Source organism: Lissotriton helveticus (assembly GCF_964261635.1).
Source record: "Lissotriton helveticus chromosome 1_1 unlocalized genomic scaffold, aLisHel1.1 SUPER_1_unloc_16, whole genome shotgun sequence".
Classification (NCBI taxonomy): domain Eukaryota; kingdom Metazoa; phylum Chordata; class Amphibia; order Caudata; family Salamandridae; genus Lissotriton; species Lissotriton helveticus.
This window is the reverse complement of record NW_027611655.1, coordinates 3,587,561-3,865,225: the sequence shown is the minus strand read 5'-3', so window position 1 is coordinate 3,865,225 and position 277,665 is coordinate 3,587,561. Positions and strand designations below refer to the sequence as shown.

Below are 277,665 nucleotides of genomic sequence, written 5' to 3'. Positions count from 1 at the left end.
CGTCGTAGCAGTCCAGTCCAGTCCGAGGCCTTCCAGTTTCTGCTTTCCCGGTGAGTACCGTCGCAGGGGAAGTATCTAGACAGGAGCATTAGTTTGTTCCTGGTCCGATGGGTTTGGGTACGCAGATCCAGTACGAAGTATTCACCTAGGTGGATACGGGTCCTGACGTGTCTCTTTATGGGACCGGTATGTTCTGTACTGTTTTAGCAGTGCATCCAGTAATTCTAGTAAGTTTCGTTCTCGAGAAATTCATGTGTTCTGTTTTCAGTGTATCAGGTAATATTCTGTTCGAATTGTTATTCATGTATTTTTATGTCGTGGTATGAGTGCTTTGTTCGCTGTTTTATTACTGTGATTATTGTGTATTGTGTTCCAAGTATATTCTAGTAATGCCTTTATTCTCGAAATTACGTCAGTTAAAGACCAGAAAAGGGTTGCTCGAAGAAGCAGTCCCTGTCCCTCCTAGGGACAGTCCAGGACATTTTATGTATCACAAGCATGGCTTAGATGCCATTATATATCTAGACTTATGGGCGGATTATACCAAGGAACTAGAACAGCAATATAGATGGCCCATATCAGGTACATGGGATGCCGAGTGCATCATGCGAGTAGAAGAAGCATTATGGAAAAAGAAAGCCAGACAGTCCCAGAAAGATGCCATCGAGTTATGGCGCAAAGAATCTAATAAAAGAACCGAAAAAGAATTCAGAAAAACCGAATTAAGTAGGGAATCCGCAGGAAAAACCCAGGATAGGGAATTAATCGAAGAAGGTGAACGAGTTAAAACAGAACAGTCAGACAGACAGAGAAATGCCCTTATTAAAGGCATGTATCCTCTTCTTGCCGAGGGCTTGCCAAAAGCAACCCCGGAAGCACCCTGTAATTTTCCGCCGCCATTGGTCCCGATTAAGCTACGTCACAAACCGACCGCAGCTGATATTTTTCTCTCGTCCTATTTGGACGATACAGTCCCAGAATATACAAATCCTATTCCGCCTGTTCCCGTTAATAATGTAATTCCTGTTCCTCCAGCCGCTGGTTCCGTGGGTTCAGTTCATGTTACAGCACCCATTATAGCACCCCCGGCCCAGCCCACAGTACATGTACCCGCTTTGCCAGTCACTCTACCAGCACGTACAGTACACACCGACGATTCTAGTTTAGGAGCCGCGGGGGGAGGTTCTCTTCGTACCCCGCCTCAAACCAGACGGCTGACGCTACATGAACTAGCGTTACAGCGTACGCCAAAAATGACTACATACGCAGATATCAAGCGAGCACTTACTGAATGCCGTTATGATCCAGTTCCAGGCGAAGGTCATATGGTCATATATTCATTACGTGTAAGACGGGTTGTCGACTATTTGGACACCCTGCCCGATATGGGAGAACATCTAGACAGAATATATCATTTTATCCGTACAGGAGTGAATCCAGAAAGTATTCACGAAGCCATGGTTCAAAGAAAAGTCGAGACTCAGCTCATGCTTCTAAAGTTTTTGATTAACTGTTTAATAAGAGAGCACGATACTCCAGAAAAAGATCAAGAAGAAATGAAAGTCCTGACCAGGTGGAGTGACAATATAGCCGAGGGAAAACACAAGACACAGAACTGTATAAAGAGTATGTACAAGAAAATCCGTAGGGAAATCATAAAGTTACACGAAAAACAAGAAGCAAGGCAAGCAACCTAGAAAGAGAATGAATCTTCTACTGAAGAGGTAGACGACGAGAATCCCTCCAGGATAGCGTATGTAGGTAGAACTAGACTTTCCGACCGACATTCACGCCCAGATTACAAGAAAGCTTTTCCTCCTCCAGCACCAGAACAGTGTTCTCTTGAGCAAGTATTCCAAGCTACCGATCACATTCTGAAGTTACGGATAGGTTATAGCGAGCTTAGTACAATGCATGAACAAGAACTAGCCCGATCAGCAGTCCGGTGGACTACTGATTCTACCACTTTTCCAGAAGAAATAGTGGCCCAAATGTTTCTGAAACTGCCCCCGGCCGAACAGCGACTGGTGGGTATGTATATGATCCAGCACCTCATTACACTGTATGAGGAACAACATTCTGATGTCCGGGTCCTCTACACGATATATTGAACGAGTTACTCCAATACAGATGGAAAGGTCTAGGTACCGATTTAATTAGCATCATTCTAGAACAGCGCCACAAATACCGAACGTTTTTGAATCCACATTTTGTTGACGTCTCACCCCCAGAAAGTAAATCATTCTACATAGACAGACAGAATCCGTTACGAGAAGTACATCCAGTCAAGAAAGAGGGTGGTGGTCTAGAACGAGTATTTGTTTACACCCCTATCACAAAGATGGAACTCTTAGAGATGAAAAAGTTAATTCCCTGTCACGACAAAGATCCAGCAGGGTTCCACCGTGAATTAAAGGACATGCTCCGTATGGGAGAATACACGTATCCTGATATCATTAAAATGCTAAAGGTCCTGTTGCCTGCGGGCATATATGAAAAACTCAAAGAAAAAGAATGGGAGGTGGGAGAGAAAAAGATAGATTGGACAGCTCTAGAAACTGAAGATAATATACGAGTACCAGGTACCGGTCTTGGGGATAAAGCTAAAGAATTGCCCGAGTTATTAATACAAGTTTTGCCAAGATTACTAGCCACGAAAAAGGAGGATTGGGATGCCATCTCAGCCTGTAAACAGAAACAAGACGAAGATACTAGTGATTTTTATTCTAGATTTGAGAAATGTTTTATTATTAATAGTGGTCTGAAAACAAGTAGTGAATCATACCCTCATCTTTTTGTTACCAAACTAGTCGAGAATTCAAGTCCACAAGTTAAAAATCGAGTCCTGAAAGTCGAAGGTACCTGGCAAGCGAATTCTCCGTCACAGATGCTCCAGATGCTCCAGTACCACCAGAACAGAATCAGGGAAGAGTAGGAACACGAAAGGAGACGTATGAAAGACACGAAAATGAAAGTACTAGTTGCACAGTCTGTTCCACAAGACAGTCAGAAGAGAAATCCGAATCAAGCCATTCATCCTGCAGTTCCCGTTAAAGGGACATGCAATTACTGTAAACAGCCAGGTCATTTTATAAACGAATGTGCAGTTCTGAAACACAACATAGCTACTGGTAAAACTAAAGAGAGACCACGTCCGCCTAGACAAGAACAAGTTTCACAGACTTCCCAGCCACCACAGAATGCACAACAGTCAGTTACAGCACCGCAGCCTATAGCTGCAACACAGCATATTACACAGCAGATGTACCAGTATGCACAGTCAGAGTATCCAGATTATCAGCCATATTCATGAAACAGCCTAGAGAGGGAGGTAGGCTTGCCTCTCATCGAGATACCTGTAGATCAAGAGGGTCCCTATGTACATAGTCAAGTATTGGGGAGAGACAGAAAGTTTCTGATTGATACAGGGGCAAGTAGGACTACCATCAGTCATGACGAGGTTCCAGGGGCTCCACTCTCAGGCTCTAGAAATGTTTCCCTTGGATTTTCAGGAAAGCCTATTGTTAATGAAATATCGAAACCAGTTACTCTAGAGGTTGGTCCATTGTCCCGAACTACAGATTTGTTACTCACAAAATCTTGTCCAGAAAATCTGTTAGGCATTAAGACTTTAAAAGAATTAGGAGCAGTCATATGCTGTTCCCCAGAAGGGGTCCGCCTGTTCTTGCGTGATTTCAAAGGTCATTATGTATTACGTGATTTTGATCCAAGATTATTGAATGTACCACAGCATTTATGGGCGCAAGGTCCAACTGATGTAGGTTGTATGCATATCACACCCCATCGTGTGACTCTAAAGCAAGGTGTTGTATTACCACGAATCAGACAGTACAAATTGCCACCTGAGGCTGTAGCAGCCTTATCCAAAATTATTGACGAGCTTATTGTTCAAGGAGTGGTTGTAGAAACTACCTCCAATGTATGTAATTCTCCTATCATTCCAGTCCTGAAACGTACTGATCTAAATGCACCTCCAGTTTATCGATTAGTGATTGACCTTCGAGAACTTAATAAGTGTATTATACCTCAGTACCCAGTGGTCCCAGATATTTCCTCACTATTGACAGCCATTGATTCTGAAGCCACATTCTTTACAGTCATCGATCTCAAGAACGCATTTTTCAGTGTCCCCATTCATCCAGACAGCCAGTTCCTTTTCGGATTCTGTTTAAATGGAAGAAGCTATAAATTCACACGAGCACCTCAAGGTTTCACAGAAAGTCCTAGCATTTACAGTCAAGCACTTAAGAGACAACTAGACAACATTCACATGCCAACTGACACTGCCCTGCTCCAGTATGTCGATGATCTACTGATCACAGCCCGTTCTGAACGTGACTGCGAGCGTGCGTCACTTACAGTTCTGTATTTTCTAGCCGAGATGGGGCACAAGGTGTCCCCTTCCAAATTGCAATTCTGTGTCCAGCAAGTGGTCTACTTAGGACACTTACTGTCCAAGAGGGGTAGGCAGTTGACACCTGACCGTATCCAGTTAATAGCATGTCTTCCACAGCCCAAGACACAGAAGGAGGTACGAGCTTTTATCGGCCTCACTTCTTACTGCAGACAATGGATTCCTCAGTATGCATTTCTAGCCAAGCCACTGATACAGTTAACGACACAGGAGGCAGCCGCATCGACTGTCCTCCCTTGGACCCAGGAACATACACTTGTTTTTAATGAGTTAAAGAAAGCTTTATGTAATGCACCCGTTCTAGCAACACCAAACTACAGTAAGCCTTTTACACTTTTTGTTACAGAACGTGATGGTACTGCATTATCTGTTCTCACACAAGATCAAGCAGGACAATACAAGCCCTGTGCTTATTTTTCTAGCACATTAGATCCAGTGGCCCAGGCTCCGCCTGCGTGCCTCAAGTCAGTTGCAGCCACAGCTCTAGCTATCAGACAGAGTGATTCCATAGTGTTAGGACACTCCCTGACAGTACAAGTTCCACACTCCGTGGAAGTTCTTTTAAACCGAACACAGACTCAGCACTTGACAATTGCACGTTTAACAGGTTATGAACTGACACTGTTTCAACCACACATAGAAATTAGACGCTGCAACATTTTAAATCCAGCTACACTGTTACCGTCAGTTACTTCAAATTCTGCCACACATGACTGTGTGGAAGTTGTTAACACCATGACAAAGCCTAGACAAGACTTGACAGACATTGCATTACCTGATCCCGACCTGACACTTTATGTGGATGGTTCATGTATGAGAACAAGTACAGGAGAACTAGTAGCCGCGTATGCAGTGACTACTGAAACCGAAGTTATAGAAACACATCGTATTGACACCCTGTCTGCTCAAGCAGCAGAGCTCATCGCTCTGACCCAAGCCTGCATACGTGCCAAGAACTTGAAGGTTAACATATACACAGATTCACGTTATGCATTCGGAGTCGTACACGACTTTGGAGTGCTCTGGCAGGAGAGAGGTTTCATGACTTCTCATGGAACCAAGATTCAGCATGGTCTCCTCATTCAAGCTCTGTTAGATGCAATACATTTACCGACAGCTATCGCCATCATGAAGTGCAAGGCACATACGAAAGTCACTGACATCATTTCCCAGGGTAACGATCTAGCAGATCGAACAGCCAAGCTTACAGCTCAGACTCCAGACATTCCAGTTAACACGACACAGACACTCACTCCAGAACAGACTACTTGTATGACAGTTAAGGACCCTACACAAGATGTTCTAGATATACAGTTACATGCTACTCCCGATGAAATCAAGAAATGGTCCGAACAAGGAGGGGTCCAGACAGATCAAGGATGGTTGACAAAGGGAAAAGCCACATGGTTTCTCCCCGACTCTATGGTTCAAATCATTATTAACACCGCACATAGTCCAGCACATTTAGGAGAAAAAGCCATGTTAGACAGTATCCAGAACCTCTGGTTCAACAAGCATTTACGAGCAGCAGCCAAGCAGAAAGTACGTACCTGTATGATATGTTGTCAGTTCAATCCAGGTAAAAGTGTCCCGGTGGAACAAGGTGGATTTCATCCTCCTGACCACCCTTTTGAAGTCCTCCAGATGGATTATATTCAGATGGAGCGATGTCGAGGTTTCAAGTATGTCCTCGTAGTTGTATGTGCTTTGTCCAGGTGGACAGAAGCATATCCAGTTCCAGATTACACAGCCGCGACCACTGCCAGGCAGTTGGTTCGTGAGTTCTTTCCTCGCTATGGACTACCTAGGGTCGTGTATTCAGATAACGGTCAGCCATTCTCATCCGAGCTCATGAAACAAGTTTCCCTTCTGTTAGGGTACCAGTGGAAGTTCCATTGTGTACGCCATCCTGAAGCAGCCGGTCTCGTAGAGAGACATAACCAGACTTTGAAAATCCGCATCGCCAAAGTATGTGCAGAGAAAGGTGTAGATTGGATAATAGCACTGCCAGTTGCCCTATTCTACATGAGAATGGTCGCTCACTCCCGTTCAGGTCTATCTCCCTACGAGATAGTATTTGGCCGCCCCCCTAACATGTGGGGTACTCCTAGACCCCGTAGCATAACCGATGTTGACAGTAATATGCTGACAGATTACCTTGCCTCCTTGATGTCTGCACTACAATCTTGTCGTTCACAGGTTGCCGCTGCATTTCCAGACAACACCGAAGTGAAACCGCATGAAGTCGTTCCGGGGGATTTTGTCCTGGTGCGAAATTTTGATCGTTCAAGTCCGCTGGAGCCCCGTTGGAAGCAGCCCCGTCTTGTCCTCCTTACCACCCGGACTGCAGTAAAGCTGGAAAATCGTAAAGGGTGGCTACATATGAGCCACGTTAAAAAATTCCATGGATTAAAACCTAAAACATTCCTCAAAGACTGCCCCGTATTCAAGGACTGCCCCGAAAATGAATCTAAAGTACCCCTGTTAGAGAAAACTCCGCAGCAGGAGTATAAAGCAAAACTCCGGTCTAGTAAAATAAGTCAGCCAGTTTAATTGTCTAAGTCCCTCTCGGGTGAAACGGTTAGACAGGTTCCTGACATGTATGAGATAGACCCACACAGTGAGAGAGTTAGTCAAAACTCTAAAAGATGTATTATCGTTCTATTCTTTTTATTGATCTTAAGTCTTATGGTTACATGCATAAGTTATGCGTTACATTTATGTTTTCCTATTTCACATGTACATATGTTTTCTAATGTTACAGTAGAGCACACATTTAGTGATCTGCCTCCTCACGAGTTATCCTATCGTCTTGCTATGCGTAAATACACTTTTATCCGAATGTTGCACTATTCACACCAGACCAGCAATGCCACTAATTGTTGGGTGTGTGGTCGACTCCCCCCTTTCCAGACACCGAAGGGAGTTCTGCCACTCTTTCCCTATCCGTTTTCTCATAATGGTTCGTGTGGAGCATGGTCCACGTTAACGTCATCCTCAACTGATATGTCCCTTTTGAATCGAACATGTTTCCCAGACAAACAAGGTCTTTCCCATAGAACAGGGTTAGATTTAGAAAATGAAGTATATGATTTAGGTAATTATTCCTCGAATTTCATGGTTTTAAATGTTCAGTCCGATACTACTCCAGATTTGCCTGCCATTTCAGTACTACCAGTCAAAGGCGAATTATGTGTCAGAAAGAATGGTTCCGCACATGTAGGACATAGTGATTGTACTACTGTGGTCGAGTATAGTGACAGTGGGAAATCTATTTTCAAAGCCTCACGTCATTCTTATTTTGTTTGTGGTCAGACCGCATATGTTCGTCTGCCCCTCGATTGGGATGGAACATGTTATATTGCCTTCCTACTGCCACCAGTTTTCCTAGCACCATCTGATTATCACAGAAACACACATCTAGTACACGTTAGACATAGAAGGGAGACTGAGTCCCCAATTGTCGATCAAACTGAAACTGCTCTAGAACAATATCAAGACTTCAATAAAGGCTTCTTTTTCTTTATAGGACCTGTCCAGAATAGTAAGTTAATACGTAGGTTAACCAGAACCCTTGAAGCAGTAGTGAATGAGACTACTTCCGCTCTAGGTAACTTAACCGAAGAGCAATCTGCTATGCGTTTTGTTGTGCTCCAAAATCGTCTCGTTCTTGACGTCATACTGACCGATAGAGGAGGAGCTTGTAGAGTCATCGGATCTAGTTGCTGCATTTTCATTCCTAATAACGCGCCGTCTGTTTATTCAGCTATAACCAGACTTCATAAAATTGCCCATCAGTTACACCAGAATCCAGGCACCTGGACATGGTCCGGTTGGCTCTGGAGTATCATATCTGCCTGGGGATGGAAAGTATTGTCATTCCTAGGTATAGCAGTAATGATCATATTCAGTTGCTGCCTCTGTTTACAATGTGGCCCTGCGATTTGCGGCATGTGTGCTACCTCTTGTATTCCTAGTCCTAAGTCCCGTTCCAAGACAATTCGAGACGAGCAAATGATGCTATATGAACAGATAGATGGTATCATGAATATTGATGTTTCCTGATGGAAACGTAGGGCACAAGGAGGGAATGTGGAAAAGTAAATTTTGCCATGTTGTATGTGCCTACGTGTTCCCCACTCTATGCTATATGTGCATGATCGATATGCATGTATCCCCTATGATCGATTAAAGACGCAATTACAGTTGTGTCCAACTCTAGTATGCCAGTTTCCAGTTCTCGTGAAAGCAACGAGTATTAGGCCTATGTTGCCATGTTTCACAGTGTGCACGTTAATTCATCGCATTATCCCCGTTCCTAGGCCTCAAAAGGGCCCGGACATCAGATTTAAGCTCCAGTCTCCTGAATCCACTCCGAGGAGCGATGCAGCCCCCACCTGCATCCCTGACCCTTCACTTATTTCCTGCCTCGCGGTGCCCGGCCCGGCCTGGCTCTGCCTGCCTGTCTGCCAAGAGTATGTTATGCTTCTAGTTATCAGTCCAGCCCTCCTTCTCTGCATTCCTAAGCTACTGAGCTGCATCAACAGTTCCAGCTATGGTCTAGTCTTTCTGTCTCCATGTAAGAGAAATACTGTATTAATATTCATAGAATATTCCTAGCACACGCAATACATGTAGAATAATGCATGCTCCAGTCTTAGTGTCAAGTAGCCTTTGCCCTGATAACTTTTGGATTCTATCAACATGTACTCCAAACACCAGATACCAGATATGCCATAGGTACATGTCGTCCTGACACCGCAGACTTTAGTCTCCTCTTCTAGCGCAGAAGTCATAGCCCCCAGTTCTCCCTGGTAACACGTCATTGCCCGTTTGCACGCACCACTAGGTTAAAGGTCCCAGCTGCTCTCAGGTAGCCCCCTCCATGTTTCCGCCCCATTTATGACACTTCTGTGACGTTTCATACCACATGTCTTGATACACGCCCTGTACACGCCTTTCTTTCTCCACGCATGCACTCTTATCATATGTTTGTCATAAGTTACGCCTACTGTATGTAATGTATTGGAAATGTATTACTATATATATGATGCACTGTCGATGAAGCATTGCAGCTGCCTTCCGTCCTTCCTGTTTTATTTCAGGCTGTCCCGTTCCAGTCCCTTCCCTTTTGCCTGAATAAATCCTTCTGACTCGGACACATCGGATCCTGCCTCTTATTTATTGAGCTATCTGTTATTGTTAATATAGTCAAAAATAGTCCCGGTATTATTTATTTATATACCACACCATGCTGGATAGAGTAAAATTTAAATCTTTAACTCTGGTCCATCGTGCCCTTCATGGCTGTGGCCCTCTTTACTTACAGAGGCGTTTCTCTTTTTATGTTCCTGTACGTTCTCTGCGGTCCTCGTCCCTCTGCTATGCTTTGGTCCCTCGTTTTAAGTTTCAGAGAATTGGGAGCAGCTCCTTCTCGGTGAAGGCAACGACTGCCTGGAACGCCCTCCCTCTTGCGTTATGCTCCATCCAGGACCCAGTTGTGTAGGAGGCAGCTGAAAACGCATTTATTCTCCTGATAGTATTCTGTCTCCTCCCCCATAACATAACATTCCCACATCTTATAGTGAATAGAAAGGTGCTCTACTATCCCTCTTCTAGTGTAGCCACCCACCCGTCAGAGGTGCCCATACCCTTGACCCATACCTCCTTGCCCCCTCTCCTTTTTTTGCATATACTGCCACTACCGTATGATAAATAGCCATTAGGCGAGCGAGCCATTGTTGGATCAATGGTGCAGAGAGGCCTTACCATGCCGTAGCCAAGCTTAGCCGAAAATACATCATTTCAATAAACACAAATGCCTGTGCCTGGCTATTGATTGATTCTTTACTAATCCCAGGTAATATAAGTTGTGGGCTCTGTACTATACTTGGTCCGAGTCTTCCCTCCAGGAACTCAGTAATGTCTCCAGTCAGGCCCCCTAGGGCTGGGCAGGTTGCAAACAGCGTATCAAACGCGTCCCGTATGAATGGCATCCGGTACAATGCTCGTTTCTGGTTCCACCCCAATTAGGTATTTTCCCCAGAGTGTAGTGCAACTTGCAATCTGTTTTAAAATGCTGTACTTGAGAAAGGTAAAACTTAAGATTGTCTGTGCCAGATTTCTGGACTCCGAGAGGACGTCTGTTCCTGCTTGAACCTTCTCTTCCCACAACTTTATCAGCTTTTCTATATCATCTGGCAACTGATAAAGCTTCCCGATGGAGGGTTTGCTAATCGACTCTATCCACCAGTTCAACCTTAGAAATACCTTTGCTCCTCTGCTTTTTTCAGTAAAAAAAATCACATAGCTGAAGATATTTAAAAAGCTTGTGATGCCCTAGATTAAACCTGTGCCGTAGGGTCTCAAACAATTCCTATAAGAGTCCCCAGAAATTACCGGGAGATTAAAGTTTTTTGGTAATGCAGTGTAAAAGTTCAGCCAACCCAGCCCTACTTTCTTCCGGACCGCGGCCCATATTTTGAACAAACAATGGAGGGTCTTAAAACAAACTCTTTTACAGTATCCATACTGAAGCTGCCTCCAAAGTACACCCCATGCTGCATCCCAAATCAGAAGCTTGTACGGGATTAGGACTTTGATAAGCCTCTCATTTTATCCCCAACAAAATAGACATCTGTTGCAGGGCAGTGACCCAGTAATAGATTGTTATATTAGGTACCGCTAACCCCTGCGCTCTCTCAGGAGGGTCACATATTTCAGCACCTTTATAGGCCTAGTATAAGCCCACAAACATCGAGAGATCGTTCTATCAATAACCTTAAACCATTGGTTCCCTACTTCAAGAGGGATGGGCCTAAAAAAGTAGAGTATTTTAGGCAAAAAAATCATCTTGATCAAATTGATTCTACCTATTAATGACATTTATAAGTTGTTTATTCTGCCAATTTCTACCCTTGTACTTTTTATTAATGGATCCAAATTTGTCTGTATAATTTTATCTACTTCAAGTATGATTTTTACCCCCAAATAGGTAACCCCCTCTACCAGACGCCAATCCTCCCATTCCACTTCAGTTTATTTAACAATTTGGCTCTTGTCCTGATTTAATGGATATCCAGAAAATCTGCTGAACTGCTCAGCCTCTTCATTTATTTCTCTTAATGATTCCCTGGGATCTGTAGTAACTACTGCCAAGTCATCGACCAGTATTTTTCTTTTCCAATATATCTAATAGGCTAAATAAACATTTTTTTACTATCCTCCGTATCAATGGATCAATATACAAGGCAAATAACAAGGTAGAGCAGGAACATCCTGTCTAGTACCTCACTGTTTTTTAATAAGTTCCGACTGGCCTTCCATAATGGAAATCCTAGCTTTGAGCTGCTGATACAATGCTTTCAAGGCAATTTAAAGCCTGGCCCCTAAACCCATCTGCTCGATCAGAGACAGTGCCAGGAGACCCTGTCAAATGCTTTTTCAACATCCAAGTGTATTGACACCATAGAGTCTCCCTTCACTGCCGCTGCGTCAAAGTGTAATTACCTGCCTGACGTGGTCAGTTGTTCCTCGATCCGGATCAAAGCTGTGTTGCCAAGCAGACACGATGTTGCTAATTGTTCCAGACGGCCTTGTAGCCAAGATCTTGGAGTAGATTTTAGAGTCACTGTTCATTAGGGTTATCGACTGGTATGAGCCTAGTTCTAATGGAGACATCCCTTATTTTGGGAATACCACAATATTTATTAAGGCCCAAGACCCATGTGACGCCTCCCCTCCCGGTACTATCAGTAAAAGTTCCAGCAGGTACTTATTGAGGCAGGGGGACAAAATCTTCTAGAACTCTCCCGGAATGAGTTCCGTTCCAGCTGCCTTCCCAGCTGCAAGGGCGGAGGTTGCTAACTCGATTTCTTCCACAGTGATTGGTTGACCTAAATATTCATAGTCTTCCTCTCCAATATTCCCCATCACCACAGAGTTCAGATATCTTATCAAGTCCTCAGACTCCCCTCCCACATCCTCGGTATATACCTTTGGTAAAATCTCTAAAAGGCAGCCTTTATTTTTTCTGGATCCGAGACTGTTCCTGACACAGGATCTTGAACTTCCTGAATATGGGACTGGGTTATTTGCCTAGTCCACACCGCCAAGAGATGACCCAACCCTCACTATATTCGTAAGATTTATATTTCTGTGCCAGAAATTTGTCTGCGGCCTTCTTTGTCCAAGGACTCACTTTTGCTGCTTTAGCCACAGCCACTTTCAGCTGTGCCGTCTGAATCTCCATACCCAAGGCCACTGTTTCCCTCAACATAGCTTCTGTGAGTGACAGCCTTTTATAAAGGTCACCCAGAGGAGTACCAGTCAGTCTCGCCTCGAACCCCATCCTTGAAGGCACCGGGAGCACTACCCATGTTTTTTTACATAAAAACTGAAATAGCCCGTTCAAAAGACCAACCCCACGACTGACCTAACTTATCTAGGTGAGGGGCCAACGGGTTATGGTCTGACGTGACCATGGGATATTTCTCCATTCGGCTACCCTGCAAAAGATTTAGGGAAATAACAAAAAATAGTCTAGCCTTGCCTAAACTTTACGTGGAGCTGAAAAATTATGGACTGATGCTAATCAGTCAGCCCTGGGGGTAGTCCCCGACAAAAACCCAAAAATGGAGAAAGAAGACCAGAACAAGCTGAACCGGCCAAGACACGGATACCAGCACTGCCGGCAAACTAAGATGGGACTATTCTACTACCCATCAGGTTTACAGTGAGGACGGGGAAGGAAAAAGCTTAACACAAGTCGGCTCTGGCAACTTCCCTGATCCAAAAGACCTCCCTCTATTGAACGTATTTACTCCGCCTTAAAGCAAATGCAAGGGGAGGCCCGTTTGGAAAATCGTTGGGCCCACCTGGCCCAAAAAATTGCAAGGGTCAATTTGGAAAATCAGTAAAACTTGCTCAGAAATGAAGGAGAGGGTGACGCTTGTGGAGGAAGGGGCCAGAGTAACAGAGGGGAAAGACGAGAAACTCTAAAAGCATAACGAGGCACATTATTCACACTTGACGGATGTAATGTGGGAACTTGAGGAATACGAGAACCGAGAGCACTGAAGCAATCTAAGGTTTCTGGGTCTAGCAGAAAACGTTGAGGGGAGTGATAGATGTATTATGGTGAAACTTCTAAAGAGAGTTTTTCCTGACTTACCTCAGTGGAACTGGGACGCTGAAGTGCAGCAAGCTCATTGTTTTATGATGAAGCTAAGAAAAAACCAAGTGGCAAAACAACCTGAATGGCCTCTGGCAGTTTTATTTTTCTTTGATAACTTCCTACTCCGGTAAGCCATATTCAATAAGCAGAAGGCAAGCACACCAATGAGGTGCATACGTTCTTTGTCCACCCAGACTTTTGCCACACTACTGTGGAAAGGCGATTTTGACTACGCCAGCTGATTTCATCCTTTCAGGGACTAGGTAGTGAAGCATATCTATTAAATCCAGCCCGTCTTAAAGTCCTCTCTATTGGGAGGACGAAGATTTGTACGTCTGAAATGAAGGCTCAAGGGTATCTGAAGGAGATCAAAGGAGGGTCCAGGGTGCCAGGATTAGAATGAAACTTTCCCATAATATTAACTCTGTAAGGATTTCTGCAGCCGGCAGTCTATAGACTTTAAGAAGGGGGCTCTTTTTTTTTTCTTTTCTTTTTCTTTTCTTTTTAAAAAGCTTGTATAGCGCATCATACACCATAACGGTTTCTTGGCGCTTTTAGCGGCATGCAGAGCAAGAATGAAGGGAATCGTTAGTGTGGGAAGGCCTGAACAAACAAGAAGGTTTTCAGGCCCTTGCGGAAAAGGGAGTATTGTTTTATCGCTCGTAGGTGGTCAGGAAGGGAGTTCCAAAATACGGGGGCCAAGACTGAGAAATTGGAACCTCCCCATTTTTTCCTGGTGTAGCGAGGAACCTGCAAAAGGGACTGAGAGGAAGATCGAAGCTGTCTAATGGGAACATAATCTGTCAAGAGGGAAGAGATAAAGGCAGGAGCCGTTCCCTGCCGTGTTTGAAAAACCATGCACCCAATCTTGAAGAGAGATCGTTGCAGAACAGGCAACCAGTGCAGCGCTTTCAGCAGTGGTGTAGAGTGGTGGAAGCGGGGAAGGCCATACACCAGCCGGGCTGCTTGGTTCTGCACAAGCTGGAGGTTGCGGAGGCTGTATGCCGGGATGCCGTTATACAGAGCATTGGCATAATCCAGCCGGGTGATCACCAAGGCAGACATGATAAGTTTAAGTGCCAGAGGGGAAAAAAACCGGGAGACAGTGCGGATAGTGCGGAGCATCAGAAAACAAGAAGAAACAACAGAACTGATTTGTGAGTGGAGGGTAAGCTGGTTGTTGATTTTTATGCCAAGAGTCTTGACCGTGGAAGAGGGAGCAGGAGGGGAACCAAGAGTGGAGGGCCAGAAGGTAGAGTTCCAGGGACTGGAGGAGCCACCAGTGAGCACCAGTTCAGTTTTATCTGGGTTCAGCTTCAGATGGTTGTGGCTCATCCAATCCCTGATAAAAATCATAATAGTTTGAAAATTAGAAATAGCGTGAGGGGAAGAAGAAAGGTTAAAGACAAGCTGGAGGTCATCCGCATAGTTATAAACAGTGACCTCCAGCTGCTGAAGTGCAAAGATAAGAGGATAGATATAAAGATTGAACAATAAGGGAGACAGCGAGGAACCCTGGGGAACACCACAAGTGATCTTCAAAGGGGCTGCCGTGAACTCTCCCAGCCGGACCGCCTGTGTGCGATCCCGCAGGAAGGACGAGAGCCAGACTAGTGCTGAGCCCCCGATTCCCGCCGCTCTGATACGTGAAAGCAAGATGGAGTGATCCACCGTATCAAAAGCGGCGGAGAGATCGAGGAGCACCAGGGCTTGGTGTTTGTTTTGGTCCAGGCCCTCCCTGAGGTTGTTCAGGACCGACACCACAACAGACTCAGTGGAGTGCTTGGGGCGGAAACCCGCTTGGCAGGTCGACAAGCCTCCCGTAGCCTCTACATGGGCACTGAGCACCGCGGCGACATGGCGCTCGAGCACCTTGCCCAGGTATGGCAGCAGAGAGATGGGCCGATAGTTGGTTAAGATAGCTGGACCGGCACCTGGTTTCTTCAGGATGGGCACAATGGTGGCCACTTTGAGGGCCGGGGTCACAACCCCTTGTGAGAGGGAGCTGTTAAGAAAGGTGATCGGGGGCTGTATGCAAACTGAGTAGATTGGTTGTAGAATACGTGCCGGACAAATATCGGCAGGGGAACCTGACTTGACTTTGAGTAGTAATTCCCGGAACCCTACTTCCGTGATGAGGGGGAATGAAGTTAAACAAGGCGGCAGGTTTGGCGGGCAGGGGTCAACATAAAGAGCAGAAGGAGGGGGAATGTTATTCTTGATATTAAAGATTTTGTCAGGAAAATAAGCATTCAGAGAATCACAGAGGGATTTCTTCTTCTTACTTATATTATCTTTACCACCAAATTTTTCTTTTCCTTCGTTTGTCTTTTTTTCTGCCCTGGTTTTTACATGAGGGTTGGAGCCTGTGGGCACTTTGGGGAAGGTGGAGTGGGTAGCATTAACGGGGTCAGATCTGACCTATTTGCTCGTTTGTGGTGGGGGTGGTCAGGGGGTGAGTGCTGTAGGGTGGGTTGGGGGAGGGGTGGGGTAGGGTAGGGGCAGGGGAGGTCATCAAAGTAGACAGGGACAGTCATGCAAAAGGGGGGTGACAATTAGCTTTTCACAAATTATGAAATTATTTGCAGATTGCAACTATTAACATTTATGGGTTAAATGATCCCATGAAAAGGCGTAGGGTAGCCCTTGATATGCTTTGTCTCAAGGCAGGCATCATGTGTGCGAGAGACACACATTGAGGGGCCTAGGAAGACACTGGTTGAGTGTTTAGGGTACCAAGTGGTAAGTAGTACTTCACAAGGAGCACGTAAACTGGGGTTGCAAGTTTGGCATGAAAAGGCGGAGGCATGTTCCCAAGGGTTTGGGTAGACAAAAAAGGGCGCTGGGTCATCGCTCAGTGTCAGTTCCCCAAAGAGGGTTTTACACTATGTTCAGTATATGGGTCAGTCTTGGATGACCCAGCCGTGTTTGTGTGGTTAAACTGTGAGTTATCATTATGGCCACTCCACTTATCATGTGTGGGGATTTCAATATCAATTTGAATGTGGATTTGGTAGGCTCAGGCCAGAGAAAGTATAAAGGTCTTACATCGAAGGCTCTTCAGTCTCTGCTGGATCTAGGCTCCACCCAGGTTCTGAGGGACGTTTGGAGAAAGAAATATACCTCAGATCCTGGTTTTACATATTTGATGTGAAGTTTTCCAATAGCAAGATCATTAATATGCTCGCTAATATAAATGTCCCATATCCGCCAGAATGAGATCATTGTCTTTGCAGACCGAAGCCCCTTCTGGGATTCCTTTGCCAAAACCATTTAACATGACCAATATGCCTTCGTGACAATCATCACCATATTTGTCAAAACATCTCTGATGGTAGGAAACATCCCAGACATACATGCTATTATAATGACACCTCTTGCAAAGACACCTGCCAGTGACCTGAATGTCCTTGCCAATTATAGACTGATTTCTGGCCTACACCAGTATTACTAAATCCTTTATAGTGACTTCTAGCCAGTCATCAGGCACCAAAGAAGTATTAAAACTATCCTATTGAACCTCAGGTAAGCATCCCTCTCGACCAGGGATCACCGTAAAAGGTGCATATTGATCCTCCTAGTCCTGTTCGCGGCTTTATATACACACAACTACATCATTCTCTCTTCTCAACTTTAGACCTCTTTTGGGCTCAAATGTGTTTGACTCCAGTGGCTCAGATCACATTTAACTAACTGCAATGACCAGTGATGTTTCTGAGGGTTCATCTCTCAGACCAACTCTCTTCACCACCTACAATGGCTCAACTCACTTCTATCCTCGACAACACCAGCAGTGGCTACCACCATGCTGACGATACCATAATACACATTAAAATCCCAAAAGAACTAGAGAAAAAAGGTAACTGCATCATTGCCTCTAACACCTACAGAAATGGGTAACAAACAATTTCTTGGAATCTTTTTCAACGATGAACTGTACGTCTCCACTTGCATTGTCTCTTTTCTTCCTCTTCTTCTGCCTTTGTGGACATCCACACTAGTATATGAAGGGTTCAAACCCATGAATATTATGTCAAATTCAACAAAAGCATGAGGATGTTAAAAATGTATACAATATTATGCTGACAATCGCCGTGCAGCCAAGTCCTAGAATGAAAAGAAAAAACAGAATTGGCACAGGACGTCGCGCCAGGACCTGTGAAACTTGCCATTTATTACTATGGATAACTTGCTTCCTTCGCCAAGCGTGTTGTGTCCTCTCTCTAAAAATTCACCTGCTCTGTTCTTTGTGTCCCTCTGTTTAAAACCTCTCTGTTGTAATATAATTATGTACAGCTTGTTCAAAACGTAGATTTCCTTTATAAGGCATTCTTCACCCTCTATCTCCATTCACTGTGCTTTCACTCTCAATTCTCCCTTCACTTTCTGTTTGGTAGGTGTTTATTTTCCTATGTGTTTGTTTCTATTTTTCCTTTGCTCTACTGCAGCGCATGCTCCATCTCCATTGTGTGTACATAAAGAGCTTCTGCCCTTAGGCAAGTCAGTTGCTGTTGTTTCCTGGCCTTGTATGTCTGCACAGGGACTGTAATTCCAGGAAACAATAAACTGCTTTTTCAAGACTTAACCGCCCCTGACACATGTTTGGTCACAAGTTACTCTGCAGTCCTTTGTGGTGTCCACACCCTGCACCACAGCTGATACAGGTTTTTACGTCCTGTATTCACATCAGTATTTCTCATAACTGCGCAACCCTGCTGGCTGATATTTTCTCCAAAAGTGGTTTCCTGAAGCTTTGGCTGTACCTGTCAAAATTGCTTTGCGGTGTTTATTTTCCTGATCAATGCATTTCACCAACTTGGAGGGGCTGCGCCCTGTTATTGTGTAACAGTGTCACTTAATGTTCAAGGTGAATAACGCTTCTGGCAATTCATTTCAGTAAAGCTTTCTGTGCACTGAAATGTAATATTGGCAAGCTTTACAAACTCAAGTTGCTAATAGACACATTAAGATGTTCATTAAAAACGTTTAGTTTCAATGTGTGTATATATATAGTATTACCTAGTGGTGTTGTGGTGTCACTAGGAAGTTATAGATAGGTCTGTTTTCCTAGACAGAATGTTTTTGGGTGGTTTGGTAATAACTCTGGCCCAATTTCCAACTTTCCAAAAAAGAGTTCATCCACCTCCACTCTTCCCTGGAAAGTTTTGGTTATGAGCAGTGGCCAAGATAAAAGGGAGGGTCACGAATCGCAAAATCCCCATGCCTTTTTCTTAGTTTCTTTAAGATGGGCTACAGCAAAAACTGCTAAATGGAATTATACCAAATTCTGCATGAAGCTAGATCTTGGTCCACAGACTGTGCGTTTTGTGATTTATTGTAAATCCATTCAGTAGTTTTGAGAAATTAAGGTTAAAAATGATTATATATCTAGATGGTTGCTTAGAGGGACTCTTGCAGGAGTACCTTGAACCCAATGTTAAAAAATAGAGAATTCTTTTTGGGCAATTAGCTTTTTTTCCCCTTGGGCAAGTTCACTCCGCAAAGGTTTCTGAAATTATTTTTTTTTTAAACAAAAACAGATCTTTTGGGGGGCGTGGCTAGCAGCCGGTGATGGCGGCAGCATAGAAGGAGAGCTCCGCGGCTGAAGCGGCCTCCTACGACATCCGAGCAATTCTCCGTGTCCAGAATTTCCCATGCGGGAAGGTACCGATGCCCAGGACCGGGCGGCATGAGCACTGACGAACTGAATCCAAATCCGTGACCGGAAAGCCCAATTTGGAGAAGACCCCGTGTGGGCCTTTGAGGAAGATCCGAGCCGGGGTGTGGGCTGCACAGTCGAGCCGACAGGAAGGGCGCTGACCCGGGCGGGGTCACGCCGGAAGTACCCGGCCGTGAATGAAGACGGAGGAGGGACGAAATCAGCAACCGGTAGCTACGACCGGACTTCGGGAGCCCAGACCGAGAGCACGGACGCCCATTCGGTGAGTGGAGGGGCGCTGCACTGACGGACTGCAGAGGCGAGAAGAGGTGCGCGGCGCTGCGATCTCCGGAGCAGGATCCGCAATTTTGCAGACGCAGCGCGAGTCCCGCACCGGCCGAAGCAGGCCCCTCTACACCGGCGGAGCACGGGGACAGTCAGCGGGCGAAACACCCCCACCAGGCAAGCCAAAACACAGCTCCTGCATAGAAATGCTTGGCGCTACGTGGAGGAATGTGAATACAGAGGAAGTCCTCACGCAGTACCACAGGGCTGCCCCAGGATCCCAGGCTCATCCTCACAGAACTTTCCCACCGGTAGAGGGCAGTTATAGTTCGCAGGGCCGCGGGCCCCACAAATGCGGGGGGAGTGAAAAGCGGGACGCTTCACAACCGCGCCACCGGGGCACCACACGCACCATCGGTGGGGAGCTGCGGACGCACTTCCAAGGGGGGACAAGGATCTCTGCCTCCCCTCGGCTGAAGATACTCGCCCACTGGCGTCACTGTTCTACTAAATTCACATACCGCTGCAGAGTAGGGTCGACAATAACGGGCCCTGCGATAACGCTACTCTCCTTGAACGGGGGCAAGTCCGGAAAACCACACCTGAACGCAGAACACCACAATTGTGAGAGGGCAGTGTCCCTGTAGCCGTCTGAGGGTCATAAGTGGCTAGGGTCTGCACTGGCAGGGCCGGGATAGAGTGAGGACAGTCGGGTCCGATCCAACGGGGGACTGTGTGGTCGGCAGCCCTCGCCACTAGCGATTACCACTGACAAAATGGCCGGCAAGGGGCCGAAAGCCGGAGCGGCGCAATCCCGCCTTGAGCGCTTCGCTTATGAGAAATCCGCTAACTCCCCGCCGGACGCCAAGTCACAAACGGGCAAACCCACGGAAGTGGTGGGGAGCAAAAAGGCGACCCTGGACGATGTCATGCGGGCCCTCACGCAAGTGCAGGCCACGGTGGGGTCGATCTCCACTGAAATAACACTGATACGGGCAGATTTTCACAAGATGACGGAGAAAGTGAACACGATGGAAATAGTAACCAAATCCTTGGTGGAAGATGTGTCTGAATTGCAGATTACTATGGAACGTATCACAAAAGAAAACAAGGAACTGCGTGACAAGCTCGATGACCAGGAAGGGCGCTCAAGGCGGAATAACATCCGTATCATAGGTGTGCCGGAATCGGAGGACACGAGGGCGATGGACCTGTATGTGGAGGAACTAATCAAGCAAAAGCTACAGCCTAAGGGACTCTCCGATTTTTTCACGGTGGAAAGGGCGCACAGAGTCCCTGGTGGGCGCCAGAAAACGGGCGCTCACCCCAGGCCGATCATAGCTAGACTCTTTAACTTCAGGGATCGAGATGCCATCCTACAGGCGGCGAGGACCTCACCCCCGATCAGGATCCAAAACTCTACACTAGCATTTTTTCCGGACTACACAGCAGAGGTCGCAAGACGAAGGAGGACTTTCTTTGAGGTTAAGAAAGAACTGAGGGCTAGGGAGATCCCTTACTCAATGCTTTTCCCGGCAATACTTCGGATTGTGGCCGACAATAAAACCTGTTTTTTTGACTCCCCGGAGATGGCTCAGGAATGGCTGGAGGGATGGAGAACAGCGGGCCTCCCTCGTCGCTCCAACAGACAGAACAAGCACCGCACTGACGGGTCCCGTCCGGGCTCACAATCAACCGGTGGGGAGACGGATACGCAGTCACCTCTGAACGAAATGCAGGAGATGGGCGATAACGAAGAACAGTGATTCCCTGATATTCTTTGCTTGAACTACATTACACTCAGGCTGGCGATGCCGCCCTGGACACTGGGCTGAGGGCCTCCGCAGCCATGGAGGGGGGCCGCCGACTCCGGAGAGTCCTTCACCCCAGCGAGCAAGTACTCTGTTTTGGGTTGGGATCAGGCACTCTGCTGAGTTGGGGGGGCGGGCAGTTTCAAGTCCGTTAAGCAGGGGGGCAGGGAGGGGGGAAGTTGGGGGTAGGACATGTTTTGGGGCTTTAGTTCATATTAGGGGTCAGGAACGGAACCACTGGGCCCACGTGCGTAGAGTAGAGGTGTTATGGCATTACACTCAGGCTCGCTCCACGAGCTGCTCTGATCCTTGCAAGCATAGGCGAACAATCCACTCATTTAAGCACGGTGGGGGGAGACACTAGCATAGGGCAGGCAACCCCGTTGAACCTCATGTCCTGGAATGTGAGGGGTTTAGGAGACAAAATAAAGCGAGGATTGGTACTACAGAGCCTAAAGAGATTAAATCCCGCCCTGGTCCTACTACAGGAAACGCATCTAACAGGCACGGCGACGCGCGCCCTAGATAGGAAAGGGTACAGTATGATCGTCCACTCTGAGTTTACGAGGGGGTCCCGGGGTACGGGGATATTGATGCACAAATCATCGCGATTCATAACCCAATCCACTAAAATTGACACACAAGGGCGCTTTGCAGCGGCACATGGGCAATGGGAAGGGAAGCCATTAAACGTGGTCTCGGTGTACATTCCCCCGGCACTGCACGCCACCGCCCTCCCGGAGCTGGGAAAATTTTTGTTAGACCTGCCCGAAGGGGATCTCATTCTGGGAGGTGACTTCAACGCGGTGGCGCACAGCTCCTTAGACCGTTTCCCTGTGCGCACACAAACGCCAGGGCCCACTCGAATGCATGACTTTCTGGAAGCACAGGGTTTAATAGATATATGGAGGCGGTCTCATCCGGACGAACGACAATACACGTACTACTCAGCAGTCCACGACAGCCTATCTAGGATCGATTACTTCCTTACACTAGGGGGGGGGCCTCCTCACCATCGCCGAAGCTCAAATCAGGCCACGAGGGGTTTCGGATCACTCCCCGCTGACACTGACACTTTCCAATCATGAGCGTACCCACAGACGCATTTACCCTATCTACCCGGGATACCTCAGAGAACCGGTTGTGGCCAAGGCATTAAAGAGAGGCACGAGGTCTTACCTCAGCGAAAATCTTAGGTCGGTGGATTCCCCTACAACACTGTGAGAAGCCTATAAGACGGTCCTTCGCGGACAGGCCATTTCGGTCATCGCACAACATAAGCGCACACAACGACAGGACCTGTTGGATCTGGAGGGGCAGCTGGTCAGGGCCACCCAAGCTCACGAACGCAACCCGACCGGGGTTACGCAACATGCACTCCGGCTATGTCAGCAGCGTCATACTGATCATGTGCGCCGCAAGGTAATGGACCATATGACAGCGTCGACAAACAGGGTATACGAGGTCGGCGATAAGGCAGGTAAACTCCTTGCCTGGTTAGAACAAAAACAGGGAGGTCAGAGGGCCATACTGCATTTGAGAGACTCGGCAGGAGTGTTACAAACCCGGCCGTCACAAATAGTGGACATCCTGGCTGACCATTTCCAGTCCGTATACTCCCCTGAATTTGAGGTCACACGAGAGATGGCAGAGGGATCTCTCGTAGGCGTACCAACCCGTACTCTGCCCCAGGACGGACGAGACGAGCTGGACGTGGACCTCAAAGTTGAGGAGATACAAATGGCCATCGCGGCATTGCACCCAGGGAAGGCGCTAGGGCCCAATGGGGTGCCGATCGAATGGTACAAGACCATGTCGGAGACTTTGTCCACACCCTTACTCCAAATGTTTGAGGAATGCCACAAACGGGGGCAACTGCCGCCCGACCAGCGAACAGCCACTATAATTGCAATTCCAAAGCCCGGCAAACCCCCTGAAGACTGCGGATCATACCGCCCAATCTCCCTCCTTAACGCCAAAAGTAAAATTTTGGCAAAACTATTGGCCACTAGACTACTGCCTCATCTGGCACACCTAATTCACCCAGACCAGTCGGGCTTTATGCCACACCGGAGTACGGCGCTGAATCTTAGGAGGCTGCATGGGGTAATGGCACGTGCTCCGCGGCTGGCAGAACCGGCAGCGGTGCTATCGTTAGATGCCAAGATGGCATTTGACATGGTGGAATGGCGCTATCTCTTTGCGGTTCTGGAACACATGGGTATTGGTCCGAAATTCATCTCGTGGATCAGGCTATTATACACCAAACCCATTGCACGAGTGACGGCCAATGGCCACATCTCGAGGGAGATCCCACTGGCGAGAGGAACGAGACAAGGGTGCCCACTCTCGCCGCTGTTATTCGCTTTAGTGCTGGAACCCCTGGCCACGATTATCAGAACCACCCAGCTACTGAAAGGCATACAGTGGGGAGGCGACTGGGAGGATAGGGTTTCCCTGTACGCCGACGACATGTTAATCTACCTCACCGACCTCACGGATGGTATACCGGTCCTGTTGGCGTTGTGTGAGAGACATGGAGCGGCATCGGGATATAAACTTAACTGGTCCAAATCAGTACTCTACATGATACATGGCGCCCCACCGACCCTTGACCCTGACTGCCTATTGCTGGTGGAGCCCTTCTCATTCAAATACCTAGGGATTCAAATTACACGAGACCATGCGGCCTTTCAGGACCTGAACCTTAAGCCACTGCTGGACAGGTTGAAGGCAGATGTGCGCCACTGGAAGACCCTCCCTCTAACATTGCTTGGCAGGGCGGCGCTCTTCAAAATGATGGCACTGCCCCGCTTCCTATATGTCTTGGAAAATACGCCGGCAATGGTCCCACCATCGTTCTTCCGCCAAGTCTCGGCACAGTTGTCGGGCCTCCTATGGGGAGATAAGCCGGCCAGAGTCGCACATTTGAAATTGATCAGAGATTGGTACAGCGGAGGGATAGCACTCCCGAACCTTGAATTGTATTACTGGGCAGCTCACCTTAAGGTGATCAACCAATGGATCCATGGGGCACAGGATGACCCGGCGTACCTGGCGGATAGGCGTCAACTAGGCACGAACACGCTACTTGCCCCACTTTATAATAAGGGACTGGTGAAGACATTGAGAGGCCCAACAAAACACACTGTGTCTCTATGGCATAGGGCTCAAAGGCGTCTGGCCTGGGAGGGAGTGATTACCAAACTCACGCCATTATGGGATGCCAAGATCCTGGGGAGTCTGCGTGGTAGCAAAGGATTTGACCAATGGGACAACATTGGAATCTCCACAGTGGGCGATATGTGGACAAAGGATGGGGTGATTTCCTTTGCGACACTGAGGGAACAATACGACATGGGAGTGAATGAAACGTACAGATATGTACAAATTAGACACGCCCTCCTGTCCGCGTTGGAGCCGGGTGCGACTGTCCCGGAGTCGGCTCCGCTAGAGGACCGACTGCTCACGGAATACATGGAGGCAAGAGCTACCTCCCTCACCTACCGTAAACTGGTAAACAACTTGCCGGATCCGCTGGTGAAGCTGAAAGAACGTTGGGAGGATGAGGTTGGGGATCTGGATGAGGCGAACTGGAATGCAGCATTGGCATCGCCCAGGGAGGCGGGTATATCTACACGATTTAGATTGGTACAATTTAAAATATTGCATAGGGTTTACTACACCCGCACTACACTACACAGAATCCACAGGGCGGATAACCCGTATTGCCTGAGGAATTGTGGGGAGGAGGGTACACTATATCATACGTTGTGGACCTGCCCCAATATACAGAACTACTGGCGGCGAGTAGCACGCACAGTCGTTCAAACCTTACAGACTTCGTTCACACCTGACCCGAGGGTTTGTTTATTGAATGTGTGGGGCCCGACTGACCTGACACCTCAGGGGAGGCGATGGGTTAACATTGGTATGATGCTGGCGAAAAGAGATATCGCAAAAAATTGGGGGGCGTACGAGACCCCGACCCTGACTCAGTGGTGCAGGGGCATGGACCTGCTTATGATAATGGAGAGGGCTGTCTACCAACAGAGGCTTAACCCGCGTAAGTGGAACAAACTATGGTCACCCTGGAACACCTATAGGGGGGAGATATGTGAGCTGCTGCCTGAAGACGAAGATATGGATAGCGCAGGGGAGGACGAAGGGATGGATTAGACGGGAGGAGTGGCGGGAGGGGGGCAGGAATTAGGTAATGCGGGATGCCCAAAGCCCTACGAACTGAAATTGCCGACAGGTGTATTGCTACGTAAGAACATTTATGATGCAATGAGATGTTTTCTACTCACGCGAATGTTGAAAGTGACTTATGCCGTAGAAGACGTGTGATGACCCTTGTAGTTGTTAGTTGTACATTACAAAAATTAAAAAGTTGCTAAATGGTTGGCGCAGCTGAATGTTGAGGCTGCACTGACGAATGTATATCCGGCACTTTTTGATGTGTGTGAGCAACAATAAAAACAATTAAAAAAAAAAAAACAGATCTTTTGAACTTTAAAAAAATCCCACAGAAATTCACCAGTTATAGTTAGCACAGCTAACTATAACCTGTACCCCCACCATGCACTGCTTATGACCTCACATATTACATCATTCATGACATGTTCTGTAACATAATTTATGACCATACTGATGACATTTCAAATTAAGTAATTGATGACTTCACTGATGACATCTCTCAACGTATGTTAGTTTGTTTTATTGTTTACACAGTGGTGTGTAGTTATCATATTACTTTTCCACCCAGTTTTGTACAGCCTGTATCTAGCTAATGGGTATGTTTACAAAACTCGTGCTCTTAATGCATCCTAGGTATGTAGAGGTTTTGAACACCTTATAAATCTTTGCACTGAAGAGTAATTCTGTGTGCAGATGATAGTTGACTGCAGGTGTCCATTATGATCCTCACATATTTTGGTTCTACAGAGAAAGTTTCCAACTGGGTAAAGATTCTACTTAGTAGATACTACGCATTGTAAGCATGTCCACCAGGCACTCCTTCCTGCGGTCTCAGTTGGCACCAAGGCACGCACACTGTGCTGCAGAGACTCACTTTCTTCCGGTGTACACGATGATCAACCGATCACCTCCACAGTCACAGGTTGCACCAAAGCACTCACACTGCTTCACTGAGACTTACTCCAACCCCGGTGCCCCAGGCGCTCTTGACCAATGCCTACGGTTGCCCCACAACACGCTCACTGTGTCTGAGCCTCACTTTGCCTCCTGTGCACTCGATGATCATGCGCTCTTCACCAGCGCCTCTGGTGCTCCCTGACACGCGCCCTGCGTGTCCGAGACTCACTCCACTTCCGATGCACACGTTGTCCAGGCGCTCCTCACCAATGCCTCCTGTACACCACGACATGCATCCTGCTCATCCGAGACGCCCTTCACCCCGATGCACACACTGACCAGGCACTCTCACCACCACCTGCTGTGCACCACGACACGCACCCTGTACGTCCGAGTCTCACTTCTCCTCCGTGGCACACGCTGACCAGGTGCTCTTTACCAATGCGTGCGGTGCACCACGACACGCACCCAGCACGTTCGAGACTCACTTCACCTTCGATGCACACGTTGACCAGGCGCTCTTCACCAATGCCTCCTGTGCACCACGACACACACCCAGTGCGAGTCTCACTTCTCCTCCGTGTGTCCAAGATCACAGAGCACACCTTCTGAGGGTCTCAAGCTGCCACAACCCACACCCACCGCGTCGCTTGAAACTTCTCCGGAAACTTTTATGTTCCTGCGTTTCCAAACAGGGAGCCAGCTCACCTCGGGCCCTTGTGGTAACAAAACATGGCACAAAGCACAGTCTAGTTCAAGCAGGGGACCCAGCATACAAAGCACAGTCCCAACAGCAACTTCCTTGGTTAAAACAGCAAACTGCAGACCAGCCCCAGATCACGGAGCAAGGGTTGGTCCTTCCCAGCAGTCTCTTCAGTTAGTTCCTTCCTTAGAAGAGGTTTCTTTTGACCCGTGTTAGACCTGGCGCCATTGGCGTGGGCCTCCCTTCCATTTTTGCTGTTGCCTTATGTGTTTTTCTGGTGTAAGATGCTTTGGGCAGTGTGCCACTGCTGTCCAGTGCCACAGTGCAAGTGCTCCCTATTGTAAATTGATGTATTGATTAGTGGGTCCATGATTGGATGTTTGGTTTACTTGTCAGACCCTAGTACAGTGCGCTGAGAGTGCCCAGGGCAAAGGTCAACCAAATGCTGCTAGTGGGCTTGCAGCACTGGTTGTGCCACCCACAGAAGCTGCCTTGTAAAACATGTCTAAGGTCTGCCATTGCAAACCTGCGTGTAGTCTGGTACTGTCATGCTGACTGGGCAAGTGCACCCACTTGCCAGTCCCTAAACCTTCCATTTTCTTCATATCAGTCACCCCTATGGTAGGCCCATGGGCAGGGTGCATCGTAAGTATAAGGTAGGACAAGCCCTGATGTGTGTGGCATGTCCTAATAGTGAATTACAGCCATTTTCGTTTTTCACTATTGCAAGGCTACCTGTTCTCCATAGGCCAGAATGGGCTGTTAGAATTATTACATTCTATAATCCTAACAGACTGAGAGAACATGGTAGAAATTCGAATTTAGTATGCCTGGACTCGGAATTTTAAAATACATCTTTTAGTAAAGTTTATTTTAATATTCTGTGTTTGCAAATACCACTTTTAGAAAGTAGGTATTTGCTTGCCTAACCATTTCAGCCCGCCTCTGCTAGGTTGTGTATTCCTTTTCTGGTTTTGCGAGTGACAGAGCTGGGGAATTCCAAGAGACATGCTGGGACAGCCCGGTGGTGAATAGAGAGATCTGCATCCAGATGGGAGGGAGGAGTGCACCTAGGACCTGAATAGGGCTCGGCCTTCCCTCTACAATGCCGGCTCCACCCCTGTGGTGTGTCTGATGTCTCTGCCCTGCACACTGAAAGAAGAGAAGGAAGACTGTCAACAGAGTGCTCCAGGACTGTACTTGCCTTCCACAATACTGACTCCACCTCCTGTGGGGCGTCTGATGTTCCTGCCCTGCATGGTGAAAGGAAAGGAGAAGTCTGGTAAACAGAGTGCTCAGGAACTGGTTTGGACTGGGCACAGTCCCCTCTCCCCTCAGAAAACAAATGATTGTGGGGTATAAGTATTGGGTATTGGGACCCTGATCACATGAAATTAGATCACTTCTGGAACTGACAAGACAAAACCTCTGCTGAGGAGAAGAAACCTGAAGAAGACTATTCCCAAGCTGAAGTGCTGCTTGGGGGATTGGCCTGCAGTTGTTGCCTGACTGCCAAAGAGAGGATAATGGACTTTGTGGAACTTTCAACTTGTGCAAAGATCTCCAAGGGCTTGGAAGAGAGCTTGCCCTCTGACCGAAGTCCGCCTCGAACAACGCAAGCTCTGCGCTCACCGATTCCGTCTCAACGCCGTCAACAAGCCGTTGCTTGCACCGCGACTGGAAGGACACCGTGACCTGCAACGCTTTCTTTTCTACACCAACTCACACAGAACCTTGAATTAAGCCTTTTTAACCTGAACTCTTGAAACTTAATAGTACTGTGGATTCTTTTTGTCGTCTCGACGCCGTCAACAAGCCGTTGCTTGCACCGCGACTGGAAGGACACCGCAACGTGTAACGCCTCGCTACACCGACTTGTACTGGTCTGACCGACGCGGTCACTGCTGCTGACTTCGAGTCCTGTGATCGCACCGGAGTTGGGCACCGCCTCGCATGCTTCGCACCGCACCGTCCGACTCGCACCGCTATCCGGACTGACTGACGCTAGCTCCCGAACTCCAGCTCTGTCGCCGCACCGTAAGCTGGAAGCACCGCAACGAGCAATGTCCGCCTCTAACAACACAAGCTCTGAGCTCACCGACTCCGTCTCGACGCAGTCAATGAGCCGTAGCCTGTACCGCGACTGGAAGGACACCGTGACCTGCAACGCTTTCTTTTCTACACCGCGACGAACACCGGAACTGGCTCGCACATCCGTGCCGTCCGCCTCAAGGAAAAGGTACTGTGACTGAGTCTGTCGACATTTGAGTGGGCCCGGACCACTGCGGTCCGCTGGATTTGTTAGACTCTGTGTTCTTTCAACAACGCTGTAGCCGGACAATGCTACCAACTCACACAGAACCTTGAATTAAGCCTTTTTAACCTGAACTCTTGAAACTTAATAGTACTGTGGATTCTTTTTGTCGTTTATTGGTCTTGTGGTCACTCTATATAAAGTATACTTATTTTTGATATAAAACCTGTGTGGTAGCCATTGGTAGTGTTGTCACTGGGTTACTGTATGTGGTCACAGCTGCTTAACTTACAACGCCTCTGAAATAAGCCTTGACTGCTCGTGCCACGCCGCCTAGAGGGTAAGCAGGGGTTATTTTGAGAGAGTAATCCCCTTGTCCTGACTAGAGGAGAGGGTCCCTGTTTGTCACAAGTACCTACCTGTGCCAACCAGAGACCCCCAATTCTAACAACCACAAACTGGGTCCAAGCCTTTTCAGTCTCAATCCATTTCTATTCCAACATTCAGGGGTCTCAGCTCTCATAGTTATACCCCTAAATGTCTTTGAAGTTTGTTGTGCTCAGGGGTCCTTGACCCCTGCCTAAATCAGTTCTGGGTGTCTCCCTCCCAGTGTCACCTTTCCCCCTTTGATACTGGTGTCTGGCTCCTTAATCACTCAGCATGAGATGGGTCAATTGTTTTATAGCAGCAACCGAGGCCTTTTCACCTCCCAGGCTTCTCTTCCCCCTACTCCCCAGATGCAGGGCAGCCTGGTGCCATCTCAAACCCCTCCCTCGTTCAAGACCTCTCCCAGCTCCTCTCACCTCTCAGATCCAGACAGTCAATCCACATTCAGCAGAGGCAGACAGAAATGCTTAAAGCACAAAACTCGGCCACTTTCTAAAAGAGTGGCTTCTGAACACACAGTGACAAAACCACTTTCATAGAAAGATGTGTTATGACACTGTGAGTGCAGAGGCGTGGCTTGGGCGCCGATGGTGGAGGTTGCCAAGGCGCCGAGATCGAGCCATATTTTCTCCTGATAAAGCGATTCTGGCGACCCCCTCTCCACTTTGCCACTCGTGGGAAGGGGTTCCTCCAGGGCGGATTGATGAAGCAGCGATAGGATGTCCCCACAGGCCGGGGACGGGCCGTCGGCGCGGCTCCGGGGGGCTCCGATGGCGGAATCCAAGATGGCGGCCGCGGGGGAGAACTGCACTCCGGTCTGACTGCAGCCGGAAAACACTTAGTGCCGCCTGCAGTGCTTTGCTCCTAGACCTGCGGAGCATAACAGAGGCGGATAGGCGCGGGCTGAGTGTGGTCCGGTGCCCAGAGAAGGGGGGGGCTAACCCGACGGCCCCATACTTGTAACCCGGTCGAGGGGGCGGAGCAAGTTTCACCCGAGGTGCGGCGCGGCCGGACACCTCCTGCCGGGACTATAATTCAACGGAGACCTGACTTCCTCCTTATGTGGAGCACAGGGGACATCGGTGGGGGACCCCTTCCCTGGTGCCAGCTCCACTCGGGATCCTGGGTGCGGAGCGGAGGCGGTGTTAAGGAGCCGTAGCCCCCCTGGGTCCCCCCTCCCCTCCGGGCCCCTTCTTGATGTCGTGATTGGCGGGTCGGGGGCCCCGGCTGAGACCCAGGAACGGCTGCCCGGGGATTCAGGGTTGAGAACTGCCGCAGGAGGCCTATAGAGGGACCTTCCCCGGATTCTACGCTGCTTTGACGAGGCTTGCTTAGGGGCAGCGCTTGAGGAGCGCGGTGACGCGCAGGAGAGGCTGCCGCCTGCGACATCGGTGAGTCTTCTGGTGGGGAGTGCGACGCTTGAAGCAAAGGCGGCGCCTGGAGCTCTGGGACCGGGCTGTGGACGGTGCTCCTGCGGGGACCCTTCTCCGGGATCACGGCGCTATCCTCGCAGGGGCCATGCACCAGAACTGAGTGTAGTGGCGACGGCGACTACTGGGCCAAAGTGAGTGAATTCGCTGGGGTCGCCTGGACGCAGGAGGTGGGTTCCAGTGTGGCGCCCTGGGGACCCCGGCTGGGGTGGCACAGCAGCACGAGACGCGACGGAGGCCCCCTGAACGCCTGCTCCTGCGGGGAGGTGTACTGGAGGGATGCTCACGGACTAGATCACAGTGGATCCTTGCTGGTGAGTGCTGGTCCTCGGCTTTCTTGGCGCCGGCCCGTGCTTGCTGCCACCCCTCTGGACAGGCAGCGGTTAACCCCCTCTTGGGACTCCTGGCGGCGTGAGCACCGCGCGCCACGAGGGGGCGGACCCCTATTGACCACTGCAGCGGGAGACTGCGGCCTGCTGAGCTGCCACTGAGAGGCGAGATTGACTTGTCCCACGGAGGGGCTGCTCCGGGTTGGGCGCTGCGTCCGCGACTGGCCACCTGGGGCCCCTGGGGGCAGAGCTGGACGGTCCGTTGTATTGCGCTGACCCGGATTGCTGCTGGGGTCCGGCGGGACTGTTGAGAAGTGGCTTGTGTTGGTCCACAGGGACTGCAGCTGAGTGAGACCGGGATTTTCCTGCCACCAACAGAGGACGCTTCATACCGTTACTTTAGGAGACGAGGGAGGGTGGCGAGATCGAATAGCGCTTGGAACGGTTGCTATTATACGGACCAAAGTGAACTGGTTGCGGGAGGTGCCCAAGCCCTGGGCAATACATTCCGGCTCGCTGCGGAGGCTCTGATCGGCACAAAACCGCCATGGGTAAACCCAAAGGAAGCAAGGCGCTGCTCCATCCACATCAGACACCGAGGCATCGGATGAAGGAGATAATAATGACCCCGGCCACTCGCGGGACCCCCAACTGCACCAGCAACTCGACAAGATCCTCACAGCGATAGCGGAAACCCGCTCGGCGTTGCAGCAGGACATCGCGCAGGTTGCTACAGGACTGGGACTTCTGCGGGCCGACCATGGCAAGCTATCAGACAGGGTCAAGCTAGTAGAGTCCTTACTCCAGACCCTGGAGCCGACACAAAAAGAGCTCAAGTCCACAATGACTGACGTGCTGGATCACGTGGCCGCGCTGGAGCGGAGAGCTGAGGAGGCGGAAGGGCGTAACCGCCGGAACAACATCTGGATCGTCGGCTTGCCGGAGAAAGTGGAAGGGCGAGACATCGTTCTTTACCTTGAAGAGTGGCTTTGAACGGTGGTGGCGCCGGAAGGACTATCCTCTTTCTATACGCTGGAACGGGCACATAGAGTGCCGGCCAGGCCGCCGCAGCAGGGTCGGTCCCCGTGTCCAGTGTTGGCTAGATTGCTGCACTACCGGGACAGGGATCTGCTGCTTCAGAATGCTTGAGATAATGGCCCATACCAGGTAGAGAACAGCAAAGTCAACATCTTCCCAGATTACACCTACGAGACGCAGCGGCGACGAACCTCTTTCCTAGCTGTTAAACGGGAATTGAGGGCGGAGGGACTCCAATACTCCTTACTCTTCCCAGCCCAGCTGCGCGACATTGTAGACGACACCACCAAGTTCTTCGACACTCCTGATGATGTCTGCACCTGGCTTGAACTGTATAAATCCGGCAGAGATGTCCTGGAACCCCGGCCGCGTCTGGAATCAGCTGGATTGCCGCGGCGGACATCGCGGCGAATCCGTAACCAGCGAAGGGGTCTAAAGAAGCCGTCCATCCTGGAGACGACAGCGGAGCGGCAGGGAGTCATGGAGGCGATGGACGCTCTGACAGGCCAGCGGGAGCCTCTGTCGCAGAACGAGGTGGGATCGGACAAAGGGGATGAACATTCGGACGCAGAGAGATCGGAGACGGACAGTGTGCCCTTGCCTGTGGTCACACCGGCGACGGCTGAAGGAATGCTGGACGAAGGCTAGAGGCACCTGGTGAGCTGTATGAGTTCGATACATGGACTTGGTTGAGATCCTCCTTATGTTGTGGGGAGGGAGTGTTTTGATTGATAGGAGGAGGGGGGGTTGCCATTGAAATGTTTTCTAGCCAACGGCTCGGTCATGCGAAATAGACTCTGGAGTCTGGGTGGCTGCCCGTTGGCGACCAGCCTTCCCTTACCGCCCTTAAGGCGCACCCACAGTGACTACTGTTGGGATTAGTCAAATGTTACTATTTGGGAGTGTTTGGAAGGGAGCTAGATGGACATTGCTAGGCCCTGTTCTGGGGGGGTAGGAAATGTTGGGGGATGTTAGAGGGAGGGCTCATCATCGATGTTACAGACTCACCACGCCCGAGGTTCCTAGAGGGCGGTGGAGGTAGATTGCACGGATCAATGTGGGACAATGGGTGAAAAGGCTAATGTGAAATGTATGACCTGGAATGTGAGGGGACTACACACTATGTCACGCCGCCACAGGGTTCACGCTTACCTGTCACGGAGGGGGGTTCATATTGCCCTTCTCCAAGAAACACACTTGACAAAGAAGGAAGGGATAGCGCTGCAGCGTAGGTGGAGGGGCCAAGTATTTAACACCACATACTCAGCATTCGCGAGAGGAGCTTTAATCTGGATCCGGGCGGGAGTTCCCTTTCAGCTCACCAGGCAGATCGTAGATCCGGAGGGAAGATTTGTGGCTATAGCGGAGAAGCTACGGGGCAGGGACATAGGTTTCTGCAGTGTCTATGCACCAAATATAGACCAGGTGACCTTTCTGGCAAAGCTATCAGGGTCTTTGGCACAATTTCTGGTGGGGCCGATAATACTGGGAGGCGACTTTAATTAGATCCTGGATGTTTCCCTTGATAGATCACACCACCCCCCCGGCAGACTCCCCGACACATTGTGTGGCTAAGGGCCAACTGGAGTGGCAAACTAGGTGGGGACTTGTAGATGCCTGGCGGGCGCAACATCCTCAGGATCGAGATTACTTAATTTATTATTAGATTATTTGATTGATAGGAGGAGGGGGGGTTGCCATTGAAATGTTTTCTAGCCAACGGCTCGGTCATGTGAAATAGACTCTGGAGTCTGGGTGGCTGCCTGTTGGCGACCAGCCTTCCCTTACCGCCCTTAAGGCGCACCCACAGTGACTACTGTTGGGATTAGTCAAATGTTACTATTTGGGAGTGTTTGGACAGGAGCTAGATGGACATTGCTAGGCCCTGTTTTGGGGGGGTATGAAATGTTGGGGGATGTTAGAGGGAGGGCTCATCATCGATGTTACAGACTCATCACGCCCGAGGTTCCTATAGGGCGGTGGAGGTAGATTGCACGGATCAATGTGGGACAATGGGTGAAAAGGCTAATGTGAAATGTATGACCTGGAATGTGAGGGGACTACACACTATGACACGCCGCCACAGGGTTCACGCTTACCTGTCACGGAGGGGGGTTCATATTGCCCTGGGATAGCGGTGCAGCGTAGGTGGAGAGGCCAAGTATTTAACACCACATACTCAGCATACGCGAGAGGAGCTTTAATCTGGATCCGGGCGGGAGTTCCCTTTCAGCTCACCAGGCAGATCGTAGATCCGGAGGGAAGGTTTGTGGCTATAGCGGGGAAGCTACGGGGCAGGGACATAGCCTTCTGCAGTGTCTATGCACCAAATATAGACCAGGTGATCTTTCTGGCAAAGCTATCAGGGTCTTTGGCACAATTTCTGGTGGGGCCGATAATACTGGGAGGTGACTTTAATTCGATCCTGGATGTTTCCCTTGATAGATCACCCTCCCCCCCTCCCCTGGCAGACTCCCCGACACATCGTGTGGCTAAGGGCTGACTGGAGTGGCAAACTAGGTGGGGACTTGTAGATGCCTGGCGGGCGCAACATCCTCAGGATCGAGATTACTCCTATTTTTCAGGCATGCATGAACTCCTTGTGAGGCTGGATGCTGTCTTATGTTCCCCTGCGCTACTTCCGGCGATCCTAAAAACGGAATATTTATCAAGGACAATATCTGACCATAACCCTCTGTTGATGGATTTGAATTGGTCTCCCGGGATCTCATGTGTTCCCACCTGGAGGCTGCGTCCTGAGACGCTGGAAGACCCCCTCTTTCAAGCTGAGCTGGAGGAGGGGATCACTCAATATTTCGGGGATAACGCCGGCACGACCGAGACAAGGGCCACAGAGTGGGATGCCTTTAAAGTAGTTATGAGAGGGCTTTGCATAGGGAAATATGTGGGGGTGAGGAAGGTTTTACTGGAGGACCTGGATAAGGCTGAGACGACACTCCGTGAAGCGGAACTCTCACGACCGGGCCACCCCAAACTTCAAGTACGGGTCAGCGAGGCAAAGGAGGCGGTAGCTGTGGAAACAGAGCGCCTACGCAGCTTTGACTTTAAGGCATATACCGCCGGACCCATGCAGAGGGCGATAAAGCCGGGACCTTGTTGTCTTGGCTTGCCAACCCCCTGAAACGAGGATCCCCGATAGTATCAATGCACACAACAGATGGAGTGGAAGTTTATACCCAACCTGAGATCCTGCAATGCTTCAAGGCGTACTATGAAACCCTATACAAACGAACGCTGACGAATGGAACCTTAGCGATAGACAACTTCCTAGAGGGGCTCTGTTTCCCCGCACTGGACCACGACCAAGCAAAAGATCTAGGTAAAGATATTGAGCTTGGGGAGATACGCCATGCCATCAAGAGTATGGCGCGTAATAAAACTCCGGCCCTGGATGGGCTCCCCATAGAATTTTATGGAAATTACACTGACCTTCTGGCGCCCAGACTGCTCGAGGTCTACCAGGAACGAAACAAATGGGTCAGTTGCCCCGATCTATGCGGGAAGCGCTGGTGATACTTTTGCTAAAACCGGGGAGGGAAAGTGGAGACATGGCATCGTACAGACCCCTATCGATGCTAACTGTAGATTATAAAATACTGAGCAGCATCTTAGCATCTCGATTACTGGACCACATGACTGCGCTGGTCCATGAGGACCAGGCTGGATTTATTCCATCGAGAAATACGACCACGAACATACGCCGTCTGTTGCGCCTTCTTGAGAGCGACCATCACGTCGCCCGGCATCCTATGATACTGTCAGTAGACATAGAGAAGGCGTTTGACTGCCTTGAATGGGAGTATCTTTACGCAGTGTTGAGGCGCTTAGGAGTAGGGGAGGATTACCTACGCTGGACCACAGTCCTTTACACCTCAGTGATGGCCAGAGTTAAAACGGGCACTCTGATATCGTCACAATACCCGGTTGAGCGAAGCAAGAGACAGGGGTGCTCGCTGTCTCCATTGCTGTTTGCTTTAGCAGTGGAACCACTCGCGATGGCGATTCGGACGGGTCATTATTTCCGGGGATTACGTGGCCGGATCGGGCAACAATACATTTCGTTATATGCCGATGACCTCTTATTATTTCTTGAAGACGCTGACGAGGCTCTGGCAAGTGCTGAGACTCTCCTGACGCACTTCGGAGAGATATCTTGCCTGAAGGTGAACTGGCCTAAGACGTGCTTGTTTCCAGTACCCCGGGGGGAGACCCAACCCCGCACGGCCCGAGCAGTAAGATGGGAGCCTAGATGCCTGAACTATTTGGGTGTGCATATCTGTCACGCGACAGCTGATTTGCTGGAGGGCAATATTAACCGTAGCCTGCGGGCGCTGAAGGGCAACATGTCTTTCTGGGCTACTCTCCCCCTCTCGATGGCCGGTCGAATAGCCTTGCTGAAGATGGTGGCAATCCTGAGGTTTCTTTACTATTTCAGGACACTGCCAGTGTGGATTCCCGCAGCAACCTTCCGTCTCCTGAAATCCATGATGATCTCCTTTCTTTGGGGGGCGGGGCGGAGAAGAGTAGCGCTGACCCCCCTGCTACTGCCTAAACTAGAGGGGGAACTGGCGGTCCCCGATTTTGAACTTTACTATCTAGCGGCCCAACTGCAGATATTCACACAAGAGATAGCGTGTGAATTTCGGGGCCCGGACCATAGGCGGGGTATGGGTATACCTCGCCACGTCCTCTCCTTTATAGCGCTTCAACAGAAATTGGACCTTCGAGATCTCACGCAGGAAGAAAAGACATTAAGGTTGTGCTGGAACCGTTCACAGCGCAGGGCGAAAGTACTCCACCCCTATGCCCCTGAAATACCACTGGGGATGCTAACGGCGCTACCACACGGTGGCGATTGGTCGCAGCTTCAAAAATGGGAAGAGGCGGAAGTTCAACTACTGGGAGACTTATTCGAAGACGGGACACTGCTGCCTTATCCGACGCTTCAAGAACGGTTCGATCTGCCGGGGGCGGATTTCTGCTACATGCAGCGCTGACGCGAGCGATACAGAAGCATTAGAAGGAGGGTTCGACGGAGCCAAGGACGACAATGGCCCATCAGTATGTTATGATGGCAGCAGGGACCTTAAGGCGGTCACGTGCCTCTACTCCAGAATGATTAATGAAGGACTACCTCTGCTGGAGACGCTGAAGCAACGATGGGAAGTTGATATATGCAAATAAATCCCAGACACGGTGTGGGCACAGTTACTGCGGAGGGCCTGGAAGAGCACGCGCAATGCCAGATTCCAACTAGTACATTTTTACATCATCCACCGGGCATATTTAACACCAGGCAAGATCCGACAGCTCTTCCACGTGGATACTGCAGCGTGCCCTCGCTGTCTGCAGCTGGGAGTAGAGCTAGACCATATGCTCTGGACGTGCCTCAACCTGGCGCTCTATTGGAAGGAAGTAGGCGACACCCTCAATGCGATAACCGAAAGGGATTTAGAGTTCAATATGGCTGTGGGTGTCCTGCACTGGTTTCCCCACACCCCCAGAAACAAGTTCACAAGCAAATTTATAGATATGGGGCTCATATTGGCTAAACGAAAAATCACACGGCACTGGAAGGCAGCGATGGATCCTAACAGAGCCCGATGGGTAAACGAATTCCTCAAGTGGGCTAAGGGAGAAAGTGTGCTGAGATTCCAGAATGCGCGACGACAGGGCAAAGATAGGGCGCTGGAGACAGCTCAGGCGTGGAATGCTTTAGTACAATCACTGCGCGACTATGACACCCGTGAAGACACAGCAGAGTAGCAGCTTCTAGACGTAACCTTCCCCCGGGACACGACAGGCACAACACATTGAGCAATTTTTATTAGCTCCTATATACACCACTTACTATAACTGACACCGGATGAGGATATCGATGATGGGGGATTCGGGGAAATTGGTGGGACAAGGGGGACTGCACTGGGTTTATGATCGGGGATACATTGAGAGTCGGTTAGCTGAGACTCGTGGACTTGCACTAGGTTTTTTTCCTGTTCCCCTCCCTGTACCTGTTACCTGGGGATTATTTTAGTGGGTTCTAGACAGTGTGTGTCCTGTAATTGCTGTAATTTGTTATGTGAATAAAACCCAATAAAATTTGTTTTGAAACAAAAAATGACACTGTGAGTGCATACATACTAAACTTCACCTTTCCATTTTAAATGTATGGGAAACTAGGCTAACAAAAACAATATCCAGCCTCCCCCATTCTGTCTTATGGGAAGGATGGCCTTTCACCAGTGAAAAACGAAATGGAGTGTTTTTCACTGTCAGGACATAACACACACCTCAGTATATGTGCTGCCTTTTACTTGCACTGCACCCTGCCCAGGGGTTACCCGGGACCTACCACAGGGGTGCTCACTGTGCACGCAAAAGGGAAAATGAGGCCTGACAAGTGGTTATTCTTGTGAAGACAACATGAGAACTTATCACTCTGCGCGCAGGCCCTACACTGAAGGCCTGAGTTCCCTTCTCTGTGCGCCTTTGCATTTCTAGCCCTGGCACACACAGTGCACATCACAAGGGATTTTATTAGTGTGGCAAACATACCAATCATGGCCAACCAATCACCATTGTACTTTACACAGGGAACCCTGGTACTTTGACACTGATCAGCAGTGGCAAAGTACCCAAAGCATCCAACTTGGCAACTTTTTCAGGAAACGGTCTAGGGGGAAAGCAAAAGGTTTTAGGGAACTTTAGCCAAAACGGCCAAGTCCTACAGTCCATGATATAGATTATTCATTATTAAAGTGCAGAGCATAGCAAGAAAAGCTTTAAAGTGCTCGCTGTCCCTCGATTCGACCATGCCCTGCTGCTTAAAGCGTGTGCAAATGAGTGGAGTAAAATGCAAATTGTTCCATGTGCAAAATAGCAATATAAAATATGAAGTCTTCCATATAGATTGATTGTGCATCTAATTCGTGTTCTTACTGGGTCTCTCCGGATGGGCTTCTTTCAAACAGGTTCTTGCCGCCGGCATCAACTTGGCCAGAACCGAGGGAGAGATGCAAGTGAAAAGGACTGTTGCTGCTTCTACCAGGATGTGTCCCCTTAGACAGGAAAGTGGTATTAGTAGTTTCTGTCTAGACTGTAGCAGAGTTGGACAACAGCATATAAGATGCAGTAAAGGCTCTATTCTGTACTTGCATGGTATGCATCCTATGTTATGTGATAGAGGTGTCCAAATCATGCTGAGTTCTTTTATTGGGAGAAGCTCAGCCCAGCCCACAGGATCTCTCTCAAGCATCCCTTCCCCAGGGCTTGGCTCAAGTAAGGCTGTATTTTATGAGCCTCGTAAGATGTTATAAGTGTTCCATGCATTTGTTGTTCCATAAGTCCAGCATTATCGGGTTCCCATGCTAGCAGGTGCACTTGTTTATTTATTTGGCTTTTAGGGCCATGTCGCTCATGCCTTCTCGTGTCTCCCCCACCATGTTTCAATAGCTGCCCCAGGGGTGTGTATATTGGTTTAGTGCCTCCTCCATGACCCCATAATAATACCTTGCATACATGCCCTTCATGCCCATTGTTGCTGGGTGGTGGTGAACTCTGACCCTATCAGTCTGTAGGTGTGTATGGCGGGGTCCTGAGGATGCCCTTGCATCCCTGGCACCGACTTTTCTCTTGTTAGATCTCACAGTGCCTGGAAATGCCCACTGTGAGCAACAGTTTTGCCTCAATGCCCCTCCTGATTCCCCTGTCCCTTGGGCTGTGTAGCTTTGCATTAAGTTTACACAGGGCCTAAATGGTTGCCTGGACTTTTGTTTTCATTTTGTGCTGATGTGATGTCACGTTCCCGATGTCACTAGACCCCGCTCCTGGATAAGTGTCATTTTTTGGGGGTTGTATAGTCTTGCCCTCGGGCACACTTATATTCTGTACTCTGAGTATGCTAGCGCCAGGATGCCTGCTAGGTGATAGAGCGCTCTATAAATGAAATAAATAAATAAATAAATTGATGGCCCAGTCTCCATCTTTGCGATATCTTCTTTTTATGATGTCCAAATATTAGCACTTTGGTCTTGTTTGGATTGCCAGCTCGGTTGTTGCATCCAGTGAAGGGGTGTGACGCATCCGGCCCTGTCTGAGGCCTCTTTTATGGTCTCACAGTCGCAAGCCGTCGCATACCCCATTAAATGCACTTTCTTCTGACCTATCTTCAGAGCAGCTCAATTCACTATGCAGGCCTTGCCCACATCCGCTGTGTATACATTAAAGTGCTGCGGCAAGGACGCATCCTTGTTTTAAACCCCAGTCTGAGTAGAGTTTTGGGGATGCCGTGTCCCCTACAAGCTTTACTTGCACCGAAGTCCCGCCGTTTGGAGGGAAGTGATGGCACACTGGAGGCTGTACAGAATCTTCCAATTTTGGAACTTTCTCCAAAGATTGTTGGCATTACCCCATCAAAAGCGTCAGAGCAGTCCATGAAGCAGGGGCCACGGCAGGTTGTTTTTGTGGGTGGCTTGCTGGACGATATAGGACAAGGCAACAATATTGTCAATAGCTGAGCCTCCCTTTGGTAGAAGGGAAGTATCTCTTCTTTTTCAATTCATTTTGTTAATTTGATTAATATTGTACTCGTGTACGCCTTCCCCTCAATATCGAGAAGTGCGATGAATCCATACGTGTTCAGGTCGGTCTGTTAAATGTGGAGTGTTTCAGGGACCCTCTCTTGAATCCGGAGCTCCTGCGTTCATGCTACATGCTAAGAACATGCTAAGAATAGTGGGGGGGCACCAGTCTACTCTGAACATTCCTCCCGGGAGTCCATTCGGGCCCGGCGCCCCTTTTTTCTTATCTTTTTTATTACTTTTATTACTAACTGCTTGTCCAGAGGTGTGGCATCCTCGTTTATGGGCTGTGGGCCCTCTTCGGGGCGCTCGTCGGTGGGCCTCATCGGGACCCCCATCAGTGGTACTCATCGGGGCCCTCGGCAGTGGCCCTCATCGCTTTGTGCCATAAAACTCACTTAGATCACTTGGGTGAATGCTATTGTTGCTTATTGGTTTTTTTTTTAGGGGGGGGGCACGGAGAGATTTTTTTAATGTATATATTTGAAATGCAGTAGCAGGTCCTCACACTCAAGGAATTGTCCAGTTTCTCTTTGGCACCACTTTCTTATTGACTTGCTTTGTTTACAAACTATATAGGAAGAGCTACTGAGTCCTATGGACTTTTGAGAACACCCAAGCGCTATTCCCAAGGTTATCATTGGACATTGGACTCAATGTTATTTCAGACACCAACTTGTGCGCCTAAACACTATAAAAATATTTTGCTTTGTATCTCTTCCTAATAGGGTATCAGCACTTTCTGTACATTTTAGCTGCTTCTTTTTGTACCTCTTGGTGAAAGTCCAATTCTTCTTTGACGTTGTAGCTCTGGTTGGACATTGGCCTTATTGTGTGTCTTTTACTATGTATTGTATTGTATTGTAATTGCATCTATATAGCGCTTACTACCCCTGACGAGGCGTTGAAGCGCTTTTTGAGTGGGTAGTACGCTACTCCGGGACCCATAGAGGATTAGTGTTGAATTAGTATAGTGAAACATGCAAGTACATTTTAAGTAGTGGATAGGTTAGTCAGTTATTTGGATTTGGAATGATAGCAGAAGGATAGAGGAGAACAAAAGTTTATATTTATTTATCGCTTGTTGAAGCACGCTATTCAGGAAGCCTATAAAGGATTAGTGGTGAATTATGGTGAAATATGAGGTAATTTCAGAGGTGGATATTAGTCTGTTACTTGGAGTGGGAAGGATAGCGGAGGGATACAAGGGGAAGAAAGATTTGCATTCCTATAGCACTTGTTACCCCTGATGGGTGTTGAAGCGCTTTTCCGGCGAGTAGCACAACACTCCGGTACCCATAAAGGATTAGTGTTGAAAATTAGTATAGTATAAATATGAAGTCATTTGAGTAGTAGATATGTTATTCAGTTATTTGAGAAGTATATTAGTATAGTTGAATATGGAATTTGAGAAGTGAACATGTTAGTCTGTTAATTTTGTATTGAAAAGGATAGTAGAGGGATAAAAGAGTGAAGGATTTTTTTTTAGGTCTTAGCAGTAGGAAGAGGCTTTTGGATGAGTAAAAAGGAGTTTTGGAGGGGAGGAGTCAGAGGGAAGAGTTTAGAAAGGTTTGTTTTAGGGGATCGGTGTAGTAAAAAGAGGTCAGATGATGCAAGGCGGGGTAGAGCAGGAAAGAGTCTAGAAAGGGTTATTTTGGCGATCATAGTAGTGGTATGGGTTTGGGATATATGAGAGAGTGGATGTAGAGGATATATTGATAGATGTATAGGATGAGAGATAGGTTAGTGCATTGGAAGGAGTAGTATAAAGAAGTTTGAGATGAGTCAGAAGGTTGGGCTAGAAGATATATTGAGCGAAGTATAGGCTGAGAAATAGGCTAGTGCAGTGGTTCCCAAACATTTGACTCCTGAGGACCCCCACTGAGTCACCACTGGAAGCTGGGGACCTCCAAGCAATTTGTATGATTTATATTTCAAACATTAAAACTGTAATTCAAAAAAAATTAAACACACGTGTGCACACAAAACACAAACTTGAATTGCTAAGGATTTAGTATTTTATATTGAAAGAATTTGCAAAAAAAGAAAAGATTTAATGGGAAGGTTGGTGCTGCATATCCGTGACTAACTTTTAAATGGTTGGTTTTATTTTACAGTACGAGGCTCCTGCTCATTGCAGGGCCAGACTGGAAACTCAAAGCAGCCATGGCAAATGTTTTCAGATCCTCCCCATACGGTGCACCCAAGTGCAGTGAGTGAGCCTGACCACTACAAAGGGGGCTTTGGGAGGCTCTCTCCTCCAAAAAAATATAGGAAACAATGTTGCATTCTACATTTATAATTATGTATTGAATTGTATTAGCTTCGAAAGAATAGTAAATGTAGACCTTACTATGCACCAGGATACAATAATCATTGTTGGGATTCTTCAATGATTCCCTTATTGTCACCCTCCATCAGTGCCTCTCATCTCTCCATAGCTCCTCTGTCATATGTATTTCATTTATTTTATAGCATCTTTCATACCATTGTAGGATGTAAGAGCACTTGACATCACAAACATATAGAGACAAGGACTCATACATGTAAATCAATGTACAGAAAATGTTACATAAGGCAAAGGGGACTACAAGGTGTAGGATACACATGTCATTTATACTGGTAGGCATTTTTAAAGAGTGCTTGGTAGGAAAAGCACACACTCAGGTTTCAGAACATAACATAGTGGTTAGCATTGACTTTAACATTAAAAATGTATTTACACCCAACTAAAACTTTATAGCAGCATCTGGATAATGAATGGCTGGGAAAAACACAAGCTACTAACTTGTAGCATGCAGTTTGCAAGCAGCTCTTTGATGACAGTTTATAGGTCACGGTGCTATATTCCGATTGTCACTTATGAACTGCACAGTAGCAAAATAATCTCTGTGACAAAAGCAGTAACCCACTGACCTATAAACATAAAATACAGTTTTTTAAAATGCATGGTATACGTTCTTTGCAGTGGGCATATTAACCCTTTGTGCTACATTAGATAAGTCAAAGCTGCCACTGGACAAAACTCACATCTCTCTCCAGCAGGAACATTATTCACTGGCGTTATCTTGACACTTTTATTGTTGCTCGCAAACTGTTAATTATACAAGGAACTTTGCAGTGCTTTTAGATATGCTGCCTGCGGACCCCCTGGGAATGTATCACGGACCCCTTTGTGGAAAAGTCAGCCCATAACGCACCTGATGCCCAGGCTGCTGGCGCAGGACGCCTCTTAGTTCCCATCTTGAACAATTACCAAATAAAGAGACGGGCGCTGGAAACAGGAAAACAAGAACAGAGTTTTATTTCTCATGAGGAGAGCCTGTCATTTCGGACACTCGCATAGTGTCTTCAGGAGGTGCTCTAAAAAGTTTCTCTGAGGCTTCGTCTTTTATACACATGTTTATGATGCACAAACATTCCTTATTGCAATAAAGACGCTTTGAAGTAGGAAAAAACATGCTTGGAATCCCAGCTTCAGGCCTATTCCCATACCAGTCGCTCAGATGTCATCCTCCCCTCCTGAAAGTAACAAGAGATTGTGATCTCTCAGCCGGACATTCCTACAGGACACGAGGGCAGGAGGGGATGATCAGATCAAAGGTTGGGCAGGCGATAAGATCGGGGACTTCGGTTGGTGTATCACGGTTTTGTTATGCTGGGCAGGAAAAAAGGGGGGGGGGGTGTACATCCACGAGGCTTGGTCTTAGGACTTGGGACCGGGTCGAAAGGCCAAGTGCAGCTGGGGGGGGGGCTCGTCAGCTGAGGGGAAGGGTGTTCTTGGGAGGAAATGGGGGGGTGTGGGTCAAGCAGGAGTGTTACTTCTAGAGCAGGGTCACGCGAGGGAGAGGGTCTTATGTCCGATGCATGAGCAGTGCGCGCGGGGAGGGGTGCCGGGGGTTTAACAAACGGGCAGAGAGGCCATGGTGCCTAAAATGGCTGTCGTGTATGTGTGTGCATGGGTCTATGCTGGCGGGATAACACAGTCAGTGTTTCGCGATATCCGTTCTACTTACAACAGGGGGTACAGTGAACACAAATGAACGCCGCTTATGTACATATACATTGCCATTTTCAACAGTCGCCGCTTTTTTACATAAGTAAGTTCATTTCGGTGTTTACCTCAACTGACGGAGTGTACATATAGCCATGTGTGGCCAATGAAATAGCGTTTGTCAATACTAGCAGATTGCGTGTAACCATATACAGTCGATACGATTGGCGGAATGCGGTACATATGAATTTACATTTGTTGGGTTATTCATACAAGTCTAGGGATCGGCATAATACTTAGTCGGGGTCAGTCAAGAAAAAGGTTCCGACACATTATAGAATCACGTTCTGACTTTCTCTCCGGTGACATCAACATACAGTAAAAAGTGCTCTGATACCTTCGGGTCTTGTCAGTGCTATAAGAGACTTTTGGAAAACTAAATACATGAGTGACCGATGAAACATTTTTTAAAGCAATACAAAATGGTGGAGGGAGGAATTCAGTTCAATACAAGCAATTAGTCAAGGGTGGGTAGAAAGTTCAGGAAGGGGGGGGGTCTTCGTCACAATGTCTTTTTAACAGCGAGCCATTACTGGTAGGCTCTGGCAGTCCGTCTTCTTTCGTTGGCGCTGTTGAGCACCGGCGGTGGAGCTATAGGTCCAGCTCGGATTCATCCTTACGCGTTGCAGGGTGCGATCAGTCCTCTGCTGTTAGATCACAGTCCTGTTTCCTAACTGATCTTCTTAGGGGTGCCTCATGCTGGGCACCTGCGTGTCTTTCTTCTTCCGTGGCAAAACCTTATTCTATCTAAATGCTGCTCTTCTTTTCTGAGTCAAAAGTTATGCGAAAAGGGTGATGTTGTTGAATAATCGAGGGAAGAGAGGGCGGAGTGGGATCAGATCTTTGAACACACCAAGGGACCAAAGGAGCAAAGGACGACGAGCAGGCAGGCCCATCAGTCGGGCTCAAAAGGGACGGGGACTTCAGGCACGAGTGGGTCAGCAAATCGAGGGCTTCAAGGCAGCCCTTCATTCCTTCATCTGCCGAGTTTGAGAGTGGTGCCTCGTCCCGCGTCTCGTTGCTCTGCGACTCCACCTTTGGTTGAGGTCACACGTGCTTCATGATCTGTGGCCAGGCTGTGCGTCACGTCCAGCTCCTCTCCTCCGGTGATTGTATCTTTGAATGGGTACAAAACAAGTTTTAGAAAAACTGGCAGGAGAAGACATTTATACATCTCAATTCCGTCCCCAATCCTAAGTAGGTGGGGGATAGGTTCATCGGTCACAGTCAGAAGTCATCACTTATGGAGCATGTAGGAGGGCATTTCCACTGAATTCGTAAGCCTTTTTGGCGTTCATTCGTGACGTACGTGGAGAGAAATCGGACTCCCATCGACAGTGTATTCTATCAAACTCGAAATCGAGTCCTTAGGTAGAGACTCGCCCCTTTTTTTTTAACCCAAGTACTGACAATCTTACATTTCCTTTCGGGGTCGGCTAACTCTTGCAAGCAGGGGGGTTATCATCATGAGAGGGGGCAGAGGTTAAACATGCTTTTCTTGGGGAGTGACGGTTAATCAAGGTCATCGATTACGCTTTGGGGATAGCTGATATGGAGCTGGGGTCAATCGGGAGAAGCGAGGACGCTTTGGACAGGGAGCTGGGGTCAATCGGGAGAAGCGAGGACGCTTTGGACAGGGAGCTGGGGTCAATCGGGAGAAGCGAGGACGCTTTGGACATCCGCACTTAAGTGCAGAGGGGTGAGGCAATCTGGGCATTGGGGATTGCATTTCTAACGAACTGAAAAACAGAAGACCATTGACGTTATAGTCCCCCTATAAAAAGGCCAGATTAGGGGACATCAGTCGTCTTACCTGTCCTTTCTTTCATTACCAACTCGGGTTCTATCGTTTTGCAGAAAGGAGAGGTAGTAATATGGCAAGTTACAATCGTTTTAATTCCTGTTAATTTTGCCGAACACCTTTGTGTTCGAAGAGACCCAATTAGGTTTGTGCCGGTGGGGCACAACGTTACCACACAAGGGAGGAGGGAACAGGGGGACCCTCAGAGAGAGAGAGAGAGAGAGAGAGAGAGAGAGAGAGAGTCGTCCGCACTCTAAACAAACCATTCGGTACACGTATGACATGGAGAGAGAGAGAGAGAGAGAGAGAGAGAGAGAGAGAAACGTGTACAATAATAGGCCATTTAGTGCGCACACAACACAGAACAGCAGGGGTCAAGTAATACGGAAACACAGGCAGAGGGACGACGTAGATCCATTGTGGGCTTTGGGTTTGGGCGGACCGGAATAACAGGCGTGGAGGCCGTATGAAGTGAGCTATGTCTTCAGCTCTTTTTATTAACACAAACAGATATAGAGTTCGTAGAGGTAGAGGAAACACAAGATTGAAGAGAGAAGGCTCCGGAGGGCAGTCGTCAGGGAGGAGGGATCCGCGATGAGCAGGTGCGGGGCGTCTTCTTCTTCCAGACTTGGGGATCCGGTGGCCCTCGGAGTTAAAGAGAGACAAAATAGGGCAGTTTAGTCCTCGACGTTGAGTACTGACCAATGACACCAACACCCGGTTTGTGATGGGGTAGAAGAGAGAGTGAGGAGCGGTCGGAAGGGTCGAAGACGGAAGGGAAGTCAAGCGGGAAAGGCAAAGGGTGAAAGCCGTGAGGGGTCCGGTGGCGGTATTCACTATATACAGTGTCTCGGGAAGTGCGCGTATATACAGTGCTCCTAGGAGTGCTATACAGTGAGGGGATTGCTTATATACACTATGATACAAGTCGACCTGCAGTTCAGGAGACAGGGTACATACATGCCCCGCCGCAACTCTTCTCCGAGTTGCGGCCGCTCTCCAGCCACCTCCACAGGACTCCACCAGTCCTCGCTCCAGATCTCTTCCTCCTCGACTCCGCTCTTCTCTTCTCCGCTCTCTCCGTCCACCGCCTTCAGTTCTTGGTATGCTGTCTCCTGCCACGAGTCCGCCGTCAAGAACCCTGCTCCTTCTCCGCGGTGTCCTTTTCCGTATTCCGGTCCGGGATCGTAGGCGGGACTTCCGGGGTCAGCGACAGGTACTTCCGGGTTGCCGTCACTCGTACTCGATTCCTGCATGGAAAGAGAAAGGGGAATATGCCGGGTTGCCAGGGACGCGGTGGGACCATCATCGGAGCCCAGAGAATCGGTACTGAGCCACCGCCCAATAGAGGTAGGGGAGGGGTCCGTTCCACATCCCTTTCCCCTAGCCATCTTTCTACTAGAGTTAGTTGGGGGTGGGTGACGAGACAAGTAGTCGGCATTTCCCTGTTCCACCCCTTTTCGGTGTAGTGTTTTAAATCTGTAGGGCTGAAGAGTAAGGAACCATCGTCGAACACGGTCATTGTGTCCTTTGTTTCTTGCCATCCATTCTAATGGCGCATGGTCCGTATACAGGGTGAATTCGCGACCATCCAAGTAGTAACGAAGGCTTTCTACAGCCCATTTGATAGCCAAGGCCTCCTTTTTGATAACCGCATAATTCCGCTCCCGGGGAAAAAGTTTTCGACTTAGGTAGAGGATTGGTCTCTCATTACCGTCCCTGTCTTTCTGGGATAGCACGGCCCCTATACCCTGGTCTGACGCATCCGTTTGAAGGATAAACGCCTTGGTGTAGTCGGGACTAACTAGAACTGGTTCGGAAACCAGAGACTGCTTCAGTTGGCTGAAGGCATGAAGCACCTCCGGGGTTGGATGGCAGAGGGCCTCCTCGGCTTTTGTGGACTTCTTGAGGAGGTCTGTTAAGGGAGCAGCTGTATGGGAAAAGGGGGGAATGAACCTCCTGTAGTAACCCAGGAGGCCCAGAAAAGCCCTTAATTCTTTCCGTGTTCGCGGGAAAGGGATAGATTGTATGGCATCTATTTTCTTACTTTGAGGTCTGATGACTCCCTCGCCCAGGAGGAACCCCAGATATTTTACGGTTTGAGCGGCCAGCGTGGTCTTGGAGGGGTTGATGGTAAAGCCATGGCTTCCCAGCGAGGATATGACTTCTTGTAAGTGCTGTAGGTGTTGGGTCCAAGTGTCACTATAGATGATAATGTCATCCAGGTACGCCCCGGCGTATCGGGAATGGGGTTGGAGGACCTGATTCATGGCCCTCTGAAAGGTGGCGGGGGCACCGTGAAGGCCAAAGGGCATCACCTTGAATTGAAACAGGCCATCCGGGGTTGAAAAGGCTGTTTTCTTTTTGTCCTCTGCGCGGAGTGGGATTTGCCAATAGCCTTTACAGAGGTCAAGGGTACTGATGAACTTAGCCTTGCCTATGCGTTCTACCATTTCATCAACCCTGGGTAACGGGTATGTATCAAAACAGGATATTTTGTTGACCTCCCGGAAGTCGATGCAGAAACGTACCGAGCCATCCGGCTTCGGTACCAAAACAATAGGGGAATTCCAGTGACTGATGGACGGTTCAATGACGCCCATTTGTAGCATCATGTCAGTCTCCTCCTTGATTACCGTCCTTCGAGCCTCTGGAACTCGATAGGGCCGTTGTCTCACGGTTTTCCCCGGTTCAGTCCGAATACAGTGTTCTACAACCGTGGTATGGCCCGGTAAGGAGGAAAACACCTGCTGAAGGGAGGTCAAGGCAGTACGTAGGTCTTCTCTTTGGGATTCCCGCAAGTCGGGATCAAAACAGACCTCATAAGGAAGGGCTGTTGGGGTTGCATGACTGGACAGAACAGGTCGGGGTCCTTCCCATCGTTTTAGGAGATTTATATGGTAAATCTGGGAGACCCCTCGTTGGGGATCCAACTCTATTTCATAGGTCACAGGGGTTACCTGACGTAGGACTTCAAAAGGACCCTGCCACTGACCCAGAAGTTTATGGTCTGAGGATGGCAGAAGGAGAAGTACCAGATCACCTGGGTTGAATGAACGGGCCCTAGTCCCCTTGTCATATTGACGTTTTTGAGATGCCTGTGCCGTCAACAGATTCTGACGCACAATTTCTCGTATTTGTCCCAAGTGGGTTTTCAGGTTAGCAACATATTCTGGGAGGGGTTTGGTGCGATCAGGTTCGGCCTCCCACGCTTCTTTTGCCATGTCCAACAGGGTTCGGGGAGCCCTTCCATACAACAATTCGTATGGGGAGAAACCGGTGCTTCTTTGGACCTTGCATCGGATTGCAAACAAGGCTAGGGGTAGCATCTCTTCCCACCTTTTGCTTTCGAGGGCCAGTAGTTTCTTTAACGTAGTCTTTAGGGTGGCATTATAGCGTTCAACCAGGCCATCGGTCTGGGGGTGGTAAGCAGAGGTCCTTATCTGTTTGACACCAAGCTGTGAGCACACCTGTTTCATGAGGGAGGAAACAAAGGGGGTCCCTTGATCCGTTAGGATCTCTCGGGGAAAACCTACTCGTGCAAATATTGAAATAAGCGCTTTTGCAATGTTCTGGGTGGTAGGTTGTTTTAAGGCCACTGCTTCTGGAAAACGGGTGGCATAGTCCACCAGAACCAGCGCATATCGACACCCACTTCTGGAAGGAAGCAGAGGACCGATAAGATCCATGCCAACCCGACTAAAGGGTACGTCTATGAGGGGCATAGGCAGGAGGGGTACTCGGGGAGGGCGATATCGGCTGTTTTTCTGGCAGACGGGACATTCTTGACAGTAGCGTTTTATCTGCTGATGGACCCCCGGCCAATAGAACCGGTCGAGAATGGATTGTCCCGTTTTTACATCACCAAAATGTCCCCCTAATAGGTGGCTGTGGGCCAGGAACAACACTTTCTCCTGAAAGGGGCCAGGGATTAACAACTGTGATGCTTGCTGAGGGCTGCCCTTCCTGTATAACAGTCCGTTCCGTTTATAGAAGTAGGGACCTACTTGAAGAGGGTCTTCGTTATCCAGAGCCTGGTTCCAGGCATTCTGTAACATGGGATCTTCTTGCTGAGCCGCTCGGAACTCCCTGTCAGTCTCCCAAGGATGGTCGTTCACTTGCACGGGATATGCGGTAGCGTGCTTTCTTTTCTCCTTCTTCTTTTGGCTCTTGGTTTTGTAGGGTTTGTCTGGCATGTTTGGATTAGCACTAGCTTGGGGAAACGGTGCTTCTGCCCACCACTTCTCAAGTGAGTCAGTTGTTTTCTGGAGGAGGTGAGGAAGTCCGCTATAGTCACTGCCCAGTATTATTTGTTCCGGTAAAGTGGGTACCAAGCCTACGTTCAGAAGGCTTCCCTGGTCTGCATGATGTTGTACCTGCACCCTGGCAGTGGGATATGTCTTGGTGTCGCCGTGTACGCACTGGATGGCGACAGTACCGGTCACGGGTCCTATGCGAGTGGGCAGTTCCTGAGGGCGCAATACGCTTTGCCGGCAACCGGAATCAGCCAGAGCGCTCAATGGTTGACCGTCAATCCTCACTGGACAGTGAAAACGAGGGGGTTCCATCTCCGGGGTGTCACATACCAGATTCCTAACCAGCCCCACCTCCATGGGTTCTTCTCTCTGGGGGCAAACCCTGGCGATGTGACCGTAACCTCCACAATGGTAGCACTGGGGTCCGGGGTTCGGTGGTCGTGGTAGGACAGGGTAAGGGAAAAGGGGAGTTGGTTCTGGTTTTCTAGGTGGCGGAAGTCTTTGGGTTCGGATGTGATTGGGGTGATGACCTCGGGTTGGGTGCTCATCCTTTATCCTTTGTGTCTCCTGGGCACGATTGAAAGCGCTGGCGATTTCCACGGCCGTTTCTAGCGTTAAACGGGCGTGCTGGCGTACCCACTTCTGCGTGGAGGGATGCAAGGAAGCCAAAAATTGCTCCAAATATATTTTGGCCAAAATATCGTCTTTGGAGGAGGTGGCGGGTTTCAGCCAACGATTAGCCAAATCCTGGATACGGAAGGAAAGAGCCCTGGGGTTTTCTTGTGGCCCTTCCTTCACTTGTCTGAGGCGTATCCTATAGGTGTCCTCGTCGATTCCTAGGCGTTCCAGAATGCATGTCTTTATATCAGCATACGGGGTCTGCCCCTGGACGTTGGCCTGCTGGTAGGCTGCCTGTAACTCTCCGGTAAGCAAAGGACCCAAATAATGACCCCAGCGGTCGGCTGGCCAAGCAGCAGCGTGGGCCAAGCGCTCAAAGTTTGTAAAGAAAAAGTCCGGGTCTTCGCCCGGAACATACTTTTGTAGCACTACCGACGGAAGGGAAGTAACGGGCCTCTGTTGTCCCAACACGTCAGTAAGTTTTCCTAGGGCTTGGTCCTGGGCCGTGCCTTGACCCTTCAGGACGTCGTGTAATTGCCCACGGTCCTCTTCGGCAGTTTTTAGGAATTGTTCCATGAGCTTTCCCATCTGCTCCTGGGATTCGGCCAGCTTTTTTACTGCAGCCTCCATGCTTCCGGTGTATCCCACTTCTGACACCACCTGTGGGCTTTGGGTTTGGGCGGACCGGAATAACAGGCGTGGAGGCCGTATGAAGTGAGCTATGTCTTCAGCTCTTTTTATTAACACAAACAGATATAGAGTTCGTAGAGGTAGAGGAAACACAAGATTGAAGAGAGAAGGCTCCGGAGGGCAGTCGTCAGGGAGGAGGGATCCGCGATGAGCAGGTGCGGGGCGTCTTCTTCTTCCAGACTTGGGGATCCGGTGGCCCTCGGAGTTAAAGAGAGACAAAATAGGGCAGTTTAGTCCTCGACGTTGAGTACTGACCAATGACACCAACACCCGGTTTGTGATGGGGTAGAAGAGAGAGTGAGGAGGGGTCGGAAGGGTCGAAGACGGAAGGGAAGTCAAGCGGGAAAGGCAAAGGGTGAAAGCCGTGAGGGGTCCGGTGGAGGTATTCACTATATACAGTGTCTCGGGAAGTGCGCGTATATACAGTGCTCCTAGGAGTGCTATACAGTGAGGGGATTGCTTATATACACTATGATACAAGTCGACCTGCAGTTCAGGAGACAGGGTACTTACATGCCCCGCCGCAACTCTTCTCCGAGTTGCGGCCGCTCTCCAGCCACCTCCACAGGACTCCACCAGTCCTCGCTCCAGATCTCTTCCTCCTCGCCTCCGCTCTTCTCTTCTCCACTCTCTCCGTCCACCGCCTTCAGTTCTTGGTATGCTGTCTCCTGCCACGAGTCCGCCGTCAAGAACCCTGCTCCTTCTCCGCGGCGTCCTTTTCCGTATTCCGGTCCGGGATCGTAGGCGGGACTTCCGAGGTCAGCGACAGGTACTTCCGGGTTGCCGTCACTCGTACTCGATTCCTGCATGGAAAGAGAAAGGGGAATATGCCGGGTTGCCAGGGACGCGGTGGGACCATCATCGGAGCCCAGAGAATCGGTACTGAGCCACCGCCCAATAGAGGTAGGGGAGGGGTCCGTTCCACATCCATACATTACGTACACACAAACTCAGGCGGGGGAGACAGTACATGTATTATTTACAAAAATCCAAGACAAAACATGGAACAGTTATTGGCAAAAATGATCTCTTCCTGTATGCTGCGCATCCTTAGCATCCTAAGCTCTTTTTACCTTTTTCTTCTCTTTTATCGTCGGCTGCCTTCACTGGTGGCTTTGGTTGTACACACTTACGCCTTTGGTAATTGGTCAAGAACTAACCTGGTCGGGCTAATGTTCACGGTGGGCTGAGGCAGCAGTGGGTGTCAGTTGGGGGAACAATGGGGCAGCTTTGAGTTTCATGTCTATGAGGGTGCGAAAAGGAGGTAGTAGACTTTAAACACTGGCAACATTCCTAGTCCTCCAAGCGGACGGTACTTGGGTAAACCTCACCTCGGAATATTCCTTAAACTTTCCCTATTTAGTTAAACGTAGGAATTTATTCATTAGTGCACGTCATTCTTGGTTGTATTATTCGGGGTGCCAAGCGAAGTCATATTTTGTAGTTTCCGCTTCAGGCTGTCCTCCCAAACGCTAAGTTCAGGGAGAGAAATAGTCATTGTTCGCTCGTCGTGTGTAGACACCATAATCGAACCCCTTTTTCCCATCTCTTCGTCCGCTAGATCACCATTTTTTTTTTGTACTTTAATCGACGTTCCGATGTGACCTGCAGAAAGAGGGAAAAAGAAGGGGGGCGGGGGCAGCATTTAAAAACACATTAGCGCACATAAACCCGAAAAGGCTTTTACTTACTACATACTCGGTCTATCTCCACGGGACGCAGTCCCTGCCAACTTGGCGTTTAAGCCCAGGTGGACCGTTTAGTGTGGGAGAGATGATTATCGGAAGCCTGTGGATAGCATAGGTCGCCCAAGTGTGCTATTACGGATCGTGTGCAGGGGGGGGGGGTCAGAACAAAGGGCAGTCGGTGCAAAGTGGGGCACGAGCTCGTGCTCTCCTTTGAGGAAAAGGGATAACCTACAGGGGTACGGGGTCGTTGTCGTTCGTACTAGGGGGTTCAGGTGGCACTCCTTCGGGGCGACTTAGGGGTATTTTAAAACAACTTTCCTGATACAGGTAGCATATAAAGTATAGGCTAAATACCAGGATCTTTAGCGGTTGCTTTAGGCTGTACAAAAATGAAAAACACATACAACAAAAACCTGGACCGTTCATATTTGCAATATTTCTGCGTACCATACTTTTTAACCCTTAACTAATCGAGCTGAGCCATTTCACCTGTATTTTAGTTATATCGGAAATAGTGGTCATTTATTCGAAACTTACCAATCTACGCGTGACAACTACGTTTGCTTTTTCCAAGAATCTTTAATAAGAATGTCGGTGCACAAATACGGGCCTACAACCACGTGGGCCGGCCACGGAGCAGGCTGGAACTGTACATGTGGGGATACTTATTAGTGGAAAACCTAATGGAGTCGGTGGTCGTTGATTTCATAATAAAAAGTGCGACAAGTGCAATAAAATCATATCGAAACTTCAGTGTGAGCGAGTATCATAAGTGTTGAAATTTGAACTTTCAATAATCATGATGCGCCAAAACTTTACAACAATTCATTGTCCGAATGTTCAATCAGTACCTATCTCATGTCAATTCATTGTCCGAACACATAATCAGTACCCATCCCATATCAATTCATTGTGTCTAAAAAAACTGCATACATATCTCATGACACCAAGGCTGAGTGATCGGGGTACAACAAGGAGTTGAAAGTTTCATTTGTACCAGCGCCATTTTGGGAGCAGCCAGGCAGATCCAGGCATAGTCAAAATCTCCACCAACTCGTGGTTGGCCCAGAGCCTCTTTCGGCAGTCCAAAAGTTCCGTTAAAGGGTAACAGAAAGGATCGGCGGTATGAACCATCAGTCAAAGGGGGAGCGAGGTAACAATTTTTTTTCTACCGGGTCATACTGGGTTTTCACCGGAACTGATCCGAACTGTAGTCTGCAGGATTTTAGTCATTCAAACTGAGGCTGGCGCCAGCATGGGAGCGCCGACGTTTTGCGGCTACATTTTCATCGTTCCGTGGGCAATCATGGCAGTCATTCCCCATCGGGGGTGTCCGCAGGGGTCGGGGGCCCCCGTGGCTCTTATAGAATCTTCAAAGTCGAGGAGAACACTTCTGATTGTGGGACTCATTTCTTAATTAACAAGCAACCGGGCCATCCCTTCACGCCGGGCCCGCTCCTGCAGGGTCGACCGCCATTTTACGAGTTCCAGCAGTCACTGCATCACAAGAGTGGACGAACCCTTGTTGGGTGAGTGGGGCGTTGGGGGTGCCGCTGGGGGCCTCCACCTGGGGAGGTGGGAGAGGCTCGTTCGTGCCGCCTCTCCCTCCCAGCGCACCCCACGCCGTTTTTCTTGGCGTTAACATTCATGATGGCCGGACCAGGCGATGAGAGGGGGGGGGTCGGAGGCATAGGCAAGACATCCCCCCCGGTGGCCTGCAAGGCGCCGCTTCAGGGCCGAACGGGGAGCCCATACCAAGCCGGGGCTGGACCAGGAGATATGAGGGGGGGGGTCGATGGCATGAGCAAGACATCACCCCCCCCGTGTTGTCGCAGCCATTATTGAAGAAAGAAGAGGAGGGGACGCCCGGATCCCGTCGGCCTCGGCTCCTCTTCTGGCCCACCTTATGCGACGACCTCCCCGGCTGACGGCTGGCAGCAGGACCCGCCCTACACGTGCCGAAGATCTCGTCTTCCGGATGGGCGTAGCCGCGGACCTGTTGCACTTCGGGAGTTTCCAGAATGGGGGTAGGTATCTGCTGACTTGTATCTATCTCATGTTACCGTTATTGGGGCGTGGCAGGCGGTGGGACAGACATGTTTGGAGCAGTGAGGGGTGGCGAAGCCTAGTTGCCTCGTGGCCGTCGCGATGTCAAGCTTGGCTTCTCTCACCATTTTCATGTTTCTTATTACGGGCTTATTTCTAACATTTCTTATTTCTAGCGAAATCATGTGTTTTATCGTGAGCTATTTCTAACGTTTTCCTATTTGTAGCGAAATCAAAAACTCATCAGTGGCCTACTGATTTTGCTTTCTTATTTCTTTCTCTTTTTTTTTCTTTTTCTTCCCTTTCTAGCGTGTTTCATGCTAAAGTTTCTGTTAACAGGATACAGTGATTACTTCGTTATTGTTGCATATGTCCTTTTTATTAGGGGTGCCCTCCGGTCGAGCCAGATGACCTACCTCTAATAAATGGTCCGGGTGGAACTAGTTTACCAATCAGTGGGGAGTAGATAGGCACGAGAGATTACAACGGGGGACAAAGGTCCACATTACCTACCCTTCACTACTTGCAAAGATTAGACAGAATATTTCTTTTCTACGTTATTTGCAAACAGGGAATGCCTCGAACGAACTATTCCTTTAACAATAAAATGTCCAAGTAATCAATCAATCAGTGGGGAGAAAAGATGGGCATGACGGATTACAATAGGGGACACAAATCTGCATTACCTATCCTTCACTATCTGCAAAAATGGGCAGAATATTTCTATTCTTCCCTGTTTGTAGTCAGAGAATATCTCAAAGAGCAATAATCGATAAAAATCGATAACAAACAATCAGTGGGGAGAAAAATAGGCATGACGGATTACAATGGGGGACAAAAGTCTGCATTACCTATCCTTCACTATTTGCAAAGAGAGAGGAACGTTCCTATTCATCGCTGTTTGCAAATAGAAAATGTCTCAAAGAGAACCAATACTTCAAGTACAATCAATCAATCAATCAGATGGATAAAGTCATCCTACCAATCGGACGTAAAGATGTCCTACTTAACCTTACCCGGACCGGACCGTGTGTGCAATTCTTCGCCTTCCCTTTTCCAGCGCCCAATCGTTCTCTTTCTCCATGTTTTTACCGCAGCATTCCTGTGGGATTCCAGTCAGGACAGTAGGTCACTTGAGAGAGGTCCGTTCGGAATTGGTGAAGTTCATTCAATCGGCAGCCGGACGAGGGCCCTCTCAAGGCAGGTATACTCCAATCGTTTAGATGTTCACCCCATCGTCTGGACCTCTCTTACCGGACCCTATGTCGCTGATGGGCCCCGCGTTGGGACGCCAATTGTGGAAAAGTCAGCCCATAACGCACCTGATGCCCAGGCTGCTGGCGCAGGACGCCTCTTAGTTCCCATCTTGAACAATTACCAAATAAAGAGACGGGCGCTGGAAACAGGAAAACAAGAACAGAGTTTTATTTCTCATGAGGAGAGCCTGTCATTTCGGACACTCGCATAGTGTCTTCAGGAGGTGCTCTAAAAAGTTTCTCTGAGGCTTCGTCTTTTATACACATGTTTATGATGCACAAACATTCCTTATTGCAATAAAGACGCTTTGAAGTAGGAAAAAACATGCTTGGAATCCCAGCTTCAGGCCTATTCCCATACCAGTCGCTCAGATGTCATCCTCCCCTCCTGAATGTAACAAGAGATTGTGATCTCTCAGCCGGACATTCCTACAGGACACGAGGGCAGGAGGGGATGATCAGATCAAAGGTTGGGCAGGCGATAAGATCGGGGACTTCGGTTGGTGTATCACGGTTTTGTTATGCTGGGCAGGAAAAAAGGGGGGGTGTACATCCACGAGGCTTGGTCTTAGGACTTGGGACTGGGTCGAAAAGCCAAGTGCAGCTGGGGGGGGGGGCTCGTCAGCTGAGGGGAAGGGTGTTCTTGGGAGGAAATGGGGGGGGTGTGGGTCAAGCAGGAGTGTTACTTCTAGAGCAGGGTCACGCAGAGGGAGAGGGTCTTATGGCCGATGCATGAGCAGTGCGCGCGGGGAGGGGTGCCGGGGGTTTAACAAACGGGCAGAGAGGCCATGGTGCCTAAAATGGCTGTCGTGTATGTGTGTGCATGGGTCTATGCTGGCGGGATAACACAGTCAGTGTTTCGCGATATCCGTTCTACTTACAACAGGGGGTACAGTGAACACAAATGAACGCCGCTTATGTACATATACATTGCCATTTTCAACACCTTGGGGTCCGCGGACCACAGTTTGGCAAACACTGGGCTAGTGCATTGGAAATGCTAAATTAGAGGAAAGTGATAAATATATAGATCCATAGGTACATTGAAAGTATATAGATACATAAAGGAAGTAAGTATATTTAGATTAAATATATTGATAGAGGCACAGGATGAGAAATAGGGTAGTGCATTGGATATGCTTTTTCAGGAGAAAAGTAACAGACACACAGATCCAAGTACATGGAAGGTACATAGATGCACAATGGAAGTATGTACATGTAGACCAAAGATGATTTTTATTTATTGATTAACATTTTTATTATTATTATTTTTATTTATTTTTTCTTTTCTCTTAACAACATAATTATTTCACATGTTTTATAAAGTAATACACAAAGATAGGTACATATCTATATTGAAAACAAATGCTTATATACAGAGGGATATGCTGTAAATTTCTGTTTCCATATGGTGCTTATGTGGGGAAGAGCTAAATCTTGAGTAGTTTTCTGAAGATAATGTGGTTGTCGGTGGATCTTATGTTGAGGGGTAAAGAGTTCCATAGTTTGGCTGCTTGAACAGAGAAGGATGTGCCACCCATGGTTTTTTTCTTGTATGGTGGGATTTTGAGGCGAGATGCTCCTTTAGAGCAGAGGTTCCTTTGTTGAATGTGTTTGGTGATTTTATTCCTTGATGAAGAGTGGTCTTATTCCATGTATTGCTTTGTGGGTAATACAAAGCCACTTCAACGTGGATCTTCTGGCAACCGGTAACCAATGCAGGGCTTTCAAGGCAGGGGAGATGTGGTCTCGTGGTTTGATATGCAAGAGTAGTCTGGCAGCCGAGTTTTGAATCCGTTGTAGCCCTTTCTCGGTCGTTAAAGGTGATCCGTGGTAGAGGCTATTGGCATAATCGAGTTTGGATAGATCAAGAGAGATGGTAGCTTGGACCTTAGGTGGAAATCCCAAATGAGGGAAAATTCGTTGCAGCATTTTTATAGTAGCAAAGCTTGATCTTGCTAGTTTATCCACTTGGGCATTCATCGGCAGCTTGAAGTCCATGGTCATTCTGAGGTTTCTTACTTTCTTCAATACTTTAGGCAGTGATCCCAGTTCATTAGGCCATGCAGCAAGCGGGTTGTAATTTTTCCAATCGCCACACGTGAGTATTTCAGTTTTTGAAGCATTCAATTTGAGATGGCTCCAAGTCATCCACTGATCCACGGCTCTGAGACAGCTGAAAATTGGTGATTTTCCAATGTATTTGGGGCGTCCAGTTGAAGGAGTATTTGCGTGTGATCTGCATAGTTGTGCACGTGAGGTGATATTTATTGATCAGTACTGGTAAAGACTTCATGTAGATGTTGAAAAGCATGGGCGAAATGATAGAACCTTGAGGGACCCCTGCTTTTTGGAGTACGGTTTAGAGGAGAAAGGTGGGGTATGGATGACATTAGTTCTGTTTCGAAGGTAGGATACGATCCAGTCTAGAACAGTTCCCTCTATGCGGGCTTCATAAAGTCTTTGTTTCAGAGTGTCATGGTCAACCGTGTCAAAGGCAGCTGAGAGGTCCAAGAGGAGTAGCGCAGTAACCTCATTGCGGTCAACTGTATTCTTTAGGTCATCCCAGATGGCAAGTGAAGCGTAATACTGAGAAAAACTAACCTGGAGAATTGCTGCAAATTAAAGTAAACTAATAAGGAACTACATAACCACAGCTGTGTGACCTGGAAGCCGATTCTTTCTCAATATAGCCCTAGTTTGTGATTACCTTACAGTGCTCACATTATCACCCGCACTAGAAGAGATGGGAGCCTGGGGTGTCTGGTCACAGAAGGTCATTTGCATACAAAGGGGGTGGCAGCCTGTTCACAACGCAAAGCATAACTAGTTTACGTAAAGTTCTTGTACACAGAACAGGGTAAAGTCTTGTGTCTCTTTTTTATTTTCTTTAATATATACTGCACCTCGCTCTCTTCTTCTCTTTCTCTCATTTAAATTGATCATAAATTACTCAAATTCACTATTGCTTTATCAGCACGGCACAAGTCAGGGTAGTCACAGTTTGAAGGGGTTCCCCCACTAATATCTAGAAACAGGACTCAGTTCCACCTAGCTCCTTATCCTGCGACTGATAATTGTTACTTTGTGCCCCAGCACTGCAGACACAGGCCTCTGAGTGTTTGTTTGTGTCAGTGGCGCAAGAGAGGAAAAGAGAATTTGAAAAAATTAGCCCTTCTTTTGCTTAATACATTGTAAATGTGAAACACTTTGGGGCTGGATAAAGAATAACATCAGGAAACAAACGCAAATTAAAAGTACATTTTATTTATCCGCTGAAAACTGTTTAAGAATGTAATTTCCAAGTTCCACATATCTGCTTAAAAATATTTACACTTTCAGTAATTTCCGAGTTTGGTCACAAACTAATAGTGGGTAAAACACATGATGTGTAAAAACTGAAACCAAAAACCTTATTTTTACGTTATTTTATGTTTCTTGTTTTTAAAACAGGCCGTCAACCTTTCACATGAGAATTATTATAAGGGGCTGACATCACGTCTTGTGATGTCACTACATGTGATGTCACTGTGATTTGCATATGATAATGGGATCCTTCACTATTTTCCTTCCTTGTGCCCTGTTTATTGGCATGACATGGGTATATAGGTATTAAAAATAAACATATCAATTCACAGGTGTTCAGCCCGTTTCTCTGGTGATGTCACATATTGACATGTATTCGGCTGCTTCTTCTATTTTTAGGTGGGTACAAAGAACGTGCTGTTCCCCCTTCTTCCATTTCTCTCTTTTTCTCCCCCTTTTTTTGTCTCTCTCGCTCTCTTTATCTCTCCCCCCTATCTATCTCCCACACACTCCTGTTACCGTTAGCTTCATAAATGTCACTGCCACTTCTGGCATTCGTACAAAAATCCTTTAGAACATTTGAGGACAAGGGACAATCAAGTGTGGAAGACGAGTTGCTGGGAGTGCAACGGATTGTCCTGGCACATATATGCTTTTGATGTGGGATTTCGCTATTTCACCACATTCTTCAAACAGAGTCTACTGCTTACAATGGCTCAATTCTGGTAAAAAGTAGAGTTTGGCAAGATACAAAATTAACAGGAAGAGCCAAGTCGGAGAGGAGCCACGGGTCACACTTAGTTATAAGGCCCGAGGCATGAGCTGATCCATCAACCGATAGCAGTGTGTAAAGGATGCAGCAAACGTTACTTGAAAACATGGTATATGCTATTTTATATCTAAAAATAGGTTATTTCGTGAACACCTGTGCTTTGCTTTAGTTCATTACACATACTGCAGTGGCATTTGTTAATAGTAATATATACATTTTACCAATGAAGCTTCCATCTCCAGAGCCCTTTCAACATGTCCAGTCTGGGTGTGTTTTGTTTGTAGGGTTTATCACTAATCCGACAAGTTAAAAGAAAATATCGTTGTTAGTCCCAGTATTGTTCAGTGTTGCTTTTACTGGTAGTGTGATCAAGTGCGATTGAATGTTTTTCTTTGTATCTCTTCTTCACCAACTAAAAATCTAAAATGTTTCTTTTCTTTTAATTCACATTGTGCTCGCCTCCCACAGTGTATCCTAGTGCATCATGCCGCTTTGCTATGTGTATGGAAGTGAACAATCACTGGAAAAAAAACACTTTTATAATTCTGAAAATACTGTTATCTGTTTTTCTTCTCTACTGCTAGTCGGGTCTCCTATCATCTGGTATTTCAATGTCCCACATAATTTGAAATGTATTTTTCCCTAATTCATTCCTCTCACAATAACTGTGTGTTCGCTGATGTCTTTGTAGGTTTTCGAATTGACTAAAACTCTTCACACATTCACTGCATTTAAATGGTTTTTCTCTTGTGAGTTCGCTGATGATACCTTAATGCTGAATAGCCACCAAAACTACTGTCACATTCACTACAATGATAGGGTTTTTCCCCCGTGTGTGTTCGCTGATGACTTTGTAGCTGGGATAATCGACCAAAGCCCTTCCCACATTCATTGCACTTAAATGGCTTTTCCCCTGTGTGTGTTCGCTGATGATTCCTTAATGCTGAATAGCCGCGAAAACTACTGTCACATTCACTACAATGATAGGGTTTTTCCCCTGTGTGTGTTCGCTGATGAATTTTTAGGTCTGATAACTGACTGAAGCTTTTCACACATTCACTGCACTTGAATGGTTTTTCCCCTGTGTGTGTTTGATTATGTTTTTGAAGGTGTGATAACTGACTAAAGCACTTTGCACATTCACTGCACTTGAATGGTTTTTCCCCTGTGTGTATTCGCTGATGTGTTTGAAGGCTTGATAATTGACTAAAGCTCTTTACACATTCATTGCACTTGAATGGTTTTTCTCCTGTGTGTGTTCGCTGATGACTTTGGAGGTTTGATAACTGACTAAAGCTCTTTACACATTCACTGCACTTGAATGGCTTTTCCCCTGTGTGTGTTCGCTGGTGTCTTTGCAGTTCTGATAACCTACTAAAGCTCTTGACACATTCACTGCACTTGAATGGTTTTTGTCCTGTGTACGTGTGCTGATGAAGCTTGAGTATTGATGTCAAACTAAAGCTCTTGCTGCATGTGTATGATTCTTCTTTCTTGTTTAGTGTCTGTGGGTCGGGTATATATTTGTCTAAATCCCATGACTGCATTTCCTGATGGGCCAACATGGCTGATAAAGCATTTGTGTTTTTCTCACACACTTTATATGTGTGCAGTATTTTGCATGTTTGATTTCTGTTTTAAAAATAAAATGCAATAGCCCCATATATTTGCCACACTCCTAATACGTAGAAGGTGTCTTTGTAGTCGATAGTGCCTTTTGATCGGATTATGGCTATGCACGATTGCGGGAAAAGATGTTTCTTCCTTCAGGCCGGTGCAAATCGGGACAGTCTGTTGTATTTTAGATAGAAGAACTCCTCTTTCCTTTACCCGTCAGTTGTCTGGCTCCGCTCTGTTGTGTTCTTCTCTGGTTACTGTTGTTTTTTCAGAAAGAGTTTACAATTCTCCTAGAGCATGGAATGATGGCTTGTCATCATTTTTAGAAAACAGAGCACTGTGGTAATCACATCATACCGATCCCATGATCAAAGCTGGTGTTGGACACTTGTTTATACAGGAGGCGGTTTCTTATCGTTGTTGCCTTAATTTTCCTAAGGTCATTTCTTCGTTTTGTGGCGTGGAGGTGCACAGCTCAGCCTCTTACAATCACTGAACTGCCTTGATGCTTCATCCGAGATCTGTCCGTTTGTGTGCAGGTTCCTCTGTCGCCGAATGCGCTGATGTTTTCCTGAATACTGTAGCTCATTATTTCTGCTATTATTGAAGATTTACAGAATTAGCTTCGTTATTGATGGTCATTTCATACATTCAAGGCTTGTTTTCTGTTGGATGTAAAGATATTTAAAATTACTAAATTGAAACATAATGGAATGAGAATTCACAACGTTTAACTGGTTGTAAAAGACATTTCGGTGGAGTTTTACCAAATCTCCATGCAATGCAGCGCAACTCACCCTCCCCCCAGGGAACAGGAGAGCACCATATTTTCAAAGATATGACTCTCTCCTTCCCTTTCCCTTGCACCGGCACTGATTACAGCAGCCCTGCGCCATCCACACACCTTAGCACCAGAGTGCTAGCGTGTGTGTGTGACTCCAGCATAGGTTTTGTACAGGAAAGACACCCTAGACATGAGGGAAAGCTTTTACCACTTTGTATGCGTGTTGCACAGTGCATCACGCATGCAAAGTCAGAAAAGGAAGGAGAAAATAAAGCATTTCTCCTTCCTTGCGCCTAGTTTAAAAGGGTGCAGTTTTCTCACGCTAAACCCAATCTACTGTATTTGGTAAATTGGGTTTAGCGTGAGAAACCTTGGGTGGTTGCAATGGAACGCCCATGCACACCCTTAAAAGGCCCCCATAGTGCAAAGTAATGTGCAGCAGTGCTATGCGATGCTTCACATTACTTTTACATTATTTGCTGGAACGAAAATTAGGAAAAGAAATATTTTGCACTGTTTTGTGCCACTTTTGTGACACAAACACGGCGCAAAATCTTAGTAAATCAACCCCTTCTTCTTTACCACCTTTGAAACTTAGCAAGGAATATTTCATCATACACAGATATTTAACTAAAAGTTCTGTTGATCTGGTGACATCTTATTAATATCTGAAAAGGAGGTTCAAGATAGATGCATATGGTTAAGACATCATTCAAATAACAATAGATTTTAGAAAAAGAGATGGATCAGGCGGGGCTGCGAAATTTCCAGTAACTCTTTGCGAAGTATATAACAAAAGTAACTCCATTCACTCACTTCATCTCGTTTCTTTCCTATTCACTTAAGATCATCTCAAATACCAACTCCTGTCTTTACTCACTTTTCATAAGTCACCTTTGACACTGTCAATAGCTCCCTTGGTTCAAGAATTTCTGGGTTTTTCTAACCTGGAAGATTGGAACATTATTGTGGGTTGAGGGGGTTTCCTATCGCCATAACATCTGTCCATCTCCCTGAAACTAGTGCAGCTTACAGCACCTGGTTCTGACCCTGAAAGACAACTTTCAAAAGCAAGTCTTAAGTTCTTCCTAAAGTAGATGAAGTTCTGGAAGATGCAGCTCCTTTGGGGGCTTTTTGTAAAACAGAACGAGGGGTTCACTGTAGGGCCCGTCCTTCATATTATGTGCGCAGATAAGGCAAACAAACGTTGATTCATATAATTTAATATTCAACGATATCAGTAATTTAGTACTTATAGAGAATCCTTCACAACTAACCCTGGGTGAAGTATTACACTACGCTCGTGTAGGTTGCAAAGTTTGCGGTACTTTGACCTACGTGTATTGCATGTAGCACAGTGCAAACACGCATAGCATAGCGTAGCGTTGTGCAGCAGTCATTTTGTGCTTGCTCGTGGTCCTCAACGTCAAGTTGGCGACCGCGAGCGAGCAAAAATTATATCCCGGCAAGACTTTTTCCTTGTTCGCGATCAGCAACTTCAAGTTGCCGATCGCAAGCGTGGAAAATAAACCTCCAGGTGAGATTCTCAATGCGGGGAGGTCAGGTTTCTCATTGCAAGTGGGCGCGTATGCTTGCGACCTCTCACGATGCGAAACTACCAGTTTGCGTTGAGAAAGCTGCTGCTCGAGTAGAAATCTACTTGAGCGCCAGAAAACGACTGCTTGCACTGTGCACGATGCAGTTTGCCTAGCTACACGTAGCTCGCGTAGTGCGAAGTACACTTTGCGTAGCTACGGGTAGTGCTACTACGTGACCTACGCTCAGGGTTAATCACAACCAATAATTTACCTGACACATCCCCGCAACAGATGTGTGTATATTACTCTTTTTCCCCTCTTTTCCACCATTACTTTGCGAAGTACATAACAAAAGTAACTCCATTCACTCACTTTGTCTCGTTTCTTTCCTATTCACTTAAGATCATCTCAAATACCAACTCCTGTCTTTACTCACTTTTCATAAGTCACCTTTGACACTGTCAATAGCTCCCTTGGTTCAAGCATTTCTGGTTTCTTCTAACCTGGAAGATTGGAACATTATTGTGGGTTGAGGGGGGTTTCCTATCGCCATAACATCTGTCCATCTCCCTGAAACTAGTGCAGATTACAGCACCTGGTTCTGGCCCTGAAAGACAACTTTCAAAAGCAAGTCTTAAGTTCTTCCTAAAGTAGATGAAGTTCTGGAAGATGCAGCTCCTTCGGGGGCTTATTGTAAAACAGAACGAGGGGTTCACTGTAGGGCTCCTCCTTTATATTATGTGCGCAGATAAGGCAAACAAACGTTGATTCATATAATTTAATATTCAACGATATCAGTCATTTAGTACTTATAGAGAATCCTTCACAACTAACCCTGGGTGTAGTATTACGCTAAGCTTGTGTAGGTTGAAAAGTTTGCGGTACTTCGACCAACGTGTATTGCATGTAGCACAGTGCAAACACGCATAGCATAGCGTAGCGTAGTGTAGCAGTCATTTTTTGCTCGCTCGCGGTCCTCAACGTCAAGTTGGCGACCGCGAGCGAGCAAAAATTACATCCCGGCAAGACTTTTTCCTTGTTCGAGATCAGCAACTCCAAGTTGCCGATCTCAAACGTGGAAAATAAACCTCCAGGTGAGATTCTCAATGCGGGGAGGTCAGGTTTCTCATTGCAAGTGGGCACGTATGCTCGCGACCTCTCACGATGCGAAACTACCAGTTTGTGTTGAGAAAGCTGCTGTTCGAGTAGAAATCGACTTGAGCGCCAGAAAACGACTGCTTGCACTGTGCACTACGCAGTTCGCCTAGCTACACGTCGCTCGCGTAGTGCGAAGTACACTTTGCGTAGCTACGCGTAGCGCTACTACGCGACCTACGCCCAGGGTTAATCACAACCAATAATTTACCTGACACATCCCCGCAACAGATGTGTGTATATTACTCTTTTTCCCCTCTTTTCCACCATTACATGGTATCTGGCATGATGTTGTTCGTTTGGGGCCCAGGATGCCATTTAGTGACTGAATAGGTATTTGGCAGAGTGGGAGGAGGTGTCAGTTATCCACAGGTGATGCGGCATTTGTACCTTTCCATATTTCTCATATTCAAGTTTACCTTATTTCCTGTCCTTTGGCCCCCCTACTGCCCTCTGGCTGCGCACTCACTGTGTGGGGTTAATCAGAAGTCAGATAACGGGCTGATAGTCACAAGGCCATGGTTCTTACTTTTTCTACAACACTGATTGCAGACATAGGGCCTAGTTTAGAGTTTGTCTAACAGATTATTGCCTCAAAACCAGGGGTGGGTGAAGAATTCCGTTGTGCCGGCGGAGCTCATTTCAAAAAACGCCACGAAGTGATGCACAACTGATTTTTTTTCTCAAGCGGTTCGCCAACTGTAAGGTGGCACGCGCTTGGGAGAAAAAATAACATGCTAGACCTCCTCCTGGCGAGATTTCTCATTGCGGCAGGTCGCGGCAGGTCACGACCACTCGAGTGTAGAAATCTGCCATTCTCATTGATGAAGCTGACACTCAAGTAGAATGTCAATTTGAGTGGCAGGAAGCAGCAGCGCCCTCTGGCCCTCTGGCGTGACGCGTAGTGCCTTTCGTGCTGATTTTATAGTGCGGGACAAACTCCGGGAACTAAAAATCAGTGCGAGCAGCACGACTTAGCAAACTCTGCCACTTGCGGAAGTCCGCAGAGTAGGGCAGACTTTTTCTGGCACTTCATGGAGCTCCCAGGAGTAAAACTCTGCAAACTACACCAAAGCCTAATCAAAATGTGACAGATATCCTGTCTGCCTTATTATAATTGCCACAGGATGTAATGCATTTTTAATGGGTCGGGCAGGACGCCTGTCACATTTGTGATGGAATAAACAATTTGCTGAAAACTAAATTAGTTGGTGTACATTGTGTCCAGTGTGGCTAGCTGGGCTTGAAGGATCTTGTGGTTTGTGGGTCTCTCACTGCTTTGAGGTCACCGCCAGGCAGAACTTCTGTCAGTCGTGCCTTGTGCAGATATTCCTTTCCTTCTTTGACAGATAACTAATTGTGTTTTCTTTAACCCCCCAGTTTTTCTTTTTGTTTTGGGTACATAGTTGTATATTTTGTATATATTGTAATTACTAGTTTCGATTACTGTATATAGTCTGGTCACCTCCCTTTTTTGTGATTCAATACCTTGTCCTTCGTTGAAAATTATATCATTCATTGTTGATAAAAAGATTGTAAAAAACAGGTTAATAAATGGTCTCCTGTTTTGAAGTAGTGTTTGCTTAATTCGTCCCTTAGTACCTTTTGTTCTACTTCTTCATCTATGTGATGCTCCTTGCCTAGGTATGGGAGGGTAATTTGGGCAGAACCCCTGTTCATTGCGTGATATTCCTTTCTAGGCAGGACTTCTGTCAGCTGCGCCCTGCACAGATCTTCCATCCAGGCAGGACCTTCGTCTGCTGCACCTTGTGAAGATTTTCATTCCAGGCAGGACTTCTGTCAGCTGTGCCTTGTGCAGATCTTCCTTCCAGGCAGGACTTCTGTCAGCTGCACCTTGTATCGATCTTCCTTCCAGGCAGGACTTCTGTCAGCTGTGCCTTGTGCAGATCTTCCTTCCAGGCAGGACTTCTGTCAGCTGCACCTTGTATCGATCTTCCTTCCAGGCAGGACTTCTGTCAGCTGCGTCTTGTGTAGATCTTCCTTCCTGGAAGGACTTCTGTCAGCTTTTCCTTGTGCAGATCTTCATTCCAGGCAGGACTCCTGTAAGCTGCGCCTTGTGCAGATCTTCCTTTCTAGGCAGCGCTTCTGTCAGCTGTGCTTTGTGCAGATTTTCCTTCCAGGGTGGACTTCTGTCAGCTGCACCTTGTGCAGATCTTCCTCCCTGGCAGGGTCTTCTGTCAGCTGTACCTTGTGTAGATCTGCTTTCCAGACAAGGGCTTTTTTCCTCAATGATGAGTTCAAAAGTCGGGAGAGGTAGAACTGGTCTAGGTCACCTTCTTTATTGGAGTTTAACTGGTCAAGCCACAGAGCTCGAGCTCTGAGATGAAGGAGAGTCTGGATGTTCTGAGCTCCGTAGAACATTGGGACAGTCCTAGCACATCTACCACACACTACAAGACTTCAAGAGTCACGCTACAAGTGTGCTCCAAGGTTTTATTAAACCACTGTATATCAACACCTCCTTCGACACCACCACCTTCCCTGAGAGCTGGAAGCACGCCGAACTCAGCGCCCTGCTAAAGAAACCTACAGCGGACCCCACCGAACTCAAGAATTACCGCCCCATCTCGCTCCTCCCGTTCCCGGCCAAAGTCATCGAGAAGACCGTCAACAAACAGCTGGCCGCCTTCCTCGAGACGAATGGATCCCTCGACCCATCACAGTCTGGCTTCCGAGCCAACCACAGCACCGAGACCGCCCTCATCGCTGCCACCGATGACATCCGAGCCCTGATGGACAACGGAGAAACAGCGGCCCTCATCCTCCTAGACCTCTCCGCGGCATTCAACACTGTCTGCCACCGCACCCTAGTGCAGCGCCTCAGCAACGTCGGAATCCAGGAGAAGGCACTGGAATGGATCATCTCCTTCCTCGACGGAAGAACACAGAGAGTCCGTCTACCACCGTACAAGTCAGAGGCCACCGAAGTCATCTGCGGCGTCCCGCAAGGATCCTCGCTGAGCCCCACCCTCTTCAACGTCTACATGAGCCCCCTCGCGGCCATCGCACGCCAACACAACCTCAACATCATCTCCTACGCCGACGACACCCAGCTGATCCTCTCCCTGACCAACGACCCCGCCGCCGCCAGAGCCAACCTTCACGAAGGGATGAAAGACGTAGCCGAGTGGATGACGACCAGCCGCCTGAAACTGAACTCAGACAAGACGGAAGTCCTCATCCTGGGCTCCTCGCCCTCCGCCTGGGACGACTCCTGGTGGCCCCCCGCCCTGGGCAGCGCACCCAAACCGACAGACCACGCACGCAACCTGGGCTTCATCTTGGACTCCTCCCTCACCTTGACCAGACAAGTCAACTCCGTCTCCTCGTCATGCTTCAACATCCTGCGCATGTTACGGAAGATCTTCAGGTGGATCCCCACCGAGACCAGGAAGACGGTCACCCAGGCCCTCGTCACCAGCCGACTGGACTACGGCAACGCCCTCTACGCCGGAACCACCGCCAAGCTCCAGAAGAGACTCCAGCGGATCCAGAACGCCTCAGCCAGACTCATCCTCGACATCCCACGACACAGCCACATCTCCGGACATCTGAGAGACCTGCATTGGCTCCCCGTCAACAAAAGAATCACCTTCCGCCTCCTCACCCACGCACACAAAGCCCTACACGATCAAGGCCCGAGCTACCTCAACAACCGCATCAACTTCTACGCTCCCAAACGTCATCTCCGATCAGCCAGCCACGCCCTCGCTGCCGTCCCCCGCATCCGAAGAACGACAACAGGAGGAAGGTCCTTCTCCTACCTGGCCGCCAAGACCTGGAACTCCCTCCCTCCCGACCTGCGCCTGACCCAAGACCACCTCTCCTTCAGGAAGAAGCTCAAGACCTGGCTATTCGAGCAGTAGCAGCACTCCCCCCCCCCCCAAGCGCCTTGAGACCCTCCGGGTAAGTAGTGCGCTCTATAAATGTCTGTGATTGATTGATTGACTGTATCTGAACATCCCCTGGCAAATGCCAACTAGAGAATAAGCATCCTGCCTGCACCAGCAGAAAGCAGAAAGCTTTTCAGCACATTGAGGTATACATGGACTTTCTCTATCTTAACTGAAGATGTTAAGCATTGGTAACATCTATCGCCTTTGGACAAGGTCCACCATTTCAGAATGTTACTCATCCTGTGCAGGCACAAACCCTCAAGTCCGTATTGCATGAAGCTGGGTGGTTCTCACCCAAAAGAGGGCCCTCCACTAATTGCTGACATTTTCTTACAGCCCCTGGACAGCCGTGGCAACACACAGACCAACTACACCCCCTCAGGGATCACCCGTCCATCTGCCAGGATGAAGACTCAGATCTTTCAACCTTCTCTGTTACCGTCTTTGGAACGGCCCGTCTCTGAGATTCATGGAAGCTCCACACTCAGAGTTGCCTTGTAAAACCATCTCATGAGAGTGGAAGAAAAGAACAATAAGTGACACGCACTGCACAGAAGTGTAAATAAATCTACCATTTTAATTCCATGTACCGTTGTCCTACTGCTGATGTTTTGACATGGATGTTTTGCCGTCTATCACAGCAGCTTCTTCGCTTAAAATCTTACTCAACAGTTTGTTTTGCATCATACCTACTTACCTATGTACTGTTTCTGACCTTACAACATCTCTGGCAGACATGTTGTGCTGTCTGTTGCTACATAAATAGGAAGTAGATTGCTACTGCAGGAAGAGTGCAGTGTCCTTTCAGTCAGAGGCACTTGATTGGAATGAAAGGTGCCATGTTTTTTAGAAAAGCTGCAACTATTAGAATAATAACATACCAAAAGCAGCACATACAATGCAATAACACAGACTAGGTACTAGAAAAACGTGACGCAAACAATGCAATAATACAGGCCAGGCACAAAATCTAATGCAAACAATGCAATAACACAAGCCAGGCACTAGACGCAAACAATGCAATAACACAGGTCAGGCAGTAGGATCGATGCAAACAATGCAATAACACTGGCCAACCACTATGAGAATCTGATGCAAACAATGCAATAACACAGGCCAGGCACGAGGAGAATCTAAGGCAAACAATGCAATAACACGGGTCAGGCACCAAGAGAATCTGATGCAAACAATGCAATAACACAAGCCGGGCACTAGAACAATCTGATGCAAACAATGCAATAACACGGGCCAGGCACCAAGAGAATGTGATGCAAACAATGCAATAAACGTGCCAACCACTATGAGAAGCTGATGCAAACAACGCAATAACACAGGCAGGCAATGAAAGAATCAGACGCAAACAATGCAATAACACGGGCCAAGCACCAACAGAATCTGATGAAAACCATGCAATAACACCGGCCAACCACTATGAGAATCTGATGCAAACAATGCAATAACACAGGCCGGCACTAGAAGAATCTGATGCAAACAATGCAATAACACAGGCCAGTCACTGGGAGAATCTGACGCAAACAATGCAATAACACAGGCGAGGCACTAGGAGAATCTGATGCAAACAATGCAATAACACAGGCCAGGCACAGGGGGGCCGATTCACAGAACTAACTTAAGACAAAATCCTAAACTTACTACTGTTGATATTCACAGAAGGCATTTAGTAGTAGTAAAGTTAGGATTTTGTCTTACGTTTGACTTAAGACAAACTTAAGACAGACTTAAGACAGACTTAAGACAAAATCTTAACTTAAGTCTAGGAGGGACCGAGGGGAGATATAACATATAATCCCGGCTTTACCACTTTACCTAAAAATTCTGGAAATAAACACCAAATGTTACTTCTCGACAGGGCCACTAAAGAGGTCCTTATCCTGGGATTGTAATGCCTCACAATCTCCACCACCCTACGTGTGGTTTACTGCACTTGTAAACTGTGCAACCTAGGAGACTCTGTGTTTAACCCTGACCTACCAATTTGTGAAATAGCGCGCTTCAGGAACACTAAGTAAATGTATGCCTCTCCCCCCATTTATGTCCAAGATCAGGGGTATTTACAACCATCCTAAAGTTGTAAGTAAAACTGTGTTTTTCAAAATGGGCCCAGACTGTGGTGATGCGTCTTTAACTAAAGATTAATTCCTGCGGCTACTGGACTGTTGTTGATGCATTGCCAGGAGTGTTCCCGGCAGTTACGTTTCTGGTGCAGTTGGGTGAGTGGTGAATAAATCTTACCCTTAGCCTACGGATGACACAAGAGTTTGATTACCACATAGACATTGCCTCTGAGGGGGTACACAGCACTTACTCTCATGGACTAGTCACCAGAATGTAACGTGGCCAAGTAATAACCTTTGGAAAAAGTAGTTCTGCGTTCATTAGACTTAAACTGTTTAGTAGTAGGCAAATACTACTCTTTCTGTGTCTCTATCCCCTGATCTGACAATGTGTGCACCTCAAAGGAGGCTGGATGGAAGAAATAAACAGCAAAGGCACGTTCCCAGCACAAACCACCAGCATGGATTTCATTCACTCGTTCAGAGCTGCTGAACTGCAGGTCTGCGCACTCTATATCAGCATCTCTAAAGGCAAACACTGTCGAAGCAAAAGGAGGGGGAGAGACCATATGGCCCTCTAGAGCCTAGGCCGCTCACTAGAAAACAACGATGAAGGACAGGACTCCAGTAGGATAAACCGATCCAACTCAAATATGAGGTCAACGTATTATGTATCGCCTTAATAGTGCAAAAGTCACTCTGGAAATAAATCAATACTAGTCGAATAATCAATGTTTGATTTAGAATAGAAGCATTGCTGTGCTGCAATAAAAGAAATCACCAGCAACAATAGCTATTCTCACAACAAAATGTACTTATTTCAAGTTAGGTTGGCATATTTTACAAGAAGGGGATAAAGCGAGAATGGATAGACAACATAATAAAGCTTACTAACTTGGCTTATAAAGGTTACTGGTACTTTTAGAACAACACAAAGGTTAAGGAAAAGCAGAAGTATTAAGGTAGACAGTGTATCCGCAATGGCGTACAATAAACCCTTATTAATAGTGACCACATAACAACCGTCTCCAGGTAGGAGCGCCTAATTACAAAAGACCTGCAAATACGGTGCACGACTACAGCGCATCAAACTGTGACTATGACATTGGTCTATCAAAACATTTGAGTTCTGCGTTTGTTCTTCTCGTTAGGTGTTGATCCTGGAAGATATAGGTCGATGGGTTTCGGGCTCGTGCTTTATGCACGCTTCAGGACTACGTGGAACGAATGTCACCCAAATATCACACCATGTTGAGGAGGCCACTGGGGAAAGAGTGGGTCACGTAAAATGGAGGGCCACGATAAACGAACTGTTCGAAGAAGCACTGGGGTTACCAGCTTCTCAAAAGGCATGTCCTCTGTTTAGATAGCTGTCCAGAGGGCCAGAGACCTGGGTGGGGCCATCAACGTAAGCAATGGCCCGGAGCCGCCATGGCTAATTTGTAACTTATGGGTCAGTTTGCTTGTGTGGTGGCGGCAAAGATTCGTACTATTCTGATATGGTTGCGTTGGGTTGCGAACACGATCCACAAACTGGCATGTGGACACTCACTTTGGGATCCTTCCTGCCCGTAACTCCTGCCACCCAGCATCAAACAAGCAGGGCTTTTAAACCTGAGATGTGTGCACCCTGCCAGGCTGTTGCGGTTGTGCTGGCATCACCGAGCCGCACTCGATGAGTGCGGGCAATGGAGCAGACCACCCGAGGGCGCGACAAACCTGAGCAATTCTTTTTAAGATTACTGTGAGGGTGTTACCAGTACCTCTGGAATGCAGTATTTTCATGGAAACCTTAAGAAATGGTTAACACTAGCTACAGTATGATTGTGGTTACTAAAAATATAACATCTGATACCACGGTACGTGTTTACACGTTCTCTCTTTTTGAAAATTATACTCGAGTGATCTTATACTCTGTACAGCCCATTCTATAATTTGTGTAGCCTATTTTATATTTTGGTGAATTCTTTCTTTAAACTATTGGCTTTCCTATTCAAAGTGCTGTCTCTCATGGGCAGACGTCACAGCACTGTAAAAATATACAAGTCACTATTCCCTAGTGCACCAACCAGGATTCAAATTAGCGACCCTCCAGTTTGAGACGCAGACATCAGAAACGATAACACTAAGCCCAGTGCCCCAGGCGATCTGAATGGCGTCTGAGTTGAGCCCATTTACGTAAACGCAGGCCATAGGTTGTGTGTCCAGCAGCATCATACATGATCTTAAACTCCCTGACATACCAAGTCGCCTACACTTCTTGATCATAAAAAGCTACTCCAGGGAGTCAAACGCCTTATCGGCATCAGCTGACTTCATGTTTGGGTTTACCTGATGCAGCACTGCAAATACTGCGAATACCGTCCGTAGATGAACCGCTGTGGATTTATGTGGGACAAATCCCAACTGTACAGGGGAGACTATTTTCTCTAGTAGGAAGGATAGCCGAGTCGCATCACCTCAGGCAGGAATTTATTATCACTGTTACGCATTGGCAGTGGGCGATAAGATGTACACTTACAGGGTTTCTTCCAGGCTTAGGGGGCACTGATATGACTGCATCACTTATAGACGCCAGCGACACACCGCCCTTCAATGCCTCAGCATAGACCTCCTGGATTGGCCGCACCTCCACTGCACCCCCGGCCCAGGACAGGCCTCAACTCCTCTGCACCCCCTGAACAGGTCTCACCTCCTCAGCACAGTACAGGCCTCACCTCTGCTGCACCCCCTGGACAGGTGTCAGGGTGCAGGGAAAAGGAATCAAAGCTCTTCTTTGTCTCGCAGTATCTGCCATTGAACCGGCATTGCAAAGATCACCCGCTCGCAAAAGGTCGCAGGTCATTATAGCGCGGAACCGGGCATTCTCCGCTGTACTACCAACAGGGAGAACCACGGTGGAAGTTGCCGGTCTAGTCCTGAGTTCCTGGACAAGGGCGTGAGGTCTAGACCAGCTGTGAAGTGCGCCGGTTGATTTTAGAACCGAGGCACTTCACCAACGGATTTTTTGAGATTAGTCACGTTCTTTCTGTAGTCTAGTTAGATAGAAATAGTGCAGTTTTATGCCAGGCTTAGGCGCTGGTTAGAGTGCGTGGGTGCGTCGGTTAGTTAGTTTGGGAATTTAGAACTAGAGAGAAATACCAATTTAAAGTAAATAGGAACAAAGAAATATAAACAGAAGTATTAATACTTACCCATTGAATACTTCAGTTCCTGATTTCTTCGTTGCTTGGTTGACGCCGGAGACTCCAGAAGGTTTCTAAGGGAGAAGTGAGATGAATTCAGAAGATAAGAAAGTAAGGCAGAGAGTGAATGAACGAATGAGTGAAAAAGAATAAATGAACTCACAGAGTTAAAGGGTGCTAAAATGTTGTTTATAATGCAGGTTACCAAAGAATAAAATACTTATATTGAAGAATAGATGAGGAGCAAAAGCCATAGGCACTCTGGGTAAGGAAATAGAGAGAAAGAGAGTAAGAAAGTGGAGAAGGAATTGAAGGAAATTAGTAATGGTGTGCTTTTCTTTTACAGCGATTTCCACTCATACTTGAAGATAGAGAGGGAGTAAGAAAGGAAAAAAATGGAGTAAGGCAGAAAGGAAGAGTAGAGTGGAAGAGCCAGAAGGTCAGGCAGTCTCTTCTCTGTCCCATTCCCCTTTCCCCTGGCTGGGTCCGCACAGCCATTAGTTAACTCTTCAGTTGGTGGCTGTGGGAAAACCAGTGGTTGAATTTGAAAAATCTCATCATTCTGCTCCTGGGAGTGTCGGCACTGTCAGTAAACACAACCCTTGACAACAGGCCTAACCTCCTATGCACCCCCTGGACAGGCCTCACCTCCTCTGCACATCTTTGGACAGGACTCATCTCCTCTGCACCCCCTTGGACAGGACTCACCTCCTCTGCACCCCTAGACAGGCCTTACCTGCTCTGCACCTCTGGACAGGCCTCGCTTCCGCTGCACCCCTGGACAGGCCTCTCCTCCTGTGCACCCCTGGACAGGCCTTACCTCCTCTGCCCCTCCTCTTGACAGGCCTCTCAGTGAAGTATCTCTTTAAGGACAGAGGAGCCCAGAGTTCATTCTACCCCATACAGCGCCTCTGACTCTGCCCCGAGCCTAGGGGCGCTATGCACAGGCCCCGAAGAGAGACACTGCCCCCCTGAACAGGCCTCTCCTCCCCTGCCCCCTGGACAGGCCTCTTCTCCTCTCCTCCTCTGGACAGGCCTCTCCTCCTCTGCACCCCTGGACAGGCCTCACCATCTCTGCCCATTGGACAGGCCTCACCTTCTCTGCACCCCTAGACAGGCCTCGCCTCCTCTGCACCCCTGGACAGCATCTCCTCTCCTCCTCTGACCCCTGGATAGGCCTCTCCTCCTCTGACCACCGGACAGGCCTCACCTCCTCTGCCCCCCTGGATAGGCCTAACCTCCTCTGCACCCCTGGACAATCCTCACCTCCTCTGCACCCCTGGACAGGCCTCACCTCCTCTGCACCCCTGGACAGGCGTCACCTCCTCTGCACCCCTGGACAAACCTCACCTCCTCTGCACCCCTGGACAGGCCTCACCTCCGCTGCACCCCTGGACAGGCCTCTCTTCCTCTGGACAGGCCTTTCCTCTTCTGCACCCCTGGACAGGCCTCTCCTCCTCTGGACAGGCCTCACCTCCTCTGTACCCCTGGACAGGCCTCTCCTCCTTTGCACCCCTGGACAGGCCTCACCTCCTCTGCACCTTCTCTGGGCAGGCCTCTCCTTCTCTCCTCCTCTGGACAGGCATCACCTCCTCTGCACCCCTGGACAGGCCTCTTCTCCTCTCCTCCTCTGGACAGGCCTCTCCTCCTCTGCACCCCTAGACAGGCCTTTCCTCCTCTCCTCCTCTGGACAGGCCTCTCCTCCTCTGCCCCTCCTCTGGGCAGGCCTCTCCTCCTCTGCACCCCTGGACAGGCCTCACCTCCTCTGCACCACTGGACAGGCCTTTCCTCCTCTCCTCCTCTGGACAGGCCTCTCCTCCTCTGCCCCTCCTCTGGGCAGGCCTCACCTCCTCTGCACCCCTGGACAGGCCTCTCCTCCTCTCCTCCTCTGGATAGGCCTCACCTCCTCTGCACCCCTGGACAGGCCTCACCTCCTCTGCACCCCTGGACAGGACTCTCCTCCTCTGCAACCCCGGACAGGCCTCACCTCCTCGGCACCCATGGACAGGCCTCTCTTCCTCTGCCCCTCCTCTGGACAGGCCTCACCTCCTCTCCCCCCTGGACAGCCTCTCCTCCTCTGCCCCTCCTCTGGACAGGCCTCTCCTCCTCTGCACCCCTGGACAGGCCTCTCTCCTCTGCACTCCTGGACAGGCCTCACCTCCTCTGCACCCCTGGACAGTCCTCTCCTCCTCTGCACCCCTGGACAGGCCTCTCTTCCTCTGCACCCCTGGGCAGGCCTATCCTCCTCTGTCCCTCCTCTGGACAAGCCTCTCCTCCTCTGCCCCCCCTCTGGACAGGCCTCTCGGTGAAGGATTCTCATTAAGGACAGAGGAGCCCAGAGTTCATTCCACCCCATCCAGCGCCTCTGACTCTTCCCTGAGCCTCGGGGTGCTATGCACAGGCCCTGAAGAGAGACACTGCTCCCCTGGACAGGCCACACCTCCTCTGCACCCCTGGACAGGCCTCTCCTCCTCTGCACCCGCTTGGACAGGCCTCACCTCCACTGCACCCCCAGCCCAGGACAGGCCTCAAATCCAAGCACTCACCCCCAGTCAACTGATCTGGATTTAATCCATCACCGTTCTTTATCCCACTCTGCCACTCCAGTGCAGACATGGCCATATGCAAATCAGTCTGACCCTGTGCCTCATGGGAACAGTCCAGCCTGAACTGCCAAGCCATGTCTTCCCTGGACCGGAAGCAAGCATCCTAGGACCGGGTATGGTTAATCAGCCGTCATCAGCCAAGCTACCTTGAATCCACTGGCAAAGTGAGCACGGGACCCACTTCTGGGCATACCCTGCCAACTTAGGGCCAACAAAGCGATACCAAAGGGGATGATGGACGGAGTGTTGAACATTGCAAGCACTCACCCCAAGTCAACTGATCTGGGTTTAATCCAACATCATTCTTTAGCTCACTCCGCCACCCCAGTTCAGACATGGCCATATGCCCTGAAGGCATGCCAAAGGCAAGTCAGTCTGCGCCCATCCATGCATGGACGATGTCCAGTGACAGGAACCCTGGTCCCTCCACTCTCACTACTACCTACTGCGACCCTCCGTGCCCTCAACCCCAGCCACCCTTCCACAAGTTGGTGCCTCACTGCCCCAAACAACATCGAGGGAGCGTTCTCTTGCGCTTCCTGCAAGTTTTCATGCACTTACCCACACCCAACACTCACCGCATCCGCACCAGCAGCAACCAACACCCCACTCTCTTGCACACACAGTCTCGCAACTAGTCACACAACACTCCGCACTCAAATGCAAGTTCATCAACATCCACTTACTCACTCACTAAGCCACAGAGATCTGGGACCTACTGCACAACAAAACACTGACCTACTTTTCCTCACGGAAACCTGGCTGAACCCTGCATCAGCACCTGGCATCTCCGCAGCCACCTCCCCCTCCCAGGTGTAAGATCACCAGGCAAGACAGACTTCACAAGCTCAGAGGCGGAATTACCATAATCCACAAGAACTCCATTAGCTGCACCACCTCCAAAGACACAACATCACAGCCAACTTCACCCTAAGCGGCATTTTCATCTGCAGACCACCAGGACGCACACAAACTTCACTGGCTCCATAGCGAACATCATCACACCACTAGCCCTGTACACTAGCAATATCATCCTACTCGGAGACGAGAAGTTCTATCTGGAAGGCTACGACAACTCCAACTAAAAATAAGACTTTGCAAACATGGGTCTAAACCAAAGAGTACAGGGACCAAACAAAGTCGCTGGACACCTCCTGAATCCTATTTTCACCACCTTTAACAACATCAGATTCGAGGAGCCCTCACCAGTCTCCTGGACAGACCAGGCCCTCATCAAGTTCAGCATCCTGGTCCAACACACACACCCCCACCAGACCAGCCTGCAAAAACAAGCAAAGCCTCACTGACAAGGACTGCAACAGTGCTCTCACTTACAATTACTACTCCAGGAAATGATCGGAGTAATCCCTTCTTTCCTGAACTCCCGCGATAAACTGGATTACTCAGTTTTGTTGACGTAGTTTGTTTGCCAACGTTTCTTCAGCTGAGCTCTTTGGTGGTGAATACGCTCACGCTGTGAGTGATCCAGCCTTCACTTGGGACAGTGTGGATGCCCCCTAGTGAGGGCTGAGAGAGGCAGAGAGAGCTGATTCCTTGGCGTTTCAAGCCTCGTCATAGTTTTGGTTCTAACTTGAAGTAAGAGACTAAATGTAACCTAATTTCTTGTGCTACCACTAAAGACCATTTTTAGTCAAAACAATTCCAGGGAAGGCAGCTCCATAGAGACAAACCCATTTGACTGAAGAGTAAAGAACATGATTCATGAATATTATTGTTCAGTTCATATAACTATCTTTCGCAGCCAGATGACTTAACCTGGGGCATTGAAATATTGAAGAAGAAGGAGAGAAATGTTTAATGAAACTCTTTAGGGAATGTATCCTTGTAGCAGTGTCTAGAATCGGGTGTAGCTAAGGTGTTAAAAGGTTAGCATTGAACAAGTGACTTCACCTGATCACCTTTATCTTACAGCCTAATTTTAAGAGAGCCAGTATAGAAGCAGAAACCCTCAAAAAAGCAGAATAGAGAGAGAGAGTTATTCTAAGTTCACCAAACAGGGTAAAAAACCTAATCCTTCAAAAGCGGGGGAAGTTTTATGGGGAACTCAAAACTCAAGTTCCATCTGAATATTATGTGTGTTCTCTTTTTGAAATCTCGCTCCTCGCAGTTCCTATCTCCTAAACCCCTTTCCCTTGCCTGGCCACTCCAATACTCTGCGCTAATACAGCATTCAGAGTTGGTGGTGCCTGGGGGTGGATCTCTCGATCTTACTACAGACCCCGAGGAAGAACTGATTGAGAGAAAGACACCACTGTCCTCCCACTGCTGAAGAAACCCCCTCAACCCCTTTAACGCTCGGCAACCACAGGCCGATCCCCCTGCTACCATTCTCGGTTTACGTCCTGGAGAAAATGGTCAACAGACACTTTGTTGAATACCTCAAGGACCACCAGCTCCTCAAAACCACTCAGTCTGCTTTGAGCCCCAACCACAGCTTGGAAACTGTCCACATCCCTGCCATGGATGACATCCGCATGACGCTGGGCACAAGAGACATGGTGATCTCATTCTCCTAGTCCTCTCTGTAGAGTTTGAGACAGTCTCCCACCCCATCCTTGTCTAACGCCTCCAGATCAGAATCCAACGAGACGCACTCCAATGGATCTGCTTCTTCCTGACTGGAAGAACCAAGTCAGTCATCCTGTCACCGTACACGTTGCATGCCGGTGACTTTGTCTGCTGAGTTCAACGCAGATCTTCCCGGAGCCCGACCCTCTTCAACGCATACATGATCCCTTTAGCTAGAATCACCACTCTCACAACATCAACGTCCTCTCTTATATTGACACACAACTGTCTCTCATGGCCAAGACGCCCAGTACCCGGATGAAGTTTTATTCCTGTTTGACTGGAATTGCCCACTGGATGAAGATCAACTGTCTAAAACACTGACAGACTTAAACCGTGATCTTCGGGAAATGAACGTCAGCGTGGGACTCCACCTGGTGGCTACTCAAGATAGGACGAACATCTACCCTCACCACCCATGCCAAGAATCTCAGGATCGTCATAGACAGCAAACCTTGACCCACCAGGTCAACGCAATCGCCTCCAAATGCTTCAACTCCCTCCACATCCTCTGCAAGACCTTAAAGTGGATCCTCACAGAATGCAGAAAGACCGTCACCCATGCACTCATAACGAGCAGACTAGACTACGGCAACGCCTTCGATGCCGGAATCAACAAAACCCTGCTACACAAACTTCAGACCAACCAGAACACCTCAGCCAGACTCGTCCTCTGAATCATATTCTAGTATGGGCACCCTTAAATTTAGAGATGTACAAATAACAGTTTTGTAAATTGGCCATTGTGACAGAAATTCACAGATGAAAATGTTGTCACAAATGGCATTTTTGTCCTACTCATTTTCAATATTTTGTTATTTCAACAGTCATCTTGAGGGATCTACACATATGACCCCCTTTCTGAATTCTGAGTTGTGTCTACTTTCATAAATCTGCAGCTTTCCTGGATCCCCCCTGGGTTTCACAGTGGATTACACCAAAAACTGGAAGAAAGTTGAGAGCACAAAAAATAGGCAAAATGGGCTAAAACTCTTGTAAAAAAACAGTTTTGTCCCTACAAGCTGGGAAGATGGTGACCTTAGCACAGCAAATGTACAACAATGTCATTTATAGGGAAAAAACAGTTTTCTCTGGAGCACTTTTTCCCTGTTTTTTCAAAAAATGTAAACATTTTGCTATATTTTGCCTATTTTCTGGCTCCCCTCCAGGGGAATCCAAAAACCCTGGGTACCTTTACAATCCCCTGGATGTTAGACATAAGAGGTTGCCAAATTTGCCATCGGTACCTTTTGTGAAAAAAAGTTATGTACCCTAAGCACAAACTACCCAAAATACGTTAAAAGAAAGTGCTCAGCACGTGGGGGAGGGGAGAGAGAAGGGCCAGCATTTAAGGGGTCAATGTGAGCAGTTAACAAACATTTCAGGTAGATTTTTTTTCCAGAGCGAACAATTAGGGGAATTTTTCAGCACAAAACTACTAATCCTAACAAATCTGTGGTATTTGCACATTGGATCTTTCGTTAGTTGAAAGGGTTCTTTAAACATGAAGCTCCTGGTTTGAACGGAGTCAATTACAGGGCAGAAGTTACACAACAAGACAGAGGCAACATTGAGCACAGGGAGGCAGTAACATTTGTTGTACATGCACATGCAGTGTATACCTTTGAGATGTTTTATTCATGAGTAAACTTTGATCCTATAAATGCCGGTACTACGCTTTCCACTCCTACAAAGATGCAGCCGTTCCTACTCAGCCCCAAGCATATCACGACCTGGTGGACCTTTTCACCCGTCCAGTTCACAAGATTGGTTTGTTGGTCACTTACCCCCCACATACCTCAGAATGTCAGTCAGGGTTCCCTAAAGTGGGGTCACCTGATACCGTACTGGCTCTGTACACACAGTATCCTGTATAGGTGGCTCAGACGGTATGTATTGCAGAATAAAGCAGGCAGAGCGGGTCGAGTGGGACCTGTACCACAGACACAGGGTTCCATACAAGCAATCTGTCCACGGACTATAAGCGCCACTACGGGCAAAGTGCCCGTAAAAAGCAACAAAACTGCCTTCTGGATCGCTTGTAACACCAACCAGAGGAGCAGCATTGTGGCAATGAGACGTCCCCTCGGAATGGAGCCACCTTCAGAGGCGTATAACACCTGGGAAAGTATCTACACTGCTTTGCAAGGCACACCCTCATTGGTGGTACTACCTGATGTACTAAGGAAAGTACAAATGAGCACAAGGCTGCACCCTCCCTAGATCTAGGAATGAGATGAGGTATCAACCGTACTACCCATGGCACGCCGTCATTGGTGGTACTACTGGATGTACTAAGGCAAGAACAAACGAGTACAAGGCTGCACCCTCCCTAGATCTAGGAATGAGATATCAATCATACTACCCATGGCACGCCGGCATGGGCGGTACTACCCGATGTACTAAGGAAAGTACAAATGAGTAGAAGGCTGCACCCTCCGTAGATCTAGGAATGAGATGAGGTATCAATCGTACTGCTCATGGCACGCCGTCATGGGCGGTACTACCGGATGTACTAAGGCAAGAACAAACGAGTACAAGGCTGCACCCTCCCTAGATCTATGAATGAGATGAAGTATCAACCGTACTACCCATGGCACGCTGTCATGGGCGGTACTACCGGATGTACTAAGGCAAGAACAAACGAGTACAAGGCTGCACCCTCCCTAGATCTAGGTATGAGATGAAGTATCAACCGTACTACCCATGGCACGCCGTCATGGGCGGTTCTACCCGATGTAGTAAGGCAGAGGTCTTCAAACTGGAGGGCTCGCCCCCCTGGGGGTCCGTGTATGCATTCCCAGGGGGGCGCCAATGTCTCCGTAAAGACTTGTAAATCTTGTAAATAGAGATGGCCTGGTAGCGCGAACTTGTTTATTTGTCCTGTTTCTACGCTATCATTTGCATGCAGCCAAAGGCCATAAAAAAGCATGAGGACTGTGATTACAAGTGTAATGGCGAAGAGGTCCGTTACTAGCATGCCAGGAACAACATTTTTCAGTAGCTAGTTTGATGTGGTGTAACCATGTTAACTGCGTATAAAATAATGCACACACTTTGGATGAAAAACAAATGCTAATTATTCTGTGGGAAAGGATGAAATCTAAGCTGGTTAGTGCAATCACTTCAGCTTGGTGCAGTGGGGAATAGTGACTTTTGTTTTTATAGTGCTACAAGCTACCTGTCCTTGCCAGAAAGTACTGTGAATGTGTCAATGTTGTATAATTTAATTACACACAGCATGAGACAGGCTGCAGCAAAAGATTTAGGCCCAGATTTACAAAGACTTTGTATCAGGTTTGTGTTACTTTTTTTAACAGAAACTTGACGCAAAGTGTGTTGGTATTTACAATCCAGCGTTAATCCCGATTTGGCTTGGATTGTACCTAAACATTATGCAGGTCTGTGCAGCAACGCTCTTGGACCCAGATTTACTCATGCTTTGCAACAGGTTTGCTTTACTTGTGTAATGTAAACCTGATGTAGAGTGTTACACTGGGATTTACTATCCAAAGCAAGTCAGGAATTACATTGGATAGTTTGCATCAAAGGGGTGTTCCATTGTTAGCGCATGGGTGTCTTTACAAAAAAGACACTTGGGCTCATATTCCTTGCTAGCATTAGAGCAAATGGAACCATTGCTGCAGAGGGGACAATGTGAGGGAACAATTTTTTGTGGGAAAGGGATAGAGGGCCTATGTTAAGATTGGAGTGATGGCCAGGCATGGTGGGGAAGGGGTGAAAGAGGCACACAAGACAGACTACTACTACAGGAAAGAAGCTATCATTAGTGAAGCAAGTGGTGTTGCATTGGGGCTGATGAGTGTGTGAAGCTCACAACTGTCCCAATTTTGGGGAGCAGTGTTTGTTGATCATATTCTGTTTTTGGTTCAAGCATTTACTCTCTTATAAGTCTCATATTACTGTACATTAGGAGCTACAGGAAAAGTACCCCTAAAACTGTCTCAAACCTCTGTGCTTATCCCTGTGGTTCCAGCTCCTGCAGTTCTTTTCATAAATTTTTGAAAGGGGGGGGGCCCGAGTTCAAAATAGTTTGCTTAGGGGGGCTCAGCGCAGAAAAGTTTGAAGACCTCTGTACTAAGGCAAGAACAGCCCGGATAGAAGAGCCCATCTCAGACCCGAGGTCCCTGGATAGAAGAGCCAAGCTCAGCCCCAGGGCCCCCAGATAGAAGAGCCGGGCTCAGCCCCAGGGGCCCCGGATAGAAGAGCCCAGCTCAGCCCCAGGACCCCTGGATAGAAGAGCCCAGCTCAGCCCCAGGGGCCCCGGGATAGAAAAGCCTAGCTCAGCCCCAGGGGCCCCCCGGATAGAAGAGCCCAGCTCAGCCTCAGGGCCCCCAGATAGAAGAGTCCAGCTCAGCCCCAGGGGCTTCTGAATAGAAGGGCCCAGATCAGCCCCAGGCCCCCCCGGATAGAAAAGCCCAGCTCAGCTCAGCCCCAGGGCCCCCAGATAGAAGAGTCCAGCTCAGCCCCAGGGGCCTCCGGATAGAAGGGCCCAGATCAGCCCCAGGGGCCCCCGGATAGAAGAGGCCAGCTGAGCTCAGCCCTAGGGACCCCCCCGGATAGAAAAGCCCAGCTCAGCCCCCAGATAAAAGAGCTCAGCTCAGCCCCAGGGGCCCCCGGATAGAAGGGCCCTGCTCAGCCCCAGGGGCCCCGGATAGAAGAGCCCAGCTCAGCCCCAGGGGGCCCCCAGATAGAAGAACCGAGCTCAGCCCCAGGGGCCCCCGGATACAAGAGTCCAGCTCAGCCCCAGGGGCCCCGAGATAGAAGAGCTCAGCTCCGCCCCAGGGGCCCCGGATAAAAGAGCGCTCAGCCCCAAGGCCCCCGGATAGAAGAGCCCAGCTCAGCCCCAGGGGCCCCCAGATAGAAGTGCCCAGCTCAGCCCCAGGGGCCTGGGGATAGAAGAGCCAAGCTCAGCCCCAGGGGCCCCTGGATACAAGAGCCCAGCTCAACCCCAGGGGCCCCAGATAGAAGAGCCCAGCTCCACCTCAGGGACCTGGATAGACGAGCCCAGCTCAGCCCCAGGGGCTCCAGATAGAATAGCCCAGCTCATCCCCAGAGGCGACCGGATAGACGAGCCCATCTCAGCCCCAGGGGCCCCCGGATAGAAGAGCCCAGCTCAGCCCCAGGACCCCCAGATAGAAGAGCCCAGCTCAGCCCCAGGGTCCCCGGATAGAAGAGCCCAGCTCAGCCCACCAGGGCCCCTGGATAGAGGAGCCCAGCACAGCCCCAGAGGCCCCCAGATAGATAAGCCAAGCTCAACCCCAGGGGCCCCGGATAGAAGAGCCCACCTCAGCCCCGGGGTCCCCAGATATAAGAGCCGAGCTCAGCCCCAGGGCCCCCAGATAGAAGAGCCCAGCTCAGCCCCTGGGGCCCCCGGATAGAAGAGCCCAGCTCAGCCCCAGGGCCCCTGGATAGAAGAGCCCAGCTCAGCCCCAGGGCCCCCCGGATAGAAGAGCCCAGCTCAGCCCCGAGGCCCTGGATAGAAGAGCCCAGCTCAGCCCCAGGGCCCCCGGATAGAAGAGTCCAGCTCAGCCCCAGGGCCCCCCTGGATAGAAGAGCCCAGCTCAGCCCCAGGGGCCCCCGGATAGAAGAGCCCAGCTCAGCCCCAGGGGCCCCCGGATAAAAGAGCCTAGCTCAGCCCCAGGGGCCTACCGGATAGAAGAGCCCAGCTCAGCCCCAGGCCCCCGGATAGAAGAGCCCAGCTCAGCCCCGGGGCCCCCGGATAGAAGAGCCCAGGTCAGCCCCAGGGGCCCCAGATAGAAGGGCCCAGGTCACCCCCAGGGCCCCCGGATAGAAGAGCCCAGCTCAGCCCAGCTCAGTCCCGTGGCCCCCAGATAGAAGAGCCCAGCTCGGCCCCAGGGGCCCCAGATAGAAGAGCCCAGCTCAGCCCCAGGGGCCCCGGATAGAAGAGCCCAGCACAGCCCCAGGGGCCCCCGGATAGAAGAGCCCAGCTCAGCCCCAGAGGCCCCCCGGATAGAAGAGCCCAGCTCTGCCCCAGGGGCCCCAGATAGAAGAGCCCAGCTCAGCCCCAGAGGCCCCCCGGATAGAAGAGCCCAGCTCAGCCCCAGGGGCCCCCGGATAGAAGAGCCCAGCTCAGCCCCAGGGGCCCCCGGATAGAAGAGCCCAGCTCAGCCCCAGGGGCCCCCGGATAAAAGAGCCCTGCTCAGCCCCAGAGGCCCCCGGGTAGAAGAGCCCAGCTCAGCCCAGGGGTCCCTAGATAGAAGAGCCCAGCTCAGCCCCAGGGGCCCCCGGATAGAAGAGCCCAGCTCAGCCCCAGGGGCCCCGGATAGAAGAGCCCAACTCAGCCCCAGGGGCCCCCGGATAGAAGAGCCCATCTCAGCCCCAGAGGCCCCCCGGATAGAAGAGCCCAGCTCTGCCCCAGGGGCCCAGATAGAAGAGCCCAGCTCAGCCCCCAGAGGCCCCCCGGATAGAAGAGCCCAGCTCAACCCCAGGGGCCCCCGGATAGAAGAGCCCAGCTCAGCCCCAGGGGCCCCCGGATAGAAGAGCCCAGCTCAGCCCCAGGGGCCCCCGGATAAAAGAGCCCTGCTCAGCCCCAGAGGCCCCCGGGTAGAAGAGCCCAGCTCAGCCCAGGGGTCCCTAGATAGAAGAGCCCAGCTCAGCCCCAGGGGCCCCCGGATAGAAGAGCCCAGCTCAGCCCCAGGGGCCCCCGGATAGAAGAGCCCAGCTCAGCCCCAGGGGCCCCCGGATAAAAGAGCCCTGCTCAGCCCCAGAGGCCCCCGGGTAGAAGAGCCCAGCTCAGCCCAGGGGTCCCTAGATAGAAGAGCCCAGCTCAGCCCCAGGGGCCCCCGGATAGAAGAGCCCAGCTCAGCCCCAGGGGCCCCGGATAGAAGAGCCCAACTCAGCCCGGCTACTGCAGAGATTCCCTCAAGGATTATTCAGTCTATTTCTACAAACACAGCTGAAAGTGCTGACAATCTCCTACCTGAGCAGAGACCTGTGCAGACATGTCCAGGCTCGCTCCTCCTACTGGGGGGCTGTGGGGAGGAGGGGTCAGATCTGGGGGGTGGTGAGGGGGGGCAGGGGCAGATCTGGGGTCTGAGGGGGGATCTGCAGATGAAGGTAACTGCTCACCAGACAGGGCTCCTTCCTCCTCTGCTCCAGGCTGAACACACAAAGAGAGGTAGGAAGTGATGTCAGCATTTGCTGCTGGTGCTGTCTCTGCCGCCGCTGACCCGGAAGAGGAAACCCTTCTCCTTTCATCCAATGTGCAGCTCAGTGGATTCATCAGCAGGCGAGGAGCTCCCTCTGGTGGCCGCTGACGGAACCGCCGCCTCCAGCAGGGAAACAAGCATTGGCGCTGTGGAAAAGTAAATTTTGCCATGTTCTGTGTCCCTACGCCCCATCCGTCATATGTTATGTGTGCATGACCAATATGCATATGTTATTCCCCATTTCTAATCAAAGACGCAATTACAGTTGTGTCCACCTCTGGTATGTTAGTTTCCAGTCCTCGTGAATACTACGAATATCAGGCCTATGTAAGTAATGTTGCCACGTTTCTCAGTGTGCACGTTATTCAATTATAAAGTCCCCGTTTCTAGGCCTCAAAAGGGCCCGGACCACAGATTCAGCTCCTGTCTCCTGAAAGCCTCGCTAAGGAGCGATACAGCCCCCACCTGTATCCTCGACCCTTCACTTACTTCCTGCCTAGCAGTGCCCGGTGCACCCCGGCTCTGCCTCTGAGTCTGCCAAAAGTATGTTATAGTTCCTGCTATCAGTTCAGTCCTCCTCTTCTGCATTCCTAAGCTACTGAACTGCATCAATAGTTTCCGTCATTGTCTAGCCTTCTCGTCTCCACGTTAGAGAAATATTGTATTTAATGGTCATTTAATATTCTTCACGCACTACATGTAGAATAATGCATGGTCCAGTCTTAGAGTCAAGTTAGCTTTTCCCCTCATGACTTCTAGTTTATATCAACATGTTCCCTAAACATTAGATACCAGATAGGATTAGGTACATGTCGCTCCGACCCTCCAGACTCTAGTCTCTACTCCTAGCACAGAGTTCGTAGCCCCAGCTTCTCCTAGTAATACGTCATCGCTAGTTTTCGCGCACCATTAGGTTAGAGGTCCCGGCTCCTTAGGTAGCCCCCTCCTATGTGTCCGCCCATTCATGACATATTCTGTTACGTTTGCATCACATGTCTATGTATACTCCCAGTTACACCCACTTTTACTGTTATCTTTCGCGACTGCTACACGTCACGCCTTCTACTCCACCCACTGTTACGCCTACTGCAATGTAATGCTATGTGTTCGCGCTATGTATATATGCCTGTTTTTGTTATTGAATGTTAGCGCGCTCACCCCAGACCTAGCCCCAGCAGCTGCTGGGCATCTTTTTCCCCTACTGGGTCCCAGTTGTCCTGCTGGGCCCTGTCATTCTGCTCACCCCATGCAGGTTGTCCTGATCCTGTCCTTATGCTGTAATAAACCTGCAACAACTCCTACTACCTCGAATCTTGACTCTTATTTATTGAGCTATCTGTTATTCATTCAAGCATTCAAAAATAGGGTATTATTTATGTATTTACCACATAATGGCGCCCGAATAGGGACTTGCCCTTTCCCCACGCGTCGGTGAAGCCACGCCGACCCCCTGACCCTCTGCAGTCGTGACGGAACCATACCGTGCACCTGGCAGATATTTCTGCTCCAAGTATCCCTCAGGCCCACGGAGGAGACGGAGGAGGCGGTCCAGCATCCGAACGAGACGGTGGAGGAACGCGGCGAGTCCCGACCAGAGCCCAAGCCGAGAGTCCAAGGTCCGAGGTATCCGGAGGTCCACCCGTAACTGAAGTCCGGAGTCCGAAGTTCGTCGTCGTAGTCCAGTCCCGTCCGAGGCCTTCCGTTCCGTGCTGCCCGGTGAGTACCATTGCTGGGGTAGTGTCTCGACAGGGTCAGTCTAAATTGACTCTGGTCCGTGGGTTGGTGGTACCCAAGCCCGCAAACGAAGTGTTCACCTAGGTGGATACGGGTCTTGATGTGTTCCTTTATGGGACCGGTATGTTCCGTACTGTTACAGCAGTGCATCCAGTAACTCTAGTCTGTTCCGTTCTCGAGAATTCTGTTCTGTTTCTGTTTTCAGTATTTTTCAGGTAGTATTCTGTTCGAACTGTTATTTACGATGTTGTTTAATGTATTCTCAATGTCGTGGTATGCCTGAATTGTTTTCCCAATTGTTATTGTTTTTCGTGTATTGTATTGTGTTCCGATTTAAGTTTAGAATGCCGCTTTTTTCAAAGTTACGTCAGTTAAAAACTAGAAAGGGTCTGCTGGAAGCAGCAGTTCCTGTTCCGCCAAGGGACAGTCCAGGTCATTTTATGTATCAGAAACATGGCATAAGCGCCATATTGTATCTAGATTTATGGGTAGAGTATACCAAACAGTTAGAAGAAAAGTATAGATGGCCCGTATCGGGTACATGGGATGCCGAATGTATCATGCGAGTAGAAGAAGTATTATGGAAAAAGAAAGCCAGACAGTCCCAGAAAGATGCCATCGAGTTATGGCGTAAGGAAGCGCATAGAAGAACGGAAAAGGAAGTCAGAAAGTCAGAGTTAAGTAGAGAATCCCAAGAACGAGCCCAAGAAAGAGAATTAATCGAGATAGGTGAACAAGTTAAGACCGAACAGTCAGACAGACAGAGGCATGCCCTTATTAAGGGTATGTATCCTCTCCTTGCCGAAGGCTTGCCAAAAGCGACCCCAGAGGCATCCAGTAATTTCCCGCCACCATTAGTTCCGACCAAGCTACGTCACAAACCGACCGCAGCTGATATTTTTATTTCGTCCTATTTGGATGACACAGTTCCAGAATATGCAAATCCAGTTCGCGCTCCACCTGTCCCTGTAAATCAGGCACTTCCCGCTCTTCCAGGCACCGGAGTACCTGTTACGGTACCCCCGGGTCAGCCCGTCATACAAGTTCAGCCCACGTTACAATTACCGACCCTGCAAGCACGAAGAATGTCAGTCGACGATTCTAGTCTAGGGGCCGCAGGAGGAGGTCCTCCTCAAACCCCGCCGCCACACAAGCGTTTATCAGCACTCGAATTACATGCTCAAGCATCACAGCGTACTCCCAAGAGTAATAAGTCTGTCGCAGAAATCAGGCAAGCCCTTAACGAATGTAGTTATGATCCAGTTCCAGGCGAAAATACTATGGTTTTATATTCCGTACGTGTAAGAAGGGTGACCGAGTATCTAGTCACCTTACCGAATATGAAAGAAGATCTAGACAGAATATATCGTTTCATCCGTACAGGGGATGATCCAGAAAGTATTGGCGAGATTATGTCTCAAAGAAAAGCCGAGATTCAGCTCATGATATTAAAGTTCCTGATCAATTGTCTAATAAGAGAACAAGATTACCCGACTAAAGATCCCGCCGACATGAGAATCCTGACAAGGTGGAGTGATAATATAGCCGAGGGTAAGCACAAGACCATTAGTGCCATGGAAAGTATGTACAAGAAAATTCGTAAAGAAATAATAAAGTTACACGAACAGCGTAAAGCAGCACAAGTAAGCGAGAAAGAAAGTGCCTCTGATCCTGAAGAGGAAGACGAGACTCCCGTCAGAATAGCGTATGTAGGAAAATCCAGATTTCCAGACCGCCATTTACGTCCAGAACCTAAGTCTATTTTTCATCATCCAGAACGAGAGCCGCGCTCTCTAGAACAAGTATTTCAAGCTACCGATCACATTCTGAAATCACGAGTCGGTTATAGCGAACTAAGTACTATGCACGAACAAGAACTAGCCCGATCAGCAGTCCGATGGATTACTGATTCTACCACTTTTCCAGACGAAATAGTGGCACAAATGTTTCTGAAACTGCCCCCAGCCGAGCAACGACTGGTGGGTATGTATATGATCCAGCACCTCATTACTCTGTATGAGGGTCAACATTCTGATCCAGGTCCGTTACATGATATCCTGAACGAGTTACTCCAGTATAGATGGAGAGGTCTAGGTACCGATTTAATTAGTGTCATTCTAGAACAGCGTCACAAGTATAGAACGTTCCTGAACCCGCATTTTGTTCATGTCTCACCCCCAGAAAGTAAACCATTCTATATAGACAGACAGAATCCGTTACGAGAAGTCCACCCAGTCCAGGGGGCGGGTGGCGACATGCAACGAGTGTTTGTATACACTCCGATATCAAAGATGGAACTCCTTGAAATGAAGAAATTAATTCCCTGTCATGACAAAGATCCAGCGGGGTTCCATAGAGAATTAAAAGACATGCTCCGTATGGGAGAATACACTTACCCAGATATCATTAAAATGTTAAAGGTCCTGTTACCCGCAGGGGTATATGAAAAGTTAAAGGAAAAAGAATGGGAGGTGGGAGAGAAAAAGATCGATTGGACAGCTCTAGAAGCTGAAGACAAGGCACGAGTACCAGGTACCGGTCTTGGAGATAAATGTAAAGAATTACCAGAATTATTGATTCAAGTTTTACCCAGATTATTGACAACTAGGAAAGAAGACTGGGATGCAATCTCAGCCTGTAAACAGAAACAAGAAGAAGATATTAGTGATTTTTATTCTAGATTCGAGAAATGTTTCAGTATTAACAGTGGTCTCAAGACAAGTAGTGAGTCATACCCTCATCTTTTCGTTACCAAATTGGTCGAGAATTCAAGTCCACAGATTAAAAACCGAGTTTTAAAAGTCGAAAGCACCTGGCAAGCAAATAGTCCGTCCCAGATGCTCCAGATGCTCCAGTATCACCAGAATAGAATCAGAGAAGAGCAAGAACACGAAAGAAAACGTATGAAAGACACGAAAATGAAAGTGCTAGTTGCACAATCTATTCCTCAAGACAGTCAGAAGAGGGGTCCGAATCAAGCCAGTCATCCTGCAGCTCCCGTTAAAGGGAACTGCAATTATTGTAAACAGCCAGGTCATTTTATAAACGAGTGTGCAGTTCTGAAACACAATATAGCTACTGGTAAGACTAAAGAAAGACCACGTCCGCCGAGACAAGAACAAGTTTCACAGACTCCTCAGTCACAGAATGCACCACAGACAGTTACAGTACCGCAGCCTATTGCTGCAACACAGCACGTTACATCGCAGATGTACCAGTATGCACAGTCTGAGTATCCAGAGTACCAGTCATATTCATGAAACAGCCTAGAGAGGGAGGTAGGCTTGCCTCTCATCGAGATTCCGGTAGACCAAGAAGGTCCCTATGTTCATAGTCAAGTATTAGGGAAAGACAGAAAATTTTTGATCGATACAGGGGCAAGTAGGACCACAATTAGTCATGCCGAAGTTCCAGGGGCTCCGCTCTCAGGCTCAAGAAATGTTTCCCTTGGATTTTCAGGAAAACCCATAGTTAATGAAATATCTCAGCCAGTTACTCTAGAAGTAGGTCCATTGTCCCGTACTACTGATCTGTTACTTACTAAGTCATGTCCAGAAAATCTGTTAGGTATTAAAACATTGAAAGAGTTAGGTGCAATTATTTGTTGTTCCCCAGAGGGAATACGTCTGTTCCTACGTGACTTTAAGGGTCACTATGTATTACGAGATTTTGACTCAAGATTGTCTAATGTTCCGCAGCATTTATGGGCGCAAGGTCCAACTGATGTAGGTTACATGCAAATCACACCCTATCGTGTGACTCTCAAACCAGGTGTAGTGTTACCCCGAATCAGACAGTACAGATTGCCACCTGAGGCTGTAGCAGCCTTATCCAAAATTATTGACGAGCTCATGGCTCAAGGAGTAGTTGTAGAAACTGACTCCAATGTATGTAATTCTCCGATCATTCCAGTCATGAAACGTACTGATCCAAATGCACCCCCAGTATATCGATTAGTGATTGATTTACGAGAGCTTAATAAATGTATTATTGCTCAGTATCCAGTTGTTCCAGACATTTCTTCCCTGTTAACAGCCATTGATTCCGAAGCCATGTTTTTCACTGTTATTGACCTCAAGAATGCATTTTTTAGTGTTCCAATTCATCCAGACAGCCAGTTTCTTTTCGGATTTTGTTTAAATGGAAGGAGCTATATGTTTACACGCGCTCCTCAAGGTTTCACAGAAAGCCCTAGTATTTACAGTCAAGCACTCAAGAGACAACTAGACAACATTCACATGCCAACTGACACTGCCCTGCTCCAGTATGTCGATGATCTACTGATCACAGCCCGTTCTGAACGTGCTTGCGAGCGAGCATCACTTACAGTTCTGTATTTTCTAGCCGAGATGGGGCACAAGGTGTCACCTTCGAAGCTTCAATTCTGTGTCCAGCAAGTGGTATACTTAGGACACTTGCTGTCCAAGAGGGGTAGGCAGTTGACACCCGACCGTATCCAGTTAATAGCGAGTCTTCCCCAGCCCAGAACCCAGAAGGAGGTACGTGCTTTTATCGGCCTTACTTCTTATTGTAGACAATGGATTCCCCAGTATGCATTCCTAGCCAAGCCACTGATACAGTTAACGACACAGGAGGCAGCCGTATCGACTGTCCTCCCTTGGACATCTGATCATACACTTAGTTTCAACGAGTTAAAGAAAGCCCTATGTCAAGCTCCAGTTCTAGCTACACCGAACTACAGTAAGCCTTTTACACTTTTCGTTACAGAACGCGAAGGTACAGCATTATCTGTTCTTACACAAGATCAAGCTGGTCAATACAAGCCCTGTGCTTATTTTTCGAGCACATTAGATCCAGTCGCCCAGGCGTTGCCTGCGTGCCTCAAGTCAGTTGCAGCCACAGCACTAGCTATCAGACAAAGTGATTCCATAGTTTTAGGACATTCCCTGACAGTACAAGTACCCCATTCAGTAGAAGTTCTTTTAAACCGAACACAGACTCAGCACTTGACAATTGCACGTTTGACAGGTTATGAATTGACACTGTTCCAGCCACACATAGAAATTAGACGCTGCAACGTCCTGAATCCTGCTACACTGTTACCATCAGTTAGTTCAACTCCAGACACACATGATTGTGTGGAAGTAGTTAACATTACGACAAAGCCAAGACAAGACCTTACAGACATTCCGTTACTAGATCCTGACCTGACACTTTATGTGGATGGTTCATGTATGAGAACTAGTACAGGAGAACTAGTCGCCGCGTATGCAGTGACTACTGACACTGAAGTTATTGAAACACACCGTATTGATACTCTGTCCGCTCAAGCAGCAGAGCTAGTCGCTCTGACACAAGCCTGTATACACGCTAAGAACCTGAAGGTTAATGTTTACACAGATTCACGTTACGCATTCGGAGTTGTACACGACTTCGGAGTGCTCTGGCAAGAAAGAGGTTTTATGACTTCTCATGGAACCAAGATTCAGCATGGTCTCCTTATTCAAGCCCTGTTAGATGCCATACATTTACCGACATCTATTGCTATCATGAAGTGCAAAGCACACACGAAAGTTACAGACATTATTTCCCAAGGTAATGATTTAGCAGACCGTACAGCCAAGCTTACAGCACAAACTCCAGACATTCCAGTTACTCAGACACATATTCCAGATCTGATTACATGCATGACAGTTAAGGACCCTACTCAAGATGTCATAGATATCCAGTTACATGCTACTCCCGATGAAATCAAGAAATGGTCTGTACAAGGAGGGGTCCAGACAGATCAAGGATGGTTAACGAAGGGTAGAGCCACATGGTTTCTCCCCGATTCTATGGTTCAAGTCATTATCAATACCGCACATAGTCCAGCACATTTAGGAGAAAAAGCTATGTTAGACAGTATCCAGAACATTTGGTTCAATAAGCATTTACGAGCTGCAGCCAAGCAGAAAGTCCGTACCTGTATGATATGTTGTCAGTTTAATCCAGGTAAAAGTGTTCCGGTGGAACAAGGTGGTTTCCAGCCCCCTGACCACCCTTTTGAGGTCCTCCAGATGGATTATATTCAAATGGAGCGATGTCGAGGTTTCAAGTATGTCCTTGTAGTAGTATGCGCTTTGTCCAGGTGGACAGAAGCATATCCAGTCCCAGATTACACAGCCGCGACCACTGCCAAACAGTTGGTTCGTGAATTTTTCCCTAGATACGGACTCCCTAGAGTCGTATATTCTGATAACGGTCAGCCATTCTCATCCGAACTCATGAAGCATGTTTCCCTTTTGTTAGGGTACCAGTGGAAGTTCCATTGTGTACGCCATCCAGAAGCAGCTGGACTAGTAGAAAGACATAATCAGACTCTGAAAATCCGTATAACAAAAATCTGTAAAGACAAAGGTGTAGACTGGTTAGTAGCTTTGCCAGTCGCTCTGTTCTACATGCGCATGGTCGCACATTCCAGATCAGGTCTGTCCCCGTATGAGGTCGTATTCGGCCGCCCCCCTAACATGTGGGGTACTCCTAGACCCCGAAGTATTACCGATGTTTCATGTAATATGCTGACAGATTACCTAGCTTCCTTGATGTCTGCCCTCAACTCATGTCGTTCACAGGTTGCCGCCGCATTTCCAGACAATACCGAGGTGGCACCGCATGAAATCGTTCCAGGTTCGATGGTCCTCGTCCGCAACTTTGACAGATCAAGTCCGCTGGAACCACGTTGGAAAGAGCCACGTCAGGTCCTCTTGACCACCCGAACTGCCGTCAAGCTAGAAGGCAGGAAGGGGTGGGTTCACCTTTCTCATGTAAAACTTTTCAAAGGACCGAAACAAATCTTCAAAGACATTGCCAAGAACATTTCCCAGGATTCGAAGGATTGCCAGAACATTGTTTTAAAGGACTGTCCCGCACCAGACTTTGTTATAACCCCTCCCTTGTTAGAGAAAACTCCGCAACAGGAGTATAAGTTAAAGCTCAGGTCTAATAAGTCAGCCAGTTTGATTGTATAAGTCCTCCCCTAGGTGAAACGGTTAGACTGTTTCTGACATGTATAAAATAGACCCCCATAGTGAGAGAGTCAGTCGAAGTTCACTACAATGCATCGTTTTTCTGAGTTTCATATTATTTCTCAGCATAATGATTTCCTGCACCAGCTACGCATTTTTTCTGTATTTACCAGTTCCTCATGTAAATATGTCTGCTAATGCTACAGTAGAGCACACGTTTAGTGATCTACCTCCTCACGAATATGCATACCGCCTTGCCATGCGTAATAACACATTCATCCGTATGTTACATTATTCACACCAGACCAGCAATGCCACTAATTGTTGGGTGTGTGGTCGACTCCCCCCTTTCCAGACATCGAAGGGAGTTCTGCCACTGTTTCCTTATCCATTCTCACACAATGGTTCGTGTGGAGCATGGTCCACGTTAACGTCATCCTCAACAGATATGTCTTTTCTTAACAGTACATGTTTTCCAGACAAGCAAGGTTTCCCCCACAGAACAGGTTTAGATTTAGAAAATGAGGTATATAATTTAGGAAATTATTCGTCGAATTTCATGGTCCTGAATGTTCAGTCTGATACTACTCCAGACTTACCTGCTATTTCAGTACTACCAGTCAAAGGCGAATTATGTGTCCGTAGTTATGGTTCTGTACATATAGGTCATAGTGAATGTACTACTGTTATCCAGTATAGTGACAGTAGGAAATCTATTTTTAAAGCTTCACGTCATTCTTATTTTGTTTGTGGTCAAACTGCATATGTCCGTCTGCCCCTCGATTGGGAGGGAACCTGTTACATTGCCTTCCTACTGCCACCTGTTTTTCTAGCCCCACCTGATTATCATAGGAATTCTTTCTTAGTACACACTAGACCTAGAAGGGAGTCCCCAATTGTCGATCAAACTGAAACTACTCTAGAACAGTATACAGATTTCAATAAAGGTTTCTTTTTCTTTATAGGTCCTGTCCAGAATAGTAAGTTAATACGTAGGCTAACCAGAACCCTTGAAGCTGTAGTAAATGAGACTGCCTCTGCTCTAGGTAATCTAACCGAAGAACAATCTGCTATGAGATTTGTCGTTTTGCAGAATCGTCTCGTCCTTGACGTCATACTGGCCGATAGGGGCGGGGCCTGTAGAATTCTCGGATCTAGTTGTTGCATTTTCATTCCAAATAACGCGCCGTCTGTTTATTCAGCTATAACCAGACTCCATAAAATTGCCCATCTGTTACACCAAGATCCAGGCACCTGGACATGGTCCGGTTGGTTCTGGAATGTAATTTCCGCATGGGGATGGAAAGTCCTGTCCTTCCTAGGTATTGCAGTAGCGATCATATTTAGCTGCTGCCTCTGTATACAATGTGGCCCTGCGATTTGCAGCATGTGTGCTACCTCTTGTATTCCTAGTCCCAAGCCCCGTTCTAAATCCCGTTCCAAGACAATTCGAGACGAGCAAATGGTACTGTATGAAATGATAGACGGTATCATGAATATTGATGTTTCCTGATGTAAACGTAGTGACAAGGAGGGAATGTGGAAAAGTAAATTTTGCCATGTTCTGTGTCCCTACGCCCCATCCGTCATATGTTATGTGTGCATGACCAATATGCATATGTTATTCCCCATTTCTAATCAAAGACGCAATTACAGTTGTGTCCACCTCTGGTATGTTAGTTTCCAGTCCTCGTGAATACTACGAATATCAGGCCTATGTAAGTAATGTTGCCACGTTTCTCAGTGTGCACGTTATTCAATTATAAAGTCCCCGTTTCTAGGCCTCAAAAGGGCCCGGACCACAGATTCAGCTCCTGTCTCCTGAAAGCCTCGCTAAGGAGCGATACAGCCCCCACCTGTATCCTCGACCCTTCACTTACTTCCTGCCTAGCAGTGCCCGGTGCACCCCGGCTCTGCCTCTGAGTCTGCCAAAAGTATGTTATAGTTCCTGCTATCAGTTCAGTCCTCCTCTTCTGCATTCCTAAGCTACTGAACTGCATCAATAGTTTCCGTCATTGTCTAGCCTTCTCGTCTCCACGTTAGAGAAATATTGTATTTAATGGTCATTTAATATTCTTCACGCACTACATGTAGAATAATGCATGGTCCAGTCTTAGAGTCAAGTTAGCTTTTCCCCTCATGACTTCTAGTTTATATCAACATGTTCCCTAAACATTAGATACCAGATAGGATTAGGTACATGTCGCTCCGACCCTCCAGACTCTAGTCTCTACTCCTAGCACAGAGTTCGTAGCCCCAGCTTCTCCTAGTAATACGTCATCGCTAGTTTTCGCGCACCATTAGGTTAGAGGTCCCGGCTCCTTAGGTAGCCCCCTCCTATGTGTCCGCCCATTCATGACATATTCTGTTACGTTTGCATCACATGTCTATGTATACTCCCAGTTACACCCACTTTTACTGTTATCTTTCGCGACTGCTACACGTCACGCCTTCTACTCCACCCACTGTTACGCCTACTGCAATGTAATGCTATGTGTTCGCGCTATGTATATATGCCTGTTTTTGTTATTGAATGTTAGCGCGCTCACCCCAGACCTAGCCCCAGCAGCTGCTGGGCATCTTTTTCCCCTACTGGGTCCCAGTTGTCCTGCTGGGCCCTGTCATTCTGCTCACCCCATGCAGGTTGTCCTGATCCTGTCCTTATGCTGTAATAAACCTGCAACAACTCCTACTACCTCGAATCTTGACTCTTATTTATTGAGCTATCTGTTATTCATTCAAGCATTCAAAAATAGGGTATTATTTATTTATTTACCACAGACACATAAAGACACAGACATGGGTGTTATGGGAAACAAGCATTGGCTCCTGTAAACACACAGACATGGGTGTTATGGGAAACAAGCATTGGCTCCTGTAAAGACACAGACATGGATGTTATGGGAAACAAGCATTGGCGCCTGCAAAGACACAGACATGGGTGTTATGGGAAGCAAGCATTGGCACCTGTAAATACACAGACATGGGTGTTATGGGAAACAAGCATTGCCGCCTGTAAACACACAAACATGGGTGTTATTGGAAACAAGCATTGGCGCCGGCAAACACAAAGACATGGGTGTTATGGGAAACAAGCATTGGCGCCTGTAAAGACACAGACATGGGTGTTATGGGAAACAAGCAGTGGCTCCTGTAAAGACACAGACATGGGTGTTATGGGAAACAAGCATTGGCTCCTATAACCACACAGACATGGGTGTTATGGGAAACAAGCACTGGCGCCTGCGAACACACAGACATGGGTACTATGGGAAACAAGCATTGCCGCCTGTAAACACACAAACATGGGTGTTATGGGAAGCAAGCATTGGCACCTGTAAATACACAGACATGGGTGTTATGGGAAACAAGCATTGCCGCCTGTAAACACACAAACATGGGTGTTATTGGAAACAAGCATTGGCGCCGGCTAACACAAAGACATGGGTGTTATGGGAAACAAGCATTGGCTCCTATAACCACACAGACATGGGTGTTATGGGAAACAAGCACTGGCGCCTGCGAACACACAGACATGGGTACTATGGAAAACAAGCATTGGCGCCTGCAAAGACACAGACATGGGTGTTTGAGTCCATGACAGGGTCTCGTATGAGAAACAAGCATTGGCGCTGGCAAAGACACAGACGTGGGTGCTAAGACACTCACAGTCGGAACACTTCTACTTCCTGGTTTCTTAAGCAAACACCAAGCAGGGTCCATCTTCGACTACTTTTGAGAAATGTCACTCGAGGGGATTTAATTCAGTGTAATCTCACGCATCCTTAGCTCTTTCAAATTTTAGTTTTTGTTTCTGTTTTGTTTCTTGTGCATCGAGGTCTGTGCATGAGACTGGCTTCTCTGAGCCAAAGCAGGGACCAGAGCTGCACACCTGTGTGTGTGTGCGTGTATCTGTGTGTGTGTGTGTGTGTCTGTGTGTGTGTGTGTGTGTGTGTGTGTGTGTGTGTGTGTCTGTCTGTCTGGGTTTGTGTTACTATACTTGTGGGGACTTGGGTGTGATAACACACTCACGCTGTGGGGACTTGATTGCACTGTGGGGACCTGAACCCAGGTCCCCACAAGGCAATGCCCTTTAAATAACAAAAAATGACGTCAGGAACATCTGTGTCAATTTTTACAACTTTAAAAGCAATTGCCTTGTGGGGACCTGTGTTTCATGAAGTGTGTTTATTTTTTTGCTCGCTCTGCCTCTGTAGAAAGGAGAAGGTACTGCAGGCTTAAACACACTGCATTTAAACACACTTTCTTCACCAGGAACACATGCTAGCAGCAGAAAGCACAGATATTTGAAGGAAAAAGCTGCATAACACAGTGTTAAAAATATTTTTCCTGCAAAGTAACCTTTTCCCTCTTTATTAAAGTAAACCTTTATTTACATGAAGCTTTTGAATTCAGACCATTTGTGTCTAAAATTGTTAGCTGTTTTATAAACATTTCTAAAAGCAATTTGGGTCAGTTTCGAGTTAAGAACCTGTGAAAGTGCCTTGATACCGCTTCAGGATAGTCAGTGCTATATAGATCGACTTACAATATAATACGATCAACACAGAGCTGAAAATTACAAATTACGCAGTTGTAATTAATCTTGTTAAATAGATAAATACGTTATGAATTCAGGGTAGCACATGAATGTAATAATTTGGACAGCTGACGTTGCAGAATAACTACTTTTATCCTGTCTGAACTTTCTTTGATTGTACACAACCAAAATATATAATACAAGCCACTTTTGTTAGTTTAGTAATATTGATTACCTATTTTGGTGAAAAGCCTTTTTACAACAGTAAGTGATTAATAAATATGAAACGTAAAGACTTCACAAATACTTAATTTGATGATAACTACATCCTGTTTAAACTATCTTGAACACACTTGAGGAACTGCTGATGTCGACGAAAAACGGCATACAATGGCCCATTGTTCAGTTTAGACACAATTTATTATAGCAGAGTAATACAGCACATTTTGTAAGTATTAAGTGTTCACATTCGTTATTTACATATATAGTGTAAATAAACATAAGCACGTTGCCATTCTTAAGTGACTTCTGAGTGTGTAGATGCGAGAATTGTTAACTTGATTGGTTTACTGCAAAAAGGTCAAACTTTGCGCAGTGCGAGCGCACACAGGGCTCTCTTTGGAATCCTCTGCTCTGTGTCTCTTTACATTACAGAGTTTGAGAGCAGGCAGCTGAGGTGTGGCTGTGGCAGGAGGAAGCGCTGATCCATAAAAGCGGCCGCTTTGGAGTGCCTTTCGCCTACACACCTCGGATAAAGGATCGCATTAGCATATCTATAGCAGGTGGGCAGACGTCCCATCCCCCAGAGCAGCCCCTGTGCTTTCAGCATTCTCCCCAGAAAAGCTTTAGGAAGCAGTTTTCAGCCTCAGAGTTTCCAGTCGTGGGAAGTAAACGGTGGTAACACAGAGAGGCCTCACAGGTGCGCAGTCACCAAGAAGCCTTAACACTGTTTAGAAATAATATATATTTATAAAAGAACTGAAAAGTTAAGTTAAATTGCTCCTTTATTATTCTCTGCATGAAAGGGTGCTTTTCGTCCTTCGGTTTCCTACTTCGTATTTTTTTTAAATGGACCGAAATATTACTATGAAATTAATACTTTTATTTGGTAAGATAGTTTACCCGACTGCATGTTAGGTTAATCAATTGTGCACTTAGCAATTCAAAGAGGGCACTGAAGGTTGTTAGTAACCCCAGCAGTAGGCAACAGTCTGACATGTGAGCACATTTTAGTTTTTTGTGATCATACACAGGCTCTTTGCATCACATCACATTACCATCAGCCTTGAGTTGAAACAGAATGATGGTACACAATTTAAGAAAATAGCTCTTAAGTGACCATCGTTCTAGGGGTCGAGCCAGGATTTCACACAAATGCCCTCATTAACGACTTATTTTATAATCTTCCATAATATAAATGTACAGCAATTCCGTCTCTGTGTAAACTCTATTTTTTATTTATTTTACTTCTCAGAATGATCAACAGACGCAATCCAGCTGCATGAGGTGTTTATATACTCTATAATCGCACCATCTGACACAGTAGTGTAACCTGAAAGATGGCTCCACTGTCTGTCTGTATGCCTTGAATTTACAGTTTATCTGAGCCCTGCAGTTGTAAGCAGAGGCTGTGTGATGTACGTTATCGAAGAGAAAAGTATTGCAAGTGCAGAGTGTAAGAACTGTATTTGAAGGGATAGCTCTACTGTAATTTATCTGGATTTTGCACCTTTAGGATCCTTCATGTGTCACTGATTATTGTAATCAGTACACTAGGCTTAGACCACGGGTACTCACAAACATTTTCCCAGGGCCTGCAAAGTTTGGTCGTTTGTGTGACCGAGGGCCGCAATGATGCCAGCAAGGGGGGGGGGGGGGTAAAGTCAGTGTAGGGGAAGCAAAGCATGTATAATCAGTGGCTGAACAAAACTGCTCAATGTGAAACCGGAATACCTAGAATGAATCCTGACTTCTCCACTTGACCAAATTGTGTGACCCTGGGCAATTGTTTTTTTTTTATTTCCCTCCTTTTTCTTTATCATCATATAAGAGGAACTTGAAATACATGACCTAAGGATGCATGATATTCAAAACCATCTCCTGTGCTTGGATGTAGTCACTAATGGCAATGAAATACTTCTGAATGCACTGCTATACTTTGATTTACTAAGGTGAAATAGTTCTACAGGTCAATTAAATACACTTTTCGAATTTTTAAAAGACTATCGTATTTTGAAACATTTGCGGTCTTTAAAAATGAAGGTGTTCCTAAAGTTAAGGGCCTTGTTACTGCCTTTCCCTAACTGCAGGTAACCTTTAAATGCGTTCTTGCTATATATTTAACATTTTTCTTCATGTTAGTGCTGAGTCGAGTAAACAGCAGTCGAGTGATGCTGCCCAGGAGCACCAGGAGGCGCATAAAGGCTGCTCGGGCTCCTGTGACTCCTGCGGCACGAGATGCTCGCTGGCCAAGGGTGGGCCCATATACGCCTGTCGAAGTCCGGAGGAGGCTGGGCTGGGACACCCCTCTAACCCCAGTAGTACAGGTCGTCTGGAGCCTGCATCAAGCTGGGTATGAAAGATCCAACCCTGAATTCTTGTCTAACTATCTCTATTATTGACTCATTTTTGCCAAAGCTACTAATGCCATATCTAAAGAGATAGCCCTTACGGAGCGCAGACTCTCTCTGGGGGACGGTGCCCACGGCTCCAATGATGGGCTTACAGTACTCTTTACCAGTACACCTGCTTCCTCAGAACTCAGTATAGAGCCCAAGTCACGGCTTAACATTCAGGGGGCTGCCGAACATTGTGACCTCCCATCAAATATCACTGCACCTGTTATTGACATTCCTCCCTCCCGCACTCACTAACCTCACTGTCCCCAAGCCCCCTCCCTTTCTGACTACGAACGGTAAGAGGAAGAAAGGTCCCACTAAAGAATCTCCCTCAACCTGAGCAAAGAAACTCAGGAAATCATCTCCTCAACAACCAAGATCTAAGACAGGTTCTGATGTTTATGAACTCCCACGGTCGCTGGTCCCATTGGAAGACTCTCTCTATTAATTAGCCTGATATTATCATAATTGGATAATATTGAACAAAAAATGGAGGAGTTACTAGGCCCCAGTAAAGTTCCAACACAGCCACCCCTTACACAATAACAACTATTACACCCTATGCACACCACAAATAATCTTGTTTGTACCCTTTGTTCTCAGTCAGGATGATCATTAGTCGTGGTCAATCAAGGGTGTGTCCCGCAAGTAGGGACACTACAAAGAGGGGGCATTCAGTTATTGTCAAGTGAACCTATCAACACTCCCTTCCCACTATCTGTAACACCCACCTCTCAGAAACCTGTGATCAGATTGGTTATCCCTAACCCTCCTGAGGGCTCTGGAAAAACCATTCAAAGATATGTCAAGTAGCCATCATTTGATCTCACGCAGAAATATTCTAAACCTCAATACCTTGATCTCCCACCCACAGCGCGCCCATCTATATTAGTTTTATTGAATGTTCCTGCTCTTAATTTCTCACAAAGTGAATCTATCACCCAGCTCATGCCCGAAGCACACCACTGGTTAAACATTCACATGAGGCCAGGACCTCTGATACGGAACCATCTCTTAATGGCGTGAAGAACCTCTTGGGTGGGCCCTTCTCCAAAATCTTATGAAGGCGATTGTGTTGTTTTAAACTTTGACAGCCCCCATTTGGTAAGAGATTTACTCTCACAACCCATAGCTGATCCGAACCTATTTACTATGATCGTCTCCTCACCTCTGGATTTCTTGTATAAACTACAAACCCTGCATCTGGGAGGGGTCCAGCATACAGTTTCAGATCGCCATCCACATATGAACAGGATTCCAATGATTAATCCTGTACATTATTCCACCTCCAATAGATTTGCCCTTTATCAGGTCTAGATTCTTCTGATTGACATACGGGTGAAAACCAGTTGTCTAACAGAATACAGTTTGAAGGGGTGAAGCAAATGGATGTTTGCCAGCTCTTACCGCGGGAAAGGAACATCAGAGTTGTGCTGTCTCACACATATCAGCTCCCGACCAATGCACTAATTTATCTCTTATTAGGGACACACAGACCTAACATACTCTTTTGCATCCTGGAACATAGCTGGATACAGCAGCAAGCGTAACAATGAGGAATGGCTTTCTGTTCTGTCCAATTACCAGATTATCCTTATCCAAGAAACCTGGGAGACAGACCCAATATACATCGATGGATATAGGTCTTTTCAAACTTTGGTCTTACCATCTACAGGGATTAGGCCCAGGGGTGTCTTATTAACACTGATTTCCAACGTGGTGGCACTTAAAGTCCAGACATATATAAATACTTCTCCAAATTTTCATTTTCTGGTTATTAAAGGCACTGACACCTGGGATCTATTATTGGTAAACTATTATAATAACAACTTTTTGGACCCAGTAGTGGTACCCCAATCTCTGGATAATTTGTTAGAGGATTTAGTGGAGTCTCATCTCAAACCCCTATATGTAATTTGGTTGAGAGATTTTAATTTGAAACCTTGCTCTCGAAATTCTGCAGAGCTATGTGGAATTTTGGATCACAAAAATGTCTGTATCCCCTATTTTCATCACGACACTCAGGGGAACGTCCTCAATACCATACTAGTGAAATGGTAACTTTTGATCCATAACGCTATAGAGACACACACGGGGACTTTCTTTCCAACTTTTCATAGAGGTGAATATCTATCTACTCTAGATTATATCATCTAATCTGAGATCCTAAATTCAAGGCTTTCAAAACCAAAAACTAACTTCACTGAATTTAGTGATCCTGCCACACTGTCCAGTGGTCTGTTATGGCTGGTGCCTTAGTCCCAAAACGGCCCCAAATTTCCCAAACCAATTATAAGTAGATCCAATGGCATCACTTTGAAATGGGAGAAGGTCGATGTGATCACTCTTTTCATGACTTTTGTTTTGGCTAACCCGGAGGGCATAAAAATCTGTCAGGATCCATCACTAGACCAGATCTGTATAGCTGAGGCGTTTAACAAGTTACTAATGTATCTATGGGAGGGTTCGGAAAGAGGGGTGGCTACACTCATTTCCTTTGTCCAGTTTCGTGCCAGAGTGGGGGCTGGTAGCCCCTGCAACCGGTTGGAATTGGACTATGCATAGGGACACCAAATGTGTCCCCAGTGCAGACTTCAAAGCACTTTCAGAGTGCACCCACCCAGCCCCAATACACTAAAGCCTGTCTGGGAGGTGGTTACAGCTCCCTGCGACAGGAAACCTATTCTCCAGGCATCCCCTGCCGGAGTATCGGTCAGCAGCAGGAGGCCAGACTTGTGTCTGTGGCTGCAGCATCCATTTTGTGATGCCAGATCTCTTTTAAACTGGTACCGGGTATACAGGTGTGTACATGTCTCTCTCTCTAGAAGGGTGGAATTCTACCGCTGCTGCCAGACCTGGCGGGGGTGGGGAGGGGGGGGTAGGATTCCACCAAACACGACATGTTTCCATGCAACCAGACCAAAGTTAGCATTTTCAGCGAGGATATAATGCACTTAAGAGTAGATGGTTAGGCTGCATTACAGGACAGCCCCAGAGAATAGGTTCCAAAGGCTGCAGAGGGGCCCTGCTCATGCATAGGCACCCTCTCACATGAAACCAAGCACCCTTCCTTCAGGATTGATAAGGCCTGCCATAGGGGTGACTGATAGGTCTCTATGTGTAGTGATTTAAGGTAGATATAGGTAACCTATATCTTAGTAAGGGGTGCCTGCACCACCTTACCCAGGCTGCAGTAGCAGTCCTGTGGTGTCATTTTGGAAGGCTTCCCAGGGGTGGCATAATACATGCTGCAGCCCCTGGTAGGCCGCTGGGGTACCTATGCCCTTATTACCTAGTATACCATATACTAGGGACTCACAAGGGTACCCCAGTAACCAAACTGGAGTTTACCTATAGTACATGGAATCAATTTAGAGAGAAAGCAGATAGGCTGGGGCCATGAATAGCAGGATCCCAGCCAAACTAAGTCAAAAACCATCAAACCACCCAGAAAAAAGTGGGGGCAACCATGTAGTCAGATTCCACCTTCCTACACAGGTCCCAAAATATCTACAGAAATGTCCACCACGAACCAGTAGCCTGTTCCCTAATAACCATGGGTTGCATCCTGCACATAAATATCGTGTTACAACACGCACATTCAGCACATTCACGCACTAACCTCTCTACATGTACATCCATGGCAGGCCACCAATATGCTTACTTGATCCTTTCCTTTGTCTTGGCAATGCCCATGTGCGAGGCGTGAGCACTCTTTACTAGCTTATCCATTACTGGAAGGGGTGCAACCAACTTACTACCATGCATGAGGAGACCCCCCCTCCCCCCCACTGCCAGATCTTCCATAACTTGCCAAAGACTTCGAGGACCTCTCCACAGTCCCTCTTCTCACACAAGCTACCTGTGACCATGGTGAGGACTTTCAGCAAATCTAAATAGATCATGCGATGTTCCCTCCACTCACTTACGAATATCAACCCTTAACTAATCGCACACACATTAATTCATTCCTCCAGTTCTTCACCTTCAAACCACTCAACATCATCTGTTCCTCCCTGCCCTTGGACCAAACAAATGTGCTTCCCATCTGGAGGAGAGACCTCAAACAAGAGGTTTTCCCTGCAAAGTTCAGAACAAACTTGTGATAAAATTCAGCCATGCCCAGAAACTTTACAAACTCTTCTTTGTTTATAGGGGTGGCCAAATTTCAAAGGGTGTTTACCAATGACTTTTTGGATTTGATGCCTGCAGGGGACACAAAATGCCCTAGGTACTCTATTTCTTTGACATTAAATTTGCACTTGTCAGCCCTAAGGGTGCGGTAAGCATCACGTAACTTCTTCAATACTGACCTCAGCCTCCCATTATGATCCTCAAAATCCACACCAGAGATGAGCACATCATCTGGGTACACCTTGACACACTGAAGGCCTCCAAGAATGCCCTCCATCACCCTCTTTAAAAATGAGGCCACAGAAATCAGTCCGAAAGGCATTCTTAGAAATCTAAAGGTACCAAAGGGTGTTACAAAGGAGGTAATGTCCTGGGAAGAGGAGTGAACGTTCTGAATGTTCTGAAGAGGAGTGAAGCCTGGCCTGGTGATAGGCGGAGGTCAAGTCCAAGGAGAAAAAATAACTGCATTTTAGTTATGTTGGGTAAAGGGCAATGATCAACAATAACTGCTTTGTTGAGCACCCTCGAGCCAACACAGAGGCAGCCTCCCCATTAGCTTTGCGGGCCATAACAACAGGAGAGACCCACTCCGTTGCTTCAACTTCTCGAATGATCCACTTGGCTAAGAGATTGTCTAATTGAACTTTCATGCTCTCCCTTACTAACAGAGGTGCATTCCTGACCTTAACTGTTTTTGGAACAGCGTTAGATTTGACCTTTATCCGATGTATAATGTTTGAGACAAACCCAGTTCACCAGCAAAGACCTCAGGGAATTCCTTGATCCAGTCTCAATTAGCATTACTAACAACCCCAACTGGTGGAAATTCTTTTAGGCAGACAGAAAGATTCTCATTAGGATCAAGGCAGATATTTAGATCACGTTGATGGGACCAACTTATGAGCGAGTCCTGCTTCATCAAGACATATATTTTACCAGGGATGACTCTCCCTTTGAAGTCAATTGTGCCCCAGAAATAACGCAGCAACTCAATAGTCACCACACCTTAACCTTTTGGTCTAATGTCTGGCTTCAAAAGGGTGACTTTGCCCAGCCGATAACGCTCATTAAATGTTTTGGGGGCTAGTCTTACCTTGGCCCCAGAGTCGAAGAGCATGCTCACAGGAGCATCATTGTTCAAAACTAGCTCCTGAGGGCAATCATCAGCATTCCCGGTGACTGGGAGAACATTGATTCCTTCCAAATATTCTTCATAAAGATCAACTTCCATGACTTTTTCATGCTTGTTGCCCGTTCTGCAGCTCTTTGAAACGTGACCTTTTCTCTCACAAGTTTTGCGCATGGCCTTCCAGCATGGGCAGTCTTTAAAGTTGGCCCTTTGACCAGGGTTGCCACACCTGAAGATCTTCCCCTGAAAATTATTTGCGTAATAGGGATTTAAAGTGGTGCTTGATTTGTGTTTAACGATTCTATCCACCAGCACCTTCACATCAATGTTCTCGTTTTTATCACCTGAACTGTTTTTGTGTATGACATCAACACACGCTTTTGAATGCTCAGGACTTTTGGCTATGGTCAGCACTTCTTGAAGCAATTCCATGTCTTTTTTCCACAGGGCGTCTCTCGTTTTGCCAAGGGCGCATCCCAACATGAACTGATCTCTTATGCACTCCTCTTAAGCTGCACCAAAATTGCACATGGAAGCCAAATTATGCAAGTTAGTTATGTACTGTTTGACTGACTCATCCTGCCTTTGCATCCTTCTCCCAAAGTGATATCGTACAAGGACAGTACAAACTTTGGGGAGGTAGTGCAAGTCAAGCTTTTTGATGAAGATCTCATATTCATTAAGAGTGGCATAGTCCTATCAGAGAGTTCAGGAAGGTGTTCAAAGAATTCTTGTCCCTCAGAGCAAAACAAATGCATTAACCATGAGGCTTTCCTCTATGCGCTTAAGGAAGTGCCACAGACACGAGCATAATGTGTGAAAACCTTCTTTCTCTTCAGCCACCAGAGAGAAGGAACTCCTGGAGATGTCAACAAGAAGGGAAGGGCAGTGACATTTTGCATTATGTATGTACTATGTTTTGACCTGGTTTGAACTTCAGTGTTCTGGTTACAGTGCACAATATCCACAAACCTTATAAGCTGAGCACATCAGCGACATTGTGTGAAACTTCAACAATTAAAATGTTGTCCAATGCGCGCAATCCCAGATACTTTATTTGCTGTGAGTATCAGCTGAACCATCAGCCTGATTACTGATGGAACATATTTATATAGAGAGGAGTCACTTTAGTCTGGTGCTCAATTACATGTGTAGATGTGAGTCTGGTGGTGCCTGATAACTAAAAGGCACATATTTGTTTACATACAATTTCATATATATCTGATTTATTATTCCTATTACAGCGCCTTCTACCTTGAGAAGGTCCATCCTAGACCAGTGTGTGGACAAAACACATGCCGACAAATCGAGGACAAAGGGATTGAGACCTGGTCTAGGAACACTAACAACAAATCCTACATCGCACCTCACCTTTAACTGATGGAGAGCAACAATCGATATAAAGCGATATATTGAAAAAAAGTAACCTGTAGAATTGCTGCACATTAAAGTAAATTAACTAATAATGAACTACATAACCACAGCTGTGAGACCTGGAAGCCAATTATTTCTCAGTAGAGCCCTTGTTTGTGATCACCTTACAGTGCTCACATTATCATCCACGCTAGAAGAGATGGGAGCCTGGGGTGTCTGGTTACAGAAGCTCATTTACATACAAAGGGGGTGACAGCCTGTTCACAACGCACAGCATAACTTGTTTACGTAAAGTGCTAGTACACAGAACAGGGTAAAATCTTGTGTCTCTTTTTTCTATTTCTTCAATATGTCCTGCACCTCGCTCTCTTCTTCTCTTTCTCTCATTTCAATTCATTGTAAATTACTCAAATTCACTATTGCTTTTTCAGCACGGCACAAGTCGGGGGTTGACACAGTTTGAAGGGGTGCCCCCACTATTATCTAGAAAAGGGACACAGTTCCACCTAGCTCTTTAGCCTGCGACTTGGAATTGTTACTTTGTTTCTTGCATCTGCAGACACAGGCCTCAGAGTGTTTGTAACTGTCCGTCCCACTAGCAGTGATCCCTTTATTTATTTGTGTGAGTGGCGCATGAGAGGAACAGAGAAATCAGCCCCTCTATTGCTTAATACACTGTAAATGTGAAACACTTTGGGGCTTAGGGGCTGGATAAAGAACGTCAGGAAACAAACACAAATTAAAAGCACTTTTGATTTATTCGCTGAAAACTGTTTAAAAATGTAAGTTACAAGTTCCACATATCTGTTTAAAAATATTTACACTTTCAGTCATTTCCGAGTTTAGTTACAAACTGATAGTGGGAAAAACACATCATTTATAAAAACTGATACCAAAATCTTCTTTTTAGAATATTTTATGTTTCTTGCTTTTTGTTTTTAAAACAGGCCGTCGATCTTTCATGTGAAAATTATTATAAGGGCCTGATATCACTTCTTGTGACGTCACTACTTGTGACATCATTGTGATTTGCATATGATAATGGGCTCCTTCACTATTTTCCTTATTTGTGCCCTGTTTATTAAATGACATGGGTCTATAGATATTCAAAATAATTATATAAATTCACGGGTATTCAGCCCATTTCTATGGTGATGTCACACATTGACAAGTTTTCGGCTGCTTCTTCTATTTGAAAACAAATCACCTGCCGTTCCCCCTCCTTCCATTTCTTTTTCTTTTTCACCCCCTTTCTTTGTCTCTCTCGCTCTCTGTATCTTTCCCCCTCTCTATCTCCCACACACTCCTGTTAGCTTTAGCATCATGAATGTCACTGCTGGCATTCATATGACAAATCCTGAGGCACATTTCAGGACAAAGGACAATCAGTGTGGAAGACGATTTGCTCGGAGTCCAACAGATTGTCCTGGCACATATATGCTTTTGATGTGGAATTTCACTATTTCACCACATTCCTCAAACAGAGTCTGCTGCTTACAGTTGCTCAATTATGGTAAAAAGTAGAGTTTAGCAAGTCGCAAAATGAATAGGGAGAGCCAAGTCGGGGAGGAGCCGCGGTTCACACTCAATTATAAGGCCCGAGCTGATCAATCAACCGATAACAGTGTGTAAAAGGTTCAGCAAATGTTACTTAAAAACAATGTATATTTTTGTATTTATAAAGTTTTATATGCTCTTTTATATCTAAAAATAGGTTATTTCTTGAACACCTGTGTTTCGCTTTAGTTTATTACATATACTGCAGTGGCATTTGTTAAAAGTAATACATACATTTTACCAATGAAGCTTCCATCTCCAGAGCCCTGACATGCCTACTTTGGGTGTGTTGGGTTTATAGGTTTTATCACTAATCCCACAAGTTAGCTGAAAATACCATTGTTAGTCCCAGTATTGTTCAGTGTTGCTTTTTACAGGAAGTGTGATCAGGTGCGATTTCATTTTTTTCTTTGCATCTCTTCTTCACCCAATAAAAATTAAGAATGTTTCTTTCCTTTTAATCCACATTGTGCTCGCCTCCAAATGTGTATCCTGGTGCATCATGTTGCTTATCTTTGTGTACGCAAGTGAGCAATCTCTGGAAACAAACACTTTTCTAACTTTGAAAATACTGTTATCTGTTTTTCTTCTTTACTGCTAGTCGGGTCTTCTATCAAAAGTCCTTCACACTTTCAGCGCCCTTCTATGTTTTCTCCCTGTGTGTTCGCTGATGACTTTGTAGCTCTGATAATCAATTAAAGCTCTTCCCACATTCATTGCACTTGAATGGTTTTTCTCCTGTGTGAGTTTGCTGATGATACCTTAATGCTGAAGAGAAGCGAAAACTACTGTCACATTCACTACAATAATAGGGTTTTTCCCCCGTGTGTGCTCGCTGATGACTCTGAAGTTGTAATAACCAACTAAAGCACTTTGCACATTCACTGCACTTGAATGGTTTTTCTCCTGTGTGAGTTCGCTGATGGCATGGCACCTTAATGCTGAAGAGCTGCGAAAACTACTGTCACATTCGCTGCAATGATAGGGTTTATTACCCGTGTGTGTTTGCTGATTACATTGTAGGTCTGATAACTGTCTAAAGCTCTTCACACATTCACTGCACTTGAATGGTTTTTCCCCCGTGTGTGCTCGCTGATCACTTTGTAGGCTTGATAAATGACTAAAGCACTTTGCACATTCAGTGCACTTGAATTTGATTTTCCCCTGTGTGTGTTCGATTATGTGTTTGAAGTTGTGATAAGTGACTAAAGCACTTTGCACATTCACTGCACTTGAATGGTGTTTCCCCTGTGTGTATTCGCTGATGTGTTTGGAGGTTTGATAAGCAACTAAAGCACTTTGCACATTCACTGCACTTGAATGGTGTTTCCCCTGTGTGTATTCGCTGATGTGTTTGGAGGTTTGATAAGCGACTAAAGCTCTTTGCACATTCACTGCACTTGAATGCCTTTTCCCATGTGTGTCTTCGCTGGTGTCTTTGAAGGCTTGATAACAGACTAAAGCTCTTCCCACATTCATTGCACTTGAATCGTTTTTCTCCTGTGTGAGTTTGCTGATGATTCCTTAATGCTGAAGAGTCACGAAAACTACTGTCACATTCACTACAATGATAGGGTTTTTCCCCCGTGTGTGTTCACTGATGAATTTGTAGGGATGATAATTGACTATAGCTCTTCACACATTCACTGCATTTATATGGCTTTTCCCCCGTGTGTGTTCGCTGATGGCTTTGAAGCACTGATAATCGACTAAAGCTCTTTAAACATTCACTGCATTTAAATGGCTTTTCCCCAGTGTGTGTTCGCTGATGGCTTTGAAGCAATGATAATTGACTAAAGCTCTTTACACATTCACTGCACTTGAATGGCTTTTCCCCTGTGTGTGTTCGGTGATGTCTTTGTAGGTCTGATAATCGACTAAAGCTCTTCCCACATTCATTGCACTTGAATCGTTTTTCTCCTGTGTGAGTTTGCTGATGATTCCTTAATGCTGAAGAGTCACGAAAACTACTGTCACATTCACTACAATGATAGGGTTTGTCCCCCGTGTGTGTTCGCTGATGAATTTGTAGGGATGATAATTGACTATAGCTCTTCACACATTCACTGCATTTAAATGGCTTTTCCCCCGTGTGTGTTCGCTGATGTCTTCGAAGGTTTGATAACTCACTAAAGCACTTTGCACATTCAGTGCACTTGAATGGTTTTTCCCCCGTGTGTGTTCGCTGATGGCTTTGAAGCACTGATAATCGACTAAAGCTCTTTAAACATTCACTGCATTTAAATGGCTTTTCCCCTGTGTGTGTTCGTTGATGTCTTCGTAGGCTTGATAACTGACTAAAGCTCTTCACACATTGACTGCACTTGAATGGCTTTTCCCCTGTGTGTGTTCGCTGGTGTCTTTGTAGTTCTGATAAGTTACTAAAGTACTTTGCACATTCAGTGCACTTGAATGGTTTTTCCCCCATGTGTGTTCACAGATGACTTTGAAGCACTGATAATCGCCTAAAGCTCTTTACACATTCACTGCACTTGAATGGTTTTTCTCCTGTGTGTATTCGCTTTTGAATTTGGACGTTTGATAAGTGACTAAAGCTCTTTACACATTCACTGCACTTGAAAGGTTTTTGTCCTGTGTTCGTGTGCTGATGAAGCTTGAGTAGTGATGACAAACTAAAGCTCTTGCTGCATGTGTGTCAGTCTTCTTTCTTGGTTAGTGTTTGTGGGTTGGGTATATATTTGTCTATATCCCTTGACTGTATTTCCTGATGGGCCAATATGGCTGATAAAGCACTTGTGTTTTTTCTCACACACTTTATATGTGTGCGGTATTTTACACATTTGATTTCTGTTTTAACAATAAAATGCAATAGCCACCAAATATTTGTCACACTCCTAATACGTAGAAGGTGTCTTTGTAGGTGATTGTGCCTTTAGATTGGATTATGGCTATGCACGCTTGCGGGTAAAGATGTATCTTCCTTTTGGCCAGTGCAAATTGCGATAGTCTGTTGTATTGTAGATACAAGAACTCCTCCTTCCTTTACCCGTCAATTGTCTGGCTCCGCTCTGTTGGGCTTTTCTCTGGCTGTTGTGAGTTACCCAGAAAGAGCTTACAATTCACCTAGAGTACTAAATGATGGCTTGTCATTATATTAGAAAACAGAGCTCTGCCGTAATCACATTATACTGATCCCACGATCAAAGCTGGTGTTGTACTCTTGTTTATACAGGAGGTTGTTGGTTATTGTTGTTGCCTTAATTTTGTAGTGGTCATTTCTTCGTCTCGTGGCATGCAGGTGCACAGCTCAGCCTCTTACAATCACTGAACTGCCCTTGATGTTTCATCCGGGATCTGTCAGTTTGTGTGCAGGTTCCTCTGTCGCTGACTGCACTGATGTTTTGCTGAATACTGTAGCTCATTATTTCTGCTATTATTGAAGACTTACAACATTAGCTTCATTATAGATGGTCATTTCATACATTCAAGGATGGTTTTCTGTTGGATGTAAAGATATTTAAAATTACTACAATCCAATGAGAGTGGAAGAAAAGAATAATAAGTGACACGTACTGCACAGAAGTGTAAATCAATCTACCATTATCATTCCATGTACCATTGACCTACTGCTGATGTTTGCACATGGATGTTTTGCCGTCTATCAAAGCAGCTTCTTTGTTGAAAATCTTACTCAACAGTTTGATTTCCATCATACCTACTTACCTATGTACTGTTTCTGACCTTACAATATCTCTGGCAGACATGCTGTGCTGTCTGTTGCTACATACTCTCTTGAAAAGGTATTGGACAATATTTCCCCCGCATTAACAAGGAAATTGTTCCTCCAGTGGCGCTATGGATGTCTGCCTTTGGCCTCGTACACAGCGTCTTGGACAGCGTGTTCTACGACACCATCGTGCCCGATGTGTGCCTACCCGAAAGAGGATGACATCCACGCAATCTTCTTCTGCAGGGGTTATGACCGAAGTAGAAAATATTGGCTAGTCCCTGCGCTTAGGAACCTGGGATTTAGATCTTTTCATACTGCGTATAGAGTTCTAAAATCTGACCTCTCCCCTTATGTAGTTTTTGCACTGTCAAAATTTTTAACTGCATTATGGGTTACTCGAACTCGCATGCTGAAAAGATTGGTATAACGGACTCCTTCAGCGATTTCCCCGAGTGTTTTATTTAATATTTAATGATTTTTATCACTGATCACTTCATGTTTAATAAGTTTTTAAAATGTTTGTTTTTGTTGTATCTTTTATGATCTGTGATCGAAATAAAGATTTTTTGAATTGAATTGAATTCCATGTACCATTGACCTACTGCTGATGTTTGCACATGGATGTTTTGCCGTCTATCAAAGCAGCTTCTTTGTTGAAAATCTTACTCAACAGTTTGATTTCCATCATACCTACTTACCTATGTACTGTTTCTGACCTTACAATATCTCTGGCAGACATGCTGTGCTGTCTGTTGCTACATAAATAGGAAGTAGATTCAAACTGCAGGAAGAGTGCAGTGTCCCTGCAGTCAGAGGCCAGGCACGAGGACAATCTGGCGCAAACAATGCAATAGCACGAGGAGAATCTGATGCAAACAAAGCAATAACACAGGTCAGGCACTAGAAGGATTTTATGCAAACAATGCAATGCAACAATTCAATACAATGGAGAAAGGAGTTGGCCTAATGGCGAGCATGGTCGACCTCAAATCTGTGGAACCAGGTTCGCGTCTCGGCAAGGATGCGCAACATCCTGTGATTCTGGGCAAATCACTTAATCTCCCTGTGCCTAACAAAAATTAATGTGTCCTCATGTAATGCAACTGGTGCTCGTGTAAAGCGATCTGATACCCGATACCTTCGGGTCAAGTTTGCGGTATATAAAACTCTGCTAAAAAAAAAAATGCAATAACATAGGCCAGGGACTTGGAGAATCTGACGCAAACAATGCAATAAAATGGGCCAAGCACTAGAATAAACTGATGCAAACAATGCAATAACACACGTCAGGCACTAGGAGAATCTTATGCAAACAATGCAATAACACAGGCCAGGCACTAAGGAATCTGATTAAACAATTCAATGACACAGCAGGCACTAGGAGAATATGATGACAACAATGCATGAACATAGGCAAGGCATTAGGAGAATCTGATGAAAACAATGCAAGAACACAGGCCAGGCACTAGGAGAATCTTATGCAAACAACGCAATAACATAGGCCAGGCACTAGGATTGATGTAAACAATGCAATAACATGGACCAGGCACTAGAAGAATCTGATGCAAAAAATGCAATAACACAGGCCAGGTACTAGGAAAACCTTATGCAAACAATGCAATAACACAGGCCAGGCACTACGGTTGAAGCAAACAATGCAATAACACAGGCCAGGTACTAGGAGAATCTTATGCAAACAATGCAATACCCCAGGCCAGGCACTAGTGCTGATGCAAACAATGCAATAACATGGGCCAGGCATTAGGAAAATGTAACGCAAACAATGCAATAACATAGGCCAGGCACTAGGAAAACGTTACGCAAACAATGCAATAACACAGGCCATGCACTAGAATAGTTTGATGAAATAATGCAACAACACAGGCCAGGCACTAGGATTGAGGCAAACAATGCAATAACACAGGTAAGGCACTAGGACAATCTGATGCAGACAATGCAATAACACAGGCCAGGCACTAGGAGAATCTGAAGCACACAATGCAATAACACAGGCCAGGCACTAGGGTTGATGCAAACAATGCAATAACACAGGCCAGGCACCAGGGTTGGTGGAAACAATTCAATAACACAGGCCAGGCACTAGGGTTGATGCAAACAATGCAATAACACAGGCCAGGCACGTGGAGAATCTGATACAAACAATGCAATAACACAGGCCAGGCACGTGGAGAATCTAATGCAAGCAATGCAATAACACAGGCCAGGCACCAATAGGATTGCACCCAGTGGAGTTACTAACAGATGTGCTCTGTGTCCACCAGCAAGAAAACTTCTATTCTATCTGTAAGTTCTCTTGAGAGGTGAGCATGTAATAGCTGGCGGGATCCAGGGTACTGTGTGGACAAGAGGGTGGGAGGGCAAAGACTAGTTTTATATGAACTGAAGCATGGGCAAAATGAGCAATATTTTAGGGAAGTATTACCATATAGTAAATCATGCAGAGTCTGGTTTTTGTTGGGCCCATGTATGGGATATTACGTACCAAGTGGTGTCAGAGAGATTATAATCTTCCCTATAAGTGGCATCTGCTTTACAAAGAATTTCAATACAAGGAGTGACTCTAAACAGCAGCGGCGGGGCATACAGTGAGAGGAGAGAATGCACATTGTCACTAACGTTATGGAACAGCACACAACTTTAGAGGCTACATAGATACAAGGGAGACACCTGAAATGGGCTCTGCACCTCACATGAATCTAGTACATGAAAGCGCCTTTACACAGAGACCAAACATCGTTGGTGGGTCCAAGGGGAGAAGGAGGGGCTCAGAAGGAACACAAACATAGAAGGAAGAGCTAGTAGGTGTTCAGGGACATGTTACTGGAAACTGACTACTCTAGTCAGTAGTTTCATGGACTGGTTGTGGGGACGGTAGTCCCCTACAACAAGCAGCTTTTGCTCCACGGCTAAAAGAAAGGACTCAACCTTCTTACTATTCATTGAATCTTTATTTCGACATTTTTTCAGTCATAAAAGATTACAGTAAAAACAGTGTACATGAGCAAAAAACATAAAATTATCATTTCATAAAAGCAGATTATCAAGCGAATTATGCAATCACTATGTAGATTCAACCCTGGGTACCGCTCTGATGAGGGAACATCTTATGAACCACATTGCTAAAAGGAACTTTGAGAGTGCAAACACTATATGTGGTGATGTGTCAGTCTTAAACACTCATTGCAACAGAGCATTTATCAAATCCCAAATTCTTACATAGGGGTACCAGCCAATGCTTTCTGGCCTTTCTGTAAGCGGGGCAGAAGAAGAGCCTGTGCAGTTCATCCTCCTTGGTCGCGCCGCATCCAGGACAGGATTTGCTCGTGGAAGTCAACCACTTGCCTACAAATGCCCCTAGTGGCAGTGTTCCATGCCTCCATTGGATGTAAAGCTTCCTTGCTCCTACTGGATAGATAACATTCAAAAACTCCTCAAAGGCATAAGAGTGTTTGAGTGTTAAAAAGGTTGTTGTCAAAGAGCCAGCTTTGGAGTCATGCAGCCATATATTCTGTTTGTGATCCATGAAGGACTTTGCAAGCATTTTGCCTGAAACCCCCATGCATGCCCGGTCTGGATCATACCAGAGGTCCGATATTCCCATTTTCCCTAGTTTGTTTTTCACGAATGCAAGCCAGGGGATTTTTGCTGCTCTACCATGACACAGGACATCCTTTAGTTCAAGACTATAATTGGACAGTTCTGGGGTTATCCATAGCCTGCGCCAAAACCCCAAAGGTTTCAGAGCTTGCTTATCCTGGCTAAAACTCAGTCCTAAGTCCAATCTCAGTGGGAGGAGAGGAGTGCTGTGTGGGAGTGCAAGTAACTGCCTTAAACTTATTCTCCACATTAACAATTCCCGGTCTACAGGAGTGCCCCACCATAAAGGGCCAATGCCCTCACCTTAACCTTGTAGATCTCCAAGGCGGGGCTCACTGGCTTGAATGTAGACGTATTTGTCATTTTAAGGATGCCACCCACTAGTTGGGAAAGTTTGAGTTGAGATTTCACCTGTTGGGGACCCCAGGAAAGATTTTCATTGATCGTCACCCCCAGGTATTGAAAATTCTGTACCCTCTCCAATCTAACCATGCCCAGGAGCGGAGTTGGGAGGATGAATGCCGGAGGACTGAAAATCATAAATTTAGTCTTATCGGCATTGACTTCCAGTCCACGGCAATGGCAAAAGTCGATAAATCCATCCAGCACCCGCTGGATCCCCATGGGGGACTTGGAAAGCAGGAGGGTGTCATCGGCAAACATTATCGCTAGCACCCTCCTGCCTGCCAATCTGGGTGCGTCGTTGTTGGGAACTGCATCCAAGTGCCATATGACACCATTCACATAAAGGCAGAACAGGGTTGGTGCCAGGACGCACCCCTGCCTCACCCCCCTGGAAACTGGAAACCGGGACGACAACACCCCATCCCTCCCACATCTAACCTGTGCATAGTTTTGTGTATGCAGCCTTATCAGTACCACTAGTATTGCGTTTGGAACTCCCATGTACAAGAGCACCGCCCACAGTTTGCACCTAGGTACTAGGTCGAACGCGGACCAGAGGTCCACGAAGACCATATAGAGGCTGCCACCCTCCAGTATGGCCGTCTTCCAGAATAGCATTATGAGGCGGAAAATCTGGTTCACAGTAGATGTTTTTTTCCTAAATCCGGCCTGATAGGGACTGAGGATATCATGCTCCTCAATCCACTCTTGTAGTCGGGGGAAGGTTTTTTGAGGCACATCTATGAGGCTAATGGGCCTGTAATTGGTTGGGAGCAGAGGAGAGCCCTTCCTAAAGACTGGGACAATCTCCTCTTCCAACCAAGTACCTGGTATCTCCATACCTCCCAAAATCGTGTTGAAAAGGGCACAGAAGTAAGGGGCCCAAATCAACGATTGATCCCTGAATAAGTCACCGGGGAGCCTGTCTAGGCCAGGGGCCTTACCCATGGCCAAATTCCCTATGGCAGTAAAGACTTCTTCGACTGAGAATTCATGCTCATCGCCTTCCCCCAGTCTAGATGTATGTACCAGTGGACTTTCTAGATCTGCAACTACTGTGTATAGGGACTTAAAATGGAGCTCCCAGACCCCGCCTCTATATTGGGTTCAATTGCGGATCTAGGCTCTCTTGACCCTGTACTGACTATAGCCCAGAATTTACGTGCATCTCTAGCATCTAATGAGGAGGAGAGATTAGACCATTTGTCCATATCCCACTCCTTCCTAGCATGGTTCATTATTTCTTTGTATTGTGATCTTAGGGAGCGAATAATTGTTTTATCTCTCCCATCTTTAAGGGCCCCGATAAGCTCTGATTTTACCTTCCTACAAGAGGCGTTGTACCACGTAGAAAGAGGCATCCTACGCCTCCTGTTGGAGCCCGGGGGATTAAGAAATTCTGTTAGGCAGGCTACTAGATCCTGGTGCACGCACTGCATGTTATCGTTAAAGTCTGGTACCACGGGCTGAGAAATTAAAGAGCCCACCTTCTCGAAGAAAGGTACAACTGCACTATATAGTTTAGGTAGTGCATCTCGTGATGCGACCAGTCTATCCCAATTAACTCTGCTTCTGTTGTTGGTTATGGCCAACCCTTCTACCGTGTCCAGGCCTGTTTCTTTTCCATTTGCCTAGGGCCGTGGGCACTCTATCCTCAGACTCAGTGCATTGTTATCACTGTCCACCCTAAACAATACCTCGAAGTCAACGACCTTCGGCCATAAACATGCCTCCACCATAATGTAGTCCAGTCTTGACTCATGGCCCCTTTTGTTAAAGGTACACTTGGACGGAATGTCAGATGGCATGCAATCGTTGCAAGCCCTGATAGAATTATTCAGAGTTAGGGTCGTAATCTGAATGGCCAGAGGGGACCAGGACTTCGGATGTGGGGACTGGCAAGGCAGAATTCACCAGTGTTCATCCTCGCCCGTCAGGGCTCCCTCATTTAGACCACTAAGTGGCTCATAGTAGCAATTCAGGCCCCCGGCCACCAAGTAATGTATGTCCCTACCAAGGGAGGCAAGGAAGAATGATATCTCTTCAATGGTTTTAGACTCGCTTGCCACGCTTGTTGGGCGTGAGTAGACGTTTACGATGGCAAGTTTGTAGAGGTTTTGCCAGGACAGGAGAACACACTGAATATCATCGGAGTGGGTCGGGATAATCTCGCCCGAGCAGCCCAAGTGTAGGCCAACCCAAATGGTGAGGCCCCCCGATGGTCATCCCTTGCCTCCCCACCGTGCGGGAATATTATATGCTGCAAAACCCACTTTGTATTGGTCCTTCCTAGCCCAGGTTTCTTGGAATACATATATATCGCTGCCGTCCACAAAGGTGCCTCACTCTGGGCAGGCCAATTTGTTTGGTAAGCCTGCCACATTCCTTTTTAAAAAAAATCTTTTTACTGACAATTTTCCATTATACACACAAATTCCACCCTCCCACCCCCCCACCCCCCAAGACCAATAATATACGAAAAGACATATTACAATCATAGATCTGTGGTTAATACATTAAAGTTCATTAGGACATATGCGGAGGCAGCAGTTAAATCATGATGAATAGATAGTAATACGAGATAATAGATATATGGCAGCCTATGTATGTCTCTGAATCCACTGCAGCAACGATGCCCAGATCTGCAGACCCTTTTTTCTTTTGTTAGATCCTTTATTTTTATAAATTGCAACTTCAAGACTGCAGGTCGTAGCCTAGCCCTCCATTGTTGGAAGGTAGGGGGATTGGGATCGAGCCAAGAAGAAGCAATACAGAGTCGGAGGATTGCCATGCCCACAAAGATCAACCCTTGCATATTTTCCTGCCGCTCACAGTTTGCGACCCCCAACATAATTTCTTCAATTGAGACGTCCACTCTTATTTGGCACAATTCAGACAAGAATTCGGATATATCTTTGATCAGAATATTTAGCGTGTTGCATGTTGCAAACACATGTATAATATCAGCCCTAAATAATGCAGAACGTGGACACGTAGTACCCTTCCCTGTCGCCCATTTTGCAATTTTCTCAGGTGTATAATATAGACAAAAGAATGTTTTATAGCATTGTGCTTGTAGTTTTATCGACATTAATGATGTTTGGGTTAATTCATATGCGCGGCGGGGAATAGTAGACTGTGCTCCCAATTTGATCTGCCAAAAAGAATACTGTTTATTCAAATCATCTGGAAAGACTGAATTCAGGGACTCATATATTTCCCCAATCTTAGGTGTGTTATTTTTACTGAGATTATCAATCAGTTGATTGTTCCTGAAATGGCACCTTCCGCCAATTTTTTTTGCTAAAAAATCTCTAACCTGCAGGTACTTAAATAAATCCCTGTGGCTAATATTATATTCTACATGTAGTTCTTCAAACATCTTAAAGCCCTCTGATGTATAAAAACAGCCCAGCTGTACCACTCCCGCCGCGACCCATCTGTTGATACAGCTATCCAGAAAAATTGCTGGTAGATCATTATTAAGACTCATTGGAGTATAGTATGAGTACATCCCAAACCCCAAGAGCCTACGTACATTGCTCCACACTTTGTACACCCCCGCAATAGTTTTGAACTTAACTTTCTTAAAATAGCTATCATTTACATGCCGCCAGAAGCAGCCAGTACATTCTTCTCGTAGTATAATTTCTTGCGGGGTCGGGATCGGTAGCCTGGTTTGATGGTGAGAGATCATTTTGACACAGTATTTTAGAACGGTGGCCCAATAATACAGTTTAAAATTAGGCAGGGATAATCCTCCTCTCTCCTTTGGTAGCATAAGCCATTTAAGTGCCCGTCTGGGTTTCTTATATCCTCAGATAAAGCTAGAAAACATAGAATCTATAGTTTTGAAAATATGGGGAGGAAACTCAAGACAAATAGTTCGAAAGAAATATAAAAAACGGGGCAAAAAATTCATCTTGATCACATTACAGCGACCACCAATAGTGAGATGTAAATTATTCAGTCGGATCAGCTCTTTCTTAGTACGTAATATCAGAGGGGTTATGTTGTTCACAACGATATTTTCAATGTTCGCGTTTATTTTAACACCTAAATATACGGCCTCCTTGGTCACTCTTGAGCAGTGGTCGAAGTGGGAAAACAAAAGTAGGGGAACTGTGGGTGGAGAATCAGGGGGCGGGAATAACCGAAGATTGAATCAGTGGGCGGAGTCAGGGGTGTGAATGCCAGGGCTCATTTAATTCTATTTGCTAGATTGTAAAGGAATAAGAAAATGTTTTTACATTTTTTAGGGGATTCGAGGGGTGGGGGGTGGAGTTTATAATTTGGAGGACTCATTTACATATGTTGTGATAAAAGTGATTTTAATTTTACATTATCAGTATTTTTACAATTTTTATTTAGAAACTATTTGGGATTCACTGTTTATGTTCATATACATTTTAATACATCTTTAATTAAAAATGGGTGTTGCAAATTTGTTTTACATTTTTTTTATTGTATAGTTAAAATACTTGTATGATAAAAACATCTGAGAGGAGTTGTTGGCCTAACGGCTAGGGCGCTCGACCTCGGACTTGGATAACACTGGGTTCGAGTCTTGGTAATGACGCCAAAAACATCTTGTGATTCTGGGCAAATCACTTAATCTCCCCGTGCCTAACAAAAATGAATGTGTGACCTCATGTAACGTAACTGGTGCTATGTAAAGCGCTCTGATACCCGATTCGGGTCAAGTTCGCGCTATATAAAACTCAAAAAAGAAAAAGAAAAAAAGAAAGAAATAGCCAAACATACCAATTTTTAGTACGTTTATCATTTCACTGACCAGTTACAGCTTATAACATTATTTAATTAAAAGAATGGATATGTTTATTTGAGGTTTAATTCAGGAAAAAGCAAACACGCATAGGGAATACAGGTTTATGTAAAGCATGTGAAATATAAGCAGGAACAACATGTTACCTTAATGCTTTTACTCTCATTGTTCAGAAATCCATGATTATTTTTCGTCTCAAACATTGAGGTCATGAATACAGGGCTCCTTATGTACACATGTGTTAAGCAAGGCTCAGAAGAGAAAGGGACTCTTCAGGAGAATCTAGACGCACGGAAACCCACAAAGGCTCCTTCATATTCATGTCAGCCAGCTAGCTGCTCAATCATAATATAGCAAAAAGAACAACTGGTGGACAGAATCCAGAACAATATCATACATTCACCCCAGTACAGAGATCTGGGCCTAAATCCATTGTTTCTTTGCTCACCATGCCATTCCAGTTTGGACCCAGCCATATGCAAATCAGTCTTGATCCTGCACCCAATGAGAACAGTCCAGCCCGAACTGCCAGGCCAGGTCCTCCCTGGACCGGAATCAAGCATCCTAGGACCGGTTTCGGGCTTTCAGCCCTCATCGACCAGGATAGCTTGATTCCAGTGACATGGAGAGCACGGGACTATTTTCTGAGCATACCTGTCCCACTCGGGGTGACAAATGCAAAAAGAACAATTGATGGACAGAAGGCAGAACAATGTCATACATTCACCCCAGTTCAGAGGTCTGGGCTTAAATCCAACGTTTTTTGCTCACCATGCCATTCCAGTTTGGACCGAGCCCAATACAAATCAGTCTTGATCCTGCGCCCAATGTGAACAGTCCAGCCCGAACTGCCAGGCCATATGTATTCAAGTGGCCTTTCATTCGGGAAGTGAACACCAAGCAGTACCCACTGAACTATGCACATAACATATTGCTCTTTGATATGCATGGTACATGTTCTTTGCAGCAGGCATATTACCACTCTGCACTACCTTAGATGAGTAAAACAGCCACTAGACAAAACATGCTCCCATCTCTCTCCAGCAGGTACATTGATCACCAAAGTTATCTTGGCACTTGTATTGTTGACCAAAACCTGCTGAATATACATAGAACTTTGCAGTGTTTTTAAAACTCCTGCACTTGTACAAAACCGGTCCCCCCAAACTAAACTGGCCCCCTACCCTTCCAGTCGCCCTGGGAAACGCCTGCTCCTGCCCTTTCAATGCTCCTGTCCAGTCAGTACTCTTGCTTGATCAACACTCCTCCTTTGTCATTTCCCCTGCCCCCTCCCTTCTCCTCGCCCCTCCCTTCTCCTGGCCCGTCACTTCTCCTGGCCCGTCACTTCTCCTGGCCCGTCACTTCTCCTGGCCCGTCACTTCTCCTGGGTCGTCACTTCTACTGGCCTGTTCCCTTCTCCTGCCCTGTTCCCTTCTCCTGCCCTGTTCACCGCTCCTGCCCTGTTCCCCGCTTCTGTCCTTTCATCACTCCTGTCCTTTCACCGCTCCTGTCCTTTCACCGCTCCTGTCCTTTCACCGCTCACGCCCGGTTACTGCTCTAGCTCATGCCCCGTCACTTCTCCTGCCCCGTCACTTCTCCTGCCCCATCACCTCTCCTGCCCCGTCACATCTCCTGCCCCGTCACCTCTCCTGCCCCGTCACCTCTCCTGCCCCGTCACCTATCATGCCCCGTTACTGCTCCTGCCCCGTCACTGCTCCTGCCCTGTCACTGCTCCTGTCCTGTTCACTGCCCCTGTCCTGTTCACCGCTCCAGTCCTTTCACCGCTCCTGTCCTTTCACCGCTCCTGTCCTTTCACCGCTCCTGTCCTTTCACCGCTCGTGCCCGGTTACTGCTCTAGCTCATGCCCCGTCACTTCTCCTGCCCCGTCACCTCTCCTGCCCCGTCACCTCTCCTGCCCCGTCACCTCTCCTGCCCCTTCACTGCTCCTGCCCCGTCACTGCTCCTGCCCCGTCACTGCTCCTGCCCCGTCACTGCTCCTGCCCCGTCACTGCTCCTGCCTGTTCACTGCTCCTGCCTGTTCACTGCCCCTGTCCTGTTCACTGCCCCTGTCCTGTTCACTGCCCCTGTCCTGTTCACCGCTCCTGTCCCTTTCACCGCTCCTGTCCTGTTCACCGCTCCTGTCCTGTTCACCGCTCCTGCCCTGTTCACCGCTCCTGCCCTGTTCACCGCTCCTGTCCTTTCACCGCTCCTGTCCTTTCACCGCTCCTGTCCTTTCACCGCTCACGCCCGGTTACTGCTCTAGCTCATGCCCCGTCACCTCTCCTGCCCCGTCACCTCTCCTGCCCCGTCACCTCTCCTGCCCCGTCACCTCTCCTGACCGTCACCTCTCCTGCCCGAAACCTCTCCTGCCCGTCACCTCTCCTGCCTGTCATGTCTCCTGCCTGTCATGTCACCTGCCCGTCACTTCTTATGCCCGGTCACCTCTCCTGCCCTGTTGCCTCTCCTTCCACATCTCCTCTCTTGCCCTGTCTCCTCTCCTGCCCTGTCTCCTCTCCTGCCCTGTCTCCTCTCCTGCCCTGTCGCCTCTCCTGCCCCATCACTGCTCCTGCCCCATCACTGCTCCTGCCCCGTTCCCTGCTCCTGTCCCGTTCCCTGCTCCTGTCCCGTTCCCTGCTCCTGTCCCGTTCCCTGCTCTTGTCCCATTCCCTGCTCCTGTCCCGTTCCCTGCTCCTGTCCCGTTCCCTGCTCCTGTCCTGTTCCCTGCTCCTGTCCTGTTCCCTGCTCCTGTCCCCTGCTCCTGTCCTTTTCACTGCTCCTGTCCCTTTCACCGCTCCTGGTCCTTTCACCGTTCCTGGTCCTTTCACCGCTCCTGGTCCTTTCACCGCTCCTGTCCTTTCACCGCTCACGCCCGGTTACTGCTCTAGCTCATGCCCCGTCAACTCCCCTGCCCCGTCACCTCCCCTGCCCCGTCACCTCCCCTGCCCCGTCACCTCTCCTGCCCCGTCACCTCCCCTGCCCCGTCACCTCCCCTGCCCCGTCACCTCCCCTGCCCCGTCACCTCTCCTGCCCTGTCAATTCTCCTGCCCGACACCTCTCCTGCCCTAGTACCTCTCCTTTCCTGTCGCCTCTTCTGTCCGGTCACTGTGGTCACTGCTCCTGCCCAGTTCACTTCTCTCCGTGTACAACATTGACAAAGGTGTCAAGTTCCCCACAGTACTCTGCTTGGGGAAAGCTCCTCTCTAATCACCAACTCCGATTTCAGGGGCACTTGATATGTTAAAGGCAGAGGGCGGGCACATTGTCATTCTAAAGGGGCTAATCTGCCTCAATCGGAATGACAATGGCCCGCCCTCGGTCTGTGCGAGCTCAGGGGGGGCGGGGGCTGCTGCAGCCTCTGGAGTACAACAGAGAAGTGCGAGCAGCCCCTGGAAGCGGAAAGAAAAAAGTTATCATTTTAAAGTTGGACTATTCTTGCCGTCCCGGGACGCTTTTTTGAAAGCAAGAAGTAGGGGAACGGACTGAACAATTTTTTAGCAGTAGGGGCACGCCGTGCCCTTCCGTCCCCGCCCACTTCTATCACTGCTCTTGAGTCTCTCATCGTAATTTTGTTATTAGGAACAATCTCGGTTTTATTGGAGTTCAATTTATAGCCCGAGATTAGCCCAAACCGATACGCCTCTTCTTCTATCACCGGCATAGCTAGATGGTATCCCTAGTAACAAGCGCGATATCATCGGCGTATGCTAAGATTTTAGTATTATGGTTGCGTATTTGAATCGGGGGGATTGATGTAAGGTTCTCCAGCCATCGGATGAATGGATCAATGTAAATTGCGAAAAGGAGAGGGGAGCAAGGGCACCCCTGCCTTGTCCCTCTTGAAATCGCAAAATTCTCCGATAGAAGCCCATTTACCAATACCCTGGCACTTGGATTATTGTATAGCCTTTGGGTAGCCTTGATGAATCTGTTGGTGATTCCTCAATGAGACATTGCAGCCCATAAAAATCTCCAGGAGACCCGATCGAATGCCTTCTCTTCATCCAGCAGGATAAGCGCCATAGGGTCTCCTGTTGACTCCGTGTAATCAAATAAAGAGATTACTCATTGTATATGGTCAGTTGTTGACCTTCCTGGTATAAACCCATGCTGGTAATATGATACTACTTTATTTATTTTTGGTGCAAGTCTAGTTGCTAAAAGTTTCGAGTAAATTTTGGAATCACCGTTGATCAATGTAATAGGACGGTAAGATCCTAAGTCAAGAGGGTTTTTATTTTTTTTCAGGAACACCACAATCTTAGCCTCTGACCATGAGGCCGGTGGGCTCTCCCCCTGGAATATATGAATGAAGAGTTCTGCCATTATTCTTTTTAATTGGTCAGCAAATTTCTTGTAGAATTCTGTCGGGATCCCGTCCAATCCTGCCACCTTTCCACTAGCTAGCGAATTTAAAGAATGGAGAATCTCAACCCAAGTAGGTAAATAATCCAGTATATCCTGATCTTCTTTTTCAAATCTAGTCCCTGGGATTGTATTTAGATATAAATCAGGGTCCCCCAGCCCCACAGTAGGTTCTGTGTATAGATCTTAATAAAATCTCTGGAACGATGCCCTTACTTCAGATGGTTCCGACTTTAAACCTAATCTTGGATCTTGAATTTCTTTTATAGTGCTTGTTGATATATCCTCTCTTATACGTACTGCCAACTGATGTCCAACCTGTTCACTTAGCTCATATACTTTCTCTTTCTGTAATTCTGCTTTGATGATGGCTTTTTCCACGAATATTTCTGATATAAGGTTCATAGCTACAGCTACCTGGGTCAAAACATTATATATCGCCTGGCCCTGTTGTGTTGCTATAATCAAGTCCTTCTCAATTTTACTCAGATTTTCTTGTAATGCTGCCATATGGAGTTTACCTTCCCTATTTGATCTGATTGAAAATTGCAGTGTCTCTCCCCTTATGCCGGCCTTCAGGGCGTCCCACACTATTGCAATAGGCGCACTACCCAAATTGTCCTTGATAAATCCCGGGATCCACCCCCTCATGTGTTGACAATAATTTTCATTCTTCAATAATGCCCTCTCAAATGTCCAGTTCATAAATGGACGACTAGTCTGGGTGCATAGTAAATTCAGCCTTAGTGGATTATGGTCCGACAGTACACGTGGAAGTTTTTCTATCGAACACAAAGATTTCAATGAGTTCGTCATAAGCATATAATCTAGCCGTGCATGTCGGGAATGAGGATATGAATAAAAGGTGAATCCGGGTTCTCCATTATGATTATGTTGCCACCCATCTATTAGACCATGTACAATGCACAAATCTTTTAGTGCTTGGAAAACTCTTGGTTTCCTACCATGATATTTGTAATCAGGACCAATTGTCCAATCCCCTGGCAGATGTAAGTTGAGATCCCCGCAGATGATGAGGGGTAGGGGCCAGTGTGTTAGCTCGTTGGATATATCAATCAGCATCTCTGGTTCATCTGAAACGCTCCCATAGATGGTGCAAAGTGTCAGTCTGTTTAGCCCACTATTATACAGGCATTCAGCAATTGCCCATCTGCCGAATTTATCAGACAACACTCTATTGAATTGGAGCCCGCCCCCTTTTGCTAAAATCGCCACCCCCTTAGTTCGTACGCCCTGTGTTGAAGCAATAATAAGTTTATACCCCAGTGTTTTAAGCAAATATTGCTGAGATCCTTCAATGTGTGTCTCTTGCATACAGACGATGTTAGCTTCCATTGATTTCAACCCCACTGCGACCTTCTGTCTTTTTTTTAATATCGTTTAGGCCACGTTCCATGATAGAATTGACATACACTTTGAGTTCCATATGCTGGACCGTGTGCGATCCATTGTGATATTAACTCTCCCCATTAAATTATCAACTCCGATGGTTGGTGGGGACAATATTGGTGAGTAATCATCGACCGCCCTATCCAAAACATGCATGTTACCACTCCTGGGGGTCCCTATTGGGGGATACTGGGCTCCTGGCAACTCACATACCTGGTCTCTCTCCACCTGATTCTGGCCATCCTCAACAACCACACAGTTAGTCTGGGCCTCATCCTGTATATCCTGGTTGACCCTAGTGAGTCAGTCGACCTGGTCCATGCCACTAAAGCTATTTTAGCATGAAATCTGATTCTGGACAAGTGGTTGGTGGCCATCCCAGTTCTTCCCTCTCCTCGCCGCTCGACGATGAGATACAAGGGGCCAACCCTCAACTGGGTTTCTCAGTTGTTTACTGGGATAAAAATAGGAGAGAGGTCTGACTTCTATCTTTGTGCCTACACTAGCTGATTTCCAATTACATATATAGTCTATAATATGTGGGTCTCTGAAGTTGACCAATATACAATCGCCAGTTAGAGTTTTGGGAGTACGCCCTACCCAACCCACCCTTCGGGCCATAGATATTTCAGTATTCATATGTTGAGGGAGGGGTCTATACGCATTAAGCCAATGAATAACTTAATTTTTTAAGGTTGAATATGATTCAACATTCGACGTTCTAATTTCTGGCACCCCTGTGAGAATAATTAAATAGGGACTGACTTCAGGTGGCAAGTCCACTTGGGGTTAATTTCGAGTTCTCCTACTTATACCTGCATCCAAAGTGGCACGCCAATCATAAGAAGTAGTGTCAATCTGTACTCCTCCTACACTACTGGACACTGTGTGCTTGTCAGCCCTAAACCCCCCACCCAATATATTTGGCAAGGCATTTGCTCCCCCCGTGGGTTCAGTGGGATTAACGACAACCTGTTTTGTCACAGAAGAGGCAAGATTTTCGTGCGTCGCAACACCTCCCACTTCAATTGACACATTCCTGTTGGCCTGAACTAATGCATTGTTAACCAAACTATTTAGGGTGGCCACTGTTACTTGTTCAAAGTTAAATAGTTGGCTTTCAATACTGGCAAGCCTCTCTTCCAGTGGACGTAGTATGGCACTCAAATGTGCAGTAATTTTCGTGCATAGGCAGTCCTCCCATGTCGATTGTTCATCCCTGGAAGGGCCTATTCCTGACAGTATTACCATCTAAATTTCTCAACTGCATAGGTGAGTCGAGTACTACAGTTAAACTTTGCGTATCAGCGTCTTTGGGCTTGATGGAGTTACGTGTTTTCTGTGGCTTTTAACTGATCTAGCTCTAGTCTTTTTTACAATGGGCTGCTTTTTCTTAGGAATTGCACCCGTGCGGTTACCATGATACTGGCGGGTAATCGGTCTCTCCGGGGTTTTTCCCAGGGTGGATGTGTCCAATCGCACTGAAAGTCCTATTGGATCGTTTGGGTATGTGGGGGAGTTTGGGCCGGATCCTGTCTGGGTGAATCAGTTTGGGCAATGGTTTGATCAATGACCATGTGTGCATTATCCATATTTTGTTCCCTGGGGACCTCCGGTGTTCGAGCGTTTAAAGGGGCCCCAAGGAGGATCTTTTGGCCATAGCAAGATCCTGCAACACCCTGCGTTCCAATTGCTTAATACCCTGGTCGATTGCTAGATTAGGTCTTATTATAAAATCATCCAGTGTTCCTGTAATTTCATTGTTAAGTCCTTTGCTTCTGGACTCCCGTGCATCCATGTTACAAGTGTGTGCTTCAGTTTAAATAGGAAAATGTTCCCTCCACAAAAGGTACTTACAGGTATCTGGCTGCAGTGGTTCCGGGGAAGGGCAAAGAGGGGTGGCCCGGTCTGGTCTCCACCGGGCTCGAACGGGCTACAACGGGCCCGCCCTTGGCCCGGGCTTGGCCCGGCGACTGCCCGCGCGCGTCCCGCGGAATGGGTGTGTCTAAATAGGCAGGGGAGGAAGCGGGAAGAGGCCCCAGCTGCGGCATGTGAAGAGCCGCTGAGCAAGCTGGTCCTCGCAGTCCCGCGTCGGATTAAGCGGCAGCAAGCTAACTCCGAGCCCCAATTTGGGAGCAGTCCCCCTTCTCCGTTGAAGTCCGTGAAATCCCAGGTAGGTTACAAGAACTGAAACTGCCCAAAGTCTCCGCCTGCGAGCGGCACCCTTCTTACATGAAAATATTGGTGGGAAGGCCCTTATAAATATGCTCAATACATCTAGCAAATGATGTAAAAAAAACCTTTGCAAAACCCTTAACGAGGTGGTCAAATCACTGTTGGCGATCAACTTTGATTTTTTTAAGCCCAGCTGCTGTGTTTGCATGAAGGAGATGGAATATGTTACTTACCAGTATGCATCTGTTCTTGGCATGTAGGGCTGCTGACATTCATATCTGTGCATAAATCGCCAACTAGTGTTGGGTCCGGATGATTGCACATCGTTGTCCTGGAAGAGTCTTTGAAGTATCACGAGATAGGTGGCTCCTCCCTTGGACTACAGTGCGCATGGGCATCCTCTCCATCCCCAGATTGTTTTTCGCCATTGTGGCAGAGATGGAGTATAGTACAGTAAGAGATGTCCATGCAAAGAGTGAATGCTACAGCTGCGACAGGCACCGGGGAGGCGGGTGGGCGATATGAATGTCAGCAGCGCTACATGCCAAGAACAGATGCATACTGGTAAGTAGCATATTCCGTTCGAGGCATATGGGCTGCTGAATTCATATCTGTGCATAGAATGTATAGCAGTCTCTCCCTAGCGGTGGTTGCCCGTGCCAGCTGCAGCAGTCTGAAAAAGAGTCTTGAGAACAGCCTGTCCTACAGCAGCTTGCTGTTTGGAATGTACATCTACACAATAGTGTTTGGTAAATGTATGTATGGTTGACCATGTGGCTGCTCTACAAATTTCGTGTAAAGGAATATTTCCTAGGAAAGCCATGGATGCCCCTAGTTTGCATGTAGAATGCGCCCTAGGGGGAACTGTTAATGTGCGTTTTACTTTTAAATAACATATCTGAATGCACTTAACGATCCATCTGGCTATACCTGATTTTGAAATAGGGTTACCCTTGTGTTGCGGTGAGAAAGCAACAAACAACTGTTTTGTTTTTCGAAATGCCTTAGTTCTATCTATATAGTATAGCAGAGCTCTCTTGACATCTAGCGTATGCAAGGCCCTTTCTGCTACTGTTTGTGGATTGTGAAAGAACACTGGCAGTTCTATTGTCTGATTTATATGAAAATGGGATACCACTTTTGGCATGAATTTAGGGTTTGTTTTGAGAACTACTCTATTTGCATGTACTTGAATATATGGTTCTTGAATAGTTAGGGCTTGCTGCTCACTAACTCTTCTAAGTTATGTTATGTTATGTTATGTTATCTTGATTTTGTATAGCGCACGGCTACTCAGAAGAGTGTCCCGGCGCTTTGGTTGCACACCTATCTCACAACATAACAAGAAAAAGAACAGAGAAAGATCCAGAAAAAAAACCACAGGGGGGACAGCTAAGAAGTAAAAAGCCATGTCTTCTAAGTGAAGTAATGGCAATAAGGAAAGCCACCTTCCAAGTAAGAAATTGTATTTTGCATGAGTGTAGTGGCTCAAAAGGTGGTCCCATAAGTCTGGTTAAAACAATGTTCAGATTCCAGACTGGTGAAGGTGGGTGTCTTGGAGGAATTACGCGTTTAAGTCCTTCCATAAACGCTTTAATTGCTGGCACCCTAAATAGTGAAAGGTGTTGCCTGTTTTGAAGATATGCTGCTAACCCAGCTAAATGTATCCTGATGGATGAGTAGGCTAAATTGCAACGTTGTAGGTGCAAGAGATAGCAAATGATGTCTTGAGTAGAAGCATCAAGTGGGTTTATATCATTGTTACTACAGTAAATGACGAAACGTTTCCACTTAGCTGCATAACATGCTCTGGTAGTGGGTTTTCTTGCCTCTTTGATAATATTCATGCAGTCTGGGGGCAAGTTTAGGTATCCAAACTCTAGGATTTCAGGAGCCAGATCACCAGGTTCAGCTTTTGCGGGTCAGGGTGTTGGATTTCTCCATGGCTCTGAGTTAGAAGTTTGGGTGTGAGTCGCAGTCTTTGATGAGGTACCACTGACAGTTCTAGGAACGTTGTGTACCATGGTCGCCTCGCCCATGTGGGAGGAACTAGGATCAGCGTCAGCGAATGTTGGCGCATTTTGCGTGCCACTAGCGGTATTAATGGAGCTGGGGGAAAAGCGTACGCAAATTTGCCTGAACAGTTCATCCATATCGCATTGCCCTGCGACTGCGGATGTGGGAACCTGGCGGCAAAGTACTGGCATTTTGCGTTTTCGCTTGTGGCAAACAGATCTATCTCCGGGTGTCCCCACTTCCGGAAGAATGGTTGGAGCACTTTGGGGTGAATTTCCCATTTGTGCATCTGCTGTCTGTGCCTGCTGAGCAGGTCGGCTACTTGATTGTCCTTGCCGGGGAGGTGCTCTGCCATGAGAAACATGTTCCTCTGAATGGCCCATTTCCACATTGTTTGAGCTAGGTGCGATAGCTGTGGTGAGTGTGTTCCTCCCTGTTTTTGAATGTAATACATAGCTGTCATGTTGTCCGTCCGGATCAAAACAGCTTTGTTGAGGGGCGTGGCTAGCAGCATGGCCGGGTGAGTCGCACTCTGCGCCAGCTCCGGCTAGCCGACTTCATCCGACTTCACTGACTACATTCACCGGCTTTTAAATTACCACTTATTGTGCTAAATACCTAGCGGATCACGGCGGCTACCTCCGCCCTCAATCCTGTGCAGCGGGGACGCCGAAATCACCCCAAGACGGCACCCTGATCTGGAGCCGGAGTCGATTCCACGATGGCGGCGGCGGCGTCGGATTGCCGATGGATCCGGGGCTTTGCCGCAGCAAGGAGCCGGAGTGCTGAGTCGCCCGCTTGCCCCTTCCCCCCCAGAGCGGTGCTGAGGCCTGGGTAGAGGGGTGCCCCGGATCGGGCCCCTGGCGAGACCCGACGTCGGGACGGTAGCGGGGGGACCCATTGCGACCCGCACCGGGGCTGTCGCGGCTGCCCCGGCGGCGTGAAGAGCCGCTCTGCTCTCCAGACACACGGAGCCACGGCGCATCCCTGAAGAGAGGAGGCTGACCCTGCTGCGGCCCTGAGATTGGTGAGAGACAGCAGGTTTGGAGGCGAGCGGAGAGGGGGTCCTGTTCTGTGGCTGCACGTCCCGTTCCCTCTGCCCAGGGCCCATAATCTCCAGAGGGCAGGTCGAGGCAAGGTGAGGGCTTGGGAGTGGGCGTGTACTGCTGCTGCATAGTTGAGGACGACATGCCTCTGGGACGAGAGATAACCCACCAGACCCGACCTAGCCGGTCTCCCCGGCTCCACCGCTACCCCAGCTCACCCCGCACAGACACCAATAACTGCGGATTGAGGCCCCCGTCCACCGGGTCCCCCCTCCTTGCGACTGTTGGCGCTCCTCCCCGGGTGTCCTGCTGGGCCCCTACTCTGCAACCACGGTGGAGGGAAGAAGTGGCCTGCGGACGCATACTCACTCCTTGGACTCTACCCTTCCCCTCCCGCGACAGAATAGTCAATCCGCCGTGGGGAAGAAGGAGGCGGTCACGAAGGCGCAGAAGCAAGGCCTCATAGACAAATTCGCAGTGGCTCCTTCAAATGGTGGCGGAGACGCGAAGGGATCGAACTCGGACACTGCTCTTCTGATGAATGCAATCCAGACCTCCAGAGCAGATATCCAGGCATCCAGAGCGGCCCCAGAGGTGAAGATCGGAGAGGTGGGGGTGGAGGTTAACCTACTGCGGCAGGACTTCCGAAACCTTACAGAGAGGGTCACCATGGCGCAGGCGCGGCTGAGGGAAGCAGAAGATGTCATACACGGCCTCCGGAAGGACGTTACAGACTTACAGGCAGCCCACAAACAGCTCCTATGGAAGTTGGAGGATGCGGAAAATAGGGCTAGGCGGAACAACCTCCGTTTTGTGGGTTTTAGAGAAGGAATTGAAGGGACCGATATGGCGGCGTTTCTGCGCACGTGACTGCTGGGGACCCTGCCTCAGGCGCGCTTCTCTAATTGCTTCATCATTGAAAGGGCGCACAGGGCGCTCATGGCCAAGCCGGTGGCAGGGGGGGCGGCCCAGACCGATCATTGCGAGGTTCTTGAACTTTGCGGACAGAGACCTGATTCTTCGAGAAGCCAGGAAATTGGGAGAGATTCGATTCGAGAACTCACAAATAATGATTTCCCCGATTACAGCCAGGAGGTCCAGAAAGCCCGACGCTCCTTTGACACTGTAAAGGCTAAACTCAGAGAACTAAAGATACAATACATGCTCCTCTTCCCGGCGAAGTTACGGGTCATATATAAGGACAAAACATACTTTTTCGTCCATCCGGATGATGCAAGGCAGTGGTTGGAGGAACGCCCACCCCTCCGCAGGCGAGAGGGGAATGAGACGACCACGTCAAGGACAGACCCCGTGGTTGGGAACCTGTGGGAGTGAGTGCTGCCACGGAGAAGACAGGGATCATGGGGAGTGAGGAGGACACACTCGACACTGTATCCGTCGCAGAATGGGCCCCCAAGGACGGAGAGAGACTCCGGCTCCCTGCGGCTCGATGGCCCATCAGGATCTAGGTTCAGCGCTCTGGCTGTAGAGGAGCATACAGAGATGGAGAGCGAAACGGGTGGCGACATGTCCGTGGGCTGAGGAAGGAGAGGACCAGTCGCTTCACCCGCTAGTAATGGCAATCCAGGAACTCGAGAATGGGCCGGCCACGGGTGGACCAGACCCGCCGGATGAGACTGTTCCCGCGGCACTTGACGTGGCAGGATGGTGGATGAACAAGATATCGGATAGACCATATGGAAGCACGCAAGTGACTCACAAGCACCCCTATCTCTTGGGTTTAACATTGTTTTTCCTTTTTGATTGTTTCTTATTGTTATATCTTCTTCCTATAGAGAACTGATATCCAACGTTGTGAACTTTAGACTACCTTGTCGCTTTGACCATTGTATGATTAACGAGTTGGGGTAGATCTATAGGGGAGGGAGATAATTGGGAGGACGACAGACCTTTTCCTGCCAATACGGCCTATCGCACGGGGTGGTAAAAGATGGGCCTGTTGGGGGAGGAAGGTAGGGTGGGGGGAGAGAGGGAATGTTGGGGAATGATTTTGCATCGAAGTAAACACGCAGAGGATGACACATGGGGGGAGGGTGAGGGTGCTGGGGGAGGAGGGGAGGTTTCGCATCACGAAAAATGCATACACTAGTCAGGCAGACACGTACACGGAGCGCTGCACTTCTCCGCAATCAGTCAGCAGGTTTCCGATATTACCTAGCACACTCTACCAGATGGCGGCTTGCAGCCTGCGCCGAATCCCCCGTGGGCTATTTGGGCCCTTAGTCACTCACCGCCAATATGATTGTGGAGAGCCCTGAAGGGGATACTGGACATAGTGGGGGCATTAAGGTGTTGACGTGGAATGTAAACGGCCTGGGTTGCAGGATCAAGAGAGGTCTAGTCAATAATGATGTCAAACGGTCGGGGGCAGATGTGGTATTCCTTCAAGAAACGCACCTGCTAGGCACTAAGTGGCATTCCTGGCAAGGGGCCAGTATAAGGTTCTAGTACATGCAGGGTTTACATCGGGTTCCAGGGGAGTGGCAATACTGATTAAAAAAAAACCCCAATGAAAGTAGCACAGATCTGGAGTGACTGCAAGGGTACATATGTAGGAGTGAGAGTGACGTGGGGCAGGGGAGAATACACTCTTATCTCGGCATACGCTCCGCCTAAACTGTAGGTGGCAACTTTGCAGGGAGTGGCAGACATCATCCTCAACACCTCAGACACGACTCAAATCATTGGGTGAGATTTTAACGACGTAATGAATACGGCTACTGACAGGACGGGTGACCGAGACAGACCCCATACTACGACCCCGCTAGCCAAAGGCCTACTAGATGTGTGGCGATGGCTAAACCCAGACACGCAGGCATACTCCTTCTTCTCGGGGGCGCACTCCCGTCTGGACTACATCTTTATGGCGAGACAGGCGCTGCAGGTAACAGACTAAGCAGAGTATTGTGCCAGAGGGATATCTGACCACTCACCCCTGGCGGTACAAATTGGTAGGCGAAAGAAGGAAGGCCCCGCAATTCTTAGACTTTCCGCTTGGGACTTGCAGGACCCGGACATTATAAAGGGGCTGAGAGCTGGCGTGAAGGTATACCTAGCGGAAAACGTAGGGACCGTGGACTCCCGGGTGGTGCTATGGGAGGCGCTTAAAGTAGTGCTTAGGGATAGGGCTCAATGTAGACTGGCAGAGGCTAGGAAACAGAGACAGTCAGAGATCCAGACCCTGGAAGCCTTAATATTGCAACTAGAGACCGAACACTTACGCAAGAAGGACACGAGGACCCAGCGACGCCTTACGGATACACAGGCCCAGTACAGACAGCTGGTGACGAGGGAGGCTAAGACACAGGCACTAGCCACTCTCCATCGCATTTACGACGTGGGAGATAAAACTGGCAAACTTTTGGCATGGCTTAGCAGGAAAGAGAGAGATGAACGCTGGGTGGACAGGTTACGTATGGGTCACGCCGATTGGATATCTACTGATGTCGGGATAGCTGACGCATTTGCTGACTACAACGAAACCCTATATAAGGCCCATGATTTGGGATCCAAACTGGACGCATTGCAATACATGTCAGACATCACCCTTCCAACTCTTGAAGACACTGACCGGATAGACCTTGAATCCGATATCACCGAGGAAGAAGTCAGGGTGGCGCTAACGAAACTTCGAGTGGGGAAAGCCCCGGGCCCCAATGGATTCCCGGCAGAGTTTTTCAAGAATATGGCTGACCTCCTGACCTGACACCTACAGAGCCTCTTCCGAGATGCGGAGGAAGAAGGACGGTTCCTGCTGGACCTCAGGCAGGCCACGATCGTCCCAATTCATAAACCAGGGAAACCGGCGGCGGACTGCGCATCTTATCGCCCCATCTCATTGTTGAACGTGGAAGCGAAGGTATATGCCACAATACTGGCTCTTCGTATGAGAAATTGGTCCATCAAGACCAGACGCAGTTTATCCCGGAAAGGACGACTAGGTACAACCTCCGAAGAACACACAACTGGCTCCGGGAGGTGGAAGGCAGAACAGAGCCACATTGGTTCTTGTTATTAGACGCAGAAAAGGCATTTGATGCTGTCCATTGGCCTTTTTTGGAGGGAGTCCTGGAACGTATGGGCTTCGGACCCAAATATAGGCGCAAAATTGGAATACTCTATGTAGACCCTGATGCCCGAGTAAGAGTTAACGGAATGATGTCGAGGGCTTTTCCCATCCAGCGGGGAACCCGTCAGGGGTGTCCCCTATCGCCCCTGCTCTTTGCCTTGACTTGCGCTGTAAGACAAAATGAGAGGATTACGGGGTTCCGGGTGGGACCGGCAGATGCACAGGGCGAGAAGTTATCCATGTATGCGGATGATGTGCTGCTGTACGTCACGCAACCACAGACCACACTACCGGCGCTGTTTGATGAGCTGGCAAGGTATGGCACTAAGTCAGGATATCAAATCAACTGGCACAAATCGACGCTCTATGACCCCCCGATGTTGGACGGATTGGCTTCAGCTACCACAGAGACTACAGACGACTGACGACGGATTCCAGTACCTAGGGATATTTCTCACAACAGACAGTGCCCTCTCTTACGACCGTAACGTTAACCGTGTCATACGTGACTTTAAGCTTGACGCCAATAGGTGGCAAACGCTCCCCCTGACGATACTTGGGCGGGCAGCTATGTTCAAAATGATCTCACTCCCAAAATTCCTCTATGCCTTCCAGAATGAATACTCCCTAGTCCCACCTAAGACCTTTCGGGATATCCAGGCAGAGCTCCGGTCCTACCTCTGGTTGGGAAAGCACCCTAGAGTGGCATTGGCAACATTGCAGTGGCACCAGTATGATGGCGGTATCTCCCTTCCTGACCTTGAGGCTTACTACTGGGCAGAACACCTCACCCCATTAATGATTGGATACACGCGCCTGCCACACACCCCACATATGCTTTGGAAAGGTACACCATGGGTGCACATTCATGCCTATACTACATATATGGGGGAAGGGTCAGACCAGACTACTACCGGCCTGCGAAGATCACGCTGAGGGCATGGAACAGAGTCTGGAATATTACTGGGTGGACACATAGACCTACGAGGCAGACCCCCTTATGGGAATGCACCTGGCTCAAAGAACTTGGCAAGCTTAGGGGGTTCAAGGGATGGGACACTATTGGCATTTCCACTCCGGTGGATGTAGCCAAAGATGGAGCCTTGAAACCCTTTGCCTCCTTGCAGGCTGATTTTGGGCTACACCGCTCCCAGTTTTTTAAGTACATACAATTACGACATGCTTGGAGGGAGGAAGTCACATTACGAGAGCCGCTCCCAGAATATGCGCCGCTGGATGGCCACTTATTACAGGAAAAGATTCCTGACAAAGCTGTGTCCCTGACTTACAAGACGATCAAGAACAATAAACCAGATAGATTGGAGGGACTTCGAGCCACGTGGGAACATGACTTAGGGGAGATGGATGATGTCGACTGGGGAGTGGTTTTGATGCACCCTAGGGAAGTGGCCATCAAGTCCCGCTTGCGCCTGATCCAGTTCAAGGTCCAACACAGGGTGTACTATGACAGGATACGGCTCTGTAAAATGGGGAGAATAACTGATCCTAGCTCCCTCCGTTGCGGACATGATGACGGGGGTTTTCTACATATAATATGGTCCTGCCCAAAGATTCAGGTGTACTGGGAGGAGATCACCGCAGAATTGAGTGAGGTGCTAGAGATAGACATTCTGATTAGACCCGAAGCTCATCCTTTTGGGAATGACTAATGATGTAGACTTGGCCCGTCCACTGCTAATTTTTCTAGTGCTAGCCCTAGTTGTGGCCAAAAGGGACTTAGCTAGGAAATGGGGGGCGCCTGATACACCCCAGCTGGAGGAGTGGCGGAGGGGTCTCGACATGTACATGGCAGCTGAAAGGGTCACATACAAAGCGAGAGGATGCCCGAAAAAATTCCATAGAGTGTGGAGTAAATGGAGACGCTATCATGGTCTAGACGGAGGTCTCTGAGGGGACAGGAGCTTATCCACGTTGGCTAGCTGAGGGAGGACACTCTCAATGTAGTTAGGAGGGAGGGTGGTACGATGAGGCAGCCTGCTATGAAGAGAACATTCGTATTATGTTGCTGGGACATTGCAAGCTGACGACAATGGAGGGGATGTGGGGTTGGGAGAACGGGGACACTGCTTGATGATGACATGCTAGTTCTGTATTTTGCTATGTGGACAAAACAATAAAAATGTTTTTAAAAAAAAAACAGCTTTGTTGCATAAGTGTGTCTTGAACGCTTTTAGGGCTAGAAAGATCGCCATCAACTCCAGAAGGTTGATGTGCATCCTCTTTTGTTGTACAGTCCAGAGTCCCTGTACTGTGTAATCTAGGACATGGGCTCCCCATCCTTGCAGGGATGCGTCCGCGGTTAACACTATTTGTGGGACAGGCTCTTGGAACAGTCGTCCTTTGCAAAGGTTTTGTGGATTCTACCAATGCAGAGAGTTGTATGCCCGACTGGTCACCAACACTAGGTCCTGTAATCGCCCCTGAGCCTGGTTCCACTGCCTTGCTAGGCACTCATGGAGCGGACGCATGTGTAGCCTGGCATGAGGGACTATGAATATGCACGAGGCCATCATGCCTATTAGTTGCATAAACACTCGAGCTGGTAATGAGTGTTGAGGTCTGAACCTTTGGATCAACGTTTGCATTCCGTTGATCCGTGCTGCGTTGGGATAGGCGTTTGCTGCTAGTGTATCTATTGTTGCTCCCAGGTACTGTTGGACGTGGGAGGGTTGCAGGTGCGACTTTGGGTAGTTTAGTGAGAATCCTAAACTGTGCAGGAGATGGATGGTCTTTGACATGTGGTTGGCACATTGCTGGGCCGATGGCGCCTGTATTAGCCAATCGTCCAGATATGGGTACACATGGATGTGTTGTCTCCTGAGATGTGCCGCCACTGTAGCTAGGCATTTGGTGAACACCCGTGGAGCTGCTGTGACACCAAATAGTAGGACTTTAAACTGGTAGTGCTGTCCTTGAATGGTAAACCTTAGATACTTTCTGTGAGCAGGGTGTATTGGTGTATGAAAGTATGCATCCTTGAGGACTAGAATTGCTAGGAAGTCTCCCTGGCGAAGCAATGGTAAGACTCGTTGGAGAGTAACATATGAAAGTGCTCTGACAAAATGTACAGGTTGAGGGGCCTGAGGTCCAATATTGGTCTGAGAGAACCGTCCTTCTTTGGAATAAGGAAGTATAGGGAGTTACTCCTTTTCCTTGATGTTGTAGTGGGACTGGTACTATGGCCCCCTTTTGCAGCATACTGATGACCTCTTGCTGTAGTAGCGTTATATGTTCCTGTGACATTGGACGGTGCACGGGTGGTATGTTGGGTGGTGTTGAGGTGAGTTCCAGGCAATAGCCATGTTGGATAATTTGCCTGACCCACTTGTCTGTAGTGATATTTAACCAGACTGGCAGAAATTGTTGTAGTCTTCCCCCGACTGGTGTTATATGGTCTGGGGGTAGTGCCAAGAAGTCACTGTTTGGTGTTAGTGGAGGATCTATTTGCATTGCCTCCATGACCTCTTCCCTTGGTATTATTTCCTCTGTATCCACCCCTGTTTGAGTTCTTGTTGTATGTGGATTGCGTGTTACTTTTGTAGGTGGAGGATTGCTGTGATGTATTACTTCGGGCTCCTCCTCTGTAATTGGAGCGACGAAAGGAGCCTCTGTGTTGTTGGGACTGAAGGGCTCCCATGGACTTTGCCGTTTCAGCGTCCTTTTTCATTTTGTCCAGAATTGAGTCAACCGCTGGACCAAACAAAAAATCTGGGTTTATGGGCTGATTAAGAATAGTGGATTGGACTTCATTCTTAAAGCCTGATATGCGAAGCCATGCATGTCGCCTAAGCAGTACGCTTGTGTTGATAGATCTGGCAGCTGTGTCTGCCGCGTCTAGAGCACATTTAATTGAGGCATTTGTGATGAGCTTTCCCTCCTGTATAAGTTCATCTGCCTGATTCTTGTAAGGCTCAGGTAAGTGTTGGAGAAGTTCCTCTAAACTATCATAGTGGGCCCTGTCATATCTGGCCAGCAAGGCCTGTGTATTGGCTATTCTCCATGAGTTTGCTGCCTGAGCTGCTACTCTCTTGCCTGATGCCTCTAAAATCTTTGACTACTTGTCAGGAGGAGGAGCCTCTCCAGTAGTCTGTGAATTTGCACGTTTTTGTGCGTTTGATACCACTAAGGAGTCTAGAGGTAGTTGCCCCTTGATGTATGTAGGGTCTATAGGTGCAGCCCTATATTTCTTTTCAATTCGAAGGTTTATGACACGTGCCCTAGCAGTGTCCTTAAAAATGTCATTTGCGTGCTTTAAGACGCCCTTCAACATGGGGAGTGTTTTGACATTTCTTTCCGATGTTGTTAATGTATCAAATAGAAAGTCTTCTTCAATGCCACCGTATCTTCTGTGGGTGACGGCTTAGTTGGGTATACTGTAGGGTCTGTAATGGGCAGAGTCCCCTCGGTGTCTGGTTCACCTCCCCCACCCCATGGCTGTGAGTTGGGGTCTCCATATGGGTTTTGTGGATAACCAAACCCCACATCTGCATCCTGATCTTCATCTGGGTTGTAGTCAGAGCATGCAGGTGAGCTTGGGGCATATGGAGTAGTAGGCATAGCTGGAGAGATAGGTTCAAAAAGTATAGGAGAGGTAGCACAGTCTCTCTTTTTCTTGAGTGGAATTCTAGAAAAGTCTTCAGTAGGCAGAGGTCTTTTCATTTTCGTGTAAACAGTCACTTTCCCATTTTTTGGGTCAATATATAGTTTTGACTGGTCTTCTGTGGAGGGGTCTGGATGAATAATCTCTTCTTCCACAGTTTTTGACCTTGGTGCCGTAGGTTTTGGTTTGACCTTTTTCGGTTCTATGCCTTTAATGGGTTCGACCGCTTTTGGTGGTTGGATCAGTTTTTGAGGTTTTTCGACAGGTTTTGTCGGTTCGACGTCTTTGACAGGCTTCACCACCTTCTTCGGACCGAGCGATTTCGTCGGTTCGGCAGCGTGTTTAGGTGGTATAGGTGTCTTCGGAGCCTGCGGCTTTGGCTCGATGCCCCTCTTTGGATCGATGGGCTTCGGCTCAACCGATTTGCTTTGGTCCACCTTAGGTTTCACTTTCGGTTCGACGTTTGTCTTGGGCGTCGGCCTTTTGCAGTCATCGACCGTTTTGTTCCCTTTGTCGATAGTTGAGCCAGCTTTGCTCAATTCGACGTGCTTTGTTTTGGAGGTCGAGTCGACGTGCTTTTGTTTGGGGGTCGATTCGACGTGGTTTGGCCTCGAGGTTGACTCGACGGCTTTTGGCTTCGAGGTCGACTCGACTGCTTTTGTCTTCGATGTCGACTCGACGGTCTTTGGCTTCGAAGGTTGTATTGGAATTGTGGCCTTCGGGTCGGCGCCCTTCGGCTTAATCACCTTTGGTTTGACAACATTCGGTCCGAAGACGGTATTGTCGACGATTTTTGGTTTCGATGGAACCGGTGTTGTGTGTCGTGGCCCAGAAGGCTCTTTTTGTATGTTCTTAGCCGGGCGGTATGGCGGGGCTATAGAACCAGTATGTTGATCTTGGCTCGACCTGAGTCTCTAATATCGGTGTAGTGTCTATATGGGGCGGTGTTCACGGTTCGCCCCCCGTCGTCTTCGACAGCTACGATGTCTTGATCGTATTCCTCGAGATCGACGATTTGTTCTTCCTCGTCGAGGTAATATTCAGAGTCGTGCTCCGAGTATTGCTCTTTGTCTTGATCCGAGTCTTCGGCGTTAACTAGGTCTTCCTCATCGTCGAAGATATTCTCGGGCTCTGGTGCCGACCTCTGCATTTCTTGCCATGCCGCCCGTCGATTCCGGATCTTTTTTTTGGACCGAAACTGGGCACAGGCTAGGCAACTATCTTCATTGTGATCTGGATATAGACATTTGTTGCACACTGGATGCTTATCTGTGTGTGGGAACTTTGAGTTGCACTGCGGGCAGTATTTGATAGGACTTCGTTCCATCGACGGTCGGTCCACGTGCCGCCGAGAAGGCCTAACGGCCCGATTCGACGACCGGCGTGCAACAGATGTTGAAGAAGTGTATCAGTACCGAGCGCTTAACAATACCGACGGATCCGAAGGCCTTTTGGCCTTTAGAAAAGTTTTTGTTGATTCCGAACTTGGAGTGCTGGAAAGTACATCCGAACCCAATGGCGGAAAAAAACAATCTGAGGATGGAGAGGATGCCCATGCGCACTGTAGTCTGAGGGAGGAGCCACCTATCTCGTGATACTTCGAAGACTCTTCCAGGACAACAATGTGCAATCATCCGGACCCAACACTAGGCGGCGATCTATGCACATATATGAATTCAGCAGCCCACATGCCTCGAACCCAGTATTTAGATCTTGGCTAAGGCCTGTTCGCGATGCCTCGACCTGAGTCTCTGATATTGGTGTAGTATCTGTATGGGGGGGTGTACTCACGGTTCGCCCACTGTTGTAATCGGAGTCGTCTTCGACAGCTACGATGTCTTGATCATATTCTTCGACATCGACGATTCGTTCATCCTCGTTGATATAATATTCTGAGGCGTGCTCGGAGTATTGATCTTCCTCTAGATCCGAGTCTTCGGAGTCAACTAGTTCTTCCTCATCATCGAAGATATTCTCGGGCTCCGGTGCCGACCTCTGCATTTCTTGCCTTGCGGCCCGCCGATTCCGGATCGTCTCTTTGGACCGGAACTGGGCACAAGCTAGGCAATTATCTTCATTATGATATGGTGATAAACATTTGTTGCACATGGGATGCTTAACTGTGTGCGGGAACTTGGAGTTGCACTGCGGGCAATATTTGAGTGGACTTCGTTCCATCGACCGTCGGTCCACGTGGCATCGAGAAGGCCTAACGGCCCGATTCGACGACCAGAGTGCAAGCAAATGGTGAAGAAAGCCTATCGGTACCGATCGAAAACAATACAGACGAATCCGAAGGCCTTTTGGCCTTTTTGAAAAGTTTATTTCGATTCCGAACTTGAAGTGCTGGAAAGTACATCCGAACCCAATGGCGGAAAAAACAATCTGGGGATGGAGAGGATGCCCATGCGCACTGTAGTCCAATGGAGGAGCCACCTATCTCGTGATACTTCGAAGACTCTTCCAGGACAACAATGTGCAATCATCCGGACCCAACACTAGGCGGCGATCTATGCACATATATGAATTCAGCAGCCCACATGCCTCGGACATTTAGATATGCCTTCGTATAAAGGGAATATTTACAACAAGGGGTGGTGAGGGACAGAGTCTCTGAATTAAGCAGAATACTCTCACCCAGTCAAGAGATCAGGGCTAGATCCAACACCGTTTTTTAGCTCACTGCACCATCCCAGTTTCAGAACCTGGCTGTATGCAAATTAGTCTGTTCCTGTCCCAGTGCATGATGGGAACAGGGCAAACCAAACTACAAAAGCCAATTCTTACACTGGGAAGGAAACAAGCTTCCGGGGACCGGTTTCTGGCATTACAGCCGTCTTCGGCCCGGCTTGCTTGAATCCTGATGGTGCAATGAGCAAGGGACTCATGTCTGAGTATACCCTTCCACGCTTAGGGTGGACAAAAATATTTACAACAAGGGGTGGTGAGGGACAGAGTCTCTGAATTAAGCAGAATACTCTCACCCAGTCAAGAGATCAGGGCTAGATCCAACACCGTTTTTTTAGCTCACTGCACCATCCCAGTTTCAGAACCTGGCTGTATGCAAATTAGTCTGTTCCTGTCCCAGTGCATGATGGGAACAGGGCAACCCAAACTACAAAAGCCAATTCTTACACTGGGAAGGAAACAAGCTTCTGGGGACCGGTTTCTGGCATTACAGCCATCTTCGGCCCGGCTTGCTTGAATCCTGATGGTGCAATGAGCAATAAAGGGAGGCAGAAATCCATTCTTGATAGAATCAGTACTAGACTCAGGTCTTTCCTAGATGAAGCTGGGATTGATAACTTTCAGCATTTGGGAACTTGTAGAACAGGTGATTTTCACCTCCTTTGCAACCCCATCCCGAAAAGGAAAGGCCTCGCCTCCTCTGCACCCCTGGACAGGCCTCACCTCCTCTGCACCCCTCCACCCCTGGACATGCCTCACCTCCTCTGCACCCCTGGACAGGCCTCTCCTCCTTTGCACCCCTGGACAGGCCTCTCCTCCTTTGCACCCCTGGACAGGCCTCTCCTCCTCTGCACCCCTCCACCCCTGGACATGCCTCACCTCCTCTGCTCCCCTGGACAGGCCTCTCCCCCTCTGTACCCCTGGACAGGCATCCCCTCCTCTGCACCCCTGGACAGGCCTCACCTCCTCTGCCCCCTCGACAGGCCTCACCTCCTCTGCACCCCTGGACTAGCCTCTCCTCCTCTGCACCGTGGACAGACCTCTCTGCACCCTGGACAGACCACTCCTCCTCTGTACCCCTGGACATGCCTCACCACCACTGCACCCCTGGACAGGCCTCACCTCCTATGCACCTCTGGACAGGGCTCTCCTCCTCTGCACCCCTGGAGAGGCCTCTCCTCTGCACTCCTGGACAGGCCTCACCTCCTCTGCACCCTTGGACAGGCCTCCCCTCCTCTGCACCCCAGGACAGGCCTTATCTCCTCTGTTCCCCTTGGACAGGCCACTCCTCCTCTGCACCCCTGGGCAGGCCTCACCTCCTCTGCCCCTTCCCTGGACAGGCCTCTCCTCTGCATCCCTGGACAGGCCTCTCCTCCTCTGCACCCCTCTCCTCCTCTGCACCCCCATGGACAGGCCACTCCTCCTCTGTACCCCTGGACAGGCCTCTCCTCCTCAGCACTCCTGGACAGGCCTCTCCTCCTCTGACCCCTGGACAGGCCTCTCCTCCTCTGCACCCCTGGACAGGCCTCTCCTCCTCTGCACTCCTGGACAGGCCTCACCTCCTTCGCACCCTTGGACAGGCTTCACCTCCTCTGCACCCCTGGACAGGTCTCTCCTCCTATGCCCCCTGGACAGGCCTCTCCTCCTCTCCACCCCTGGACAGGCCTCACCTCCTCTGCACCTCTGGACAGGCCTCTCCTCCTCTGCCCCTCCTCTGGACAGGCCTCTCCTCCTCTGCCCCTTAACTGGACAGGCCTCTTGTCCTCTGCACCCCTGGACAGGCCTCACCTCCTCTGCACCTCTGGACAGGCCTCACCTCATCTGCACCCCTGGACAGGCCTCACCTCCCATGCACCCCTGGACGGGTCTTACCTACCCTGCACCCCTAGACAGGTCTCACCTCCTCGGCACCTCAGGACAGGCATCTCCTCCTCTGCTCCCCTAGAGAGGCCTCGCCTCCTCTGCACCCCTTGGACAGGCCTCACCTTCTCTGCACCTCTGGACAGCCCTCACCTCCTCTGCTGCCCAGGACAGGCATCACCTCCTCTGCACACCTGGACAGGCCTCACCTCCTCTGCTCCCCTGGACAGGCCTCTCGGTGAAGGATTCTCATTAAGGACAAAGGAGCCCAGAGTTCATTCCACCCCATACAGCGCCTCTGACTCCGCCCTGAGCCTTGGGGCGCTATGCACAGGCCCCGAAGAGAGACACTGTTCCCCTGGACAGGCCTGACCTCCTCCCCAACCCCATGGACAGGTCTCACCTCCTCTCACCTCCTCTGCAGCCCTGGATTGGCCTCACCTCCACTGCACCCCTGGACAGGCCTCACCGCCTCTGCACCCCTAGACAGGCCTCTCCTCTTCTGCACCCTTGGACAGGCCTCTCCTCCTCTGACCCCTGGACAGGCCTCACCTCCTGGACAGGCCTCACCTCCTCTGCACCCCCTGGACAGGACTCATCTCCTCTGCACCCCCTGGACAGGCCTCACCTCCTCTACACCCCTGGACAGGCCTCTCCTCCTCTGCACTCCTGGACAGGCCTTTCCTCCTCTGCCCCCTTGGGCAGGCCTCACCTCCTCTGCACCCCTGGACAGGCCTCTCCTCCTCTGCACCCCAGGACAGGCCTTACCTCCTCTGCTCCCCCTGGACAGGCCACTCCTCCTCTGCACCCCTGGACAGGCCTCACCTCCTCTGCCCCTTCCCTGGACAGGCCTCTCCTCTGTACCCCAGGACAGGCCTCTCCTCCTCTGCACCCTTGGACAGGCTTGACCTCCTCTGCACCCCTGGACAGGTCTCTCCTCCTATGCCCCCTGGACAGGCCTCTCCTTCTCTCCACCCCTGGACAGGCCTCACCTCCTCTGCACCTCTGGACAGGCCTCTCCTCCTCTGCCCCTCCTCTGGACAGGCCTCTCCTCCTCTGCCCCTTAACTGGACAGGCCTCTCGTCCTCTGCACCCCTGGACAGGCCTCACCTCCTCTGCACCTCTGGACAGGCCTCACCTCATCTGCACCCCTGGACAGGCCTCACCTCCCATGCACCCCTGGACGGGTCTCACCTCCCCTGCACCCCTAGACAGGTCTCACCTCCTCGGCACCTCAGGACAGGCATCTCCTCCTCTGCTCCCCTAGAGAGGCCTTGCCTCCTCTGCACCCCCTGGACAGGCCTCACCTCCTCTGCACCTCTGGACAGCCCTCACCTCCTCTGCTGCCCTGGACAGGCCTCACCTCCTCTGCACACCTGGACAGGCCTCACCTCCTCTGCTCCCCTGGACAGGCCTCTCGGTGAAGGATTCTCATTAAGGACAAAGGAGCCCAGAGTTCATTCCACCCCATACAGCGCCTCTGACTCCGCCCTGAGCCTTGGGGCGCTATGCACAGGCCCCGAAGAGAGACACTGTTCCCCTGGACAGGCCTGACCTCCTCCCCAACCCTATGGACAGGTCTCACCTCCTCTCACCTCCTCTGCAGCCCTGGATAGGCCTCACCTCCACTGCACCCCTGGACAGGCCTCACCGCCTCTGCACCCCTAGACAGGCCTCTCCTCTTCTGCACCCTTGGACAGGCCTCTCCTCCTCTGACCCCTGGACAGGCCTCACCTCCTGGACAGGCCTCACCTCCTCTGCACCCCCTGGACAGGACTCACCTCCTCTGCACCCCCTGGACAGGCCTCACCTCCTCTACACCCCTGGACAGGCCTCTCCTCCTCTGCACTCCGGGACAGGCCTTTCCTCCTCTGCCCCCTTGAGCAGGCCTCACCTCCTCCGCACCCCTGGACAGGCCTCTCCTCCTCTGCACCCCAGGACAGGCCTTACCTCCTCTGCTCCCCCTGGACAGGCCACTCCTCCTCTGCACCCCTGGACAGGCCTCACCTCCTCTGCCCCTTCCCTGGACAGGCCTCTCCTCTGTACCCCAGGACAGGCCTCTCCTCCTCTGCACCCCTGGACAGGCCTCTCCTTCTCTGCACCCCTGGACAGGCCTCTCCTCGTCTGCACCCCTGGACAGGCCTCTCCTCCTCTGCACTCCTGGACAGGCCTCACCTCCTCTGCACCCCTGGACAGGCCTCTCCTCCTCTGCACCCCAGGACAGGCCTTACCTCCTCTGCTCCCCCTGGACAGGCCACTCCTCCTCTGCACCCCTGGACAGGCCTCACCTCATCTGCCCCTTCCCTGGACAGGCCTCTCCTCTGCATTCCTGGAAAGGCCTCTCCTCCTCTGCACCTCTCTCCTCCTCTGCACCCCCATGGACAGGCTTCTCCTCCTCTGTACCCCTCTGCACCCATGGACAGGCCTCTCCTCCTCTGTACCCCTGGACAGGCCTCTCCTCCTCTGCACCCCTGGACAGGCCTCTCCTTCTCTGACCCCTGGACAGGCCTCTCCTCCTCTGCACTCCTGGACAGGCCTTTCCTACTCTGCACCCCTGGACAGGCCTCACCTCCTCTGCACCCCTGGACAGGCCTCTCCTCCTCTGGACAGCCCTCTCCTCCTCTGCACCCCTGGACATGCCTCTCCTCCTATGCCCCCCTGGACAGGCCTCACCTCCTCTGCACCCCTGGATAGGCCTCTCCTCCTCTGCACCCCTGGACAGACCTCACCTCCTTCGCACCCTTGGACAGGCTTCACCTCCTCTGCACCCCTGGACAGGCCTCTCCTCCTATGCCCCCCTGGATAGGCCTCTCCCCCTCTCCACCCCTGGACAGGCCTCACCTCCTCTGCACCTCTGGACAGGCCTCTCCTCCTCTGCCCCTCCTCTGGACAGGCCTCTCCTCCTCTGCACCCCTGGACAGGGCTCACCTCCTTTGCACCCCTGGACAGGCCTCACCTCCCATGCACCCCTGGACAGGCCTCACCTCCTCAGTACCCCTGGACAGGCCTCACTTCCTCTGCCCCCTGGACAGGCCTCACCTCCGCTGCACTCCTGGACAGGAATTCCTCCTCTGCCCCTGGACAGGCCTTTCCTCCTCTCCTCCTCTGGACAGGCCTCTCCTCCTCTGCACCCCTGGAGAGGCCTCTCCTCCTCTGCACCCCTGGACAGGCCTCACCTCCTCTGCACCCCTGGACAGGCCTCTCCTCCTCTGCACCCCTGGACAGGCCTCTCCTCCTCTGCACTCCTGGACAGGCCTCACCTCCTTTGCCCCCTGGACAGGCCTCTCCTCCTCTTATCCCTGGACAGGCCTCTCCTCCTCTGCACCTCTGGACAGGCCTTAATTCCTCTGCTCCTCCTCTGGACAGGCCTCTCCTCCTCTGCCCCTCCTCTGGACAGGCCGCTCCTCCTCTGCCCCTCCTCTGGACAGGCCTCTCGGTGAAGGATTCTCATTAAGGAAAGAGGAGCCCAGAGTTCATTCCACTCCATCCAGCGCCTCTGACTCTGCCCTGAGCCTCGGGGCGCTATGCACAGGCCGCGAAGACAGACACTGCTCCCCTGGACAGGCCTTTCCTCCTCTGGGCAAATGAAGAATTAGCCAGTAAAAATAAAGAAAGGAGCATGTTCAAATGCGCCCTGAGACCTTCCCACCAAATGATCCAGACCACAAACGGGCCACTCTGACAGACTATATTGATGGCACCACCAACAGACGTAAACAAATCTTCACAATTGTGAAGGATTTCACCTCACCATCAGCCGCCTCGAACTCGATCACCCCCTCACAGGACCGCTCTCAATTCTTCAGCCACAAAATCACTGCCATTTACAGCAGCGTTAACCTGCTACCGGACCGGACAGGCCCAGTCCAACACTTCCCGATCTCATCCAAAGAACCAAAGCCAATCCAATAGTCGGCCACCACTATGAAGTTCATCCTCTCAGGGGGCCCATCAGACCCCTGCCCCAGCAAGCATATTCCAGAGCACTGCAACACATCAGCGCTATGCTCACAATCATTCCACCTTTTCCACAACCTTCAGAATCCCGGTGGTGAGCACTCTAGGACCCGTACTCAGGCGAAGGACAACTATCTTGTGGAAAAGCCCACTAGCTTGCAAAGACCACCGAATGCGGTCCTGTTACAAACTCCGCTGTGTTAGGTAATCGCTGCCTGAAAGGCCTCTGCATGGTATGCAATCAGTATTGCGCGTGATGATTCTGTGGTTTAATATGGGACTAATAATGCCAATTATTACGTTCCAGAGAACGACCACGCATCTGCGCTGTGATTCCCAAAAGCAGCGATTGCTGACCATGCTGGGTATGGTTAGTGTATAAAAGGGTGCCGGTTCAGAACCGCGTGATTACTATTCCAGTAAATGATTGAAGTAACCCCTTCCTTCCTGAGCTTCCATGATAAACTGGATCACTCAGTTTTGTTGACGGAGTTTGTTGGCCAACGTTTCTTCAGCTGAGCGCCTTGGTGGTGAATACGCTCGCCCTGCCACACTTCCGGCCTCCACTCAGGAGAGTGTGAAACCCCTGGTAAGGGCTGAGTCCGGCCTCCACTCGGGAGAGAGTGAAACCCCTGGTAAGGGCTGAGTCCGGCCTCTACTTGGGAGAGAATGAAACCCCTGGTAAGGGCTGAGTCTGGCCTCTACTCGGGAGAGAGTGAAGCCTCTGGTAAGGGCTGAGTCAGGCCTCAACTTGGGAGAGAGTGAAACCCCAGGTAAGGGCTGAGTCCGGCCTCCACTCGGGAAAGAGTGTAACCCCTGGTAAGGGTTGAGTCCGGCCTCCACTCGGGAGAGAGTGAAACCCCTGGTAAGGGCTGAGTCCGGCATCCACTCGGGACAGAGTGAAACCCCTGGTAAGGGCTGACTCCGGTCTCCACTCGGGCGAGAGAGAAACCCCTGGTAAGGGCTGCGTCCGGCCTCCACTCGGGAGAGAGTGAAGCCCCTGGTAAGGGCTGAGTCCGGCCTCCACTTGGGAGAGAGTAAAACCCCTGGTAAGGGCTGAGTCGGCCGAACTTTTTAGCGTTTCAAGCATCATCATAGTTTTGGTTCTAACTTGAAGGAATAGACAAAATGTAACCTGATTTCTTGCGCTACCAGTAAAGACCCTTATTAGTTGAAACAATTCCAGGGAAGGCAGCTCCATAGAGACAAACCCGTTTGGCTGAAGAATAAAGAACCTGATTCAAAAATATTATTGTTCAGTTCATATAACTTTCTTTCGCAGCCAGATGACTTAACCTGGGGCTTGAACTATTGAAGGAGAGGGAGAGAAATGTTTAATGAAACTCTTTAGGGAATGTATCCTTGTAGCAGTGTCTAGAATCGGGTGTAGCTAAGGTGTTAAAAGGTTATCGTTGAACAAGTGGCTTCACCTGATCACCTTTATCTTGCAGCCTAATTTTAAGAGAGCCAGTACAGAAACAGAAACCCTCAAAAAACAGAATATAGAGAGAGAAAGTTCTAAGTTCACCAAACAGGGTAAAAAACCTAATCCTTCAAAAGCGGGGGGAGTTTTATGGGGAACTCAAAACTTAGGTTCCATCTGAATATTATGTATGCTTTCTTTTTGAAATCTCGCTCCTCGCAGTTCCTATCCCCTAAGCCCCTTTCCCTTGCCTGGCCACTCCAATACTCTGTGCTAATACAGCATTCAGAGTTGGTGGTGTCTGGGGGTGGATCTCTCGATCTTAATACAGACCCCGAGGAAGAACTGATTGAGAGAAAGACACCACTGTCCTCCCACTGCTGAAGAAACCCCTCAAACCCTTAAACGCTCGCCAAGCACAGGCAGATCTCCCTGCTACCATTCCCGGTTTACATCCTGGAGAAAATGGTCAACAGACACTTTGTTGAATACCTCAAGGACCACCAGCTCCTCAAAACCACTCAGTCTGGTTTGAGCCCCAACCACAGCTTGGAAACTGTCCACATCCCCGCCATGGATGACATCCGCATGACTCTGGACAGAAGAGACATGGTGATCTCATTCTCCTGGTCCTCTCAGTAGAGTTTGACTCTGGACAGAAGAGAAATGGTGATCTCATTCTCCTGGTCCTCTCTGTAGAGTTTGAGACAGTCTCCCACCCCATCCTTATCCAATGCCTCCAGATCAGAATCCAACGAGACGCACTCCGATGGATCTGCTTCTTCCTGACTGGAAGAACCAAGTCAGTCATCCTGTCACCGTACACGTTGCATGCCGGTGAACTCGTCTGCTGAGTTCCACGCAGATCTTCCCGGAGCCCGACCCTCGTCAACGCATACTTGATCCCTTTAGCTAGAATCATCCACTCTCATAACACCAACGTCCTCTCCTATACTGACACACAACTGTCTCTCATGGTCAAGACGCCCAGTACCCGGATTAAGTTTTATTCCTGTGTGACTGGAATTGCCCACTGAATGAAGATCAACTGTCTAAAACACTGACAGACTTAAACCGTGATCTTCGGGAAAAGCACGTCAGCGTGGGACTCCACCTGGTGGCTACTAAAGATAGGACGAACATCTACCCTCACCACCCATGCCAAGAATGTCAGGATCGTCATAGACAGCAAGCCTTGACCCGCCAGATCAACGCAATCGCCTCCACATGCTTCAACTCCCTCCACATCCTCTGCAAGACCTTAAAGTGGATCCTCACAGAATGCAATAAGACCGTCACCCGTGCACTCATAACGAGCAGACCGGACTACGGCAACGCCCTCGATGCCGGAATCAACAAAACCCTGCTACACAAACTCCAGACCAACCAGAACACCTCAGCCAGACTAGTCCTCTGAATCATATTCTAGTATGGGCACCCTCAAATTTAGAGATGTACAAATAACAGTTTTGTAAATTCGCCATTGTGACAGAAATTCACAGATGAAAATGTTGTCACAAATGGCATTTTTGTCCTACTCATTTTCAATATTTCGTTATTTCAACAGTCAGCATCTTTGGGAAAATCTTGAGGGATCTACGTATATGACCCCTTTCTGAATTCTGAGTTGTGTCTACTTTCAGAAATCTGCAACTTTCCTGGATCCCCCCTGGGTTTCACAGTGGATTCCACCAAAAACTGGAAGAAAGTTGAGAGCACAAAAAATAGGCAAAATGGGCTAAAACTGTTGTAAAAATATTGTTTTTGTCCCTACAAGCTGGGAAGATGGTGACCTTAGCACAGAAAATGTTCGATGATGACATTTAAAGGAAAAAAACTGTTTTCTCTGGAGCACTTTTTCCCTATTTTGCCTATTTTCTGGGTCCCCTCCAGGGGAATCCAAAAACCCTGGGTACCTTTACAATCCCCTGGATGTTAGACATAAGAGGGTGCCAAATTTGCCATGGGTACCTTTTGTGAAAAAAAGTTATGTACCCTAAGCACAAACTACCCAAAATATGTTAAAAGAAAGTGCTCAGCACGCGGGGGAGGGGAGAGAGAGGGGCCAGAATTTAAGGGGTCAATGTGAGCAGTTAACAAACATTTCAGGTAGATTTATTTTCCAGAGCGAACAATTAGGGGAATTTTTCAGAAGAAAACTACTAATCCAAACAAATCTGTGGTATTTGCACATTGGATCTTTCGTTATTTGAAAGGGTTCTTTAAACATGAAGCTCCTGGTTTGATCGGAGTCAATTAAAGGGCAGAAGTTACACAACATTGTGGAAAACAGAGGCAACATTGAGCACAGGGGTGCAGTAACATTTGTTGTACATGCACATGCAGTGTATACCTTTGAAATGTTTTATTCATGGGTGAACTTTGGTCCTATAGATGCCGGTACTACGCTTTCCACTCCTACAAAGATGCAGCCGTTCCTACTCAGCCCCAAGCATATCACGACCCGGTGGACCCTTTCACCCGTCCAGTTCACAAGATTGGTTTGTTGGTCACTTACCCCCCACATACCTCAGAATGTCAGACAGGCTCGGTACACACAGTATCCTGTATAGGTGGCTCAGACAGCATGTATTGCAGAACAAAGCAGGCAGAGCGGGTCGAGTGGGACCTGTACCACAGACACAGGGTTCCATACAAGCAATCTGTCCACGGACTATAAGCGCCACTACGTGCAAAGTGCCTGTAAAAAGCAACAAAACTGCCTTCTGGATTGCTTGCAACACCAACCAGAGGAGCAGCATTGTGGCGATGAGACGTCCCCTTGGAATGGAGCCACCTTCAGAGGCGTACAACACCTGGGAAAGTATCTACACTGCTACGTATGGCACACCCTCATTGGTGGTACTACCTGATGTACTAAGGAAAGTACAAATGAGTACAAGGCTGCACCAGCCCTAGATCTAGGAAAGAGATGAGGTATCAACCGTACTACCCATGGCACGTCGTCATGGGCGGTACTACCCGATGTACTAAGGCAAGAACAAATGAGTGCAAGGCTGCACCAGCCCTAGATCTAGGAATGAGATGAGGTATCAACCGTACTACCCATGGCACGCCGTCATGGGCGGTACTACCCAATGTACTAAGGCAAGAACAAATGAGTACAAGGCTGCACCCTCCCGAGATTTAGGAATGAGATGAGGTATCAACCGTACTACCCATGGCACGCCGTCATGGGCGGTTCTACATGATGTACTAAGGAAAGCACAGCCCGGATAGAAGAGCCCAGCTTAGGCCCGGGGTCCCCGGATAGAAGAGCCCAGCTCAGCCCCAGGGGCCCCGGATAAAAGAGCCCAGCTCAGCCCCAGGACCCCGGGATAGAAGAGCCCAACTCAGCCCCAGGGGCCCCCGGATAGAAAAGCCCAGCTCAGCCCCAGGGGCCCCCCGGATAGAAGAGCCTAGCGCAGCCCCAGGGCCCCCAGATAGAAGGGCCCGGATCAGCCCCAGGGGCCCCCGGATAGAAAAGCCCAGCTCAGCTCAGCGCCAGGGCCCCCAGAGAGAAGAGTCCAGCTCAGCCCCAGGGGCCTCCAGATAGAAGGGCACAGATCAGCCCCAGGGGCCCCCGGATAGAAGAGCCCAGCTCAGCTCAGCCCCATGGACCCCCGGATAGAAGAGCTCAGCTCAGCCCCAGGGCCCCCAGATAAAAGAGCCCAGCTCAGCCCTAGGGCCCCCGGATAGAAGGGCCCAGCTCAGCCCCAGGGGCCCCCGGATAGAAGAGCCCAGCTAAGCCCCAGGGGCCCCGGATAGAAGAGTCCAGCTCAGCCCCAGGGGCCCCGGAATAGAAGAGCCCAGTTCAGCCCCAGGGGCCCTGGATAAAAGATCCCAGCTCAGCCCCATGGCCCCGGATAGAAGAGCCCAGCTCAGCCCCAGGGGCCCCCAGATAGAAGAGCCCAGCTCAGCCCCAGGGGCCCCGGAGAGAAGAGCCCAGCTCAACCTCAGGGACCTGGATAGAAGAGCCCAGGTCAGCCCCAGGGGCCCCCGGATAGAAGAGCTCAGCTCATCCCCAGGGCCCCGGATAGAAGAGCCCAGCTCAGCCCCAGGGCCCCCGGATAGATGAGCCCAGCTCAGCCCTCCAGGGCCCCCGGATAGAGGAGCCCCAGAGGCCCCCAGATAGATAAGCCCAGCTCAACCCCAGGGGCCCCGGATATAAGAGCCCAGCTCAGCCCCAGGGCCCACAGATAGAAGATCCCAGCTCAGCCCCAGGGGCCCCGGATAGTAGAGCCCAGCTCAGCCCCAGGAACCCCCGGATAAGAGAGCCCAGCTCAGCACCAGGACCCCCGGATCGAAGAGCCGAGCTCAGCCCCAGGGCCCCGGATAGAAGAGCCCAGCTCAGCCCCAGGGGCCCCAGGATAGAAAAGCCCAGCTCAGCCCCAGCCCCCCCCGGATAGAAGAGCCCAGCTCAGCCCCAGGGCCCCCATATAGAAGAGTCCAGCTCAGCCCCAGGGGCCTCCGGATAGAAGGGCACAGATCAGCCCCAGGGGCCCCCGGATAGAAGGGCACAGATCAGCCCCAGGGGCCCCCGGATAGAAGAGCCCAGCTCAGCTCAGCCCCATGGGCCCTCCGGATAGAAGAGCCCAGCTCAGCCCCAGGGCCCCCAGATAAAAGAGCCCAGCTCAGCCCCAGGGCCCCCCGGATAGAAGGGCCCAGCTCAGCCCCAGGGGCCCCCGGATAGAAGAGCCCAGCTCAGCCCCAGGGGCCCCGGATAGAAGAGTCCAGCTCAGCCCCGAGATAGAAGAGCCCAGCTCAGCCCCAGGGGCCCCAGATAAAAGAGCCCAGCTCAGCCCCAAGGCCCCGGATAGAAGAGCCAAGCTCAGCCCCAGTGGCCCCTGGATAGAAGAGCCTAGCCAACCCCAGGGGCCCCGGATAGAAGAGCCCAGCTCAACCTCAGGGACCTGGATAGAAGAACCCAGCTCAGCCCCAGGGGCTCCGGATAGAAGAGCCCATCTCAGTCCCAGGGGCCCCCGGATAGAAGAGCCCACCTCATCCCCAGGGCCCCGGATAGAAGAGCCCAGCTCAGCCCCAGGGCCCCCGAGTAGAAGAGCCCAGCTCAGCCCTCCAGGGCCCCCGGATAGTGGAGCCCCAGCACAGCCCCAGAGGCCCCCAGATAGATAAGCCCAGCTCAACCCCAGGTGCCCCGGATAGAAGAGCCCAGTTCAGCCCGAGGTCCCCAGATATAAGAGCCGAGCTCAGCCCCAGGGCCCCCAGATAGAAGATCCCAGCTCAGCCCCAGGGGACCCGGATAGAAGAGCCCAGCTCAGCCCCAGGTACCCCCGGATAAGAGAGCCCAGCTCAGCACCAGGACCCCCGGATAGAAGAGCCGAGCTCAGCCCCAGGGCCCCGGATAGAAGAGCCCAGCTCAGCCCCAGGGGCCCCCAGATAGAAAAGCCCAGCTCAGCCCCAGGGCCCCCCCGGATAGAAGAGCCCAGCTAAGCCCCAGGGCTCCCATATAGAAGAGTCCAGCTCAGCTCCAGGGGCCTCTGGATAGAAGGGCCCAGATCAGCCCCAGGGGCCCCCAGATAGAAGAGCCCAGCTCAGCCCCAGGGGCCCTGCATAGAAGAGCCCAGCTCAGCCCCAATGCCCCCGGATAGAAGAGCCCAGCTCAGCACCAGGGGCCCCGGATTAAAGAGCCCAGCTCAGCCCCAGGGCCCCCTGGATAGAAGAACCCAGCTCAGCCCCAGGGCTACGGATAGAAGAGGCCAGCTCAGCCCCAGGACCCCCGGATAGAAGAGCCCAGCTCAGCCCCAGGGGCCCTGGATAGAAGAGCCTAGCTCAGCCCCCCAGGGGTCCCCGAGATAGAAGAGCCCAGCTCAACCCAAGGGCCCCCGGATAGAAGAGCCCAGCTCAGCCCCAGGGGCCTCGGATAGAAGAGCCCAGCTGAGCCCCAGGGGCCCCCGGATAAAGAGCCCAGCTCATCCCCAGGGCCCCAGATAGAAGAGCCCAGCTCAGCCCCAGGGGCCCCGAATAGAAGAGCCCAGCTCAGCCCCAAGGCCCCCGGATAGAAGAGCCCAACTCAGCCCCAGGGGCCCCCAGATAGCAGAGCCCATCTCAGCCCCAGGGGCCCCGGGATAGAAGAGCCCAGCTCAGCCCCAGGGGCCCCTGGATAGAAGAGCCCAGCTCAACTCCAGGTGCCCGGATAGAAGAGCCCAGCTCAACCCCAGGGGCCCTGGATAGAAGAGCCCAGCTCAGCCCCAGGGGCTCCAGATAGAAGAGCCCATCTCAGCCCCAGGGTCCCTGGATAAAAGAACACAGCCCTCCCCAAGGGCCCCAGATAGAAGAGCTCAGCTCAACCACAGGGGCCCCCGTATAGAAGAGCCCAGCTCAGCCCGGCTCCTGCAGAGATTCCCCCAGGTTTATTCAGTCTATTTCCACAAACACAGCAGAAAGTGCTGACAATCTCCTACCTGAGCAGAGACCTGTGCAGATGTGTCCAGGTTCTCTACTCCCCCTGGGGGGCCGTGGGGGGCAGATCTGGGGTCCCAGGGGGGGCAGGGGCAGATCTGGGGTACGAGGGGGGTCTGTAGATGAAGGTCGCTGCACAGACAGACAGGGCTCCTTCCTCCTCTGCAGCAGGCTGAACACACAAAGAGAGGCAGGAAGTGATGTCAGCATTTGCTGCTGGTGCTGTCTCTGCCGCCGCTGACCCAGAAGAGGAAACCCTTCTCCCTTTCATCCCACGGGCAGCTCAGTGGATTCATCAGCAGGCGAGGAGCGCCCTCTGGTGGCCGCTGACGGAACCGCCGCCTCCAGCAGGGAAACAAGCATTGGCGCCTGTAAAGACACAGACATGGGTGTTATGGGAAACAAGCATTGGCTCCTGTAAAGTCACAGACATGGGTGTTATGGGAAACAAGCATTGGCTCCTGTAAAGACACAGACATGGGTGTTATGGGAAACAAGCATTGGCTCCTGCAAAGACACAGACATGGGTGTTATGGGAAACAAGCATTGGCTCCTGTAAAGTCACAGACATGGGTGTTATGGGAAACAAGCATTGGCTCCTGTAAAGACACAGACATGGGTGTTATGGGAAACAAGCATTGTTTCCCAAGTGTGTGTCCTGCAAAGACTCAGACATGGGTGTTATGGGAAACAAGCATTGGCTCCTGTAAAGACACAGACATGGGTGTTATGGGAAACAAGCATTGGCGCCTGTAAAGACACAGACATGGGTGTTATGGGAAACAAGCATTGCTGCCTGTAAACACACAGACATGGGTGTTATGGGAAACAAGCATTGCCTTCTGTAAATACACAGACATGGTTGTTATGGGAAACAAGCATTGGCTCCTGTAAACACACAGGCATGGGTATTATGGGAAACAAGCATTGGCGCCTGTAAACACACAGACATGGGTGTTATGGGAAACAAGCATTGGTGCCTTCAAAGACACAGACATGGGTGTTTGAGTCCTTGACAGGGTCTCGTATGAGAAACAAGCATTGGCGCTGGCAAAGACACAGACGTGGGTGTTAAGACACTCACAGTCGGAACACTTCTACTTCCTGGTTTCTTAAGCAAACACCAAACAGGGTCCATCTTCGACTACTTTTGAGAAATGTCACTCGAGGGGATTTAATTCAGTGTAATCTCACGCATCCTTAGCTCTTTCAAATTTTTGTTTCTGTTTTGTTTCTTGTGCAGCGAGGTCTGTGCTTTAGACTGACTTCTCCGAGCCAAAGCAGGGACCAGAGCTGCACACCTGTGTGTGTGTGCGTGTCTCTCTGTGTGTGTCTGTGTGTGTCTGTGTGTGTCTCTGTGTGCGTGTGTGCGTGTGTGTGTGTCTGTGTGTGTGTGTTTGTGTGTGTGTGTGTGTCTGTCTGTGTGTGTGTGTCTGTCTATGTGTGCGTGTCTGTGTGTGTGTGTCTGTGTGTGCGTGTGTGTCTGTGTGTGCGTGTCTGTGTGTCTGTGTTTGCGTGTGTCTGTTTGTGTGTGTGTGTGTCTGTGTGCGTGTGTGTGTCTGTCTGTGCGTGTGTGTCTGTGTGTGAGTGTCTGTGTGTGCGTGTCTGTCTGTGTATGTGTGTGTCTATCTGTCTATGTGCATTTGTGTGTGTGTGTCTGTGTCTGTCTGTCTGTGTGTGTGTGTGTCTGTGTGTGCGTGTCTGTGTGTGTCTGTGTGTGCGTGTGTGTGTGTCTGTGTGCGTCTGTGTGTCTGTCTGTGTGTGTGCATCTGTGTGTATGTGTCTGTGTGTGCGTGTGTGTGTGTCTGTGTGCGTGTGTTTGTCTGTCTGTGTGTGCGTGGGTGTGTCTGTGTGTGTGTGTGCGTGTCTGGGTGTGTGTGTCTGTGTGTGGGTGTGTGTGTGTGTCTGTCTGTGTGTGTGTCTGTGTGTGTGTTTGTCTGTGAGAAGTGTGTTGTGCTCTTCTAAGTGTGACCGCCCAGCTCTATGAATCATAATTTGAAGGGGCTGAGAAAAGATTTGTTTTTACCAACTATGTTTGTGTATGTGTCCGAACTGTCAGGGCCTCTTGTCCCGGAACAGCTATCCCCGATAGAAGATTAATTCACACATATGAAAATGTATACAATACACAATTATTTTAAAGATGTAAAGGCAGGATTTGTGAGCAGTAAAAGTGACGTTTATGCTGGTAAAGAAATACTATTGGTGCTTTTATGTTGAAAGAACATAGAAATCGCTTTGTGACTTGGCAAGTTTTCCAGTTTGAGCAAAAGAGGGAAACTCAAGCTATGTAAATGCAGACTCGCACTATGTTGGAGAGAGAATCTGGGTCCTGGAGCAGAAATAGGGTTGCCACCTTTCCCAGAGAAAAATACCGGCCTCATGTTTTACATTCCATTATAACATAACGGGGTAACCCAATAAATATCCGTGGACCTGGGTATCAAGAGGTACAAAACAGTTAGTCCTGGAGCAATAAAGTCTAAAAATATTCAGATATAAAAGACATAGGCACCTGTTGACTTTGTAAAGGTAAATTCAGTTTATTATTCATAGATATACTTCTAGAACTGGTAGAAGGCACTACCTTATTTAATGATAGTCAGGAGGTTGATCCCAGATAAGGGTGTGTATGCTAGTGGTATGGAGCCTGGCCAAGTTTTTGAGAACATCACAACGTTAATTGTGTATAGGGGCAGGTTGCATGAGAAGAGTCCTACCTTGGAATCTCAGTTTCCGATGCGAGAGGTTCATCTAATATATCACCCTGAAATACCAGAGTTAACAGACCAGCCCAGTACTTTTACTAGAGCGGGTGTAGCAGCCCATTTCCAAGAACAGTGGGCCTGATTCACAGACCTAACTTAAGACAAAATCCTAAACTTACGACCATTTTGGTATTCACAGTAGGCACTTACTCATTTCGTATACACAGAAGTCATTGAGGAGTCCTAAAGTTAGGAGTCCTAACTTTAGGACTCCTAAACTGAGAAAAACCCTAACTTTAAGACTTTCAGTATTCACAGAAGGCATTTAGGAGTCCTAAAGTTAGGAGTCCTAACTTTAGGACTCCTAAGTGCCACCATTGGTCCCAGAGTATCAGTGTACGATCCAGATCAGGCAAGAAATGGAAGTTCATCACAGTCAGTAGTAGGAGAGAGAACTAGCTCTGAAGGGAATGGCACAGTGAGCGTGATAGCTCAATTGCCGAGACCCAGGGAATTGAGCACACCATTGCCAGTCACTGAAGACTCATCAAGGGGACAGATGGAGATTAGGACGGCGAGGTCGAGATCCCTTGCCGATTCGAGATCAGACCTAAGAATGTGGGAGCCACCCGTGAGGAATCGGAATGACAGGATGACAGCAAGTTGGGATGATGGAAGCGAAGGGAACAAACCAGTCCTTATGGATACAGCCAAAGGGAATAGGTGTAGAGAACAGAGCAGAGGAAGCGAAGAATTGAATCGTGCATCTAGTCGAGGGACTCTGAAAGCGGACATAAGGGCAAAGATGCTGGATGTAGTGAGTCTGAAAGCAGAGGTAGATGAGATAATCGAGGGAAACTTACCTCTGGAGAGAGTGGAGCATTATGATTCAGATGAGTTATTGTTTGTAGCAAAGGATGTGACTCGAAAGGCAAGGTGGGTACATGAGAAAATGTCTGCCTTAGGGAAGAGGTACAAGGTGGATTTGTCCAAATCAAATATGTTACAAGGGCGTAACATGTTGCAATACAGTGAGCAGAAACTGGAAAAGAAGAGTGTCATTGGATTAAGGACATTCGGGAACTGATTATAGAGATACACGCATGGAAAATGCTCGAAAAGTGGAAAGAAAGATGGCCCAAAAAGAAGAGTGCTAAAAAGAGCGTAGGAGAGACACCACCTCCGGGAGGGGGAGTGTTGGGAGTACAGAATTACCCTTTGCGGGAGGTAGCTAGTAGACAGTATGTGCCTTGGAGTAGAGGTGACTTAGCAGCGTTCACAAATGACTTCCCTAAGCTGAGGGAGAAACCAGTTGAATAGTACAAACAGGTTGATCGCTTTGTTAAGATCTCAAAGGTGTTGTGGTTTGATATGAATACGCTGTTTGACACTGAAGTTCCAAGAGATTTGTGGGCAGCTTGTAAAGTTGTTATTGATTGGCCTACTTATAAACTAGTTAGAGATTCTGTTACGAATGGTCCTTCGCCTATTGTCATGAAGAAGTTTGAACAGATGATCACATTGCTGAAGTCCAAGGTAGAGCCACAGGACATTGATTGGGTCAATATAGATCGAACGGTTCAGGAACCGAAGGAGACGGTACATGAGTATTATGAAAGACTTTTGCAAGTCTTCAAACAGTACAGTGGGTTAGATAAGTTAGACCCTAAAGACATGGGACAGTTCATTTCAAAGTGTGGTTTGGGTCTGAGACAAGAGATTAGAATTATGATTCAGCAGCATTTGATCTGTTGGCAGAACAAGCCAGTGGATGACATACTGCGATATGCCAGGTATTGCAGTGATGAGGTGGACTCGAAGCATAGGAAGCTTAAAGATAAGCTGATGTTAGTCCAGATGAAAGCTGCTGATAAGGGACTCCAGATGCAGCCAAGTGGAGTAACATTAGGGAAAAAACAGGGAAGTAATCAGGGAGGAGCACAGAATGGTCAGGATCAGGGAAAGGGAAAACAAGTAGACCCCAAAACGGGAATGGATGTGGCAACACTGAAGAAGACCACTGCATGTCATCTTTGTCACCAAATCGGGCATTGGAAATGCGAGTGTCCATTGAACCCAGCAAATCAGTTGCAGCAGGAGGTAGAGACAGTGCAGGTGCCTGAAATGATTAATACTGTGACAAATCCCAGATCGATGAAAGGGGGGACATTGGTTCCACAAGTGCAGGTTCCCCAGCCACCGAGAATCCCTCAAGGGACTCGGACATACCAGCAGATGTCTCTCTTTGATGGGCTTGACGAGTACAGTCCTGACTCGTTGGTATGACGGTGCCTGAGGGGGAGGAAGACTGTACTCTTGGGGCAGTTTTGGAGGCAGACCAGAGGTGACCGTTTGTAGAAGGTGACATTGACGGGCATCCTACCACCTTTTTGGTTGACACTGGTGCTACCCGTTCTACTGTTAGATCTGCAGTAGTTCCCAACCTATCCCTCCCGGAACAATCAGTCCAAGTTGTAGGAGTAGCAAACAAGAAAATGACAAACCCTTTGACTGAGCCGATCCCTGTGAGAAAAGGGACTTTCCGAGATAGACATCAGTTTGTGGTATGAGACTCAAGCCCAATCTGCCTGTTAGGAAGGGATCTTTTGTGTAAGCTTAACTGCACTATTTACTGCATAACAGATAGACAATTTGATATATCTGTACTAGTCGAGTACCCATCATCATGCATGCATTTCCTTTTCCTCCCATAACAGATTTATGATGCTCGGCTGGCAAGATGAATGGGTTGTCCATGTGTAATGTTTGTCTTTGTCAAACCTTTCCCTTAAATCCCACTTTCCATTCATTCATTGAACCCCTAACCCTCTTCCTCCCGGCTGTGTGATTTATTGAGGTGTGGCTAAATCAAATTTACATCATTAGTTAATCACACACTTGCTGGGGCGGATGTGGTGAAAGCAACACCAACTCAAGGCGGGCGAGGACCTTCTTCTGCTCTAAGTATATAGCCCACACTGGCATTATTATATATATTATATTGCCCACCCATCAGCATTCGATATTCAAGATTTTCCAGAGGAACATAATCCATCATAATTGAAAGCATATTGTATAGTGACTGTTAATTCTGCCCGAACATACAGTAGTGCGCCCAAGTCTAATCCTGGTTACCAGGAGTGTTTGTTTAGCTTTAGTATTGCACAGGTGTGGGCAGCCACTGGGGCTAAGATGAATAGAGATAAAGAAGCACAGAAACGATTCAGTAATTTGAGTGCTGGGTCTTCGACAGGTACAGAAGTTGGCATCACTAAAAACCCTAAACATGAGGGCCTAATAGCTAAATTTGTCAAACTAGAACGCCTAAATGAAGCGGAACTTAATAAATGGTGGGACGCTGCTACCCTTAGGCAATATCTCACACTGAATAGAATCCCGAGAGGGCTTAGAACACAAATAGTCCCAACTTATGAAGATTTGGAACCAGATCTTTTGGAAAAGGAATTGACTAATAGTTTCAAAAATGTAACGCATCGTGGTATTAGAGACTTGAAGAATATTGAATTAAGGTGAGATGGTATGACGATGAATGCGGAATTTTTGTTACAAAGGATTTGGGAATGTATTCCTTATAAATGGGGGTACGTGCCCCTCTGTTTTACAGGAATGGTGATATAACTAAAAGTTATCGACATATCAAGGGGGTTTTGCGAGACATTGCGATCTGCACAGGAAGTTTGTTTGGATAGTGCATAGGTAACGTATGCTGTGAATGGCGATAATAATTGGGTTATATAGACTTGTATTTTCTTTTACTTATATGGACTAATTGGATTAGGGAGGAATTGTTTGCAAAAACAGGCAGGAAGGAATCCAGGGTCAAAGGAGTAATAGTCTCCAAGAAGGAGGCATTCTCGACTCGATTGAAGGCTATACTGTTGAAAGCACTATCTCTCACGGGGAGGAGCTTGAGAATATTTTGCACTTTAGATGAGAAAAATAGTGCAAAATCATTACACGGGCGACCGGAGAGGTCAGGAATCGTCGGTGGGTCAGGGACTTTGAGTCGTTTATTTGCAATCTGGAAAGTTTCCCTTGGAGAGTTAGCAGCCAGATCAATCTTTTCCTGAAAGCACAGAGCTTGGGCTTTCTTAATCTCCCCTTTGTAAGTTCGTAACATTTCTCTGTATCCTAGCTTCTTGGTGTGGAAGAAGTCTTTCCTCCAAAGCCTCTCCGACTTTTTGCAATGCTGTTTCAGAACGTGTAGTTCAGGGGTAAACCATGCTGTTTTATTGGATCCGACTCTTTTCCATATCAGTTTTTTCGGGAGTACTAGATTGAGTGTACCATCGATCCATGAATTAAAGCTGTTATACGCTGTAGTAGGATTGGGGCCCGGGGCAGGTGGGGACTGTCCAAGTGCATGGAACCAGGGGCGGCTAATAGTTTGAGTCAGCTGAATGTTTGATCCTGTAAAAATGGGGGATCAGGAAAAGAGAACAAGGAAATGGTCCGACGAAGGAAGGGGGATCTGAGGTTTACCTTCTAGATCTTCCAGGCTGGAGAAAATAGTGTCAAGGAGATGCCCTTTAATATGAGTGGGTAGGAAACTCGTCTTCTGGAGATGATAGGAGGCAAAGTCTTGGACAAGCTCACTGGCGATCACAATGGAAGGGTCGTCAAAGTGTAAATTAAGATCTCCTAGGAGTGTAAAATTCGCCTTAGTATTTGCAAAAGCCATGGTTGCTTCTAACAAGGAGTTGCAGAATTGGCCTGAGGCACCCGGGGGGTGATATATGAGAAGACCTGAGAGTGTAAGTGAGGGGGAGAATTCAATGGAAAATAGACCATTCTCACAATCTGCTATTGGGCTACTAAGGAGACGGCAGGTTATGTTATTTTTACAAATAATGGCAATGCCACCGGCCAAGCCTGTCATTCTATCAAGCCTTTGGATTAGATACCCCGGCAGAAGGGCTCTAACTATATCGGGCTCTGCACTTGCGGAGAGCCACGTCTTGGTCAGGAACAAAACTTCCCGTTCAAGCTCTGCCAGCAGCAATGAGAACTTTATTGAGTGTTTTGGTAGAGATCTACAGTTAAGCGGTAGTAGGTTAAAAGATGTTCCCGCAACAGCTGAGGGGTGTGGGGAGGCCAAAAGCTCAAAGTGGCAATGTGGACATTTGTACTTCGGATCCTCTGGCATGATCGATTGAGCACATTGTGGCCTCAGCGGCATGTTCAGCTGCCACAACTGAGTCCTGGGGCATCCACAGCGGGCGATTATCTAGCATACTTCAACTCCAAACTGAAGACAGAAATCGTGGTAGATGCCAGGCCATTTGGACTAGGTGCGATTCTGGCGCAATACAATGACGAAGATGACCAACACCACATCGTTGCGTATGCCAGTTGCAGCCTCACCGACACGAAAAAACCATATTCCCAACCGGAAAAAGAGAAAAAGAGAGCCTGACGGTTGTGTGGACTTGTGAGCATTTCACCTCTTTGTATATGGCAAGCACTTAACACTCATCACCGATCATCAAGCTCTGCCAACCATCTTTGGGAACCCCTGGGCAAAGATGCCTCCGCGGATCGAACACTGGGGAATCCGTCTGCAAGATTATACGTACACCATCATTCACAAACCTGGGAAAGGCAGAGAACCGGGCAGATCATATCACGGCATCTACAAGCTCTAATGCGAGTGCGGCACTCTGTAGCAGAAGAATACCTACATTTCGTCATTGACCAAACCTGCCCACCTGCCGTTCCATTAGAAGCCATCATTGAAGCTTCTGCTAAAGATGCCATGCTCCAAAACATCATGCATCATGTCCGCACAGATTCATGGTGACACTCAGAAGAGCCAAAGATGAGTGACACCATCAACACTCAAGAACTTATGGCATTCAAACACGTCAAGGATTAACTCCCCATCAGTGCCAATGGGTTGCTACTAAGAGATCGGAGGATTGTCATCCCTCACCAACTGAGACTAGGAACCGTCAACCTGGCTCACGAAGGACACCGAGGAGTAGTAGCCACGAAGAAAGCGATGCCAGAGCACGTCTGGTTCCCTTCCCTTGATCAGATGGTAGAGACCACACTCCAAGACTGCTCACACTGTCAATTGGTAGGGCGATAAGAATCACATGACCCCTTGCAGATGTCGGACCTCTCAGATAGTGTATGGCAACACGTAGCCATCGATTTCTTTGGCCCGCTGAAGTCAGGAAAGTACATCATCGTCATCATGGACGAGTACTCCGGATTCCCCATCGCTCACCAAATTTCCTCTACCGAAGCAACCACTGTCATAGCTGTTATCGACGAAGAATTCGCCGCGTGGGGAACCCCCACAGTGGTGAAGACTGATAATGAACCACCTTTTAACGGACAAGAATTCAAAGAATTCCCAGAATTCGGGAGACGCATGAATTTCAAGCACTGAAAGATCACTCCCCTGTGGCCCCAGGCCAACGGGATGGTGGAACGATTTATGACCACCATAAAAAAAGACAATGCAACAAGCTGAATTAGCTCATCGTGTCATTCAGCCGGCGCTAAAGGAATTACTATGGGCATACAGGACCACGCCACACAGCACCACAAATCAATGTCCTGCCACTCTGATGCTCTGGCGAATTCCATGCACTTGGATACCAACCACAGATGCTGGCACTCAATCCAGAATCACAAGCTCAGACCACGAGATCCTGGTAGAACTGGATCGGATCAAGAAAGCAAAAATGAAAGAATATGCAGACTGCCGCAGACATGCCAAGACGTCTGACATCCGAGAAGGAGACTGGTTGCTGGTAAGACAAGCAAGAAGAACCAAATCGGGCAGCCGCTACTATGCTCATCCGTTACAAGTAACAAGAAGGAAACGACCGTGATTACAGCTGAGTCCGAAATCAAGAGAACAACCAGAAACGTGTCACATTTCAAAAAGTGACCCAACAGCATACGCTCAGGTTCCAAATCCTGACGGGCACACAGACTTGTCGAGTCAAGAAGAGAGCTGCCATGAACCCAGGCAGGTGTCTGAGGCCTGGGACTTGAGAGAAGGGCGCCTCACCAGCCGACCACTAATCAGCCGACCATGAAGAACCATTCGGAAACCCACCCGACTCATTGAAGAACTCTGAGAGAGACATAAAACATTCAAAATACAAAAGGGGGAGGTGTTGTGTCGCCATGCCTGACCTGATTGCATCCCAAGGTCAGGCATGGCAGGAAAGGGAAGGGGAGGAGCCTGGGGGAGAATAGGGCAGTTTGCGCTCGGGCACGGTTGAATAAAGATGTGTCACAATGCAGCCGGTGTCCTGTGTGTCTTTGGGGGCAGGGAATGTGAAACCCTTATAATGTAAATAAAATGCAGTGCAATGTGCACAGATTCCCACGTTTAATTACAACCACTCACAGTGTCAGTAATAAGTGATGCAGTGTGTTAATGTTTTCCCTGTAAATGTTCCCTGTAGTGTGAGCAAAAAGCAGCGCTCAGATTTCCTCTACTCCTAAGGCCCCTCTTAGTATAAAAATCAATGCACCTAACAGATCTGTAAACGCTGCTTATATTATAATAAAGAACAGTGCAGTGCCCCACGAAATGTAGTAAATGCAGTGCAGAGATTACTCAGAGTACAGTACGATGCAGTGCACAGAGTCTTTAAAGTGCAGTAAGATGCAGTGCACAGAGTCTTCAAAGTGCAGTAAGATGCAGTGCAGATTCCTCATAGTGCAGTAAGATGCAGTGCACAGATTCCTCATAGTGCAGTAAGATGCAGTGCACAGATTCCTCATAGTGCAGTAAGATGCAGTGCACAGAGTCTTTAAAGTGCAGTAAGATGCAGTGCAGATTCCTCATAGTGCAGTAAGATGCAGTGCACAGATTCCTCATAGTGCAGTAAGATGCAGTGCGCAGATTCCTCATAGAGCAGTAAGATGCAGTGCACAGATTCCTCATAGTGCAGTAAGATGCAGTGCACAGATTCCTCATAGAGCAGTAAGATGCAGTGCACAGATTCCTCATAGTGCAGTAAGATGCAGTGCACAGATTCCTCATAGTGCAGTAAAATGCAGTGCACAGATTCCTCATAAAGCAGTAAGATGCAGTGCACAGATTCCTCATCGTGCAGTAAGATGCAGTGCACAGATTACCTTCAGGATTATTCAGTCTATTTCTACAAACACAGCAGAAGGTGCTGACAATCTCCTACCTGAGCAGAGACCTGTGCAGACGAGTCCAGGCTCTCTCCTCCTCCTGGGGGGGCACAGGGGTGGGCAGGGGCAGATCATGGGCCTTGGGAGGTCTGTGAGGGTCTGAAGATGAAGGTAGCTGCACAGACACACAGGGTCCTCCCTCCTCTGCAGAGGCCGGAAGTGATGTCACCGCCGCTGCTGGTGCTGTTTCTGCCGCCGCTGACCCGGAAGAGGAAACCCTTCTCCCTTCCATCCAGTGTGTGCTCAGTGGGTTTCATCGGCAGGCGAGGAGTGCCCTCTGGTGGCCTCTGATGGAATAGGAGTTGTTGGTCTTTTTATAAGAGATGCACTGTGTGTAACTCCACCCAACACACCTCACGGCACCTTCCCTTCATGAAAAGCATGACAACTAAGTCTTGATGATAATAAGCAAAGATTTTTAAAGTAATAAAAGTATATCTTTTTCTATGAAACTTTTGCCCCTGACCCTGTTACATTTATTGTCAAAAAGAATTGTTCTAGGTGTGTGTTATGTGTTTCCCTTCTGGTAAAACTCCTAAAGAGATTTATTTCCATGTGAGTCATTGTTTCTTTGTTTCTATATACATAACCATGTATGTGGAGCATTAAACTAGAATGTTTGTATTATAAAAGTAAAAAAAAGTAAACATTCTGTGACGTGCAGTACAGCATAGTGTAAGATACTGTAAGAATAGAAAAATTAATGTTTGCGTATTTTTTTGCGTAATTTAGCATTCGCGGCGCCATTTTCTATGTGTTTGCCATTTTGAGTTAAAAATCTAAACTAATCCTTCGTCATTTCTGAGAAGAGGCCTCTGCTGAGATTCATTTCTCGAGGCTGGGCTTTGCTTCACTAATGAATACATTGTCCTTATTCGCGCATACCTTTCCCACTAGATAGAAGCCTTCTCCCACTTGTCTAGTGGTGGGCACAGGCAGAGCGACCTTGAGTAGTAGAGAGTGGCCTAAGAATCGAAACATATTCCTCTGTACTTCACTATTTAGCTGCATCTCCCTGGAAAATCTCATTATGGGCGTGCCTTCATTGGTTTCCTAATTTAATTTGTTTGCCCAAATCCTCTTCGATCAATCTACTGTTTCTAAATTCTTGTTATCCCTGCATTATCCTGTTTACTAACTTTGTTATTTTATATTTCTAGTGTCTGTATTTAAATTTGTACCTCAAACTACCTCTGTCTGTATTAGTCTGTCTGTAGCTTGCTTTCTTCTGGTTTTTCAGTCAGCTTTCCCTCTCCCCTTAACTATTTTGTGGACTGCCTTGTGGTGGTAATATAAGACTTAGAGAACCCATTGGTCCTCACTACTACTAGTACACTAGTACTACTACTCTGCTGTGCAGATTGCATGCCCAAGTAAGGTATTATACCCGTGTTTGTTGAGATGGGAAGGCTTTCTTTTACTATCTCATGTCCAATCAGTAAAACCAGAGAGGGGCCATGGTCACATTGGATACCACAAAGTTGTGTCTTCTGCTCTTCATGTCATCTAGGCTTAGTAATATTTACATATTAGTAGCAGTTGATGGTGAACTGAATACCGTGCACCACGGCTGAAAGGAAGTGTGAGGAGGACGGCACCCTTACATTTTCCTACCAAGAAGACCTTAAGTCCGATTGTCCGCCCAGTCTTATTTCTTTTCAAAAACCCAGATTCACCAATAGCTCTAGACCAGTATTCTTCAATCTGTGGGGCGCCCCCACTGGGGGGGCGTGACACCTTCCCAGGGGGGGCGCGCACTCCACTACAATCTGACCTTTGTTCCGTCCTCCGTGCAACTCTCCCAGGAGGGGGTTAATTCACGGAGGTGACAGCTTCAACAGCAGTGTGATACAAGGAGTCTCCTCTGCTAAAAACGAAAGCATACAAACAGACACGCTTTCGGTTTTAGCAGAGGAGACCCCTTGCCTCCCACTGCAGCTGAAGCATTTCAGCGCTGTGAATTAACCCCCTCCTGGGAGAGTTAGCTCTTCCCAGACGGGAGAAAAGTTTCCAGAGTTCGAGTCTCGGCATTGAAGCTGAAAATCCAGTGATTCTGGGCAAATCACTTAATCTCCCCGTGCCTAACAAAGAAAATGAATATGTCCTCATGTAATGCAACTTGTGCTATGTAAAGCGCTCTGATACCTGATTCAGGTCAAGTTTGCGCTATATAAAACTCAGTAAAAAAAAAAAAAGTGGGCTCTGGCCCAGGGCCCCAGCCTTTCAAAGGGGGTGGGAGTGTGTGTGTGTGTGTGGGGGGGGGGGGGTTGGGGGTGGTGGTGGTGAAGGAGCCAGCACTATTCTACAGTATTGCCCTCATTACCTTGAATCATTTTAAAACATAATGTTGTAAATAGCGCTTTTCAATTATTCATTTTCAATGTGTATAAGTCTATTACAGACATTTTGCAGACAAAATGTGTTTATGCCTCATGCGACATCCATATAAAAAGTGTATTTTAGATCAATACATGACCTCACATATGAGAAATAGAAGGGTGTGACAGATTATTTGCAGTAATATTAGTGAACTGCTGTTGTGTTACATACTGAAAACACACATCACTATCTCTGAATATCCGATGTACACACATTTAGTATTTGACCAAAGAAGGCATGAAAGAGCCGAGACTAGATCTTAAAATCAAAGCTTGTCTGAACAGGGACCCCGAAAATACATTTGGCCCACACCACAAAATCCTTAAAACGTCCCTGAAAGTTTCTTTTAAAATTACACAGGCAGGCGCGCAAAATGCCAGCCAGCCATGTGTTGTTTAAACAGCTTGCAAATTGCAGTTTACTAAACAATCTTATTGTATTGAATGTTATTCGCTGAATATGCCCGGAATGTGCGCGTGGCGGTCGAGTCCAGAAATTTCTGTCAGGTGGTGGGAGGGCCCAACATCTAAAAAAAATCACCTGGGGGGGCTTAACCTACAAAAGTTTGAAGACCTCTGCTCTAGACACTGAGTCCAGTCCTTTACAGGTTGTCTTCTTGAGCGACATTTCAAAAATTGCCACCAACAAAATGCCCAACCGGATATTTTATTATTTTTTATAGGACATATTGTCTGTCCCTGAATTGTAGTGATGTGTGTGGTGTATGTATTTTCAATCTTGCTACGAAAGAGATATGATTAGGGGGAGGTGTGTATGGCATCTAAACAATGTGTAATGTTTTTTCTAGCCGTACCGACCACAAGTGTCAGGGCCAGCGGAGACGGCGATGCCAGCCAGCAGGGAGCAGATGTGGCAGCTGCAGGGGGTGAGCCAGCAGCACTGGTGGGGGCGGTTGTGAGTCTTATTGCTTGCTTATTTACAATTTATACACTCGCTACAAGAATGTACACTGTACTGTTGAGACTAAGTTGTGAATAGTCAAGGACACCCTTTACTTAGCATCAGCATATACAGCGGGAGTTGAGTAACTAATAGCCTCTTCTATCTTCAACTCAGCAAAGAACGTTTTATGACGAAATCTCAGACCTTGATGGGTTGACGGAAAAGCAAAAGAAGCTTGGAAGGAGGAAGGATGGGTGAAATGTAATATCACTGTCAGAGAAGGATGTGTGGGTGAAGGGATGATAGAGGTGGCTGATAGGATGCATGGGCGGTTGAAGGATGGGTGAAAGGTGAAAGAAAGGATGCCTGCCTGGGTGGGTGAAAGTGTATGGTTGTTGGACTTGGCCCTCTTGGCAGGGTCATCCCTGAACTTTTTGCTTTCCTCCTGTATTTTGTCTGACCGGTTTTTGTTGGTATAACGACTCTGGGCACTTTACCACTGCTGACCAGTGCTAAAGTGCATATGCTCTCCCTACTGTAAATTGCTATATGTGATTGGTTTCCATGACTGGCTTATTTGGTTTACTGTCAGTCCCCAGTAAAGTGCACCAGGAGTGCCAGGGCTTGTAAACACAAATGCTGCTGGTGGGCCTGCAGCACTGGTTGTCCCAGCGGCCTAGTAAAATGTGCCTAGGGTCTGCCATTGCAGAACCTGCGTGCAGTCTGGTGCTGTCATGCTGGCTGGGCAAGTGCACCCACTTGCCTGTCCCTAAACCTTCCCTTAACTTCATATTAGTCACCCCTATGGTAGGCCCAAGGGTGGGGTGCATTGTAAGCATAAGGTAGGACAAGCCCTGATGTATGTGGCATGTCCTAATAGTGAATTACAGCCGTTTTCGTTTTTCACTATTGTAAGGCTACCTGTTCTCATAGGCCAGAATGGGCTGCTGGAATTACTCTACTCTATAATTCCAGCAGGCTCAGGGAACATGGTAGAAAGTCAAGTTTAGTATGCCTGAACTCAGAATAATAAAATACTTCTTTTAGTAAAGTTTATTTTAATATCCTGTGTTTGCAAATGCTACTTTTAGAAAGTTAGCATTTTCTTGCCTAACCATTTCAGCCCGCCTCTGCCAGGATGTGTATCTGTTGTCTGGGTTGTGTAAGTGACAGGGCTAGGGATGACAGGTGGCGAATAGAGGGATTACACCAGAGTGGGTGGTGGGAGTGCCCCTTGACTCTGAATAGGGCTGTGCTCTGTCACCACAATCCTGGCTCCGCCCCCTGGGGAGCGACTGATGACTCTGCCCGACACCTGGTCCAGGAAGAGGGAAGACTGTCAACAGAGTGCTCGTGGACTGTACTTGTCCTCACAATGCTGGCTCCACCTCCTGCGGAGCGTCTGCTGTCCCTGCCCCACACTCTGAAAGAAGAAACCAGAGCCTGGAAAACAAAGTGCTCAGAGACTGACTGGATTAGGCAAAGGCCCCTGGACTGCAAGAACAAAAGAAATGGTGTATAAAAGAGGGAGCCCTGCTCCTAAGAAATTAGATCCTGTTGACGCCAAGAAGAAACTCTGCCTGAAGAGAAGGACCTGGAAAAGCTACATGGAGGACTATTGTCTCTAATCCTGAGAGACTGGCCTGTGGTAGGTTCCTTGCTGTAAGAAGGAGAGAGGAAGAAAAGACTGAGAGACGTTTTATTCACTTGTGCATCTTAAACAAATCTCCAAGGGCTTGCTGGTGAACTTGCCCCCTGAACTGCGCCCCAGGAACAGTGGGCGCTACCCCTCCCTTGAAGAAGGAAGCTGCTGCTGGTGTATTTCCCCCTTCAGCACTGACCCCGGTGACCTGAGTGCGACTGGGAATCTGTCCCACACTCTGAGAGCCTGTGCGCCCCATCCCGCTGAGCAAAGTGACCTCTGACCGACTGGGCAACAACTAGCATCGTGAAGGCCTGGCCTAAACACCGCGACCTGCTGAAACATCGAGCCGGAGCTCGCACCGCAAGAACGGACCGTCCAATCCAAACAACGTGAGTCTGTGGCCCCCGAGCTGTAGAACCCACCGTGAAGACTGCCTGCACCTGAACTCGCCCCTCCATTACGACGCTCTGTTGACAGCGCCTCGCCGCTGGATTCACCTCAAGCCGCTGCCCCCTCCCTCTTCAAAACACAGAACGGACCATAAGATCAAGAAACCCCAACGCACTGCTGCCCTCCGAGTGCAGGATCTATTGTGCCCTCAAGCTGTAGCTCGCAACGAAGGAGAAGCGCACCTCGACGTGGGACGCCCGATCTCCACCTGTGTTCGTCCGCCCGACCCCCGAGATCAAGGTACTGTACTTGTGCGCGGTGCGAGTCGCATTGAAGCTACGGCTCGCACCGCCCTTTGTGCCTCAGGAGCCCCTGGTACGCTCCGCATCGTGCGTCGCGCCCGGACAGAGGTGTCCGCAAGGCGCGGGCTAGTGTAAGGCCCGGGTGGAAGTAGCAGTACGAATCGTACCCCTATTCCAAAACCGGCCACGTCGTACACGTCTAACGCGAGGCGCATGAGCTTTAGCGAGGCCTTCCTGTTTTCACCATACGAGGCGCACAGGAGCACTAAGAGGCGTACAGCCTTAACGAACATTGCCAAAAAGCACCGCATCTTGCTCTAAGTATTGTGGAATCCTTTTTAAACCTAAACTGGAACTATTTAAGTACTGTGAAGTCATTTTCAAGTAATTGAAAGCATTTTCAGTACTGTCCATTATATTTAGGCACTGTGGCAACATTTTAAAGAGTAACTGGAAACACGTCTGAAGCACAAAGCCTTAAGCCTGCTTGAAAGTTTCTATACATAAAAGGAATATATTTTTACAAAACTACAGTCTTGTGTCCCTGTGTGGGGGTTGGTGATTTATTGTGTGTGTTGCACTAAATGCTTAACCGTATGTGCTCTGGAGTTTAGCCTTGTCTGCTTGCGCCACGCCGCCTAGAGAGTGAGCAGGGGTTAATTCTAGGAGTAGGCCTTTGCCCTGACTTAGAGGAGAGGGTCCCTGCTTGTCACAAGTGAATACTTGCACCAACCAGAGACCCCTAATTCTAACAATGGTGAAAGGAATCCTCCAAGCGGTTTGATGGGTCAACTCAAAGCAAGGATGCATGGGTGGGTAAATGACAAATGTATGTTGGTGAAAGGTTTGTTGAGAATGATAGCCACGTTTGGATGGATGGATGGTATTCAATCATAGGTGGAGACTGGATGAAGAGAATGTAAAACATAAACCGTGCCGGAGTAGCAAAGACAAGGGTGCTAAAATAATGCTAGAAGAACAATGCATTTATAAATGGAAAAATCCATGGGGAGAAGACTAAACAAGGAATGTTTTTGTTTATCAAGGTTTTTGTTAAAATGTTTGAGGTTGTATTTAGGACTACTGCCTTGACTCACAGTAGTTTCCAAGCAAAACATATATATTATGAACCCACCCTTCATTAGTCACCTCCCTCCGAGGCCCACTCCCTACTAAGCATGGGCGGAAAATCCGTTCCGCTCGCGTATTTTGCGAATTTTCGGTAAATTCGCGATCCGCGAACTCCCGTGAATTTGCCGCGAATTCGCAAATCCGCGAGCGGCTTATCCGGGCCCGGGGCAAAAGTTGAAGCCTGGCCTGTTGTAACTATTTTACGATGTCGCCGGCAAGCTGCCGGCGCCATCCTAAAATAGTTACTAAGTTAGCTTCAACAGGAAGCTATAATAGATCAAATAAAGCAGGTGCTCGATTTTATCTATTAGAGCTTCCTGTTGAAGCTAATTTAGTAACTATTTTAGGATGGCGCTGGCAGCTTGCCGGCGCCATCGTACAATAATTACAACAGGCCAGGCAGGTGTGCCTTCTTCCCAAATCTACCGTCGGAAATCAGCTGTGATGCTGGACAGAGGCCTTTGCATCCTTGACTTTCAGGAGCGCAATCCCTTTGCTGTTCCTGTGACCAGGAGTGTCTGTCTCTTCATCTACTGCTCTGATCGGTCTAAGACCTTTTATCCACACAAGAGGCATGTGCACTCGCATGGAAGCCCCGCCCACACACTCGCGGTGTGCACCGTCTTCCCGCCATTGACCCACTATGATGGACAGCTCACCTAAGGGACCCCTGCGCCCTTCGGGGCGATTGCATATTAACACACACATGGTCGCTGGAACTAGTTGGAGCTCAAATGCAGTCACTCATTCATCAGCCCAAAAAACAATCGTGCTCGTCATCGAGGCTGGGCAGGTGTGCCTTCTTCCCAAATCTACCGTTGGAAATCAGCTGTGATGCTGGACAGAGGCCTTTGCATCCTTGACTTTCAGGAGCGCAATCCCTTTGCTGTTCCTGTGACCAGGAGGGTCTGTCTCTTCATCATGTGTACCTTTTAAACACACAAGAGGCATGTGCACTCGCATGGAAGCCCCGCCCCAAATCCGCGGATCCCCAAATACGCAAAATCCGCCGATTTTGCGGATCCACGATCCGCAAATCCGCGAATCGTGGATCCGCAAAATCCGCCCATGCTTAATCCCTACAAATGGGATTTTACGACAGTGTCAGCCATGGGTGGCCTATCGGCTGTATGGTTACAACAATTACAATACCAGTACCTCACGTAGCGTTGTGACGTTTATCATCATTCATATTAGTAACTATTCATCTGCCTTGTTGTAGACTAGTCAGGGCGAAAGTGAAATTGATCATTTGCCATTTAACAGAGCCTGGCCATAATAGAAAATGAGATAATTGTGTAGTACAGCTGCCCCACCTGCAGACAGTAGTAAGGTATCGCAAGTCTGCGACAAGAGCATGTCTGTCTATGGCGCAAGCCGAGCTGGCATGCCTACAAGATTAATTTAGCTAAACATGAGAGAGAGAATAAGAATGCTTGTCTACTCCATCAGCCGCTGATATTGGGCCCTGATGGCCTCCAGCTGCCTTTTGCCAGGTCCTGGTTGCTCTCTCTGGCCTGTCAGATGGTGAATTGGCAGGAGTAGCTATATCAAGAAAGAAAAAGACAAATTGTAACCAATACTCTTAGCAAAACAGTAACATATAAAATGTTATAGTGGCACAGTAGCACTAGCAGCACATAACATGTGTGGTATCCTCGATTCCTCGGCCCCCAAGATGTGGATGTGATTAGAGTTTCAGGTATCAAGGCCCAATATCAGCGGCTGGTGGCCCAGGAAGAAGTAGAGGAGGCGGCAGCCGCTGCAGCCTCTAATGCCCCAGGCCCCCGCCAGGCCCCAGTAGTGGCTTCGGTGGTCCGGCAGCCGCCCGCTGCCATTCTTCAACCATTGCTGCTCACCCTGTACACTTCGAGCCTTTCTGCACTGCATGCTCCGGACGTTTGCGCGCCTGGAAAGCCGGATAAAGGAGCGTTTGGACCAGCTGGAGAGGAAGATCCGACTCCTAGCCCGCCGCTGGGCCTCAGTCTCTTGCCCCTTTTTTAAATTGTTTGTTGGGTGGATGGGACCTGTTGGGGAGAGGGTGGGAATGTGGGAGTTGGGGAAATTGGATTGGGTTTTTTGGAATCATTTTTTATGGACATTTGTTTGGACAATTTGGATTTTGGAGTTTCGTTGGACATTGGTTGGGGTTAGGGAGAGGGGTGGGTCAGGTGTTGTGAGCTTTTCTTCTAGTTTATATTTGTTAGGGAATACATTCTTAGTTTACATATGATATAAATCTTTTTTGGAGAGGGTTACTCTTTTACTTTGCACTGTTTCCTTTGACGCAGGGCCACAGCCAGTTTTTTAAATCTGCCGATAGTGTAACACAACAACAGATAGTTGCGGCACCCTCACTTGTCCTCCTACTCTCTCCTCCTAGTCTGTGCAGTCTGCAACTATATAAAGCCCTGTGGACTCGGAAGGGGTGTGGGTGTGTGAATTTATTTTCACAGTTTATACAGATTATTGCATCTTCAATGAATCCCCCACAGTTCTTCTCTTACCTGTGATCAGGCGAAGCGATAGCTGCATGGTGATGGTTTGGTTTCCAAAGGGGCCATTGTGGTGGTGATAGTAGACAGTAGCAGCAGCATGCTAGCGGACTAGTCGAATACTAGTGAAGCAGTAAGCACCAGATCCTGCACCGAGGCTTCACTCCCTCCTAGCCGAACTCAAACTGTAGGATGAGGAATGAATATTGATCGCAGGGACTAATTAAATTGACATATTTAAAACTGACTTAATGCCGTTTTATTAGGTTTTACACCTCCGGGCAAAGTAGAATGAAGACGCACTCACTCTAGGCATCCTTTTATTTGTTCAATTAATGGCAATTCAGGTAAAGCCGTTTTATATGCAAGTTTTGACACAAAAATAATGAGAGAGCCACCTGAGGGAGACTAGAGTGTGACTAGTAGTACAGTTCACGAGAAGAAGACTGCCAAACCAGAAACCATGATAAGCAATGCTAAAGTAACATAAATCAGAATGGTGGGCTAGTACAAGTTACAAACTGAAGTCGAGATGAGCTGTGAAGTGGACAAGCGTAACCTTTAGTGCTGGAAGGAGTATGATGCTCTCAATTAATATGGATTATGTTCCTCTGGAAAATCTTGAATATCGAATACTGGTGGGTGGGCAATCTAATACATATAATATTGCCAGTGTGGGCTATATACTTATAGCAGAAGAAGGTCCTCGTCCCGCCTTGAGTTGGTGTTGCTTTCACCACATCCGCCCCAGCAAATGTGTGATTAATTAATTATGTAAATTCGATTTAGTCACACCTCAATAAATCACACAGCCGGGAGGAAGATGGTTAGGGGTTCAATGAACGGATGGAAAGTGGGATTTGAAGGAAAGGTTTGACAAAGATAAACATTACACATGGACAACCCATTCATCTTGCCAGCCGAGCATCATAAATCTGTAATGGGAGGAAAAGGAAATGCATGCATGATGATGAGTTCTTGACTAGTACAGATATATCAAATTGTCGATCTGTTCTGCAGTAAATAGTTCAGTTAAGCTTACACAAAAGATCCCTTCCTAACAGGCAGATTGGGCTTGAGTCGCATACCACAAACTGATGCCTATCTCGGAAAGTCCCTTTTCTCACAGGGATCGGCTCAGTCAAAAGGTTTGTCATTTTCTTGTTTGCTACTCCTACAACTTGCATTGATTGTTTCGGGAGGGGTAGGTTGGGAACTACTGCAGATCTAACAGTAGAACGGGTATCACCAGTGTCAACCAAAAAGGTGGTAGGATGCCCGTCAATGTCAGCTTCTACAAACGGTCACCTCTGGTCTACCTCCTAGACTGCCCCAAGAGTGCAGTCTTCCTCCCCCCTCAGGCACCGTCATACCAACGAGTCAGGACTGTACTCGTCAAGCCCATCAATGAGAGACATCTGCTGGTATGTCCGAGTCCCTTGCGGGATTCTCGGTGGCTGGGGAACCTGCGCTTGTGGAACCAATGTCCTCCCTTTCATCGATCTTGGCTTTGTCACAGTATTAATCATTTCAGGCACCTGCACTGTCTCTCCCTCCTGCTGCAACTGATTTGCTGGGTTCAATGGACACTCGCATTTCCAATGCCCGATTTGGGGCCATATGTAGGTGGCCAAATACATGCCCTAAGGGCATGTATGTGTGCCACATGGCACACAAGCCAGAATCAGGGGTGCAACAGGGTGTCAAAGTGACACCCTGTCCCCCTTGAGAAATCGGTAATTTTACTGAATCGGTATTTACCGATTCGGTAATTGCCATTGATTCCTATGGTAAATACTGATTCGGTAATTACCGAATCTTACCGATTCGGTAATTGTTACTGAATAATTACCTACATGGCATTTACCGATTTGTAAATACCGAATCGGTAACATTCGGTATTTACGATTCGGTAACTGCCATTTACCTACATATGGCCCTTGGTGACAAAGATGACATGCATTTGTCTTCTTCAGTGTCGCCACATCCATTCCCGTTTTGGGGTCTACTTGTTTTCCCTTTCCCTGATCCTGACCATTCTGTGCTCCTCCCTGATTACTTCCCTGTTTTCTCCCTAATGTTACTCCACTTGGCTGCTTCTGGAGTCCCTTATCAGCAGCTTGCATCTGGACTAACATCAGCTTATCTTTAAGCTTTCTATGTTTCGAGTCCACCTCATCACTGCAATACCTGGCATATCGCAGTATCTCATCCACTGGCTTGTTCTGCCAACAGATCAAATGCTGCTGAATAATAAGTCTAATCTCTTGTCTCAGACCCAAACCAAACTTTGAAATGAACTGTCCCATGTCTTTAGGGTCTAACGTATCTAACCCACTGTACTGTTTAAAGACTTGCGAAAGTCTTTCATAATACTCATGTACCGTCCCCTTCGGCTCCTGAACCGTTCGATCTATCTTGACCCAATCAATGTCCTGTGGCGCTACCTTGGACTTCAGCCATGTGATCATCTGTTCAAACTTCTTCATGACAATAGGCGAAGGACCATTTGTAACAGAATCCCTAACTGGTTTATAAGTAGGCCAATCAATAGCAACTTTACAAGCTGCCCACAAATCGCTCGGAACTTCAATGTCAAACAGCGTATTCATATCAAACCACAACAAATTTGAGATCTTAACATAGCGATCAACCTGTTTGTACCATTCAACTGGTTTCTCCCTCAACTTAGGGAAGTCATTTATGAACGCTGCTAAGTCACCTCTACTCCAAGGCACATACCTTCTACTAGCTTCCTCCCGCAAAGGGTAATTCTGTACTCCCAACACTCCCCCTCCCGGAGGTGGTGTCTCTCCTACGCTCTTTTTAGCACTCTTCTTTTTGGACCATCTTTCTTCCCACTTTTCGAGCATTTTCCATGCGCGTATCCCTATAATCAGTTCCCGAATGTCCTTAATCCAATGACCCTCTTCTTTTCCAGTTCCTGCTCACTGTATTGCAACATGTTACCCCCTTGTAACATCTTTGATTTGGACAAATCCACCTTGTACCTCTTCGCTAAGGCAGACATTTTCTCATGTGCCCAACTTGTGCCCACCTTGCCTTTCGAGTCACATCCTTTGCTACAAACAATAACTCATCTGGTTCATAATGCTCCACTCTCTCCAGAGGTAAGTTTCCTTCGATTATCTCATCTACCTCTGCTTTCAGTCTCACTACATCCAGCATCTTTGCCCTCATGTCCGCTTTCAGAGTCCCTCTACTAGATGCACCATTCAATTCTTCGCTTCCACTGCTCTGTTCTCTACACCTATTCCCTTCGGCTGTATCCATAAGGACTGGTTTGTTCCCTTCGCTTCCATGATCCCAACTTACTGTCATCCTGTCATTCCGATTCCTCACGGGTGGCTCCCACATTCTTAGGTCTGATCTCGAATCGGCAAGGGATCTCGGCCCAGCCGTCCTTATCTCCATCTGTCCCCTTGATGAGTCTTCAGTGACTGGCAATGGTGTACTCAATTCGCTGGGTCTCGGCAATTGAGCTATCACGCTCACTGTGCCATTCCCTTCAGAGCTAGTTCTCTCTCCTATTACTGACTGTGATGAATTTCCATTTCTCACCTGATCTGGATCGCATACTGACACTATGGGACCAATGGTGGCATTTTAGAGTCCTAAAGTTAGGAGTCCTAACTTTAGGACTCCTAAATGCCTTCTGTGAATACTGAAAGTCTTAAAGTTAGGCTTTTTCTCAGTTTAGGAGTCCTAAAGTTAGGACTCCTAACTTTAGGACTCCTAAATGACTTCTGTGTATACGAAATGAGTAAGTGCCTACTGTGAATACCAAAATGGTCGTAAGTTTAGGATTTTGTCTTAAGTTAGTTCTGTGAATCGGGCCCACTGTTCTTGGAAATGGGCCGCTACACCCGCTCTAGTAAAAGTACTGGGCTGGTCCGTTAACTCTGGTATTTCAGGGTGATATATTAGATGAACCTCTCGCAACGGAAACTGAGATACCAAGGTGGGACTCTTCTCATGCAACCTGCCCCTATACACAATTAACGTTGTGATTTTCTCAAAAACTTGGCCAGGCTCCATACCGCCAGCATACACGCCCTTATCTTGGATCAACCTCCCGACTATCATTAAATAAGGTAGTGCCTTCTACCAGTTCTAGAAGTATAGCTATGAATAATAAATCCAATTTACCTTTACAAAGTCAACAGGTGCCTATGTCTTTTATATCTGGTGCACTTATGAGAAATTTGTTTGTATTGATAATTCTTGCAGATTAGATGTATGCATAAAATTGAAAAAAAACGTGAATATTTTTAGACTTTATTGCTCGACAAATAAGTCCAGGACCAACTGTTTTTGTACCACTTGATACCAAGGTCCACGGATATTTATTGGGTTACCCCGTTAAGTTATAATGGAATGTAAAACATGAGGCCGGTATTTTTCTCTGGGAAAGGTGGCAACCCTATTTCTGCTCCAGGACCCAGATTCTCTCTCCAACATAGTGCGAGTCTGCATTTACGTAGCTTGAGTTTCCCTCTTTTGATCAAACTGGAAAACTTGCCAAGTCACAAAGCGATTTCTATGTTCTTTCAACATAAAAGCACCAATAGTATTTCTTACCAGCATAAACGTCACTTTTACTGCTCACAAAACCTGGCTTTACATCTTTAAAATATTAGTGTATTGTGTACATTTTTATATGTGTGAATTAATCTTCTATCAGGGATAGCTGTTACGGGACAAGAGGCCCTGACAGTTCGGACACATACACAAACATAGTTGGTAAAAACAAATCTTTTCTCAGCCCCTTCAAATTATGACTCATAGAGCTGGGCGGTCACACTTAGAAGAGCACCACACACATCTCACAGACAAACACACACACAGACACACACAGAGACAGACACACACACACGCACACACAGACACACACACGCAGACACGCACACACACATACACACACACACACAGACAGACACACACACGCACACACAGACAGACACACACACGCACACACACACATACACACGCACACACAGACACACACGCACAGACACGCACACACAGACTGACACACACACGCACACAGACATACACACAGACACGCTCACACACACACACACGCACACACAGACACACACACACAGACACGCACACACAGACAGACACACACACAGACACGCACACACAGACACGCACACACACACACGCACACACAGACACACACACACGCACACAGACACACACACGCACACACGCACACACACACACAGACACACACACAGACACACACAGGCACACAGACACACACACGTGCACACCCAGACACGCACACACAGACACGCACACACACACAGACACACACACACAGAGACATGCACACACACACAGGTGTGCAGCTCTGGTCCCTGCTTTTTCTCAGAGAAGCCAGTCTCATGCACAGACCTCGATGCACAAGAAACAAAAACTAAAATTTTAAAGAGCTAAGGATGCGCGAGATTACACAGAATTAAATCCCCTTGAGTGACATTTCTCAAAAGTAGTCGAAGATGGACCCTGTTTGGTGTTTGCTTAAGAAACCAGGAAGTAGAAGTTTTCTGACTGTGAGTGTCTTAACACCCACGTCTGTGTCTTTGCCGGCGCCAATGCTTGTTTCTCATATGAGACCCTGTCATGGACTCAAACAGCCATGTCTGTTTCTTTGCAGGCGCCAATGCTTGTTTCCCATAACACCCATGTCTGTGTGTTTACAGGCACCAATGCTTGTTTCCTATAACACCCACGTCTGTGTGTTTACAGGCGCCAATGCTTGTTTCCCATAACACCCATGTATGTGTGTTTGCAGGCGCCAATGCTTGTTTCCCATAACACCCATGTCTGTGTGTTTACAGGCGCCAATGGTTGTTTCCCATAACACCCATGTCTGTGTCTTTACAGGCCCCAATGCTTGCTTCCCATAACACCCATGTCTGTGTGTTTACAGGTGCCATTGCTTGTTTCCCATAACACCCATGTCTGTGTGTTTACAGGCGCCAATGCTTGTTTCCCATAACACCCATGGCTGTGTGTTTGCAGGCGCCAATGCTTGTTTCCCATAACACCCATGTCTGTGTGTTTACAGGCGCCAATGCTTGTTTCCCTGCAGGACCTGGAGGCGGCGGTTCCGTCATCGGCCACCAGAGGGCGGTCCTCGCCTGCTGATGAATCCACTGAGCTGCACATGGGATGAAAGGAAAAGGGTTTCCTCTTCTGGGTCAGCGGCGGCAGAGACAGCACTAGCAGTGTTGACAACACTTCCTGGCTCTCCTGGTGTGTGCAGCCTGCTGCAGAGGAGGAACGAGCCCTGTCTGTCTGTGCAACGACCTTCATCTACAGACCCCCCCAGACCCCAGATCTGCACTTGCCCCCCCTCAGACCCCAGATCTGCCCCCTCAGACCCCAGATCTGCCCCTGCCCCCCCCTCAGACCCCAAATCTGCCTCTGCCCCCCCTCAGACTCCAGATCAGCCCTCCTCAGACCCCAGATCTGCCCCCCAACACCCCAGATTTGCCCCTGCCGCCCCCTCAGATCCCAGATCTGCCCCTGCCACCCCTCAGACTCCAGATCAGCCCCTGCTCCCCCCTCAGACCCCAGATCTGCCCCTGCCGCCCCTAAGACCCCAGATCTGCCCCCCCCCGCCCCCCACAGACCCCCAGGAGGAGGAGAGAGCCTGGACACGTCTGCACAGGTCTCTGCTCAGGTAGGAGATTGTCAGCACCTTCTGCTGTGTTTGTAGAAATAGACTGAATAATCCTGGAGGGAATCTCTGCAGGAGCCGGGCTGAGCTGGGCTCTTCTATCCAGGGCTCCTGGGGCTGAGCTAGGCTCTTCTATCCGGGGGCCCCTGGGGCTGAGCTGTCTATCCGGGGGCCCTGGGGCTGAGCTCGGCTCTTCTATCTGGGGCCCCTGGGGCTGAGCTCGGCTCTTCTATCCAGAGCCCCTGGGGCTGGGCTGGGCTCTCCAATCCGGGGCCCCTGGGGTTGAGCTGGGCTCTTCTTTCCGGGGCCCCTTGGTTTGAGCTGGGCTCTTCTATCCGGGGCCCCTGGGGTTGAGCTGGGCTCTTCTATCCGGGGCCCCTGGGGTTGAGCTGGGCTCTTCTATCCGGGGCCCCTGGGGCTGAGCAGGGCTCTTCTATCTGGGGGTCCTGGGGCTGAGCTGGGCTCTTCTATCCGGTGGAACCTGGAGCTGATCTGGGCTCTTCTATCCGGGACCCCTGGGGCTGAGCTGGGCTCTTCTATCTGGGGGGCCCTGGGGCTGAGCTCGGCTCTTCTATCTGGGGACCCCGGGTCTGAGCTGAGCTCTTTTATCCGGGCTGTTCTTGCCTTAGTACATCAGGTAGAACCGCCCATGATGGCGTGCCATGGGTAGTACGGTTGATACTTCATCTCATTCCTAGATCTAGGGCTGGTGCAGCCTTGTACTCATTTGTTCTTGCCTTAGTACATCGGGTAGTACCGCCCATGACGGCGTGCCATGGGTAATACGGTTGATACTTCATCTCATTCCTAGATCTCTAGAGGGTGCAGCCTTGTACTCATTTGTACTTTTCTTAGTACATCGGGTAGTACAGCCCATGAGGCCGTGCCATGGGTAGTACGATTGATACCTCATCTCATTCCTAGATCTCGGGAGGGTGCAGCCTTGTACTCATTTGTACTTTCCTTAGTACATCAGGTAGTACCACCAATGAGGGTGTGCCTTGCGTAGCTGTGTAGATACTTTCTAGGTGTTGTACATCGGGTAGTACAGCCCATGGCGGCGTGCCATGGGTAGTACGTTTGATACCTCATCTCATTCCTAGATCTAGGGAGAGTGCAGCCTTGTACTCATTTGTACTTTCCTTAGTACATCAGGTAGTACCACCAATGAGGGTGTGCCTTGCGTAGCTGTGTAGATACTTTCTAGGTGTTGTACGCCTCTGAAGATGGCACCATTCCAAGGGGACGTCTCATCGCCACAATGCTACTCCTCTGGTTGGTGTTGCAAGCGATCCAGAAGGCAGTTTTGTTGCTTTTTACGGGCACTTTGCCCGTAGTGGCGCTTATAGTCCATGGACAGATTGCTTGTATGGAACCCTGTGTCTGTGGTACAGGTCCCACTCGAACCGCTCTGCCTGCTTTGTTCTGCAATACATACTGTCCGAGTCACCTATATAGGACACTGTTTGTACCGAGCCAGTATGGTATCAGGTGATCCCGCTTTAGGGAACCCTGTCTGAAATTTTGAGGTATGTGGGGGCTAAGTGACCAACAAACCAATCTTGTGAACTGGACGGGTGAAAGGGTCCACCGGGTCGTGATATGCTTGGGGCTGAGTAGGAACGGCTGCATCTTTGTAGGAGTGGAAAGCGTAGTACCGGCATCTATAGGACCAAAGTTCACCCATGAATAAAACATTTCAAAGGTATACACTGCATGTGCATGTACAACAAATGCTACTGCCCCCCTGTGCTCAATGTTGCCTATGTCTTCACAATGTTGTGTAACTTCTGCCCTGTGATTGACTCCGATCAAACCAGGAGCTTCATGTTTAAAGAACCCTTTCAACTAACGAAAGATCCAATGTGCAAATACCACAGATTTGTTTGGAATAGTAGTTTTGTGCTGAAAAATTCCCCTAATGGTCCGCTCTGGAAAACAAATCTACCTGAAATGTTTGTTAACTGCTCACATTGACCCCTTAAATTCTAGCCCTTCTCTCTCCCCTCCCCCACGTGCTGAGCACTTTCTTTTAACGTATTTTGGGTAGTTTGTGCTTAGGGTACATAACTTTTTTTCACAAAAGGTACCCATGGCAAATTTGGCACCCTCTTATGTCTAACATACAGGGGATTGTAAAGGTACCCAGGGGTTTTGGATTCCCCTGGAGGGGACCCAGAAAATAGGCAAAATATAGCAACATTTTTACATTTTTTGAAAAAATAGGGAAAAAGTGCTCCAGAGAAAACTGTTTTTTTCCTATAAAATACATTGTTGTACATTTGCTGTGCTAAGGTCACCATCTTCCCAGCATGTAGGGACAAACACAGTTTTTTTTACAGCAGTTTTAACCCATTTTGCCTATTTTTTATGCTCTCCACTTTCTTCCAGTTTTTGGTGTAATCCACTGTGAAACCCGGGGGGGGGGGTCCAGGAAAGCTGCAGATTTATGAAAGTAGACACAACTCAGAATTCAGAAAGGGGTCATATGTGTAGATCCCTCAAGATTACTGTTGAAATAACAAAATATTGAAAATGAGTAGGACAAAAATGCCATTGGTGACAACATTTTCATCTGTGAATTTCTGTCACAATGCCAATTTACAAAACTGTTATTTGTATATCTCTAAATTTGAGGGTGCCCATACTGGAATATGATTCAGAGGACGAGTCTGGCTGAGGTGTTCTGGTTGGTCTGGAGTTTGTGTAGCAGGGTTTTGTTGATTCCGGCATCGAGGGCGTTGCCGTAGTCCAGTCTGCTCGTTATGAGTGCATGGGTGACGGTCTTTCTGCATTCTGTGAGGATCCACTTTAAGGTCTTGCAGGGGATGTAGAGGGAGTTGAAGCATTTGGAGGCGATTGCGTTGATCTGGTGGGTCAAGGTTTGCTGCCTATGACGATCCTGAGATTCTTGCATGGGTGGTGAGGGTAGATGTTCGTCCTATCTTTAAGTCTGTCAGTGTTTTAGACAGATGATCTTCATCCAGTGGGCAATTCCAATCAAACAGGAATAAAACTTCATCCGGGTACTGGGCGTCTTGGCCATGAGAGACAGTTGTGTGTCAGTGTAGGAGAGGACCTTGATGTTATGAGAGTGGTGATTCTACCTAAAGAGATCATGTATGCATTGAAGAGGGTCGGGCTCCGGAAAGATCTGCGTGGAACTCAGCAGACAATGTCACCGGTGTTGGACTTTGGCCCTTAGGGCAGGTTCACCCCTAGACTTTTTGCCTTTAAATGGTGACCTGGTGATGGTGATTTTTGGATTCTGCACACTTTCTCTGTGTCCCAGTGGAAAGTGCGTGCGCACTCCGAGTGCATGTGCTGAGCTAGGCCTGCCCGCCCATAGGAATGCATGGGGAATGTATGTGTCCCTGGTAGTTTCTGATGCGTGGGGTGTACAGGCTTGAGTCTGGTATGTGTGAACTCGTGAGAATGAATGCTGCGCAACGGTATGTGTGGCTTGTATGTGTCTAGTGGGGAGGTATCCTTCCTAGACATGGCTGTACGTGTGCAGTGAGGGTGCTGGAGCGTGATTGGCTGGAGCTGGCTGGCATGCCAGGCTCCAGGAAGTCTGGATGGGTCTGCCCGGTGGTGAGTGTGATATTAGCATGAGTGATGTGTGGGAGGAGTGTACCTGTGTCCTGGATGGGCTGGGTTTTCCCCACACAATGCTGGCTCCGCCCCCCTGTGGTGTGTCTAATGACCCAAGCCCTGCCAGTGAATAGAGAGGGTGGTAGAGGTAAACAGAGTACTCAAGAACCAGCTGCGACTGGTTACGCCCCCACCCTGCACCTTCAGACAAAGGAATATGGTGTATAAAAATGGGGCTGTGTCCCCACAGAAGTTGTTCTCTTCCAGGATCCTGAGGGGGGCTGCTGCGGCTGCTGCTGGGCCAGAGGACCGCCACTTGGGGTGTCTCCCTGCCTGGAGACCCAGTGTGCTGGCTCTGGGCCCAGCCTTGCCCCCCCCTACCTTGCTGAAGGACTTTTTGTGGACCTTTATCTACTGCTAGCGCTGGTGTGCGCTTTCTGAGGTTCCTAGCGCCTGGGAGCGCTTAGTTTTCCTTCTAGTGCCTAACAGCGCTTTATTCTGGCTGGAGCGCATTTGCTCAGGAGTGCTGAGCCCCTCGAGTGCCCACCTCGAGTTATTGTTTATTTCCCCCTTTGAGCGGCTGCCCACGCCGCATTTGCCTGTGGAGTCACCGCCGCAGCCCGGAGTGTTTTTAAAACGTTGCCGGGCCGCTGCCAAGTGCGACCCGGATGTGGTTTGCCGGCCGGCCAATCAGTGAGCGGCCCGACGGAAGTCCCGCCCCCGCAGCCGCGAGCCGGAAGTCAGGCAGGCCGGGGGCTGGACAGAGAGGCAGGCGGAAGCTGCTGCCTGCCGGGGCTCCCATGTGAAGGGAGAGCCCCGGGGAGAAGAGGAGCCCCGCGCTCCTGCAGAGGTGAGCCTGCTGAGGAGTCTGGACATGTGCCCCGGGCGGAGCACGAACGAGAGGAGTTCCCCGCCCGACGGGAGCAGAGTCAGAAGAACCGAGGAGCCTCCACCTGAGAGCCCGTTGAGTGCACGGGCAGAGGGAGGCTCAGGGGTCCTGATGAGTTTCTGAGTCCCCCGTGAGGGACTCCAACAACCCCACACTTGTGTTTTGAGCCCAGAGAGGCTCAAGAAGGGCATTTGGTATTTCGAGCCCGGAGAGGCTCCAACGTCGTGGGGGCATTCTGGCTGCAGAGCCCTGAGAGGCTCTGGGAGGGCCACAGTTGCTTTGAGTCCCCAGGAGGGGGCTCCAACGAAGGGGCACATTGTTTTAGAGCCCCGAGGCTCGTGAGTGCCTGTATATTTGTGGTAGAGCCCTGAGAGAGGCTCAAGGCGCCCCAGTGTTCCCCGGTCCCCCGTGAGGGACCCCGACAGCCCAGTGAGGCTGCAACTTTGCTCGTAGAGAATCCAGAGAGGCTCTAGGGACAGTGATTTTGGCCAGAGCCTGCGAGGCACCAGCGTTGGCCCATCATTGATGATTCAGCTGCCCAGCACTTCGTGGGCAGCTGCCACGTTTAGGCCCTGACATTGGGACACATGGACAGTCACAGGTGGTGACTTGTGAGTTTGGCGCCATTGTTATTGTTCTGCACCTCTGAATGTATTTTTATGCGTCATGTGCCTTACACCTCTGAATGAATGTTATGCATTGCATCATGTGTTATGTTCTTACACCCCTACAGGTACTGTAATACATAGGTGGTTGTTTTCTCCCTAGTGCAGGTGGTGCTAGTGAGATCCTGGTTACCAGTAGTTACTGGTTGTGTTATATTTTTGTGCTACAGTGATTTACATTCTAAGTGCTATTTCTGAAAGTGTTACTTCTGATTCCTGACAGTGGTCCAGGTGGCCCTGTCTTGTACATATCCCTTGTAAATTCTGCCCGTGCCTCTGGCACATTGTAAAGTGTGTGTTTTATCTAATGTGTTTTGGTGTAATACAAAGGCTATTTTTATATAACCTTGTGTGGAGTTTCCTTTGTGGTGGGCCCTGGGTGTTGTTGCTGGGGTGCGTGCGCAAATACTTAGCTTACATCGCCTCCAAGTTTAGCCTTGCTGCTCGCGCCACGTTACCTAGAGGGTGAGCAGGGGTTATCTTGGCGTGTAACTCCCTTGCCCTGACTTGGGAGTGGTGGTCTCTGACTGACTTTGGCGAAAGCCCTGGCCAGCCGGGGATCCCATTTCCAACAACCGGCATGCAACGTGTACGGGGACAGGATGACTGACTTGGTTCTTCCAGTCAGGAAGAAGCAGATTCATCGGAGTGCGTCTCGTTGGATTCTGATCTCCTGGAGGCGTTGGATAAGGATGGGGTGGGAGACTGTCTCAAACTCTACAGAGAGGACCAGGAGAATGAGATCACCATGTCTCTTGTGTCCAGAGTCATGCAGAGGTCATCCATGGCGGGGATGTGGACAGTTTCCAAGCTGTGGTTGGGGCTCAAACCAGACTGAGTAGTTTTGAGGAGCAGATGGTCCTTGAGGTATGTTGACCATTTTCTCTAGGATGTAAACCGGGAATGGTAGCAGGGGGATCGGCCTGTGCTTGGCAAGCGTTAAAGGGTTTGAGGGGGTTTCTTCAGCAGTGGGAGGACAGTGGTGTCTTTCTCTCAATCAGGTCTTCCTTGGGGTCTATAGGAACATTGAGAGATCCACCCCCAGGCACCACCAACTCTGAATGCTGCATTAGCACAGAGTATTGGAGTGCCAGGCAAGGGAAAGGGGCTTTGGGGATAGGAACTGCGAGGAGCGAGATTTCAAAAAGAAAGCATACATAATATTCAGATGGAACCTAAGTTTTGAGTTCCCCATAAAACGTCCCTGGCTTTTGAAGGATTCGTTTTTTTTACCCTGTTTGGTGAACTTAGAACTCTCTCTCTCTCTCTATTCTGCTTTTTTGAGGGATTCTGCTTCTATACTGGCTCTCTTAAAATTAGGCTGCAAGATAAAGGGGATCAGGTGAAGCCACTTTTTAAACGCTAACCTTTTAACACCTTAGCTACACCCGATTCTAGACACTGCTACAAGGCTACATTCCCTAAAGAGTTTCATTAAACATTTCTCTCCCTCTCCTTCAATAGTTCAACACCCCAGGTTAAGTCATCTGGCTGTGAAAGAAAGTTATATGAACTGAACAATAATATTCATGAATCATGTTCTTTATTCTTTATTCTTCAGCCAAACTGGTTTGTCTCTATGGAGCTGCCTTCCCTGGAATTGTTTCAACTACTAATGGTCTTGACTGGTAGCGCAAGAAATCAAGTTACATTTAGTCTATTCCTTCGAGTTAGAACCAAAATTATGATGAGACTTGAAACGCTAAAAAGTTCGGCCAACTCAGCCCTTACCAGGTGTTTTACTCTCTCCCAAGTGGAGGCCGGACTCGGCCCTTACCAGGGGTTCCACTCTCTCCCGAGTGGAGGCCGGACTCAGCCCTTACCAGGGGTTTCACTCTCTCCCGAGTGGAGGCCGGACTCAGCCCTTACCAGGGGTTTCACTCTCTCCCGAGTGGAGGTCGGACTCAACCCTTACCAGGGGTTTCACTCTTTCCCGAGTGGAGGCCGGACTCAGCCCTTACCAGGGGTTTCACTCTCTCCCAAGTTGAGGCCGGACTCAGCCCTTACCAGGGGTTTCACTCTCTCCCGAGTGGAGGTCGGACTCAACCCTTACCAGGGGTTTCACTCTTTCCCGAGTGGAGGCCGGACTCAGCCCTTACCAGGGGTTTCCCTCTCTCCCGAGTGGAGGTCGGACCCAACCCTTACCAGGGGTTTCACTCTCTCCCGAGTGGAGGTCGGACTCAACCCTTACCAGGGGTTTCACTCTCTCCCGAGTGGAGGCCGGACTCAGCCCTTACCAGGGGTTTCACTCTCTCCCGAGTGGAGGTCGGACTCAACCCTTACCAGGGGTTTCACTCTTTCCCGAGTGGAGGCCGGACTCAGCCCTTACCAGGGGTTTCACTCTTTCCCAAGTGGAGGCCGGACTCAGCCCTTACCAGGAGTTTCACTCTCTCCCACGTTGAGGCCTGACTCAGCCCTTACCAGGGGCTTCACTCTCTCCCGAGTGGAGGCCGGACTCAGCCCTTACCAGGGGTTTCATTCTCTCCCGAGTGGAGGCCGGACTCAGCCCTTACCAGGGGTTTCACTCTCTCCCAGTGGAGGCCGGACTCAGCCCTTACCAGGGGTTTCACTCTCTCCCGAGTGGAGGCCGGAAGTGTGGCAGGGCGAGCGTACTCACCACCAAAGTGCTCAGCTGAAGAAACGTTGGCCAACAAACTCCGTGAACAAAACTGGGTGATCCAGTTTATCGCGGAAGCTCAGGAAGGAAGGGGTTACTTCGATCATTTCCTGGAATAGTAATCACACGGTTCTGAAGCGGCACCCTTTTATACACTAACCACACCCAGCATGGCCAGCAATCGCGGTTTTTGGGAATCGCAGCGCAGATGCGTGGTCGTTCTCTGGAACTTAATAATTGGCAATATTAGTCCCATATTAAACCACAGAATCATCATGGGCAATACTGATTGCAGAACATGCAGAGGCCATTTCAGGCAGCGAGTACCTAACACAGCGGAGTTTGCAACAGGACCACATTCGGTGGTCTTTGAAAGCTAGTGGGCTTTTCCACAAGATAGTTGTCCTTCGCCTGAGTACGGGTTCTAGAGTGCTCACCACCGGGATTCTGAAGGTTGCGGAAAAGGTGGAATGATTGTGAGCATAGCGCTGATGTGTTGCAGTGCTCTGGAATATGCTTGCTGGGGCAGTGGTCTGATGGGCCCCCTGAGAGGATGAACTTCATGGTGGTGGCCGACCATTGGATTAGCTTTGGTTCTTTGGATGAGATCGGGAAGTGTTGGACTGGGCCTGTCCGGTCCGGCAGGAGGTTAAAGCTGCTGTAAATGGCGGTGATTTTGTGGCTGAAGAATTGAGAGCGGTCCTGCGAGGGGGTGATCGAGTTGGAGGCAGCTGATGGTGAGGTGAAATCCTTCACAATTTCTTTACGTCTGTTGGTGGTGCCATCAATATACTCTGCAAGAGTGGCCCGTTTTGTGTTCCGGATCATTTGGTAAGAGGGTCTCAGAGTGGATTTGAACATGCTCCTCTCTTTATTTTCCTGGCTAATTCTTCATTTGTGCTCTAGTTGTTTGCAGTGACGTTTCATAAGTCTGGTTCCCCTGTGTACCACCTAGCTTGCAGTCTAGATCTTGTTATATTGCAGTTTTGGAGGGAGCAAGGGAGTCGACACAGGAGGTGATCCAATGGTTGAAATTCTTCATGGCTTTGGGGAGGCTGGTTGCCGTGTTCAGGCCAGAGGGTGTTGAGAGCAGTGTTCCAGTCCTTGTCAGTGAGGCTGGTCTTGTTTTTGCGGGCTGGTCTGGTGGGGGTGTGTGTGTTGGACCAGGATGCTGAACTTGATGAGGGCTTGGTCTGTCCAGGAAGCTGGTGAGGGCTCCTTGAAACTGATTTTGTTAAGGTGGTGAAAATAGGATTCAGGAGGTGTCCAGTGACTTAGTTTGGTTCCTTTACTCTTGCAAAGTCTTATTTTTAGTTGGAGTTGGCATGGCCTTCTAGATAGAACTTCACGGCTCCGAGTTGGATGTAATTGCTAGTGTCCAGGGCTAGTGGTGTGACGATGTCCATTATGGAGCCAGCGAAGTTTGTGTGCGGTCCTGGTGGTCTGCTGATGAAAATGCCGCTTAGGGTGAAGTTGGCTGTGATGTTGTGTCTTTGGCACTAGGAAAAGCCCTCTTACCGACGGACCACGCACGGAACCTGGGCATCATCCTGGACTCCTCACTCTCGATGACTAGACAAGTCAACGCCGTCTCATCATCATGCTTCAACATCCTACGCATGCTCAAAAAAACATTTCGCTGGATCCCCACCGAAACAAGAAAAACGGTCACCCACGCACTGGTTACAAGCCGTCTGGACTACGGAAACACCCTTTATGCCGATTCCACCGCAAAACTGCAAAAAAAACTCCAACGCATCCAAAATGCTTCAGCCAGACTCATACTAAACATCCCCCGCACAGACCACATTTCCGTTCACCTGAAAAACCTTCACTGGCTCCCCGTCAACAAGAGAATAACGTTCCGTCTCCTCACCCAAGCACACAAAGCCCTATACGAACTTGGACCTGAATGTCTCAACACGCGCCTTTCCTTTTACACCCCCACCCGCCAGCTGCGTTCGTCCAACCAAGCCCTCGCCGCTGTTCCGCGCATCCACAAAGCCACCATGGAGGGAAGATCCTTCTCCTACTTAGGGGCCAAAACCTGGAATTTCTTCCCATCCACCTCCGCCTTACTCAAAACCACCTAACCTTCAGAAAACAACTTAAAACCTGGATATTCGATAAATAAACCTCCCCCCCTTCCTCAAGCGCCTTGAGACCCTCTGGGTATGTAGTGCGCTATATAAATTATGACTTGACTTGACTTGACTTGTGTCGCTAATGGAGTCCTTGAGATTGATGGTGATTCCGCCTCTGAGCTTGTAAAGTCTGTCTTGCCTGGTGATCTTACACCTGGGGGGGGAAGTGGCTGCTGAGATGCCAGGTGCTGATGCAGGGTTCAGCCAGGTTTCCGTGAGCAAAAGTAGGTCAGGGTGTCGTTGTGCAGTAGGTCCCAGATCTATGTGGCTTGGTTGGTGAGTGAGCGCATGTTAATTAGCATGCTTGTCAGTGCGGAGTGTTGTGCGACTAGTTGCAGGACTGTGTGTGCGAGAGAGTGGGGTTTTGGGTGCGGCTGGTGCAGATGCGGTGAGTGTTGCGTGTGAGTAAGTGCATGAAAACTTCCAGGAAGCGCAAGAGATGGCTCCCTCGATGTTGTGTGGGGCAGTGAGACACCAGCATGTGGAAGGGTTGCTGGGATAGAAGGCGCGGAGGGTTGCAGTAGGTAGTAGTGGGAGTGGAGAGGACCAGGGTTCCTGTCACTGGGCATTGTCCATGCATGGATGGGCGCAGACTGGCTTGCCTTTGGCATGCCTTCAGGGCAAATGGCCATGTCTGAACTGGGGTGGCGGAGTGAGCTAAAGAATGATGATGGATTAAACCCAGATCAGTTGACTGGGGGTGAGTGCTTGCAATGTTCAACACTCTGTCTATAATCCCCTTTGGCTCCCGTGCCCACCTTGCCACTGAATTCAAGCTAGCCTGGCTGATGACGGCTGATTAGCTAGAAACTGATACCAGGATGCTTGTTTCTAGTCCAGGGAAGACATGGCTTGGCAGTTGGGGCAGGACTGTTCCTATGAGGCACAGGGTCAGACTGATTTGCCTATGGCCATGTCTGCACTGGGGTGGCAGAGTGAGCTAAAGAATGATGATGGACAATGGGCAGATGGATAAGATCCCCTCCCTCTTTGAACTTACATTAGGGAAAGAAACCAGTGGCTGTCGGTGGCATCAGTTGCATGACAGCTACTGCACGACAGTCCGGCTCAAGACCATCTTTAGTGTTTTTAAAGCATGAAGTGCTTCACGGAGAGCATGTGGCATTGGTAGATTATGATTCCACACACCCTTAAATAATAATTTTACACTCCCAGAAGTATTTAGAGACACTTGTATGGGAAAATGGAAGAGAGCAGGAGTAAATAGAATTGGCAGTTTCTTTTCCCCCACTGGTCTTCGATCCTTCGAAGTACTGAAAGAAGATTTTACTTTGAATTTGCGGGACTTTTTAAAATGTCTTCAAATGAGAGATCTTCTTGAACGGAAAGGAGGGGGACAGGCTAAATTTGGGAAGGTTTAAATTATTGAAAGGATAACCCAAAGTAAAGTAAGCGGCCCTCCCTGATGATATGGACAAACCTCCAAAAAATGAAAGGTGAAGGTAGGAGTGTCCGACGAGACATTTGTTATGCTCATGAGTTATTGCAGTCGGTTTTGATATCTGCTAGGTCACAGGCACAGTTTAATAAAACATGTTTCTTTTTGTATTATACACCTGACAAAATCTCGAAATGGAGTTGAGGGAAGGGAACATGTTGTCCTCGCTGTGCCCTCTGTAATGCAGAGAGAGTTCATATTTTTGCATCATGTCAGATTTTGCAGAAATGTAATAAAGATATCATAAAGTTTTTATCAGAAGTGTTAAAAACTGAAATAACACATAGGGGCTGATTCTGACGCGGGTTGGAAAGCATTCCCACCCAGGGCCTGATTCTGATGCGGGTTGGAAAGCCTTCCCACCCAGGGCCTGATTCTGATGCGGGTTGGAAAGCATTCCCACCCAGGGCCTGATTCTGATGCGGGTTGGATAGCATTCCCACCCAGGGCCTGATTCTGATGCGGGTTGGAAAGCATTCCCACTCAGGGCCTGATTCTGATGCGGGTTGGAAAGCATTCCCACCCAGGGCCTGATTCTGATGCTGGTTGGAAAGCATTCCCACCCAGGGCCTGATTCTGATGCGGGTTGGAAAGCATTCCCACCCAGGGCCGGATTCTGATGCGGTTAGGAACATGTGCTGAACCAAATCGTATCTGGAAGCATCCGGATGCATCGTACTTGGTCGGTCGGACTTTCCCGATCTGAGTGGGTCGGAAACCATTTCCAACCCGATTCGGTCGGGAATTATTTCCAACTCGCATCAGAATCAGCCTCTGAGTGTGTAATCCTGCTCGGGACTTTTGAGACTAATCGGCGTAGGGCAGGGCATGAACTGATTTTTATTCCTATGGCGGTTTTACGAATGTGTATTGCCGCTGCCTGGGTGGATGCTAATGCACCAACATTTCAACAACGGCTTGGTAAGTAGTTAGCAATGTCTAGAAACAGCCATATATAGGTGAAACGGGAGGAATCAGCGTAATAAAGGTATGAAAATCTGGGACCCTCCACGTGTCTGGATTCAAACTCAAAGTGGAGATTGAAGATGGAGTAAGAATTTGCACTTTATTGAATCTGCACAAATCACATTAGGATAAATCTTCTTTTCCGGGATTATTTTAGTCTTTTTTAGTAAATTCTATTGTAATTCGAAATTTGAGATGGAAGCAGTATTTTGCCTTACATGAAATAATGTAAAGAACTTTGGGAAGTGGGTGATGTATTAACTCTTATTCCTGTCTGAGTGGGGGAGGGGTGGGGTGAAAAATGCAAAATGATTATAGATTCACCTGGTCAAGTGACGCTATTCGATACATTAAAGGGGCTGAAAGATGCAAAATGGATCAGGACATTTCCCTCATTCTGAGGTCAGATGAACATGTGCATCGTGTGTAGCGCCTCGAGTCTGGGGTGTGAGATTATAGCGCCTCGGTCCAAGCCACAGTCCTGCCTCTGGGGGGCGCCTCTGGGCAGGTCCAGGGGAGCAGTGTCTCTCTTTGGGGCCTGTGCATAGCGCACTGAGGCTCAGGGCGGAGTCAGAGGCGCTGGATGGGGTGGAATGAACTCTGGGCTCCTCTGTCCTGAATGAGAATCCTTCATGGAGAGGCCTGTCCAGAGGAGGGGCAGAGGAGGAGAGGCCAGTCCAGAGGAGGGGCAGAGGAGGAGAGGCCTGTCCAGGGGAAGAGAGGCCTGTCCAGGGGTGCAGAGGAGGTGAGGCCTGTCCAGAGGAGGAGAGGAGGTGAGGCCTGTCCAGAGGAGGAGCAGATGAATGGAGGCCTGTCCAGAGGAGGGGCAGAGAAGGAGAGGCCTGTCCAGAGGAGGGGTGCAGAGGAGGAGAGGCCTGTCCAGAGGTGCAGAGGAGGAGAGGCCTGTGCAGAGGAGGGGCAGAGGAGGTGAGGCCTGTCCAGAGGAAGGGCAGAGGAGGAGAGACCTGTCCAGGGGAGGGGCAGAGGAGGGGAGGCCTGTCCAGGGGTGCAGAGGAGTAGAGGTCTGTCCAGGGGTGCAGAGGAGGCGAGGCCTGTCCAGGGGAGCAGTGTCTCTCTTCAGGGCCTGTGCATAGCGCCCGGAGGGTCAAGGGCAGAGTCAGAGGCGCTGGATGGGGTGGAATGAACTCTGGGCTCCTCTGTCCTGAATGAGAATCCTTCACCGAGAGGCCTGTCCAGGGGTGCAGTGGAGGTGAGGCCTGTCCAGTGGTACAGAATAGGCGAGGCCTGTCCAGGTGTGCACAGGTGGTGAGGCCTGTCCAGGGGCAGAGGAGGTGATGCCTGTCCAGGGGTGCAGAGGAGGAGAGGCCTGTCCAGAGGAGGAGAGGAGGAGAGGCCTGTCCAGGGGGCAGAGGAGGAGAGGCCTGTCCAGAGGGGGAGAGGAGGAGAGGCCTGTCCAGGGCGCAGAGAAAGAGAGGCCTGTCCAGGGGTGCAGCGGAGGAGAGGCCTGTCCAGGGATAAGAGGAGGTGAGGCCTGTCCAGGGGTCAGAGGAGGTGAGGCCTGTCCAGGGGTGCAGTGGAGTGGAGGCCTGTCCAGAGGTGCAGAGGAGGAGAGGTCTGTCCAGGGGTGCAGAGGAGGAGAGAGAGGCCTGTCTAGGGGTGCAGAGGGGGTGAGGCCTGTCCAGAGGAGCAGTGTCACTCTTTGGGGCCTGTGCATAGCGCCCGAGGCTCAGGGCAGAGTCAGGGGCGCTGGATGGGGTGGAATGAACTCTGGGCTCCTCTGTCCTGAATGAGAATCCTTCACTGAGAGGCCTGTCCAGGGGTGCAGAGGAGGTGAGGCCTGTCCAGAGGAGGAGAGGAGGTGAGACCTGTCCAGAGGAGGAGCAGATGAATGGAGGCCTGTCAAGAGGAGGGGCAGAGAAGGAGAGGCCTGTCCAGAGGAGGGGTGCAGAGGAGGAGAGGCCTGTCCAGAGGTGCAGAGGAGGAGAGGCCTGTCCAGGGGGTCAGAGAGGGGCAGAGGAGGTGAGGCCTGTCCAGAGGAACACCTACACCTGTCCAGGGGTGCAGAGGAGGTGAGGCCTGTCCAAGGGTGCAGAGGAGTAGAGGCCTGTCCAGGGGGTCAGAGGAGGTGAGGCCTGTCCAGGGGAGCAGTGTCTCTCTTCAGGGCCTGTGCATAGCATCCGGAGGGTCAAGGGCAGAGTCAGAGGCGCTGGATGGGGTGGAATGAACTCTGGGCTCCTCTGTCCTGAATGAGAATCCTTCACCGAGAGGCCTGTCCAGGGGTGCAGTGGAGGTGAGGCCTGTCCAGCGGAGGAAAGGAGTAGAGGCCTGTCCAGGGGCAGAGGAGGAATTCCTGTCCAGGGGCAGAGGAGGTGAGGCCTGTCCAGGGGTGCAGAGGAGAAGAGGCCTGTCCAGAGGGCAGAGGAGGAGAGGCCTGTCCAGGGGTGCAGATGAGGTGAGACCTGTCCAGGGGTACAGAGCAGGTGAGGCCTGCCCAGGGTAGCAGAGGAGGAGAGGCCTGTCCAGGGGTGCAGAGAAGGAGAGGCCTGTCCAGGGGGTCAGACGAGTAGAGGCCCGTCCACGGGTGCAGAAGAGGAGAGGCCTGTCCAGTGGGTCAGACGAGGAGAGGCTTGTCCAGAGGAGCTAAGGCCTGTCCAGGGGTGCTGAGGAGGAGAGGCCTGTCCAGGGTTACATGGGAGGTTAGGCCTGTCCAGGGGTGCAGAGGAGGCGAGATCTGTCTAGGGGGTCAGGCAAGGAAAGGCCTGTCTAGAGGAGCTGAGGCCTGTCCAGGGGTGCAGAGGAGGTGAGGCCTGTCCAGGGGTGCAGAGGAGAAGAGGCCTGTCCAGAGGGCAGAGGAGGAGAGACCTGTCCAGGGGTGCAGATGAGGTGAGACCTGTCCAGGGGTACAGAGCAGGTGAGGCCTGCCCAGGGTAGCAGAGGAGGAGAGGCCTGTCCAGGGGTGCAGAGAAGGAGAGGCCTGTCCAGGGGGTCAGACGAGTAGAGGCCCGTCCACGGGTGCAGAAGAGGAGAGGCCTGTCCAGTGGGTCAGACGAGGAGAGGCTTGTCCAGAGGAGCTAAGGCCTGTCCAGGGGTGCTGAGGAGGAGAGGCCTGTCCAGGGTTACATGGGAGGTTAGGCCTGTCCAGGGGTGCAGAGGAGGCGAGATCTGTCTAGGGGGTCAGGCAAGGAAAGGCCTGTCTAGAGGAGCTGAGGCCTGTCCAGGGGTGCAGAGGAGGTGAGGCCTGTCCAGGGGTGCAGAGGAAGAGAGGCCTGTCCAGGGGAGCAGTGTCTTTCTTCGGGGCCTGTGCATAGCGCCCCGAGACCCAGGGCGGAGTCAGAGGCCATGGATGGGGTGGAATGAACTCTGGGCCCCTCTGTCCTTAATGAGAATCCTTCACCGAGAGGCCTGTCCAGGGGTGCAGTGGAGGTGAGGCCTGTCCAGGGGGCAGAGTTGGCAAGGCCTGTCCAGGGTTGCAGAAGAGATGAGGCCTGTCCAGGGGGCAGAGGAGGTGAGGCCTATATAGGGGTGCAGAGGAGGAGAGGCCTGTCCAGGGGTACAGAGGAGATGAGGCCTGTCCATGGGGCAGAGGATGCTAGGCCTGTCCAGGGGTTCAGAGGAAGTGAGGCCTGTCCAGGGGTGCAGAGCATGTGAGGCCTGTCTAGGGGTGCAGAGGAGGAGAGGCCTGTCCAGGGGTGCACAGCAGGTGAGGCCTGTCTAGGGGTGCAGAGGAGGTGAGCCTGTCCAAGGTGTTGCAGAGGAGGTGAGTCTGGTCCAAGGTGGTGCAGAGGAGATCAGTCCTGTCCAAAGGGGTGCAAAGGAGGTGAGGCCTGTCCAGGCATGCAGAGGAGGAGAGGCCTGTCCAGGGCTTCATGGGAGGTGAGTCCTGTCCAGGGGTGCAGAGGAGGTGAGGCCTGTCCAGGGGGTGTAGAGGAGGTGAGGCCTGTTGTCAAGGGTTATGTTTACTGACAGTGCAGACACTCCTAGGAGCAGAACAATTAGATTTTTCAAATTCCACCCCTGGTTTTCCCACAGCCACCAACTGAAGAGTTAACTAGTGGCCGTGCGAACCAAGCCGGGGGAAAGGGTAATGGGACAGAGAAGAGACTGCCTGACCTTCTGGCTCTTCTACTCTACTTCTTCCTTTCTGCCTTACTCCGTTTTATTCCTTTCTTACTCCCTCTCTATCTTTAAGCATGAGTGGAAATCGCTGTAAAAGAAAAGAACACCATTACTAATTTCCTTCAATTCCTTCTCCACTTTCTTACTCTTTCTCTCTCTCCTTACCCGGAGTGCCTATGGCTTTTGCTCCTCTTCTATTCTACAATATAAGTATTTTATTCTTTGGTAACCTGCATTATAAACAACATTTTAGCATCCTTTAACTCTGTCCGTTAAGTTATTGTTTTTCACTCCTTCGTTCTTTCACTCTCTGCCTTACTTTCTTATCTTCTGAATTCTTCTTACTTCTCCCTTAGAAACCTTCTGGAGCTTCCGCAGTCAACCAAGCGACGAAGAAATCAGGAACTGAAGTATTCAATGGGTAAGTATTAATTATTCTCCTTGTATATATTTTTCTATTTACTTTAAATTGGTATTTCTCTCTAGTTCTAAATTACCTAACTAACCGACGCACCGAAGCACTGTAACCTGCGCCTAAGCCTGGCACAAAACTGCACTTTTTCTATCTAACTAGACTACAGAAAATCCGTTGATGAGTGCGTGGTTCTAAAATCAACTTCACAGCTTGTCTAGACCTTGTGCCCGTGTCCAGTACACAGGACTAGACCGGCAACTTCCACCACGGTCCTCCCTGTTGGTAGTACAGGGGAGAATGCCCGGTTCCACAGTATAATCACCCGCGACCTTTTGCGAGCGGGTGATCCTTGCAAGGCCGGTTTAATGGCAGATACTGTGGGACAAAGAAGAGCTTTAATTCCTTTTTCCTGCACCCTGACAGTACCCCCTCGCAAGGTTAAGTCTCCGGGCTGAGGTTTGTGAGGAGTTTACGAGTGAAAAATCTTAGTTAATCAGGGAGCATGAACATCTGATTGTTCCACCCACGACCTATCCTCTGGGCCAAAACCCTTCGAGTCTACAAAGATAGAAGATTTTCCCTCGAAGGGACTTTGAAACTAGGATTGTTTTAACTTCAAATTCTTCTCATCCTTCCACTAAAATAGGTTCTCAGTTTCTCAATTCTTTCAGATGAGGTGAAACCTTTTTAAGGTGAGAAACATGAAACACTGGGTGTATTTCTAGATGTGGTTTAGTTTTAGTTTGAAAGTCATTGGATTCACTACTTGCTCCACAAGAAATGGACCTATAAATCGGGTTTGAAACTTTCTATTTCCTTTAAGCTTTAGGTTTCTTGTGCTTAACCAAACCCTGTCCCCTGTACTCAAATCTAGTTCAGGTCTTCTTTTTTTATCTGCACTTTGCTTGTAGCGTTCCTTAGCTTTCATTAAGTTCTTGGTGGCAGACTCGTGTACCTTGCTAAGATGCTGTACAAAGTTTTGTGCTGCAGGCACCGAGACTTCTTTAGAGGAAACCACAGAATTTGGATGCCTTCCATAATTCAAGTAGAAAGGGGAAAAACCAGTAGAGGCATTCTTAGCATTCTTATGTGCAAACTCTGCGGTCCAAAGAAGATCAAGCCACTCTCCCTCTTGATCCAAGAGAAACAGTATGAGATACTTTTCTAACTCTTGATTGGCCCTTTCAGTTTGACCATCTGTTTGTGGATGAAAACTCTTTGAATAACGTGTCTCAATTCCCAAACCCCTCGTGTAAGCCTTCCAAAAATAGGATAGAAATTGAGATCCAGATCTGTGATCAATACCTTTGGAATGCCATGTTTCTTAATAACACTTTGATTGAATTGTGTGACTATTTGTTTTGCAGCTGATTTCCCTTTCTGGGCAACAAAATGCTCCATTTTTTAGAAGGCTTCTTCTATGACTAATACTGAACTGAATCCCTGACTAGAAGGCAATTCAACTATCAAATCCATAGTCACATTGTGCCTGGAAAATGGAGGGGTAGGCAAAGGTCTCAATAAACCCTGAGGAGCCAGCTTATCTGTCTTCCCCATTCCACAAATCTCACAGCCTTCCACATAAATTCGAACATCTTTGGACAACCCTGGTCACCAAAACTGTCTCCTTAACAACTCCTCCGTTTTGATGGATTCCAGGGTGACAAGCCAATGGACTGTCATGACAGTCGATCAATGCTTGTTGTTGAAGTTCTTTGATTGGTAAGTACAAGGCCTTGGAATGAAACGGTAATCCATCGTCAATTTCTTGAGTTGACTCCTTCTCTGCCCAGGTCTGCATTTCTTCAGAAGCTAAGGCTTCATTGACCTTGTCTACGACAGTTTTCTCACTAGTGGCTCCAACGATCTAAGTTTCAGGAATTATATTTTGATCTTTGTTAGATCTGGGGGTCTCTGGTTGGCACAGGTAGGTACTTGTGACAAGCAGGGACCCTCTCCTCTAGTCAGGACAAGGGGATTACACTCCTAAAATAACCCCTGCTCACCCTCTAAGTAGCTTGGCACGAGCAGTCAAGGCTTATTTCAGAGGCATTGTAAGTTAAGCAGTTGTGACCACATACAGTAACCCAGTGACAACACTACAAATGGAAACCACACAGGGTTTATATAAAAAAAGTAGACTTTATATAGAGTTACCACAAGACCATAAACGACAAAAATACACACTATGATTACTTTAAGATGGTAGATTTAAGCTTAGTTCAGTTCATCTCTTAGATGCGACACTCTGCGTCACTGTATCTTAGGTTGCGTTGCGCTTCCACGACAAGCAATGTCGCAGCGTTGGGAAATGCGGCAAAGTTCAGGTGCAAAGAAATAAAGACGTGAAGATCTTCCAGATGCGGCACGCTTCTCGGATATGCGAGAAGATCTCGGTTCGATGCGTGGACTACAGCAGCAACATCCAAGAAGCGACGGCAGCAGCTCCAGCGGTGACGCTCTTCACCCACGATGCGTGGAGCTTCAAACACGATGCGACAACTACAGCGGCAACATCCAAGATGCGAAGGCAGCAGCTCCGACCGTGGCGCGCTTCTCGGGGGATGCGAGGTGCTCTTGGTCGATGCGGTGCATACGACAGTTCCAGCAGCGACACCCTCCTTCGGAGTTGCGACGGCAAGCACAGCGACGGCGATTTCAGAGGCATTGTAAGTTAAGCAGTTGTGACCACATACAGTAACCCAGTGACAACACTACAAATGGAAACCACACAGAGTTTATATAAAAAAAGTAGACTTTATATAGAGTTACCACAAGACCATAAACGACAAAAATATACACTATGATTACTTTAAGATGGTAGATTTAAGCTTAGTTCAGTTTGTTTGTTTGTTTTGTTTGTTTTGGATTTATATAGCGCTTATAACCCAGGGGTCTCTAAGCGCTTTGCGTTGGGAACCCGTCCTGGCTTTTCCCTGTGAGATAGCCCCTACAGGGCATCCCCAAGGTGAAAGCCAGGCATCCCGTTCAGTTCTTAGATGCGACACTCTACGTCAATGTATCTTAGGTTGCGTTGCGCTTCTACGACAAGCAATGTTGCAGCGTTGGGAAATGCGGCAAAGTTCAGGTGCAAAGAAATAAAGACGTGAAGATCTTCCAGATGCGGCACGCTTTTCAGGGATGCGAGAAGATCCCGGTTCGATGCGTGGACTACAGCGGCAACATCCAAGAAGCGACGGCAGCAGCTCCAGCGGTGACGCTTTTCACCCACGATGCGTGGAGCTTCAAACACGATGCGACAACTACAGCGGCAACATCCAAGATGCGAAGGCAGCAGCTCCGACCGTGGCGCGCTTCTCGGGGGATGCGAGGTGCTCTTGGTCGATGCGGTGCATACGACAGTTCCAGCGGCAACACCCTCCTTTGGAGTTGCGATGGCAGGCACAGCGACGGCGACATGCTCCGACCTTGTTGCGAGATTCTTCTCCTGATGCGGTGCAAAGCGACAACTACAGCGATGACACCCTCCTTCGGAGTTGCGACGGCAGCAGCAGCAACGGCAACACGCTTCCACTTTGTTGCGACACGCTTCTCTCCGATGCGGTGCAGTGCGACAGTTCCAGCGGCGACACCCTCCTTCGGATTTGCGACGGCAGGCATAGCGATGGCGACACGCCTCTTCTTGTTGAATCGCGCTTCCAGCTCCTTGCGACATGCAGTTCCTCAGAATGCCCAAAACAGCAGCAGGCACTTCCACAAGAACTCTGGGGAGCTGGGGGTGAAGTCTGTTGTCCCTGAGACTTCAGCAGGAGGCAAACTCTTTTCCAAGCCTTTGGAGATCCTTCACACGTTGAAAGCAAAATACATAAAGTTCCTTTCTCCTTCCTTTGGCAGTAAGGCCACCACTGCAGGCCAATTCCCCAAGCAGCACTTCAGCTTGGGAATAGTCTCTCCTCAGTTTCTTCAGGTTCCTCTCCTCAGTAAAGGTTTTTTCTTGTAGCCCAAAGTGATCTAATTTCATGGGATCAGGGTCCCAATATTTATACCCCAAAATCCTTTGTTCTCTAAGGGGAGAGAGGCCTCTGCCAGTCCAAACCAGTTCTGAAGCACTCTGTTTACCAGACTTCTCCTTTCCTTTCACAGTACAGGGCATGCACATCAGACACCCCACAGGAAGGGGAGCCAGCATTGTGGAAGGCAAGTACAGTCCTGGAGCACTTTGTTTACAGGACTCCTTCTCTTCTTTCAGTGTGCAGGGCAGAGACATCAGCCGCTCCCCAGGAGGTGGAGCCAGCATTGTGGAAGGCAGGCACAGCCCTATTCAGAGTTCAGGTACAATTCCTCCCTCCCATCTAGATGCAGATCTTTCTATTCACCACTCAGTGACTCATCCTGTCTCTCGGAATCCCCCAGCACTGTCACTCACAAAATCAGACAAAGGAATACACAACCTAGGGGAGGCAGGCCTGAATGGTTAGGCAAGCAAATACCTACTTTCTAAAAGTGGCATTTGCAAACACAGAATATTAAAACCAACTTCACTAAAAGATGTATTTTTATTATTCTGAGTTCAGGCATACCAAACTCGAATTTCTACCATGTTCTCTGAGTCAGTTAGGATTATAAAATATAACAATTCTAACAGCCCATTCTGGCCTATGGAAAACAGGTAGCCTTGCAATAGTGATAAAACGAAAATGGCTGTAATTCACTATTAGGACATGCCACACACATCAGGGCTTGTCCTACCTTATACTGACAATGCAACCTGCCTACCATAGGGGTGTCTGATATGAAGAATTGGGAAGGTTTAGGGACTGGCAAGTGGGTGCACTTGCCCAGTCAGCATGACAGTACCAGACTGCACACAGACTCTGCAATGGCAGACCTTAGACACATTTTACAAGGCCGCTTCTGTGGGTGGCACAACCAGTGCTGCAAGTCCAACAGCAGCATTTAAAATTACACACCCTGGGCACACTTAGTACACTAGACTAGGGTCTGATAAGTACACTAAATAGCCAAACATGGAACCACTGATTAATACATTTATTTATAATAGGGAGAGCATATGCACTTTAGCCCTGATCATCGGTGGTAAAGTGCCCAGAGTCATTAAACCAATAAAAACAGGTCAGACAAAATACAGGAGGAAGGCAAAAAGTTCAGGGATGACCCTGCAAAAAGGGCTAAGTCCAATAATCTCTAATGGGACTCTTTCTTCCATCCGTGTCAATGCGAGACAAGGCATCTACCTTTACATTATTTCTTCCCGGCCGATAATTATTACAAAGTCATAATTGGCGAAATACAGAGACCCCCTAAGTTGGCATGGTGTGAGCGTTCTGGCAGACTTCAGAAACTGAAGATTCCGGTGATCGGTGAATACCGTCACCACATGTTTTGCTCTGAGAAGGTAATGTCGCCATTCTTGGAAGGCATCTTTGAAAGCGAGGAGTTCTTTATTCGAAATAGTATCAGTTATTTCCGCTGGTTGCAATTTTCAAGAGTAATATGCCACCGGATGCAACTGTTCGGTCTCTTAGTGTCTCTGTGAAAGTACCCCTCTGACGGCCTGATCAGAAGCATCAGTCTCCAGGTAAAACGGTTGCGTAGGATCCGCCTGCAGCAGAATTGGCGCAGTGGACAAAACTCTTCTTCAGGAACTGGAAAGCATCTTCTGCCTCGGCAGACCATTAAAAAGGTACTCCTTTCTGTAGCAATTTAGTAATTGGAGGTACTTTCAGGGAAAATTCTTGAATGAATCTGCGATAGAAATTTGCAAACCCGATTAAGCTCTGAATTTCATTCACAGAGGTTGGAGGAGGCCGATTTAAGAACGCCTTATTCATTTTAGCATCCATGGTAAGACCTTCTGGAGCAATTATAAATCCCAAGAAATCCACAGGTTTCACTCCAAAAGCGCACTTTTCAAGTTTTACGTAAAGCTCGCTTTCCTTCAGGCAATGCAAAACTCTTTTGACCTGTTGCTGATCTTCTTCTGATGAGGAATAAATGAAAATGGTTTTGATGTAAACAATCGCGCATTGATCAATGAACTCCTTCAGGACATCATTAATTAAGTACTGGAACGCTGCAGGAGTGTTGCTCATATTGTAGGGCATCACTAGGTACTCATATTATCCATACTTTGTTCTGAATGCTGTTTTCCATTTGTCTCGACTTCTCATTCAAATTAAATGGCACACCCCCTGTAAATCTAACTTCATGAAGATTTTGGCATCTTTTAGTTGATCTAGAAGAACTGAAATCAGGGGAAGAGGATAACGATTCTTTATTATAATCTTCTTCAAGGCACAATAATCTATACACGTTTTCAGATCTCCGTCATGTTTCGGAACAAAAAATAACAGTGAAGAAACGGGGGACTGTGATTTTCGTATGAACCCATTTTCTAAGTATTTCTGAATGTAATCTTTAAGATGCCGGTTTTCAGCTTCAGTAAGCGCATACATTTGGCTACAAGGAAGGTTAGATCAAGGTTCCAAATCGAATTTTGCAGTCATACGACCGATGTGAGGGCAACTTCTTTGATTCCAATTCACTGAAAACTTCAGCAAACTCTTGATATTCTACCGGAAAACTCACAGTTTGCACCTCACACACCATCATCTTTTGAAAGCATTATAAAGCTGCTGGATTTCCATCTTGCTCTTTCTGCTTTTCTCCGAAGCAATTCTCCAAACAATAACTTGAGTTAAACTTCACGGTTCGATCATTCCAGTTAATTGTTGGGTTGTGTTCATTAACCAAGGCAAATCCAGGATGATTCCAAACTGCGGAGCATCGATCAAGGTAAATTGAATCTCTTCCTTTAGACCTTCGACAGAGACAAGTTCCACAACTTGCGTGTGACTGGTTATTGGGCCGGAAGATACATTTGTACCCTCATACCCTCAACAGCACTAACTGCCTCACTTCTATTTTTAGGTAATGCCTCAGACCAATTTTCGAGGCATATTTGAGGTGACAAAAGTTTCCCGTAGCACCGGCGTCCAGCATCACGGCCACTCCTGAAAGAACTCTGTCTCAATATCTTAGGGTCATCGCCAGAATGAGGTGCGGAGCGGAAGAGAATTGGCCACTTGAAGAGAAATTGGAGTTGTATCCTTGTTAGCATCCACCAGCCCAACTCCTTCTACTGGTGGTGCAGAGAGTTTTCCTCCTTGAAGGTTCTTGGTTTCTTGGGACATTCCTTTACAAAATGTCTACTGATACCACAATAAAGCCATAGTTTATTCTTTCGACGCTTTTCTTTCTCTTCTTTGGAAAGGGGGCCTCTAATAGAAACAGGTTAGCTTTTTCACCCTCTGAGGCGGAAAGCCGGAGGTTCTCACGCTTTACCTATCTTGAATACTAGCAGCGCTTCGCCACGCTTGATTTAATAAGCTTTTTATGCTCATTTAACTTGTGGGGTATCTCACATCTAGTTCGATTTTAATTTAGCGCTTGCATCTGGAATTGTCTCCTCACCTCCCTCTGCCGTCTGGGCCACTCTCAGCTGAGTATTGATGCTGAGAGTTGGTCCCGGGGAGGCGAGGGCAGGACAGCGGCCATATTGGGTCGGGCTGCGCCGTGACGCGCTCCAGATAGCTTTAAAAAGGGAAGGGCCTCTTCGCGTAAGCGAACGCGTTGCGGACGCGCCGGATGCCCGCCGGAGTCATGCCAGAGTCCAGCCCGTCTGCGCCCGTCCACGCTGGGCCGGGCTCTGGGCGCTGGCATACTCTTCTACTGGTGAGCAAAGCCATTATTTCCATCATGGTACTTGCATACTCCTTTGATGAGCTATATGCACTACGTGGTACTTCCAATAATAACTGTTCCATCTACCCATTCCCCCCTACCAGGTTTCGCTATCCTTACTGTAACTTTTCATTAAAAACCCCTACCATGTGTAGATCCCTGTGCTACCTAGGTCGACGAAATAGACAGGTTAGCCCCGGGATAGTTTCCCCTCGACCCCCGCTAAGTTTTTGGAGTATAAACTGTAGATCCCTGCCACAACATAGATACAATATACATGATTTTCTTGTTGAACACCAACCTGATGCGATATTCCTGACCGAGACTTGGCTCAGGGACTGCTCAGGTCCGGATATTGCAGATGCCATTCCCTCCAATTATGCTATTCTTCGCCAGGATAGAAATTCTGGCAGGGGGGGTGGAATTGCAATTATCTTCAAGAACATATATACTTGTAAATTGGTTGATGCCACCCAAAAAAACTGCGAGTCAGCTCTATTTCAACTGTTCATAACCCCTCAATTTACGTTGTCAGGTCTACTGGTGTATCGTCCCCCTGGGACAGCTAGTCCATGGATAACTTCATTACCGGACCTTTTAGCCCCGGTCATGCTCAAAGCGTCTAATTTTACTATTTTAGGAGACCTAAACATACATCTAGATGATAATGAATGCCCTCACAGGAATCAGCTCCTCTCTACCCTGGAAGCTTTTAACCTCCAGCTACACAACACAGGTCCTACACATTGTGCTGGACACTTACTTGACCCAATTTTATCCAATTTGCCCTTAGACTGTTCCTGTGAAGCTCTACAAATTACCTGGTCTGATCACTCAGCTGTCCCTTTTTTCTTAGACATGGCTGAAACAGCTACTAGATCTGCGACAGTAAAACTGGGGCCATCTCGGAATTGGGGAAGGTTAGCATCCCAGAACTCAATAAATTACTGATTAAAACACTCCCGTCTATTGACGCACCAGTTACTGCTCTTAACAGTGCTACTGAACTCTGGCTAACCAATGCTGTAAATCGGGCGCTACCAATGACGTCAAAGCCCACAGTTTCACATCATCCTCCAGCTCCATGGTACTCGGAACAACTTAAGAGTCTTCGCTCACAATGTAAGACCTTGGAGCGGAAATGGAGAAAAGGCTACTCCCCTTCACGTAAAATCATTTATAAAGAAGCCTTAAAAAAGTACCACAACAGCTGCAAAACTGCTAAAGCAAACTACACTACAAAAACAGTGACTGATGCACAAAACTGTCCTAAGGTGTTATTCTCCGTTGTGAAGAAACTGACTGGTGTAAATTCCACTCCCCCTCCTCCGGCTCTTGATGCCGTCCAGTGTCAGTCCTTAGCGGATTATTTTATAAACAAAGTGGATCTTATTTACGATCATTTCTCTCCACCTCCAGAGACCACTTTCACCGCCCCTAATACGGTCCAGGAATTGGTGAATACCACCACTGATGCTGTAATCACCACCTGGCAGCTTCTAGACGCCACTTCTTTTGTGTCCTGTTTAAACAGTGTGCGTTCTGGTTCCCCACTGGATGTGCTCCCGGCCAAAATATTAAAACAACTGGATCCTCTTATTCACCCCATCCTCATTAAACTACTAAACACCTCTTTGAGTGAGGCCCAGGTCCCCCTACCTTGGAAACACGCCATGGTGGTACCTTTACTAAAAAAAACGGGCGCTGATTCTTCCAACCCTGCCAACTTTCGCCCGATATCGTTGCTGCCAATCTTTTCGAAGATATTGGAGAGACATATAAATTCCCAGCTTTCTAAACTGGTCGAAAACACCGCTTTTCTCCATCCTTCTCAGTCGGGTTTCCGGCCTAGGCACTCAACTGAGACAGCGCTCCTGGGGGTAACGGAGAGTCTGAGGCACGGTGTCGACCAAGGTAACACCATGGCGCTCATCCTGCTGGATTTGAGCGCAGCGTTCGACACCGTGTCACATTCCATCCTCATTGACTCTCTGAAATCTCTAGGTGTGGGTAGCCAAGCCTTGGCCTGGCTGGTGTCTTTCCTCAATGACCGAAGTTTTCAAGTGTTCTCTCCTAAAGCAGCTTCCACCATTTGCCCATCTACCCACGGTGTTCCCCAAGGCTCAATCCTTAGTCCTTTATTATTTAATATTTACGTTAAACCCTTGGCATCTATTGTCGAACAGGCTGGGCTAACCCTGTTTTCCTACGCAGATGACACCCAGATTGTCTTCTCCCTATCAGGGAGAGACGAGAACAACATCTCCGCACTCAAGTCAGGCCTCACTCTTGTGGCCGACTGGATGCGGAGAAACTGTCTCAAACTGAATGGGGAGAAGACCGAGGTGGTCATTCTGGGTCGGAATAAACATCTTTGGGGTCCCCGCCATTGGCCCATCGAATTGGGTACTGTACCAACACCTTCCACCGCAGTTCGCAACCTGGGCGTCATTATAGACGACAGGTTAACTATGAGACAACAGGCCACTAAGGTCGCTGCCATCTGCTTTTCAACGCTGCGGTGGCTCTATAAGATCCTGTGGATGCTTCCACTCTCCTCCCGCAGAACCGTAGTCCAGGCGCTCGTAACATCTCGCCTGGACTATGGCAATATTCTCTACTTGGGCGCAGATAAAGCCACCTTACAGGTGTTGCAGGTAGTGCAAAATGCGGCTGCGCGCCTGCTAAAAAACATCCCCAGACGCACTTCAGCCAAGGCCGCCTTACGCGACCTTCATTGGTTGAGCATTCCTGAACGTATTAAATTTAAGGCACTATGCTATATGTTTAAGGTCAAGCAGGGTAGTGCCCCAGCCTACCTCCAAGGGTTGATAACACCCTACAGACCCATACGCCCACTAAGGTCATCGGACATGGGAAATTTCATTATGTCAAGATGGAAGCTGACAAAAATGGGAGGTCGTTCCTTTTCTACTCTGGGCCCCAAATATTGGAACTCCCTCCCACTGGCTCTAAAACTAGAGACCAATTTGTTTCGCTTCCGTAAGGCTCTGAAGACATGGCTTTTTACTCAACGTGCCCAATAGCCTGCTGTGACTCATGTTAGGTGAAACTGCCTCCTTCTTCTACAGTCTATCCCTAGCGCCGGGAAACCCATTGTGGGTAGCTGTGCGCGATATAAGCTTAAAAAATAAATAAATAAAATAGTTCCAATTTGCATAGGTTCGACTCCATGTTCATTATCACCAGATTTAACAACCTCTGCTCTGACCCGGTCAAAGCGTGGTACACTGGGCCGAAATTTGCGTCGTCTTTAACCCCTTCTTTCCTTTTGTCGATAGTCTATCTCTAAAACGAGATCAATCAAAGCTGAAACTTCTGTAGGGCGATTTGGGATCTGTGACAAAGCATCCTTTAAGTCCTCTTTCAAACACCGATAGAACAAGGCTGCCCTTTTGGCCTCCGGCCATTCAGTTTCTACAACAAGTTTGTTAAATTGGGCCAGGTAAGTGACAAGCTCCCAATTCCCTTGCCTCAACTCCAGTAATTCATTATCCGTAGCCTGTGCCTCCTTCCGACGATCAAAAATTCGCAAAATCTTTCTTGAATTCCTCAAAGTTACATAAAATTGGTGAGTCTTGGGTGACCAGGGGCATATGACCACGAAGCTGCATCTCCATTGACCTACGGCAAGATGAAAGCTATACGATATTGTGCATCTGGGAAGACAGTGGGCCGACACAAGAAGTACAACGAGCACTGAGTTACGAAATTTTAGGCCTTCATTTTAAATTTGATTACCTCATTTTTCTCCCTGACTCCTATCAACTCTTGTTGAATCTCCTTAAGAATATTTCCTAATTTTGTTTAATTGAACCCTTTAGCCATTCTGCTCGGGTGAGTATTGACGTGGGCACTTCACTCTGTCAAGGGTTGTGGTTACTCACAGTGCCGACAGTCCCAGGAGCAGAATGATGAGATTTTCCAAATTCCACCACTGGTTTTCCCACATCCCAGCCACCAACTGAACAGTTAACTAGTGGCCGTGCGACCCCAGCTGGGGGAAAGGGGAATGGGACAGAGAAGAGACTGCCTGACCTTCTGGCTCTTCCACTCTATTTATTCCTTTCTGCTGTACTCCATTTTATGCCATTCTTACTCCCTCTCTCTCTTCAAGTATGAGTGGAAATTGCTGTAACAGAAAAGCACACCATTACTAATTTCTTTCAGTTGTTTCTCCACTTTCTTACCCTCTCTCTCTCTCTCTCTCCCTCTCTCTCTCTCTCTCTCTCTCTCTCTCTCTCTCTCTCTCTCTCTCTCTCTCTCTATTTCCTTACCCAGAGTGCCTATGGGTTTTGCTCATCATCTATTCTCCAATATAAGTATTTTTTTCTTTGGCAACCTGCATTATAAACAACATTTTAGCACCCTTTTAACTCTGTGAGTTCATTTATTCTTTTTCACTCATTTGTTCATTCACTCTCTGCCTTACTTTCTTAGCTTCTGAATACTTCTTACTTCTCCCTTAGAACTCTTCTGGAGCCTCCGCCGTCAACCAAGCAACGAAGAAATCAGGAAATGAAGTATTCAATTGGTAAGTATTAATTCTTCTCTTTATATTTCTTATTTCCTATTTACTTTAAATTGGTATTTCTCTCTAGTTCTAAATTACCGAACGAAGTAACCGACGCACTGAAGTGCTCTCACCTGCGCCTAAGCCTGGCACAAAATTGCACTATTTCTATCTAACTAGACTACAGAAAGAACACGACTAATCTCTGAAAATCCGTTGGTGAGTGCCTTGGTTCTAAAATCAACTGGCGCACTTCACAGCTGGTCTAGACCTCGCTCCCATGTCCAGGAACTCAAGACTAGACCGGCAACTTCCACCGCGGTCCTCCCTGTTAGTAGTATAGGGGAGCATGCCTGGTTCCACGCTATAATCACCCGTGACCTTTTGCGAGCGAGTGATCTTTGCAATGCCGGTTCAATGGCAGATACTGCGAGACAAAGAAGAGCTTTGATTCCTTTTTCCTGCACCCTGACACCTGTCCAGGGGATGCAGAAGAGGTGAGGCCTGTACTGTGCTGAGGAGGTGAGACCTGTTCAAGGGGTGCAGAGGAGTTGAGGCCTGTCCTGGGCCGGGGGTGAAGTGGAGGTGCGGCCTATCCAAAAGGTCTATGCCGAGGCATTGAAGGGCATTGTGTCGCTGGCGTCTATAAGTGATGCAGTCATATCAGTGCCCCCTAAGCCTGGAAAAGACCCTGTAAGTGTACTTCTTTTTGCCCTCTGCCACTGCGTAACAATGATAATAAATTCCTGCCTGAGGTGATGCAACTCGGCTATCCCTCCTACTAGAGAAAATAGTCTCCCCTGTAGAGTTGGGATTTATCCCACATAAATCCACAGCAGTTCATCTACAGACGGTATTCGCAGTGCTGCATTAGGTAAACCCAAACATGAAGTCAGCTGATGCCGAAAAGGCGTTTGACTCCCTGGAGTAGCCTTTTATGATCGAGATGTTTAGGCGGCTTGGTATGTCAGGGAGTTTGAGATCACTTATGAAGCTGCTGGACACACAGCCTATGGCCTGCGTTTACGTAAATGGGCTCAACCACCATTCAGATCGCCTGGGGCACTGGGCTTAGTGTTATAATTTCTGATGTCTTCGTCTCAAACTGGAGGGTCGCTAATTTGAATCCTGGTTGGTGCACTAGGGAATAGTGACTTGTATATTTTTACAGTGCTGTGACGTCTCTGCCCGTGAGAGACAGCACTTTGAATAGGAAAGCCAATAGTTTAAAGAAAGAATTAAACAAAATATAAAATAGGCTACACAAATGATAGAATGTGCTGTACAGAGTATAAGATCAGTCGAGCATAATTTGCAAAAAGAGAGAACGTGTAATTTCTTACTGTGCTATCAGATGTTACATTTTTAGTAACCACAATCATACTGTAGCTAGTGTTAACCTTTTTCTAAGGTTTCCATGAAAATACTGCATTAAAGAAGTACTGGTAACACCCTCACAGTAATCTTAAAAAGAATCACTCTTTGTCACCATGAACCTCTAGGTTTGTTGCACCCTCTGGTGGTCTGCTCCATTGCCCGCACTCATCTAGTGCAGCTCGGTGATGCCAGCACAACTGGAACAGCCTGGCAGGGCGCACACATCTCAGCTATAAAAGTCCTGCTCGTTGGGTGGCAGGAGCTGCCAGGCAGCAAGGATCCCAAAGTGAGTGTCCACTTTCCAGTTTGTGGATCGTGTTCGCAACCCAACCCAACCATATCAGCATACTACGATTTTTGCAGCAACCACACAAGCAAACTGACCCAGGAGTTACAAGTTAGCCATGGCGGCTCTGGGCTATTGCTTACATTTGTGGTCCCACCCAGGTCTCTGGCCCTCTGGACAGCTTTCGAAACAGAGGACATGCCCTTTTGAGAAGCTGGTAACCCCAGTGCTTCTTCAAGCCGTACTTTTATCATGGCGCTTCATTTTACGTGGCCAACTCTCACCCCACTGGCCTCCTTAAATGGTGCGATGTTTGGGTGACATTCGTTCTGCAAATACCTGAAGTGTGCATAAAGCACAAGCCCGAAACCCATCAGCCTATATCTTCCAGGATCAACACCTAACGAGAAGAACAAATGCAGAATTCAAATGTTTTGATAGACCAATGTCATAGTCACAGTTTGATGCGCTGTAGTCGTTCACCGTATCAGCAGGTCTTTTGTAATTAGGCACTCCTACCTGGAGACGGTTGTTATGTGGTCACTATTAATAAGGGGTTATTGTCCGTCATTGCGGATACACTGTCTATCATGATACTTCTGCTTCTCCCTAACCTTTGTGTTGTTGTAAAAATACCAGTAACCTTTATAAGGCAAGTCGGTAAGCTTTATAATGTTGTGTATCAGTTGTCGCTTTATCCCCTTCTTGTAAAATATGCAAACCAAACTTGAAATAAGTACACTTTGTTGTGAGAATAGCTATTGTTGCCGCTGATTTCTTTTCTTGCAGCACAGCAATGCCTCTATTATAAATCGAACATTGATTATTCGAATAGTATTGATTCCATTCCAGAGTGACTTTTGCAACCTTAAGGCGATAAATAATACGTTGACCTCATATTTGTGTTGGATCAGTTTATCATGTTAGAGTCCTGTACTTCGTCGTCGTTTTCTAGTGAGCGGCCTAGGCTCTAGAGGATCATAGGGCTCTCCCCCTCCCTTTGCTTTGACAGTGTTTGCCTTTAGAGACGCTGATATGCAGTGCCGAGACCTGCAGTTAAGCAGCTCTGAACGAGTGAATGAAATCCATGCTGGTGGTTTGAGCTGGGAACGTGCCTTTCATGTTTATTGCTTCCATCCAGCCTCCTTCGAGGTACATACATTGTCAGATAAGGGGACAGAGGCACAGAAAGAGTAGGATTTACCTGATACTAAACAGTTTAAGTCTGATGAACACAGAACTACTTTTTCCAAAGGTTATTACTTGGCCACGTTACATTCTGGTGAATAGTCCATGAGAGTGGGCACTGTGTACCCCTCCCCCCACCAGAGGCAATGTCTATGTGGTAATCAAACTCTCCAGTCATCGGTAGGGTAAGGGTAAGATTTATTCACCACTCACCCAACTGCACCAGGAACATATCTGCTGGGAACACTCCTGGCAACGCATCAACAACAACATTCCAGGAGCCGCTGGAAGGAATCTTAAGTTAAAGACGCATCACCACAGTCTGGGCCCATTTTTAAAAGCACAGCTTTAGGATGGTTGAAAATACCGCGATCTTGGACATAAATGAGGGGAGAGGCATACATTTACTTAGGGATTCCTGCAGCTCACTATTTCACAAATTGGTAGGTCAGGGTTAAACACAGAGTCTCCTTGTTGCACAGTTTCCTAGTGCAGTAAACCACACGTGAGGTGGTGGAGATCGTGAGGGAGAGGCCGAGGGACTACAATCCCAGGATAAGGACCTGTATAGTGGCCCTGTCGAGAAGTAACATTTGGTGTCTATTTCCAGCATCTTTAGATAAAGTGGTAAAGCCGGGATTAAATGTTATGTCTCCCCTCTGCCCCTCCTAGGATGATTGGTCTGTGTGTAAAGGCGCTTTCGTGTACTGCGTTCATGTGAGGTGTAGAGCCCATTTCAGGTGTCTCCTTTGTATTTACGCAGCCTCTAAAGTGTGTGCTGTTCCATAACATTAGTGATACTCTGCATTCAATCCTCTCACTGCATGTCCCGTCGCTGCTTTTTAGAGTCACTCCTCGTATTGAAATTCTTTGTAAAGCAGATGACCCTTGAAGGGGAGATTATAATCTCTCTGACACCCCTTGGTACGTAATATCCCATACCTGCCCCCCCTCCCCCAAAAAAAAACTGACTCTGCATGATTTACTATATGGTAATACTTCCTTAAAATATGGCTCATTTTGCCCATGCTTCAGTCCATATGAAGCTAGTCTTTGCCCTCCCACCCTCTTGTCCACACAGTACCCTGGATCCCACCAGCTATTACATGCTCACCTGCATCAGATTCTCCTCGTGCCTGGCCTGTGTTATTGCATTGTTTGCATCAGTTTCTCCTAGTGCCTGGCCTGTGTTATTACATTGTTTGCATAAAATTCTCCTGGTGCCTGGCTCATGTTAATGCATTGTTTGCATCAGATTCTCCTCGTGCCTGGCCTGTGTTATTGCATTGTTTGCGTTACGGTTTCCTAATGGCTGGCCTGTGTTATTGCATTGTTTGTGTCACGTTTTTCTAGTACCTGGTCTGTTATTGCAGTATATGCGCTGCTTTTAGTGTGTTATTATTCTAATAGTTGCAGCTTTTCTAACAAACATGGTACCTTTTATCCCAATCAAGTGCATCTGACTGCAAGGACACTGCACTCTCCCTGCAGTAGCAATCTATTTCCTATTTATGTAGCAACAGACAGCACAGCATGCCTGCCAGAGATGTCGTAGGGTCAGAAACAGTGCATAGGTAAATAGGTAGGATGGAAAACAAACTGTTGAGTAAGATTTTAAATGAAGAAGCTGCTGTGATAGACGGCAAAACATCCATGTCAAAACATCAGCAGTAGGACAAAGGTTTATGGAATGATAATGGTACAGTTATTTACACTTCTGTGCGGTGCGTGTCACTTAATGTTCTTTTCTCCCACTCTCATGAGATGGTTTTACAAGTCAACTCTGAGCTCACTGAGTGTGGAGCTTCCACGAATCCCAGAGACGGGCCGTTCCAAAGATGGTAACAGAGAAGGGTGAAAGATCTGAGTCTTGATCCTGGCAGATGGACGGTGATCCCTGAGGGGGTGTAGTTGGTCTGTGTGTTGCCACGGCTGTCCAGGGGGATGTAAGAAAATGTCAGCAATTTGTGGAGGAACCCAGCGTAATGCAAATGTGGACTTTAGGGTTTGTGTCTGCGCAGGAGGAGTTACATTCTGATACCAAAATGGAGGACCTTGTCCAAAGGGGATAGATCTTACCAAGGTTTAACCTCTTCAGTTACAACAGATAGAGAAAGTCCAAGTACCTCCAGGTGCTTGAAAAGCTTTCTGCACTCTGTTGCTGCAGGCAGGATGTTTATTCTCTAGTTGGCATTTGCTAGGAGATGTTCAGATACAGTGTTTGAATTAAACCTTGGAGCAGCACTTGTAGCGTTGACTCTTGGAGTCTTGTAGTATGTGCTGGATGCGATAGAACTGTCTACATGTGCTACGGAGCTCAGAAAATCCAGACTCTCCGTCTTCTCAAAGCAGGAGGTATGTGGCGTGACCAGTTTAACTGTAATAAAGAAGATGACCAGGACCAGTTCTACCTCTCCCGACCTTTGAACTGATCATTGAGGAAAGAAGCCCTTGTCTGGAAAGCAGATCTATAGAAGGCACAGATGACAGAAGTCCAGCCTGGAAGGAAGGTTTGCCAAGGCGCAGCTGACAGAAGTCCTTACTGGAAGGAAGATCCGCACAAGGTGCAGCTGACTGAAACCCCTGCCTGGAAGGTAGATCTGCACAAGGCACAGCTGAGAGAGGTCCTTACTGGAATGCAGATCTGCACAGGGCGCAGCTGACAAAAGGTCTGCCTGGAAGGAAGATCTGCACAGGGAGCAGCTGATGGAAGGTCTGCCTGGAAGGAAGATCTGCACAAGGTGCAGCTGACTGAAGCCCCTGCCTGGAAGGTAGATCTGCACAAGGCACAGCTGAGAGAGGTCCTTACTGGAATGCAGATCTGCACAGGGCGCAGCTGACAGAAGGTCTGCCTGGAAGGAAGATCTGCACAGGGAGCAGCTGATGGAAGGTCTGCCTGGAAGGAAGATCTGCACAAGGTGCAGCTGACTGAAGCCCCTGCCTGGAAGGTAGATCTGCACAAGGCACAGCTGAGAGAGGTCCTGCCTGGAATGCAGATCTGCACAGGGCGCAGCTGACAGAAGGTCTGCCTGGAAGGAAGATCTGCACAGGGCGCAGCTGATGGAAGGTCTGCCTGGCGGTGACCTCAAAGCAGTGAGAGACCCACAAACCAAAAGATCCTTCAAGCCCAGCTAGCCACACTGGACGCAATGTACACCAAAGGCCTGATTTAGATTTCAGCGGATGGTTTATTCCATCACAAATGTGACAGGTATCCTGCCCGCCCCATTAAAAATGCATTGCATCCTGCGGCAATTATAATAAGGCAGGCAGGATATCTGTCACATTTTGATAATGCCTTGGTCTAGTTTGCAGAGTTTTACTCCGCGGAACTCCACGAAGTGGCAGGGAAACTCCGTCGCACTCTGCAGACTTCCGCTAGTGGAAGAGTTTGTTAAGTTGCGCTGCTCTCACTGATGTTTAGTGCCAGGAGTTTAACCCCGACTATAAAACAGCACTACGCGTCGTGTCAGAGGGTGAAGTACTGGAAAAATATCGAACAAGGCCACACTTACCAATAGCCAATATATATTAACTAAATAACCAGTCAGTTGGCAGTGAAGAAAAGACAATCTTTTATTATCAAATAAACTCTGCGCAGAGGAGCCCCTTCGTCCACACCCAGTCAGTGCGCCAAGAAGACTCCCGATTTACACATGAGACCAATCCTTTATACAATACACACATTACATGAAATAACCATATTTGGCATTCTACCAATAGGTACGAGATCTCAAGGAAGGACCATATATGGCACACAAAGCCAGCTTAGAAGTCTGTTTCTACTATTATAAGGAATGTCAGAAAGGGTAACTCCCTTTCGTCTCGGTATATGGGAGTAACAGCCCGGCGCCGGCAAGAATTTGCTGATCGTCTCTAAAGCCAGATGCGACCTTGGGCCTTAGAGAAGGAAAACAGTCATGAACTAAACTAATTGGGACCTGACCGGTGTATAGGGAGAACCACACGTGATCGCTACCCAGGCCCGAGTCGACAGATTCAAAATGGAGTCTGTGCGGCTTCTCTAACTATGGTGCAACTCGACCTATTTACAAGGAACTTAAACTACCTTTAATTACTAACATAAAATGATGCGTAACTGTGGATATACATCTATGCAGCTACATCATGCTAACAAATATAGTGTTAGCAACTCCGGCAAAAGGAATTCCGTCTCTCAGAACCGCCCTTTTAGCGTTATGTAGCTAAATCAATCTTCAAAGATACCCTCATCTATTTGCATCAAATCTCGAATTTCCTGTTGCACCATCTGAGACTTTTCCTTCAATGCTGTCGACGGTACCAGGACTGTAGATACTCTCCTGGCACAATAGGAACAACAGGCAGGCCCACAATGTATACATAGACAACAAGTAAAGATGAGACCCGCTATGCCTACTAATACCATCAGGATCTTACATCACCAGGCTGATAGTAGGTCCCAAAACCAACCAGAGAGGGACCTGTATCAGCATGTATCTCTGATGCCAATCGGTGTAACTTCTTTATGGCCAAATTAACTGATGGGGTGAGTCAGGGATGTATACACAACAGGAGCTGCCGATGACGCGGCAAGCTCCTCCTCGATCTGCTAGGATGACATTTAACACCATAAGGTTTTGAAGCAAGACGCGTCTCATAGCCTGAAGCTCTATAGTCAGATTGGTCAATATAACAGCAGTGGTATTAATAACTCTTTCAACTACCCTAGATAATCGTCTCACTTCCTTACTAGTTATTATGGGTCCCCATATAGCAAACACTCCCTTTACTATATCAACAAAGTGTTGCTCGGGGTATCAGTTTGATCTACTTCGGACATATCCAATTCTCTTTTCTCTCTTTTCATTAGTGACCGTGGTCCATCTAACCTATGATCCTTATGATAGTTCAAACGAGCTATGTATACAGGTGGGTATAGAAAAGATAAATAACAACGACCCATCCATCCCCGGGGAAGCCAAGTATATGCATTCTCTCCACAAACAAAATATACATTAGATGGCGGTATCAATGGCAGTCTACTAAAAGTACGTAGTCGATAGGTATAATTACACTGACTATCCCCTACAGAAATGTGTCCTGTTTCTTGTATACAAAATGCAGAGGTACTATTTAGTATGGGCACCGGAATTGGTTTGTCATCAGTGACATTTTGATCCTGAAAGTGTTGGAAATACTGAGTAAAATTAAACTCAGCAAAGTCCAAAATCTCCGTTATTAACCAGGTCACATTCTCATATTCAGTATACATGTTCAGACAAGCCTTGGGGTACAAGGACCCCTCCCCATTATTTCCTTGTGGGTCAAAACCTTGGTGTACCTCTATATAAGTCAAAATCATTTCATACTCCTTCTCGGTATAGCAAGAAGCATCTACAGTGTAATGTAAGTACATCATACTTAACAATTTAAACCAGGCCTTACAACTTCCTAAATAGGATAAAGGCAATGAGATGAAAAGGTTGTGTCGGTGCATTACAGAAGGTAATAAACCACAAACCCAACAGTTGGTCGTATTAGTAGCACTGTGAGTCTGATGAAGCATTTCCACAAGTACATTCTTGACATAGGTCTGACGATGTCTTTCTTTGTGAGGGGCTAACGTAAGGAAATGGTGCTCTAGTGGCGGAGTAGGAGTCCCTATCACAGTATGCATGGGGTGATGAAATTCTAAATATAAAAACACACTCATTATCACAATAAACAACGTTGCAATGGTGATCACGAAAGCAACCTTCACTCTGGTTGTCCATGATGAAAATACAGGTACTGCGGGCCCGATTCACAGAATGAACTTAAGACTCAATCCTAAACTTACTACTATTTTGGTATTCACAGAATGAGCTTACTACTTTTGGTATTCACAGAAGTTAGGATTTTGTCTTAAGTTTGTCTTAAGACAGACTTAAGTCAGACTTAAGACAAAATCCTAACTTCTGTGAATACCAAAAGTAGTAAGTGCATTCTGTGAATACCAAAATAGTAGTAAGTTTAGGATTGAGTCTTAAGTTCATTCTGTGAATCGGGCCCATAGATAGGCATATATTGAGGAGCAAGAGGACGCTCCTCCTCAGGAATAAATCGGCCAAAAGGGTACATCCTAACTAAAAGTCCAAATTATTCTAAAAAAAATATGCAGTCCGTCCTGCCAGAGGGTGCTTCTTTCCTGTGTCCGTCTAGAGCCTCACAGGCAGGCTCCTATTGTTCATCAAAAGAACAGATCCTCTCGTCCGCTAGTTTCTCCAATTACATCCTGGCCCCCTTTCTTTTCTTTTCAGTCTTTCTTTCTGAACAGAGCAACACAAAGTTCCATCTCTCAACGTGTTCAGTCCAGTGTCTCGCTCAGTACCCCCAAATTCTCTAACAAGTCCCTGCTACCAAAGTCTTTCCCTATCTCCTAAAATTAGTGGGAGTACCGTGTCGGTTTCTGGGCCGCAGGTTGTATCGAGCTTAACCTGGCAATTCTTGATCATTAAACAAAACAGATGTGGAAGCCTCCGAGGTATCAAATTTTCAATGAACCTTTCGTTCAACAACTGGAGCAGCAGATTCAGAGGCCAATTCCGCACCTGATGATGCAGCCTCTCTCGTGCTCTCGGCTCCCCTTTCTTGCCCTTCGATTTACTGGGCGTCGGAAAAAGGAACCACACAAGGAACTCTTTCACTTTCCTGGGTCAATATTCCTTCTGAATTCAGGCGATCAAATAGAAGAGGGAGAGGCACCCTTTTGAGGTGGGCCACGTGGACCCAGTGCTTCTGTCCGGTCACCTTCACGGCTGTTCGGGTGGCCAGTAAAACTTGTACTGGTTCCTTCCACCTAGGCTCAAGACTCGATTTCCGCTGATCATTTTTTACCATCACCCACTGGCCGGGCTCCAAACGATGTCCTGGACCCTCCGGCAGGGGCTGCAATGTATCAGATACCTGTTGACGGATAGAACGAAGATCTTTAGTCAATGCATTCAAATAATCTGTCATCATTGGGTAGTCTATTTCTCTAAAACCTCTCGGACGGGGAACACCCCAAACGTTAGCTGGTCATCCAAAGATGACCTTATATGGGGACAGGCCTGAACGGGAATGGGGGGTCATACGTATAGACATTAGGGCCAAAGGCAATGTATCTGGCCATCGCAGCCCAGTACTCTCCTGAATTTTAGCCATCTTTAACTTCAAAATCCCGTTATATTTTTCAACCAACCCAGCTGACTGAGGATGTCGAGCAGCATGAAACTTCTGATTTATGTGCAATCCATTACAAATATGCCTGATAAGATCAGCATTGAAGTGGGTCCCGTTGTCTGACCAAATGACCCGAGGGACCCCATATCTTGGAAAATATTCCTTGTTTAGGGCCTTTGCAGTTGCCAGTGCAGTATTTTCCTTCGTAGGGTAAGCTTCTATGCATTTACTGAACGCACAAACCACTACCAGGACATACTAAACGTTATTCACTCTCTCCAGTTGGATATAATCCATTTGGAGCACCTCGAAAGGTAAAGAGGGTGGTGCAAAATTCCCACTAAGAACATGTCCCCTCCCTCCAGGATTATGTCGTAAACAAACCATGCAATGTTGAACCAGATGAACGGCAATTTTGGAAATATTGGGATTATTCCAAACTGGGTCTAATAGACTACAAATTCCTTTTGCTCCTATGTGAGCGGTCCCATGTGCCATTGTCACTACAGCATTAACAAAAGCATTAGGAAGCATCCATCGCTGTTTTTCACTTAAATCAACCTAGCAACCATTTTCATCAAACCTCCCTACTACATTTTCCCATCGGGCCAATTCATCAGGGGTAGCTTCCTTCTGCATTTCTCGGACACTCTCCATGGTGTTATCAAACATATCAGACTCCTCCACCCATCTGGCTGAATTTACATACATAGGGGACATTTGTGATCTAGCTGTGTCTTTTGCAGTCTGGTCAGCGAAAGCATTTCCTTCTCCCACAGTGTCCACTATAGTTTTATGGGCACTACATTTAACAATTGCTACCTTCCGGGGCAAGGTCAATGCAGTCAACAGCCTTAATATTAGTGGGCCATGTTGTATTCATTGGTCATGAGAAGTAAAGAACCCCCTTTCCGCCCACAGCTTCCCAAAACTATGAGCCACACCGAAGGCATACTGGCTAACAGTATACATTTTTACCACCAGTCCCTCACTCAGCTCACATGCTCGTAACAGGGCCATTAGCTCAGCTGCCTGTGCAGAATGATAGGGGACTCGAGACGTTTCAACTACAGTACGCAGAGTTGTAATTGCATACGCAGCTGTCGTCGTGCCATCTGGTAACTTAAAACAAGAGCCATTTGTTGCATAGGATGCTGAGAATCCCATATAGGACTTTTTGTAATTAATCTTTGCCGATATCGCATAATGGTAACCAAATTCCCATATACATATTCCTGTCCTAGTTCAAACTTATGGGCCCGATCCACTATATCATATAAAACCTGGGGAGCTCTCCCATCCTCAAAACATTGTTCCCATGGTGAAATCAACCGGTTAGCCATAGTTTCTAATGCATATTGCTGCATAACCGGTTCGTAATCCTTTATAGTTCCCCAAATATCCTCGATAGTATAGATAGTATTCCGCACCCATTGGGACGCCTAGTCTATTACCATTTGCTTCTCCTGATATCCCACAACAGCTCGTGTATATAATCGTCGAACACCCCCTAACCCGGGAGCATGGGAGGGGGTCGAATCTATTCTGGCAGGAGTTGAAGTGGCCGACTGAGAAGGTCAAGCTACAGAGGACGAATGGGAGATCAATGTCATTGAGGACGTGACATAGGTCAATGGATCGTCTGTCAATAATGTTGCTGTAACAGATGCCGTAGAGGAGGGAGTAAGAATAGTTCCAGCTGGTACAGGAGAGGCAGGGGACACAGGGGCCGTGGCTAGCATGACAGGTGCACCGGGGGCGCTGGCCAAGGGTATCGCAGGGTACACTCACTGTGGAGCAAAGGGGGGTGGAGGGCGTACGTTCAATTAGTCCTATATTTCGTCTTCTGCTTCAGGCCGGGCTGTATAACTTTTATCTGCCTGTAATCAAAACTGTCTATCTTAACATTCAATCTTCTTCTCAGTTTGTTCTTTATCGTACGCTATAGCTTTCTACGTTATGGTCTGTCCATTCTGTATTTTGACCATTTTTCTTCTCTAAATCGGCGGCGTTTTGCCTCCCTCTGCCATAACTGCAGAGAATCAAACATTTACTGTCTACTTCTCTTAGAGAACAACCAGTCCTGTAAATACTGTATTTTCTTTTCATCGAAAGAACCAGTTAGGGGCCATTGTAATTCTTCATTATCTTTAGTATATCGGTGCCATAAATTACTAAATAATATGGGCGTAACACCATGCTTCACATACATATCAAAGTTTGGGCTGCCTTCTGGCGGAGCAGGTTGACTTTCATCTAATCGTGTATTTTTTCGCCGACAACAACATCCAAAACATGTTTTACTAAAACACGACATTTTGAGATGATCGCTCTTCACGCTCCGTCACACACAATCAGAACATGGCCACGTTTTATTCATTCTCAATCTTCATTCGCTTCACACCAGCCATACACACAAGTTTTTTTGTTTTTTTGTTTTATTAGCATTTTCAATACTGTATACAACAGTAAACAAACTCAATTTTGCCAGTCAATATACATTTACAATGATGTAACCAAGTGCAGACATTGTGTGATAGTTAGAAATAAAAATCACAGCATAACGTTGTGTCATCATCAGGAACACATTACACACTTTCAAATAGCCGCATTTGTCTGCAGTCCGTACTACAGCAGTTCATCAATGCACATAACAAAAGCCTCAGCAGAGTACAGGGTAAAAATTGCAAAAAGTGCAAGTCAACCGCCCATGCATCCCGCCCATCAGGGAGCCCCCACCCAGCTCAATGCTCTGTACAATGTGGCATGAAGTTAATAAATGATCCGCTCAATCACCAACTCTTCCATCAGACCCATTATCACATTGATTCTCCCGCTGCCACTGAAGAAACGGTTCCCAGATATCACGTGGTCTGGAGGTGACCAAAAGGTGCCCAGCTGCGTGTGCCCATACGTGACGCCAGCCAGCTCCTGACTGACGGCGCACTCCGCCCCCCCCAATGCTTTGCCACCTGTCGCTTAGCATACAGCAATAGCATAGCGTGTAATTTCCTGAATTTGGGTACAGTTTGTTTCACATATCCCAGGATCGCTAACTCAGGGGACGTGGCATCAGCGCGCCCCACAATCTTGTTAATGGACTCAAACACCGATGACCAATAGTCCACCAGTTTGTTACATGACCATGGCATGTGCAAAAACATAGCGCAGGAGTGCCTACATCTCCAGCAACAATCATCCTCCTGGAGCCCCATTCTGTGTAAACTGACCGGAGTCCTATAGAAGCGGTGCAGATATTTGAAATGTATCAAAGCAGCTTGTAATTAGGGGACAGTTCAGTGAGTTGCCCACAACAAAAGGACTACTGCTTCTCAGTGAGCGGGAAGTCTAGCTCAATGTTCCATTTTTGCAGGGCTGTGATCTGTACTATGGGTGCACTGTTCTGCATTTGCCTGTATATTCTAGTTATCAAGTTACGTGGAGAGGGGAGCTCACTATCATTTCTAGCGCTTGAATTGCTGGAGGAACCCGCGGAAATTCACTGCTCAGACTTACCCATGCCTCCCTTAATGCAGGGCAATAGGGGATTCTGTACCAAGGACAACGATGGTGCATACAGTAGCGGCACACCGGCCCTTTTCCACAGCTCCTCCCATGCCCACTTTACCATCTCAGCTGTTTTAACCTCCCCCCTGGGACGCCTTGCCTTCGCACAGACTGCCACCTGGAGCGGGTTTGGTGCCACGTTGTCCTGATTTACAGCTACATGTGGTTTGAATGGGGTGGGGTGCACCCAAAAATTCAAAAACTGAGCCTGAGCGCATAGTGCATATAGGTGCATGTCCGGGGCCCCCAAGCCACTCTGTTGCAAAGGCAGCAATAGCACATCCCAGGCTGCCCTGGCCTTCCCACCCGCCCACACCAGTGTGACAAGCTGCGATTTCAGCATAGCAAAAAAATGGGACATCAGGGGGATTGGGACATTTACAAAAAGGTACAGAAATTTGGGTAACACGACCATTTTTACCAAGGCAATCCGCCCAGTAAGAGACAGGGGTAGCCCCGCCGACAACTTCACTTTACTTTCGAGCCAAGTCATAGCACGCCCATAATTCATATTCCAGATTTCTTGAAAATTCCTGCTTATCCAGATCCCCAAGTATTTCACCTTGTCTTCCTCTCACCTCAAGGGGAACTCAGAGACAACTACAGGGGTGCTGTCTGTCAGGGGGAGCACAACTGACTTGGACCAATTTATGCAGATACCTGCCAGCCCTCCAATCCGGAAAAACTCACGCAGAACCGGATCCAAATTGACCTCGGGATCCACAAGATACAGGGTCACATCATCAGCATATAGTGATATTAACAGGCTTCGGGAGGTAAAACCAATTCCTCGCGCAGTGTGGTGTTGCCGTATGCGGGCTGCCAGGGGTTCCATCGCTATAGCAAATAGCAGTGGGGACAGAGGACATCCCTGCCACATGCCCCGCGAGATGGGCAAGGGATCAGAAGTCATCCCGTTAACTTGTATCCAGGCACTAGGGGCAGTGTATAACAGGCGAATCTTACTTATGAAAAGCGGGCTAAATCCAATATTAGCAAGGATCGTAAACAGAAATGACCATTCTAGGGTGTCGAACGCTTTCGTGGCGTCTAAAAACACCACGGCTGCATGTACACTCGGGTGTAGATAGTGTAATGTAGAGAAAATGTTATGTAAATTATGCGACGTTTCTTGCCCGGGATGAACCCCGATTGATTGGGGCGAGCTATGGGTGGCAACAAGGGCTGCAAGCGGTTAGCCCACAACTTGGCGAAAATTTTGGTATCAACATTAATCAATGAGAGGGGTCTGTAAGAGTGTAGTTCGTCCTCTGCTTTGCCCGGTTTAAGCAATGTGACGATTAGGGCTTCTCTCGTTGACTCAGGCAGCTTGCCCACCTCTAACGCCTCTTCGTACACCGCCAGCAGTCTGGGTGCAAGTACCTCCGAATAGGTTTTGTAAAAGGCAGCAGTCAGTCCATCAGGGCCTGGCGCCTTATTTGGGGGCATACTTTTTATTACTATTGCTACGTCTTCAGTTGTGATCGGGAGGTCCATATATTTCCTATATGTAACATTAAACCAAGCTAGCTCTATAAATTCAAGAAAGGACCCCAACCCCTCCGAGCAGTCACTTAAGGTGGCAGTATATAAGTGAGAGTAGAACCCAGAGAACATTCTCAATATCTCATCTTGCCCCCTCACGACATTACCGGACATTTCCTTTATCTCGTGTATGTGTGTCGCCAACCCGGAAGGCCTGATCATGTTTGCCAATGTGCGCCCAGGATTGTCCCCCTCACCATACCTCCCGCCTCTGCATATTTCCCTAAAAACTTAACCTCGCGCTGTGCCTCCTCTGCATAATCTAACAGTGTAGCCTTCAACAGCCCCGAGACATTACAGTCCTCCTCGGCAAAATACTGCATTTCAAGTTTCTTAATGTCAGCTTCCAGGGAAGCCAGGGAGCCCCTTAATGCTTTAAGCACTGTCTTGAGATGCACTGACCCCTTATAACCACTTTAAAGGCCTCCCACAGCCCACTTTCAGTATCGACTGACCCTGTGTTGTTCTGAAAATAATCTGCAATGTCATTACCTATCTCTGCCTTAAAGGCCTCGTCAAGTAGGGCATGTGGCGGTAGTCTCCAAGCAAATGCGCGCTTATACATAGTGGGCAGCGTCAGCCGCAGCAGGCACGGGGCATGATCAGACAGGGAACGGGGCAAATGCTTGACTTCAACTGTGCAGGCAGCCATGTCCCGGGACAGCAGCCAATAGTCAAGACAAGACCAGGCTTTGAGGTGTTCCGTGATACAATTGCCCTCCCGTAACCCGACATTCCTATGCCTCCAAATGTCAACTAGATCTCCCACTGCCATTATCTCTAGAAGGGCTGCACTGGCCGCCGGGCTGCAGGGACCTGGCAGTACCACGTCTATCAAGTTGGTAGTCTAGTATAGCATTGAAATCTCCACCCCATATGATCGTGTCGCAGCCAAAGGTTTTAATTTTGGACCAGAGTGAAATGAAAAAATCAGGAGAATCGGTGTTTGGGACGTATATACCCACAATTAGGACGGACATACCGCAGAGGAGCCCCTGCACCAGGAGATAACGGGCCTCCGGGTCTGCCTGTGACAAGCCCTTCTTCCAGTCCAGCCCACGACGCAGCAATACCGCCACCCCTCTGGCAATGTTAGAATAAATCGCGGAGTATACATTTCCCCACCTGCTGTGGCAAAGCCTGCGTGACGGTGCATGGTTTAGGTGCGTTTCCTGCAATAAGCATAAGTCCACATTGTGTCGGGTTAGATATGCACGCACCAGTCTAGATTTTCTGCCATCATTTAGACCACGGACATTCCAAGTAAGACAGTTCAACTGATTTGAGGCAGCCATGTGTAACTACATCAAAGAATACCTTTGCCTCCCTCATTCCCGGACACAACCTGAACAGAAGATGGAACAATCTGGCACCAGAGAACCAAATGACTGGCATTACATAACAAAACAACCCCTCCCATCCGCCCACCACACACTCCAACCCCCCAAACAGGTTGTAGATTATCCCACCCTATATCCCCGAATTCAGCCCACAGAACATTCAACATCAAAAGTGGGAGCATCACACAAGGTGGTCAGAAGTACAAAGGAGACCTCAGCCTTCCCCAAACTGTAGGTATTCAAAACACAAGGAAGAACTGTACGTGAAGTAAACATTGGACCACACAAAATAGAACAAATAGACCATCATGGTCCCCTGAGTGAGAGTTGAGACGCGATGCACATAGTGACCATACGATACCCCTGTCAGTCATTATCGCTCAAAGCACCTCCAGACGCCTCCGTTTCCAACTGCTTCTTCTTGGATGGCTTTACACCCAAATGTTTTGCGAATTTGAGTGCTGATTTGGCATCCGTGAAAAAGTGAAGCTTCCCGCCCACAGACACCTTCAGCTTTGCGGGATACAATAGAGAATAGGGGATCTGTGCTTGTAGCAAGATGCGCTTTGCAGGGAGGAACTCCCGTCTCGCCACCTGCACCGCCGGTGTAAAGTCAGGGTAAAAGGACAGGTTATTCCCCTTGTGCGTGATTTGGCCCTTCTCCCTAGCTAAACGCAGGATAATGTCTCTGTCCTGAGAGTTCAGAAGTTTGGCAATAATGGGCCTCGGTGCAGTCCCCACCGGAGGTCTTGGGCCCAGCGAACTGTGCGCCCTCTCCACCACGAACACCGCGGAGAGGTGTGGGTCAAACAACTCGTGGAGGAGGTCCATGATGTACGTCTCCAACTTGGTGATAGCGGTCGTCTCCTGTATTCCCTTGACACATAGGTTAATGCCCCTTGACCTGGCTTCCAAGTCCTCATTTTTGGCGCGTATGACGCCCAGGAGCTTATCCATTTGGAGCAGTTGCTCCTTCGTTTCAACTTGGACTTCGTGACATTCTGTGTGACGGTTCTCAAGCACATCCAAACGCGTCTCATGAGTGGTAACCTGCGTTTTTACCGCATCAAGTTTGGATGTCAAGTTGTCAAGTTTGGCATCTATGTTGCGGAGACTTGTGCGCTTGTCTAACATAAGTGTCTGGAGGTCCGGACTCTGGTCATCCGTATCCTGTTCTCCGGATCCATCGGCCTGCGTTTCCGACTCTGCGGCACCCTGCTTAGTGACACGTCTGTTCTCGAGGGTGAGTTTCGGCTGCTTGCCGTCCTGGCGCCCCATGGTGCACGTGTCGCAGGGCGCTAGGCATGGGTGTTTACACAGCCCTGCACTAGTAAAGCTGAGGGCGTATAAGGAGCACACCAGTGGACCGCACCCCAGATAGCCGATAAATCCCACACCAGCAAACTCTGGGGTGCATAGCCGAGGGGCGCACTCTCCGCCGCCACCTGCCATGCGCCTCACAGAGGCGGACCACCTCAGACACCAGCACCGGCAGCGGGGGCGATATCTCTGCTCGCTAGTGCACCAGTGTGTCCAGAGAGCACAATCAGCGGACCTTCAGGGCCTTTCCATGGTGCATTCTGCCCCCGGGGCACAGCGCCTCCATCGTGTACAGTGCGCAATGTGGCTTATGGTGGCAAAATAGCAAGGACAGCACCTCTGGTGCCCAACAGGTTTCCCCGTTTGCTATGGTGATGTCAGAGGTAAAGAAAGGATGCAGTCAACCGCCTGACCTTCTCAGAGTTCTCCAGGACCGAGTGCCCAGCCGCCCTCCTCAATCAGCAATCCACCACAAAAGGAGCAACTCAAAATGGCGGCCGCAGTGATCCCCTTTCAGCCGCAGATGTTGGAAGATCACCCTGGTGCTACAAACGTCCCCGTTGCGCAGGAGAGCCTGCAGCACCAACAGTCAGGCAGCCCAGTTACCAGCGAAGCAGCACCGCCTCCAGGTGCAGTCCGCCAGCGCTGCAGGTAAGTTCACTTCCCTCCTCCGTTCCACAGCCCCTACATCCCCGCATAGCACACTTGCTGTCAGCGAGACAAGGGGACCCTCCGCCTCACCGGTCACGTTAGCTGCAGTGCGCCCGCGGGGGAACCGGCCCTCCAGCCGCCAAAACTCGATCTGGCCGCACCGTCGCAGCAGATCAGGGCCTATGAGGCAGCGGGCTCAAGTGAGATGAGCAGCCGACCTCCGAGCTCCGCACTTGACCGCGGGCATGGCACTTCGTCTCCTCCGATATCAGCTTGAGGTTTGGGTCATGCGAGGGCACTCCCAAATGCAGGATAATAATAGGATAAGATTCTGACCGGCAGAGCTCGCTCAAGAAGTGGCCATTCTGCTGCACTGCAGGCCACGCCCCCGCCATACACACAAGTTTAAGCACATAATCTGTCACAAACAACAAAGGACGGCATTGGTTTTTCTCTCCTTTTTCAATTCTGAATCAATGTTAAACTGCCAAAGAACGGAGCCCGTTGACTCCCGTTCATAGAGAAGTTGTGACCCTGTAGCCACCGGACCAAACAGAAACAAAGAAGCCAGGCAGTCCAAAGACTACCAAGAGGTCATCAGACAGGAATTAACCACAAACCGCCCTACAGACCATCCCATGGGTATCCCTGGTTCACCTTCAGGACTATTCTGACTGAGCCCGCTGCCTTAGCGTCGCTTCAGATGTGTCCAGAAGTCACCCAGTTACCTCCACAGCTTTTCCGAAGACAGTCCGGTCGGGTGCGCATTAGAAGTGCCACACCAAGGCATCAGATTGAAACCTCTATTATTCACCAAACAAGTCCGCGGAGCATCTGCCCGTGCAGCCTCAATGCTGCCCCGTCAGATTTCCAAAACTCCTCGTGGTACGCCGACCACCAACCTACCAAAATCAAATTATTTCAAAATATCGCTCAAGAGCATAATCCATAAACAACAAATCAATACACTCACCTGGTGCACCAAAAATAGGATTGTGAGTTTTCCACTGCCCACTCCTGAAGATCAGCTCGGATCAGTTCCTGGGTTTCACCCGTAGGACTCCGGCGAGGGGTCACTAGCAGCAGGGAGCTCTCTGTTCCCGAGAGCGGAGTTCAGCCAAGAAATTTTAGTCAGTCCGCCCCCGACCAGAGCGCTCCTCCTAATGTCCATATTTTACTCTGTGTTACGGGAGGACGACCCCAAACATGGAGTACCGGCGGAGTCGCCAACTGAAGTACTGGAAAAATATCGAACAAGGCAACACTTACCAATAGCCAATATGTATTAACTAAATAACCAGTCAGTAGGCAGTGAAGAAAAGGCAATCGTTTATTATCAAATAAACTCTGCGCAGAGGAGCCCCCTCGTCCACACCCAGTCAGTGCGCCAAGAAGACTCCTGATTTACACATGAGACCAATCCTTTATACAAAACACACATTACATGAAATAACCATATTTGGCATTCTACCAATAGGTACGAGATCTCAAGGAAGGGCCATACATGGCACACAAAGCCAGCGTAGAAGTCTGTTTCTACTATTATAATGAAGGTCAGAAAGGGTAACTCCCTTTAGTCTCGGTACATGGGAGTAACAGCCCAGCGCCAGCAAGAATGTGCTTATCGTCTCTAAAGCCAGATGCGACCTTGGGCCTTAGAGAAGGAAAACAGTCTTGAATTCTGCTGTCCTGCAACTCAACTGCAACTCAACTAATTAGGACCTGACTGGTGTATAGGGAGAACCACACGTGATCGCTACCCAGGCCCGAGTCGACAGATTCAAAATGGAGTCTGTGCGGCTTTTCTAACTATGGTGCAACTCGGCCTATTTACAAGGAACGTAAACTACCTTTAATTACTAACATAAAATGATGCGTATCTGGGGATATACATCTATGCAGCTACATCATGTTAACAAATATAGTGTTAGATACTCCAGCAAAAGGAATTCTGTTTCTCAAGGGCGATGCTGTTTTCTGCCACTCTAATTGATATTCTAATCAAATGGCAGCTTAATCAACGAGAATGGCAGATTTTAACACTCGAGTGGTCGTGACCTGCTGTGACCTCCCGAAATCTCACCAGGAGGAGGTCTAGCGCATTATATTTTCTCACAAACGCTCGCCACCTTACCGTTGGTGAACCGCTTGAGAAAAGAACTCTGCATGGAGTTTTTTGGAACAAGTCTGCACAGAGTGCGGAGTGGGCAAAACTTCGCGAGCTCCACTGGCAGAGCGGAATTCCCACCCCTAGTTTTGAGGCAATAATCTGTTGGACAAACTACTAACTAGGCCCTTTGTCTGCAATAAGTGTTGTAGAAGAAGTGAGATCCATGGCCTAGTGAGTATGAGGCAGTTATCTGACTTCTGATGAACCCCACAGAGTGAGTGTGCAGCCAGAGGGAAGTGGGGGGGCCGAAGGACATGAAATTAGGTCAACTTGAATATGAGAAATATGGATAACTGACACCTCCTCCCGCTCTTCCAAATGCCCATCCGGTCACAAATCGCATCCTGGGCCCCAAAAGGACAACGTCATGCCAGATGCCATGTAATGTTGGAAAAGGGGGGAAAAGAGTAATAGGCACACATCTGCTGCGGGGATATGTCAGGTAAATTATTGGTTGTGATGGATTCTCTATAAGTACTAAATGACTGATATCGTTGAATATTAAATTATATGAATCAACGTTTGTTTGCCTTATCTGCGCTTGTAATGTAACGGACAGGCCTTACAGTGAACCCCTCGCTCTGTTTTACACAAAAGCCCTGGAAAGAGCTGCATCTTACAGAACTGTATCTACCCTAGGAAGAACTAAAGACTTGCTTTTTAAAGTTGTCTTCCAGGCCAGAACCAGGCTCTGTAAGCTGCACTAGTTTCAGGGAGATGGACAGATGTTATGGCGATAGGAAACCCCCCTCAACCCACAATAATGTTCCAATCTTCCAGGTTAGAAGAAACCAGAAATGCTTGATCCAAGGGAGCTGTTGAAAGTGTCAAAGGTGACTTATGAACAGAGAGTAAAGACAGGAGTTGGTATTTGAGATGATCTTAAGTGAATATGGAAGAACGAGAAGAAGTGTGTGAATGGAGTTACTTTTGTTGTATACTTCATGAAGAGTTACTGGAAATTCTGCAGCCCAGCCTGATCCATCTCTTTTTCTAAACTCTATTGTTGTTTAAATGAAATCTTGACCATATGCGTCTATCTTAAGCTATACCTCAAGCACTTGGGTGCTACGTGAGCGCCCATACTTTGCTCAGTTACTCTGTGAACACTGGTAAATCACCTCCTTTTCAGACATTAATAAGATGTCACCTGATCAACAGATCTTTTAGTTAAATATCTGTGTATGATGAAATATTCCTTGCTAAGTTTCAAAAGCAATAAAGAAGAAGGGGGAGATTTACTAAGATTTTGCACTGTGTTTGCGTCACAAAAGTGGCGCAAAATCTTTTTTCCTAATTTACTTTCCAGCGCTAAACTGGTTTAGCGCTGGAAATAACCGTAAAGTAATATGACACTGCGCATAGCATTGTTTTGCATTACTTTGTGCCATGGGGGCCTGCCAAGGGTGGTGCATGGGTGTTCCTGTGCAACCACAAAACTAGGTGCAAGGAAGGAGAAATGCTTTAATTTCTCCTTCCTTTTGTGACTTTGCCTGTGTGCTGCACTGTGCAACATGTAAACAACATGGTAAAAGCTTTCCCTCGTGTCGAGGCATAGTAATCTGTACAGGAAGGGCGTCCTTCCGGTACAAAACCCATGCTGGACTCACAGACACACACACCCTAGCGCTCTGGTGCTAAGATGTGTGCATGGCACAGACCCTCTGTAATCAGTGCAGACGCAAGGGAAAGGGAAGGAGAGAGCCATATCTCTGAAAATATGGTGCTTTCCTGCTCCCGTGTCAGGCCAGATGTCGTTGCTCCTCAGGATTGGATCGATGCAATAAAAGGGGCCCACCTCTAGATCATCCCAAGTCTGGATAATGTAACACAGACTATTAAGGAGATCAAGCGGGGGAAAAATAAGGATGTCCGGAGGGGAACAGCTGGGCAACTGGAGCTGGATACCTGTGAATATATAAAGCATGGAATCAATGGGAGAAGCACCCTAAGCCTAAATGTTCTCTATCAGATATGTTATGCTTTACACCCACCTGATAAATCATATAGGTATAATGGAACGAAGAATAACAGAAACAGGCTTCTTCTCAACTCCTCGACTCTCCTGCTTAAATATATAACAAAAGACCATCAATACGCCCCTTCCTGCCCACCTCTGTAAGTATGGATCAAAAAGTACACTATGTGGAAAACAAAGATAACACCTACCCTACTGGGAATTGAAGGAGACCTGAAAGCCAGTAAGGGGTCACGTTATAATCACTCTAAACAGAGCAATGACAAAACTACCTCCCCTCCGATTTGGAGATATTAATGTACAAGTAAGTGCACTGAGCACCCTATGTCTCTCAACCACCAATACGGGGAGTCTATAGGGTATCTCTCCAACAGAAATGAACTAAACAATATGAAAGTACAGCCCAGCCTGATTCATAGAGTGTCACGAACTCAATTCCCCCAGCAGATACGTCTCTGCAAGGAAAAGCAGGAAGCACACGGTGCTATCAGTACAAGAAACTCAATTTCCCCAGCAGATACGTCTCTGCAAGGAAAAGCAGGAAGCACACAGTGTTATCAGCACAAGGATACTTTAGCCTCAGTATCCAACCGACACAGATCCAAGAAAACGTGGAGGTTAACACACACCCACACTGAGGAAAAACTGTAGCGTAAAACAAGCACCTCCCCAGAAAGGGGAAACCTTAATATGCTGGTCTCCGAACTTGAATGTGGGCGCTTCCTAAGCCCCTCCCAATATAATCCAAAAGGGCGGTGTGCCCCGGGTTCCGGAATTGGCACACCAGAATTCCGATGCGGGCGTTTCCTAAGCCCCACCAAAATATATCCAACAGAGATCGTAATGCGCTTGGTGAGCTTACCGCAGTCCACCAAGGACAGGACAAGACAAAGAACAAGGTACGAGCAATCTACCTTGCTCGCCGGGAACGAATAATCGGCAAGGCGTCTCTTCACTGACGCCGAGATATCCCCTTCCTGGTCGCATAGCGTCATTACCACGCGACGCTCAAGGAGTCATGGGAAATGTAGTTTTTTCTGCTCAAGTAGATTCCGCGCTGCAGGCAGTGATTTACCAGCGGCCGGGGAGTTCTGACAGAACACCCCCCCTCCCGCAAGGTTCACTGACTGCCACCTGGCTTGCCCGGATGGGTCTGATGGAATCTCCTAACCAGCCTAGGGGCATGAACATTGCCAACAGGTTCCCAGGAGTCCTCCTCCGGCCCATATCCTCTCCATGCTACCAAATACTGGAGTTTGCCCCGCACCCTGCGAGCGTCTAGAATGCTCCGTACTTCATACTCAACATCCTGACGAACCATCACAGGCACAGGGGCTTTAGAACGGGGACTCAATGCTGGCTTGAGTAGAGACACATGGAACACCGGATGGATTCGAAAATGCACCGGAAGGCGCAGCTTCACAGCCACAGGGTTAATGTGTCGGATTACCTGGTAAGGGCCTATAAACCGAGGGTTGAATACACTATATCTGCGAAAGCGGATATTTCTGGTAGACAACCATACCCAGTCTCCTTTAGCGTAAAGAGGACAAGACCTGCGGTGTTTATCGGCCTGGGCTTTATAAGATTTTTTCGCTTTCTCCAGGTTCTTTCTGGCCTGCATTACCGTGTCCCTCAACTGAACCAAACGAGTCTGTAACTGAGGGATCTGAACTTCTGCTGAGGGGATACTCAAAGGGGCGAATCTAGGATGAAACCCGTAAGTACAGAAAAACGGCGTGTAAGAGGTAGAGGAATGGATAGCATCATTATATGACACTTCTGCAGTCCATAACCAGTCAACCCATGCCTCAGTAGTGGTGTCAACAAAGCATCTCAGGTATTGCTTGAGTGTCTGATTTAGCCTTTCTGTTTGCCCGTCAGTTTGGGGATGGAAACTGGTGGATAAGGAGGAAGCAATGCCTAGTTTCTTACACCAAACCCTCCAAAACTTAGTAGTGAACTGGGCTCCCCTGTCCGAAACGATGACCAACGGTAGTCCATGTAATCTGACTATATGAAGCAGTAACAACTGGGCAAGCTGGCCGGCTGTTGGAACCCCTTTGCAGGCTATAAAGTGACCCAGTTTAGTTAAATAGTCCACGACTACCACAATAGCTGTCATACCCCGATCTTTAGGGAGACCAACTACAAAGTCCACAGAAAAGCTCTCCCAAGGACTCACAGGAGTTGGCATGCTCTGTAACAGTCCCTGTGTTGGACGATGATCAGTCTTGGCCTGAGAACAAATGTCACAGCGTTGCACCCAAGCAAAAACATCAGGACGGATAGTAGGCCACCAGTACATACGTAACAGTTTCTCCAGGGTCTTCTTTCCTCCTGTGTGACCAGCACACGGCAGATCGTGACACCATTTGAAGGCCTGTTGTCTTAATGCTTGCGTAGGAAGGAGCAGCTGCTTGCCTTTTCTTGGCAACCCTTGTCTTATTTTCCATTCGGGATGTAGGCGGATCCATGTTTTCCAAACAAAGGTTTGTATTCCTCTCTTGACTTTTTGAAGAAACTCCTCCGAGTGTATCACTCCTACCACTTTCATGGGATCAATGATGCTTTTCTCCGACACCACTGGTACTGTTGGGCTGTTTTCTGGACGGGAGAGAGCGTCTGCCTTCCGGTTGTCGCAACCTGGACGAAAAGTGACCATGAAATGAAATTCGGCAAAAAACAACATCCAGCGTAACTGCCTGGGAGTAAGGTGACGCGCTGCTCGCATGAATTGTAAGTTACGGTGGTCGGTGTATACCGTAATCTGGTGAGAGGCTCCCATCAACCAATGCCTCCATTCAGTGAAGGCATCCTTTATTGCTAGCAGTTCTTTTTCCGCAATGGTGTAGTTGCACTCTGCGTTGTTCAATTTACGAGACATGAATGCGACTGGATGGAGATGACCTGTACTCTCATTCCTTTGAGAAAGTATTGCTCCGACAGCCAGTTCGGAAGCATCCGCTTCGACTACAAAAGGAAGTTTCGGATCTGCATGGGTTAACACCGGTGCAGTGGTGAAAGCCGTCTTCAGTCGTTCAAAGGGGTTCTGCTCTGCTACACCCCACACAAAGGGAGTGTTCTTCCTGGTCAGTTTAGTGAGTGGAGTTACCATGTCGGAGAAGTGGGCGATAAACCTTCTATAGAAGTTCGCAAAACCAAGGAGTTTTTGAATGTCTTTCACGTTGTGCGGTTTCGGCCACTCCACTATAGCACGTATCTTTCGTTCCGCCATTACTTGACCTGAAGGGGTGAGCATGACCCCTAAGAATTCGACAGTGGTGGCATGGAACTCACACTTCGTTAATTTGCAGTATAGATGATTCTGCTGCAGGGCGTGAAGGACTTGACCTACATGTCTTTGATGTTCTCTCTCCCCGTTGGAATAAATCAGGATGTCGTCAATATATACGACTACGAAGATGTCTAAAAAGTCTCTTAACACCTCATTAAGAAAAAACTGAAAAGAGGCTGGGGCATTACAGAGCCCAAAGGGCATCACCATGTACTCAAAAAGCCCGTACCGTGTTTTAAAAGCGGTCTTCCATTCATCGCCACTTCTCATTCTCACTAAATGATAAGCCCCTCGAAGGTCCAATTTGGTGTAGATGGTGGCGGATCGGACTTGCTCCAGTAATACAGGTATCAAAGGGAGCGGATACTGATTTTTTATTGTTATGGCGTTTAACGCCCTATAATCGATGCAGCAGCGTAATTCCCCATTCGCTTTAGGGATAAAAAAGAGTGGGGAAGCCGCTGGAGACCTGGAGGGCCGAATGAATCCCAACTTCAGGAGGTCGTCCAAGTATTCTCGGAGATGTTCGGTTTCAGGTTGGGATAGAGCGTAGATTCTGCCGCAGGGAATCACAGACCCCGGTTTTAAATCTATACGGCAGTCGTATTCACGATGAGGGGGGAGCACCTCAGCCTTGATTTTACTGAACACCTCTTCATATTCTTGGTAGCAATGAGGTAGCTCTACATCCTTCTCTGCAGCCGTGGAGATGTGGTGGGTAGCCGCTAGAACCCTAGAAGGTCGTGAATTCTCTCGAAGGCAGTGTTCTTGGCAATAATCGGAGCAGAAAATCAAAGACTGATCCGTCCACCCGATGGTGGGCTCATGTTTTTTCAACCATGGGAGTCCTAATATAACCCCGTAAGAAGGGGCGTGGATGAGATTGAACGATATGACTTCCGTATGAGAATCCCCATACCACATCTCGTAATCCGGCGTGTGTTGATTGATAGGGCCGGATTCCAGTTCATGTCCGTCCACAGCAAAGACGACCTCAGGAACAAGCTTGGTGACCGGAGTCACCCCCAAACGTCGTGCCTCTGCGAGATCCATGAAACAGCCAGTGGCTCCTGAGTCTATCATCGCTCTGATGTTCTTGGGGTTGTGATCTATCCACAACTCCATGTCCAGAAAGAAGAGGTGGTTTCCCCCGGGGTTTATTTCTGTCACTGAAGGGATGAATTGATTGCTCGAGTTACTCCCTTCTGGTACACTCAAGCGTTGGAGTTTTCCGACCCCTTTTCTACTGTGGACACTGCAGTCTGTCCTGAACGGAACCGACCCCCCTTAGGTTTCACAGGGCATTCTCTTAAGAAGTGTCCCTTCTTTCCACAATAAAGGCAGAGCCCGAATTTACGGCGATGTTCCCTTTCGTTTGGGGTTAAGGATGCCCGCACTACCCCAATGTCCATTGGTTCTGCTTTTCCTTCTGGTTTGTCCCCAGTAGCTGGTTTTTCACCCAAAAGAAGTGGTCTGTCCTTTCTTCCTTGTTCTCCTTTTCTTTCCCGCAGTCTGTGGTCCAAACGTAAAGCCAAATCGATAAAGGCAGCACATGTGGTGGGCTGTGGGTCGACCTGGGCAATGACATCTTTCAGGTTTTCTGTGAGTCCTTGGTAGAACAGAACCATTCGCTTTGCCTCGGGCCATTCAGTTTCCGCTACCAACCTTCTAAAATGATTCAGGTAAGTGACCAAATCGGAAGAGCCCTGTTTAAGGACAAGCAATTCCTTATCGGCTGAAAATGTTTCAGCCCTCCTATCAAAGGTTCTTTCAAACTCGGCTTTGAACAAATCCCAATCATAGAGAATTGCATCATTATTCTTCACTATGGGCACCGCCCACTGAGCCGCCTCTCCACCCAGATAGGAAATCAGGAAAGAAACTCTGGCTTGGTTGGTTAAGAAACATTTAGGTTTACAAGTGAAATGTAACATCACCTGGGTCATGAATACTTGTACCTTTTTTCTATCACCCATAAATCGTTCAGGGGGGGCCAAGGGAACAGGGGAAGGCATTTCTACCACTACTGAGGCAGGTTGAGGGGCAGGGGCCCCTGCATCAAAAGGGTTACGCTGTGAGGCATCAAACCGCGCCTGCAGTGCGGCGGTCGCTTGCTGCGAGGCGGCTAATTCTGTTTGGACTAAGGCTAGAGCTGCCAGGACATCATCTAAGGTGGCCATACCTTCTATCGATACAACCAGGAGGAGAAGAACTCGTGGGCCGATTATTCTGTCAGGCCAGATGTCGTTGCTCCTCAGGATTGGATCGATGCAATAAAAGGGGCCCACCTCTAGATCATCCCAAGTCTGGATAATGTAACACAGACTATTAAGGAGATCAAGCGGGGGAAAAATAAGGATGTCCGGAGGGGAACAGCTGGGCAACTGGAGCTGGATACCTGTGAATATATAAAGCATGGAATCAATGGGAGAAGCACCCTAAGCCTAAATGTTCTCTATCAGATATGTTATGCTTTACACCCACCTGATAAATCATATAGGTATAATGGAACGAAGAATAACAGAAACAGGCTTCTTCTCAACTCCTCGACTCTCCTGCTTAAATATATAACAAAAGACCATCAATACGCCCCTTCCTGCCCACCTCTGTAAGTATGGATCAAAAAGTACACTATGTGGAAAACAAAGATAACACCTACCCTACTGGGAATTGAAGGAGACCTGAAAGCCAGTAAGGGGTCACGTTATAATCACTCTAAACAGAGCAATGACAAAACTACCTCCCCTCCGATTTGGAGATATTAATGTACAAGTAAGTGCACTGAGCACCCTATGTCTCTCAACCACCAATACGGGGAGTCTATAGGGTATCTCTCCAACAGAAATGAACTAAACAATATGAAAGTACAGCCCAGCCTGATTCATAGAGTGTCACGAACTCAATTCCCCCAGCAGATACGTCTCTGCAAGGAAAAGCAGGAAGCACACGGTGCTATCAGTACAAGAAACTCAATTTCCCCAGCAGATACGTCTCTGCAAGGAAAAGCAGGAAGCACACAGTGTTATCAGCACAAGGATACTTTAGCCTCAGTATCCAACCGACACAGATCCAAGAAAACGTGGAGGTTAACACACACCCACACTGAGGAAAAACTGTAGCGTAAAACAAGCACCTCCCCAGAAAGGGGAAACCTTAATATGCTGGTCTCCGAACTTGAATGTGGGCGCTTCCTAAGCCCCTCCCAATATAATCCAAAAGGGCGGTGTGCCCCGGGTTCCGGAATTGGCACACCAGAATTCCGATGCGGGCGTTTCCTAAGCCCCACCAAAATATATCCAACAGAGATCGTAATGCGCTTGGTGAGCTTACCGCAGTCCACCAAGGACAGGACAAGACAAAGAACAAGGTACGAGCAATCTACCTTGCTCGCCGGGAACGAATAATCGGCAAGGCGTCTCTTCACTGACGCCGAGATATCCCCTTCCTGGTCGCATAGCGTCATTACCACGCGACGCTCAAGGAGTCATGGGAAATGTAGTTTTTTCTGCTCAAGTAGATTCCGCGCTGCAGGCAGTGATTTACCAGCGGCCGGGGAGTTCTGACATCCCGCCCTGTCGCGCCACGCAGCGTAGCCTCGCGGGGGGAGGGCTGCGCTGCATTGTGTGGAGATTTGTCTTTTACAACCAGTTGAACATTGTGAATTCTCATTCCATTATGTTTCAATTCAGTAATTTTAGATATCTTTACATCCAACAGAAAACAAGCCTTGAATGTGTGAAATGACCATCAATAATGAACGAAGGCTGTAAATCTTCAATAATAGCAGAAATATTGAGCTACAGTATTCAGGAAAACATCAGCGCAGTCGGCGACAGAGGAACCTGCACATAAACTGACAGATCCCGGATGAAGTATCAAGGGCAGGTCAGTGATTGTAAGAGTCTGAGCTGTGCACCTCCACGCCACAAGACGAAGAAATGACCTTAGGAAAATTAAGGCAACAACAATAACAAACCGCCTCCTGTAATAACAAGTGCCCAACACCAGCTTTGATCATGGGAGCGGTATGATGTGATTACTGCAGTGCTCTGTTTTCTGAGATGCTTACAAGCCATCATTCCGTGCTCTAGGAGACTTGTAAACTCTTTCCTGACAAACCACAGTAACCAGAGAAGAGCACAACAGAGCGGAGCCAGACAACTGACTGGTAAAGGAATGAGGAGTTCTTGTATCTACAATACAGCAGACTGTCCCGATTTGCACCGATCAGAAGGAAGATACATCTTTACCCGCAAGCGTGCATAGCCATAATCCAATCTAAAGGCACAATCGCCTACAAAGACACCTTCTACGTATTTGGAGTGTGGCAAATATTTGGTGGCTATCGCATTTTATTGTTAAAACAGAAATCAAACGTGCAAAATACTGCACACATATAAAGTGTGTGAGAAAAAGCCAAGTGTTTTATCAGCCATGTTTGCCCATCAGGAAATACAGTCAGGGGATGTAGACAAATATATACCCGACCCACAGACACTAACCAAGAAAGAAGAATCACACACATGCAGCAAGTGCTTTAGTTTGTCATCACTACGCAAGCTTCATCAGCACACGTACACAGGACAAAAACCATTCAAGTGCAGTGAATGTGTAAAGAGCTTTGGTCAGTTATCAACCCTACAGATACATCAGCGTACACACACGGGGGAAAAGCCATATCATTGCAGTGAATGTGGGAAGTGCTTTAGTCGGTTATCAGACCTACAAAAACATCAGCGAATACACACAGAGGAAAAACCATTCAAGTGCAATGAATGTGGGAAGAGCTTTAGTCACTTATCAAACCTAAAACGTCATCAGCGAACACACACAGGGGAAAAACCATTCAAGTGCAGTGAATGTGCAAAGTGCTTTAGTCAGTTATCAAACCTCCAACAACATCAGCGAATACACACGGGGGAAAAACCATTCAAGTGCAGTGAATGTGCAAAGTGCTTTAGTAAGTTATCACACCTTCAAAGTCATAATGGAACACACACAGGGGAAAAACCATTCAAGTGCAGTGAATGTGCAAAGTGCTTTAGTCACTTATCAAACCTCCAACAACATCAGCGAATACACACAGGGGAAAAACCATTCAAGTGCAGTGAATGTGCAAAGTGCTTTAGTCACTTATCAAACCTCCAACAACATCAGCGAATACACACAGGGGAAAAACCATTCAAGTGCAGTGAATGTGCAAAGTGCTTTAGTCACTTATCAAACCTCCAAAAACATCAGCGAACACACACAGGGGAAAAACCATTCAAGTGCAATTAAGCAATTAATGTGTAAAGAGCTTTAGTCAGTTATCACACCTAAAAAGTCAGCAGCGAACACACACAGGGGAAAACCCTATCATTGTAGTGAATGTGACCGTAGTTTTTGCAGCTCTTCAGCATTAAGGTATCATCAGCAAACTCACACAGGGGAAAAACCATTCAAGTGCAATGAATATGGGAGGAGCATTAGTAAATTATCAAACCTACAAACACATCAGCGAACACACACGGGGGCAAAACTATATGATTGCTGTGAATGTTTGAAGAGCTTTAGTCAGTTATAAACCCCATGAAAACATCAACAAACACACACAGAGGGAAAGCCACTCAAGTGCAAAGAATGTGGAAAGAGCTTTAGTCGACGATTAGAGCTACAAAGTCATCAGCGAACACACGGGGAAAACATAGAAGGGCACTGAAAGTGAGAAGGGCTTTTGTCAATTTTCGATCCCACACAGCCCTCAGTGAATACACCACTTCATTTAACTCACATAGAAATAATCCTAGAGATGAAGAGATTCCGGAAAGAACTTAAGAAAATCAAAAGTAATATTGACCCTTCTGAGGACATAGACAAGAGCTGAACAGTGCAGTTATTGTGAGAGCAATGAATTACGGAAAAAGATAACATTCAAATTATGTAGGCCATTGAAATACCAGATGATAAAAGACCCGAATAGCAGTAAAGAAGAAAAACAGATAACAATATTTGCAGAATTATAAAAGTGTTTGTTTCCAGTGATTGTTCACTTCCGTACACGTAGCAAAGTGATGTGATGTGCCAGGATACACAGTGGAAAACAAGCACAATGTGGATTAAAAGAAAAAAAACATTGTTGATTTTTAATTGGTGAAGAAGAGATACAAAGAAAAACATTCAATTGCACCTGATCACACTACCTGTAAAAGCAACACTGAACAATACTGGGACTAACAGTGGTATTTTCAGCAAACTTGTCGGATTAGTGATAAAACCCATAAACCCAACACCCCCAGAGTTGACATGTTGTCCGGGCTCTGGAAATGGAAGCTTTATTGGTAAAATGTATGTATTACTATTAACAAATGCCATTGCAGTATATGTAATGAAAAAAAGCGAAGCACAGGTGTTCAAGAAATAACCTATTTTTAGATATAAAAGAGCATATGCCTTGTTTTTAAGTAACGTTTGCTGCATCTTTTACACAGTGTTATCGGTTGATGGATCAGCTTGTGCCTCGAGCCTTATAACTAAGTGTGACCTGTGGCTCCTCTCCGACTTGGCTCTCCCTATTTATTTTGTGACTTGCCAGAATGTGGTGAAATAGCGAAATCCCACATCAAAAGCCTACATGTTGTAATGTGCCAATTTAGATGTTTGAAATTCAATAAAACAGAGTTAAACCAAAAGCATATATGTGCTAGGACAATCAGTTGCACTCCCACACTGATTGTCCCTTGGTCTCAAATGTTCTGAAGGATTTGTCGTATGAATGCCAGAAGTGGCAGTGACGTTCATGAAGCTAAAGCTAACAGGAGTGTGTGGGAGATAGAAAGGGGGAGAGATAAAGAGAGCGAGAGAGACAAAGAAAGGGGGAGAAAAAGAACGAAATGGAAGGAGGGGGAACGGCACGTTATTTGTATTCACCTAAAAATAGAAGATGCCGCGGAATACATGCCAATGTGTGATATCACCAGAGAAATGGGCTGAACACCTGTAAATGTAATGTTTATTTTTAATACCTATAGACCCATGTCATGCCAATAAACAGGGCACAAGTACGGAAAATAGTGAAGGAGCCCATTATCATATGTAAATCACAGTGACGTCACATGTAGTGACATCACAAGAAGTGATGTCAGGCCCTTATAATAATTTTCACGTGAAAGATTGACAGCCTGTTTTAAAAACAAAAAACAAGAAACATAAAATAATGTAAAAATAAGTTTTGGGTTTCAGTTTTTATACACCATGTGTTTTTCCGACTATTAGCTTGTAACAAAACTCGGACATGACTGAAAGTGTAAATATTTTTAAACAGATATGTGGACCTTGGAAATTACATTTTTAAATATTTTTCAGCGAATAAATAAAATGTGCTTTTAATTTGCGTTTGTTTCCTGATGCTATTCTTTATCCAGCCCCTAAGCTCCAAAGTGTTTCACATTTACAATGTATTAAGCAATAGAAGGGCTAATTTTGTCAAGTTCTCTGATCCTCTCTTGCGCCACTCACACAAACAAACACTCAGAGGCCTGTGTCTGCAGTGCTGGGGCACAAAGTAACAATTACAAGTTGCAGGCTAAGGAGCTATGTGGAACTGAGTCCCGTTTCTAGATAATAGTGGGGGGACCCCTTCAAACTGTGGCTACCCCCCGACTTGTGCCGTGCTCATAAAGCAATAGTGAAATTGAGTAATTTAAAAAAAAACATTTTATTGATAGATCATAAAGAATAGGTGAACATTACATGTCAATTTTCGCGCCAGAATTGAAAAAGTACAAAATACATTATCCATAAATAGGCAGGCTGAGAGTAAATCATACTAGTGCAAATAAAGATTCAAATTCTAGGAGAAGATATTCTTTTAAAGTGCGATGTGCAAAGTGCAATATATTGATACTAAAAAAGATTTGACAGTACGTTCCAGATATATGTACACAGAAAAGAAAAGAGAGGAAGAATTTAACAAACAGTGACTAGCATTCAAACACACTCCAGTATTTATCATATTTTCTAAGAGCCCCAGATCTCAAAGCATATTTTTTTCCCTTCCCTGAATCGTCAGTATTTTTGCCTTCCATGCATTCAGAGTAGGTACTTTGTCCTTTTTCCACAGTTGCAGAATAAGTGACCTCGCTACCAGTGATGCTATGAACAAGGACTCATCATACGGAGTTGAATTAGGGGAACATCCGAAGGCTGCAATTAATTCATTAAATGTAATTGTAACATTGAATATATTAATGAGATATTTTCCTATGTCTTTCCAATAGTCCTGTATTTTGGTACATTCCCAGATTATGTGTTTCCAGGTACCCTTTTCTTCACAGCGAAAACACTTATCCTCCACTTGAGGATATATATTGTGGAGAAACGAGGGTGCTCTATAAATTAACCATTTGCTGAAGAATTGCATTCACTTAAAATTAGCACCTCTGAAGATGGATTTATTAAATTTATTAACTTTATCCTATGTTAATTTGTCAATCTCAATATCTTCTCTCTTTCTCCACCTGTCTCTAGCCTTATTATATAATGCGACTGAGTTATCTTCATTAAGAATTTTTATCCAAGTGCTAATTTTCCTCTGCGTCGCACTATTCAGTGCTTCAGTTATATGTATTTTATCAAATAAATTACCTATATCAAGCTCTCTTAGTTCAGCATGGAGGCTAATAAAGGACCATTGCAGGATTGTATTTGAGTGCTTAATCTCCCTTTCGATTTCCTCCCAAGATTTCCATCTACTCCCTATTAAAAAATCCTCAATTCTTTCAAAACCGTTATCCTTCCAGATTCTCAGAATGTTTTTATCCAGGGTACCCATCTCACCTATGTTTAAATTCATTAAACTAGTTGAGTTATTTGTTCTAAGAATGTTGTAATAATTCAGGAGCTGTTTTTTTTTCTTAAGTAGCCACTGTATAGACTTATAACGTACCTTCTTTGGGTATTTCGTGATTCTTACTGGGTCATTTATTTTAAGTTCAATCAACATCTTCCTCATAAAAAAATTATTCGCTTCATGATTTTCTGTGTAAAAAAACCTAAAACTATGATGTGCAAAAGTAGCATAATAATAATCTCTAATATTTGGAAGAGACAGCCCTCCCTGTGTGATCGGGAAGTTCAATGTACTAAGTGCTAATCTCGGAGTCTTATTTGCCCATAAAAAAGAGGAAAACATGGCATTCACTTTCTTAAAAAATGAAACCTGAATTGCACAAGGAGCTGCACTAAAAAGGAAATTAAAGAGTGATGAAATAGACATGCGAATTAAGGCGGCACGACCCATTATTGATAAAGGCAATTGGTTCCATCGATCAAATTGTGAGCCAACCCTTTTCAGTAGAGGTATATAATTTAGCGGGTAAAGATCTTCCAGGTTTTCTGAAATAAAAATTCCCAAATATCTTTTAGGAAGAGTATTATATATCTCCCTAAACTCCGTTAATAAAGTGTCTACCGTGCAATTACATAAAATGATTTCCGTTTTATCCGTATTTATCTTATAGCCTCCCAGTTTTTGGAAATCCGAAAAGATTTTTAAAATTTCCACTTGGAGCAGTGGAGGAGTGTGGCTCACTGCTTAGAACGGCAGTCCCTGGTACAGAGGTCTGGCCGGGACCAGGGTTCAAATCCCGCCTCGGCGGATCTTGGGCTCATAATTCCTCGGACCTGATTTCTCGCCTCGGTGCCTACTCTGAGCATGAGTCCCACGCTGCAACTCTGGGCAATAGCTTGCTTAACCTCCACAACGGCCCCCTACAGCGCTGGGGATGCCTGGTTGCACCCCGGGGATGCCCAGGAGTGGACATTTCACGGGGAAAAGCCAGGATGGGTTCCCTAGCGGTATGAGTACAGCGCCAGGACACACTGCTTGCCGGGGTATCAGTGCGCTTTACAAATACGTCTACATTTACTTGACTTGTAGGCTTTAGGTTTAAAAAAAGGACAATGTCATTGGCATATAGTTTTATGTTCGTCATTCCGGCCACTGGTACTGTGTTGGCCATTTTCCCCTTAATTGCAATTGCCAGAGGCTCAAAAAAAGAAGGCGAATAAAATTGGAGATAGGGGGCAGCCTTGGCACGTGCCTCTGTTAATATGACATGTCCCAACATTTATATTATTAATAATAATCTGTGCCCTAGAATTCTCATATAGTTGTTTCAAGAGAGAGATAAAATCAATCGGGAAATCAAGCTGTGCAAAATCACAAAAAGACAGTCCCATGACACGTAGTCAAAAGCCTTTTCGGCATCTAAAAGCCAAATCTGTGCTTCCACTTTATCAACGTTAAAAAAATCTAGTGCTTCTAATAAAAATGTTGTATTAGTGTGAAGGTGTCTTCCTGCTATAAAACCGCACTGGTCTGGTCCAACAAGTAATCCTACTATTTTGTGTCTTCCTGCTATAAAACCGCACTGGTCTGGTCCAACAAGTAATCCTACTATTTTGTTCAGTCGATTCGCCAGGAGTTTTGTAAAAATGTTGTAGTCTATATAATTAAAAGACTTTTTGGCCTTTATGAATTGATATGTTCCTTATCTTTTCCTTTTTTCAGAATACTGACTACAACTGCAGTGCGGAAGGATTCCGGCGGCAGACCTCCTTGTAATAGATAATTAGCTAATAACAGGAATTCTTTACGAAGGGTACTATCGAATTTTTTAAAAAATTCCGCTGGAATGCCATCCTCACCAATGGCCTTGCCGCTAGGTAGGGAGCTAATTACCAAATCTAGTTCTGCCTTTGTGAACTCCTCCACTAAAAACTTTTTATAATCGTTTCCTAATTTGGGAATTTGAAGTGCCCCTAAAAACTCAAAAATGGTTTCACTCGCCGCCCCTTCACTACTCTGATAGATTCCCTCATAGTGCTTTAAAAACATCTCTCCTATAGGTGCAGTAGTCTTTGCATGCACTTTGGTGGCAGGATCAAAAAGATGATCTATCCTATTGCGGACTTGGTTTTCTTTAGCTTGCCACGCTAGGAGTCTACCTGTGTATTCACTCCCTTCATAGAGCTTCTGTGCGTAAAGACTACTAGTTGCATCACCAAAAATCGAAATAAAATTCCCTCATTTTTTTTTTACTCCGCTACCTTCTGCCCACTAACTAAAGATCTGATTCTGTAATTTTCTTGGTTTGCATGCAAAACATTTGTCTGTAAATTAGTTTTCTCCTCTCTTTTTTCCCTCTGTTTAGGTATTTCCTTGGAGGTAATTATTCCCCTAAATGTGGCCTTGAACGCTTCCCAAACCACATTGATTGTAGCAGACCCTCTATTCAGATTTAAAAATTCCTCTATCTCCTCCTCAATTTCTGTACACCATTGGGGTTCTGCAAGATTCATGTTATTAAAATACCATCTTCTAGGTCCCTCTCTTTCCTGGTTTCCTATAAATATTTCCATTTTAAGTAGTGCATGGTCTGAAAATGCGTTAGGTAGATGTTCGAAGTTGCGAACTTCTTGACCATGGGATATTAAAAAGAAGTCCAACCTAGATGCTGAGTTGTATTTTGCAGAATGACAAGAGTATTCATGTTTAGAAGGATTTTGGGAACGCCAATAATCATAGATATCCAAATCTGTTTTGCAACTCTGTAAAGCAATGGCTATGTGGGGCTTGTTCTGGCGTCGATCTTTTTGGGATGAATCAATTTTAGGATTTTGTAGACAATTAAAATCACCCCCCCATATTATTTGCCCTGGTATCCCCGTCAATGCTTGTTTAAGTTGCAGAATTGGTAGTGGGTCATCTATAACCGGTGCATATATTGTAAATAATATTGTATTTATCTGATTTAGTTTACCATACACAAATGCCCATCTGCCGCTATGGTCTGTACGTGACCCTTCCACTATGAACCCTACATGTTTCCCTATTAGAATGCTTACCCCCCTCTGCGCCAGTCCAGCTGCTGATGAAACTCTATAACCAGCCCAGCCCTTTAGGATTTTCTCAGTCGGCCAGGGCTCTGAAATGAGTTTCTTGCATAGAAATAACATCTGGACAGAAATTTTTCAACCAACATTCTATAGCGTTTTTTTAATGAACATTATTCAAACCAGTTGCATTAAAGGACAAAAAGTTCCGCTTATTTCTCATTAATGTTCAAACTTTCATGTAAACTGAATACTCCTATTGAACAAAGATTATAAAGAAATTCGTGTAAACCATTCTTGTGTCGACATATAAGATGGGCAGCTATCGATGTGCAAAAAAAGCAAATACGCAAACACTGAAGTGAAAAAGGAGTACGAACATTGTGTATAAAGTTAAAATACTAAAAATACAGAGATCATAGGGTTCAGACAACCTCCTTTGTGCAGAACATGCACGGACCATGTATTAAGTTAATGCTAAAAATACATAGAACTTAGGGTTCAAGCAACCTCCTTTGTGCAAAATACGCAAACCTCCACTCCAAAAAGGAGAAAGGAGCAGAAATTGTGCAAAATCAGAAATTAAAGTTCAAGTAACAAGGATCTTGAGCAGTTCACAAAGTGCATCATGTGCAAACCTGAGTTCTAAAAAGGGAAGCAGCAGAATGTGCAAAAACATCATTAGTATAGTACTATTTTGGGGAATATAACCTCCTTTACCCAAAGATTTATAAATGTGCAAATTCAGCAACCATGTGCAGATTACATCGACTTCCAATATCTGGCAGAGGCAAAGTACCTTAAAGTGCAAAAGTGCAAAGGTGCTCTGATTAGTGCAATTATTAAGACCTCCGACATAGATTACAAGTACATTTAAAGGCAAAGAAGTTGTCTTAACGTGCAAAGAACTAATACTAATAAATTCTCTTTTAGCCTGACTGTACAGCCACCTGCCCATATAACTTCCTACAATATGAACTCTCTCTTTTTTTCCCCCTGCTACACCCCTTTCACCAACCCCCCTCCCTACACCCCCTGGAGGGGACGGGAACCCCCAGTGACCCACTTCCGTACCCATCTGTTTTCCTCTCTTCTTTGTGGATGCCATTTTATTGCATCCCTGTGCGCTTCCTGAGTCATCTTGCGGCCGCCCTTTTCCATCGTAGAGACTATACACAGGATCTTCAAATTTCCAGAAATTTCTAGTATGTTTTAATTATCTCAAAACCTGACTATGTAGAGAGACCCTCCATGAATGACTGAGGGTGCCTCTGGAAGTAGCAGTGCCTGTAACCTGAGGACTTCTCTTTGCTCTAAACCTGTTCGTGAGACCTGGCTGGACCCTAACGCTGTGCCCTGAAGCGGGATCTCTGTGGTGTGCTGACGGCGGGACTGCGAACTCCAGGATCCTCTGCGGCCCGATACCAGCCGCACCTGTGAGCTCTTCCCGCCCCCCCTCTGCCCGCTCATCGGCTATAAGACCACGCCCCCTGATGCGTATCGCGGAACGCACGCGGGACGGCGCCGTGCGAAGCCCGGGCCAAGGGCGGGCCCATTCCTGACCGCTCAGGACCGGACCGGCCCACCCCCCTTGGTTCTGGGGTTGCAGTACCATCATTAACTTTGAACTATGTCAGGGCGCGAACTAAGAAGTAAGTCAACGCTTGTTGGGTGCCCTACTGCGGGAGGTATGGAATTTTTTTTAATTAGAGCAAACTCCCTAGTTGACAAGGAGATATCATATCTGGAAAAACGTATGTCGCTTGAAATTTCCGCTACTAAAAGATCTTCTCTGGGAGCAATTGCCAACGCCAAAATGCCTGACAGGATCCTGGATCTGGCTACTACAGTGTCCTGTATATCAGAGCAAGACATTACCCCTGGAGTGGATGTGCATGAGGACTTGGATATTCTGGTTCATGAAATCTTGTCCGAAATTTACTTAATTCTTGTTAATCATGAGATTACTCCTACCGAAACTGTGGCTACTATCAATAGCACTTTGTGTCAAGGGCCTAAAAAGGGGCTATCCCTAAAAGGAAACGGGTTTATAATAAGAAAGGTGGGAGTAAAGCTAAAATAGCCAAGCGACAGAGTGGTGGTGTCAATCCCGGTGGGCCTATAACGGGGTTACAATTATCTGCAAATGGGATGGTGGATTTAACTTTGCCCCCCCCCCGCCGCTCATTTGCAAACCCAGCCCGGGACCGAGTTGTCCATTGAAAGCCTGGGAGCGTTATTTAAATCCATCCTGTACCCCTTAGAAGCCAAAACGGAACAAATAGAACTTAGACTGGCTAATATTGAGAAAGTAACATCTGCCTTAGTAGCAAACTCAAAGGTGGCCAATAAACCGGGTGCAGTTGTGATCCCTGATTGCCAACCAGGGGGGGGTGCCACCATTATCGGTAGACCACCTGGTTCACCAGGCCCTAACCCGGTCTATCAGGCTCCCCCCAGGCAGTTTCCTGCCCCCTTGCCTAGTGGTAGTGATAACTCTGGGCAGGCAGACAGCGGTAAGCTTGTACCGCCTGCGCTGGTAAAAGAGTGTAGTGTCAGTAGACCCCGGCTACCGGACTTTCCACCAGAAGCTAACCGTTATACGGTGGTTTTGGCAGGCGCCCCCTGCCCTAGAAGAGGGCGAAGGTGAATCCTATGGCTCCCTAAAAAATAAGGTAGTTAAATGGTTAAACTGGAACAGACCCCTGCCGGCCCACCTATCTAGTGAGATTGTAATGATAAGAAGGTTGCCTTGGGTGGGTAAGTCAGTAAAACCTATAAACGGGGACTGCATAACAGTAAACTTTAGGGACCCCAGAACTGTTTCCCATATTTGTGCTGGTTTTGATAGGTCACTGGATTCCACTATCCAGACCTAGCCGTTGTCTTTCTTTTACACCCCAACTCGCATGGCCTATGGGAAAGACACTGATGATTGGACAAGGGTCGACCGTAGGGGGAGAAGCAGGAGATTTGATGGTAGATCAGATCTTATGCCAATCCGTGCTCCCTTTTGTGATTATAACCGCTTTGGCTGCCTTGATGCAGTAGACTGACTACCCCCTGCCGCATTGATGTCATCTACGGGGGGAAGTCCAGACTCGAATACAGAAGTTTTGGTGGGGAGCATTAAACAAACAGAGTAAGACCCTGTGAGGGTATGCCAACGGCTGTTGACCCACCAGGTACAATTCACCTGATACCCACTGCCCCCCTATGCGACAAGCAATCCTATAGTCTGGAGGCCCCAAAGAAAACGACATGCCTTCAGACGTTTATGGGGGAGGCCACAAAGAAAACGACATGCCTTCAGACGTTTATGGGGGAGGCCACAAAGAAAACGACATGCCTTCAGACGTTTATGGGGGAGGCCACAAAGAAAACGACATGCCTGCAGACGTATATATGGGGGAGGACACAAAGAAAATGACATGCCTTCAGACGTTTATGGGGGAGGCCACAAAGAAAACGACATGCCTTCAGACGTTTATGGGGGAGGCCACAAAGAAAACGACATGCCTTCAGACGTTTATGGGGGAGGCCACAAAGAAAACGACATGCCTTCAGACGTTTATGGGGGAGGCCACAAAGAAAACGACATGCCTTCAGACGTTTATGGGGGAGGCCACAAAGAAAACGATATGCCTTCAGACGTTTATGGGGGAGGCCACAAAGAAAACGATATGCCTTCAGACGCCTATGGGGGAGAACACAGGATTGGATGAGGGAGAACACGGTACTGGGTACAAACTAGTGAGCTGGAATATTGCCGGTTGGCGGAATAAGGAAGAGTTACTGGGCTGGAGGGAGTATGTAAGAAAGTTTGATATTCTCTGTCTACAGGAGACATGGTCCACGGAAGAGATTCATTTTGATGGGTACGTCTCTTTCAACTGTCTGGTGCAGGGATCAACCATGGGGAGGGCTAAAGGTGGGCTGGTGATATTATTGTCTGTGAGCTTGCCGGTGCAAGTCAAATCTTATAAAACTATTGGGTTTCACTCACAAATGCTTTGGCTGCAGCAAAGCGGGGGCCGCAATGTTTTGCTAATCAACCACTATAACAACGTGTTTGATTCCTCCAGCTTTTCAGTAGTTAACGATCTTGAGACTGCAGTAGACAAACTATGTGGGGCCAACTCTGTCCCCTTTGATATCATCTGGGGGGGGGGACTTTAATATCTCTACGTGCTTCTTCTCTTTCACGAATGCTTGTGGGTTTGACGGGGACAAAGGGGAGGACCGGGCTCATTTTATTCACACCCCCCATGGAGAGTCACTCAACTACTTAATGCTTAAATTAGGACTGTTAATCCTTGTGCCCGCAAATGATCGGGAGGGCAACCCCGTCCCGACCTTTGTAGGGAGGAATTCAGCCACTGTCATAGATTACTTATTGGTCTCTGAGAATATTAGTATTCTCTGTGCTATCCCGAAAATCGCAGATGTGGCCCTTAGTGATCATAATGGCATTACTATGTCTACATTCATCTGGGGGAAGAAGGTTCAAGCCCCCCGAAGGATTGTTGATGAAATAATCCCATGTAGGCCAAATGGCTTCAGGATTAAATGGTGCAGGGACAACTCAGAGAAGTTGTTGACCAAAGTTGTGGCTGCGAGTCTCCAAGAGTTGCAGCGTTGCCTGGATGTTAATGCAGGCGCTGTATGCATCCTTGCTGACTTCGTGAAAATAAATGAGTCAACTAAAACGATTTTAACTATTACCAAGGTCAGTAGGTCAGGGGGTACTGTGGGTTGGTTCGATGGGGCCTGTACAAAGTCCCTACAAGAACTAAAGAAAGCACTTTCTAGCCGCCCCAGGGACAAGGGAGCCGTTAAATCCCTAAGGGCAAACTATAAAGACCATCTGATACGTAGGAAGCAAGAGCTACGGGAGGAAGCATGGGACCACCTCTCAAAAGCGGCAGAGCTCTGGGATAGCAAGCTTTTCTGGAACACCGTGAATAGCCCCTTACTTTTACAGAAGGAGGATTTCCCAGTATTATCTGCCCAGGTTAGTGAGGAAAATTGGGTCGCCTTTTTTACTAGTATTTTTAATCCGGGGGGGGGGGGAAGCCCCTTTATGCCCAAGGGCTGTAGCCTGCGGCCCAAACCTACCCCTCAATATTACAATCCCAGAGGTGGTTAACGCTATTCAGAAAAGTAAAGGAGGGAAGGCCCCCGGGCCTGACGCGGTGCCGATAGATCTCTATAAAGCGGATACTCTGTTATGGGGCCCCCTTTTGACTAAGGTTTTCAACGTGGCAGTCAGGGTAAGCACCCCTCTAACATGGGGTGAGTCTATAATCATACCAATTTACAAGAAAGGAGATAGAGGCGAGGCCAAGAACTATCATCCTATCTCCCTTTTAGACTCCTCCCAAAAAATAATGAGCAGGGTGCTTTTGTTGCGACTGGAGGAGTGGGCAGAGGTTAACGGCATCCTTGCAGATTCCCAATTTGGGTTTCGTAAGGGCCTTGGTACTATTGAGCAGTGTATCAACCTAGACCTTATTATAGGTAACTACACACGCGCCAAGAAGGGCGCGTTATTCCTCTGCTTTGCGGATCTCTCCAGCGCATTTGATTTGGTGGACCACCGATTACTGTGGACCACGTTATTAGATATGGGTGCACCAGCTGCAATTATTTATTTCCTGGCTAGATTATATAGTAACCTATCGGCCCAGATCCGATTTGGCCAAGCGGGGGAATGTACCAATAACATCAAGGTCAAATCAGGTATTAGGCAAGGCTGTGTCCTTGCCCCTTTACTTTTCTCCCTTTTTATTAATGCCATGGATTCCGAGCCAAGATCAGTCATCGCTGATGCACCAATTGTTGAGGGTCAATAGATTCCCGTATTGCTATATGCAGACGACACAGTCCTACTATCTAGAACACCGGTCGGTCTGCAGAGATTAATGGACACATTTTTCGACTTTATTTAGGGGAGGAAACTAAAAATTAATAACTCTAAAACTTTTATATTGGCTTGTGGGAAGAAGGTAAGGAAAGTAAGATCATTCCAGTTTGAGGAGCAAAAAATCCAAGTGGTAGATAAACTCTGCTATGTGGGCATCACTTTTAACAGTAAGGGCACGTGGGCACAGGAAATGCATAATGTCAAGGCTAAGATGGGCAGAGGCATCTTCTGTGTTTTTAAATTTGCTTCTAAATTGGGAAGTCGACGGATAAGGGACATGTTGCATATCTATCGCCTTAGATGTGCCTCAGTGGCACTTTATGGTTCAGGTGTTTGGGGACACTGTGGCCATGGAGATCTGCAAGTGCAGGAAAACAACTTTCTAAAGAGACTTCTCTGCCTTCCAACCTCTGCCTCTACCGGGCTGGTTCACCAAGAGGTTGGGCTGGAATTCTTGACTGATCTCATAGGTTTAAGGCCACTAATGGCCTGGAGATCTATCTGGGTCAAGGAGGAAACCGGCTTTACCAGAAGAATCATTCAAGACTGCCTCCGCTTGGAGAAATATAATTTGATCCCATGGCTTAATTACGTCATAACAACATTTAGGGATGCATTCAATTTGAATGTTTTTTGGACCCCGTTAGTGCTACTGATATCTCCAAAAAGGAGCTCAAACATGTCTATCTGGGGGCTAAAGCCAAGTTACGTAGGGATGCCACTTCCCTGTATGTAACACATCAATTTTTAATACTCTAATAATCAGGCAAGTTCCGGTTATTCTAAGTATTTAAATGTGGTTACCAAGCAATCCCACTAGTACGTCCTTACCAGACTACGATTAGGTATTGTTCATAATCTGGTGGCTTTCCCCCAGATAAAAAAGTACACGTCAACACCCTGCCCATGTGATGAGTTTTCAAAGCAGAGCACCGAACACTTTTTGTTACTTTGTCCTTTGTATTTGCATCTCCGTATTGCCTATCTTAAACCGCTTTAAAAAAAATATTTTGTGTCAACTGTTAAAACTGCCATGAGGCTTTTATTTGCACTTGACGAACTGGATGTGTGTTTTTTCACAGCGATATTTATTCTGAAATCTGTGTCCGCCAGGAGAAGTATGGCCTTTTAACTTCAATGCATTGTTTCCAGTAAAATTAGCAGCCTTTGCTTATTTCGCCGCCCCTCTCTTTTATCGATTGTATCATTCTTAATTTTACTAAATGTTTTGTATTATTGATGTATTATACGTGCTTTTATGATTGTTTTTTCAAATGATCGAATAAAGCTTTTGAAATTAAAAAAATGACTGAGCTTCTTGTATGTCTGTAAATATAAGAAATTTCCCCTTGGCTAGCACCTTTAACTTGGACTGCTGGACTATCATTGCTTGAGCACCCTTGGCCTTAAAAGAGTCAATCATCTTAACAAAATCCCTACGCCTGTGAGTCGATGCTGCTGACATATCCGAGAAGATCAGAACGTTTTTTGCTTCGTCTGCATTAAAAGTTCTTCTTGAAAATGCCGTTTTCAGAATGTTCTCTTTTACCCTATAATCCGAAAAGTTCAATAGTATAGTACGTGGATATTTAAGGTTATTGGGCTTATGCGCGGGGACTCTATGCGCTCTTGTGATTGTAAGGTCACCTTGCAGCTCCGGTATAGCCCTTTTTAGAAGTGACTCCGACCATTTTACCACATCAGCGCCTTCCAGTCCTTCAGAAATGCCCACTAGTCGTAGGTTGGACCGCCTATTATAATTTTCTAAGTCCTGCAGTTTTGCCTCCATCTGAGATTTTTTTTTTTGCTGCATAGAGATCTTTTTGCATAGCAGTTAAAGTGTCTTCCAGGGTTGAAACCCTAATTTCTGCTTCCAAGACCCTACTGGGGAAGTTTCCAAAGTGTTCCTCCATCTTTGTAAGTCTGGTATGGAGTTGTGATATCTCATGCGCTTGGGAGACTTTAAGGTCCCTTATTTCCTGAAGGATAGTTAACAATATCTCCTCTACCGAGTTCTCTTTTGATCCCTTAGGGAGAATACAGAAAACATCTTCTCCGATGTTTTGTGAGCTTGCACCTGCTAAATCTATTGGAGATGAAGTGGTTAGTGAAGAAAAAGTATTCGCAGATGGTGCTTCTTCTACATGTTGGAATGCCTTTAGGTTCTTGTCAGGACTGAGCTGAGGATGGGGTTGGGGGAGGAGTTGAGGTGTGGTTTGAGACAAGGGAGCCTGGAGCTGTGGTGACTGTGTTGGGCTAGTCTGGGTAGTCGGAGGTACCAGATAGGCATTTCACACTGCCACTGCCTCTGCCGCTGGCTCTACCACTGCCACTGCCACTGGCTGTGCTACTTTTGTCACATCCCCTTCTTCTCTATCCTCTTCTTGCTCCCTGGTTCCTTTCGTCTCCTCCCGATTTGGGGTGCTCGTGAATCGCCCTTGCTGGACTCGCAGTTTGGAAAAATGAGGGTATTGCTTAGATGTTAGTTGACTCTCTGTCCCTTTATTCACGCTCTTTCCAATTTTGTCTGTTTTGTCTGTATTATCCGCCTTGTCCTCCTCATTCCCCACATTTTTATCTTCAACAGCCAACAAACTCAATTCCGCCGATAATTCAGATAGAGTCTCTGCATCTTCATCTTCTTCTCCCAAATCTTCATCCTCCTCCTCCAGAGATTTAGTTGCGGTATTATGTTTGTTATGTCTCGTTTTTTCCGCCGCTACCATAGCTTTAATTTTTAAGGCGTTTCTTTGCTGTGCCTTTCTTCTGCCTTTTTTCCCCCCTTGGACACAAGTGAAGATACGACCACCGTCGGTGATGTGCCAGACTTATTAGCTTGTTTGCCCCTAGCTCTTGCTGCCATCTTCGTGGATCGTGGATCATAGATCGATAAATAATTGGCTGTGTTCCAAAAATGACCTTATATGTACCTAAACTGTGCAAAAGTATACCGCCTACCCTTTTTATTGCTGTAAATGTGTATAAAAGAGGTCACACACCGATGTTCGGTGTGATACTTCTTGCATTACCGAAGGGTGCTGTAGGAATGTACCACCACCCCATGGGGTCCTAATAAACTTGTCTTTTGCATTTCCAGTTTCCGTACCAACTTCTATTCTATGGTGTTCGAGAGTTTTTGCAGAGTATGTAGACCTGACGAAAACCAATACCACAGGCAGTGCCTGGTAACGGTCTTCGGACCGTCTTGAACGACACCAGCCGACGGGCTGAGTGCCTTGAACGGCAGTCTGTGGATGACCCAAAGGTGTGATGATAGTGTGCGAAAGTGACCTGTTCTGGAATGGAGAGTTTATTTTTGAACGCCGTTTGCTTGCGTGGAAGTGTTTGTAACAGATTGCTCATTAGTAACGGAATTTTGCAGCGTCTTGGTGGGTCTGCGGACCCTTGAGGGACACAGAGTGCTTGTGAGTTGTCTACTGGGACCATTTGCAGACAATCTGCCAGGCCAACTGGGAATTCGGTCCGCGCTTGAAAATGTCTGGGTTAGAACCTGTCCTCTTGAACTTGGAATAGTCTTTGGATTGTGGAGTATGGTTTTTGAACAGTGTGGGTCTTTTTAATGTGGTGATGCCTTGTTTTAGTAAATGTATGTGTTTTGGATGCCTATGCTGTTTTTCTGATGCCCGATTGGAAGAGAGCCAGCCTGCACCTCCGGAGGGTACCCCATATTTTGACATATACGTCAAGCATGGTATTGGCCCTAATATGTTTAGCACGCTATGGCATAAGTATACGAGGGACAATGCCAACCTGCAATGGCCACTTACTGGCTCTTTTGATGAACAAAAATTGGTTTTACTTGCAAGATAAATTGTTTGCTAAGAAAAGCAGGCAGTCAATGTTTGATTCGGTAAGCGTGTGGCAGAAGGAAGCAAAACAAAAATGTATGAGAGCAGAAAAGGAGGAAAGGAAGTGACAGTCGCAAACAATTACGCAGAAAGCAGTGGCATATGAGAGAGGGAAGATAAATTAAGGAATAGAATGTGCCGACAGGAAGTTTTGATTGCAGACCGAAAAATGTAATGTTACTATGGAAGAAAAGGACGATTTTCTTGAAGAAGTATTGGATTCTTGTCCGCCACCCCTTATGCCCCTGAACGGATATATCCAATAGTCCAGACATCTTCGTCCGCAACCTCTGGGTCCGTCCCCTCTGGCTCCCCTGTAGCTAGCTCTGTTGCGTCAGCCCTGAGTGCACTCGCCCTCTCCCCACCTTGTCACGTGGGAGGGGCGAGAGCGGTCGGTTCTCTTATTTTGCCTACTATCTTGTCTGATGATGCTGCCTCGGCCACTACAATCCTTTTCACCCCTGTAGTGCTATCCCCTCATGCCATGGTACATGTCTTCGCATCTGCTCTCTCTTCTTTGAATTTGACACCCTATACATTGCAGAATGTGGATACGCCTGTGCGTGGAAGGTTTGAGGGGGATTGGACAGCAGCACGTGATCGTATAGAGAAGGTGTTGGTGCGTTCTGCTCTGGGTACTGAAGAAAAGACGATGGTGGCGAATCAAGCGGCCCTGTGGGGTCGGAATGCGATTTATATTGTGGAAGACGTGTGGAGTGTGATGAAAGATTATGAGCCATTTTTGCAGTAACTTGGTCTTAAGCACATGTCGACCACATTGATAGCATTATGGGAACAATGTTACAGGGGTGTCGCACCACAAGCTATTTATGACATACGGGAAAAGGGTGCATGCTACTGCTATGGCCCCAGGTGAAGTTTTTAGTAATGTAATATTAGTACGTTATCGAGAACGGCTGCCTCAAAAGGTTCCAACAGTAGGGACGCTGCACCCTATGAGGGAAGTTCATCCCATATCATCCCGAAGTACCCGAGCTGAGTGATTCCACAAACACAGTAATTAGACAGCGGGTGGACGCTTGATTTCAATAACAATGGATATATACTCCTTCGAAGAGGAATGAGGTCCTATCTTTAAAGAGCTGGTTGCCTGATCCTAGCCTCCTCCACAATAATGACGTTAGCTGACACAGAGTTATTGTTTAGACTGTTGGTACTGGTAGATACCTAGCTACAGGTACATACGCAGGATCATGCGCTGGAACTGGGGAGACATGGGCCGAAATAAAGGCGTGGGACAAGGAGTGCAAGCCCGGTGACAAGTCAAAAACAGAGTTGATGGCATTGCGGGCAGGATTATAACGTACATGCACTCCCTTATCCCGCTGAGAAAGGTGGACTGGGATAAGTTGACCTCATGTCATCAGAAAAAGGATGAGAGCATATCAGATTACTTTACTAGTCAGTAAGTACTTTATTCGGTTAAGATTATTAACCATAAAAGCGTACAAAATACAAAGTTCATCTAAAATAACAATAGAATTTAAGATAAAAATACAGCAGATTTTTTTACAATCAAACAATACAGAGTTGGTCGAAGTGATATCCTAGTTCTATCAGAGTAACATATCTGGGCCAAGGGGTAGGTTCTAGTAGTTATTGGAGGGTAACTACTGATATCTAGTTGGTACAGGACCCCTCCTACCCTCCCGGTGGTATCCCTCTACACTCCACCTAGTGCTTGGCGAATATGCAGTTCTTGGGTAAAAATCGCACAATCCAAGTGTTGATATAGACCCATCTCCTATTTGTGGCCTCCAGCTTTGTAGATAGGGGACAACCAAGTTGTCCCGGAAGTTGACAATGACCAGGTCTCCCGCTATATTCTTAGGACGGGAGCCTATCCACCCCACCCTTCTGACATTTAGGATTGTCCCGTTGATGTTGGATGGAAGCAGTCTATTTTTTGTCAGCCAAAACTGGACTTTGTTTTTGAGATCCTGGTGACCTTCAATCTTCCCGGTGGCAAGCACAGGCACTCCCGAGAGGACACATACGTAGGGTGCTGCCTCTGGTGGTAAATTTATGGATCTATTACTGCCGACTAGCCCATCAGAACATTTACCTACTTTCAACCGCCCAGCTCTGGGAAGAGAACTATGTGCCATTGTCAGTTCATGGGCTACCTCCTTATTTTTAATAACTGATAGTACAGGATCAAAAGAGTTATTCTGGGCAATTTTGCTGTGTGCAGTCGTGTCAGAGATTTTTGGAGCAGCAAATCTCTGAGATTGCTTGTTTAACTTAGTTGGGTCGGTATTGTTATCTATTGTTGAGAGCTTTTCCCCAAATTCTCTCTAGCCTTTCGATAAGCTGGGATAATAGAGTTTTTACCAATTCTTCAAAGTGGGCCAACAAAATAGAAGGTAAAAGGGATACAGGGGTTTCCAGTGTTTGACCCACTTTGAGTGTCTCGGGGTGGTGGTGGCAGTAACCAAAGAGGGGTTTAAGGTTGTTTTTCGATATTTCGATGTTTTCCCCTTATATTTCTTGCCTTTACGTTTTATGCTCTGGGTGGGAACATAAGGATGTGCTAACCCCTAAGTGGTAATTTTATCTGTTGTTACGGCTGGGATTTCCAGTGGACTTTTATAAGGTTGATGCGAATTCCTAGTCTGAGGGGTTCCAATACCCATAGGGCATGTTGTGGGACTGGATTGTTCAATTCCCTGTTCAATGGGGATGTACCTGGTTTTGCAAATAGCGTTTAATTCCATCTGTAATAAAGAGTTTGGCGAGTCGATTAGAATTGGAGGGGATCGTTTGCTACCTATGGTGTCTTTAGGGAGGCTATGTTCTATTGATTCAAAAGCCGATGTTACCCTAGTTAAATAAAGGTCCAGTGTCCCCTTAAATGACCCTCCTTGTGAGGCAGATTGTTTTGCTGACCCTTTAAGGGTCATGATGCGACAAGCTAATGACCCAACTGCACACACCTTGTGTGAAACCAATGGATATCTAAGAAGACTAAGGGGCTACGGTAAAAAATAAACAGGAACAATCATTGGTAGGCTCTTAATGGTTGGTCTCTGATTAAGCGTACCTTAGTTCATGTCTTTAGTCCCAAGAGACCAACTAAGGGAAGTGCCCCGACCCGACCTCCTCTGGCCTCTGAGGGCCACAGAGGGCCCGACATTTGCCCGGGTTTCACTCGGCGTCCCGCTCGCGTCCCGCGAGACCAAGCAGAGCGCTGTTTAAGGGCGCCTCCTGGCGCTTGCGTGCGTGTGAAAGCAGCGCCGCCGCTGAGGCAGCCGGGAGTTGCAGTCCCGGGGCGGCGGCGCTATCCCAGCAGGTGGTGACTCCTGGCGGTGGCGGCAACACTGGAGGACTTCCCTCGTCCCTCAGCTCCGGTAAGTGTGTCCCCTACTTTACTAGGTTTGAGGGGGTGTTTATGGATTTGATAATATATATAATGTCTTGATAATATGCTCCATAGAGACAATGAGGATAAGCAGAAAGTGGAGAAAAAGACAAAGGATTTGAAGACAAGGTTGTTGCTGCAGCAGATTGCGAGGTAGGGGTTAGGGGCTAGTCCAGAGACCACCTCACTCAAACAGTTACAGGGCTGGTAGAGGTGGTGGTTCTGGCTCACCCGTTGGGTACAACCAGTGTGCGTACTGTAAAAAAGAGGGGCATTGGCAGAATGAGTGCCTGGAATTGTGGCAGAACAACACAGCACCGGGAGGCCGTGGGTTTAGAGGAAGAGGAGGATGAGTCCGGGAACAGATGCAGTAAGAGAATGCATCAGGATATAGACAGAGTGGGAATTAGTTTGATGCCCCTCAGAGCAGACAGTACTATAATGAGGACTACGACATGGATGAGGTGACGGGGCTGTCTCACAACTAGGACAGCCAACGACAGGGCAAGGGACCAGTTCCGGTGCCTGTCGATCAGTGCGGACCTTATATCACGGCTGATTTGCAGGGCGCCATGGAGAAATGTTTGATTGATACGGGGGCTATGAATAGATCTGTTTCCCGTACACTGGTCTCAGTCTGGGCAAAATAATGTTTCAGTTAGGTTTTCAGGTGTGCCAGTTGTCAGCCCCATTTCTAAACTGCTTGCTTTGACTGTCGGTCCTTTTACACTCTACTCACCATTTTGTATTGACAATGAATGCTGGTGAAAATGTAATGGGATTGGATGTGTTAAAAAGGTTGCACGCAGCAATGTCTTGCTCTCCAGATGGCGTCTTTATGACAGTTAGGCCTAGATGGCCCCTACAAAACAATGTCTTTCACAAGGTGCGCCCCTCCCAATAGAATTTGACGGTGTCCCATATACGCTGTGGGCCACAGGAGACACAGATGTGGGGCTGCTCCAGATCTCACCAGTGTCTATCAATATGAAGGATAATGTTAAACTGCCCTGTATTCCCCAGTATAAGATTTCCCAAGCAGGAGAAAAGGCCCTATTGCAGATTATACAGGATTTGATTAAGACTAGAGTAGTGGAAGAGACAGTGTCTAATGTATGCATTAGAGAAGCGTGGCTCAGTGGTTAGAGGCGGCAGACCCGGAAGCTGAGATCGGCCGTGGACCAGGGTTCGATTCCCCGCCTCGGCGGGTCTCGGGCTCAAAAATTCCACGGACTCGACAATTCTCACTCCGGTGCCTACTCGACTCACGGGGTCACACTCTGCGACTCTGGGCAATAGCTTGCTTAATCTCCACTACAGCCCCTCGCGGCGGGATGCCTGGCTTTCACCTTGTGGATACCCTGCCGGGGTATCTCACAGGGGAATACCAGGACGGGTTCCCTAAGCAAGCGCCTTGAGACCTTCGGGTGATACGTGCGCTATATAAGTCAAATACATTTACATTTACATTTACATTAGCCATATTCTTCCCATTCTTAAAAAGGCCCCTTCGGGCTCTTCTGGTGTCCAACCAGATATGTACTGCTTTGTGATTGACCTGAGAGAGGTTAATAAAATTGTGATCCCTCAGTATCCTGTGGTTCCAACTGCAATATTGACAATGATTCCCCACTTGGCAAAATCATTTTCTGTTATCAATTTAAAGAATGCTTTTTTCAGCATCCAAATACATCCAGACAGCAGGTCGCTTTTCAGCTTTGCTATAGCTGGTCAAAGTTTTAGATTATGTCGTGCTCCACAGGGATATACAGTAAGCCCTAGTATTTATAGTCAAGCTTTAAAAGCCCAATTGGATTCACTGGAATTTGCTTCTGGTAATGTTTTGTTCCAGTATGTTGATGACCTCCTGGTAGCATCAGACACTGAGGAGGGCTGCAAAGAGGCCACGGTTAAATTATTGCACCATTTGGCATGCCACAGACACAAGGTGTCCCTTTCGAAATTTCAGTATTGTCGAAAGGAGGTCACCTACTTAGGTCACCTACTGTTGACAGAGGGTCGCAGACTAACAACTGAACGTATTGCTGCTATTAACAGTATGGCTGTTCCTAGGACCCAACGTGAGGTACGAACGTTTATAGGGATAACATCGTATTGTCGCCATTGAATCCCAAATTATTCCTTACTAACGAACCCCTTCTTTACCTGACCACCAAGGATGTGCATGAACCCCTGCCTTTGACACCTGAATGTCAGCATGGTTTTGAACAATTAAAAGTTGCGCTTTGCTCTGCTCCTGTGCTTGGCACCCCAGATTATCAAAAGCCCTTTGTGCTCTATATGCATGAGACAGATGGTTGCGCGCTTTCTGTGTTTAAAACAGGTTTTCGTGGTAAGCAGAGACCCTGTACTTATTTCTCGGCTATGTTGGATAATGTGGCCAGTGCACTCCTGAGCTGCCTGAGAGCTACCGCGGCTGCTGCAGTTTCTATCAGACAATCGGCAGGGCTTGTTCTTGATACTGATCTCACAGTAATGGTACCTCATGCTGTGGATACACTTTTGAATAAGACAAAGACGAAGCACCTTACTAGTGCACGTCTTACTGGATATTAATTGACTTTGTTTACATAACATATTTCCATCAAACGATGTGCTACTTTGAACCCAGCCACGTTACTACCCCTCCCGTTGGAAGAAAAGGACAATGCATGCTACCGGCTCTCGACCGATACAACGGTGCTCTTCACATCAACAGGATGCTACGCTCTCCACAGTGATGGATACAGTCCTCCAGGCTATCGCTTCACATCGAGAGGAAACATCAAAGGATGGACGTAAAGCGCAATTAGCTCTACACAAGGTACAGGGTGTAGTGCGTAAACTATCAAGATCAGTCAGTACCTTTAACATCAGGATGACAGAAATGGAAGACGGTATAGTCATCAACGAGGCAGAAGCTACAGCCACACAGGAACAAGTCGAATTACATGAAGCAGAGCTAAGCGATGTTAGATGGAAGCTCGAGGACATGGAGAATCGTCTCCGACGTAATAACCTACGCGTCCTTGGAATACCCGAAAATATCGAAGGTACTGATATTCGAGCCTTCATCATCCAACTCTTTAAAGATACTCTTCCTGAGCTCTCTTCATGGAACTGGGAACTTGAGGTGCAACGGGTGCATAGAACCCCATTTACCTTGAAACCGACCAGGAAGCAGGGAAATTATCCACGAGCAGTCCTGATATTTTTTGGAAACTATCTTTTCTGACAAGCCATTTCAAATAGAGCCAGACCTGAAGCTCGACGGACTAGAGATTCCATCTCCTATTTTGTGAGACCGGATCTCTGCCACACTACGGTGGAAAGGAGGTGGCGTCTGCGACAACTTATCAAACCCTTTATGGAGAAGAAAGCACAAGTCTATCTAAATAATCCAGCCAAATTGAAAGTTCTATACAATGGTCAGACCAAATATTTCACTTCTGAAATAAAAGCCAAACAATTTCTAGACAGTATTACCTAAATGGCTTATTAGTGGTAAAAAACCAGTATAGATGATTCTTTAGTTGTTATTGGTTGAGAAAATGGAGAAAACAAGGAACTTGAACATTAGGACTGGAGAATAGTGAGAGGAGAAAAGAGTGCCTATTAGACATTATTTAGACTATATATGGACATATTAGGTCAATTCGCCTCTATCTGCCTCTATCTATCTCTTTATATTTCCTTTTTCTTTTTCTCTTTTCTTTTTCTATTTTTGGCCGTTTTCTCTATATATATCTTCAGTCTAAGTCTGGTTTGGGAGTACCTCTCCATCACTAAAGACTCTCATAGAGTCTATTTGCCTCACATTGCGGGTGGGGGAGGGTGGGGGGTGGGTTGCAGGGGTTTGGAGGGTGGGGGAGGGGGAGGGCGAGGGCAAAACGGGGGAAAAAACTGCAAAAATGAGCTTGATCTATAGCATAAGAAACTTTAAAGGTTTATTGGTTACTTAAAAAAATTCTTTAAGCAGCTGGAGTCATATATTATCTATTTTGATTAACCAGAACTGGAAATGGTATATCAATGTCAATACCGAATATAAAGTTGGTTGGTGTTGGTGCAAACTATATTGTTTAGACGGTGCCGGTTTAATGGGGAATAGCTTTGAATGGGGGGTGTAAAACTACGAAGCTGGAATGTTGCCGGACTTAATGATGGGAGAAAAAGGGCCCAACTTTTTCAACTATTACGTCAGGATCCTGTCGACATTCTTTGCATTCAGGAGACCCATATAGCTGGGAGTGATAAAACATTTTTAAAAATTCCTGGATATAATCTGATTGCATCAACATGTCAAACGTCTAAAGTACGGGGAGTTGCTATCTTAACAAAACCCGGTTTGGGGAGCCCTAGACGCCGACTTGTTGATAAACATGGTAGGTGGGTTGTGGTTCAACTAGACTCTGATATTACCATCTGCTCACTTTATGGTTCTAATTTGGACGACCCACAACTCTTTATCGAACTTGAATTAGAATTGGCTTCTTGGTCTGGTCCATTCATTGTGTGTGGGGATTTTAACATAAATATAGGAAAGTTAGTAAACAATAGACTCCCAAAGAATTATAGCGGCCGTAAACCTAAAGTTTATAGGGCAGTATCCCATCTGATGGATAGTCATGATCTATGGGATACCTGGGACATGTTAAAGCAGAATGATAACGGCTTCACGTATTATTCTTATCCCCACAATAAGTATGTTCGACTAAATTACATTATGACATCATTACATAAGACAGCTCTAATAGACATAACTAAATCCCCCAAAACCATCTCTGATCACAATGCGCTTACGTTAACTTTTGAATTGAACAGTTTTAAAAGACCTAATATCCAATGGACATTTGACCGTAAGCTGCTTGTTAACCCAGACTACATAAGTCATATCACATCATGGGCCCAATCTTTCTTTGATTGTAACCAATATAGCGCACCCAGATTCATCGTATGGGACTGTTTTAAGGCAGCAATGAGGGGGGAGACCATAGCGTTTGTAGCTAACTGTAAGAGAATTCAAGATAGTATCGACAAACAACTTAATGTGGAACTCATTAATCTGGAAATACTACATGCTAATCAAATACAGCAAGGAGTTTCAACCTCTGAAACACTACAAAAATGACTGACTTTAAAAACAGAAATGAATAGCTCGTTAACTCAAAAAGCAGCGGAAACATATCAAATCAATAGGAACAGAATTTATGAAGCAGGGGAAAATGTAGGGAGGCAATTAGCTCTTAAAACTAGACAAAAACAAACATACAATAAAATAAAGAATATCGAATATGAGGGTCAACAGTACACTTCCACTCAAGACATTGTAGGAGTATTTCGAAAATATTATCAAAAACTTTATCAGATTGAAAATGAACATCTACCTACAAGAGACACGAAAACCTTTCTCAATGAGTGGTTGTCGGAACTTGAATTATCTAGTATAATCGATCGAGTAGGCAGAGAAGATCTGGAGAAAGAAATTACAACTGCAGAATTAGAGATCGCACTGTCGGACCTAGCTAATGGAAAGGCGGCTGGTCCTGAAAAGATCCCTCTAGAGCAGAGGTCTTCAAACTTTTGGATGCAGAGACCCCCTTGTAAATCCTTTTTAGGCATAAGGACCCCCTTCCGACAAAAGTTTCTAGAAACTGGTACTCCTCATCAACAACTATTGCCAACCATAAATACGCCTGTTAGACCTCATCACATCCATCCATCCATTATTCATCCACCCACACTTTCACACATACATCCATCCTTCATCATCCATCCACCCTTTTATCCTTCCATCCATACATCCATCCTTCCTTTCATCCTTCCATACATCCATCCATCCTTTACCCATCCACCCTTCCATCCATCCACCCATCATTCATCCACCCACCTTTTCACACATCCATCCATCATTCATCCATACATCCATCCTTCGTCCATCCACCCTTTCATCCTTCCATCCATACATCCATCCTTCATCCATCCACCCTTTCATCCTTACATCCATCTGCCCTTTCATCCATCCATCCATCCATCCACCCTTTCATCCTTCCATCCATACATACATCCTTCATCCATCCACCCTTTCATCCATCCACTACTTGGTCCATGCAAGGAGAACATGAATAAAACAAATAGCAAATTTCATGTTAATGACTAATAGCAACAGACATAGGCAAGTATTGGGCTCAAACCATAAAGTAGGAAGCAAATGCACACCGTTTGCATTTTAATCCAGGGTTAGTCTTTCCAAAATCGCTGTAACCCACAGGTGTTATACAGCTCTTAGCAGCAGGCACATTAACGTACTCAAATATCTTTCCATAATGTGTGTAACTTGGAGAACGCGAGTAATAGCCATGAGTTTTTACCTGCCCACTTGTGCCAGCAGCTCTGAACTGGAGGTGGCTACCGGGCGCTATAAATCATTATCAAGGGCAGTTGTGTGTAAAATCAGGCTGTTTACTTTTACGTTAATCGCTGCAGGATGTTTGTTTACCTTATTCAGTATCACTTTCGAGTCTCATTCCAGGCACACTGACCTACAGCCCGGCAGTCCCGTCTACCTGCTTGCATATCTTGTATTTTCCCCGTAGGCCCCATCCTCTTCCCCAGAAAGGCTCTGCCTGAACTGCTAATAAATGTGCTACACCGCTTGCACTTTTGCAGCCTCTGGAACTCCAGCTTTTAAACTGCAAGAATAAAGCTGCTTATGATTAGAAATCCCTGTCTGCAGCATTATGCCCTCCTCCCCCTGGTATTACCATTATTATTGTGTATCTGTCCATATTAGTTTCCAAACCATATGCTTGGTGCACATCTTTTCGCGGCGTTCCTGGCTACTTTCAATGGCGCACTGGGGTGCCCTACAGCCTCCTCCCCGAGCCACCCCACCCCACTCCCCCCTCGTGTATGTGAGCCGGCTGAAACAGCTTGGACACACACAAAGCCACACCAGAGTACTACACAGGTCTTTAAAAGACCTTTTACTTGTCAATGAGGCTTTGTTGTTTTTCACACCTCGGTGTGAATTAGGCTTCCGCCGTGAGCACCCTCAATCAACCCGATGCCACGAAGGCAAACTGACAATCTGCGACCCCCTTCCCTGGACTCCATGACCCCCCTGGGGGTCGCGCCCCACAGATTGAAGACCTCTGCTCTAGAGTTATATAAGTTGTTGGGCAAACAGATACTACCCTACTTACTAGACCTGTTTCTATGGGTACAACATCACTCAACTTCACCAGAGTCTTGGAAACATACTAACATAGCGATATTCCCAAAAAAGGGGAAACCCCCCCAGTTTCCATCTTCATACAGACCCATTTCTCTCATAAACTCTGACTCAAAGTTATACGCCAAGATACTTGCAAATCGGCTGAGGGGGGTCATCGAACATCTCGTATCCCCGTGGCAGCATGGCTTTATTCCTGGGAGGGGTACGACGGATCATACCCGCAGAGTCATCGCCCTATTTGACATCATGGGCGCCACGGGGGGAGAGATGTCGATGATCTTACTCGATGCCGAAAAGGCATTCGATCGAGTGTCTTGGCGGTTCCTATGGGACATCATGGAATTTAACAACTTTGGCCCAGGCTTTATTAAAGCCCTAAAAGCCCTGTATATTAGTCCTAGGGCTAGACTATCCATTGATGGCTTTGAGTCGGAGTTTGTCGAGGTACAAAGAGGCACTAGGCAGGGCTGCCCTTGCTCCCCGATATTATTTGCCCTAGTAATTAATCCTTTAATTTTAAAGCTTCTTAATTCTCCTCAAATACAACCTATTAAGGTGGGTCCATATTCTACTAAAATATTGGCATACGCCGACGATATTGCCGTGCTCACAACCAATCCGGCTGATACAATAGCAGAAATAGAACAAATAACCCAGGTTTTTGGATCTTACTCTGGCTACTCACTTAATAGGGATAAAACCATGGTTCTTTGTACAAGTAATATCATATACGATAGTCCCTATAAAGTTAAAAACGCGACCTATCTCGGTGTAAATATATCTCCAGAGGTTAAAGAGATTAATCGGCTTAATTATGATCCTTTAATCAAGGTAGTAAAAACTGATCTTAAGAGGGTAGATAATCTACATCTTTCAATAATAGGGAGAGCGAATTATATCAAAATGAGTATATTTCCTAGAATACTCTATTTATTCCGGGCTATTCCATTGATGGCTGACGGTAGTATTATTAAAATCTTCGATTCCATAATATCTAAATTTATATGGAACTATGGTAAAATAAGGAGAGCACTACCATCTTTAACTCTCCCCTTACATAGAGGTGGCCTCGCCATCCCGAATTTGACATTTTATCTTTGGGCGACACTACTCCAGCAAATGGGCCCGCTCTTTAAAGTTAAATCTTCCAATCTACCTAACATAGACCTTAATATCCCTTCTATTTTTGAACTTGGGTTAGGTGTTAGATGTCAAGGACTATTTTTGAAACAACTTGAAGCGTTATATTATAAAAAGACCAAATTTAAGGGGATTGAAGACTCATGGAAAATTTGGAAATTTGCCTCTAAACAACTAGGCATACCCAAAATACCTAGATATACCTCTCTATGGCATAGTAAGATTATATCATCATGTTTGAAAGATAATATCTCTAGGAGATGGGAGAATTTAGGCATACATACACTAGGTGATTTTTTTGGACAGAATGTTATTCCATCTTTCGAGGGGTTACAGCAGAGATTTGACATTCCATCCACAGACTATCTAAAATATTTTCAAGTCTTTACCAATATCCGTAACTCTAAACTTAATATTAACTTAGATAGCTTTTATTTTTTCTCTATTATTGAGAAACGGGCTACTAGGATAGGCACCCTATATGACATATTCTCTCAATCCTCCAATGATGATTTAGATCGTGTTGAGCGGTCTTGGGCACTAAAACTCGGAAACCCGGATGTGGATATTGATTATTCTCTAACCCTCTACACAACATTATTTTTAGCTCCTAGCCTTAAAGCACAATATTATAAAACTATTTACAACCTTTACTTTACCCCGTCTAAACTCTTCACTTGGGGATTACGGATAGATGATTGTTGCCCAAGATGTAGACAGGGGCAAGCAGATTTAATCCACATGTTTGCCGAATGTCCGAAACTAGATAATCTACAGACAATGATTGGAGGATTTTGGGCTCAAGTTTTTGGGCGGAATCTGAGATCTTCCGCTACACTATATCTCCTAGGCCATGACGAATCCTTAGGGCACAATTTGGAGGAACAGAGGATTGTTTTCCTGGGCACTGCTGTCTTTCGTATTATTCTGGCAGCCGGATGGAAAGATCCCAACGTACCCACCTTTTAGATGTGGCTTAGTTGATTTCTTGCCACATACAAACAGGAGATAGCTATATATAGCACAAAAGGTAGAAAAGCTAAAGCCCGGGGTACCCAGATCTGGGCCCCAATTTCCGATTGGTACTCCAATGTAAGATCTTCCCTCTGATAAGAGAGGGACCGACATGATAGGATGAGGCAAATTGTATACATTTTTTCTTTATATTGTCTTTATATCAGCTGTGTACATGTATTGGGTTGCAATTGTTCATTATCTTTTTTTTCTTTTTTTTTCCTCTTCTTTCCCTCTTTTCTTTTTTTTGTACATATTCTCTTCCCATTAACTTTCCTGATGTATTATTGCTTTATTAAGAATGTATTTTTTTTGGAAAGAAAATATTTGATTGAATACTACAGATCATGCTCAATAAAATAAAATAAAAAAATAAAATAAAAAAGGAAGAAAAG

At 47.7% G+C, this 277,665-nt stretch overlaps 2 protein-coding genes and 1 pseudogene across 3 annotated transcripts; 1 reads left to right on the top strand and 2 right to left on the bottom strand.

Moving 5' to 3' along the window:
- Nucleotides 1-60,859: 60,859 nt before the first annotated feature.
- LOC144805602 (uncharacterized) lies at nt 60,860-113,882 on the bottom strand (annotated as a pseudogene).
- LOC144805601 (uncharacterized) lies at nt 111,904-181,147 on the bottom strand. 2 transcript variants are annotated; one of them, XM_078672126.1, is made up of 2 exons: nt 181,130-181,147; nt 111,904-115,862 (listed from the first exon to the last, which is right to left on the bottom strand). In XM_078672126.1, the coding sequence occupies exon 2, from the start codon at nt 114,829-114,831 to the stop codon at nt 113,998-114,000; it is 834 nt and encodes a 277-aa protein (XP_078528252.1). In that variant the 5' UTR covers nt 114,832-115,862; nt 181,130-181,147; the 3' UTR covers nt 111,904-113,997. The 2 variants fall into 2 exon arrangements, with proteins under 2 accessions (XP_078528252.1, XP_078528250.1); XM_078672124.1 differs by lacking the exon at nt 181,130-181,147 and adding an exon at nt 160,974-161,215.
- Nucleotides 181,148-187,718: 6,571 nt separating this feature from the next.
- Nucleotides 187,719-248,105, top strand: LOC144805624 (uncharacterized). The gene is made up of 3 exons (XM_078672147.1): nt 187,719-187,838; nt 204,603-204,667; nt 246,543-248,105. Exon 3 carries the CDS (start codon nt 247,260-247,262, stop codon nt 248,103-248,105), a length of 846 nt encoding a protein of 281 aa, XP_078528273.1. The 5' UTR covers nt 187,719-187,838; nt 204,603-204,667; nt 246,543-247,259.
- Nucleotides 248,106-277,665: the final 29,560 nt, after the last annotated feature.

Excerpts from the sequence above, each read along its gene's own strand:
- LOC144805601 (XM_078672126.1), bottom strand. The coding sequence starts at position 114,831 with ATGGGGGAAAAACCATTCAAGTGCACTGAATGTGCAAAGTACTTTAGT.
- LOC144805624 (XM_078672147.1), top strand. The coding sequence starts at position 247,260 with ATGTTTGCCCATCAGGAAATACAGTCAGGGGATGTAGACAAATATATA.